Here is a 279,049-nt window from a genome sequence, read left to right on the forward strand (position 1 = left end):
CTCTCTTCCCCCAGTCTCTCTCTCTCTCTTCCCCCCAGTCTCTCTCTCTTCCCCCCAGTCTCTCTCTCTCTCTCTTCCCCCCAGTCTCTCTCTCTCTTCCCCCCAGTCTCTCTCTCTTCCCCCGTGTCTCTCTCTCTTCCCCCGTCTCTCTCTCTCTTCCCCCGTCTCTCTCTCTCTTCCCCCGTCTCTCTCTCTCTTCCCCCCAGTCTCTCTCTCTCTCTTCCCCCAGTCTCTCTCTCTCTCTTCCCCCCAGTCTCTCTCTCTCTCTCTTCCCCCCAGTCTCTCTCTCTCTCTCTTCCCCCCAGTCTCTCTCTCTCTCTTCCCCCCAGTCTCTCTCTCTCTCTCTTCCCCCCAGTCTCTCTCTCTCTCTCTTCCCCCCAGTCTCTCTCTCTCTCTCTTCCCCCCCAGTCTCTCTCTCTCTCTCTCTTCCCCCCAGTCTCTCTCTCTCTCTTCCCCCCAGTCTCTCTCTCTCTCTTCCCCCCAGTCTCTCTCTCTCTTCCCGTGTCTCTCTCTCTTCCCCCGTGTCTCTCTCTCTTCCCCGTGTCTCTCTCTCTTCCCCCGTCTCTCTCTCTTCCCCCGTCTCTCTCTCTCTTCCCCCCCAGTCTCTCTCTCTCTTCCCCCAGTCTCTCTCTCTCTTCCCCCCAGTCTCTCTCTCTCTCTCTTCCCCCCAGTCTCTCTCTCTCTCTCTCTCTTCCCCCCAGTCTCTCTCTCGCTCTCTTCCCCCCAGTCTCTCTCTCTTCCCCCCAGTCTCTCTCTTCCCCCCAGTCTCTCTCTCTTCCCCCAGTCTCCCCCGTCTTTCTTCCCCCGTCTCTCTCCCCCCGTCTCTCTCTTCCCCCCAGTCTCTCTCTCTTCCCCCAGTCTCTCTCTCTCTTCCCCCCAGTCTCTCTCTCTCTCTCTCTCTTCCCCCCAGTCTCTCTCTCTCTCTCTCTCTTCCCTCCAGTCTCTCTCTCTCTCTTCCCCCCAGTCTCTCTCTCGCTCTCTTCCCCCCAGTCTCGCTCTCTTCCCCCCAGTCTCTCTCTCTTCCCCCCAGTCTCTCTCTCTCTCTTCCCCCCAGTCTCTCTCTCTCTCTTCCCCCCAGTCTCTCTCTCTCTTTCCCCCAGTCTCTCTCTCTCTCTTCCCCCCAGTCTCTCTCTCTCTCTCCCCCCAGTCTCTCTCTCTCTCTTCCCCCCAGTCTCTCTCTCTCTCTCTTCCCCCCAGTCTCTCTCTCTCTCTCTCTCTCTCTTCCCCCCCCAGTCTCTCTCTCTCTCTCTCTTCCCCCAGTCTCTCTCTCTCTCTCTCTCTCTTCCCCCCAGTCTCTCTCTCGCTCTCTTCCCCCAGTCTCTCTCTCTTCCCCCCAGTCTCTCTCTCTTCCCCCCAGTCTCCCCCGTCTCTTTCTTCCCCCGTCTCTCTCCCCCCGTCTCTCTCTTCCCCCCAGTCTCTCTCTCTCTCTCTCTCTCTCTCTCTTCCCCCCAGTCTCTCTCTCTCTCTCTTCCCTCCAGTCTCTCTCTCTCTCTCTTCCCCCCAGTCTCTCTCGCTCTCTTCCCCCCAGTCTCGCTCTCTTCCCCCCAGTCTCTCTCTCTTCCCCCAGTCTCTCTCTCTTCCCCCCAGTCTCTCTCTCTCTCTTCCCCCCAGTCTCTCTCTCTCTCTCTTCCCCCCAGTCTCTCTCTCTCTCTTTCCCCCCAGTCTCTCTCTCTCTCTTTCCCCCCAGTCTCTCTCTCTCTCTTTCCCCCCAGTCTCTCTCTCTCTCTTCCCCCCAGTCTCTCTCTCTCTCTTCCCCCCAGTCTCTCTCTCTCTCTCTCTTCCCCCCAGTCTCTCTCTCTCTCTCTCTTCCCCCCAGTCTCTCTCTCTCTCTCTCTTCCCCCCAGTCTCTCTCTCTCTCTCTTCCCCCCCAGTCTCTCTCTCTCTTCCCCCCAGTCTCTCTCTCTCTCTTCCCCCCAGTCTCTCTCTCTCTCTTCCCCCCAGTCTCTCTCTCTCTCTTCCCCCCAGTCTCTCTCTCTCTCTTCCCCCCAGTCTCTCTCTCTCTTCCCCCCAGTCTCTCTCTCTCTTCCCCCCAGTCTCTCTCTCTCTTCCCCCCAGTCTCTCTCTCTCTTCCCCCCAGTCTCTCTCTCTTCCCCCAGTCTCTCTCTCTTCCCCCCAGTCTCTCTCTCTTCCCCCCAGTCTCTCTCTCTCTCTTCCCCCCAGTCTCTCTCTCTTCCCCCCCAGTCTCTCTCTCTCTCTTCCCCCCAGTCTCTCTCTCTCTTCCCCCCAGTCTCTCTCTCTCTTCCCCCCAGTCTCTCTCTCTCTCTTCCCCCCAGTCTCTCTCTCTCTCTTCCCCCCAGTCTCTCTCTCTCTTCCCCCCAGTCTCTCTCTCTCTCTTCCCCCCAGTCTCTCTCTCTCTCTTCCCCCCAGTCTCTCTCTCTCTTCCCCCCAGTCTCTCTCTCTTCCCCCCAGTCTCTCTCTCTTCCCCCCAGTCTCTCTCTCTCTCTTCCCCCCAGTCTCTCTCTCTCTTCCCCCAGTCTCTCTCTCTCTTCCCCCCAGTCTCTCTCTCTCTTCCCCCCAGTCTCTCTCTCTCTTCCCCCCAGTCTCTCTCTCTCTTCCCCCCAGTCTCTCTCTCTCTTCCCCCCAGTCTCTCTCTCTCTTCCCCCCAGTCTCTCTCTCTCTCTTCCCCCCAGTCTCTCTCTCTCTCTTCCCCCCAGTCTCTCTCTCTCTCTTCCCCCCAGTCTCTCTCTCTCTCTCTCTCTTCCCCCCAGTCTCTCTCTCTCTCTCTTCCCCCCAGTCTCTCTCTCTCTCTCTCTTCCCCCCAGTCTCTCTCTCTCTTCCCCCCAGTCTCTCTCTCTCTCTCTCTTCCCCCCAGTCTCTCTCTCTCTCTCTTCCCCCCAGTCTCTCTCTCTCTCTCTTCCCCCCAGTCTCTCTCTCTCTCTCTTCCCCCCAGTCTCTCTCTCTCTCTCTTCCCCCCAGTCTCTCTCTCTCTCTCTCTTCCCCCCAGTCTCTCTCTCTCTCTTCCCCCCAGTCTCTCTCTCTCTCTCTTCCCCCCAGTCTCTCTCTCTCTCTCTTCCCCCCAGTCTCTCTCTCTCTCTCTTCCCCCCAGTCTCTCTCTCTCTCTCTTCCCCCCCAGTCTCTCTCTCCCTCTTCCCCCCCAGTCTCTCTCTCTCTCTCTCTCTTCCCCCCAGTCTCTCTCTCTTCCCCCGTCTCTCTCTCTCTTCCCCCCAGTCTCTCTCTCTCTTCCCCCCCAGTCTCTCTCTCTCTCTTCCCCCCAGTCTCTCTCTCTCTCTTCCCCCCAGTCTCTCTCTCTCTCTTCCCCCCAGTCTCTCTCTCTCTCTTCCCCCCAGTCTCTCTCTCTCTCTTCCCCCCAGTCTCTCTCTCTCTTCCCCCCAGTCTCTCTCTCTCTCTTCCCCCCAGTCTCTCTCTCTCTCTCTCTTCCCCCCACTCTCTCTCTCTCTCTTCCCCCCCCAGTCTCTCTCTCTTCCCCCCAGTCTCTCTCTCTCTCTTCCCCCCCAGTCTCTCTCTCTCTTCCCCCCCAGTCTCTCTCTCTCTCTTCCCCCCAGTCTCTCTCTCTCTTCCCCCCAGTCTCTCTCTCTTCCCCCCAGTCTCCCCCGTCTCTTTCTTCCCCCGTCTCTCTCTCCCCCCGTCTCTCTCTCTCTTCCCCCCAGTCTCTCTCTCTTCCCCCAGTCTCTCTCTCTCTTCCCCCCAGTCTCTCTCTCTCTCTCTTCCCCCCAGTCTCTCTCTCTCTCTCTTCCCCCCAGTCTCTCTCTCGCTCTCTTCCCCCCAGTCTCGCTCTCTTCCCCCCAGTCTCTCTCTTCCCCCCAGTCTCTCTCTTCCCCCCAGTCTCTCTCTCTTCCCCCCAGTCTCTCTCTCTTCCCCCCAGTCTCTCTCTCTTCCCCCCAGTCTCCCTCTCCCCCCCGTCTCCCTCTCCCCCCCCCCCCAGTCTCCCCCTCTCTCTCTCTCCCCCCCCGTCTCCCTCTCCCTCCCCCCCCCCAGTCTCCCTCTCCCTCTCCCCCCCCCAGTCTCCCTCTCTCTCCCCCCCCAGTCTCCCTCTCCCTCTCTCTCCCCCCCCAGTCTCCCTCTCCCTCTCTCCCCCCCCAGTCTCCCTCTCTCTCTCCCCCCCCAGTCTCCCTCTCCCTCTCTCTCTCTCTCTCCCCCCCCAGTCTCCCTCTCTCCCCTCCCTCTCTCTCTCCCCCCCCCGCTCTCTCTCTCTCTTCCCCCCAGTCTCTCTCTCTTCCCCCGTCTCTCTCTCTCTTCCCCCCAGTCTCTCTCTCTCTCTCTTCCCCCCAGTCTCTCTCTCTCTCTTCCCCCCAGTCTCTCTCTCTCTCTTCCCCCCAGTCTCTCTCTCTCTCTCTTCCCCCCAGTCTCTCTCTCTCTCTCTTCCCCCCAGTCTCTCTCTCTCTCTCTCTTCCCCCCAGTCTCTCTCTCTCTCTCTCTTCCCCCCAGTCTCTCTCTCTCTCTCTCTCTCTCTTCCCCCCCAGTCTCTCTCTCTCTTCCCCCCCCCCGTCTCCCTCTCCCTCCCCCCCCCCAGTCTCCCTCTCCCTCTCCCCCCCCAGTCTCCCTCTCTCTCCCCCCCCAGTCTCCCTCTCCCTCTCTCTCTCTCTCTCCCCCCCCAGTCTCCCTCTCCCTCTCCCCCCCAGTCTCCCTCTCTCTCCCCCCCCAGTCTCCCTCTCCCTCTCTCTCTCCCCCCCCAGTCTCCCTCTCCCTCTCTCCCCCCCCAGTCTCCCTCTCTCTCTCCCCCCCCAGTCTCCCTCTCCCTCTCTCTCTCTCTCTCCCCCCCCCAGTCTCCCTCTCTCTCTCCCCCCCCAGTCTCCCTCTCTCTCTCCCCCCCCCGCTCTCTCTCTCTCTTCCCCCCAGTCTCTCTCTCTTCCCCCGTCTCTCTCTCTCTTCCCCCCAGTCTCTCTCTCTCTCTCTTCCCCCCAGTCTCTCTCTCTCTCTTCCCCCCAGTCTCTCTCTCTCTCTCTTCCCCCCAGTCTCTCTCTCTCTCTCTTCCCCCCAGTCTCTCTCTCTCTCTCTTCCCCCCAGTCTCTCTCTCTCTCTCTTCCCCCCAGTCTCTCTCTCTCTCTCTCTTCCCCCAGTCTCTCTCTCTCTCTCTCTCTTCCCCCCAGTCTCTCTCTCTCTCTCTCTCTCTCTTCCCCCCCCAGTCTCTCTCTCTCTTCCCCCCCCCGTCTCCCTCTCCCTCCCCCCCCCCAGTCTCCCTCTCCCTCTCCCCCCCCAGTCTCCCTCTCTCTCCCCCCCCCAGTCTCCCTCTCCCTCTCTCTCTCTCTCTCCCCCCCCAGTCTCCCTCTCCCTCTCTCTCTCTCTCTCCCCCCCCAGTCTCCCTCTCCCTCTCTCCCCCCCCAGTCTCCCTCTCTCTCTCCCCCCCCAGTCTCCCTCTCCCTCTCTCTCTCTCTCTCCCCCCCCAGTCTCCCTCTCTCTCTCCCCCCCCAGTCTCCCTCTCTCTCTCCCCCCCCCCCGCTCTCTCTCTCTCTTCCCCCCAGTCTCTCTCTCTTCCCCGTCTCTCTCTCTCTTCCCCCCAGTCTCTCTCTCTCTCTCTTCCCCCCAGTCTCTCTCTCTCTCTTCCCCCCAGTCTCTCTCTCTCTCTCTTCCCCCCAGTCTCTCTCTCTCTCTCTTCCCCCCAGTCTCTCTCTCTCTCTCTTCCCCCCAGTCTCTCTCTCTCTCTCTTCCCCCCAGTCTCTCTCTCTCTCTCTCTTCCCCCCAGTCTCTCTCTCTCTCTCTCTTCCCTCTCTCTCTCTCTCTCTCTTCCCCCCAGTCTCTCTCTCTCTCTCTCTTCCCCCCAGCTCTTCCCCCCCCCAGTCTCTCTCTCTCTCTTCCCCCCCCCAGTCTCTCTCTCTTCTCTTCCCCCCCCAGTCTCTCTCTCTCTTCCCCCCCCCAGTCTCTCTCTCTCTTCCCCCCCCCAGTCTCTCTCTCTCTTCCCCCCCCAGTCTCTCTCTCTCTTCCCCCCCCAGTCTCTCTCTCTCTTCCCCCCCAGTCTCTCTCTCTCTTCCCCCCCCCAGTCTCTCTCTCTCTTTCCCCCCCCCCAGTCTCTCTCTCTCTCTCTCTCTCCCCCCCCCCCCCCAGTCTCTCTCTCTCTCTCTCCCCCCCCCCCAGTCTCTCTCTCTCTCTCCCCCCCAGGTCTCTCCCCCCCCCCAGTCTCTCTCTCTCTCCCCCCCCCCAGTCTCTCTCTCCCACCCCACCCCCCCCGTCTCTCTCTCTCCCCCCCCCCCCTGTCTCTCTCTACTCCCCCCAGTCTCTCTCTCTTCCAACAACAACATGCCCTCAAAAAACCCTCGGCACCGCCGGGCACTCCAGCTGGTTTGTAATAAATAGAAAGCAGGAATTTTGACATTGTTATAAGGAAACTTGATGTTCAAGGGATTTGCGAGGGTGACAGGACTTGCAACCAAATGCGCCAATAAACCTGTAACATTAATATGCACATACAGGTAGCCCCTCTATATAGACTGCACCCAAACTTGAGCCATCTCAACTTTTTTTTAAACTTGAATAGTGGCCGCACTCACCAACTTAAACTGATTTTTTCCTTTAGGAGATACAACATATATGCAAGATTTGGCTTTTATAAATGGTTAGGTATCATCAGGGTATATCTATATATATATAAAAGGATACTTCTGTCTGTCATTCCGTCTGTCTGTCTGTCTTGAATTAACTCGAAAATTATAGAGCGTACCTACACGTGCGTTACGTCGAAAGAAAGCGGACGATTCCAGAACCGTCCTAAGCGTATTTACGTTTCGGCCGGACAAAAATTGTTCGCGCGTTATGCAAAAAACCTTCAAAATTAAACTCATTATCTGCTAAGTAGCATTGATTGACTGACGTCAAGGTCGACCAATCCTGTGCCGGCACGATTGACCAATCCTACAGTTCAGTCGCCTGATGGTTGGCCAATCGCTGTGTCTGTGGGCGGGACTAATCTTTTTCATCTCAGGGATCTGGCAGCCATTGCCTCAAGCTAAAAACCCCATTTACTTCCAGCTCAAAATCTGCTAATCCAGCTTCGAAAAAGTTAGTATCTCTTTTAAAAATAACATAAGATTTACCAAAAACGTTTTATAAGTACTTTCACTTTCATCTTTCAAGGTATTAAAAGGTAGAAATGTTGCCCGGCAGCAGATTGAGTGAGGGACACAGAGACAGGGCCCAAAAGCCTGGGACTCGATTTAAAATGTTGCCCGGCAGCAGATTGAGTGAGGGACACAGAGACAGGGCCCAAAAGCCTGGGACTCGATTTAAACCGCCCGGCCCAAAACAGCCCTGGCAAAGCCGGGCTCCCCCAGCTAGTACTTAAAAGTAGATGTATGGGAACTGAGTGGTGCAATGGCTAGTCCCTGTCCTTTCACCTCTGGAACCTCAGTTTAAATCTAGCTCTAAATGATGGGATAAAAATCTCCTCTGTGCTGAATATAAGGTTTTAAATGAAAAATAGTCTCAACCCAGTTCCTGGTGTGCCAGAGCGCACAGTATAAAATAACCCAGAATTTGTCCTCCAATTCCAAATTTCTCTCAGACAGACCATTAGGATGGTTGATGTGGGAAAGGGACATGTCACAGTGAGGTTTGTTAAAAGATACTGTTGGGGCACAGTAAAGGTGACTTTAATCTTGATCTGAATCCACGAGTGCTTGAAATTGACACTAGATGCAAAAAAACAAAAAAAAGGTGATTTCTAGCCCTGTTGCCATAAAGCTGTATGTACTATACATATACTGTACAGCATATATCATTATCTCCCCATATACTCTCTTTCTTCACAGGAAAATTGACTGGGCAGAATGTCTGATCTGGAGAATGAGTTGATTGCAATCATAAAAATCTTCCACAAGTATACAGCATACAACAGAGATAAACTCAAGAAAGCGCAACTAAAAGCTCTCGTCAACAATGAGTTAAGTCAGTTCATTGAGGTAGAAAAATTTATAAACAGTTAACAATAAGTATGTAATAACATTCCTGTTATTTTGTGAGACTCTCGTGGGAATATTGCTCATGTAATGCACATCTGACAAGCTGCTCCAAATATACACTTTCCAGTTTTTACAGCTAACACTGGGTTGCAGATTTTCACAGTAATTGAATTTTGTACATTAATTAGACCCAGAGCTGGACATACTAGTAAAATGGTCCAAATAGTATTTTTGTTGGCACTAGGTAACAAAGACTTTAGTTTTGTATAAAACAAAAAAAACTAACCAAATTGAAAATAAACCCATTCTTCCACTCAAACATACAAAATGTTTTAAACATAGAAGATAGGAGCAGGAGTAGGCCATTCGGCCCCTCGAGCCTGCTCCGCCATTCAGTGAGATCATGGCTGATCATCCAAATTCAGTACCCTGTCCCTGCCTTCTCTCCATATCCCTTTAGCCTTAAGAAATATATCTAACTCCTTCTTGAATATATTTAATGAATTGGCCTCTACTGCCTTCTGTGGTAGAGAATTCCACAGGTTCACCACTCTCTGGGTGAAGAAATTCCTCCTCATCTCTGTCCTAAATGGCTTACCCCTTATCCTTAGACTGTGACCCCTGGTTCTGGACTCCCCAACCATCGGGAACATCCTTCCTGCATCTAGTCTGTCTAGTCCTGTTAGAATTTTATAAGTTTCAATGAGATCCCCTCTCATTCTTCTAAACTCCAGCGCGTATAAGCCCAGTCGACCCAATCTCTCCTCATACGTCATTCCTGCCATCCCAGGTATCAGCCTGGTGAATCTTCGCTGCACTCCCTCCATGGCAAGAACATCCTTCCTCAGATAAGGCGACCAAAATTGCACACAATACTCAAGATGTGGTCTCACCAAGGCCCTGTACAACTGCAGCAAGACATCCTTGTTCCTGTACTCGAACCCTCTCGCTACAAAGGCCAACATACCATTTGCCTTCTTAACTGCCTGCTGCACCTGCATGCTTACCTTCAGCGACTGGTGCACAAGGACACCCAGGTCTCGTTGCACTTCCGCTTCTCCCAATCTACAGGAAACTTTCGATTAACCGGCCCCTAAATAACCGGAACGCTCTATCCACCGGCAAAATTCAGGAGTCGGTTCAGATAACTTTTATTACTCCATTTGTTGCTGTGCAAGGGTATAGCTGAAGCTGTTGCTAAGCTACAGAGACGCTTGCAACTTGTGCCGATTGTTTTGAAGCTGAGCAACAGGGTTTGTTGCTTTATACGGAGCTCTGAGCTCCATATCTTTTACTATAGCGTTCGGTTATCCGGAATTGTTGATGAACCGGCAACACATCGGTCCCGTCCGTGCCGGATACCAGAAAGTTTCCTGTATTGCCATTCAGATAATAATCTGCCTTCCTGTTTTTGACACCAAAGTGGATAACCTCGCATTTATCCACATTATATTATATTCCGTCACACTCCTTACTTGTGCCTTGTAGATGGTAGAAAGGCTTTGGGGAGTCAGCAGGTGAGACACTCGCCGCAGCATACCTAGCTTCTGACCTGCTCTTGTTGCCACAGTATGTGTGTGGCTGGTCCAGTTAAGTTTCTGGTCAATGGTGACCCCCAGGATGTTGATGGTGGGGGATTCGGTGATGGTAATGCCATTGAATGTTAAGGGGTGGTGTTTAGACTCTCGCTTGTTGGAGATAGTCATTGTCTGGCACTTCTGTGGCGCGAATGTTACCTGCCACTTATCAGCCCAAGCCTGAACATCGTCCAGGTCTTGTTGCATGCAGGCATAGACTGCTTCATTATCTGAGGAGTTGTGAATGGCACTGAACACTGTGCAGTCATCAGCAAACATCCCCATTTCTGACCTTATATTGGAGGGAAGGTCATTGATGAAGCAGCTGAAGATGGTTGGGCCTAGGACACTGCCCTGTACCGATTCATTAATTAGGGATGGGCAATAATTGGTGGCCTTGCCAGTGACGCCCACATCGTGTGAATGAATAAATAAAAAAGTAACAACTTGCATTTATATAGCGCCTTTAACATAGTAAAACGTCCCAAGGCGCTTCACAGGAGCGTTATCAAACAAAATTTGACACCAAGCCATATAAGGAGATATTAGGGCAGACGAGGTAGGTTTTAAGAAGCGTCTTAAAGGAGGAGAGAGGAAAGAGGAAAAAATAATTAGAGGTCAGTAGTACACTTTGTAAATAGCAGGTCATTATGGGTATGCACGGATAGTCATAAAATCTCAACAAAAAATGGATGAGTAGCTTTTTCTTCTGTAACTAATAAATCATGGGAATGCATGGCTTTGAAAAGTGTGATTTCTGAGAATCCAATACTGTTTGCGGGTTGTCAATTATGGAGAAAAGCCGTGTTTCATTAAAAGAGGAATTTCACTCTCCTTAAATATTAGTAGAAGTATTGAAGGCTTGATATGGAGATATGATTGCTAAATTTGTTCACAGTTCTCAGACTATAAGAAAGCAGATATAGCAATTTTCTACATTTTTAATTTTTCTTTGTTTGAGTTTTGACCGAAACTAGATTAATATTTGGAAATAGTGGCCAGCTCTGTCCAAAAATTGACCAAGATCTAAGTATCACTTGTCACTATAAATTATGCATTCCAAATGAGCTTAAACCAGACCTTGCTAAGGGGGTAGGTCTCATGCTGGTGTGACTCAGTTGGTGCTAATATAAATTTCTCACTCATTTCTAACCAAATTTCCTGAACAGGTATAAGTTCCGTCCTTCTATCAGCCAACACATCTCTATACAGCACCCACTACTGTTTTCTCATTAACAGATTTCAGATTTCCTGCTTCCACACTTCCTCCCAAAGGCTGGAAAACCCAGGCTGTGCACTCCTCCACACCCGCCGATACTGACAGGGGACATAATAGATCCACCTGATTTTCCTTCTCTCTATTTAGAGTAGAAATTGGCAGGCGTTGCACTCGTTTTTCGGGCATAAAATGGGCGCAAAGCATACCAAGTTAGCAGTGGGACGGTCTGTGCCCAATCTGATCCTGCTAAAAAAAAAAAATTTGGCATTCTGGGCAGATGCCTAAAACAGGCACTATGCCCCTTAAATAAGTAAATTAGGGGGCTAATACCTGTTTAAAGGACATCTAATCAAAATTCATTGAGGATGAGCAGGGAAGGCATCATAAAGTAAGTAATGAAAATTTTTTGTATAAAAAAACCTATCACATGGAACCAGGAGGAGCAGGAGTACTCTGACACAACAGGAGTTACAATCACCCTGCCCTCATAGCCTGCTCCAATCCTCCCTCCCGGGACTTACCCAAGGGCCACTGCCGGCGAAGCAGGTGCCCCGATGTTGATGTCTTCGTTCGGGTGAGCTTCCTGTGGAGGTGCGACCAGTACCGGCAGCTTGTGTCGAGTATGCTGCTGATGCCCGAGGATCAATTTCCATCAATCCTTGGGCCTCTTGGTTGGGGCACATGTTGGTTGCGTAGCACTGAGTCTGTGTCCGAAAACAGGCCTAGCGTCTCTCTATTTAGCAGCCCAACCAAGAACAAGTGAAATACTCCTATTATGTTTGACTGAGTGTAAACATGAGTTCAGGATTAGATTTGAATCTGAGACCATGCATTGCGCTCTACCACTCCAGTTGCTGGTTAATGTTTATTTCTGTTCGAATAAAGTGTCTAATGGTTTTCTGTCTTTCTGTCAATCCTACAAAGAATATAAGGGACGAAGAGACTCTGGATACACTCATGCTGGACTTGGATGAAAATGGTGATATGGAAATTGATTTTCAAGAATTTGCCACATTCGTTGCTATGATTACCTCAGCATGTCACGACTTCTTTGCTCCCCAGGAGTGAACTTTTGAGCCAAGAGCATAAAGTGTACATTAGGTGTGCATAGAGAAATGAGTTGAAGCACCTCAACTAGATAACGAGAATAACTATTCAAGCACATAGAAACATAAACATCAGATTAGAACAAAATGCACAGAAGATGCCAAGGAGGGCCAAGAGTATTCCATTCTTTAGAACTAGCATTCCTCTCTCTGACAACCCTGACAAATCCAGTATTATATACATATATGCTTTAAAAATAAGAGTATTCTAAATTGGGCTTCAGTTGTAAATCCAGCACTTCAAGAAATGTACACATTATAGTTGCCTCTGAATGCTGTTGTTGTCTGTTTTAAAATAACTAATTGTGCCAGAATTATGATTTATTGGAAAATTTGAACTCACTAAAAGGATGTTACCTAAATGGAAAGTTTTATTGATTGAATAATGAATAAAGACAGCCGTGAAATAAAGGGCAGAACCTTTACTGTGGTACTTCAGAGCTCCCCAGGCAGCAGGTGGTGTTCTGATAGACTAACTTGTAATGTTCTTTGGAGCAATGATAACAGAGTGCTTCATTCTCAAAATATCCGTGGACAACCCGTTGCTCGGCACTAGGTACCCAACCTTCTTGCCTCCATGGCAGGGCAGGCTTCAGTCACATGGCCCATCTTTATGCTCACAGTATAGTCCTTTCTTACAACATTACAAAGTTTGAATGGAGTGCAGACATGAACGGTAAACCAAAGACAGTTTATCGAAACACAAGGGAAGCAGCTACACCTGACTTGGTATAGAGTCCTATATAGATTTGTATTGCCAATTATTCCAAGATATTATACTGGACAATTTTAACAATACATTTTTCCTGGAACGTTTCCACAGATTTTGGGTTGTGAGCACAGTTTGACGTCCACAACAAATTTAAACCAAATAAGTCGTTAAAAAACTTAAGAGCTAGTGATATTTTATTTTAAAATATTCATCCATTGAACTATTAAAAAGATGTACTGGTTCAGCAACAACTGCACCAATTCCATACAACGTACAACATGTAACTTCCAGCATCATTACAATTTAGCAAAGTATTTGCCTTCTTTGTACATCAGAGTGTCTCTGAAGTTTTGCAGGGTTTCATCACAGTTATAGGGATTCTGGGTTTTCATGCATGTATAGTATATTATATTTAACAGAAATGCTGGCCAAACCAAACCTATACTGATACATAATTCACTTGGCAGCAAAATTCACTGACCTTGCTCAAATTTAGTGATGAATAAAAATTAGAGCTTTACAAACCTAGTATCCAAACGTTACACCATTTTCTATTAGATTCCTTAGTGTCTACAACATCACTGTTACTTACCAAAATGTACATAATGGGCCAAAGCTCTTATGACAGGTAGACACCTAATTTTCTGTCTCTAACAGGAACCCCAATTACAACCTTTAAAAGGTGGGGGTGCAGGTAGAAAAGCCCATGAAAAAGCAAATGGGATTCTCTTTTATACATCGGGGCATCAAATACAAAAGCAAGAAAGTGATTTTGAATTTGTACATGACATCAGTCAGGCCACAGTTGGCATACTGTGTACATCCCATTATAGGAAGGAGATTAGATTCACAAAAAGGGTATAGCGAAGATTCAGTAGAATACCACCAGAAAAGAGGGGTTATAGTTTTGATGTAAGGCTGGAAAAATAGGTTTTTTTTCATTGAAACAGTAACAGTTAGGGGTATCTAATAGAGGTTTTCAAAATTATGAGGGGTTTTGAGAGTAGATCGTGAAAGAGTTTTTCCACAGGCTAGTGGGTTGGTAAGGGGGCATAGATTCATGTCATTGGAATATGGAATGTTTTATCATAAATGGCAAAGATTATAACATAATTTAAAAGGGAATTTGATAAGTATTTGAGAAGGAAAAATGTAAAAGGATATGAGGAACGACCAAGGAAATGGGATTAGAGTCATACAGCACCGAAGGAGGCCATTCGGCCCGTCGTGCCTGTGCCAATGATAGCTCCAGTTGACGGGAAAGCACCAGCACAGACACATTGGGCCGAATGGCCTTTTCCTTTGTTGTGATTTCTTGGGTTCTAATCACAACCTGCATTCAAATATATGTGAGATGCACTGCAAAAATCCGGCTACTCCCAACCTCAGGGCTGCTGTTGTAGTGAAAAACCTTTTGTGTTACCACTGTCTGGCCATTTTTAGAAGACATCAATATCTTCATGCAAGTGCAATTCATGCATCAGATTTTACAATAAATACAATCCTAAAATATATATATTAAACTTAGGTTAAAAAGACAATGGTGCAACTAATAGTATCTTCCCTTAGGTTATCTTACAGAATTATATAAAGCAGCTAACAGTGCCACAGAAATATTTGCGTTCCAATCTAGGTTTGGTTTAAGTGTACACCATTTCAGGAATTCTACTCCTTCCCAACATTCTGTTTTCGTATTACTTTCTGTTGCTTGCCTGTGCTAATCTTCGGAGGCTTCTTGTCTAACAAGGGCACAATTTGCATCACTGAACAAAAGCACAAATATATATTACAAAGATTACAAACAGAGCAACAGCTACCCTCCACACACATGCATCTTCACACATTACATTATTTACATTAGAAATATAGATTGTATAGTTTTAAATAGTACTGTTACAACAATGGGCACCACGTAACTCAGTTGGTTAAGAGGCGGACTTGGGGCCGGAGGTCCTGGGTTTGAATCAGAGTAGGATTCACTCAGCCTTTCTGGAGCATTTTTATATTGCGCTAGTGCCACTGGCCCCTGACACACAGATATCTCACAGCCAGCACCAACACCAGAGTAAACCTGCCAGATTTGCTAAGGCCAGTAGGCAAAACATCCCGGCCTCCAACCTTAACAAATCTGGCACATTTACTTTGGTGTTACTGCCGGCTATGGGAGACCTGCACATTGGGAGTCGCGGGCACTAGCAAAATATAAAAGCTGTTAAAATTGGATAAAATGAATACCATATCTTAGAATGTGGGAAGAAAGCAGGAGATTTTGCACGCTGTCACAACATCTGTTCTTAGATACTTCTTAGATATTTGGTACTGGAAACGGAGCTCAGCACTGCACCACTGCCTAATGGAGTCAGACTACAGGCTTGCATATTATGCAAAGTAGATTGTAGGTAAGGTAAGGAGTGGCACAATAACTGATCGGCTGCACTGAAGTCAATGTCAATGACTGGACATAACAAGTGTACTGTGCCTAAATCACTGCTTTTAAAAGAATACTAGTCAATCTCCCATGGTGTTGCACACGGAGTTATGGTCAAGGGCACTTTTCAGATTAGGCAGGGTTAAAGGGTGGGAAGATAATTGAAGTGGCAGGAGAGGGGCGAGGAGAGGAGGTAGCTGGAAAGTGTGGAAGGAGAGAGAGAGGGGGAAGAGGGGCAGGGCAAAGAGAGAGAGGAGGGGCGAGGGACTGCGGATGGAATGAGGTAGAGGAGTGGGTTAGAGGGGAGGGGAAGAGAGAAGAAGGCAAGAGCGAGCGAAGCCGGGAGGAGAGCGCGGGCGAAGCAGGGAGGAGAGCGCGGGCGAAGCAGGGAGGAGAGCGCGGGCGAAGCAGGGAGGAGAGAGCGGGCGAAGCAGGGAGGAGAGAGCGGGCGAAGCAGGGAGGAGAGAGCGGGCGAAGCAGGGAGGAGAGAGCGGGCGAAGCAGGGAGGAGAGAGCGAGCGAAGCAGGGAGGAGAGAGCGAGCGAAGCAGGGAGGAGAGAGCGAGCGAAGCAGGGAGGAGAGCGCGAGCGAAGCAGGGAGGAGAGAGCGAGCGAAGCAGGGAGGAGAGAGCGAGCGAAGCAGGGAGGAGAGAGCGAGCGAAGCAGGGAGGAGAGAGAGAGAGAGAGAGAAAAAGAGCGAAGCAGGGAGGCGAGAGCGAGCGAAGCAGGGAGGAGAGAGAGAGAGAGAGAGAGAGAAGCAGGGAGGAGAGAGCGAGCGAAGCAGGGAGGAGAGAGAGAAGCGGGGAGGAGAAGAAATGGGGAGGAGAGGAGAAAGAGAGGAGGAGGGAGGAAGAGAAGAGGGTAGAAAGAGAGTAAAGAGAAGAGAAGAGATGCGGAGAGGAAGAGGGGCTGAGGAAGGTGCGAGGCAAAGTGATGGGAGAGGGGGAGGATAGAGGAGGAGAGCAGGTGAGAGGGAAGAGGAGGGAAGGGGAGAGAAGAGAGCGAGAAGGGGGGGGGGGGGGAAGGAGCAAGGGGGCTGGTAACTCGTCATGATTTGATACAACCATGGGCTTTTGGTTGCCTGGAAAATCAGCCGTTAGACCATCCAAAGTTGTTCTCACCTCCAAAATGGGAGGAACCAAGAGCAAGAAGAAACAGGTAAGAAAAATACATATTTTTAAATGTTTTCATGGTATGTGGGCAATGCTGGCAAGGCTGCATTTATTGCGCATTCCTAGTTGCTCTGAGAATGGTGTCAGGTAGGAAATTAATTCGCAACCCAGCGACAATAAAGGAAAGGCGATATACTTGTCCAAGTCAGGATGGAGTCCGACTTGGAGGTGATGGTGTTCCCACTATATTGCTGCTCTTATACTTCGAGATTCCAGTTAGATCATAAAGAACCCCCGCCACTACCAAAAAAGAGAAAAGGCTTGCCCAGGTAGAGCGTCATTTCCCTAGATTTGACATCAATATAAGGGTTAAAAAATATTAGTGAACTGTATTCCAGAATGTTTCAACTTGAAGGTTTCTTCGAGGAAAAGTAGTACACAATGTAGTGAAATCCTGGCCTTTTCATTTCTTGTCTGGAAAACTAAAAATGGCAATAAAGTAACAGATATGTTGAATTGTTTCTCTTACCCGGAGGGGATGGCTTCTGAACGCAAATTTGATCACTGGCACAAACCATGTCTTGCAACTTAAGATCAATTGGGGTTGAAGGTACTGTAAAATCTGAAATTTAACAAAATTTAGCTTTAAGTAAATGCTAATCAATATGTCAGTGTACCTTACTTAAGTGAAGCTTTTGGATTTAATACAAGTATCCAATACTATTTGTATTTAAAGACCTGGAATTTCCCAAGTGTTCTTCCAATCTCCTGCAGAAACTTCAGTGGAAGATCGGTGGAAACTCCAGAGAAACAGCGTAAATGGCCATTTCAATCATTTCTGCAGGGTTTCCGCCGATCTTCCACCAAGGTTACGATGGGAGATCGGGGAACTCGTCGGAAATTCTACCCCATAGAGTCTTACATTAAAACATTTCACAATTCATTACTTTTGAAGTGCAGTGACTGCGATTATGCAGGCAAATTAACAAACACAGCATTATTAACTTTTGATACAGTATGATGATGCTCCACCAGGTTTTTGGTAAAACCTCTCTGAGTGGAGGACAGGCACTACCCTATAGGAAAAGTAAATTGCATGACAAGTCATCTTATGTAGCAAGGTCTAAACTAACATTGCAAGCAGTTGTCTGCCAGCTCTTTAGGCTAGGGAGTGTTATGTAGCCCAGGAGAGCATGTTAGTAACAAAAACATAAATTTGGGGGGGAAATGAAAATTTACCTGTATCCTGGGAATTCAGCATTTTCTCAGCAGTATCACTGAAAGGCGAGGATGGCACGTCTTGGTCACGGTTACCAACTGAAGAATGAAAGAAAAATCAGTCTTATATAAGGTCATCAGCTTTCTTATGAGTAATGTTTAGTAGCTTGATTTGAAATTACCTGCTTCCATCATTTCAAAAACTCGGATGTCAAACCATTCAAGGCCAGATCTTTCAATATCAGGCACCAGATGTAAGGGCGACTCTGGTAATAGAAGTGCAAGCCGACGAGTGTATGGAGAGTAATAACTAGAAGCTGTTTGATGACGTGCTCTATGCTCCATTTCAAATACTAGAATATTTAAAAGACAAAACTATTAATCTATGTCTTAAGAATGTGGAATTTCTAACCTGTATTAATAGTTTTTAAGCAGTTTTCTCTTTGGGGAGGTGACAGATATGGTAGATGAGAGAAATACAGTGGATGTGGTGTACATTGTCTTTCAGAAAGCCTTTGACAGGTACCACACAGGAGACTACTGGGAGACGATTAGGGGGGGTATGGAATTTGGAGAAGGGTAGCAAATTGAGTTAATTGGTTAGAAGAGAGGACGAATTAAGGGCAGTTTCTTAAGAGTGGTTGGAAGTGTCCCACAGGGTACTGTTCTGGGGCCACTTCTGTTCACTGTATTCAATGATTTGAATATAGGGCTAGATGGTGTGGTGTCCAAATGTTTATCATAGATTACAGAATGATACAGCACAGGAGGCCATTCGGCCCATTGTGTCTGTGCCAGCTCTTTAAAAGGGCTATCCAAATAGTCCCATTCCCCTGCTCTTTCCCCATAGCCCTGCAATTTTTTCCCCTTCAAGTATTAACCCAATTCCCTTTTGAAAGTTATTATTGAATCTGCTTCCACCACCCTTTCAGGCAGTGCATGCCAGATCATAACAACTTGCTGCGTAAAAAAAATTCTCCTCATTTCGCCTCTGGTTCGTTTGCCAATTACCTTAAATCTGTGTCCTCTGGTTACCGACCCTTCTGCCACTAGAAACAGTTTCTCCCTCTCTACTCTATCAAAACCCTTCATGACTTTGAACACCTCTATCAAATCTCCTCTTAACCTTTTCTGTTCCAAAGAGAAAAAAACCCAGCTTCTCCACATAACTGGCCCTGGTAGCATTCTAGTAAATCTCCTCTGCACCCTCTCGAAGACCTTTACATCCTTCCCAAAGTGTGGTGCCCAGAATTGGCCATAATACTCCAGCTGAGGCCTAACCAGTGATTTATAAAGGTTTAGCATAACTTCCTTGCTTTTGTACTCTATGCCTATAAATAAAGCCAAGGATCCTATTTGGTTTTTTTATTTTTATTTTAACAGCTTTATCAACTTGTCCTGTCACCTTCAAAGATTTGTGTGTGAACCCCCAGGTCTCTCTGTTCCTGCACCCCCTTTAAAATTGTACCATTTAGTTTATATTACCTCTCCTCATTCTTCCTACCGAAATGCATCACTTCACACTTCACGGCATTAACTTTCATCTACCATTTGTCTGCCTAATTTACCAGTCTGTCTACGTCCTCCTGCTACTATCCTCCTCACCGTTTACTACATTGTCGAGTTTTGCGTCATCTGCAAACTTTAAAATTATGCCCCCTACATCGAAGTCTATGTCATTAATATATATCAAATAGAACAGCGGTCCTAATATCAACCTCTAAGGGACACCACTGTTTCCGTCCCATCAGTCTGAAATACAACTGCTCACCACTACCCTCTGCTTTCTGTCTCTTAACCAATTTGCATCCATGTTGCCACTGCCCCTTTAATCCCACAGGATTCAACTTTTGAATAAGTCTATTATGTGGCACTTTATCAAATGTCTTTTGAAAGTACATATACACATCAACTGCATTACATTCATCAATCCTCTCCGTTACTTCATCAAAGAACTAATCAGGTTTGTCAGACACGAATTGCCTTTAAAAAAGTGTTGGCCTATGCTTTCCAAGTGAAAATTAATTTTGTCTTGGATTATGGCCTCTAGCAGTTTCCCCACCACCAATGTTCGGCTGACTGGCTTGTAGTTACCAGGTTTATCCCTCTCCCCTTTTTTGAAAACGAGTGTAACATTTTCAACCTTCCAGTCCTCTGATACCATTCCCATATCCAAGGAAGATTGAAAGATTATCCACTATTTTCAACCCTATTTCCCTCAGCAACTTAGGATGAATACCATTGGGTGACTATTCTACTTTGAGCGCTGCCAACCTTTTAAGTACCTCCTCTTTATCTATTTTTATTATCCTACCAATTTTTCTACCCTCTTCTCCTTTACTGTGACATTGGCAGCATCCTCTTCTTTTGTGAAGACAGATGTGGAGAGTGTTGATATTAGCAAAACATGCATATCATCTAAATGCTTTCACATTAATTAACATTTTAATTTTCTCCAATTTCTGCTCGGGGCAGGTTTCAATGGTCCTATTGTGCAGTTTACTGAATATGCATTGCAGAAAATTATGTTTTTTTTTAAAAAAAAGCTGTGTTGGTGAATTATTGATGTAGCCAGTAAAATTATAAATAAGGAAGCAAAATTGGCACGAATTCACTGCTTTTTATTTAAACCAAGGCAAGTCGCTAAGCTGAAAAAATAACGATGAAGAGATTGAGTGTGAAAAGCTAAAAAAAAATTGCAAATGAGTAAAGGCTGTAGTATTTAAACCTGCCCTACTAACAGACCTAAATCTGTAGCAAGGTTTTCTCTATAGCTTCTGCTTACAGATGTGCCAAGTATAGTTCACAAGGAGTAACGAGCATCACATTGGCTTAAAAATGTAGCTTGCTGTGATATCTGTCACTCCTATAGACCAGTTGTACTATAGTCTACATCAATGTGTAGTACAATTTGGGTGGGAAGTCACCTAAACCACATTTAGATTAAGTGGTTTGAGACTACCTCAAGGAGTTATGCATTGCAACAGTGACGACACTTCAAAAAGTACTTAATCGACTGTAAAGCACTTTTGGACGTCCCGGGGTCGTGAAAGGCGCTATACAAATGCAAGTCTTTCTTTCATTACACCACCTTGGCTTCACACGGATTGCAGCTAACTTAGTCTCGAATACAATTCCTTAAATGCCAAATGAGTTAGAAATCCATAAAACACTCGAAAATCATCAGGCCTAATTAGGGTTGCCAACTCTGGTTGGACGCATTCCTATAAGTTTCATCGCTGACCTCCCATCTTCAACCGCCCCGCCTATGCACTCCCGCCCAACACGTCCATCCTAGCACATAAGCAAAATACTGTGGATGCTGGCAATCTGAAATAAAAACAGAAAATGCTGAAAATACTCAGCAGCTCAGGCAGCATCTGTGGAGAGAGAAACAAAAATTTAACGTTTCAAGTCGATGACCTTTGGTCAGGACTGGTCATCGACCTGAAACGTTAACTCTGTTTCTCTCTCCACAGATGCTGCCTGACCTGCTGAGTATCTCCAGCATTTTCGTTCCGTCAAATAGCCTCCCCCCATAATAAACAATTTTAAAAATGATTTTAATGCCCTTATGAATGTTCTCCTGGGTTGCTTTTAGCCGTGTCCAAATCCTAGAGGATTGTCAACTCTAGTCCGAATATGTACCTGACGCTCGACAGCTCTGCAGTTCTTTCCGATCAGGATCGTAGGGCTCGAACAAAATTAAAATTAAAAAAAAACTATAACCAGTTTTCCTTCCCTACTTATTCGCGGGATCGTTGTATAATTTAAAGGGTGAAGTACCTGTGGCGGCAGCGCTAAAAAATGACGACGCCGCGTCAGCCACGCGGCTCCTGCTCGCGCGACCGCTTTAAATTCAAGCAACGGAAAGCGGACAGCCTTTGAAACATTGCGCGAGCGCACCACGCGCCCCGAAAGGAGCCCGCCGCCCGCGGTCGGCACCGCGCAATGCGAAGAGAGAGGAGCCGAAGTGGGGAAGCAGAAGATGGCGGCCAGCCGCGGAGCAAACGAGCCATTTTGTTTTATGGCTTCGTCTAGGTGAAACCGTCGCATTCACCTGCAGGCGGGAAAACTCCGAAAGCAGCTGGCAGTATTCAGTGCATCACTATACAATAGGAAACACAATGAATAAAGTGAGCATGAACAAGATAAATTGTGGGAAAACACAATGTAATGAATGAAAATAGAATGTTTGGAACCTGGTAGAAGTGAGATTTATCTACATATATTAAAATATCTGGTGTATGCATATGCCCTTCCTGGTGTCACACTTTTGGCTACATTTTTACATAAAATTTAACCTAGATCAACAAATAGTGTTAACCTTGTAGTTACTCAAATAATTTCCAGTTTAAGACTGTTAAGATTTGGGAAGAAGTGCTTTGCCAACAAGAACGAATGACCAAAAGAACTTGCACGTATACAACACCTCATCACATCCATAGTGTAGTGTATGTAACCGTCCACCTTTAAGAGAACTATTTTAGGTGTTGCACTACTTTATCTTGGCTGCTGTATACTGTAATACCGGGAGTGACCACACCGGTATATAAGTGCTGTGTAAGGATTTATTGGGCAGATTCGCCCTGACCTTCGAATAGTAAAGTCCTGTTAAAGTTACTCTTGTAGTCTGTGTATTAATTCACCATATAACCCACAGACTTTACACATAGGACATTCCAAAGGGCGTCTCACCCAAGAAGTTACTTTTAAGTATAGTTTGCTGTCACTAGTTAATGCCAAAAGGTAGAAGCAAATTGTCACTCCATGCAGCTCCAATTGAATAACTGCCTAAATTGGTGGCATTTAATAAACACCAAGTGGCCATTTTTTGTATTCAGGTGAAAAGTTCTAATTTGGTTTGCACTGCCAAACAGGAAACACTGGTTCTTGATGGCCCTGGCATGCCTTGTTTTATGCAGCACCATGTAAAGCATAGCAGGCTGTAATTGAAGTGCTTCTGAAGAACCTTCCAGTATTCACATTTCATTATGATGCTGTAATGATATCAGCAAATAGAGATGGTATTTGCCTGTTTGATTATGATGCCTTACCAGCATGTTTGCATGTATTGATTGCTTGTGCCTGACCAGCAGAGGGCATGTGACAGAGACAAGCAAGGCAGTTGAGTTTAGTTTCAGTTTTCGTTCTAGATGCATCACTAGCATGATGTCTCCTGTAAATGCTGTATAAAGAGTTGAACAAGCTTTAAATTAAAAGACATTCTCTTTCATAAATGTCTCGTCATTGAACCCACAAAGAAATCAATACATGGTGTCAGAAGTGATTGAAAGAGATGGAGAAAAAATCTGAAGTTAAATCAGCTCTCCACAAATTAGCAAGCTAAAAAGAGAACATCGTTGCTTACCATTGGAGAATAAAGCTAACGAAGTGAAAAAATGGAAGGATTACACCCACCGGCGACGCTTCAGTTGACAGGTAATGTGGCTGAAAATTGGAGGAGATTCAAACAACGTTTGGAGTTGTATTTATCAGCAATCGGAGCGGACGAGAAAAGTGATAAAATGAAAGCGTCACTGTTCTTACATGTCGTGGGTGATGAAGCGCTGGAGGTGTATAATAACTTCACATTCGCTGCTGATGGAGACAAAATGAAGTTAGATAAAATAATGGAACAGTTTGAGGCCTACTGCATACCTAAACGTAACGTGACGTTTGAGAGGCACAGATTTTTCACGTGTACAGAAAACAGGTGAGACTATTGATCAGTATGTGACTGAACTGAGAAACAGAAGCAAATCGTGTGAATTTGGGGGACTGACAGACTCGCTGATAAAAGAGACTGGTGTGTGGTATTCCAGATAATGGTCTAAGGGACAGACTGCTAAGAGAGCAAGATCTAGACCTGGGAAAAGCCATAGCACTGTGTAGGGCTACAGAGACTGTGAAGTTGCAGGCAAAGGAGCTGTTCAGTGACAATAGCTGCAACGTGGATGCAGTGAGAATGAACGGATACAAACCGTTTAACAAAAAGAGCGCCAATGTGAAAAAAGAGGCGTGGCCAGCGAACAAAAATGAAAGGGGCAATCGAAAGCCATGTAGTCGATGCGGTACACAGCATCCACCAAGAAAGTGTCCAGCATATGGTAAAACATGCAATAGTTGCAAGAACAACCATTATGCCCGTTGCTGTAAGAACCAAGCGCAACAAAGCAAGGTCCATACAGTAGATGAAAGCGAGATAGAGGAGTTCTATGTAGATGTTATGTCTGAAAACAAAAAAGAGACTGGATGTTGACACTAAGTGAATGACATACACATTCCATTTAAATTGGATACTGGAGCACAAGTTGTGATATCAGAGACTGATTTTAAGAAAATTAGACCCAGACCAAAGATACATGGAATAAAAGTGAAAGTGACAGGATACTCAGGTACTGATATACCAGTGAAAGGAAGATGCATTGTCAAAGTAACACACAAGGACAGAGAGCACACGCTAACATTAATCGTGGTGCCAAAGGATGTGCAAGCCATACTAGGTTTAAAAGCCTGAGAGACTGAACCTGGTAAAGAGAGTCCTCGTTGTGGAAAGCGAAGGAGAGACAGTCTATGATGAACTCATGAAAGAGTACAAAGACCTATTTAAGGGTCTAGGCTGCATTCCAGGAGAACACACGATCAGAGTAGATAAAAGTAGGACACCGGTCATACATCCATGCAGAAAAGTTCCGTTTGCTCTTCAAAAGCAACTGAAGGCAGAGTTGGACAGGATGGAAAGCCTGAACGTGATTTGGAAGATAGATGAGCCAACTGAGTGGGTGAGTTCCCTCGTCGTAGTGGACAAAAAGAATGGAAAGCTCAGAATTTGCCTGGATCCAAGAGATCTAAACAGAGCAATAAAGAGAGAGCACTTCAAGCTTCCTACACGTGAGGAAATCATGGCACAGTTTGCAAATGCAAAGTATTTCAGCAAGTTAGATGCATCATCAGGATTTTGGCAGATGAAATTGGACGAAGCAAGTTCAAGACTGTGCACGTTCAACAGTCCATTTGGCAGATACAGATTCCTAAGGTTACCATTTGGCATTGCCTCAGCTCCTGAAGTGTATCACAAAACCATCCATATGATCTATGAGCACCTGGAGGGAGTTGATACATCAATGGATGACATCATAGTATGGGGAACCACGAGAACTGAGCATGACGAGAGACTGAAAAAAGTGCTGGAAGCAACAAGGAAAACAAACCTGAAGCTGAATAGAGAGAAATGCCAGCTCGGGGTGACAGAACTGACATTCGTGGGAGATATCCTTAGCAGTGAGGGCATCAGACCAGATCACAGAAAGGTGTCCGCCATTGAGAATATGCCAAAGCCACAATGCAAAAAGGACGTGCAGAGGTTTAATGGAATGATCAACTACATGGGTAAATTCATATCCAACCTCAGAAAAGATGGCGCCACGGAGACGACTAACTGAAAAGAACATAGAATGGGAATGGAATCATGAGCATGAGAAGTCATGGAGCGATCTAAAGAAACTGCTCACAGAGGAACCAGTTCTGAGGTTTTATGACCCAGCGAGACCCATCAAGATATCATCAGATGCATCGCAGTGGGGGCTCGGTGCCGTTCTTCTGCAAAAATATGACTACTGGCAACCTATTGCATATGCATCGCGCTCAATGACAGACGCGGAGACGCAATATGCTCAAATAGAAAAGGAGCTGCTCAGCATCACATACGCCTGTGAAAGATTTCACCAGTTTGTGGCAGGACAAGCAATCAGTGTAGAGACTGACCATAAGCCCTTGATTGCATTGTTCCAAAAGCCACTAAATAGCTGTCCGCTTAGAATACAAAGAATGATGATCAGGCTGCAACGCTATACACTGAATGTTGCGTACACACCGGGTAAGCTGATGTATACAGCAGACACGTTGACCCAAGTGAGCCCGCAAACACCACAATGGATGAAAAAGTGAACGCCTACGTGGACATGATCACAAGTGCACTGCCCATAGCAGATGCAAAAATGGAGCTCATAAAGACTGAGACAAACAAAGATGAAACAATGAGACGACTGAGGAAAAGCATCTTGGATGGATGGCCCAACATGAAGCAAGACTGCTCACCTGACATGGCAGAGTACTGGAACTGCAGGGCGGAACTATCAGTGGTCGAAGACATCATCTACAAAGGAAGTAAAATAGTTATCCCAAAGAGTCGGAGAAAAGAAATGTTAAAAAAGATCCATGGAGGACATCTGGGAATCGAAAAGTGTAAGAAAAGAGCACGAGAGGTGATGTACTGGCCACGAATCAACCAAGATGTGACAAATGAGGTGTCAAACTGTACAATATGCCTGAAATATCGAGGAAGCAATCCGGTAGAACCACGAAAGCCACACCCAGCACCAGACAGACCTTACCAGAAGGTAGGCGCTGACCTATTCGTATGTCAAGGGAAGGACTATCTTGTAGTCACAGACTATTACTCCCTGTATCCAGAGGTTTGTAGACTGTACACCACCACTGCAGATGCTGTGATAACATGTATGAAAGCCATATTCTCCAGACATGGCGTGGCAAGCGAGGTCTTCACAGACAACGGACCCCAGTTTTACAATGCAAGTTTCCGACACTTTGCCAAAGAGTGGGACTTTGTCCACACAACGTCAAGTCCTCACTTGCCACAGTCCAATGGACTAGTGGAAAAATCGGTCCGGACAGTGAAAAGACTGATGTACAAGGCAAAAGACGGTGGAACTGACTTCTACCAGAGCATGCTTGTATACCGCACAACGCCGCTCTAGTGTGGTATGTCACCAGCCCAACTCCTGATGGGACGTCGGCTAAGGTCAAACCTACCCATCCCGGAGAACCTCCTGAAAACAAGAGGGGGAGAAAGTGAGGAAGTTCAAACAGAAAGAAAAGCAAAAGTACTACTATGACAGAGGAACACAAAACCTACCTGAACTCCACACTGGTGACCAAGTAAGGTTCAAAGACAAAACAAACACATGGACTCAGAAAGGAACTGTCCTGAGTGAAGTTCAACCAAGATCATACACCATTCAGACAGATGAGGGTGCTGTTCTGAGAAGAAATCGTCGGGATCTTCTCATGGGACCAGCCACAGCAGGTCAAAAGACTGATACTGTTGAACAACCTGATCACACAGCTGAGAACCAATCATCTGAGGCAACAACTCAGATTCAAGGACAATCAATCAGAAAATCCTCAAGACACATGAAGCCTCCTGAGAGACTCATTGAGCAAATTTAAGGACTATTGTTATAAAAGGAAGTAATGTTATCTTATTCTTTCTTCAAGTTCTAGTGTAGTTACATATTTCATGTGAACACACAAAGCAAGGTTAAAAAACCGTGATCATGATAATGATAATGTAAGTTCATTAAGTGTTAGTTAAAATGCAGATTAATACAAAGAAAACACGTTGTTAGTTAAAAGTAAAATACTTTTGTTTTAAGAAAAGGAGATGTAATGATATCAGCAAAGAGAGATGGTATTTTCCTGTTTGATTATGATGCCTTACCAGCATGTTTGCATGTATTGATTGTTTGTGCCTGACCAGCAGAGGGCATGTGACAGAGACAAGCAAGGCAGTGGAGTTTAGTTTCAGTTTTCGTTCTAGATGCATCACTAGCATGATGTCTCCTGTAAATGCTGTATAAAGAGTTGAACAAGCTTTAGATTAAAAGGCATTCTCTTTCATAAATGTCTCGTCATTGAACCCACAAAGAAATCAATACAGATGCCAGTGGAGATCTGCTGGCACAGCCATCTTTGGGAAGAGGAGCCTCCACCAACATCTGCCAAAGCAAGGGATGTCATCTCTGCAGACGTGGGGGTATAGATACAGGCATGAGGGCATGCAGCACATCTCAGCCCAGCATCCCTCTAGCGGTTCCCCTCTGTCTGATAGCAGCTTGGAGGGTTCCTAGTGGCAAACCTGGAGCCAATAATGGCACTTCAGGGCAAAAACGAAAATCACCAATATTTACACACACAAATTTTGGATGGGAGATTCAGAAGCCCATCCCAGAACTGATTGGAAAATATAGTGGGGGCCCCAAAGCCAGCAGGAATGTGGTGGAACTGATTTCTGCCCGATTCTCCAACCTCAACTGCCCCATTGGCACCCAAAGATGAAAATCACCTCCCAAATGTTTAAACACTCATTTAATATTTGACCATTAGGACTTTAAAATAAAAAAGTTATTTTTATTGCCATGTTAAATTAAATTTCCCCTTGAAAGTGCCATACATTTTTGTTCTTTCAATTTCTCTTAAGCACCAGATAGGACCTGCTCCAAAAGCTCTTCAAGTGCTGCTCCAAAGCCAAGTAGCAGTGTGGCTTGGGTGATTCACCACCTCATTTTTTCCTGGTTTCTTGTGGATACTTAGCTTTAGATGATACAAGTGGGATTGGAAACTCAGAATATTGGGAATCACAAGCACAAATGCATGTCCTACTACTCTCAAGATTGCATATTAAAGAACCATTGTGCTATATACACATCATCTGCAGTATTTCAATTGAATCTTTTGTCTAAGCAATAATAATCATCAAGTCATTTTATTTTAATCACTTTTATTTCCTTATAGAAATAAATTACAATTGTCCCATTCACATTTTCATAATTTAAGTAGACAGAATTCCTGCTATTGGTCTAAAGAGGCTGCATTTTATGATCTATGCACATGTTAATAAGACTTCATATTAACATTTTGAACAGAAATAAAAATGTTTCCATCACAATTATTAATATTTACTACAGACTAACTAAGAGGAAAGAAAATCCAAAGTCTTGCAAAATGCAGGCCTATTTAAATAAGAGGAATGTTGTCTCTTTAAAAACATACAGTTCTTCATCTGTTACAGTTTAGGAGTACACTTATTTTATCTGCATCTCTATTTTCACTACAACGAGTGTGCAACAAAACAAAACACAAGATTAAACAACAGCATTACCTGACTGTACAGCACTTGCACAACAATTCCTCCAGTTTAACATCATAAATAACTTTTACACCCACCTTGAACTGAAACTGCAATCACATTACTGCACTTAAACAAACAATACTGTAAACAAACAATTATATACCTGGGTCTTCACATCTAAATGTCCAGGACTAAAACAAAAAACAAAAATAGCTTCACTAAAATAGAAGCCATATTGGCTTTTACTATACGTTTCTATTTTAGTTCAAGGGGTCTGTGGTCATCTTGTGTAAATCAGCTATTAGCCCAACCTTCAGATTTAGGCCAACAAGCTTCCATTTGGTGGACCAGGTGGATGTGATTTCTGCTTGTACTTTTATTTACATAAGTGTCATAAGACTATAGGTTTTCTGCAACAAAATAATCTATTAATATATTTCTTTAAGTTTCTCTAAAATAAAGTAATGCGTCTCTATTTCTACATGTAGTTCACTAGAAAGAAGAAGCTATATTAAAAATTTGTGCCTGCACTTTTTTTAAATTCAGTAAGGATATATTTTCATATTTTTATTTTCTTTTGGTATGTATTACATTCAAAATCATAAAATCATGGCAATTGCTTGTTTGGATAGCTGTGTTTCTCCAGGAAATCAGACAAAAACAATGTCCTACAAGTGTGATGGAACAGTAGTGGATTCTAAAGTTGTGAACTGAAGTATCTGAACGAATGAGTTTTATCAGCAGAATGGAGAGATTTGTTTTTATTGCCAGGTGCCCTCAACAGCCTGCAACCAGCACAGTTTCTGCACAGTCTTAATGGATAACCATTTGAGGACTGTAGTGGCACTTCAGCCCATAACTTAGGCCTGTCTATCTCAATGATGCTTTGAGGAGTAGAGGGAAGTCTACCATGTTCTCCACTCAAGACACCGTATTTCCCCCCCCTCTCAGCCGACACCTTCTTGACTTTTAGGGTTCAGGGGCATATGGTGATCTGCAAGTATATTTGACAATCTTGGCTGGCTGTCTATGTTCCCACTCAGCAGCAGTCCTAGACTTGCTCACCACTTGCCCTCAACAGCTTATTCATTTGGATTTTGTTTGGACCAGGATTACTGTCAGGGTATTTATATTAGTATCATATCCAAAAATGGTACAAGAGTAGAATTTGCATTTTTAATTCTCTCCCATCTAATGATTTTCTAGTATTGCTTCCCTGACAGAGACTAAACAGTAAGCTTTGTGTATTGCTATATTATTGCACTAGAATCTTCCCATCCTCTCAAAATGACTAATTTAATAAACAGTTAATAAACTGTTCATGATTATCTAGAAGTGAAATTGTCTGTGACAATATATATACACACACAAGTAATTTAAAATGTGACTACAGAATGTCCTTTGAAGAATTTGGCAGTGCATGCTTTTGATGGGAGCAGCTTAAATCAACGTGCAAGATGAGATATGTTCCATGTATTTTGTACTTCATTTAGCGGGGTATATTTTTAAACAGGTAATTTTTTTTATTGTACTTTTCTAATTAGTTCTGAGTCTTCATTATAGTTACAGCATTTTAGGTTTTAAAATAATTCTTCCCTACTGCAAAGTATATTTCACTTCAGCATAAAAACAATTAACCACATTTTGTTTTTCATATTACTGCCATACAATTGCTCACCATGAGCTTCTGTGTCCCCTCCTCAAGGCTCACAATAGGGATATTACTGCCAGCAGGCTGGTGAGGGTTCCAGGTGACAGAAGCCTCTCAAATTCTATTGGTAAGGAATTTTTTGAGATTATTCTCATTATTTTTTATTGGCCATGTAGTATGTTAGTAGTGATTTTAATTTGTACAGTATATTGCACTGCAAGTTGCTTTATTACTTAGTAAGGTAACATTTAGTGATCAAGGTACATGTAAACATCTTTGATAGACTAGAATTTTTTTTCATGCAGAGACATGAAAACATACATTGAAGTGTAGAAATCATATGAAACAGCACTGATAATCACACAATAATTGTGATACAGTACATATAACAAATCTAATTATTCTTACCATCTACATATCAAACATCTCAAATTATATGCTGGTTAGAGATGAAGGTCTTTCAAAGGTCTACTTTTGTCAGTCAGGTTTTGTATTATAAAACTGAAATTATAAAAAATACACAAAACTACATTGATTTTCCTCCTAGAGTTCAAACTTCTATTAACTTCTGGTAAACACTTACACAAAAAAAATCAAAATTAAAATTGAACTTAAAAGTTCAGACTTCTCTTTGAAAGGCCTTAATGGGGTTCGGAGTACTTAAAGGACCATGTGCTGCCTTCAAGTTGTTTTATTTTCCAAGGATATTCCATGATGCAGTGTGGCTGTTTGATTGCAAACCTCTCTGTTTTGGCTCTTCCCTGAGTCAACTATAACTTCATCCTTCTCGGTCAAGGTTGGGGTTTAAACCTAAGAAATAAACAAGAGACTGTGCATTTATAATCATGCTACTTTTATAAAAGAATGTCTCAGAGCAGTTTATGAGGGGGAAGAGGTGAGGAGGAAGTAGGGGAGAGAGCGAGAGAGAGAGAGAGAGAGAGAGAGAGAAGACTGAAGGCACAGAGTTTTTTTTTTTTTTTTTAATAAAAAGGAGGCTCCTGAAGGCAGGTAGAGGTAGCAAAGCAAAGTGGCTTTGGAAGAGAGATGCAGAGGACAGGGGCATAATGCCTAAAAGATAAGCCTGAGCTCGTGGAATGGAGGGGGCGAGGGGCATGCTGCAATCCAGAATTAGTTGAATGGAGGGGACAGGCTGTCATATATAGCTGGAGAGGATTTTCCAAATAGGGTGGGGTGAGGCCATGTAGGGATTTGAAAACTAGGAACTTGAAGTTCATCTTTTGGGGCACAGGGAGCCAGTGGAGAGGAGTGAGGACTCAGGTCACAGATTTCCAGATCAGCTGAAGTTTTGAGGAGGCTGGTGAGGACAGCATATTTAAGAAATTGATTCTCCAGGTGACGGCTGTTTGGATAAGGGTTTCTGCATCAGACGTGAAGTAGTGAAATAATCAGAGTGTGTTCTGGAGGTGAAATAGGGTAGTCTTAATCATATATGCAGGTGACATTTCAGCTCAAACAGAAGACTTAAGCATATAGCTGATGATGATGATGATTCTGGGTATCGAGAATTTCTGAAGAAAGGTGAAGTAAATTGGGCTGGCAAAGCTTGGTTCATTATGGTGAAGTGTTCAAATACCACAGGACAAAATTAAAATTCGGAAGTTGGGAGCAAGAAGGGATGTCAGGTAGAACCTTTCCATTGGTAATAAACTTGTGAAATAAGTCACCACGGAATATCAGAAGTGAACAGTATAAATGGGTACAAGAGACAATGAGCTGTGCTTCTGAAGAGAGAAACGATTGAGCAATGTGGGGAGGATGTAGAGTTGGATCAGAGAGAGGCTTGGTGGGACTAATCGCCTTTTTATGTTTGTGAAAATTCTTACAGAAAGCAGAAACAAAGAACTAGCACCTTTCACGACCTCGGGACATTGTTGTTATAATGTAGGAAACACAGCAGCCAATTTGCGCACAGCAAGGTTCCACAAACAGCAATGCAATAATAACCAGATAATGTTTTTTTAGTAGATGTTGGTTGAGGGATAAATATTGGCCAGGTCACCTGGGAGAACTCCCCTGCTCTTTTTCAAAATAGTGTCACGAGATCTTTTACATCCATCGGAGGATGGACAGGGCCTCAGTTTAACATATCTGAAAGAGGGCACCTTCAACACCTGAAGTTTGTTGATATGATGTGCTCAAGCCTTGAGTGACACTTGAACCCACAACCTCCTGATTTAGAGGCAAGGGTGCTACTCAGAGCCAAGGCTGACACCTGAAAATGAATAAGCATAGGTCGATGTTGTATGTTCAGATAATCCCATCTCAACTCTGATTAATGACGGAATGTTTTGCTTCAGATTTAAACTTGTGATCTGGTTTTGAAGTTCAGAATGCAAAGAATTAATTTATCAAAAATTAGATTTGTTGGCTTAGGTTACAAAGACCAAAGCAACAATTAAAAGGGGTTTAAAAAAGGAGTCAAACCTAACTGATCAAAAGCATGATGGTATCAACAACAATTTGCATTTATATAGCACCTTTAATGTAGAAAAACATCCCACAGCACTTCATAGGGTGTAATGAAAAAAAAAAAATGGGTACGCAGCCAAAGGGGGCAATATTAAGAGGGGTGGTCGAAGAGGTAGGTTTTCAGGAGGGTCTTAAAGGAGGAGAGGGAGGTGCAGAGACAAACCGGTTTAGGGAGAGAATTCCAGAGCATGGGGCCTAGGCAGCTGAAAGCACAGCGGTCAATGGTGGGGAAATGAAGGGGGTATGCACCAGAGGCCAGAGTCAGAGGAACGGATTGTAGAGCTAGAGAAAGTTAAAGATATAGGGAGGGGCAAGGCCCTGCAGGGATTTAAACACAAGGATGAGAATTTTAAATGGGCGGCATTGCAGGACTGGGAGCCAATGTAAGTCAATGAGGACAAGGGTGAGCAGGACTTGGTGTGGGATAGAATATTGAATAGGTCAGCACCAGGCCAGTTTTTTTGCCGGTAATTGAAAAATCACTCCCATTGGATTAATGACACTGTCCTTTTACCAGGGATCAGAGTTCAAATCCAGACCAGACCGACGGGATGGAAGTCTCTTCTCTTTACCAACTATAAAGGGCCGAATGTGAAATGAGTTTGCAGATTGAACCCAATTCATGTGCGCATAGGTCCACAGCACAACAGTGCCCATACTTCTGCCAGAAATGGTACCAACTCAGAGGCTGGTGTGTGAAATGGAAATATCAAACTGGTGCAGCGGAGGCTGCTCTTCGGAGATTAGGGTTAAAGCTCGTTGTTAAAGCAGAGTAGAGGGAACTTTAGCTGCATCTGGCCCATGGTGTACCAAACTGACATTCTTCATCTTAATGAGCACAAAACTACTTTGTTTTAATAATGAACATGATGTATGACTCACCTGATCCCATGAACATCGATTTACATTGGTTTTTGAATGGAACTGCTGTAAAAAGAAATAAGTATTACTAAGTATGAAGGAGGAAGGTAACAAAGGCATTTCTTTGATATTTTGGGGCTGATTTTCATAGAGTGTGCATATCGGGCGGAGCAATCACACTGCCCACCCGATGGCACGAGCAAGAGGCTGGAACCATTTTCATGCTTAGGCCTCATTTGACTGGGATTGGCAAGCTGCCAGTGCTAAACAAGCACTGGTAGATAACTTGCTAATCGGGGTGGGAAAGGGGGAAAGAGCCAAGCCGGAAGTAAGTGTTAGGAGGACCACGGAGTCGCTGTCAGCAGGGGGGAAGATTTTGTGGGGTCAGAAGGAGCATTCATGCTCTTCCAATCCGCACAAAAATCAGTGCCAGAGATTTCTTGGGGGGGCGTTTTGGAGCTGCCTCCAGCAGTCCCTTTAAGGACCACTGGTTAGATCGCACTAAATCCAGTATTAATCGGCGGAGCATGCGCGGCACACACTTAGCCCAATCGGTATCTGAAAATTGCGTTGTATTTTAATAAATCTGCCACCTGATTCGGGCAGGAGCACTGGTTGCCCATTTGGAAGTCTGCTCAAAAATTAAGTTGAACAGGCCTCAGGTGGCCAGCAGGTTTTAAAAAAATGTTTTGTCTGCCTACCACCCATTTTTCAATGGGAATAGGGTGGTAGACAGAATAAAATTGCCTCAGGCTCCATAATTAAATATTATCTGATAAAACATACTAATTGTAAAATAAATCAAAAAATTCACTCAAGTGGAGCATGCTAACTGGCATTGTTATATATTGAGGTTAAGAATAAAACTGCCGGTTGTTTTTGTATCTTAAATGTTGCAATAACAGAATGCAAATAGGAGGTAACTGCAACAAGAATCCCACGCCTGACAAAATTAACACCTATTGTCAAGTTAAGTTTCTTCTCCTGTCCTGAAGATGCTGAATTTTGCTGGGGTACAGTTGCATAGATGCCATCTGCCCTCAATTACCATGGGCAACTTATCATTCACGTGTGAGCGCAGACAGTGAGTGCTGACAAGCTATTTGACTATGGGAAGTACCAGAGTGGAGCCTGAGCCTGTCCTCACCAGATGCCCACACATACACTTTCCAGCAAAGGTCACTAGATAGCAATCAGCAGCAAGAACCTTGGCTGATGTCCCTTCCCTAATCAGGGACAAAAGTCAATTGAAGGCCCACACTCCCACTCTTCTGCTACCCTGAAATCAACTAACTCAGCATAGACCAGAGGTTGACCAGACCTTCTAGCCTGTATGGCTCAGTTATAATAACAGCCATCAGGGAAGTGAAGCTTGAATCCCTGTCTCAGTAAACACTTGTACTGGGGACGAGTTTGTTCATATAACTGGGTTGTCTGAGGAAAGAAAGGCAAACTGACTGGAAGGGGGCCCCTTTCCTTGTTCAAGGATGTTTCCTGGTGAATCAATCAGGAAGTGCCATTTACAGAGAGGTCCACTCAGTGTTCTGGATCCAGTAGGATAGGATGGCTATGGGGGCCAGAATTACAGAAAGGTTAAAATTGCATTAATGAACACCAGTTTTACCTTTTTGAAGTTGTGTTATCCTTGGTTTTGTTGCTCTCTGTATTCATACTGAGTGCCTTCCAAACTGTAGATTTGGACATTTCATCCGATATATTAATTTCAGATGGATCACACCTATAAACAAAGTGCAGGTGCCTTAATCATGAAAGTGATTATCAAGATTTTAAGCAAAAATCTAATAGATTAATACAGGATTGCCTAATTGTGTGTTTTTTCCATTCTGGTCATGTACAAAATAAAGGTAATCTACAGAAAATCTCCTTCAGCTCAGAGAATCGGCAAGTGAGCTGCAGATTTGCTTAATGCCACTGCTGCACCTCCTGAGCGGTGGTGTTCACGGTGAGCTGTGGCACCGTTTTATGTTCACTATTGGAGGAAAATCTCCCCTCCCGACTTCAGTTTACAAGACACTTAATGGGTTGTGGAGCATGCATCCAAACTTGGACACTACCGGACTACTGCTTATACTAAATTGCTGGGTTTTGTAAAACAAAAATAAATGTGTTTTTAATTACACTTTATAAGTTGTTTTGACACAGGAATGAGCATGTCTGAGTGACTGAAGTATACCCTTTCACATGTTAAAGCCATGACTATCATTTCAGTAAGACGCCATCACTTTATATTTCAGCAGGGTGAAGATTCTCAAACATTTTGTGTTAGTCATTCACATCTGGAATTCCCTCTTTTATTGCTTTGGAAAAATGAGTGTTAATGTGGAGAAACTTGTACTGTGTGCAGTAGCTCAGCATTTGCCAGTTTTTTTTGCGCTTCCCTCAAAATTGCTTGTGGTAAGGGAGGTTCTGTGACCAGGTGCAGTCCGTATGATCAGTGTTCCTGCCAATAAGACTTGATATCCACCCCTTTTATCACCAGCACACTGTGGCTGCAGTATTTATTTCTACAGGATGTACTGCAGCAACTAACCAAGCTTACTGCAATAACATCTTTCAGCCCAGTGACCTATAGCACCAAGGAGGATAAGAGCAGCAATGTCTTGGAAACATCATCACCTCCAAGTTCCCATCCAAGTCACACATCATCCCAACTTGACATTTATGGCTGTTCCTTCATAGTCACCGGGAGGAATTCCTGGAATTCCATACTTTCACCACAAGAACAGCAGCGGTTCGAGGAGAAGGTCCACCAGCACGCTCTGAATAAATAAGTTGTTGCCAGTGTGGTCCACGTCACAAAAGCAAAATCAAACTGAGGCACGGAACAATGACTGGCCATGCAGAATACAATGTCAGGTTATAAACTCTGAAATTTATTTCATTCTCTGTCATGTCCTGCATTGTACTGGTTCTGCTTGACTACACAAGATTTTGGAAAAGAAAAATAAAACTGACTATTCCATTGCAATGCAAGGTAATACTTCAATTTTTTTTTTTTATTTTTTTTTATAAAAAGTGTTAAACATTTTTTAAATATCATGAATATGCACCCAAACATTTACGATGTTGCTAATCTCAGAGGCGCAACTGAATTACATTTGCTCTGTATGACAGTGTAAAATCTTCCACTTCCAACACACAATTCTTCGAGGCACGTAATCTGATTCGCTGCTCACCGTTTCAAAAAAATTACTAACCTGTTCCAGGAGTTGGTGAATATGTATTTTGGATCTGGTAATAAGAGTTATCAAATAGGCAACAAGAAGCACTGTTGCAAACTGTTTTAAACTCAGGCTGCAATGTTTTATTCACAAAAACCAGAAGCAGCTGAGCAAATGCAGGGCCTTTTAGGATTTCCCACACTTTCAGCGGTCAGCCAGAACAAGGAAAAATAGATGCAGTGCACTGCACAGCAGCATTGGCAAAGTTTTGCAGATTTCAGCTCATTAAGTACATGGTTAACAGCTTAACAAGTGGCTCAGCAGCATTATTGCAGGTACAATATGATTGACTCTTCAATTGCGCGTCCATTGCATTGCATTCTACTTTGCAGAAATTCCATTCAAGAAAATAGCGCAAATCTGAAAGCGAGTTAGAAGTCACTGAAATTAAAAGTAATCCAGATTTTATACATTTTTAGCACACACGCGTCACAATTATGTTCCAGACAGGAGGACAAATAATTTAGAGACAATACTAGTCTGGATGTTACTCTTCTTGCGCGGTATTAGGATAGTGCTGATGGTAATTCTCTGTGCATTGCTGTGTGCTATTTGCAATACTGCTGGTATCCAGCAGTTTAAAATATTGACAGTGCATCAAGTACACCCTTGCATTGTTTTACCATAAACATGGAATCTGTCACCAGCAGAGAGAGAGTATGAAATTGCAAGGTATGAAATATGTTTTTTGAATATATTGGTTGGAGTCATGCCCCAAAGTAACAGTGCAACGTTGTGAAGTGTAGTCTCGCTGCTCAGAGAATCTTTTGGACGACAGGTCATTAATTCTGCTGGTCCACCTCCAATTAACCAACCCTACCTTTTTGATGGTATAGCATTACCAACAGCATTTATAGCAATGGTAAAAATCATTTTACCTGGTATGCAAGTGAAGTCCAAGTAAGAAACACTCAAAAACTGGGCTGTACATTTAGAGAGAATATCTAACCTGATCCATTTACAAATGTTGATTTTTTAGGATTTAAAAAACATAATTTCTTAGTTAATATATTATGTACTCCAGTTTGGTATCTGATATTATTTGGGTAAGAAATGGCTGGAAATGTTCAATACAAATAACATGAAAATCATCTACAGTATATGGCAACCACTGAAACTGTATGAGCTTAATTGTGAAGAGTATTAGAAGCACTATTGACTGGATTACCTATAAATATTACTCTTTACTGGACTTTGAAGCAGTTTTCTACTTTCCATTGGCAGCTGCACACCTCCATCCCCTGGTTCCAGCATTTTCTCAGATTCCTGTTAGATTAGAGAGATACAAACACTGTACTAGATCAAAAAAACACCCTATCCACAGTGATTTACTGATCTGCTAAAAATGTGTGTCACAAATGATGACCTGTAGAAATCCAGGATATAATTATACAGATACTCAATTAGGGAGTTGTGTTTTTTGTAGTATGAGGGAAGTGGTTCTGAGAAATAAAAGCCTCGTCATGGCAGAATTTCACACTTTGTTTACTTGCACACAATCTATTGTTATACATAGCCCCAAACACTATAAAACACCAAATTGCTCTTACTTAAAAAAAAAAACTCAAATGTCCTAGGTTATAAAACTTTCCTTTGCCAGTTTTATTCAGAATTTTCTAAATTACACAAAAATTAATGCGTGTATTTAATTCTTGTAGCCAGGATGATCTATGAATTCCTTCATCACATTTCAGGAATTCTGATCATTTATTTCATGGAAAGGATTTGGGAATGAGCTATGCTTCAAAACAAAGTGAATTTGCTCAGATTTAAATAGCCATAGGCTGCAGCCACTGAGACAAGGAGGGGATTAATAGGCCTGGAAGTTAATATGCAGGAGGTCGGTTTTTGCAGTTAGGTGTTCTACAAAGAAAGGAAATGCCTAAAACAAGTAAATCAGCCCACAAGAGACAGCGTGCAGAGTTTCTTATTTTTCAAGGAGACGTGAAATTGTGTAGAGAAAGTGAGGTTTGTCTATAACTGCGGTTTGTGAAATAAAGCTGCTTAATGATTTGAGTCAGGCTTCGTCTCACTGAAGTGTTTTTCAGTCAGACTACCGAAAAATTGGAGAAGTGCATGCAAGGGCATATGCAAAAGACTGAGATCATTTCGATACTATGTAACTTGAGAAATGTGATCTAAAGTGTGTGAAAGGTACAATATCTAGTTCAGATCACAAGGGGGTCCGATTGTTACACCCTGGGTTGCATCATTATATAATTAGATATTGGGCAGCACGGGCACACTAGTGGACGCAAGACACTCTTAAGGGAGTGACCAGCGCTGTCGTACCCGAGAGAGTATCGAAGGCATATCTGCAACTGGTAACAGGTACCAATACAAAACTGCAGTACTGACAAGACTTCTTTCTGAAACTTGTATCAAGTAAGCCCTGTAGGAAATGTAACATTTTAACAGCACTTGTGGAACAAAAAGGTTTATAGGATATTAAATTTGTTTCATTAATGCAGACAATTGAAGTAACTTGTAGTAGTTAAGACTTGATACCCATGCTAATCATTCCGTACCTTCCTGTATAACCAACAATCTCTCGTTGAAGGTAAAAGCAGGATAAGAGAGATCTTTAACCAAAATCTGTACACAACTTCATCCTCAAGACAAGCCTCGTTATCTAAGCTAAGATTTAAATGACTGAGTCAGTTTATTCCATGTAGCACTTTGTAGGTGGTGTGATAGCACAGCAACTTTTTGTATCAACATAGTGCCATATTGTGGTAGGAAATGCAGTTTCAACAGCAATTCCTCACACTGCATTCAGCTGGATTCTCTGGGGAGGCAGGGAGGAGGGGAAAAGGGAAAATGTAGAACAAGTCAATATTTTGACTGCTCTCATGGCGGATTTCAAATCGTCATTTGTAAAGCTTGGGAACAATTTGACAATCTTCCCCATTAGGTGGGGAATGGTCATGGGTTGGGGAGGGCAAGGGAGTTCAATTTAAAACAATGGGAGAAAAATAGCAGTGACTATTTGCATGAGGTTATACGCAACAAATTTGTTAAATTGCTAGTTTGGCACAGAATTGTGTAAATGTATAATTCTATGACTGTGCAATGGGAGTAACTGAACAGTGTTTAAACTAGGTTTTCAAAAAAAACAGAACTTCACATTTAATCGAATATAGACAGCTAACTAATTAAAGGGGAAAGTTAGTCTAGGGGGAGTACTGTCTGTTTAAGTTACTGATGACCCTCCATATATAGAAGAAAGTATACATAGGAAATAAGAGCAGGAGTAGGCCATACGGCCCCTTGAGCCTTAAGATCGTGGCTGATCATCGACCTCAACTCCACTTTCCCGCCCGATCTCCATATCCCTTGATTCCCCACGAGTCCAAAAATCTATCGATCTCAGCCTTGAATATACTCAAAGACTGAGCATTCATAGTCCTCTGGGGCAGAGAATTCCAAAGATTCACAACCCTCAGTGAAGAAATTCCTCAATCTTAAATGGCCTACTCCTTATCCTGAGACTATGCCCCCTAGTTCTAGACACTCCAGCCAGGGGAAACCACCTCTCGGCATCTACCCTGTCAATCCCCTTCAGAATCCTGTATGTTTCAATGAGATCACCTCTCATTCTTCTAAACTCCAGAGTATAGGCCCATTCTACACAATTTCTCATCATAGGACAGCCCTCTCATCCCAGGAATCAATCTAGTGAACCTTCGTTACACCGCCTCCAAGGCAAATATATCCTTCCTTAGATAAGGAGACCAAAACTGTGCATAGGACTCCAGGTGTGGTCTCACCAAGACCCTGTACAATTGTAGCAAGACTTCCTTACTCTTATACTCCAACTCCCTTGCAATAAAGGCCAACATGCCATTTGCTTTCCTTATTGCTTGCTGTACCTGCATGCCAGCTTTGTGTGTTTCTTGCACGAGGACACCCAAATCTCTGAACACCAACATTTGAAAGTTTCTCACCATTTAAAAAATATTCTGTTTTTCTATTCTTCCTACCAAAGTGAATAACCTCACATTTCCCTACATTATACTCCCTCTGCCACCTTACTGCCCACTCACTCAGTCTATCTACATCCCTTTGCAGACTGTTCTCCTCACAGCTTATTGTCCCACCTAGCTTTGTATCAGCAAACTTGGATATATTACACTCGGTCCCTTCATCTAGGTCATTAATGTAGATTGTAAATAATTGAGGCCCCAAAACCGATCCTTGCGGCACCCCACTAGTTACAGCCTGCCAACCTGAAAAAGATCCGTTGATCCCTTTTCTGTCTGTTAACCAATCCTCTATCCATGCTACTATATTACCCCCAACCTAGCGAGCCCTAATCTTCTGTAATAACCTTTTATGTGGCAATTATAGAATGCCTTTTGAAAATCTAAATATACTACATCCACTGGTTCCCCTTTATCTACCCTGCAAGTTACATCCTCAAAAAACTCGAATAAATCTGTCAATACATACCAGAAATGTTCTTGCTGGCATGAAGACCTTTGGCCCCAACCAGATCTCTAGTAAACAACTTTTACTAAAATGTCAAAAGAAATTTCTGATGTATAGTTTTTTCTTCTGAAAAAGGGGGAGTGCATTGAAGAAAAAAGTACTCTTAGACTTGTAAAAATTTAACTAATTAAAATTTGCCAAAAAAACCCCCTGCATTTTTGTGCACTTCAGTTCTGCACATTCATTCCATCTATTGCAATAGATCCAGTCTATTGTAATAATCATCAAATCTTACCCCATCCACTTTGACTTTTTTGGCATCGTCCAGTTTTTTCTTCTTACTTTCAGGCATTAGATCATCAAGCCAGCTTAGCTCACGCTTCAGGAAGCAAAAGTCCATCAATTTTCTAACAAAAACTAGAGCTAATACCTGTAATATATCATCAGAGATCAGATTAAGAAATATTAAGGAGGTACACACAACTTACTTGAAAATAGGTTCATTGTTAACAATTAAATGTATACCTATATTAAAACATACAAAAGTACTAGGAGATTTACACAGCAGGCCTTCCTTACACGACAGACCGTTGTAGCCATTTATCCCCAGTTGTTTAAGGGGGAATGCACTTTATTGCATTGCCACATAATGCTAAATATGTAAATAGGCATCTCACTCTCTCCTTGTTACATTATCTGTCGCTCAGCCAGATTGGGAATTCGAACACACAGAATCTAGTCACCAAAGAGGACCAATGTAAACATTAATATGAATCCCTGAATATTAGCCATATGCATTTTGCATCAATAAAATTCATAAATGCCAGTAACTAAATAGTATTCAGATTCAACAGTAGTATATAACTAGGAATATCAAAAGTTGAAAGTTGACCCAATGACATAAGGGCCTGGAAATGCTTCTTTACAAACTCAAAATGCATTAAATGTGTGTAATATTTTGCATTTTTAAAACAAATATGCAGAAATACACAATTTTGAAACTTATTTATGGGATATTAGATTTATTGCAATGAATAATGATCAGCCACCCTGCTGCCAAGGCACAAATTAATGAGCAAGAGGCATGGAAGAAATGCATTTTTCACAAATCCATCCGTGAAGCAAGGAACTTGTTCAGAATGTATGATAGAAGGCTAAAATGCCAAGCCTGCTTCACAGTTGATGCCCTCCAGGCTCTTAAATTGCGTGAAGGAGTGCCAAATTAGCCTCTTCAGAGTAGGAAAGCAGTGCGCCAATAAAAAGTACACCAGGTGCGGGAAGAGATCATGGTGAATGCGGTGTTGTGCGCTCACCACATTTGGATTGAAGTGAAGCTGTATAACCTTAAGTGAAGTGAAAGTTAAACAATTAATATGAATATGAAATCCTAAACAAAGTTGCAGGTAATGAGATATATACCCAAGTAGGAACATTAGAAAACACTTAAAAGTCAATGAACTAGTAAACTAACAGCAAAGGAAAGCAATGAATATTAACAAGAAGATAATGAAAAGTCCGTATGCGCACAATAGGAAATTGCACATGACAAAGTAGGCACAAAACCCAACAATAATAATTAAGTTAACGTTGAACTAGCGGTGCTAGCAAAAGATAGAGTACTGTATTGCCCTTGTGCATTGCCATCAAGAAAGTGTATTGCAACATGTATGAATACAGAGTCTGCAGTAGACTAACATGGTTGTTGTGCAGTGCACTCAGTTAATGCAGACTGCCATTATCCTGGCAGGAAAAACAGGCATTCAACAGGAGAGAGACAACAAGGACTGGTGTTGCCCTACAAATAAGAGCCCTTACAGGGAGCCAGTTGCGGTGGATTGGACCAAGATGCTGGCTGGTTGGTAGCATGATTACAGTGTTGCATTGCCAAGAATTGCTACAATTATCTGGTGACAGACAATGATTGAGCAGCACCACACAAGACTGTGCTGTAGCAATATTAACAGAAATTACACAATGTTCCAACATTTCATCGGATAGCAGTGCAACAACCCAAGGAATAAGAAGCCTGCCCCCACATCAAGAAGGTTGTGCTTCAGATCAGAAAGGCACACAAAGGTGACCCAAAGAGAGACACCGTAGAGAATGTTATCAGTGATTTTGAGGAGGGGTCATAAGGTGAGTCGTGGAGCACAGGGTAGTGTTGATGGCTAGAGAAGGGCAGCCTAATGTTATGTAAAGGTCCAAGATGTCGACTGAACCTGCTGCTTTCATTCATGATTCAGAACTGATGAGACCAGCTTTCAAATGGAGGATGGTGTGTTAGCATGAATGTGTACACTAGTCACTGTAATCCTTGCACCACATGCTGTTTAAGTGGTCTGGCTATAGTTAGAAAATGCCAGCCAGATTTCTACAGCTATCAATATGGGTGGTGCCATGACTGAAGTAGTTGTCTATAGTACACTCTGCCAGTGACTACTTGGCGACTGCATAGACTTCAGTGGTGCAAACAAATCACAGTAGAAGTATCTCCTTAATGCTGCCACTCAAGGTGTTGCGTTCAATGCACTTGGAAACCAAATTGAGACAAGCATGAGTGAAGGAACAGACAATTCATTGCAGTCCAGTGGTCTGTGCTTGACCAGATCAGTGGCCTAAGAGGACTTAGCCTTCAGTCGAGACAGGCATGCAATTGCACAGAAACAGACATCTGCTAGTCCCAGGTTATCCTGAATGCACCACAGTAACAGGTGATATATTTAAAAGGATGCAAAACATGAGTACAGAACAGGACATTCCTGGCACAGATACAGAGCCCTCTGGGTCAATGGTGCATGGAGGTAGAGGCCATTGGAATCTTAAGAAGCTTGCAAGTGCTGTCAACTACCATCTAATCCTTCAATTAGAGATTTGCATAGGAACAGTATGAGCTAGTTCAAGATAAACGAGTTCACGAGGCACGAGGGGAAAGCATAGCACATCATTCATATTTACTGCAAGCACTATTACACAAATGAAAAAACTTCACAAACCTTGAAATCAGACTTTTAATATATGCATTAGAAATCCAAACAGCACTAGGAATGCTGAGACAACACAAAGATGACAGGGCTAAAGAGGAAAGGTGCAACAAGCAGGAGCTGCTAGTTAACAAATCTGTTCTGCTATGCTAAATGCTGTAAAAATTACATGCAGCTTCATTCTCAAATGAATCATCATGGTTTGTGACACAGCAGCCTCTCTTCCTGCATGGGCTGCTTTCATGCTGATGATTCCTGCGTCTTGCGTCCTCCTATGACTTGCTGCTGCTCAGGTAATGTTACAGTGAAGCCTCTGTCCCTGGTGAGATGTGTGCTACATGTCACACAATGATAAAATCTGGAAAACTTCTCTGGTGCATATTGTAAAGACCCCCACAGATGGTCCAAATGTCTGATATATTGCTTGAGCTACCACCCCCAAATTGTACCTCATTGTAGTTCTAGTCTGCAGAGGGAGGGGTACAGGTGTGATGAGCCATGGTTGCAGCATGATTGTTTGACAATGTAGGAGTCATGAGTGCTCTCTGGAAGAGGTCACCAGAATGATTTTCAGGCAGTGATTCCAAGTTCATAGAGTAATAACCCATCATGTTGATTAAAGCGCACAATTGCATACAAGTGCACAGTTTATGATGCGCTGTCTCCTCAATAAGTCAAAATTGCACTTGCCTTGTCTGTTGCTGCTCTGCGCCAAAGTCTGTGTATTTGCATGGTGAAATCGAGCTTCCATCACATGTTTTATGTAGTGGTGCACATCAAACTGGCTGATGGCACAGGTATTTGCTGTGAATAAATGACAGGTTCCTGTGGCATACAAGTGGAGGGCGATACGGACTTCCACTGTGTCTGGTAGTGTAGTGCAAATGTTGGACTGTGTCTACATGTCTGCTCCTATAAGATGGCAGATCTTAGTGACAACCTCTCTGCTAAGCCATGGTCTGCTCAGGCTCTCATCCGCAAAGGCCCAGGTAGCCATTGATCTCAGTCCATCCACTATCTGGAGTACTGGCAGTGGTATGCCTCCTATGCAACTCCTATTTGTTTACCAATATGGTAATCTATTCTTCACCTATGCAGTTAAACATATTGGAGAAAAACCTCCTTCTCTAGTGATTACTCTCTTCCCTTTACAAACTCGGACTCCTCCCTCTGTAGCTCAAGAAAGAACTTGCATTTATATAGCGCCTTTCACGACCACCGGATGTTCCGAAACACTTTGCAGCCAATGAAGTACTTTTGAAGTGCAGTCACTGTTGTAATGCAGGAAACACAGCAGCCAATTTGCGCACAGCAAGCTCCCACAAACAGCAATGTAATAATGACCAGATAAGTTATTTATTTATTTATATTGATTTATTTTTATGTTGATTGAGGGATAAATATTGGCTGGAACACCAGGGATAACTCTTCTGCACTTTGAAACAGTGCCATGGGATCTTTTACGTCCACCCAAGAACACAGATGGGGCCTCGGTTTAACATCTCATCCGAAAGACGGCACCTCAGACAGTGCCGCACTGGAGTGTCAGCCTAGATTTGTGTGCTCAGGAGTTTTATATTGTACAAGATGAGTGGGAATTCAAAAGTGAGGGGTTTAACTTGAGGGACCCTTAGCTGGCTTTTCACAAGTCTTTAGAAAGCTAAAGACGACATTATACTGGCAATGTTCATAAATATTTATAACAATAGCTTTCACGAGGAAGGAATTGCTGAAAAGTCATTAAAAAATTACTCTGCATTAATGCTCGTTTTATTTGGATAATCAGCCTTCCAAATAGAAAAATGTCAAACTAAATGCACTACATTAGGGAGTGGCAAGAGGCACGTTTGTGTTCACAGTTCCCAATCTCATTGAACCATTTGGGAAAGACATAGGGAGGAAGGGGAAAAATCACTGAGCATCTAGCAAGGCCAGTTTTGTGTATTTCCTGACCAGAAGTTACAGGACAGCTTTGGCAGGGGCCCAAGTCTGCTGCCCACCCTTGGGCAGAGGATGGTATGAATTAGAGAGAGACCTAAAAGGAAGGTGGAAAGAGAAAAACAACATGAAAAATCAGGTAAATACATTTTTTAAAATGCCATAAATTTTACCATCATAGGAAAGACAATAGCAGCAGGTGAGGCTTTGATGACCCACAGCAGGACCAGACAGGTGAGCTGTATGAGTGTAAAAAGGTGAACTTTGCGCAGAGGCACATGACGCAGGTAGATAAAATCTGGTTGGTGCTTGGCTGGCATCGCAAATAGTTGCAGACGATCAAAGAACTGGAAAAAGCAAGTTTTAATACAATTAAAAAAAGGTTGTTAATTTACAAAAAGATCAGACTCATCTACAACACTCATTACAAATATATGTTGCATGTTAAATTTGAAAAATCTTTATGAACAATATGAAACATAGGAACAGGAGTAGGCCATTCAGCCCCTCGAACCTGTTCTGCCATTCAATGAGATCATGGCTGATTTGCGACCCGCCTTTGGCCCATATCCCATAGCTTTTTGTTAATCAAAAGGTATTATCAATCTCAGATTTAAAATTAACAATTGATCTAGCATCAATTGCTGTTTGCAGAAGGGTTCCCTTTATGTGTGGAAGTGTTTCCTAATTTCACTCCTGAAAGGTCTGGCTCCAATTTTTAGACTGTGCCCCCTAGTCCTAGAATTCCCAACCAGCGGAAATAGTTTCTCTCTATCTACCCGATCCGTTCCCCTTAATATCTTGAAAACTTTGATGAAATCACCCCTTAACCTTCTAAATTCCAGGGAATACAACCCTAGTTTGTGTGATCTCTCCTCGTAACTTAACCCTTGAAGTCTGGGTATATCAGCTAGAAACAAGATTTTAAAATACGGTATTTTTCCATGTAAAAGTTATTTACAAAAACTACCGTAATTCTTCAGGTAGAATACAACTTTTCACCTTCCCCAAATTCCTGAGAGGGGAGAGGAATGGGTTAATAAATGGATACTAAAATATTTCCTAAAATTTACTGCGCAAGTTGGAGGATGCATATTATACACAGGGACGTATTATACTTCATGATACTTGAAAAAGCATTCCAGCTTTCGTGTGTCTTTTTCCTCTATTTTAAATCAACCAGTAATCATTCTTTCACAAGGCAGAAGTAAAGTTAATTCACAACAGCATTAAAAACAATGCTGAATATAGTATACGATGAAAGTGAGATTTTGTTCCATTTGCTGTTGTTTGGAGTAATGTCTGCAAACTAGTTGAATTATAGTTAATAAAATGTTAACAATTGAAAATCTACAATTATGCATTTCAGCATTAAATAAGTTCAGAATAATACATCCAGATAAAGTGATTTACTTGTTTGACAAAGCAGTTGAAATATTTTGGGGTCCAGATAAACAAATCAATTTATATTTTCTTCATAATATTAAATACTATTACAAATTTCACTTATGTTGGGTATACATTTTGTAGTGAATAAAGTCAGTTTTATGAATGTAATTCTCACCTGAATTCCTTTCAGTGATGAGGCCCCCATGTAAAGAAAGACTCCATAAAGCACTGGCATCGGAATGAACTGCAAATATAAAAGTGATTGGAAATGTCACAAAGGAAACCTACACATTGTTCTACTGTTCCACTTAAGTAATTTTGTTTTTTCCTTCCCCCACCTCCTCCCCGCCCACCAACACATAAAATGATCTGACAAAGAGGAAGGGCTAATAGTAAGCCTATGCAAAGGCTACTCTGTAACCACAGTAGTTTACAGCATAGAAGGAGCCTATTCAGCTCATTGCATCTTTGACAGTTCTTGCCAAGAAGTGGGTAAGAGCAGTCTGGATAAATCCAGACTCTGATTTTTCCTTCCTCTCTTCCAACAAAACAACTTCATCTCCACTCAGCAGCTTCCCAGATAGTACACTTCAGATTGGGAACCATTTGGGAAGTCATCCATGCAAATCATGTCCAATTACTTTGTGGCATCGTGTCCTGGTACAACAATGTCTTTAATATGTTTCAATTTCAAAAATAAGGAATATCCACCAGCAGATTATTATTAGCCTCATCTCTAAGAGCATAAACGTTGATGGTGTCAGCTTGGGCATACATTGTGTCGCTGAAACCTAGATGATGAACCTCTGCTATAGATTCATCTGTTTAAAAAAGCAAAGATGTATATTTTTAAAAAGTTGCCACATTCTGGGTATCTTTAAAGAAACTCATTGGCCCAGAAATTCGGGTCCCAACGCGTGAGTACAGACGGAGTACTCGCGCGTGGACCCGATGGAAGTGCCGGAATCTTGCATAGGTCGAACGCGTGCGCGCGGGAGTCTGCGCGTGCAACTTCCTTTTTTTATTAACAGGCTTTAACGTGCGGGTAAGTCTGTACATTTTAGAAATGTAAAAAGCAGCCGTAAGGACTTCATTTTCAAAGGTAAGTGGTCAATTATTTAAAATTAAAACATTTTTTCCACAGGTTTTTTACTTTTAAATACTTTAACGCAAGGTAAGTTTATTTTTAGCTCCGTTTTTAAAAAAAATTATTTTTTTCAAAAATTTACATTTTTGTTTAAAATAATTATTTAATGTCATTTATAGTTTATTTACAAAGTGTGATTTAAAAAATTTTTTATTTGAAGGTACAGTTTTACAGCCTCAGCATTTATACGTTTTGACAGGTCTATCTGTCAAGACTTATGAATGGAGCATTCCCTGCTCCGATTGGCTGCCTGTTGTTCACGTGATCCCAGGGGACGCATCGCACTAACTACGCCCCCGGGACACGCCAGCATAGCGCGCCGGCCTCTGGGACAGGCCTCGGAGAGGAATTCCACGCAGGCCAAGAGGTCAACTGCCGGCACGCTAGCTAAGTGTAGGTCGGGGGCTTGCACCCGCGGGAAGCCCCCGACCCCAATTTCTGGGCCAATAGCTCTTTGTTTATGGGAAAGACTAGTGTTGAATTGGATGCCACATAATGTAATGATTTTAGCAGATTAACTAATTCTGCAGATCACAGCAGTGGAGGACTAATATTCATTAATGACTAGCAAATTTTATAGAAGTTGGCACCATGCTGAATTAAATAGATTGTATCACAAAAACCTATAAAAATAGTGATTTTCATGCTGTCAACTAATGAGCCCTTGTATTCATAAAAATCAATCTAACAATTAATAATAAGTTATCTACGTTTGCATATAAACCCAATGTGAACGTTTTTTGTGTGATGGTCCAATAGGTCAGAGATTAGGTGGATTTATTGCAACAGAAAATAACTTGACCTTGCATCCAATGTGCTGACAGAAATGTGTTGTATAACGTGATTCGGTTGAGTTCCACACTGGCATTAAACTATTTATTCTGAGATTCATGTTCGTTGCATTATATTTAGGGTTGGTTTAATGGGCTGAACCAGACTTCAAAGAAATTGAAATAGATAAAAATAAGAACTTGCCATAGTACTTCAATTCATTGAGTTCTAGGATTTGGTTAGACCAAAGACCCTCACGTACTAACGTGAGGCTTCTGTTACACAGATCACACATCACTCCCAATCAAGACATCGATACTAAAGGCAGTACAAAAAGATGAAACACATTTAATTCACTATTCAAGTAACAAGGAACTTATAATTCAAACAGAAAAAACGATTCCACTTCAGGAGCAGTTATTGAAAAGGAAAATTAATCCATTATCTATTATAATTTCTACTCAGTAGCACCTACTGATATTTTTTCATATTTCCATTTAATTGTAAATACATTAGTTACTTTAGCTTGTAAAAGCTCTAATTCATGTGTAATATTCACCTATTCAAAGAGTGTATAGTGCACTATAGTACTAAATTTAATCCAGTATATTGATACTGCAAATTGGACAAATATTAATCCTATCAGACAACACTGTAAAAGCATATTATTGAAAAAGGTAAGGTTCCAAACTAAGGGGATCTGCCTACAGAAACTGCTGTGAAATCATTGAGGGCAAGTGGTCCTATAAAGCTCCCAAAATTATAAAATCATTTTATTTCAGGTGTCAGCCATGGCTGAGTGGTGGCACGCTCGCCTCCGAATCAGAAGGTTGTGGGTTCATAGGATATACAGCACAGAAACAGGCCATTCGGCCCAACCAGTCCATGCCAGCGTTTGTGCTCCACACGAGCCTCCTCCATTCTTTCCTCATCTAAATCCATCAGCATAACCTCGATTCCCTTTTCCCCTCATATGCTTGTCTAGCCTCCCTTTAAATGCATCTATACTATTCACTTCAACCAAGGTTCGATACAGGTTTAGCATAACTTTCCTATTTTCCAATTCTACAACTAGAAATAAACCCTAGTGCTTGATTTGCTTTTCTTATGAAATAACAACAGAAAACGTTGGAAAAACTCAGCAGGCCAGGGCAGCATCCGTGGAGAGAAAAAAAAAAGTGTGTTTCAGGTCGATGACCTTTTGTCTTATGGCCTTGCTAACCTGTCTCGCAACTTTTAGTGATTTGTGTATTTGTACTCGGAGATCCCTTTGTTCCTCTACCCCACCTGGACTCGCTCCCTCCAAGGTGATAAGTGACCACCCTATTCGCATTTATCTGTGTTGAACTTCATTTGCCAATTATATGCCCATTCTGCAAGTTTATTAATGTCCTCCTGTAATTTGTTGCAGTCCTCCTCAGTATTGACTATCCCTCCCAATTTGGCACCATCTGCAAATCCTTCAAAGTACTTCATTGGCTGTAAAGCACTTTGAGATGTCCGGTGGTCGTGAAAGGTGCTGTATAAATGCAAGTCTTTCTTTCTTTTAGTCTGAGAGTTTGGGTGTGATAGCAGAGTACATCCCTGTAAAGTGAGTCAGAGGGGAATTTTAACCCGCAAAAACAGGTAGGATTAATTCTCAAACCCGACCCCAACCCGCCCACTTCCAGTTTTAACGGAGGCGAGATGGGGGTTAGCAACCAACCCACTCCCAGGAGGCGGGTCAGTCATTTAAATATTATAATGAGCAGCATGCCTCAGATTTAATCTCCATTTTAACCTGGCAGCTAAAGGGAGGCGATGACTGCTGGATCCAGCTGGTAAGTGTCTTTCCACTCTTTTCCCCCCGTTCCCCCACCCCCAGTCTTCACTATTCCTCCTATACACTCCCTGGCTGCGACTTCTGATCTCTCCCTGATCTCTTTCCCTCCCCTCCACCCCCCCCCCCCCCGCCCACAAACGATCTCCCCTCCGGCCTCCGCCCCCACCCCAATCTCCTCTCCGGCCTCCGCTCGCCCCCCCCCTCACCCCCGATCTCCCCTCCGGCCCCCGATCTCAGCGGGACCCGAGGGAAAGCCAGTCTTCTGGTTTTCCCGAACACAAAACGGCTCCCCCGCCATCTCCGAGCTAATATCAGGGCCATCTTCTATTTGAACGGTTTTTAATTTTGAAGATGATTACTGACAGAAATTACTATGATTAACTGTCCTCACCACGTTGCAGAGTTCCCAATCTCAGTGCACTGCTATCAGAAGGCACTGAACAAAGACCAGACATGTCCCAATGGGGGTATGAGAGAAAATCTGGAGCACCATCCTGAGCTACTGTGTGGTTTCTGCTTGTGGCAATTCTGAGCGAGATGGACAGAAGCTTGAGATTACATCAGCTAAGCACCTGCTCTTTCTCCTGGGAGGACATACAGAGCCCAGCATTTATAAATGTTATTCAACTGTTCCACCGGGAGTATGCAGACAACAGATCATGGATTAATAGTTCACTGAATTAATCAATGGAAAACTAATTAAGGTAAGAGACAACACCCTGGAAGAATCACACATTGAACAGTTTATCACTTGGTGATTGAGTAATGCAAGATTAGGTTCCCATTTTAGATTTAAAGGGTGTGTCAGCATTTTATTCCCATTACAAAGTAAGTGTTGTATTCACCACTTTTTTTTTTTTTTTGCTGTGAACTAATCTTCAAAACAAGTACCTCAAAACTATATTTGCGGTGTGGTTAAACATTTTTGTGAAAAATTGAGATATTTAAAGACTGCTCTGGTCTGGAAATGTGCAGGATAGTTGCTTATGGGGGAGGTAACTGTACATATTTGTTCCACCAATAGGTACTTACCTGTAGCATTGCTCCATGATCTGCAATGTTTTATTCTAGTTTTACTTCTACTCTTCGGCGGTTTTATTTTGACTCACGGGGCTGTCCTCGTCATACAAACAATTCCCTTCAACATATATGTGCTCCAAAGAACAGATTTTCTCCTTTTCCTTTGCATCAGCTAGTACTCAGATTAAAACATCCGTGTGACAAAAGTCTGTGCTCAAGGGTCAAAGTGAAGTACCTGGAAGTGCCTGTATTTCAAGGCTATGAGGGCTAGGCCTTATGTTCTATAATAAACCAATATTTCCCTGTTCTTCTATAAATAATCTGTAGAACGTTGAAAAGCATATTCTGTCTCGCTACCAATTTCCAGTAAAAGGTACAGGAAACTCTTTGGTATCCGGCACCGACGGGACCAGCGTGTTGCCGGTTGATTAAAAATTCCGGATGACGGAGAGGGTTATCTACCGAGGCTATTTTTAACAAACAAAAATAAAAAAAATCAAGAAAGGTGCAGTATACAGTAATTGAGTACTCACCTACAGAATGTTGTGAATGGATGGTGGAAGATGCTTGATTAAGTACAGTACTGCCAGTTGAGGGTAATCCATAACTCTAATAACTTCCGACAGTGCCAAGAAGCCGAGTAGTGGCAGTTTGGAGAACTACCCCCACCGACTAACTCTGCCACCGCGGGAGACTCGGACTCGGCAACAGTGCCGGTTATTGAGGTGGTGTTGTTTTCGGAGTATGAATTTTGCTGGTTAATAGAGAATTCCGGATATTTAGGTGCCGTTTAAACAAGAGTTTCCTGTACTTTTGTTTGCCTTAGTAAGGGTGATCACAATAAAATGCTATTGTGTGCATTCAGCTGGACCAGTGTACCCTTCTTAACCCATAGTAAACACAAATGCACAACACAAAAGTGAGGTCTTTGTCTATGATTTTTTAATTGCTGAAAGTTGAGGATAATATGGATGTCAGCAGGTTAGAAGACTTCAAACTCTGGCCACAAGGCAAGAAGAGGAACATAAATTAGCAAGCTTCAGCAAAATTAGCGATTGGAAAAAAAAATGTCCCCATGTTTGTAGTTGGTACATGCAGTATACTCTCACCAGAAGTAGTCAGCACTACAGTGGGATGCCGTTTATCCACGGAGTTTGGAAACACCTTTGTCTGGATAACCAATTATGTATCAATTCCATTTACAGGAAACTTTCGATTAACCGGCAGCTAAATAACTGGAAATGTCGGTTAACCAGCAAAATTCAGGAGTAGGTTCAGGTAACTTTTATTACTTGCCTTCCTCCATGTGTTGCTGTGCAAGGGTGTGGCTGCAGCTGTTGCTAAGCTACAGAGACGCTTGCAACTTGTGGCCATTGTTCTGAAGCTGCTGCTAAGCAACAGGGCTTGTTGCTTTATACGGAGCTCTCAGCTCCGTATCTTTTACTACAGCGGTCGGTTATCCGGAATTTTTGATGAACCGGCACCACGTCGGTCCCGTCCGTGCCGGATAAAAAAAAGTTTCCTGTAGTGTTAATTCAGCACAATATGAAGAAATTATTATCACAGGGTATGCTGGGAGGTCTGGCCACTTTGGATAACCAATCAACACAAATAATTGGTGTTGGGCTAAACGGCTTTCCACCACATATTGATCACTCTTTTTGCAAGCTCGTTAATTCCTTTATTTTCAAATCTTGCACTGCCTGCAGCTAGAGCAAGGGTTTCTGGCCTGCTCCAATGCCACTACTGTTTAGAGGTGTCTCCTAGGAGGGGGCTCAAAATTGACCAAGAGGTGAATCAACCTCAGATTTTCCTCACTCTTCCCTCCTCCTCAGTGCCTTGCTCATTACCTACCCATGGCCATGACTGGGAATTTAATCAAAGCAGGAGATGCAAACTGCACCCCACTGGATCACTGGGATGTTCGGGCACAACACTGCCTCCACACTGATTATTTGTACAATAAGAATATGATGATGAATATCCCATGAGAAAATTGCCCTGTTTAAAAAGGTATGAAAAGTGGTTGTGGACATCTTACTTCAGAAACAAACTGCAATGCAACCAAAATCCTAAATTTGAGTGTTACAGGAAACTTTCTGGTATCCGGCACTGACGGGACCGAGCTGGTGCCGTACCATCAAAACTGCCGTAGAAACCAGCGCTAATGTTAAAACATACGGAGCTTTTGAGCTCCGTGTGAATCAACAAACCCTGTTGCTTAGCAACAGCTTCAAAACAGTCGGCCGCAGCTTAAAAGCGTCTCTGTAGCTAAGCAACAGCTTCAGCTAGACCTTGCAGAGCCTGACTGGAAAAAAAAAAGCAACGAGAAGTAAATTTTTTTTATAGGAAACGGCTCCTGAATTTTGCCGGTAGATCGAGCTTTCCGGACATTTAACCTCCGGTTAAACGAAAGTTTCCTGTATATCACTTCAGGAATTTTTTTAATTGATTAAAGTTTTGTAAACATTAAGATAAACAGAACCTGGGTTATAGTCCAATTGAAAGCCTGGTTTGTATTCCACAATCTAATGCAGATAAATCCTCCAAAAAATCACAATTCACCACAATTTACAGCTACCAAAAGTTGCCTTCCACTGTTGACTTACCTGTAAGAAACCAGTCATAAAGACAGAGCAGCCCATAAGAACAAAGATCATAAGACCGGTGACCCGCTGTTCCCGAATGCCAAGGAACTTTGGCTGTTCACCAGGAGCTGAACATTCCGACTCCAGCTTCAAACTGTTCACATGAGAGATGGAGAGAACAGTTGCAGCTACAAACCAGGGCAGTCCCATGATTGAACACACACCCAACATTATAGCCACCATCATGAGGTCAAGGTGATAGCCACATCCTTTCTGTGGAGAGAAAGAACTAATTACTTGAAATCTCTAAGTTGTGGCAGGTTAATTTAGTAGCCTCAAGTTTCAGCATAGTGTTACAATCCAAAACAGTCAACTTAAAACATACAAAGACCAAGATGCGGTTTTTATAACGATAGCAAAATACTGCAGATGCTGGAAATCCAAAACAACAACAGAATATGCTGGAAAAACTCAGCAGGCCAGGCAATATCCGTGGAGAGAAAATAGAGTCAACGTTTCGGGTCAAACCCTTTGTCAAGTCTTGACGAAGGGTTTGACCCGAAACGTTGACACTATTTTCTCTCCATGGATGTTGCCTGGCCTGCTGAGTTTTTCCAGCATTTTCTGTTATTGCAGTTTTTGTATGTGTGCTACACTGATTTTGCAGTGGATCCATTTTACGTCTGTATATATGATGCAAAGTACTAACCTATTATACGTTGAAGTAATTAAAGATGTAACTGTGCAACATAATGTTATCTGCAATATCCATTTTCAACAAAAACTCCTTGGGAAGATTATTAATAATCAGGAGGAATTCACACCTTCAGTTTGTGCTCCTTCCGGTTTATAATGACAGCAGTGATCTGTTGGTCCATGAAGATAAGAATGGTACAGAGCAGAGCTGGGATAATGGCAGCAATGACTGTCCACCAGGGATTTGGGCCTATGGGGTTAATTAGCCACCCACGATCATCTCTTGTTGGCTGAAAAAAAAGCGCACAGTACAAGGATTTTTTTTTTGTTTTTAAATTTCAATAACAATTCCACAACTGACTGATATCAGTGCAATCCTCTACCCGCTCATTAGCAATGTATTCCAAGGACATTATACATTAATGTGGTTACTTTTGCACATCTCATTAAACTGCTACAGTCAATCCTCAAAATAGACACCCAAAATCAGAGCGAATTACAATTTTTAAGTGGAACTCAATTGTAATTATTGTTCTGCTGGAGTTAAAGTGGCTCTCATTGTAATCTTCGATTTATTCTTTGTTTGTACCCGACTGTTCAAAATATTGGCCTCAGCCATGTTGCTTTCAGTGGTGGTATCTACTTTCCTTAATTGAATGAAGCAGTGAAACAGGACGAATAGTTTGGGGGCAGTCATTCTTTTGCTTTTTAAAAAATATATTTTCAAATAAAATGACATCCCATTTTTGTAATATGGTTATCTTGTTCAACTAAATGTTAAAATAGTTTAAATATTAAGACCAAATATTTCTTTCTGCGAGCTGTAAGGATCCTGAAGGACATCAGACCAAATGACAGGCAACCCTAGGACATAGCAGGGAATCAAAATGTTCATGACAGTCAATTGGGCAGGATATAGAGAGGCGTATATGCAGGACTGAGATATACCATTCTAGTTCACCTGGCCGGTTCCAAAGTTTAATACCATACATTACTCTTGCACATACCCCTTAATTGCTTTCTCTGCCAAATATCTATATGTGGTGCTGATTAGGAACCAAAATGGAGACCTATGCATGGAGGCAGAGGGCATGGCTGAGGTACTAAATGAGTACTTTGCATCCGTCTTTACCAAGGAAGAAGATGCTGCCAAACTCAGTGAAAGAGGAGGTAGTTGAGATACTGGATGGGATAAAAATTGATAAAGGAGATACTAGAAAGGCTGGCTGAACGTAAAGTAGATATGTCACAAGGACCGGATGGGATGCATCCTAGGATGCCGAGGGAAGTAAAGGTGGAAATTGCAGAGGTACTGGCCATAATCTTCCAATCCTCCTTGGATACGTGCCAGAGGACTGGAGAATTGCAAATGTTACACCCTTGTTCAAAAAAGGGTGTAAAGATAAACCCAGCAACTACAGGCCAGTCAGTTTAACCTCGGTAGTGGGGAAGCTTTTCGAAACAATAATCTTGGACAAAATTAAGAGTCACTTGGACAGGTATGGATTAATTAAGGAAAGCCAGCACGGATTTGTTAAGTTGATTGAATTTTTTTGATGAGGTAACAGATGAAGGCAATGCAGTTGAAGTGGTGTACATGGACTTCCAAAAGGCATTTGATAAAGTGCCACATAATAGGCTCGCCAGCAAAGTTGAAGCCCATGGAATGAAAGGGACAGTGGCAGCATGGATACAAAATTGGCTAAGTGACAGGAAACAGTAGTGGTGAATGGTTGTTTTTCGGACTGGAGGAAGGTATACAGTGGTGTTCCCCAGGGGTCGGTACTAGGACCACTGCTTTTCTGGATGTATATTAATGACTTAGATTTGGGTGTACAGGGCACAATTTCAAAATTTGCAGATGGCACTGTGTGAACAGTGAGGAGGATAGTGATAGACTTCAAGAAACATAGAAGATAGGAGCAGGAGAAGGCCATTCAGCCCCTCGAGCCTGTACCGCCATTTAAAGAGATCATGGCTGATCATCCAAATTCAGTACCCTATCCCTGCATTCGCCCCATATCCCTTGATCCCTTTAGCCTTAAGAAATATATCTAACTCCTTCTTGAATATATTTAATAAGTTGGCCTCAACTGCCTTCTGTGGTAGAGAATTCCACAGGTTCACCACTCTCGGTGAAGAAATTCCTCATCCGTCCTAAATGGCTTACCCCTTATCCTTAGACTGTGACCCCTGGTTCTGGACTCCCCCGCCATCAGGAACATCCTTCCTGCATCTAGTCCTGTTAGAATTTTATACGTTTCAATGAGATCCCCTCATTCTTCTAAACTCTAGCGAATATAAGCCTAATCGACCCAATCTCTCCTCATACGTCATTGACGGGCTGGTAGAATGGGCTGACATGTGGCAGATGAAATTTAACGCAGAAAAGTGCGAAGTGATACATTTTGGTAGGAAGAACGAGGAGAGGCAATATAAACTAAAGGGTACAATTCTAAAGGGGGTGCATGAACAGAGACCTGGGGGTATATGTGCACAAATCATTGAAGGTGGCAGGGCAGGTTGAAAAAGTGGTTAAAAAAGCATACGGGATCCTGGGCTTCATAAATAGAGGCATAGAGTACAAAAGCAAGGAAGTTATGAACCTTTATAAAACACTGGTTCAGCCTCAACTGGAGTAGTGTGTCCAATTCTGGACACCACACTTTAGGAAGGATGTGAAGGCCTTCGAGAGGGTGCAGAAAAGATTTACGAGAATGGTTCCAGGGATGAGAGACTTCAGTTACGTGGATAGACTGGAGAAGCTGGGGTTGTTCTCCTTAAAGCAGAGAAGGTTGAGAGGAGATTGGATAGAGGTGTTCAAAATCATGAGGGGTCGAGACAGAGAGAGAGAGAGAAACTGTTTCCATTGGCGGAAGGGTCGAAAACCAGAGGACACAGATTTAAGGTGATTGGCAGAAGAACCAAAGACAACGCGAGGAAAAACTTTACGCAGCGAGTGGTTAGGATCTGGAATGCACTGCCTGAAAGGGTGGTGGAGGCAGATTCAATCGTGGCTTTCAAAAGGGAATTGGATAAGTACCTGAAGGAAAAAAATTTGCAAGGCTACGGGGAAAGGGCGGGGGAGTGGGACTAGCTGAAGTGCTCTTGCAGAGAGCCGGCACGGGCTCAACGGGCCGAATGGCCTCCCTCTGTACTGTAACCATTCTATGATTCTATGTATCCAGTTCCCTCTTGAATCCATCTCCATGGACAATGTTTCAGATGATCACCACTGTCTGCGAAGAAGTTAAATCTAAAATGTCAGTTCTCCTCTCGAGCTTCAGTGCATGCCTCATTGTTGTAGGGTGTGACTACTTCAAATAGAACTTGTGTTCAGTTTATCCATATCCCTTAGAATCTTCAACATCTCATTAAGATTGCTAATATAACAATTATTTTAAAAATATACATAATATATACATATTCATATGTAATAAAATAAAAATCTCAAATACAAATCTCTTGAAGTAGCAAAGTATTTACTTTGAGTATCTCGAAGGATCCTCCAAATTATTTTGTTACCTTAAAGACACTAGGAACTTGAAGCTTTGGTGATGGAATTCCCAGGACATAGTCAATAAGAACCATGGACAAGATCGTCAGGAAAACAGCAAAGTCACTTATCATTGATCGCACCTGCCAGTAAATATTGTAAATTAATAGAACAGGGTTAACGCCTCCCTTAGCATAATAAACAGAAGAATGTTATACAAATGCATGATGTATTCATAAGCTTTGTGTAATAACAGTGGACGAAACCAGAGGAAAAAAATCTGCCTTGCCAAAAAGAAATTACATTTGAAGGAACAAATCATTTATAACAGGTGTAGCCCTTTTCCATTAAAACTCTCTGCCCAGTGATCACCTATATAGTTATAATAAGATGACATATTACCAGGAGCAGGTTGCTACATGCCCTCCTACTCAGTAGCTGCACCTTATACTTGGCAAACTAGACCAAGAGATTTTTTTTTAAAGCTGTGTTGCCCTACAAAAACACAACCTGCAAAACTCTAGAAAATTATTATTTTTACAAAGCTGGAGAAACAGATTGCATGTACCTTAGTTGGAAAATAGTGACTTGTTTTAAACTGTTTGAAGAACCCTGACAGGGCAAATGTAGAAAAGAATAGTATAACAGACCAGAAGAGGACATCTGGGGTGTATGGTCCATGGTGTCCACATGAAGGACCAACAAATTCACCATGAAATGCCCTACAGTCCTGGATGATGAAAGGCAGAAAACAGATCATATTAAAAATGTTGCATTGTACTAGTTTTATGGAGAGCCATGGTAATAGGCTTCTTCGGTGGATAGGATCCTCCACACACCACTGGAGCAATCTGCACCAGGTTACCACTTGATGGGAAAAAAGGATCATATTGGGACAACCATCCTAGAAGACATTTCGTCACACAAGGACATCACTGTCAGAGGCATGCCGACACAATCCTTACCCATCCCACACATCATAAAAGCTCTGACCTGACCCCGACTGGCAATTTGCTTTTCCTAACACCAGGATTTAAATCATTCACAGCCTTGCACGCTGCCACGTTTAGATATCCTTTTCCTCTCCAACTCAATCTGTATATAGTGAGTTCAGTTTATTGTTTTTGTGTATAGTGAGAGTTCAACTCTTATTTAATATACAAATATTGGTGTTTTATAAATGTATTTGGATTACTTCATAAGGCTATCAATTGGCATCTCATTAAGAGATGCACTGGAAGCAGCCATGGAATGGCAGGAATGATCTTTAACCTGCCCCAGGCTTCTGTTCAGAAAGGTGTTAGCAGTGTAGGATACCCTCTACCATCCATTTGTCAGTTTACTGCTAACAGACTAGTTTGTCTTGGATCCTTGCACCATAGGAGACGAATAACTGTTCAGACTGCCTAATTTGTTCTGCTCAAGAGACATGATAACTCAGAGCTCGGTGAGCATCTACGCAGTACAGACGGGATAAAATGATGCAGCGAAATTTCTTAAACCGAATGAAACTGGGAAGCAACCTCAACATGGGCACAATTTTTGAATAACTTGCATAAAATGAGACAGCAGCAGGCGGAACCCCCAAGTGAAGAGAATAGTGAGTTAGTAGAGCACAAGCAGAAATTGGTGGGGATACTTAACAAGTACTTTGCTTTAATGTTCACAAAAGAGGATATTTGGGAGGAGGTAAATCCTGAATTGGTTAAAAGTGAGACGAGGGATGCAATATTTAAAAGGAAAGTAAGAAATTAAGCTGAAGAACAAAGTGCCAGGACCTGATGGGATCCTGAGGAAAATGAGGAAGAAACAGAAGAGGCCCGAGAAAGTACAATTGAGGGTTCCATTGAAAGCTGGCCAATCTAACACCCATTTTCCAAAAGGAAGTCAGAGCTAACCCAGGTAATTACCATACAATCTAAAGAGCAAAGCTTTTCTTTTTTTCTTTCTTTTGTACGTTTGCCCTGAAAAGGACAGCGTGGTATATTTTCTGAAGGGTTCTTGTCCAGTGCCAATCTGTATCAACACCTTAGTCTCCTGGGAAACCTGATAAGAAAGCACAACAACCTGGTCAAGCTGGATAAATTAATAGAACATTTGCTACCCTGTCTGTCTAATCTAGCTTCCTCCGAAAGGCTGGAGACTTTGTCGACAAGAGGTCCTAGGCACAGGGCAAAGAACCTTTAGCCGAGGAAAAACAAACTGGTGCAATGGCAGAGATCCTGGGGCTTGCTCAGCACGTAGTTTCCCCAAAACTATTGCTGCAGTGTGTGGAGGATGCTGAATAAAGAACTGACGTTACATTTTCTGGGTGATTCGATTTACAAGATAAACTCCACAAAATCTTTTGCACAATTATTCATAGTGGTATCCTTTACTGTTTTTTAGTTTGTTATTTACTTCATACAAATATTTATAGTACAGGTAGACTATCCTTTATCCGAAAGCCTCGGGACCAGCCGTGTTTCGGTTTTCGGAAAATTTCGGATTTCAGAAGGTATTTTATAAGACTGGGAAATTTGTCGGGGGTGGGTGGGGGTCGGCGGGGGGGGGGGGGGGGGGGGTCGGGGGGCGGCTCGGCGTCGTGCGCACGACTTACGCTGAACGAAAAAACTTCCGGTTTTTAGAGGTTTTCGGAAGTTCGGATAAAGGATAGTCTACCTGTATCAGAAATAGCTATTGCTGGAATATGAAAATTTGTTTAAAAGAAATCATATGTACAGTCTATTCCTTCCAGTTAATATTTTTGCACAGACATCAGAATATGTAGCATTTAAACATACTCCTCTGTAATCATTAATGCCAATATAATTGACTGTCCTTTTAAGGGCTTGGAGGGCCTGAAAATTATATTATGAAAAACCAAGGGAATACCCGTTTTTCTCTAATTAGCAGCTCACTAACAAAATTACAGTAACGCACAACCGTGAAAATTAATGGGACTCCGGACCCGTGATTTCTTTCTTTGGTGCTGTCTATTGCTCTCTTCACAGCAGCAGTAGGCTTAATTGAGAGACTGTTCACAACCCTCCTTTATCCATACCCATTATCTTGAGCCAGGTTCATTTCCCAAACAAGTAGCCAATTGAAAATCCTTTTTTTTTTTTTAAAAACTTACACTGACGGTTAGGTTTGCCCAAGGAACGGACGATCTTGTAATGTTTTGCTTCTCCCAGTGCTCTAGAGTGCTGTTGTTAGGATTACGAGGCTCTGTACATATACAGCTAAAGTGAACAGAAACAGAAAATTAAGCTTAAAATATGTTATTGTAACTGGATGAGTGTGTGCATTTTCAGTTTGAACCAATCCTTACCAAAGTATTAGCCGAAAACAAATTTGAAATAAACTACTTTCACCAGGTGAAGTGTGTTAGTTTAAAGAAAGATATCTGCTCCACTTATTTACAAATCATTGTTCTTATTTGCCTTATTTACATCACTTTCCACCATGGCTTCTGCCCTCATTTGCACAAACTGTTCAGGCAGGATGGTAGAAAGCAAGAATATCCCATATTACCTCAGGGTCCAGTTCATCTGCTACAAAACACAGGCTATCCCTGCCAAAAACTGATGCAATTCAGCAAATGTGTAGCTGTCAGGTTCAAGTGATAAATATTCTATGAAATTTGAACTTGTGTGAAGTGAGCATTTTAACCATTATACAACCAGGTTGTCCTTAATTCTGACACTTCTGGTTTGGTCTTTTTACACACCATTTCCCCCATCAACAATTGTACCAAGTTCGTGATTCATGAGCATGTGTCTCAGGTGGCGTAACCCAGGGCAAACAATGACCCTAGCAGTAACAATTTTAGGGCTTCCATGATAGGTCAGCCGGTAAAGACATTGTATAATTGAGCCATACAGACTCAGACTCAAAGATCCTGAATTTAATTCCTAGTCTGTATGGAGTTAGCTGATCTCAGGTAGGTGGCAGTTGGGGGTGTCAGAATTGGCCTCCTTGCCCCTGGGCAAGGGAGGGAAAAGAAGATGGATTCCTGCTCTTGATCGATAGCCAAGGACCCCCTGCTGGGAAATTAAACATGCGTCAACAGGATCAAGCTTGGCTGTGGTGACCCCCATGGTGAAACAACCTCCCAGTACTCATCATCTAGGCTCACACTTCAAAAGGAATCATTTGACTAAGGTATTGGACGGCAACAGGTTCCCATGGAATGCTAATGCTGCAGGAGGGGAGAAAGTTGGCAAGAAAGAAAAAATGCAATGCTTACAAGTACTGAGTAAGCTGGTCCAGATTTGAATGCATGTTGAAAGAATAGATTTCCCCCAAATGAATCAGCTTTTCCAGGGCTTCATAGATGAAAATTATGCAGATAAGAGAGGCAAATGCCTCCTCAGTGAAACGAGTTATGTAACAAACAAGAGAGCTTGCATCAGTGGCAACAAGCAAGATACACAGGAACGATGTCCAGAGTCCAATATTCGCTCTCAAGGAAAGGTAGGACAAGTCGTAGTCCCTATAAAAAGGAGAGAAAATCCAATTAAAGAAATGTGAAATTAGGTCTAGTAAGAGGAACATATCTGAATTCTAATGTTAATCTAGAGATCAACATCAAGCAACTAACTCAGGCAGTGCGAAGTGGGGAGTGGAACACTTTTCATTCATTCCCTCCTCTTTCGTCACCCAGGTGACAGCATCAAGCACTTCCAGATAAGGTATGGCATTAGCAATAAAGGTGTCATAGCCCCAATCTCAGAAGAGAGCCTCTTACTGCACCAGTGTTAATGTTTCCATTTCCCACACCAGCCATCCTTAGGGTTCTCTGACTGATTTTGCTCAGTGCGTGTGAAATTGTTGTGTGGAACTCCTTCCAGCCAACAGAGAGATTTCCATCTCCTCAGTCCAAGGTGAATTTGAATCTAGGTGGCAGAGATGTTAAGTCAATGTCTAACCTACTGCATCACCCAGTGCCCCCAGAACTGAAAACTGATGACTAGAACATTAACTTAGCACTTTATCCAGGTACTTCATGAGGACTAGGAACTACTAAAAGGGGGAAGGAGGTTATTAAAGCTTCTACATAGTAAAGGCTACTCAATATTTCCTGAAATCACCAGCCTGCAATATTCCCGAAATGAAAGCCTGTAAAAACAGATTTTTATGTTTCTGCATTAGGAAGTTGAGTTACCCACTTTATAACAGAACTTGACTGATAACCATACTGTACTTAGCAAATTTTGCTATGAAAAAAAGTGCTGCAATTTATACCTTTCTGTAATAATCAACAATACTTTTAACTTTGTTTTATTAGGTAATGGCCTCCTATAGATCTGTAGAACAGTTTTGAAATAGTGTAACTTTTATTAGTTAATAGTTTCATTGAGGGAGTCTTCATTTTTAAAAATTAAAAGCTCAAAAGATTAAAACTTTAACATCCTTCTATTTTTTCTAAATATTTTTCAAATACGGTGTGTTGATGAGGACATTGAGGGGAACTAATGGGAGAGGCACCGAGTCCGATAATGCAAGGAAGCCAAATGGATACAGATGATGAAATGACAGAGCTGAAGGGTTAATGGCTCTATAGCCACTGATAATGCTGTTCCATCACTCAGTTGGCCTAGTAATTTCCCCTTCCAGCAACACTCACTAATACAATAAAACCTTCAAAAAAAAACCTGAACTGGACAAAAAAAGGTGAAGTGTTCAAGTTATTAGTTAAAGACTTGCTTCTTTCAGCCAAAGCTTTCAAACTAGAGTCTCCAGACCCTAGAATTTCAAAGGGTTTGCAAGACCATCAGATTTCTGTTCAATTCCACACTTGTTGACTTACTGGCATGTTATTTTGGTTACTGTATATAATCATCAAAAATAGTTTCTGCAATGAGCGCACTGTTTTGCTTTGGGTAGCTGGCATGGTCTTTCAGAAGTTGGGGCATGTGAATGTATCAATATTTGCAGGGGCCCCAAGGAGCCTGCCAATATTTACAGGGGGTCCACGGAAGTGTGTCAATATTTGCAGGGGGTCCGCCACTCAGAAAAGCACTGTTTGAAGTAACAGACACCCTACAGTGCTTTGAAGCTTTATTAATGCCACTTACTTGCAGAATTTGAATAAAATCTTTTCAAACACCAGCACAGGGCCTGTACTGCCCAGAATAGTGAGAGGTTGTCCAGCAAAGAGGGAATACGCTACTCCTGTCATGGAAGCCCCAAACAGGGACTCAATCGCACTCTGAAAGGGATCCAAAAATAATTGTAAGTAATAGTGACAAACAACCTGCAACAAATCAGTTATTCCATTGAAGGTAGCAGGACAAGTTGATAAAGCGGTTAAAAAAGCATATGGGATCCTTTGCTTTATAAATAGAAGCATAGAGTACAACAGCCAATCAACCTAACCCGCACATCTTTGGACTGTGGGAGGAAACCGGAGCACCCGGAGAAAACACACGCAAACACGGGGAGAATGTGCAAACTCCACACAGACAGTCACCAGAGGCCGGATTTGAACCCGGGTCCCTGGCGCTGTAAGGCAACAGTGCTAACCACTATGCCACCGTGAAGGATCGTGGGCTGGGAGCAGAGGCCTCGGGGCGGGGGGGGGGGGGGGGGGAATAATCGCAGGCCTCATGGTGGTGGTGGAGAGGGGGAGAATGGGTTAGGTAATGTCCTTTGGTAAGGTAAAGAATGTTTCAGCTTGGGTTGGATTGTGCATATTTTCTGGGATCCATTGAATGCACCTTTATCAGAGCCACTGGTTCACTGCAACTGAATAAGTGACCTTCTACTGTTACAAGGGGAATCCAGATTTTACCAGGATTTTAGGGATTGTATTCTATCATTCCATCTATTTTTCTATGAAAACCATAAGCCAGTGGCCTTGACCTATGTCTTTAACCTGTAGAGGCCTTGCTCACTTCCCGTAATGATGTGCACAGAGACCATCAGAATTTGACATTTGTTTTTTGAATTTTTCTGCATCTCAATAATATGGTCACTGGTGAAACAATGAACAGCAGTGTTACTAAGCTATGACATTAGTTGGAACTAATAAAAGTCTCACAATCAGGGTTAATACACACTGGACATCAACATGCATCTATAAGTGCTGCATAGAACTGAAGACAGGAACAAGAACAGAAACCCAATTCAGCTACATTTCTCCAAGTATAGTGCACACATACTTGTGGCAGGTTTTTGTCTTTGCTGGATGGATGGATCGCATGCCCGTAACAGACCCCGCCCAATATTTCTACCAATTTAAATGAATTGAATGAAAATCAGGCAGGCTCCATTACCAGTGAGCAATCCTCCCTGCCCGATTTTCCTCTGTGCTCTGTCCAGACAATGCATTATGCCCAGGCAATAAAGATCAAAATCTACCCCACTACGCATAGCACATTTAATGATTTAACGGCAATACTGAACTCCAAGACATGCATATAAATCAGGATTTTTTCTTTTAAAACCACACTCGAGAGTTGTACTTGGCCTTGCCTTTTGCTAAGTAAGCACAGTTTTGTGGCAAGTCCTCCACTTATTTATACAGCTGAAATTTCCAAAAGTTGAAATTTCCATCCCACAATGCTGCATATTGATTTTTTATAAAAATTAAATCCTCCTGTTAGCGTTACTTGAAGCATTATTATACCTATGCCAAATATAAGTCATTAGCAATTTAAATGCACCAACATCCTCAACTTTCTTACTATGCGTCCTTCTGTTGCTTCTCCCAAGAGGCCACCAAATGTGATTACAGGAGACATGCAGGCGCAGTACAGGAACAGGAAGGACGCCACACACTGTAAGCTGAAGGCATCCCTGAAGTCACTCCAGAAACACGGGATCTTCCGCTTGATGTCAAGGATCAAACCCCCAAATGGCCTGGTGGAATGGAAATGAATCACTTAAAAAAAATTTCCAACAAGTCGACTACTCTAGGACAATGAATGCAAACATGGTTCTTAAAATGCCACCGATCGTCTATTCAGCACTACAGGTAGATTAGAACAACCTAAGCAGCTATGATAACAAGACTTCACGGTTTTTAAAAAAAAAGTTTATTCCAGATACAGTTGAACATGTTCTGCGAACACATTTCTCGCACACAGCTTTATAATATTCAACGTTAGAAATTTAATAAAACACAGTTTCGCTGGCTCTCAAGCTTACAAACTACAAAGGAAACTCAGACCTCAAAAGGATTGGACATTTGTAGAAACTTGAAATTGGATTAGAGATGTGAAAGTGAACATTAAAGTGAAAAATATTGCTGGAAATGTATTAATCACAGAAAATGCTGGAAATCCACAGCAAGTCAGTCAGCAAAGTTATAATGAACAGTCCCAACCAAAATATTAAACCATTTTCCTGTAATTTTCCAAAGGTTGTTTTTATAGGAGTGGTTCGTGTGTTCAGACGTCTCAAGGAAAAAAACCAACAACCATTTATATAGCACCTTGAACACAGAAAAAAAATCTCGATGGGGTTGTGGGGCTGGAGGAGGTTACAGAGATAGGGAGAAGCGAGGCCATGGAGGGATTTGAAAACAAGGATGAGAATTTTGAAATCGAGGTGTTGCTTAACTGGGAGCCAATGTTGGTCAGCGAGCACAGGGGTGATGGGTGAACGGGACTTGGTGCGAATTAGGACACGGGCAGCCGAGTTTTGGATGAACTCAAGTTTACGTAGGGTAGAACGTGGGAGGCCAGCCAGGAGTGCGTTGGAATAGGCCAGTCTAGAGGTAATAAAGACATGGATGAGGGTTTCAGCAGCAGATGAGCTGAGGCAAGGGCTGAGGCGGGCGATGTTATGGAAGTGGAAATAGGCGGTCTTAGTTATGCCACGGATATATGGTCGGAAGCTCATTTCAGGGTCAAATATGACACCAAGGTTGCAAACAGTGTGATTCAGCCTCAGATAGATGTGAGGGAGAGGGATGGAGTCAGTGGATAGGAAACAGAGTTTGTGGCGGGGACCAAAAACAATGGCTTCGGTCTTCCCAATTGGAGAAAATTTCTGCTTATCCAGAACTGGATGTCGGACAAGCAGTCAGACAATTTAGAGACCGTGCAAGGGTCGAGAGAAGTGACATAAATCAGACAAAAATGGATGCCGAGCCAAAAAAGGAGCTATTCGGAGGGGCAACCAAAAGTTTGGTCAAAGAGGTGGGTTTTAAGGAGGGTCTTAAAAGGAGGACAGGGAGGTGGTGAGGCAAAGGGGTTTGAGGGAGGGAATTCCAGAATGTGGGACCTATACCTATATTGCTGAAGGCATGGCCACCAAGGGTGGGGAGAAGGCCAGAATCAGAGAAATGGAGGATTTGAAGGAGAAGGCAGGGGGAGGGGGGGGGGGGGGGGGGGGAGAAAAAAGGATAGTTGCAGGGCTGGAGGTTATTGAGACGGGGAAGAGCGAGGCCATAGAGGAATTTAAACACATGGATGAGAATCTTAAATTGGGTGCATTGGAGAACCAGGAGCTAATGCAGGTATGCAAGGACAGGGATGATGAGCGAGTGGAATTTGGTGCAGGATAAGATACAGAAAGCAGGTGGCATGTGGTACTGGTGATGAAAGGAATACAACCCTTCTATTCAACATTGAAGTGTTCGGAGTTTGCAGATAGCTTTCAAGAGATTGTGAGATTACAGTGTGGAAGTGGATCAGTATTTATAGAGTGTGTTCTAAATCTATGATAAACACTCCAAGCCAGCAGAAGACAACGGACTTTCAATGACCATGTCAAATCAACTAGAACATTTCCACAAACATTTATTTTCTGATTTAAACAAATGACACAAATAAGTGTATTGCAATGGCCCTGGAAATAGCTAGAAATAATTGAGCACGTTCTTCAATATTGTAACCTACCCTGAAATGTAGAATTAAGAGATCAATGTAATGTAGTAACTGAAGCTGCGGGTCTTGTAAAGCTGGATGGAGGTCGCTGGCCACAGCTGGTGAGGCCACAAAGTGCTGGTGTTGCATTTAATACAATGGAAGATTTTGCATTTTATTATTGTTGCCCAGCTAAAATATTTCTAATGGGACTGCTCATTGCTAGATATTGGAACTGTTCCAGGAATATAGGTCCTGTACCCTTATGAATGACCTCATTTGATACAATAAGTTTAGACAGGCGATGAATCTCATTAAATACAGCTGCCATGACACCAAGATATGATTGGCGAGATGGCCAATTACAAAGCAGAAAACAACCAACCAATCAGAAAGAAAGAAATTACAGACACAATACGAAGTTAAAAGTTCGAAATACAGTTACTGAATTTGAGGCAACCTCACGAGTCAATAACACAAAAGCAAAATACTGCGGATGCTGGAAATCTGAAATAAGAACAGAAAATGCTGGAAATACTCAGCAGGTCAGGCAGCATCTGTAGAGAGAGAAAGAGTGTTAACATTTCAGGTTGATGACAGTCAATAAGGTGGACATCCCTCCCTTAAGTTTGAGTCAGAGGGTTTGAACAGGGACAGGGGGGGGGGCGGGGGCGGGGTTTGATTTAGGTCAAAGACATAACAGAAATGCTTTTAAGAAATTCAATTCCTGTCAACACAGCTTGCTTTTGGGGAAAAAAAAGGTTTTTGAATTTTTAGACACCCTGGTGGGGGAGCGTTAGTGTCCCACCTGAGGCATTGGGTGATCTGGATCCAAAACTCAGCACGTGAATCAAATGTGAGCCTGCTTCTCTGTCACAACACTGAAAACCTACACAGGTTCTAGCTAAAGTCATACCTACAGCACTCACTATAGCTGCGGTCATTTAGCTGAAATCTAGGGTTTACAAACAAGAAAGGAGAGAGAGAGAGAGAGAGAGAGAGAGAGAGTGCGTGCGAGTGTTGGGTGTGATTAAGAGTGACAGGTTACATTAAAAATAAAACATATAACCATCTAAGAGTGTTCAATAAGCTACAACAAACCTTCCTGTGCGCTGCAGTTCAGGACCACTGTGGCCTACTTGTGGTTCAGGCTCAACATGGCAAGCATTACCGTTTGGAATCCCAGGCTGCTTCCGTTTCTCCTATTGTACAAGAGAGGTATGAATGAGATAGATGGCACAATGAAACATTGGCCTAGAAATTCAGTTGCGTTTGCGCCCACTTATTGGCTATAAAGTGGTTTGCGCCTAAAGTTTTTTACCGCCCGAAATTCAGATGGACCCTAACATCGGTGTTAGCCGGTAGCGCTGCGCCGGCACCGATGACGTCATCGGTGTGCGCAGCGCCCCGGTTGCAATGCTATTCCGGCCCGATGGCCAAATTCAGTTGCGGCCGCCTCGCCCGTGGCAACCGCAAACAGCGTTTGTGAAACGGGGTCTTGCAGCTCCGAAAGGCCGGCGCATAAAGGTGGAGCGGCGGCCGCCTGCCCGCACCTCCCTCCCCGGACTCCTGCATCACCCCCCCCGCGGCACTGATGTCTGTGTCCCGCGAGCCCGGCACTTCTCCGTGGTGCCGGGCTCATTTGCCGGGGGAATCCACCGGTGATCTGACGGCTGCAGGCAGCTCCTCCTTAAGAGGAGGCGGCGGCCTGCAGTACCCCAGCCTGCCGCACCGCAGCGGGAGCTGAACGCCTGAAAGTGACATTTAACGCCCCGAGCGAGGCGGCCAAACCCTGCAATAGCGCCCGCCGCCGTCTTGGCCCGTCGCAACTGAATTTTAGGCGGGCGCTACGGGAATCCTGGCGAGCGCTAAATTTCGGGCGCAAGAGACCTGGCAGGGCCATACCGAATTTCTAGGCCATGATTTCTACTTGGTGTCTGATGACTCTGCATATGTCTGCAGATAGTCTGGTAGGAGCTTCGCACAGCTTCAAAGTGATTAAACAGTTAGCCCTGACCCGACTAGTGCTTTTCTATTTTTAAAATAAGTTTAAGGGTAAATGTCTTCTAATCCCCCTTTGATGGATCAACACTGCTCACTATATCCCACCTATTGTTATAGCGTTGAGATTATCAGTACAATTTACCAGTGCCATATGTTGCCAACAGAACCAAATCTAGGACATGAGTATCCTCTTCAAAAATGTCATTGATGGCGAGGGAAAGGGCATACCTGAGATGGAACGTTTTTTGGTGGCTCGATTCGGATGGAGGGGTCCCATTCACCGGGGGGCAGAACAGTCACCTGATCAAGAAATTCATCAATCCCAGCAAGCAGATCACTGCGATCCTTGGCTTTGTAGGCAACATCATGGAAAATCTGAAATGGAGGCAGAGCAATGATTTTTCTAATTAGTTTGATAAAGTTTGACAAATACCATCTTTGAATGCTACTTGTTGAGAAGATGTCCATTACTAAGGACTAGTAAGACTGTGGGTTTCATGGTCTATGGCTTCTGATGGGATGTTAATGTTGAACATATTGTAGTCAAACAAAACTATGTTCTCAGTTTTGTCCTTTGGTCATGTTTCACTATGCTTCTTCACAACCTACTGTTTGGCAGGATTTCCCCATTCCAGCTGAACTGAGCTTTAAAATGGAGAGTATTCAACTTTCATACCCAATCCTTAGTGTTATCTCTACATTTACTCATACTGTTCTCTGTACAGAGGTTTTAGGATTGGAGCAAACATTTTGTGGAGAATCTCTTCAATCATATTGTGGCAAAACCACAAAGAGACTCTTAGTGACTTACATAATTGTCTGTAACCAATGTTATTACCTCTAGCATTAATTGTCTGTAACCAATGTTATTACCTTTCAAGTTGGCTCTGGTTAAACAGAGCTAGATCGACAACATCGCGATTTGACGCGATGACGTCATCACGTGGGTCACGTGACGTCCCCTTCGGCGGGAAACGTGATGACGTCATGACGTCAGAGGTAGAGGGCGGGGCCAGTCAGTCCTCGTGTGGATTGAAAGAGAAAAGACCTGTTTTGAGCTTCTCCTGTAGTTTCTTGTTTTGTAAAGTTCTTAAGACAATAAATTCAGTTTGTTAGCTTCCAGTAAGTTATAGATTCTTTGTTAGGAGTGCAGAGACTCCTACAATATCATAATTAGGACAAGGGGCCACATTAAATCTCCAGCCCTTGTTTTGGTATTTTCCCCCGATAAAGAACTCAACAAGTGGCAAGGTGCAGGTATAAATTTGTGTCCTGCCATTTTGTGGTGCAGCATGTTGTTATGCCACTCTTAATATACCGGTGTAAACACAGATTGTGCCATCAGGCCCCCTTATGCAGTCTCCTTCACTAGCTTCATTCTCCCTTCATTATCTCCCTGTCCAGTATTTGATAGTCTGTCCTTGTTCTCACATCCCATTTCTCTCCTTTCACTTCCCTGTGCCAGCATGGATCAAATATTGACCATAATAACCTAACTTAGCTTTCCTTCACTCAACACCAATCCAGCATCCACATCCAGTCATTGCTGCTGACATTTACCACACCAAACAAATAAAAGAAACTGCTCCAACCTGGTGCTAGGCCACAGTAAATGGCTACAACTCTGCATGTGCTTGTTCAATAGTGACATTAGAACAAAAAAAATGTAAATTGTGCTGATGTTATTTACACCTTATATGGACTATAAACAAGAGCATAGGGAGGGTGGCGGGAATAATAAGAATTACTCCTAGTCATTGAACGACAGCTACCGTTTTTAGTTTTCTATGGGGTGAAAGCCACCATTTTCTGGATTACTAGTAGTGATTTTTTTTAAAATATTTAATGAAGAGCTTTCCATTTGATCCCTACACAGCCTTATACCTTAAATGTTGAGGGATCTAATCATCAACAAACCTAATTAAAATTCTATGTAAAGTGTGTACCTTTGATTCATTTTAGTATCTCATTTACAAAGAACATCAATACTTCATTCAATTAGACCTTTGAGAAAGACACCTATATAAAAAGAGTAGAAATTGCAGCCACCATTGTTATACGAACGTTTAATGCACTCATACCAAATTCGTTCTCTGCTAGTTTAACGGAGGCATTAACCCATTGAAAATAACTAGGCGATAGTAATTTTTACCCTTCGCGTACACTTGGTGTTGTACGTAAGAGAATGCCAGCAGTGAAACTGCAATCAACAGTACAGACACTAGGGGGAGGCGTTCCTTGCACCTCCTTGGCAGACACCAACAGAATTTCAGCCAGCCTTTTAAAGAAAGCGAATACAGAATTGTATTGAAAGCAATCCCTAGAATTTTGTTTTCCACACGTCAATGAGGCTGGCACCATCTCAAATATTGTTGTGGTGGTACCTGCCCTTCAAAATAGAGTACAACACAAATAGTGAAAAGGCATCGAAGTGCAAACTGTCTCAATAGACACAGCATTCCTAGATATCACTGGAATTCCTGTGCGCAAGGAACAAGCAGGCCAAAGCTTTCCCCTGTACAGGGATAACAATGTTCTAGATCATTGTAGATTAGCAAAATCAATTGGTTCAATCCATTGTTAAGCCAATTTTAGATTATTTTTCAGCTCATCAGTTTTCTTGCCACCCTAATCCTCCCGAGCAACCATGGCCAATTTTCGGCTGCCTAATCCAGAGACACTGAGGGCAGCTACAATACTCTCTACCCCTCCCCCTCTCCATTTGTTATATCATTAGTTCAGGAATTCTCTCTCAAAATCTGTAATGCAAATAGAACAAGTCATAGCCAGCAGTGGCAGATTACATTTACTGCTGATCATGAAGTGGACAGTAATCTACACTGCTGGCCTGGGCATCTCTTTAAAAGAACTTGGCTATAGAAATTAAAAATAGTTCCATCTTAAGTGAGGTATTGTTCAGTTTTCCAACTGTAAGAAAACAGCCTTGCACTGTCCAGTTCAACAGATTTTTCTTTTACTGCGCTTCAAACTAAATGTAGTGCTAGCTCAGACTGCGCTGAACTCAAATCGTACTGAGGGTGAATTTCCAAATGGCGACATGTGTCGCTGTTACGCCAATGGAAAAAGATTCGCACCCGTGGTGGTCTAGAGCGGTATTTACAGGAACACTGCAGTAGCAGACTGGGGGACAAGCAGGTAAAGAAGGAGCAGTGTTTGCTTCACTCACAGCTAACTTCACTATATGTCTCATCAGTTTGATACTTTACAAGACTGTCTACAAGAGCAGCTGGCACACGCAGCCAAACAAGGCAGCAGACAGGCACAGAAGATGCGGCCTAAATGTCAGAGTCTGACCTGCAAGTCCTCCACGAATAAATTGAGATCAGGAGCTACAGACTGCTGGGTGTCTGTGACCGCAAACCTGCCAGAAATGCCACCGTGCTTCCCAGAGGGAGGTGGCACTGGCAGAGAGTGCCAACTCTCGCCCTCAGAACTGCAGGCCAGTGGCGTAAAAATTCAGTGACCTCACCAGGGCAGGCAAGGTGACATATCGGTCACTCTCCCTTTTCTTCCTTGGCCACCCCGAGCACCAACTCACTCTTCACCCTCTTAAAAATAAGAGTTGCACAACAAACCCAAACAATGCACTCTGGTTAAGGGGGGCACTAGCCCAGGATCTTGCACTATGGCTACCCAGCTCCCCCAATAGCAATTACTTATACGCACAACTCAAAAACCCCTTCATCTACTTTAACAGCTTCATATCCCCACATCTCTTATTTCAGCTCTCGCATGCTATTTGGCATACACCCAAACCACTAGTCTTCACTTAAATTACTCAATCTTCTTGCAGGAGAAATTGGCGCATAACACCCGCAAGAAGCAGCCCACTAAAGGAGGCATCCCTACCTTTAAACACCTTGCACCCTATAGGGAGATGCTCATGAGCCTTATGGGGAGATGCTCTGCACTTACTGTGGGAGATTGCAAGTTCGGGAGCTTATTTCCAGCGCCAGTGGAGTGATTGAACATCTACATGGCCATCCTAGCATCCCTGTGAAGCACCGCACAGACACAAGCTACCCATCCTCCTCTTGGTCACCTTAATCCCAAGGGAGGTAATATTCACCCATTCTTAGCTTCTGCCCTCTTTTCCTGTAGATCCAATTACAGCAGTATATGAGGAGGAAGATGATGGAGGAGGAAGACAAGAAGGATGATAATAGAGGGAGATGAAGTCAATGAACGTGGCCTCAAGCCAGACAGACTGAGTTCCAACAGAGACCTCCTGCCCAGTGTTCCTCTGCTCCAATACTCTCCAACTCATCCCCTGTGTTACTTGCTTCCTCACTCCCACACACAAGCCAAGCTACTTCCACCCAGGGGAATTGATAGTGGTGTGAGGATGTGACACTATGATTGCAAGAACATGAGGGAACCGGAGGTGAGAAGTGGCACCTTCCCAGTGAAGGCTGAGAAGTGGGCCACCCATGGCTCCTGTTCAGTTCAGACTTTATTGTAATAAAATAGAATGTGCACTGACATTATGCTTTGTTATTCATGGAGTTTAGACTCGTATAGGCAAGGCTGACGTATTCACAGGTGATGGTTATTGGCACGGTCGGGGTGGAGCCGATTTTAGAATGGAAAACCAGCAGAGACAGCTTCTGCTCGAAATATACCAAAAATCGGTGAGGAAATTCACCCCGAAGCATCTCGTCATTCAACAAGAATAGACTACTTTTTGCTTTCTTTTTAGAAAGGATTTTCCCCCTCTTTCTCTTCTCCTGGTGTCTCTACCTCATGCTCGAGCTGAGCGGGAAGTGGCTCACTCCCACACCTCTGCCAATACCAGACAGAGACTGAATGCACAACAATAACTTGCATTCATGTAGCACCTTTAATGTAGTAAAAACATCCCAAGGCACTTCACAGGAGCGTAAATCAAACAAAATTTGACACTGAGCCACCTAGAGATTGGGACAGGTGACCAAAAGCTTGCTCAAAAGGAGGTAGGTTTTAAGGAGCGTCTTAAAAGGAGAGAGGTAGAGAGACTGAGGGAGGGAATTCCAGAGCAGTCCAGTGCACAAGTGTGGTCCAGAGAGAATCTTGGTCTGATTTTCCTTCGTGTGAAAAGGCCTGCAATCCGTTCATAGCACCCAACAGAGAGAGAAAAAAACCCAACCTGCAACCGATCACTGCCACTGCATGAGGTTATGACCAACATACAACTTTAGAAGCCTATAAGAACTATCTACTGATCTCAGCTATGTTACTGTGGGGAGGCACTTAGAGACCAAGCATTGCCACAGGGAAAGAAAGAAGTACCAGGCAGGCTCTTAATATGGCAGAGTGGAGCAGCAATCAACCAAACAAATAAAATAGCAAAATTCTGCAGATGCTGGAAATCTGAAACAGAAAACGCTGGAAAAACTCAGCAGGCCAGGCAGCATCCGTGGAGAGAGAAACAGAGTTAACGTTTCAGGTCGATGACCTTTCATCAGTTCTGACGAAAGGTCTTCGACCTGAAACGTTAACTCTGTTTCTCCCTCCGTGGATGCTGCCCAAACAAATAAAATGTTGAGTTATATTGGTAAATTAGTAGAGAGTACAATTGCAGGGTATTGTTTTAAGTGTACAGTGCTTTGGTCAAACTATAAGATATTCAAGTCTTGGGGGTCGTGCAACCACAAGACGGATAGTGTCAGAGAGACTGAGTAATGAGAAAGACTTGGAAAAACCTGGACTTTTCAGTCTTGAAAAGGAAGTGACTGAGGAGGCCTCAGAAATATACAAGATATGTTACAAAGGAGTAATCTTATTTGGGTATTAGCCTCACAGAAAAAAGCACCAAACCCAAACCAATTGGCATATGCACCATCGTTCTGACTTACCTCATCAGTCATTATAGTGGCCATAGACCTGCCAATCTCATGGTATTGCTGTGCCTTTCCAACCGGTCCCAGCAAAATGAAAAGGAATCTGCAAAAGGACAGATTTCAGTATTACAGCGGTTATTTAGCATTTTCTGGTAACCTGCTGTCCATGAAAAATAAACAAACAGTCATCACAAACTGCTATCACTATTACATCAATCACAGGATCAGGTACCATGTTACCACTGGTTCACTATGTCATGAACCGTATGGCCTACTCCTGCTCTCAATTCTTATGAATCCCCATTATGCTTGCCACACAACAGCAAGAGAACTTAAAAACAGAACAAAATGACAGACGACATGGTTAACAGTGGTGTGCGTGTGAGCAAAGCAATAAAGGATTCTCTTGACATGACACTGTCCATGCGTCTCCATTCCTAGCTGTGAAAAGCATCTTCTAATGCATTAGCATGATATTTATTTCCTCTACACTTTGGGATAAAAACATTTTTAACCATGCAGATTTTTGCGGTAAGCAGAATGGCGAGGCTGTCAGCACTGTTAGTTATTAAGGAGTAAATCGGACAGCATCTTCCGGCGTCCGCACATGCACAGTTAAACGTGGAAATCAAAAATTTGCTGTCAGAGTTGCCGTGATCCTCCACAAGCTTTGTTCCAACAGACTCAGCATTCACACACCTAGAAGGGCGTGAAGTTGGGGTACTTACGTGATAGATACCCACTAAAGATACCCGAAAAAAAATTGGGGCTTGTCCATTCAAGTGCAAGTGAATTTTTAACAGCGTGATAAGTCTTAATTACTGCCAAACAGTCTCTCCGGCACTGAAAATTAACTTTTACAAGCATGGAGTCTCATTCCTTCAGATTTTAATTATTGTTGGCGATTTTAAAAAAACAAAAAATAAAAATTCTTTGTCTCATCTCTCAAGCCCATCCATCTTTCCCTCTCTTTATTTTGCTTTACATACATGATTTTACACAGAATTAAATATTCTAACTTCCTGGTTTAGACTCTGCATGTTTCAGTAAGGATTCTTCAATCGGATTGGCTAAGGAGACATGTTGTTGCTTGCCCTGCTCACAAAGGTCCCAGATCCCCTGTAGAGGGTGCCACGCTGAAATGGATTTCTAATTACCGCAAATTGCCACACAAAAGCCCACAGAAAATCTGTGGGCAGCTGGAAGTGTAATGAGCACAGTTCGTTCGCCACTGACTGCAAAATCCGAGCCATTGAGTTATAGACCAGTTCTTAGAAACAAGATGAATCACCAATTAATCTGGTTTGCGGTAGCGTTGATTGAGGGAAGAACGTTGGCCAGGACACCGGGAGAACTGCCAGTTTTGCTTAAATAGGGCCGTAGGATCTTGAACATCCACCTGAACAGGCCTGTTTAACGCCTCATCTGAAAGACAGCATCTCCAACAATACAGAACTCCCTCAGTACTGCAGTGAATGGATGCAGTCAAGTTCTGCAATGGGGAAATGGCCCAAGATTTACTTGTATTGGGAAGGAGTGGTTGTCCCAGGACAACAGAAATCCAATGGCGATGTCACTGAAATATTAAAAAAATCTGATTTGTATGGCACTTATGTTGGTTCACAGATTGTGGAACAGTGACCACACTAGTACAGAATATTAAATGGAGACCTGTGCCTTTCTATCCTCTTATGATTGACGTGGCTAATTGCTGTTGAATGCAAAAGCATCTTTCTTCTGTGGACTTCTGATCTTTTAACAGCTGCCAGAGACAGGTTTTCACCCTTTGTCTTAGCTCAGTAATAATAATTGGCAAGAAAGAAAGTAAACTTTGTGTGTGCGCTATTCTGCCTGGTCAGGTGGCTGGGATCTCCATGGATACAAACAATGACATGGTGTCAATTCCTAGTTTTCTGTGCACATTTTCACTTTGCACTGCCGTTTGGGTTAATCTTACAGACATCTGTCAAAAATATTCTGTTTCTTACAAACATTCACCACTATCTCAGCTGGATCCACAAGAGGAAGAGGAGAAAGTTGGTTGGGTGATTTGGGGGGGGGGGGGGGGGGGGCAGTAGAGAGAGAGAGAAGGGAGGAAGGAAACACTTAATTGACTGTTGTTTTTGGCATGGAAAGATTACTGAATTGTGTGTCTGTCTGTGTCTGTGTGTGTTGGTTGGAGGGGGATCAACATGGCCGTTCAAAGGACTTGAAAGTTTTTTTTTCAGGGATGAGATTGGTCCCTTCTTTTCTGAATAGGAATTTGAGATAAAGAGATTTGCATTTCTCCAGCGTCTTTCACGACCACTGGACGTCTCAAAGCGCTTTACAGCCAATGAAGTACTTTTTGAAGTGTAGTCACTGTTGTAATGTAGGAAACGCAGCAGCCAATTTGCAAGGTCCCACAAACAGAAATGTGATAATGACCAGATAACCTGTTTTTGTTATGTTGGTTGAGAGCGAAGTATTGGCCACGACACCGGGGATAACTTCTCTGCTCTCCTTCGAAAGAGTGCCGTGGGATCTTTTACGTCCACCAGAGAGCAGACAGGGCCTCGGTTTAACGTCTCATCCGAAAGACGGCACCTCCGATAGCGCAGCACTCCCTCAGTACTGCACTGGAGTGCCAGCCTAGTTTTTTTAATTTTTTTTTTATAAATGTGCTCAAGTCCCTGGAGTGGGACTTGAACCCACAATCTTCTGACTCGGGCGAGTGTGCTACCAACTGAGCCACAGCTGACACTAAGGGGGAAAAATTCGGTTGATTAGCGCCTCCCGTTAGCGCCCTAAGAGGTGCAAAGTAACTCGCGCCCGGGCGCGGCGATGCTTGCGCCGCTCGCAAAATTGGCCTGACATTTTGCGGCGGCGCTAAACACCATCACCACGATCTCCTGTGCTCGCAGATTGATGTCATTTGAGCGTGCAACGCCCCGGACCGGATATTGAGTGGCGCCCTCTTGCCTTTCCGCCTGCCACTAGCAATGATAGGTAGAGGGGAGGGACTGGGGGAGCGCTATTTAAAGGCGGCCGCTTCCTGCCTTTTTTTGTCGGCGACATTTTTGCACCATGCATTTTGAGAGAGAGAGAGAGAGAGACTGACTTCTGGAGAGATTCAACGCTGTGTGAAGGAGTTTTGGGTACCGAGCAGCACTTTGCAGGTTCATTTTGATTTGCCCTTCCTTGTATCGATTTAGAAGAGACTATGGGGGCTGCACTCTGAGCTCATTCCCTGGGCATCTCCATTGTTCTTTCCAGCAGATTTGATGTACAGGTCTCTCCAAGACGAGATTCAAAGCTGCAATAAGCAGGGTGTGGCTAGAGAGCAGGATCAACCCTCCGCTTTAAGAACTGGTGTGTCTGTGTTCCATTGCTAACTGACATCACGAGCTTCGCCAGCGCTCTGAGGTAGCGCCTCGCTCCTCGGCATTAGCGCCTTAAGAGGTGTGTAGCGCCTGATTTAGCGCTCCAATCACCTCCAGGGGCGATAGAAGCCAAGTTTGCAGTCAGGGGCGATAATTAGCGCCAGGCGCTAAACTTTGCGCCCGGCTGATAATTGCACCCCAAACGGGCGATACCGAACTTCTCCCCTTAAGGGTTTTATGGGGGTTAGTGGCATAAATGGTTTTCCCCAGCTACTTTTTTAGTGAATATGAAATGTTAGCCAATCAGTACATTATGTGCCCATTGAACATTTTACCAAACACAAACTTTTCATTATTTAAAAGGGATGCCAAAAGTCACTTGGCTTGCAGGGCGCACATTAGAGGAAGGAAACCGAACGTTCCACATATGTGATTTTGGGGAGTGGGTAGGAGGGCTTCATTGTTTTTTAAAAATCTATTGACAAGCTATAAATGTCATCCAGTTCCTTTGTAAAAAAAAAAAAGGTAAGTCGATACATATCTGATCTAGTCAAACAAAAGGATCCTCACATACACGTGCGGACAGACACCCACAGTCCCACACACTGACTTGAGCATATAACTTAGGCTGATACTCCAGTGCTGTATTGTCAGAGGTGCCATCCTTCAGATGAAATATTAACCACTGGATTCCAGGTGGATGTTAAAGATCCTATTTGAGGAGAAGCTTTTGGCCAACATTCCTACCTTATCCAATACCACCTAAAATCAGGATAACTGGCGATTCAGCACACGGCTGTTCCGTGGGACGTTACTGACCCAGATGGTTGTCGCATTTACCTACATAACATGCACTGGATTTCATAAAGTAATCGAGATGCGAAAGGTGCATTATAAATGTATATACTACTTTTAATAGAAGTAATCCACTACTCCAGGCCATGCAAAGCAATAGAAGACAGAAGTATTAACTGACCTAGTAGGAATTGGAACCTCAGTAAGTCCGGTGAGAAGAATAGCTGGAGAGAGACGCACAAATGCCACAATCGGCCTCTCGAGAAAGTCTAGCTCGCCAACCAAGACATTAGAGGCTTCAGCACCAATAGGGATCTTCTTCATGAAGTGGAGGTCGACCTGCCAAAAAAGAGACATGTGGTTATTCAGAAATCTTTCTCATCAACAAATGAAAACAAAACCATCCTAGACTTGAAGCTGGATTCCAGAAGTAAAAGGAGTGCAGCGAAGATTCACCAGGCTGATACCTGGGATGGCAGGAATGACGTAGGAGGAGAGATTGTGTCGATTGGACTTGTACTCGCTGGAGTTTAGAAGATTGAGAGGGGATCTCATCGAAACTTATAAAATTCTGTCAGGTCTGGACAGACTAGATGCAGGAAGGATGTTTCTGATGGTCGGGGAGTCCAGAACCAGGGGTCATAGTCATAGTCTAAGGATAAGGGGTAAGCCATTTAGGACTGAAATGAGGAGGAATTTCTTCACCCAGAGAGTGGTGAACCTGTGGCATTCTCTACCACAGAGGGCGGTGGAGGCCAGTTCATTAAATATATTCAAGAAAGAGTTGGATATATTTCTTAAGGCTAAAGGGATCAAGGGATATGGAGAGAAGGCAGGGACAGGGTACTGAATTTGGATGATCAGCCATGATCGCATTGAATGGCGGAGCAGGCTCGAGGGGCCGAATGGCCTACTCCTGCTCCTATCTTCTATGTTGATGTTTAAACCTCTCTGGGGAGGGGTGGGGCGGGGGTGGAGAAGGGGGAGCTCCAATGGCTCAGTCCCTAAATGCACTGACCTGTTTAGTGCGTAGCTGAGTCATACAGAACAGAGTCTCAGGCTCAATCTCCGGTCTGTATGCACTGAATCAGGTGATCTCGGCCAAAGCTGCAGCAGGAGGAACACTACAATTGGCCTCAGTGCCCTTCGGCTTCGATGGGGGGAGAAAATAAACACAGTCAGTCAGTCATCAAGGCTCCTGCTGCTATCCAATGACCAGGTGATTGAAGCCGCACATCAGAATCAGGCTGTTCATTAAACACCCAAATCCAGGATCACACGCTGCAGCAATTTAAGATAGGCTTTTTCATTCTGGTCAGGTTTAGGCTTTTTCATTCTTGTCAGGTTTAGGATTTAAAATAAGGGACTTATCATTTTAAGAGTCAGATTTATTATAATCTTCAATTTCTTAACACGTCATCTTTTCAATACATTTCAAAACTCGAGGATAGAAGCAAAAATAAGCAATCACTGGCTCACTCAGCTCTAGAGCACTCCTTCTCCAGGAATATGACCAGTGCTGCTGTAAATATTTTTCATAATGGAAGACAAAGATGGAAGATTTATTAAAAATGCCAAGACCTAAAAATACCTTCTGCATATATTTCACTGCAGTGTTTTCTGGAAAAAATCCTAAACACAGTATCAAACACTTTTCAGATTAGTTTCGAGACCTGTCTGTCACACTTCAGACTCTGTATAAAGCACCAACAAATCACAGCTAAACAATCTTTGAAAAGTATACAAAAATCAAAGAGCAAGAAAGCAGTCATTTCCTGCTGGTTTTTTCTGACCGATAATCTGGACACTCCAAGGAGAAGCCAAGCAACTGTTAACAGAGAGAAACCTCCAACAGCAACGGCAATTAGCCTCTAATTGATCTCAATGTGCCTCGTTAGATTACTTCCCCAGAGGAAGGTACCCCAGCTGAAACTTTGCTACAAGACATCAGTTAGTATACAATTCAATATCAGCCTGGATTTTCCCTTGTTTAATAAAACGATAAAAGAGATTGGACTCCCAACCTGCTTTGCAAAGAAAAAAAGTGATTAAATGCGTCATAGACAATATAATGCAGATTTATAATTCTCCACAAAAGGCATCCCTAATCCCAGCCAGAACATCGGAGAAGAGTATCAATTAGCATTGGGGTACTTCCTTTCACAGTGCAAAGGAAAACTGCATCGTTGGCGTCAAATGCAGAGGTGCACACTGACCTGAGAACAGATCATCTGTCTGCTCATCTTTGACACGGCCTGACACACAGAATGGTATGGAGAAGTTTTTGTTGTTCAAAAGGTTGTCATTAGTTAGCACGCTGTCCTTTCACCAGCAGAAAGGGTCTTGTGAATTGACTTGGTTGATAGTTCTTGGTGCTTGTGGGTTTACAGCATGAAATGCCCAGAACTCGCCACTAATTGGTATAAATTAGAAGCGTTACTCAGAGATCCCGTAAAGTACTGCGGAGGAGAAATTGAAATGCCACAAGTGTAATGGGGGCATTTTTCTGGTGTCAGAGACATAGTAGGGTGGAGGGAGCTTTACTCTGCATCTAGCCTGTGAGATACCTGACTCGGAATGTCATATGCCATTCCGAGGACGTGTCGTGTCAGATTTCCAAACTTGCAGTACGTTAATGCAGGTAGTCCATATTTAAGTTTCAATATCCAAGTCCTAAGAAAACCGATATAAAAAAATGACTGTAACCAGACCCCAGCATGCGTGCGCGAGTGGGTTTTCATTCTGGTAGCGCACTAGTTAACACATTCCTGTGAAATGGTTCTGTCACACTATTTTGATGCAGTCAGCACCCGAAGGAAGTTTAGGTGAACTGGTAGCCAACAGTCCAGCCAATGTCCAAAAGTTGCTGTGTGGACCCCATACTCTACCACTCTGCGCATTAATGGACCATCTTAAGAAATGTTCTTAGCCTTCCAGTTAGAACTTTGTGCGACTTGAACCTAACGTACAAAAAGTAAACAGGATATATCCCAACCACAGGCATCACAGCCCGACAAACCAAAGTGACCATCTTACCTTGCCCGACTCAACATTTACGTTGTCATGGTTGCCTCCATTTTTAGCTTCAAGATGAGTCGGAAGAGACTGCGGGGACAACATTTGACCTGAGGGGGGGAAAAACAAAAATAAGCAACTTGGAGAAAAAGAAGAATATTTGGAATGGGGAGATTGATGGAATTAGAAGGGCTTTTTTACTTTTTAAAAACTGAATTAAACTTATTTGCTTTTTAAAAGTTGGCTCATTACATGTACCAGAGCCAACAGGGTGCTCTGCTCCCAGGCTCTGCCAGAGCTGCTCCGTAATCTCCCCAAGCAGGCTTGCCAAACCAGTCATGGTCACTTGTCCTCACAAGTAAGGATTCTTCAGACCCGTTTGGCAACTTCTCATGCAGCATGCTGGGAGCACAAGTTCCTACTCAAGGAATCATGGGAGCAAAGTGGCACACTGGCGCTCCTTTGGCATACTGCAGTGTTATATTAACGTGTTGTGCCACTGGGCTTGCCATAGCGAAAAGGGTTCATTTCATTTCATCAACATTTCCTCTGCATTCCCAGGACTCGGTACTGCAGTTTCAGTAGGTAAGGCCGCATCAGTGCTGGAAGCTGCTGAATAAGCCCTGCTATCCAAGGTTAGAGCTACACTGATCAAAAAACACTTCTACTCCGTATTAAAATGCGGTGGTTACTTTTTAATCGGGTATTTCACTTGGTCTTTATTTAATCCATAGGGATTTGGAAGAGAGTCAATCTACGCAGTGACCACATCAGATATCAGGACACCTAATCAGCTCCTCCCAACGTTCAGTATTTAGCACGAGCGGTGACAGAAATGATTGCAACCAGTTACTCAGTCTATCTTGATAACACAATTTCATTTGCTTTCATCTAGACTAACATTAGCTTTGATTTGGAATCCAATGAGCACAGTAAGTAACCTTGTTTTGATGACTGGGACCAAGTCACAGCTTCACATTGCAGATAAAATACAACAATATTAAAATTACAAAACCAGTGACACTGCCCCAGATTAAAAGTAGGAGTGTGATTTGCACTTTTCACTCCTGTATTTGTGCTTCTTACCCAGAGTATCAACTTTAAAAATATATTCCCCTCCAGTATAGGTGAACCCTCTCTCAAGTTACCCTGTTGTAAGAGAGTCCCCAGAGAGGAGAGAAACCCAGCCTACATAGAGAAGTAATCATCAGCAAACTTAACGACCCTCTTCCCCAACCCACCTCCATGCGCACAAACCCAATAGTCAGCAGAATTTAACTCACCATACACATATTTTAAAGGCCAAGGGCTTTCAATAGGAACCGAGTTAAATGTTTCCCAGCAACCTCTGCAAACACATTTTAAAAAGCTGGTCCCTTATAAAACACCAGACAGATTAATGCTCAAAAGCAATACAGCACTTCACTTTCAACTGAGCTGCCCCAGTCAGAAAAATCAATCAACTCAGGTGAGGCACCTTCATTGTTGCCAGCAAGTTTAGGTACCTTTGGGATCGATTAAGTCAACTTATCGGTTTACAACAGGAAGGACTAATTGCCTGTTAGACATTTCCTGTAATCGGAATAAAAACACATTTCAGTGCTTCGAAATATTCTTGTTTAGCCAGGATTTTACAGGATGACAAATATGAAAAACAGTGGAAGAAACAGTTACAAAAGAACTTCTTGTATCAAAGGAAGTGATGCAATAGGATGTGTTTGTAGATGGATATATCGTGTTTGATAAGGAAAAGCAGAGAAGAGGGACATCAGGATCCATCGATTAGGACAAAAGCAAAATAGTGCAGATGCTGGAAATCTGAAATAAAAACAGAAAATGCTGGAGATACTCAGCAGGTCAGGCAGCATCTGTGGAAAGAGAAACAGAGTTAACGTTTCAGCTCGATGACCTTTCATCAGAACTGGAAAAAGCTGGAGATGGAACAGATTTTAAGCAAGTGTAGGGGCAGGGAAAGGGGGGGGGGGGGGGAAAGGGAGGAAAGAACAATCTGTGATAGGATGGAAGGCAGGAGAGATTGAGAGATTAAGAGATGGTACAAGGCAAAAGGAGATGGTAATGGGACAAGTTAAGAAACAAAAGATGGCTCTAGAGAATAAGCTGACTAAATCATGTACCAAGCAACAAACTATCCAACAGGTTGCTATAACAGAAAATATGGCCTACCTTAAAAGATGTGGTCTCAGAAGAAAGTCACATTCCGCCATTGCCTTGTCCCATATTTTTTTCCTCTTTGCACATAGCCACACCCCTTCACATTTAACCATCCAGTCGTTCCACACAAATACTAAGATACTGAAGAGCTCAAAAAAAAAATTCATTTTTGATTTAAATTCCAGCCTGTGCGCTTACCAGTCTTGTCCATGGAATGAGGTTCGGATTGCTTTTTCCCAACCTCAGCAAAAGACCTGACAATCGGAATGAGATTATTCCTTTTCCTCTCAATCTGATGGTGATGTCTTTTCAGGAGAGCTTCACGCACTTTCACACGAATGTTTTCATCCAGTTCCATGGATGACTCCTGATGATCAAGAATCATATCTAAAACAGAGCAATGAGAGAAAATCACAAGAACCATCATCACAGGAGCGAGTAAAGGCTCTGCCAGTCATTGCTGATAAAAACCACTCTTCCGTCTCATCTGTTCCTTTAAACGCTCCAGGAAGGATTTTGTACTTTTCATTGTTGGGATTCAATTGACAAGTGTGAAACAGCTTTGCGTTTGTTTATACACACGCTCTCCTTTGTATATCTGGAAAATTAATTTTGATGAATTGCTAACGTGGGTGAACATTCACACCATGAAATCGCCTAAATTCTATTTTATAAAATGTATTGGAATTAGCACAACTCCCACAGCAGGCCCAAGGCACGCTGCGTGTGTTCGCATTGCCTCTTTTTCTTTCTTGCACGCATGTGCGTGCGCACACAGCGCTGCCTGGCATTCTCCATTAATTCCAATGACATGACCACACAGGAACACAGTGTTTAATCTGGCTGTCATGTTTGAATGGGCACCAGTGGGGAAAAAAAGACTGCAGTTGCAGAGCAAGAGTTAAGCACGCTGAACCGCTGCAATTTCACCTCTTGGAAGTTTCATGGACCTTCCTTTCTTCCATCATGTAAAACACGTTTTTTTCTTTAGGATGCGACTGGTGCTTTTGTGTTGGATTTAGATCATATCGCGACAGTGTTATTTTGAACAGCTCTTTCTAGCATTTTGGGAGGGGAAGGTCAGGGATCCAGTGCTGTGATGGGTGACCAGGACAGCCCACCAACGCCACCCCCCCCCCCCCCCAACCAAAAAGCAAAGCCACCACTACCAGCAGTGCTGGAGACACATTCCCTTTCCCCAGTTGGACTCCGACATGCCTGCACTATTATTGAGAAACTGAAGATTAATCTCAATTTTCCCAACAAAAATAAGAGAAATCTGGCTACATTTCAGGTTTGGAAGAAGTGTTAACAGAAATTCCCATTAGACCTGGCAGATGCATTATCAACCCAATTCACTAAATGAACAGCTCATTGGCTTCAATCAAAAATACTGATCAACTCCCCCCCCCCCCCTTTGTAATTTAACAATGAACTTCTAGGAGGCCAGCTTTACTGAGGTGACAGAGCAGAGGTACAACATTAAACTAGTGGAGATTTACATTCAACTGTGGGTTAAATTGAGATTTCCTGTGACTACTCTGCATTAGTGGCATCATAAACATTGCAGGAGGATCTCACATGGCCACTAGCTTATAGGGACATGGTCAACACATTTCAGAACATAGGAAATCCTTCGAGCCATGTTTACACATAGGACCAAAGGAATTCAATCTTTCCCCACGACTGGGTTCAGCATCTCATCCGAGTTTACACTCTCCCATCAAATTGCATTAGATATTCCATCTTATATGCCCTTTCCTTCATCAGTTTCATCTAAGTCCATTCCCAGAAGAGGCAAGATTGCAGAAAATTTACATATGTAGTTTAGCATTGCATGAAGGTTTCAAAATACATTTGTCAAATGTTATAAAATTCATTTGGTTGTGATGAAATGCTAGATCTAATGATTGGCAAGGCTATAATAAGCTATTGGAACTGGAAGACTGCACAGGCAGGGAGACCAACACTATGCCAATCTTTCCCCAAGACATTGCGCATAGACACCAACTAATCAAGAATTATTTATCTTGGATCAAAATGCTGCATAATTCATTACCTCTATTAAAATTCATCATGATTTTCAAAGGAAGGCATACAGAATTTCAACTGACAATCACCAAGAGATTCCCCTACATAAAACACTGTCTAAAAGCTGCATGCATTCCCTTATTCTGCCATCCTGATGGAAGATTTTGTGCAATTATTGAACAGGTTTCAACATCAACACCCACACATCAGGAACTGTATTTTACAAAAATAAAATGTTTGTGCTGATTCTTGCGAAGCCCCCTTCCTGTTTTAAAATAACCAAAGAATTTGAACAGAAGGAGGCACATTCTCCCAGAGAGGTGTTCCAATATATCTTAGTTGAGAAACCCAGGCAAAAGGACCAAGGTTCATTATGCAGGACACCACCAAGGCTGCAAAGAGAAGACAAATAAATTAGAGGATTGGTTAGCAGATACAAGAGGGAGAATTTTAAGTCTCCCCGATCGGCAGGGAAGGAGCGGGAGAGCAGTTAAAATGGAGTGGCTCCATTTCCCACTGTAAATGTAAATCGAGGGGTGCTCACACAGCTGGGCCGCCATGTAAAGTTGTTGGGAAACCAGCAAGGTCACTGCATGCAAGTTTTTAAAAAAAACTTTCCTTAGTGGGGCCATCTCGCACCCGCACCACCCCCCCCCCCCCCCCCACCCCGAAAGCAGGAGACCCTCGGAACAAGTTAAAATTGGCCCTATGTTATTTATTCCAACTAGATCTGTGCTCAATATATTGGTAAAAACGAAGGAGGGAAAGAAGTGTTGCTAGAGCAATTGGTTGATGGGATGGATAATGTACGTTATAAATTTGATTTTTGAGGGATGTATAGTGGGATGGCTGAAGAACTGTTGGGGTGGCTGCATCTCGACAGATTTCTTTTTGCTGGAATGTGATAATTTAGAATATAGTTAGAGAGAAATCAAAATTGGGGAGAAATATTTTGTGGAATATGATTTGGCAACAACAAACCGTAGAAAATAGCCAATTAGAAAGCAGGAAGAGAGATACTTAAATACTTAACCAGTTAGAAAGAAGAAATTTGTCTGGCTAACAGGTCATATAGGCATAAACCTGAGATTTGTCTACTTGTTCCTGGGATCTGGGCGTCACCATGAACAAATAAGTAAACGTCAAGTTTGAGCCAATCAATTTTCTTCTTCTTAACTGGTTGTGTTCTAGTCCAGTTTTCTCTTTTCTAATTGATTATTTTCTACTTTATGTTATTCACAAATTATATTACACAGAACTCTCTTCTTATCCACAATGAATACAAGAAATTTTATTTGAAAGATAGATATTTAGAAAAACTAAATATTCTTCATTTCTCTCTTCAAGACAAGACTCAGTTTGTTACTTTAGCTTACTCCGGTCTCTGATCTCTGGAACTCCTCAGTGTTTCTTTCTTCCTATAATTTACAGGCTTTTAAAACTCCAAGCTTGGTGTCATCTAATCACGACTTGCTGATCTAGCTCATCTCTCCTGCTGTTTTCAGTCTTGGTAACGTCCTTCACTGTGGGCCTCGGTCCTTCACCTTAGGCTTTGAAGAAAAGAAAGCTGCTTTTCCCTCAGGTAGTTCGAATATGAAACTTGGTCAGAAGTGAGTTTTATTACATTTTCCTTTTATTATTCTTTCAAAATTAAGTAATCACAGCTTAGGTTTCAGAGTCATCTTTGCCTTTGTAAAGCAATTACAGAAGCTTCTGACTCATGTTGCAGAGTGAAAGTTATTGTAAAGGTTTCCATAGCAACAAGAGAAGGAAAAGTTACACAATGAGATAAGAGTTCAACCTGCTCATAAACGGACTTTTCGCTGGCTTACCAGATTTACCTTCTCTAGATTATTACTGATATTTGACACCAATTTCATCTGTTCAGTGACACTCCTTTACTGTCCCCCGATTGACTGGGTCATTGAATGCGTGGTAGGCAAGTCAGAGATGGAAAAAACCAAATCCCTACTCCCTGAAGTATCCAGTAACATGCAAGAAATGAGTTACATAATCCATATAAATCCCATCGTTACTCAAAGCAGGAAATAGAATGCAAGAGACCATGAGAAACTTCAGACAAGGTAAATAGCCACATGAATTGTTCAGGTTTCAAAACTGTGAATTCGATCAATTAAAGGGGTAGCGTCTCATGAATAAGCAGCAACTTGGTTTTTGTTTGGGAAGACGGGCAAGTCACAGTGACATCACACGAGTGACATAATGTGCTTTGATGATTTACATTACACCGTGTACTTCTAAATAACAAAATGGATTCGATAAAGGCAGTGTTCCTGCATTTGACGTACCTGCGATCTCCTGAATGCTGTTTGCTCGCATGTCCAATAAGACTGTACCGTTAATGATGCAGCTCCGCAGCTCGAACAGGCTGTGTAACGACAGTGTGGCGACATACGGTTTACTCCAACGGTCTCCACCATCCTCGACGTCTTCTTCAAACTTCAACCACCTGCCAAACAGCACAGCAAAAAGAAGTTTCATCTCAACTTTTCACAAACATTCCCAGAGCCACATGGCTAATCGGTTAGCTACCAGGAAGTTACTGCTAAAGACTGGGCTGTTGTTGAGACCATAGACTGTGAGGGTGAAGGAAGATTGAATAGATTAGAAAAGTCAACTGAGCCTAAAGCTGAGATTAGTGCCTTGTAATCACTTCCATGTTCTTTCAATATAAGTAGTGGATTTTGTGCGGGGTGGCTTTTCTTCTGTACTTGATCTTCTAATTGACAGCAGCAGGTTATGCCACCAGCCACAGCCAGAACACCCCATGTGGTCGATGCATGATCATATCTAAACTGAAGGATTAATAACTGAAGTGATCACAAGTTTATTGAGTGACAAGAATTCACAGTTTATTTTGAGAAAATAGGCAAGGGACTAAAAAACACATTGCAGTCATTTGTGAAAGCTTTTCTTGACAGCTGATATGCAAGAGGTAAGTGGAGTTTCTTTTTGGTAGGCCTGTTGCGGACTTTCTGGAATTGAACACCCCAAAACCTCGTCGTCATCTCCAGCATTCCCGCCATCTACAAACGCAACAGACATTTCACACACCTGGCAGTCTCCTTCCACTCCGCATCGTCACCTCCCCGCACGCAGATTTCATCAAGCTCGGTGAACAGTTCATGTGGAACGTGCTCTTCATCATCTTCAGTTCCCAGAATGAACTGCACTCGCTGGGAAGGGGTGTCTAAAAAGCAGACGCACAGCAGGAGGTAATTAGAATTTAATAGATTGATGGGATCAGACACTGCTTTTGTGATTTGAAGGATATGTAGAGACAGAGACAGCGGTATATAAACACAATCACCAGGAAGATCCTATGGTGGTTTTATTAGGATGAAAACCTTCATCTATTCTACGTAAATCAGCTGCTGTGAAATGCACAGGTTAGTCTAACAGAGCCTTAACATTTCCTTTTGGCACCAAATTTATTCAAAATTCAAGTTTGTTAAATTTTATTTGTCTCATCTCCTGTTATTCCTCTATTTCTCCCCACTGAGATTACTCAGCAGTACATCCTCCGTTAGCAGAGATACCACAAAGGTCCAGGCTGTGGATTCATCTTGAACTGACAGCAGTGCCTTCCTTGGTTCCCACCAAGAGGTTTTATTGTAGGCGAGTGTACTGGAAGGAAACTGCTGCCCATGAGGTGCTTCACCTGGTGTTCCATTGAAAATAGATGGAGCTCATAGGTGAACTAGGGTATAGGGCAAGTCTAAAACATGAATCCATAATCACCTGGCTGGCACGAGTTTGTACTACCTATGGTATCAGGCTGTTATTACTCTTCCAACAGTTTCAAACCCACGGGTTAACTTTAACCTGACCCGCCAGGTGGGAAACTGACGCGATCAGATCGGCTGCCTGTTTTACACCCTCCTCGATTTTACTTTCTATTGACGTCAACGGAGAGCAACATCGCGCTGTGTGTAAAACAGGCGACCGGTCAGATTGTGTCAGATTCTCACCGGGAAATGGGATCAGAGATCTCGGACTAGAAATTTGTTGGCGTAAAACAGGTGCACAAGTATCCAATATGGCACACGCTCATTCGGCGCCATAAGTGCCTCGCCCACCATATTGGATCAGGCTCCTTCATAGGCGTCCAGGGCGCGCATTGGAAGTATTTAAAACACTGATTAAAATATTGAAATAAGGGCCCTATGCTTGTAGGACCCCTTTGTGAAATTGGTCTGCCCAGCGCCTGATTAGCCACGTGATAAGCTCGCACAGCAGCTCATCCACGACTGGTTAGTTGCTGCTTTATGCTTAGAGGTGTTTTTTGGCCTATTTTCACACTTCTAACACGGATTTGATTTCTGCTGCTGGACAGCTTTTGGATGCCCTCAGAACAGTTTCACTGCAGTCATGGGTGGTCTGGTAGGTCTGCCTTTGGGGCTGGAAGACGAGGGGAAGCAGCCATGAAGACGGGAGAGAGCATGAGCAGCTGGGAGGAGGAGGAAGAAGAGGGCACTGCGCAGGAGGCCACACCCACAGCGGGTCTTCAGGGACTGCTTCTCCTGCAGGAACCTCTTGGGAGGAGCAATGTGTCAAGTGATTTCGCTTCACAAAAAGGAGGCTGCTGCCACTGAGCTATGTCACCAGCTGCAGCTACAACTCCAGCCTCAAACCATGGCATGGGCAGCACGGCCTGTGGCTGTCAAGGTCATTGTCGCCCTTAACTTTTAAGCAACAGGTTCCTTCCAGGCTGCAGCAGGTGACATCAGTGACATTTCATAGTTTTCTGTTCACCGTTGTATCAGGGAGATCACCGAGGCTCTCTACACCAGGAGGAGCACCTACATCTCTTTCCCAATGGACAGAGCAAAGCAGGTCTCGGCTTTGCTCACTTGGCAGGCTTCCCCAGGGTGCAAGGTGCCATAGACTGCACCATATTGCCTTGCATGCTTCCCATCACCATCCTGGCATCTTGAATACAAAAGCACTCCCCCCTCCCTCGATGCCCAGCTGGGTTGCGACCACAGGCAGCCCATCATACAGGTCCATGTCCAGTTTCCTGGCAGCAGTCATGATTTGTTTATCCCACGCCAGTCCTCTGTGCTGACTTTATTCCAGTCAGGCTGTCAGGTCACAGGATGGCTACTGAGCAACAAGGACTATCCCCTTAAGACTTGGTTCAGAACTCCTGTCAGGAACCCGGGTACAGCTGGCCTACAATGAGAGCCAGGCTGCCACCAGAAACATTAGAGCAGACAGTCTGTGTTCAAGCAACACTTGTTGCCTGGACCATTCGGGAGCAGCTTTTATGTATAACAGGCAACAGAAATAATTAATAATCACCTTTATGCAACCCCTTATTGCCCATCTTCTGCGCTCGTTTACCTACCCTAGTGCTCCTGCAAAGTGTATCCTCAGTGGCTACAGCTTGGGAGGTGAAAGGCTGCTGAACTTCCATGGAGGACACTTCAAATGGCCGTGGTGGGCGACCTCGAGCAGCTCTGGGCCTTGAGGGCCCGGCTGCAGAAGCTGTGCCTGGACCAGAGCAGTCTGGCCCAGCTGGCTGTGGCGCACTAACAAGGGCACTGGTGGAGTGGCTGGCAGGGGAACAGGCATGCTATCGTCCTAAGAGAGGACAGCAGGCACCTCGCCTATGGCTCCAAGCCACTCTCCTGGGACTGCGTCTCAGCACTCCTGCAGCTCTGCTCGAGAACTGAGTGCAGGAGTGATGTGACACTCTGGAAGCCCCGGTCAACACTCGCACCCAGAGCCAAGATGGCAGCCGTCTCATGGGAGCAATGCGAGATGCTTTGGAGGTTGTCAGAAGAGACTCTATCATGGCGAGCTCCAATGTTGTCTTCATGGAGCTGACCACTCGCTTATGTTGGGCAGAATGGTCTTCATGCTCTTCGAAGCTAACAGGTCCCCATGCTCAACATGCAAGCTCACAAGTACACTGCCCAGTGTACCTAACATTTCCTGGTGTATGCCCATCAGCCTTGGCCCTTGAAGTCAGCATCGGAGTCCTCTGCAGCAGAGCTAGTGTGTGATCTCGCCCTCCGGCAAGCTGGCACCTGTGACATCCGAATCCCCTGCCCTAGCTCTTGCACACTTGTGCCCGGTGATTCACCGTGTGAAGACTTCTCCTAGTCTATCCTCTAAAGCAGGGGTTCTCAACCTTTTTGCTTCAGAGGCCCCTCTCCAGTGTTATAAAAATTCCGTGGACCCCTGCAACACAAGTATTTTTTTTATATGAATGTTAGTTATTCGTAGCTCTATTACACCTTACGTAAAGAGGAATTTATTAGTAGCTCTATTACACCTTACGTAAAGAGGAATTTATTAAGTCCTAAATTTACATCAGCAAAATACTGCAGATGCTGGAAATCCTCAGCAGATCCTGGAAATCCTCAGCAGATCAGACAGCATCTGTGGAGAGAAACAGTTAACATTTCCAGTTCTGACGAAAAGTCATCGAGCTGAAACTTTAACTCTGTTTCTCTCTCCACAGATGCTGCCTGACGTGCTGAATATTTCCAGCATTGTCTGTTTTTAATCCTAAATTTACATTATGTGCCCATTTGCTGCCCAAGGTCTGCTCTGCCCCATCAACCATTTGCTTAACTGGAAACGGACCAGGAGCAACAAGAGCAGTGCTCAGTACAGGCTCGATTTGTGCACGCTCGGTCGGACGGGATTAAATGCCAGGTCCACGTCCTCCATTTCGGTACCAAACCCCAACACGGCGGTGAAATGGCGGAGTTGGGTGGCACATGAAAGAGGAGGAAAAAATAAACAGGGCTCTGAGCGGCGTTACCCACCTCATCGCCATAAATCCTCCCCAACACTCACAAATATCTGGCGGTATCTCAAAAGGACACACACGCCCAGACTAGGCCTATCCGTTCGTCAGAGAAGCACCTGGCCGTGAATGGAAAGTTCTGAGTCCGAGGTACGAGGAAAATCGTGATAACGCCTTCAGCTATTTGATCAACTCAAACTGTAGATATTGATTATTACAGCCTTGCCACAGGCCCAGGGACTGGAAAGTCTCTTTCTTCTTTCCATCCCCCCCCCCCCTCCATGGCCACGTGGCATGCACACACTCTTCATTGACGGTGCCCCCCTCTCTGTCTCAAACACCAGTTTAATCAGGAAAGAAGTGTCTCTTTTCAAACACGCAAGCGGCTTCCAACCGACAGAGCGGCTCCACATGAGGGGAAAGAAAAGGGTTGAAAGGAAAGCTCACGCTACCTGGGCCCACGCATCGCCGGACTAAGTCACGGATTTCCCCGCCCCCCAGCTCAGGTTTTAATCCCCCGGAAGAGAAGTTATAACTCCCACTATTTTATTTAATAGTTAAAAGCAGCAAGTGGTTTATGTATGTGGAAGCAAATAGGGCTTGTTCAAAAAAAACTTACCAAGATAAATACTGCTGTAAGTCAGTGACAACGCAAAAGGGACTTGTCTAACTCGATTTTAAATCCCATGGCGGGTTGGAGTCGGGTTCAGGAGCCGCTTCCGGCGGGAACAGCTGCAGAGTTGCGATTTTTATTAAAGTACCTTGTTAATTTCACGGAGGTGCGCTGGCCCGTCCAATGAGTGGGATCGGGTCGGCTGGCCGCCTGCCTCTGATGATGTCATAATATCAGCTGCTTTTAAAGCTGCCCTCCAGCCTGAGCCTTTTCCATTGTGGTTTCCTGCACTTGATTTAAACGCTATGACTTCTTCCAGAGGCAAGGCAGCTCCTCCTTTTCATGATGAGTCCCTCCAAGTTCTTGTGGATGCTGTCAGAGCGCGCAGGGAGATTCTCTTCCCTCCTGATGGCCGGAGGAAGCCTCCTCAGCAGACTAAGGCAGCCTGGCTGCGCATTGCTCAGGAGGTGAGCTCAAGGTCAATTTATGCACGGTCATGGATCCAGTGCCGCAAAAGGGTTAATGATCTTGTGAGAACGTCAAAAGTGAGTATCCCATCTCACTTGCCTTCACACCGCTTCCCTTCTCTTCTCATCACCAGCACTCTGCGTTGTAAGCCTCCTCCTTCATATCCCACCTTACTCTTACTTCCCTTGCACCCTTTCCTATCCATCTCTGTCTCTGCACTGAATCACTTCAGCATCCTGTCTATGCACCCCTTAGTTGTCACTGCATGACAGCGAGAGTCTAACAACAACACAGGGAGCTAGCTTCCTCTTGGCACCTTACCCCATCTTCGTCTCCCTCAAAGCTTCTATGGTAGAGATTATTGACCCTCACTCCATCACTGTGGCTGAAACACCGCTTGTGTCCCTCCTTGCAGGAAAAGATAGCCCACAATAAGAGGGAGAGAGCACTGACTGGAGGAGGAACACCTACCCTAGCAATACTGACCAGTGCCGAGAAGGCAGCAAACGAGATTGTTGGAGGTGGCGAGGACCTGGAAGTGGGCGATGGAGAGACGGGCACACTAGAGGAAGCTGGTGACATAATAGAGTTTCATCCCCCTCAGAAAGCAATGGAATATGATGTTCATAGAGAATCACTTTGTATCATCTGCTCAAAAGGATGTGTCTGCTACATCAATATCATATCTAATTCAAGCCTTTACTCTCCCACAGGACCATCGAGCGCCCCCCTCCCCACGATCCAGGACGAAGACCCGGACAACTCCTCAGAGGAACCTGAAGCCTCTGAGGGAGCAGCGTCACCAGGACTCAGCGCACCCAGCGCAGCAACACACACCTCGGTAGGGCCATCACGAGTTAGAGTAGTGTTGCCACCTGGTCTATCACAGCCCACAAGTGAGCAGCAGCAGATGGTGGAAACAGCGACAGCAGTGGAGAGTCCTCCTCCGAGGTCGCAGGACTCTCCTAGCTCTGCTGAGCTGCATGCAGACGCCGTTACTCTGGGGCCTTCCAGAAAAAGAGCAGTTCGTGAAATACAGGAACAAGTGCAGGTGTCTCTGGAAGGGTTTGCCTCCAGGGTTAGTGAGAGTGTGGAGAGAATGGAGGAGTCCATCGCTAACATCAGCACTGCCGTGAAGGCAATGGCGCATGAACGCACCACCATGGATAGGATGGCAACCTCCGTGGAAAGGATGGCTACGGCCATGGAGGAATTAAGTCGCCAGAGTCAGGAAAACATGGTGACTGTTCAGAATAGAATGACATCTCTGGAGGAGCGATGAGCAGCTATTGAGCAGAGAGACCAGAGCTTCATGGACGTCCTTTTGAGGAGGACTGCCAGTGCCGATACGGGTCCTCATGGTCCCCCTGAAGTGCAGCAAGGTGCTCTCCTGCCACTTGGCAGCACTGAGGTGTGACTGACCCACGAGGGGGATGTTGTTGGCAGGACAGAAGGAAGTGCGGGCTCTTCTCTAAGCGCTCGCACGACCATGCCACTACGGAGCCCTCGGTCAGAGACCCACTTTGCAGCGACAACAGAGATGGCCATTTCAGCCCCTGCACAGCCGCAGGAAGAGCAGAATGTTGAAGAGCCCTCCCAAGCTCCCAAACCCAGAGGACGCACGCCAAAGGCGTCTAAGCAGGTGCAGCATCCTGGTCAGCAAGATGCCTCTACATCTGCTAAAGCCACGGGGGAAGCACCACGTAGAAGCACACGCAAGAGAAAGAGTAAGCACCTATAGTCATCCGAGTGATGTTTCTTTTTTTTCCTGACTCTTGCTGGTGCATTATCCTTTTGTCATGTGTTAAAGATAAATTATGTCAAACAGTTGATTGCGTGGCCTATGTGGCTCAGGGCAACTTGCATTTGTAATGCTGATGGTAAAAGTGATAGGAAATAACAGTATAGCAGAGGTGAAGTATGACGTTGGACAAGTGTCGCCTGTAATTACAGAGCCATATGGTGGCCACCTATGATTGAAGAGTAAGCTTATGGTAGTGTGGCATACCCTGGTTGACAGGCAGCAGTGAACTGGAGGGATGCTGCATTGGTCACAACAGGGCATGCAAGGCTCCCCCTCGTCCTCCTCCTTTTCCTCTTCCTCTTCCCAGGAAGATCTGCGCTGAGCCACACGGCTGCTATTCCCCTGATTATGAGGACCAGGGTGAGGGGGCATAAATGTTTCCCATCCCCTTGCTAGAGATTTCATTTGAGGTAACAATCTTGCAAGCGCAGAGTCAAAGTGGCCTGAAATTATTCCATTCATGACACACTGCTGATGGGTGTCAGCTTGAACAGTCAGGTGGTCAGTAGATGTGCAAAACGTTATCCCATACCTACAACAGCAAAGTTGTTGAATTTAATGTCAGCCATGTTTCAGGGGTGCTTTTAAAGCACTCCACGAATGCATATAAATCATGTCCTCCAGCAACTCGTCTCCTTGAACCTGGCCCGTTTGACTAGTCGGGAAACAGGAACTAGAAGCAGGAAAATGGGAAACCACCATGAAAATAGGATTAGCAAGGCAGCTAACAGGCTGTTAACTGCCTTAACCACCTGTCCCACCGGTTGGAGACGGGTCAGTTTGGGAGCGGCTGAACAGATACTCACGAAAAATCGGGTGGGGGCGGGTTGGGTATCTGAAGCCATTTTTCCCCGTTTTCCCAACAGACCTGCCTCCAAACCCGCCTCCTCAGGGCTATTAAAAATCGAGGCCAAGGTGTCCAACAGTAAGAACCTGAATTGACTGTGCATGCAGAGTCTTTGTATTGCTGAGACTATTCCACGCGTCTTAATATACAGGGGAGACTACTGATGGTTATGTCTCCCCAGTATATTGATGAGATAAACCAACTGGCAGATCCTTGAAATCATCTTGCAGATCCCTAGGAGGCCGTGGACCCCTTGTTGAGAACCTCTTCTCTAAAGTACACGTGGTGCCAGTCTTTGAACTGGTGCTTGAGAGGGTCAGATCGAGTGACATTGCATCTTCAGGAAAGCTGGACTCCTGTTCCTGAAGTCGCACAGGGTGACCACACCTTCACACTCTTTCATTTCAGCTGCTGAAGGGAGAGCAGAGAGAAGTGGCTGCTGGTAGCAGCTGCCAGTTTGTCATGCAGAGTGTACGGGTGAGATAGAAGAAGTGAGAAGGGAAAGAGAGAAGGGTGTGAAGAAACCCTGCATGATGTCTCCTCCGGTGTTGCCACTCGCCATGGCCTTGACTCTCCCCCTGCCCATGATGGCCAGCACATTTTCTTTCATGAGGGAGAGGGTGCGCTGGCAGGCTCGATCTTCTCCGGTCACAGCCTCCTGTTACAAGTTGTGTGCAACCTTCTCCTGCAAGAAAGGAGGAAGGGAGTGTGTTGGTGGCATCCTTGAGGTGTTTAGCGAATGTGCCTGCCATGGTTGAATAGTTCATATGTAGTGTGTAAGATGTGAGGTGTGGGGAATTGAGGGTTGCGATAGTGGCGAGAGTCGGAAGTACAGAGTGTAGGTAGGAGGAGAAGGAGATGGCGTGAAGTGTGGTGCAGTGATTGTTGGAGAGTGAAGTGAAGTGGGGGAGGGGAGTGTTGAGAGTACAGGGGCTGCGAGTGTTGCAGGTGTGAGGAGAGTGTAATTCAGGTGAGAAGTAAGATTCTTACCATGACAACTCTGCTGAGGTCATTGAATTTATTTCAGCATTGCAGCCATGTTCTGGGAATTAGGCTCCTGACATTAATCGCCACAGCGACCTCTTCCCACTGGCGACAGAGGTGTTGCCTGGAAGGCTTTCAGGGTATGGCAAGAAGATTTGGAGGAAATGTATTGCATTTGCTTTTTTTTTTTTTTTTTTGGGGGGAGGGGCAGGGAAGTTTTAACTGATTTAAATCACCTTTCGCAGGAATTTTTCAGATTGGGTTAGGCAGAGGCTGCGACAGTGTAGTTATGCACGGTCTTTGAGGAAGTGGGCTCGATGGGTCAAATGGCCTTTCCTTGTTCCCTAGCTTCTTATGCAAGGTCATTTTACTTCCCAACATTGAAACAGCGCCTATGCTGTTGCCCAAACTGACTCTGTCCTGCTAATAACTCATAGCAGGAATGTACTGTTTTTTGGACAGCTTCCATTCTGACTCACCAGCTCAAACATCTACAGGCAAGACACATTTTAGTTCATACAGAATAAGCAGTGCTATTTACAGTGCGAAATGTACTTTCATTTATAAAATACGCTCTGATGCTTGGTCAACATGGTGCACGAATGTCTCGCTTAAAATGATGTTAGTTTTCTTTCTAAGCACTCATGGTAATTTAGTAGGAAGCAGACAGTCCCAGAAGATTATAATTGCATTGCTTTCATTATCCTCTAAATATGCAATCTAGATTTTAAATTGCATTTTCCTCGAGTCTACCATTTCTATCAAGTATCAAGTAGCGTGCAACACTTAAAGGAAATCCTCAAAGGGCCCTCTGCTGCCTCTGCCCATTTGCAACATGTCAAGCCTACTTACATCAATGTCTCATCAACCAGGTTGATTAATTTTGATATTTCAGATCCAAAGGCCAAAACTTGGTGGTGAGACAGTGTAGGCAGGTTTGCCAACATGTTACCAATACCATAATATTCACCAACTAAGGCCTGTTGAGGGGAACAAGGTGACAGGTATTCGAGGTCACATCAACCAGAGTCTAGGGAGGAGGGAATTTAAAAAACAAACAGCTTTACTACTATCCAGTGACCCCTGCAGATGTCAGGTGAGAAGATGATTAGGCTCAGCTGTGATGCCCTCCATAGATGAAAAACCTGCCAATGACCATCATCTGGCCTCATACAAGAAAATGCCACTTAGTGAGATACCGAACAACCTACCCTAGTGACATGAATCAGTCATTCATGAAAGAAAGACTTATGAAATAATACTGAGCAGCCTACGGGTGGCGCTGTCCAGGGAGAGTATAAATACTCGGGCGCGGGCCCAGCTTGCGCAAGACATTAACAGGAACTGGTGAAGGACACAACTAGACCTCCATGTTGTAAAACAGTTGATTAAAAGCTTTGTTTAACGCTTAGACCGAGTGCCTAGTGGTTTTCTTGCGTCACCTAGTATTAGTCAAAGCTTTCAGGAGCGATGAGGAGAAAATTGGTGGTAGATTAGGAACAGGTACATCCTATGTAATTATTAGAGAGCATGCCTATATGGGGACCACGTCCTTGGGAAATGTGCCACCAGGTCGGTGGCTTTTGACAAACAGGCCACAGAGTATAATTGGAAATGCAACTTGCGCATCTTGCTGTTTTTTGCCTCTCTGGCCTCTCCCTTTCACTGAACTCCGTCTTGTACTCTATCTCTGACTGCATAGGTAGTAAAAGTGGAATGGTTTGCAAGTGTAATTTACAGTACTGGAGTCTTTTGGAAATGGTGCGGCATAGGAAATACGGAACCAGTCCAACTTCCATTTGTTTTTATTTTGTTAAGGCTTGCTCAACACTTAGGAGGCATCATCTTTGCCAGTGGGGGCATCGGACTTACCTTGCTGTAATGTGGCAGTAATTGCAAACTGCATATTTCAGTTAATGCAATTGAGTAAGATCTGCTCTGCTGCCCTAGGCAGAGTAGAGCTGTTGCACTGTCGTGTTACCTAGTGCTTTGCTCTAATGAATTGATCATCTTTCAACCAGTGTCCACGAGTTGGGGGTCCTGTCCATTCCAAGCGGGGTAGGACTAGGAGGTCAGCAACCACGTGTCAAACAAGAATCAAAAATACGATTTTCCTGTGCATACGCTATAGGCAACAACAGACATCAGACAGTCTGCAGGCTTTAGCCATAGCTTTCACGTTTCTACTTCATGTCAAGACATGTCCAAATTACACAACTCAATGATTTAACTTTACTGAACTAGAAACAGATGAAAAAAAGTTAGATTCTGCTGTAACTTCTATAAATACAATAAATCTTCAAATAAAATACTCCCTCCCCATGTACAATACACAGCCCTCTCCCCACTTTGTGGTCCAAATTTTAGGGAAAATAATAGCACTTTAGATATATTTTAGTATGTGTGTGCAATATGCATTCACTACTTTGGAATTTGAGGTGGGAAAGTGGGTATTCCACTCAAAGATTTACAGTAAAAGATGGAATGTGTCTCACCGTAAGTGAGATTATCCTTTTCTTCTTCCTGGATGGCACCTTTCACTCTCTCTCGCTTCTTGTGCTTTGATCCATGGGTCCTGTGGTGTCGGTGGCTCTGTCTACCCAGAGGCATACGCACACCAACATACAAGGTCCTATGTCCTATAAACACAAGGGAAAAAATATACACATTATACAAAGCACTCAATTCTAAATACAGTTGGAGATTTTCAGTAATCGCAATGCAAATTAGGCTGTAGTTAAACTGCATCAACTAGCGGTGGTGTGTGGCCGGTAGATCCCAAGTGTAGTGCAAACTGCAATTGTCGTCCCAAATCCCTTCATCGCACTATATCTCTCCCGCTCCACTTCCTTAAAACCTTCCTTTGACAATGCCTTTGGCTATCTCTCCTAACATCACTCCTGCTCAGGTCTGACCCCATTTCCATCCATGAATACGTACCAACAAGTGGCCATCGACTAACGAGGGCCACTACTAGCCACACTCCAGTTTCCACTATCCATAGGATTATGATTTCAGATAACCGCCATTATGAAAAACCAACATGAAAACCTCCTGCAGTCCTTCCTGAACCATCATCATGGCCCAGTTGGGCTCAGCAACAAAATGGAACGTGTAGGGTCCCATCGACAATCAGCACTGGCCATCAAATAAATGAAAGGCAAAAAATAGATGTTGCATGCTCCATGAATGGTGCTGAAATAACTAAGGATGAAGCTGAAAGCATTTTAGGAGTCTTAATAATCTCGATGCTCAACATGTCCAGCCAATGCAGAGCAGCAATCAACAAAGCCAATAGATGTTGAACTACATAGCCAAAACAGTAAAATACAGGTCAAAGGAGGTAATGATCAAACTTTAGTGCGCTCTGGTTAGACCACACCTCGAGTAGTGCATCCAGTTCTGGTCGCCAAGAAAGAGAGAGAGACATTCAAACATTGGAGACAGTCCTGAGAAAATCCACAAAGCTTATCCACAGTGTTAGGCGTCTGAGGTATGAGGAAACACTGGGAGAAACTTGGGCTTTACAGACGAGAAAGGAGGTGACCGAGGGGTTACCTTAGAGGTATTCAAGATTGTTAAGGGTATAGAAAATGTTAACCTGGAATGATTACTTTAAATTAAACTGTGGGAGTAGAACAAGGGTCCAAACTGGTAAGAGATAATTTTAGGACCGATAGCAGTAATTTCTTCTTCACACACAGAGTGATCAAGATGTGGAATAAACTTCCAGATAGTGTTGAAAGACAAAAAACCTTGTAATCATTTAAAAAACAATTGGATGCTCCAATGGGGGAAAGGAGGTTAGGATCTCTATGGATGGGTGAATTAAAATGGGTTGAACGATCTTCCTCATCTATACCTTGTGAACAGGTTTATCCAGTAAAGGGAGGGAGTCTGCCAAATTCCTTGCTACATTTGATAAATTAACACTTAACTGTACTCTGCCATTGGATGGAGATACTAATTAAATTGAAGGAAACTATGCAGCATTAAGTTAAGTCGAGACACACTTTCATGTATGTGTGGCACTGAGCAACACTTGCTCTTTAAACACAAGCAAGGGTAAATATTTTCTCTAGATTTTATGCATCATGACTGATAGACGGAGCAGCAGCAATCTTCCCTTACTTGGGAACAAACACAAAGATACTTAATTAATATATATTCCCATTCAGCTTAATTTGCCTACTCAACATACAAACCCTGTGATTTGTTCCACAGTCAAACGATTCGCTGCTATTTTTATGAGGTTGATGGGCTCTGAAGACTCTTAAAACATTACACAAGGCAGGACTTTCCATCAAACCTGTCAGTGCTGAACACAGACTGCAAAACATATAATTAAGACTAGGCTATAACGAGTCCACACCAAGCGGCTTTTGATTTCACACTGTTAAAGTAGTCTCCACAATGGAGTACAATCAGTATAATTGTGAGAAATGACAGAACTATTGGAGATAAACTTACTCCATCATGGAAGAGCTTTATATAGAAAAACAGAATCTGTGCTGGGGAAATGACAGAGCTGGTTGGTGTGCTGATGTACTAGGCCCTGGAATGTTAAGATGCGGATTTACACATCCCCCATTCTAGTACACAATAATAAACCAGTCATATGACTGGCTTTGTATCAATGTGCATCTGAAACTATAAAATAAGTTTACAGTAAAAAAAACTTGCTAAAGCAATCCAGACTAATTCCACTGCCCTGCTCTCCCCATAGCCCTGTATCTTACTCTGCTTCAAATATCTATCCAATTTTCCCTTAAGTGCAATGGTCTCCACCTTAACCCCTCTTGTAGCAAAGCATTCTATTCTCCAGCCACCCTGTGTGTGAAGAAAATTCTCTTAACCTCTCTCCTCACCTGACAATTTCAAATTGATGACCCTTTGTCCCCGACTCCACAACCAGAAGAAATAGTTCTTCCTTATTCAAAACCCTTCATTTTAAAAACCACTATTAAATCTCCTATTCACCTTCTCAATTCCAACAGAAATAGTCCTAGTATCTCAAGTCTCCTCATACCTATACATTTCCCATTCCTGGGGTCATCCTGGTGAATCTACGCTGAACACACTCCCATGGCTTTAATGTCCTTTCTATAATGGGGTGCCCAAAACTGCACACAGTACTCTAACTGCGGCCTAAATTATGTTTGTGTAAATTTATTACTTCACTTATACTCTAAACCCAAAATGCTGTTGACCTTATGGCTTTATCTACCTGCACACTCACTTTCAGGAGATTAGGTATTTGAATCCCTAGATCTCTCTGTTCATCCACACTCCAGTGTCTTTCTATTGCTTTTCCTGCCAAAGTATATTAAATCTGTAATAACAGAAAATGTTGGAAACACTCAGGTGGTCAGGCAGCAGAGGAGAGAGAAACAGTTAATGTTTCGGGTGGAGGACCCTTCGTCAGAACTGGCCAGTTGGTATATCTGTTATTTCAGATTTCCAGCATCCGCAGTATTTTGCTATTGTATATTAAAATCGGTCACCTGCCTGGCCATTCCACTCACCTGTTTATGTTTCCCTAAAGTCTTTTACAGTCCTCCCCCACTGTTTGCCAAACCATCTACTTTTGCATTGGCAGGAAATTGCAAGATTCCCTATATACACACACACAAAGTCCAAATCATCTATCGACACAGAACAGAAGTGGATCCAACACAGATCCCTGGGGCGCACCACTTCCAACCCTTCTCCAAGCCGAGCAACACCCATTTACTGTAACTCTTGCTTCTTATATCCATCAGCCAACTTTCTATCCATACTGCTACATTTCCTCTTCTATCATAGGCCTGAATTTCTCCAACAAATTTCCTGTGCGACACCTTAGAAAACACCACAGCTACTGTATTCCCATTATGTATCCAATCGGTCAGTTGCATTAACGCGGAGCTGACAGTATAGCTCAGTCAGCAGTCAGACACCGACCACGCTGAAGTCCGAGACCATCTTCTGCAGGTAGTTTCACACCGCTTGAACTTCAGAGAAGCTGCGGTATAACTGCAATCCAATGTAAAGACAAGTTTGAAAAATTTCCAGGCAGAGCAAAGTTAAATGTTAACCTTGAAGATGTGGAGACTGTGCTGTCCTAAGATTGAAGCAATGTTGTGAAGCTCAGTTACCTCTTGGTTCAAGTGACATGGGAGTTGGCAGTGTAACTCTGGTCTGGCAACCCAACACACAGCAGACCCCACATCTATATAGGGCTGAGATCTGTGCCTATAAACTGTGGGGTGGTTTAAAACAAAGTCATCCTAGGCTGTTCTCATACAGCTCACTTAATGACGAAATGTGTGGCAAGAGACGACGAAAAAAAGAAGAGACAGGTGGAGAAAAATATAAAAGGGAGTGTCACAAATAACTGCACTGGACTACTAGATATAGGCCTGGAAATTAGTCTTGGGCGGTGGTGTTAAACCAGTGGTATCGGATCGGCCGTCCATTATACACCGCGCCCGATATTCAATTGCATGGTGTATAACGGCCGGCCCGATACCATACCGCCCGAGACAAATTTCTAGCCCAAAGAATTTAAAGTAGAAACATTAAAGATATTTATACAGATTCAAGAAAAGTACACTGCCCATTCTGATTATTTAAATGAGTCAGTGATGGGGAGGGTTATACACAAGAATCTGTATAAATCTCCAAGATGACATTATAGACTACTCAACATGAAACAGAAATGCAATGTAAAAAGGAGTTACTAATACAAATGAAAGGACTGACTATGATCAGGGCTTAATAAATCTTTACATCTGTGCCACTTCAACCAGCTTTCTCAACCACCTACCTTATTCTTTGTGTGTGTGTGTGTAGTGCTCAATCTGATTGCCTTTGACAATGTATTAATCTGGTGATGTAGCACTTGGTTGGTAGTGGTGTTTTGGACATCTTGCCCATGAATAATTCAGAGATAGTTTTAATCTTCTGAAACAGATGTGCTGCATCTAATCGGATAAGCAACTTAACACACAATTCCAAAAGAAGAGCAATCGGTCTTTTAGCTGTAATTGATACTGGAGCCCAGCTTGTTCACACCTGCACACTGGTGCTTTCCGGCCATTATCAGTGCTGCACAGTTAGGTCGTCTGGTGGAACAGTTGTGTAGTCTTCAGAAAAAAAGTAAATCAGAAAAATAGCAGTTGCCCTAAACTCACCAACATGCCCACAGCACATACACTGAAGTGTCAGTTGGTTCTGAAAATCCAAACAGCTTAGGAGGCAGATTGAAGCAGCTATTAAGCAATACAGAAGTAGTTACTGTGTGGGTCCTATAGTGCCTTATGTATATAGACCCAGCATCCGCCTCTTCCACTCCATCCGATTGTTGGCGAGCTGCTGAGCCACTTTCATGGTGGCAGCAGCTTCTAGGAGGTCTGGCTCAAGTGATTTGGCAGGTTGGTGTTCTGCACTTCATTTTCCCCATTCAGCTGCTATTTCAGTGCTCGGTATTCTGGAGTCCCGAATTCTGACATGGCCTAGCCAACTGAGGCACTGTGGTAAAACCACCAATGAACTCCTGTACAAATGAAGAACTGTCTTTAAAGCAATGTTACAGCACCTATGTCCGTTTGCCGAGTGTAAACAAGCTTTCTGTAAAAACCCTGAAACAACGCGATGGCGTCATCACATTGGTCACGTGGTGCCCCGAGTGGCAGGAAACGTGATGACGTCAGAGGTGGGAGGTTCTGAGTTCAGACCTCGTGGAACAAGCTACTGTATAGACCTGTTTGCTGTTGCTCCTGCATGTTTTTGTTTTGTTCACCAGTTTAATTAAATTCAGTTAATTTACTGAACTGACTCGACCTCCGTGATTTAGATAGGAATCCGTTGATTCCTACATTGGTGACCCCGAAGCTTCGCGGATGATTTTCATGGAGGCAAGCTCGAGAACAAGATGGATGTAAATGCAGCGACTTTGAAGCTCCCTCAATTTTGGGAACAGGCAGCCTCCTGGTTCGTTCAAGCGGAGGCTCAGTTCCAACTGCGAAACATAGTGCTGGATCGGACCCGTCACCTTTATGTGGTCTCCGCACTGGACAGCTCGACGGCTTCCCGCATTATCAGCCTGCTGGAGACCCCGCCCGTGGAGAACAAGTACGAAATGCTCAAGGCGCGCCTCATGCAAGTATTCGGTCTCACAAAGGCGGAGCGCGCGCATGACGCTTGCTCGCACTCCCCGGGTTGGGCGATGCCAAGCCTTCCGAGTTGATGAGCCACATGCTCACCCTCCTCGGGTCTGAGCCGCAGTGTTTTATATTTCGTGAACTGTTCCCGAGCCAGCTCCCTGAGCAGGTACAAGCAGCCCTGGCCAGGTCGATGGCTACGGACGGTGTGGCGCTCGCGGCCGAAGCAGACACCATTTACGCGGTGATGCAACAGTATTGCGCCACCTCGCCGCGCCCCGCCTCAAAGAACCCCGCCTCGGCACCTCCACAGACCGGCCTTTGCTACTACCACGCCCGTTTCGGTCAGAAAGCCAGATGCTGCCGACCCCCATGTAAATTCGTGCCGCCGGCACTGAGAAAGCAGCAACACCGATTGCGCGACCGGAAGGGAAACCCCCGAGGTCGGTTTCGCCTCCACAATGACAGTTGGTGATTCCGGGAAATTGTTGTACATCACCGATTCCATTTCGGGCTGGCGTTTCTTATGCGACACGGGCGCTCAGTGCAGCATCCTCCCCGCTTCGGTTCTCAACGTCCGATCTGGGCGACACGGTCCTCCACTACAGGCCGCCAATGGCAGCGCCATCCGTACGTATGGGAAGCGGCGCATCCGATTGTGTCTTGGCGGCCAACTCTGCCACTGGGAGTTTATCACCGCCACGATACCACTGGCAATCCGCGGTGCCGATTTTTTCTGCACGCATGACCTACTGGTCGACGTACGTAATCGCCGCCTGATCCATGCCGCCTCACGAGCCCCCATCCCGTTGTTTTCGGGGCTCCGGCGCGACCCACGCGGTTGCCCGCACCGAGTCGCCGCGTGACGAGTTCGCCCGCCTGCTCAAGGAATTTCCGGAGCTCACTCAACCCACTTTCTCTGCGATGACCGCCAAACAGTGTGTTGAACACCACATCGCGACGACCAGCCCCCCGGTTTACGCCCAGGCTCGGCGATTAGAGGCCAGTAAACTCGTGGCCGCGAAGGCGGAATTTGCCACGATGGAGCGGTTGGGCATCGTTCGCCAATCTGATCGTCCCTGGTCGTCTCCGCTACACATCGTGCCAAAGCCCGGCGGTGGGTGGCGGCCCGGTGGTGATTATCGGCGCCTCAACGAGGTCACAACTCCAGACCGGTACCAGATATTCAAGATTTTTCCGCCCATTTGGCCGGCACGCCGTGGTTCTCCAATATCGACCTCGTCCGCGGATACCACCAGGTGCCCGTCCACCCTCAGGACGTCCAGAAAACGGCGGTCATTACCCCATTTGGCCTTTGAATTTTTACGGATGCCTTTCGGGCTTAAAAATGCGGCGCAGGCGTTCCAACGCCTCATGGATTCGGTGCTCCGGGATCTCAAATTCCTTTTCGTATACCTCGATGACATCCTCGTCGCCAGCGCGTCAAAGGAAGAACACCTATGTCACCTGCGTGTCCTTTTCCGCCGTTTCCAGGAGCATGGCCTTATAGTTAACCCAAACAAGTGCCAATCTGGACTGAGGCAGATCGATTTTCTGGGCCACCGCATCACCGCAGAAGGGGCACTACCACTCAGGGCAAAAGTGGCAGCCGTCGCTGCGTTCCCACGGCCGCAATCCATCAAGGCGTTCCAAGAATTCCTCGGCATGGTAAACTTTTACCATCGCTTTGTCCCCCGGGCCGCCCAGCTCATACAGCCGCTCTACGAGGCAGAGGAAAACCGGGGAAAGAACCGGTGATCTGGTCGTCGGTCATGGACCGCGCATTTGGGGACACGAAGGAGGCCCTCGCCAATGCGAGGATGTTAGCGCACCCGCTGCCACCATCGCGCTCACGACAGATGCGTCGGACTACGCCGTTGGCGCCGTGCAAGAGCAATGGGTCGATGGGGCATGGCAACCGCTGGCGTTTTTTAGCCGCCAGTTACGTAGTAACGAACGTAGCTATAGCACATTTGAGCAAGAGCTGTTGGCGTTGTTCCTGGCCATCCGCCACTTCGTTTTTTATTGGAAGGACGCCAATTCATCGCTTTCGTGGATCACAAGCCCCTAACGTTTGCCATGGCCAAGACGACGGAGACGTGGTCGGCCCGACAGCAACGGCAACTCACTTTCATCTCCGAGTTTACCACCGACATCCGTCATGCGGCCGGCAAGGACAACGTGGTTGCCGACTGCCTTTCGCGTGCGGCCGTCCAACTGGGTCTCGACTATTCACTAATGGCGGTCGACCAAGCGGCTGACCCGGAGACGCACGCTTTCCGTTCCGATTCGTCCAGCCTGCGGCCAGTGGACGTACTTTTCCACTCAGACGGCACATCCTTGCTCTGCGATGTCTCCCTGGGAGACCCACGCCCGATCGTTCCGTCATCCTGGCGCAGGAAAGTCTTCGATATCATGCACAACCTCGCCCACCCGGGTGTGCGGGCTTCACAGAAGTTGTTAGCATCCAAGTTTGTCTGGAGGGGAATGCGAAAAGATGTGAGTGACTGGGCCAACACCTGTCGTGTGCCAGAGAGCGAAGGTGCAGTGCCACATTAAAGCTCCTGTCGCCGTTTGAGGTACCGGAGCGGCGATTCGATCATGTTCATAGCGACCTCGTGGGCCCACTACCACCGTCACAAGGGTTCACGCATCTGCTGACGATCGTCGACCATACCACCAGATGGCCAGAGGCCATTCCATTGACGTCCACCACCTCCGCGGACGTTGCCCGGGCTTTTCTTTTGTCCTGGGTTGCCCGTTTCGGCGCGCCGTCGGACATTTCATTGGACCGCGGGCCGCAGTTCTCCTCTGCTTTGTGGAACGCCGTGGCTTCAGAATTGGGCGCCAAGCTCCATCGCACCACGGCTTACCACCCGCAGGCCAATGGGTTATGCGAACGCTTCCATCGTTCTCTGAAGGCATCGCTGCGGGCTACCCTCCAAGGGACCGCGTGGATGGATAAGTTGCCATGGGTAATGCTCGGGTTGCGCACGGCCCCAAGAGGACCTGCAGGCATCGGCCGCCGAACTGGTCTACGGCCAGCCGCTCAGGGTTCCCGGCGAGTTTCTCCAGTCGCCGACGCGTCAGTGGTCCGCCACTGAACTGGAGGCTCACCAAGCCGCGGCGCACGCTTTCCGGCCCATTCCGACTTCATAGCATGGACTGCCTGCGTCACATGTTCCGCCAACGCTCATGAGGGCTAAATTCATTTTTGTACGGCACGATGCCCACTGTAGTCCCCTCATGCCTCCATACACGGGCCCCTTCCGGGTACTGAAGGCAGGCGCCAAGAGTTTTCTGGTAGACGTCGGCGGGACGCCCGACTACATTTCCGTGGACCGCCTCAAGGCTGCACACCTGGACCTCGGCCAGCCAGTCGAAACAGCGCAGCCGCCGCATCGTTGGCGACCACCCGCAGCCGCTACGCCTGGCCCATCGGCCCAGCTCCTCTCCTGCACCATCCATTCCTCTCCAGGAATATCGGAGTTGCTCCGACAGGATTGTCCGACCTCCTCTGCGATTGACTGATGATTAAAAACACTTCTGGGGGGTGGGGTGGCGCATGTGGTAAAACCACCAATGAACTCCTGTACAAATGAATAACTGTCTTTAAAGCAATGTTACAGCACCTATGTCCGTTTGCTGAGTGTAAACAAGCTTTCTGTAAAAACCCTGAAACAACACGATGACGTCATCACGTTGGTCACGTGGTGCCCCGAGTGGCGGGAAACGTGATGACGTCATAGGTGGGAGGTTCTGAGTTCAGACCTCGTGGAACAAGCTACTGCACAGACCTGTGTGCTGTTGCTCCTGCATGTTTTTGTTTTGTTCACCAGTTTAATTAAATTCGGTTAATTTACTGAACTGACTCGACCTCAGGTGATTTAGATAGGAATCCGTTGATTCCTACAGCACTTCTGTTTTGTAAATTGACTTACTGACAGCTGCTCGGTTCTTTCTCCGACAAACTTGTTCCAGTTGATCCAGACTAACTTGAAGATATCTGATGTTGAAAGCGATAACTTCCTTCGACTTGGTCACTGACCAGGTTACAGTGCCATACAGTAGGATGAATAAGAAATTGCTATTGTATAGTCTTATCTTTGTTTTCAATACTACTTTCTCCAGATGTTAACTACTAGTGAAAGCACAAACTGCTTTGCCAACTCTAGCTGATAACTCAAAGTACCTTTCCTGGGACTTAGTCAAGTTACCCTACTCCAGTTTCTTCCTTTTTACATTAGCTCTGTGATGAGACCTTTCAACAATGATTTTTTCACAGCAAAGATCATCCATCTGAGGCTTATTACAATTAAAATTCACAAAACATGCATCTTATTCCAGTCTCCTAACAAAACACAGTAGTCATACATGTTGCTACATCCTAGCAATGCCTACAGCAAGTAAACATACAATACCTCAGGCTGCTTGCTGATGTACCAGGGATGTGAAAGTGTCGGTCAAATCCCCCCACTAATTTCCTTACCCCGATTCTCTGCCTTCTAAAGGTGCAGCAAGTGCAGACTGCATCCACAGTGGGTACCAGAATTAATCCACCTGAAAATGCCAACCTGATGGTCTTGCAAAGGATGTTGAATAAAATGCATTGTTTGGATGCTGCACAGTTGCATTTGTTACAAATTTGATGGTGCACAAATGCAAGCAAAACATTACATTTAACACTGCTGAGTATTTCCAGCATTTTCTCTTTTTATTACAATTAAGATAGCTACACCTGGAAGGTCAGCAGAGGTCCTCACGATTTTCTTCTGTAATTTCAGCAGAAGATCTGTGGGACCCCCAGAGAAATTGTGCAATCGTTCTAAAACGGCTGTTTACGCTGTTGCTCCAAGGTTATGGCAGGAGATCGGGAAAACCCCATGGAAATTCTCCTCCCTTATCTTCATCCCTGAACCAGATTTCATGATTAATAAGTTACAGTTTTATAAGGTAGAACATCCAGCCAGCCCTACCGAGATCTGTGCTGTCTTATGTCTATTTAAGGAGAGTGACAAGTACAATAGTTAATCAACAATGCCTGTTTCCTTTGTAACATGCTGCATGGGTGAGAACATGCAGTCAGAGTTCTCTTAGCCTGTACCAAGGGAGTAACAGGACCACTCCTTTGTTTGTTTAAAAAAAAAATCTAAAATCATTTTAAAAAATCAAATTAATTTGCTAATTTTTAGCTCAGCATCACAATGTCAGCAATCCAACCATGATTAAACCATGCACCTTCAACTTAAACCTTTCAAAACATATTACAAGACAGTAATCAAGATAATAAATGGTATAGAAAAGGAAGTCCACAACACTACTTCAAACTAATCTGGCAATTAGGACAAAGGGCATGGGTTCAAACTGGGGAAAGAAAGAATTAATTTGCATTTATGTAGCACCCTTCACATCCTCAGAACATCCCAAAGTTCTAACTGACTTCGTCCATGTTTCTTTGAGACCATTCAAAGCTTAGGTTTCATCTCCCCAACTTTGCTACAATGCACAAGCATAATCAGGAAATAGATTGCATTCAATTACTGGGAATATCCAAATATAGTATACCAATTACTACGTCACATGATATTACAGGTAGACTATCCTTTATCCGCACTGCCGAAAACCGAAAACCTCTAAAAACCGAAAGTTTTTTCGTGGAGCGCAAGTCGTGCGCACGACATGACCAGAGTGGCGCCAAACATGACAGGAGTGGTCCGGGAGCTCTGCCTTTCCCTGTGAGCAGGGCAGAGGGTCACAGAGTTCCTTCCTGGGTAGGAGATTGCAGGCCGAGCCAGGCAGTGTGAAGGAGGTACCGGGAGAGTGAACCCAACAATACAGCGGCCCGACCGATAGCTGCAGCGGCCCATCCGATAGTCTTTTCTTCCGCCCCCCCAACCTGATTTGCGGGCCAGCTTAGTGTAGGAGTCAGCCGATATCCGGCTTTCCCACAACTGGTGGCGACAGTCGCGCCCCAGACCCCCGCTAAGTCAAGGGATTCAGATACGGAGCAGGGGGAGCCGGAAACCTCGATCTAACGGCAGAAATCAGCAGCCATTTTGTTTGTTTTTATTTATTTTATTTTTTTAAATGCTAGGGGAAGAAAAAAAACCTGTCAGGCTGTGGAAAGAGTCTCTGTAGCTTAGCAACAGCTTCAGAGACGCTTCCAAGGCAGGGCCCCGAGTGTTTACAAGCTGTTGCTAAGCAACAGTGTTTGCTGTCAAAACCTTCTGAAATCTGAAAAATTCCGAAAACCGAAAACATAGCTGGTCCCAAGGTTTTCGGATAAAGGATAGTCTACCTGCATTACGTTCTTGCCCCAGTGCAACAGTTAATAATTTTGATGCATTACATGATATGCAGACAAGACAATGGAGTTGGTACATCTCAATCCCACCAAAACAGTTAGATCCAAATGACTACCTCTTCATAAATCAGTATCGATAGGTTTACAGCATCTTTCTACTGAGTGATCATTGAATACTTAGCATAGACTCTTCACTCTTCAGGGTGGAACGTGATCATGTAAATTAATCCAACAGTCTGCAGGGACCCTTTCCTTATCCCAGTTACTAAGTGCACTGACTTTTACCCAATGTTAATCTCTTCCACTATTAATAAACGCACATTCCATTATGTTAAATCTTACCCGATTCAGTGTAGTAGAAATGTGTCAAACTGCCAACTACTTATTCCTGCTCACCTGTCCCTGTTAAGCATGAATTGTTCCTCAGCAGAGGAAGAGCTGCTTCCCTCGGTGGCTCAGTGAGTAACTGAGCCGTACAGACCAATTCCTGGTCATGTCCCTAGTTAGCGGATCTTAACTGGGTTGGGGTGCAACAGTTGGCCTCAGTGACGATAGGATCAGGTTCAGCAATGATGCTTGCTGTGGTCAAATGGCCTGAAGAGACACTCAGCAAAAGCTCATGTATGAACAAGAGCCACGAGCAAGGAAAATACAGAGAAAGGGGTGGAGGAGGAAAAACTTCCTGCCAAAAAACAGAACCACTGCCTGGAAAATGTGTGCTATTGTAGGTCACTTGGAGAAGTCAAAACTGGCAGCCTGCTAACTCCTCTTGAAATTGATTTCTCATTTGATCACAGAGAACTGACAGCAATCACAGAGAAATTTCCACACTAGCCCATCTAGACCCATCAGTGGAAAAAGCTAAACTATGCCAAGAGGGCAAAAGCTAGACAAAAAGTCAGTTTATAGTCAGATATAATGTAGATTATCCATTACGATTTGATACTGTTCCAGCAGGTGTTCAGTAAATGCTAGAATTGTCATTTTATGTTCCAACAGAAATAATGTTATAATGGTACCATCTTCAAATCTGTTGTGACTGTTCCATTGATCCTTTTGTGGAGAACCGACTGTTCCTAAAAGGGAACATTCTGATTTGTTGAATATTTTTAGATTGGCAAAAATTAAAAGTTGACTGGAGCCTCAAGATGTCCCAAAGCGTTTTACATAATCTCCGATTAAAAAAGGGAAAAAGTGCTAAACATTTATAGAACTCAAGAGGAATGGTCATATTGAATGAATGGTCATGTTAGGTGTTGCAGCCCTTCTAAATTGTTGAAAGGGTCATGCATTGTAGAAAGCTCGTTTAAAGAGGCACTGGCCTTATGAAAAGGTGGTTAGCAAACTAGATTGTGTGCGCGCTTGGGGAAAGATGCAGGTGCATCATTCTCTCCTCTCCCAATAACGTCACCTTACAAGTTGCACAATAACGTCTTTTAATGGGATGCAGGTCATCTGGTCAAGTGTTTGCAGACAAATGAGAAAAGCTTCGACTAGTACATATTTTAAAATGAAGACTGTGCCCCTTTAAAGCATTCATTCTGTGCTTTCAGAAATGGAAGGTCGTTTGAAATGTTCTGGACAATAGCAACACCTTAATATCTTGCAATGATCCTTTAGCACTGTCACAAGTACATTCCATCACATTTGTTTTTGTATATAGAGTTCAAAAGGAAATATAATCAGCAGCCATTATCAAAGGGACTAGTCTGAAGCTGGCCTACAGGCACAAGGTCCCCAGAGACAGGTTTGATTCCCATTCACAATGACAGCCCCAGGATTGGAGTACAATGCCTTCACTGCATCCAAGTACACTAGTTCTATGAAAAAATGCAAGACAGAGAGCTAACCAAAAGCACAACGGGATTCCCAGTTTCTACTATATTAAATTTGCTATGTATGGCGTGCAATCCTTATTAGGCATCACTAGTCGGTCGCACCTCTAAATGGTGTCACAATAGGATTTTCCCCATTATAAAGCTACCTGTCCGCCCTGCAGCTGCACACATCTACCACGAGATGCAGATTCGTAAGCCCCAGAAGCTATAGATCCCCAAACCTATACCTACAGCATCACTAATGCACAGAGAGAAATTTGCCTTGTCCTGACTTTGTGGGCAACACCACAGGAGATCCATTAGTATCAGATACAAAAAGGTGAGCACTGCAGGGATGTAAAATAATCATGGGAGTTAGACATTGTCAAATTGTGGAAGTAAAGTTTATAGCCGGAGGTTGCAATACATTTCTTTGCAATTTTTAGAATATATGACGCACACACACACTTGCTTTCAATTTTGGTGGAGAATGTCCTGAAGAAGTTGACTGGTGATTGAAAACTGACAGTAGCGGGGGTGAGATAACAGCAGACTGAGCTCCATAGCGTGGGAGTAGATTGGCTGTCACTATACTGCAAGGTCTTCACTAAAGTGCTATAATACCACACAGATGAAAGCAAGACAAACCATCCCACATTGCTCATTATGCACATCTAGTCTATGGTGGGACGCTGTTTATTCAATCCTTTTGTTACATTATGGTACTTCAACTAGCCCACAATCTCTTGGCTCCAGAATATTAAGATTCTATGGGGGAGATTCGACAGCTCGTAAAGAGCCTCCGAGGTGCCCAAGATGGGTTGAGCTGAAACACCGGCTTAGCCCACATTTAGCGCAAGCCGCCATCTTGGTAAAGGAGTGGAAGCTTGCGCTAGGAACGGCCGCCCGGAGGATCGTTAAGCAGCTGATTGCCACTTAAATTGCCTGCTCGCGCTCATTAACGAGGCTGCACAGTATTTGTGGCTAGTGCTTGACCCAACACAGTGACCAGCTAACATTGCTGAGGATTTCAAGCGCTACCTAAAAAGGTACATCACATTTTACTGTTCACTTGTTTCGGAGGTTTGAAGAGGACTTTTGAAAACAATGGAGACTTTCTGGGACACTTTGTCAAGACTGCACCAACAATATCGAATTTATTTGGGAAATTCTCAGAACTTCACCTAAAAAGGAGCTACTCTGCATTATAGGAGTCACCAGGAGAAAGGGAGTGTTTGGTCATGGGCATCTTGCTAGGGGTCCCCTTTGGTCTGCAGGAGGAATCAGAGGAGGACAACATGAGAACATAAGAAGTAGGAGCAGGAGTAGGCCATACGGCCAGTCGGGCCTGCTCCACCATTCAATAGGATCATGGCTGATCTGAATCTAGACTCACGTTCACTTCCCTGCCCGCTCCCCGTAACCCCTAATTCCCTTATCTGCTAGGAAACTGTATCTCCGTTTTAAATTTATTTAATGTTGCAGCTTCCACAGCTCTGAGTGAAGAAGTTTCTCATCTCAGTTTTGAAAGGGCAGCCCCTTATTCTAAGATTATGCCCCCTAGTTCTAGTCTCACCCATCAGTGGAAACATCCTCACCGCATCCACCCGATCAAGCCCCCTCACAATCTTATATGTTTCGATAAGATCGCCTCTCATTCTTCTGAACTCCAATGAGTAGAGTCCCAACCTATTCAACCTTTCCTCATAAGTCAACCCCCTCATCTCCGGAATCAACCGAGTGAACCTTCTCTGAACCGCCTCAAGAGCAAGTATATCTTTTCTTAAATATGGAAACCAAAACTGCACGCAGTATTCCAGGTGTGGCCTCACCAATACCCTGTATAACTGCAGCAAGACTTGCCTGTTTTTATACTCCATCCCCCTTGCAATAAAAGCCAAGATTCCATTGGCCTTCCTGATCACCTGCATACTAACTTTTTGTGTTTCATGCACCAGGACCCCCAGATCCCTTTGCACTGCAGCACTTTGCAGTTTCTCTCCATTTAGATAATAACTTGCTTTGATTTTTTCTGCCAAAGTGCATAACCTCACACTTTCCAACATTATATTGCATCTGCCAAATCTCTGCCCACTCACTTAGCCTGTCTATGTCCTTTTGCAGGTTTTTTATGTCCTCTTCACTCACTGCTTTCCCTCCCATCTTTGTATCGTCGGCAAACTTGGATATGTTGCACTCGGTCCCTTCCTCCAAATCGTTAATATAGATTGTAAAGAGTTGGGGTCCCAGCACTGATCCCTGCGGGACACCACTAGTTACTGATTGCCAGCCCGAGAACGAACCATTTATCCCAACTCTTTTTTCTGTTAGATAGCCAATCTTCCACCCATGCCAGTATATTTCCCCCAATCCTGTGATTTTTTTAGCTTGATCAGTAATCTTGTGTGGAACCTTGTCACATGCCTTTTGGAAGTCCAAATACACTACATCCACTGGTTCCCCTTTATCCACCCTGTATGTTACGTCCTCAAAGAATTCGAGCAAATTTGTCAAACGTGACTTCCCCTTCGTAAAACCATGCTGACTCTGTCCTATTAAATTATGTTTATCCAAATGCTCTGTTACTGTTTCCTTAATAACGGACTCCAACATTTTGCCAACCACAGATGTTAGGCTAACTGGTCTATAGTTTCCAGCTTTTTGTCTACTTCCCTTCTTAAATAAGGGTGTTACATTAGCAGTTTTCCAATCTGCCGGGACCTTTCCTGAGTCCAGGGAGTTTTGGAAAATAATCACCAATGCATCCACAATCCCTACTGCCACTTCTCTCAAGACCCTAGGATGTAGGCCATCAGGTCCGGGGGATTTATCCGCCTTAAGTCCCATTATTTTACTGAGTACCATCTCTTTAGTGATTTTAATCGTGTTTAGCTCCTCCCCCCCAATTGCCCCCTGTTTGTCCAGTGTTGGGATATTTTTAGTGTCCTCTACTGAAAAGACTGATACAAAATATTTGTTCAGCATCTTTGCCATCTCCATGTTCCCCACCACTAGATTCCCGGTCTCATCCTCTAAGGGACCAACGTTCTCTTTAGCCACCCTTTTTCTTTTTATATAGCTGTAGAAACTCTTGCTATCTGTTTTTATATTTTTTGCTAGTTTACTTTCATAATCTATCTTCCCTTTCTTAATTAATCTTTTAGTTATTGTTTGTTGGCTTTTAAATGCTTCCCAATCTTCTATCCTCCCACTAGATTTGGCTAATTTATATGCCCTTGTTTTCATGAGGCCAGGCAGAGCAGCACCAGCTGCTGCAGGAGGGCGAGGTGGACTCCCTTCCCCTTCTCCCTCCTCCTCCACCACCCCCCCCCCCCCCACCGCAAACAATCCCCACCCCGCGCAAGCACAGGACATTCCCTCCTCTGGGCCTCCTCCACCAGGACCTCCAGTGCGAAGTCAGAGAGCCTGTGTGTCCTCTCACTCAGTCCCAGAGACATCCTGAAACGCCCTGCTGTGTGTCAGCCAGCCCATTCCACACCTTCAGTGAAAGTGGGTGCATGGAGCCCACATATACTGCTCCATGAAAACTGCAGCTAATCAGTGCTCGAGTGCTAAACCTGCAGGTGTCTGTTTTAGCACCTCCAGAAAAGTTCAAATTATGGTAATCACTAATTAGGACCAAAATTGCATGCTAAAAACCAGACTTTCAAAATAGGCGTGTCTTATTAGCACAGCATCGATTTAGCGCCCGTTTTCATCCTTTCACCAAAATAACCCCCAAAACTCAGTGCTCAAGTTGCAATTGCACATTAGAACATGTAGGCTAGCATTTCATCACAAACTGGAAGCCAAGAGGACTCCCAATCATAATGCTGGATGTAAGGAAATCATGACCTTTACATTCTGTGGGGGGAAATTGAATCGCGTCCCCTTTGGGGCGCTAACTTCGCCAGGGTGCTACTTTTAGCGCCCTGAAAAAATTAGCACCCCTGCGGTCGAAATTGAGTGGTGGCAGCCCAAGAGGGAAGCGGGGCGCTACTGGAAGCGGAGGCAGGCGGCCAGCAATAAAAATGGCCGCCCGGCCCCTCGCCTTTAAATAGCGCCGCCCTGGCCGCAGGTAGGCCCCCCTGACCCTGTCGGACATGGCGTCCGGCGGCGCTACCAAAGATCGTGGCCAGGGCGCTGCGCACGGCGATGGTCATCGCCGGCGGTGCAGCGCAGCGGGGTGCGAACGGTTACCGCCGCCGCTAACCTCCCGCTGAATTTCATGGGAGGCGGCCACGCCGCGCCCGGGTGCTAGTTGCTTTGCGCCCCATTAGTGCCCTCTTAGAGCGCTAACAGGAGGCACAAAGCAACCAAATTTTTCCCTCATGAGAACATAAGAAATAGGAGGAGTGGGTCATTCGGCCCCTCGAGCCTGCTCCGCCATTCAATAAGATCATGGCTGATCATCGACCTCAACGCCACTTTCCTGCCAGCCTCCACCCACTTTTTTTGTTTTCAGTAAGGCAAACCCTTTGATCAGTTCTGCTTCAATAGGGGTGCACTGTGCAGAAAAAAATTGCAGGATTTTGTTGTAAGTATTTGCTCATAGATTTGAGATTCTAGTTCTTAAAAAAAAAAAAAAAAATTTTAAAAATCGTGCAGTTTAAGATCAAAAATCCAGTTCTCTATAAACTGGCAGAGCAAGACAAAACAGAACCCTGAAGGACTCCTGAACTAATGGAAAAACTGTCAGAGGATGAACCACTAACGACAATACAGGCAGACACTTGAATCAAATGCTCACCATGAGTCAAACAAAATGACTCCTTTCCATCCGTCTTCAGTGATCTTAATATCGTTGGTCTCTCAGTCTACTAATGAGTCACTGAAAGGCAGCTCTGGCCTCTGCTGGGAGAAGAGATGCGTTGATGTTTCGTGTATAGATCCTTTGTCAGAGCACTGTTCCAGTAGGGTGGGGGCCTGTACCTGGATATTGGCTCGTCTTTTCTCATTTCAGGTGTTGGCAGAGCTGTGGTGTGTCCGCCATTTTGTTTTTAGTCCATTTTTCATGTATTTGCAACTCTACTTTTTCTTCCCCATGCTTTTCTCCACCTTATTTATCTATTTTCCTGCCCCTTTGTTCCTTTAATGGGTATTCAGTCTCAGATTTTTATTATTTTTTTAATCCACCACTTTTCAAAAAGCTAGTTTTCTGCCATTTCACTCATTCAGCAATCCAAATACTTTTACCTGGTTCTCGGTTCTCCTCCCCCACCACCACCCACCCCACCCACCCTTCATTTGTTCAGTCCTGCTTAGAAGACTCTTATTTTCCAGTATCCCTTTCTGACAGAGGGTCTACATCCAATAAGTTTGCCCGTCACTTCCCCCTTCAGATGCGGCTGTGCATTTCCAGCATTTGCTAGTTTATCCTTTTTATTTTACTGTTTGATCTCCGACCACTTCTCTGCCAGGAATGCCCGAAAGAAGTTCTGTCCCTCTTGAAGTTGTGACTTCTGTGCATTTCGGTCATCCTGTTCACGGTCATGGTGAACCCTTTCTTTTTAAAAAAAAAAAAAAACTGTATATTTGCCAAAACAGTTTTTCACAGCCAGGTCTCTCCCCTCGGCACCGGTTCTCAGCGATTTCACACAATCCACTTTCTACCATTGCACACATCTTCATGACCTCGCCCTTCAGGAGAGTCAGCTCAATCTGAAGGACAGCTCTTCACTTCCACATCATCCTTCGTCTCATCTGTTGCTTTAATAAAAAGATTGCAAGGGCCAGAATCACAAGCAGCTCTTGGATGCCAGCCAATCCCCTGACCCCTCAGACTCTTGTTAACCTTGATATTCAAATACCTGAATTTAGGCCTTACACACATGGGACAGCAGGACCTAAGACATGGGAATAAAGTCAAGTAAAACAAATATCTTGCACGCGGCTTTGAAAACTCTGATGGATAATCAGGATGGCAGATGATTGGAATGAGTAACGCCATTTTAATCATCCTTTTAAATGGATCAGTGCCTCGTCAGAGAAGTGTCCCATCGAAGGAGGGTCAAGATTTCATGTTCAACTACCAAGGCTTCCAATCAGCAGCCAGCTTAGGAACTGTTCCACGTCAATCAATCCCACTGATTTTTTTTTTACTCTATGAAAAGTTCTGTGCCCCAGCCACTGCCCCCCCCCTCACCCCACCCCAGTTACTGACATTTGAGGAGCAGCCTGCACAGCAAGCTCTCCCCAGTATGACGTTTGAAATCAACCGTGAAATCAGCTGTTCGTTTACTGTCTGCTGGGTAACCAGATTTATTTATTTTTATTCATTGATGGGATGTGGGCGTCATTGGCTAGGCCTGCATTTAGTGCCCATCCCTAATTGCCCTCGAGAAGATGGTGGTGAGCCGCCGCCTTGAACCGCTGCAGTCCATATGGTGTAGGTACACCCACAATGCTGTTTGGAAGGGAGTTCCAGGATTTTGGCCCAGCGACAGTGAAGGAACGGCAATACAGGTCCAAGTCAGGATGGTGTGTGGCTTGGAGGGGAACTTGTAGGTGGTGATGTTCCCGTGCGTCTGCTGCCCTTGTCCTTCTAAGTGGTAGAGGTCGCGGGTTTGGAAGGTGCTGTTGAAGGAGCTTTGGCGAGTTGCTGCAGTGCATCTTGTAGATGGTACACACTGCAGCCACAGTGCGCCAGTGGTGGAGGGAGTGAATGTTGAAGGTGGTGGATGGAGTGCCAATCAAGCGGGCTGCTTTATCCTGAATGGTGTCGAGCTTCTTGAGCGTTGTTGGAGCTGCACTCATCCAGGCAAGTGGAGAGTATTCCATCACACTCCTGACTTGTGCCTTATTTGGAATAAGGGGTGGAAATAGGCCGGCCCAGGAGGTTTGAGAGAAGGGATGGGGGCTCCTTTCCACTCTGAGGAATATGTTACTTGTTATGGGCAGACAGTTCCCAATATATTTTGAGGAACAGTGAACTTGTGTACATGATGGATCATTATAGCTGCCAGGAAGAGCTTCTCCATACATTTTAAAAGGGCAATTTTAGCAGTGGGAGTCACAAATCCACTTTATTGAGTTGATCTACATGCAGTTTGGGCTGTAACGCATGAAAGCATTACTTAATTGAAGAGTGACAATTTTAAATGTGGGCATCAACTGCTCTTATAAAACACGTACATCTCATGTTTTGTCTGCTAATAACTATAATTATGTAGAACAAAGCGAACACACAGTTCACTTTGTAATCTTCACACACTTCAGTAAATCCCACTCTTCCAGTAACCTCCCCCTCTTCCTCTCATGTGTTGCAAAGTCACATGGCAAACACACACCAGCCATACTGCTAGGGGTGACGGGACACTGACTCACTAAGATTGGAGCAGGAATACCCCCAACATGATAAACAATATCCGGCAACAAATTGGCTGCCACGTTTCCCACATTACAACAGTGACTACACTTCAAAAGTACTTCATTGGCTGTAAAGCGCTTTGGGACATCCGGTGGTCGTGAAAGGCGCTATAGAAATGCAAGTCTGTCTTACTAAAAGCAAAAGACTGCCAGCAATCTTGTGTAATTTGAAGAAAACCTATGCAGAGTGTTGAGAACCAGATCCTTACGGTTCAGACATCATCATAACCTATGGTCAGGAGCAGACACATGGTCTGGACTCCAACAGGTTACTATTACCTTATCATTTCCCTTCCTAGCCTCCATGCACGCTGACATTGGCAATGATTTCCTCTCCCCATCAATACCACTGTTGTCACCTCATCAAAAACCCACTCGTGTGCTTGCCAACTACCACCACTGTCTGCAACCTCCCTTTCCTCTCCAGGGTCCTTGAACATATCATCTCCCATCTCTATGCCCATTTTTCTTGCAACTCTGTTTAAATCCCTCTAGTCTGGTTTTCACCTCAGCACCAAAACAACAGCCTTAACCAAAGTCTCAAATTACATCCTTTGGGACTGTGACCATGGTGTATTCTCTCCTCGCCTTCTCTGCAGCCTGGTCCACCACACCATCCTCCTTGAGCGCTTCTTCTTCATGGTCCAGCTCCGAGACACCCTCGTGTGGTTCCACTCCTACCTACCCAAACGTAGCTAGACTAGCTCCAGCAATGGCTTCTCTTCCCACCTCCGGAGTACTCTGCAGATCTACCTATGGCTCCCTCCCATTTCTCGTCCAAATACTGCCCCTTGCCAATATCTGAGGTATTTAAAAGCAAGACAGATACTTTGGAACTGAGTATTATGGAGTATGAAGAAAGGGCATTGGGATTAAAGAGTTGTTGGCATGGCTAACAAAATGGTGGACCCAGCTCAACAGGCCAAATGACCTACTCCTGTTCTTGCATTCCTGATCAGTTATGTTGAGCTGGTGGACATGAAGACTCATCTGCATCTGTGGCTTACTGGGAGGTGCATTCCAAATTCTTGCAATCCTTTTGTGCGACATTTTTCTCTCTGGAATCTCCTACTCGAGTGAAGAGTTGTTCCCTCGCTACCCAGTCAATTTCCTTCATTATTTTAAACACCTCGATTAGCTCACCCCTTAATCTCATCTGCCTAAAGGTGGGGCAGAACAGAATATTCCAAATGAGGTCTAACCAACATTGCATAATTTCAGTAGTATTTGCTTTCTTTTATATTCTAAAGCATCTCCCTAATCAATCAGCTTATATTTTTCCAACTAACCACTTACTCGGTCCTTGAGGAATTCTCGCAGTTTTCCCAGTACTAACATTAAGCTCATTATTTTAACAGCAGGAAGGGACAAACCAATGATGCAATGTTTACTGCCTTCCAATGCTCCAGCATTATCCCAAAATCCACAGACTTCGACAATGAAGTACGGTCACGTAAATCCCCGAGACTTCAAATGTAAACTGTGAAACTATGGTGCATTGCCAGGAACACATCACATTGCAACTCAGTGTGGCTTTCAAGTGGCAGCTAAGTTCAAACTCTTCAGAAAGGGATCACACTTCCTGGCATGTGCATATAACCATCATTTTAAAGTTAATTCCAGGAAACAGCACTATTTTTTTTTTTTTTTTTTTTTTAAATGTATACAGACTAATAGAAATTACTATTTGAGATTGCAAAATTCTACTTTTCTTTCTTCATGAAGTTGCTGATGCAAGTTAGTTAAAACATTATTCTGCAGTGAGCTCGATAGTCGTCACCATGTATAATTTAGATACAGACCGACAGCTGCCAACTAAAACCTGGAACTTGGTACTGATCACAATCTGTTCTTTGGTGTGATCTTATAACCAGGCATCTTTAACGAAGATCGACACCCCTACAAGATGCCCATCTGTGAAACCATAACTTCTTACTGAAAAACTACTGTAGCTTCAGCCAAAGGAAGAGGGCATGATACAGCACTGGCTCAGAAAAAGAACAAGAATTACTAAGATAAGGTTACAAAATGTGATTATTTTTTCTAGTCTCCCTTTCCTCACTAATTTTCTCCCCTCCTCTCCTTGCTGGTGTCCAGTCCCATGGGTATCCGTTTCCTTCAAGTACTTTTCCACAGTAGCCATGCTTCATGTGTGATCTGAGCCATTGGCTACAGGCTATTCAACCATAGCGGAGCCCGAACCCGTCCTCGCCTCCCGTCCAACTGTAGCCCCCCTACCACCGCCCCAGCTCAGATCAGCTAATGCAGCAGGAAGAGAGCGAGAGAAAGAATTGCGTTTGTATATCGCCTTTCATGACCTCAGGATGTCTCCAAGCACTTTACAGCCAATTAATTACTTTTAAAGCATAGCCACCGTTGTACTGTAGGAAACGCAGCAGCCAACTTGCGCACACAGCAAGCTAATAAATGACCAGATCATCTATTTTAGTGATGTTGATTGAAGGATAAATATTGGCCAGGCCACCGGGGAGAACGCCCCTACTCTTATTTGAATAGTGTCGTGGGAACATTTACGTCCACCTGAGGGGGCAGACGGGGACTCGGTTTAATGTCTCACCCGAAAGACAGCACCTCCGACAGTGCAGCTCTCCCTCAGCAGTGCACTGAAGAGTCAGCCTAGATTATGTGCTTAAGTCTCCGGAATGAGCTTGAACCTGCAATCTTCTGACTCGGAGGTAAGAGTGCCCCCCAGTAGCCGAGGCGGACACTTGGGAATGAACTAGAGCCCTATCTGGTCTGCATAACTCAGCTATGCACATTCCTAACCAGCTGAATTTCTGGAGGTGCCACACAACGTGCGACTTTAAAGGTCTCATTATAATGCAGTGATGTCAGAACACAACTAAACAGGCTTAAATCCTACTTCTGATCTTTGCTGCGTCACTGAGGAGGCGTGCTCCCTAGAGGAGAAAAACTGGAACTGGAGGACGATGACAATCCACAGGCCACTCTTCTGCTTCTTCTAGTGGCTTGCAAGTTCACAGACATGGGAGCAGGCTGCCTCTTCTGTACAGATAATTCAGGGGGGGAATAACTACAACATAAATACCTTTCCCCTACTCTTGCACCAATGCCTTCTTTTAAATGCAGAGGTTGTAAATGGCCATGGTAGAAAGAGTTTTACATTCATTACACTTAGTTTTTCTCTTCTAATGCAATAGTTCTCAAAGCAGCTGCTCAGATGCTCAGTAAGAAAGGCATTTGGTGCCCACCATCAACAGAATACGTGACGGCGTCCACAGTTGGAGCACAATTCCAGTAATAAAACAGGAGCAGCGCCTCTCAAACTGGCGTCTGCTCATACTGCGACCACACTCAAGTACTCTAATCACTTGCCCTGGGTTATTTATTTCAAATCTAGATGGTATTGTGTGAACCACAAGATCGTGCTAACCAGAGCCCAGTTTTGTCTGACTCAGACAGGTATAGGAAGCTGTAGTGGAGGCTAGAAATAGCCCAGATGCAGAGCATTAGTCATACACTTGGCACAAAAGGATCAATTAGGCCTGATGGGCTGTAATGTCTTGTTTTCACTGAACAGATAGAACTTCCTGATTTCATGAATGCCCTGCCCCCCCACCCCCGTCCACAACATAAACTGTCTTCTGGCCGCCAGACCTACAGTAGCCCTCGGTCTTTGCACATTAACCCTTTCAGACCTGCATTAGCTTTTTAAGCACATTAAAAAAATGTACTAGTTAAAAAGTGAATATTTATTTTAGCATCAATTTCACGTCCCAGGATTTGTTTCAGTCAGAATTACAAGTCCTCACAGACTCATCAGCAAGATTGTTTTACATTGCTGGAGCCTCATCAAAACTGGGTGCTGATGGAAACACAAACTCCCAGGCAGAACACATCCCATGTCATCTTGATGGGCCAATAAGAGTAGAACTTATCCCATTTCCAAGGCAACCTGGAAACAAGTGCTCAACTTCAATGTCCACCAGCTGGCAACGGTATTTTAAAACTTTGAGCAAATCATCAAAATACAGAAAACTGAATTGAAAACTTCCAGACTGTGGTGATGAAGGGGTGGAGCCTCAATGAAGCACTCAACAGGGAGGAAAGTACCTTTGTGTAACAAACTTAACTGCCTGGAGAGAGAGGCTCCCACCCTCCTCCCCACCCCACCCATGATGATTCCCAATAAGAAGTTTTAACTGCAATATAGGAATTTAGGGATTTATCCAATTGCACAAAAGGAACACAGTTTTTACACTGTCTCTAACCTGACTGGACATTGCTTGATGCAGACAGTGGAAGTAAAAAAAAAAAAAAAAAAATGTAGAAAACGTCCACTCCCCAACACTGATGCACCTCACCTTGATCAGCACAAAACATCCGAAATCTTACATCCCTAGCACTTCCCGTCAACTTTTTCCATTATAAATTACTATGTCCACATTTATGATGGAAACTGCCATTGTAAACTAGTCATGCTGTAATTACACTCATAAGACAACGGTCCTCTACCAACCTGCCCCCGCCACACAGTACTGCTCCCCGATTATCAAAATCCATGATGAGGCCTTGGACGTGGACCACTTTCCATACCTCGGGAGCCGACTGTCAACAAGGGCAGACGTTGATGATGAAGTCCAACACCGCCTTCAGTCGCCTGAGAAAGAGTGTGTTTGAAGACCAGGACCTCAAACCCAACACTAAGCTCATGGTCTACAGAGCAGTAGTGATACCCACCCTCCTGTAAGCTCGAGAGACATGAACCATGTACAGCAGGCACCTCAAAACACTGGAGAGGTACCACCAATGCTGCCTCCGCAAGATCCTGCAAATCCATCAACAGGATAGGCGCGCCAACACCAGTGTTCTCGCTCAGGCCAACATCCCCAGCATCGAAGCTTTGACCACACTCGATCAGCTCCGATGGACGGGCCACACTGTCCGCATGCCCGATACGAGACTCCCAAAACAAGCGCTCTACTCGGAGCTCCGACACGGCAAGAGATCACCAGGTGGGCAGAGGAAACGCTTCAAGGACACCCTCAAAGCCTCCTTGAAAAAGTGCAACATCCCCACCGACACCTGGGAATCCCTGGCCCAAGACCGCACAAAGTGGAGGAGAAGCATCCGGGAAGGCGCCGAACATCTCGGGTCTCTTCGCCAGGAGCAAGCAGAAGCCAAGCGCAGGCAGCGCACGTCAACCCAAGGACCCCACCCACCCACCCATTCAACCACCGTCTGCCCCACCTGTGACAGAGACTGTAGGTCCCGCATTGGGGTCATCAGTCACCTGAAAACTCTCAATGTGGAAGCAGGTCATCCTCGGCTCTGCCTAAAAGAGGAGACACTCCCACCAGAGGAGGCACTCCAGCACCACCACTGACATTAGCCTTGGTTGACTTACATAAAGCAGGTCTTCGATTCCAGATTTATGGAATTTTTCAAAGCTGGACCTTTGCATACTGGAAGTCAGGATTTAAGGTGGCCATTTTTATTTCTGTAGCACATTTTATCTTGACTTCAGCAATAATATATTTTAATCTTAGCATCAAGAAACCACTGCACAGTGGCTATATTAAGGAGCATTACCATTAGCACAGCCATAATAAAAATTTCAGGAATTGCTGCTACTCTATTCTAGTGGCATTTACCTTTATATTGTGAATGCATTCAAGACACGAAGCAATAGTCTAACAGTTCTGGTAGGCAAAGAACTTAACATTTATAGAGCACCTTTCACAACCCAAGGATGATCCAAACTGCTTTGTAACCAATAAAGCACAGAAGTGATTGACAAAATGTACTATCAAAACATTTATACGATAGCAGCTCGTATTGAGGTGTTGTGGGAATGCAATGCCCTCTGATCGACAGCATGTTATCCAGGTACTTCTTTGCTCATTGACGGGTGTCATGTGTGGTTAGGAAACATTTTCAAGTGGTTAGGAGTGTCAGTGATGTGTCAAATATCATGCATGCACACATACCTTCTAGCTCCTCTTTTTCATAGTGAATGTTGAGAATTGAACTTGTTCCACCTTGGTCTACCACAGCCTCTTCATCGTGCCTCTGCTGGAGATACAGAAAACAATGTATTAAATCTCAACATTGCTGGTACATACAAGCAGATGTGTGCTACTTAATGCAACAGCCATCCCAGACATGCTTTCCAGCATGGACCCCCGTCTGAATCACTCGAGGCACACCCTAGCTCTCTTTTTCCAACCAAGTTCAGATGGAGTGGCGGACATAGTCGAGTAAAAGAAGCTTATTAAGACCAGAAAATAGGTTAGAGGTTAGTAAAGCAAGCTGCACACCATCCCTGAATCACATCAATAGATCTGGCTTAGTACGTAATGTATAAAATTGACAAAAATCATAATGCATTTCCTATACTTAATGGGGCAATAATTATTCTAGAAGTCTGGTTAGAAATACCTCTCAGCCATTTTGGAACACTATTCCATACAATTCTAGCAGTTATTTTTCATTGCATTTTACAACTTTTGTTATGCTCAACAATTCCCCGTCTGTGTATGCTTTTGCATACGCATCAACGATCACATCATTTTTTTCTTCAGATGGCTTCTATTTACTCACAGTATGGATTGGGTGCTGCAGTGGATTAGCAACTACTGTTTCATCTCAGAACTGGATTCCAGTCCAGGTCCTCAAGCTGAAAGACTGATGGGATAAAAACCTTCTCTCGTTATTGGCTGCAAGGGTCCCAAGTGAAATGAATACGGACAGTTCTTACTGGGTTCAAGTAAAAGTTTGCAACACAAACAACTACCCTTAAAATCAGTCACTAAATTGAAAGTCTCAAGACCATCAAGATGGCATTGGGGGGGGGGGGGGGCGGGCGGAAAGAAAGAAAGTGAGTGTGGAAAAATTCCCACTTGCGCAGTAGGTGGTGCTGCGAAGCTGGAGTGATGGAACGTTGTCGGGGCAAGATAGAGGGAGCTTTATTCTGCATATGGCTCACCTGACTTGGGAGAACCCAACATCATGAAGAGGGGCAGTCTTCCATTCTCCAGCACATATAATCCTCATTTTGATGAACACAAAGAACTGTTTTTGTTTAAAAAGCTATTTCATCCTCTGCTGCTAATGAGTTAGGACAGTCACATCCACAAAGGTGGATGAGAGACACACACACACTAACTTTTTAGTATATTGGATTTTGCAAGGACAATGCTTTTCAACCAAGTGTGTTTTTTTCCCTTAGGGAACGTTTCACGAATTTGCGTGTCGTCCTTATGCAGGTGCCATGCTGATTGGATTGAATTGACCCAAGGTAATTGGATTTAAGACAATGTTCCATTTCGATGTTCTTTCACAAAATACATGTTCAACACATCTTGTGCTAGGTAAGGACGTACTTAACATTGAATTAGAAGACAAATTAGTTGGGAATTCACTTGGGGGGGGGGGGGGGGGGGCGCGCGGCAGAGGAGATATTGAACAGAACTCTAAACCCCCAAGTTTACTTCAACAGAAATTGCCCGCAAGAATCTGAACAAAGGACAAAAATGTCGTGGGCTGTTATATTGCACTTGTGGAATGAGCACCTAAATATGAAGTGACAGGACATAAAACAGCTTCGACTGTTGTCTGCTACTTCATTGCGAAGACGCAGCACCAGCAGGGATATTGTTGTTTTTGTATCTTCACACTCTTCCCTTGGAGAATGGTGTGAATTAGTGGAAGGGTTTGCAGGCTGATTAACAGTGAGGCCGCACCTTGAATATTCCTTTGTTGGCTGTGTTTTACAATGCTAAGCCATTGCAAACAGGAAGCGGTCGTGTTTCATCTTCGCTTTGTGCTGATTTAGCTGATGTCAGCCAGGGCAGTGATAGATGATCTCAGGATAGGGAGTTGATAGATTAGTATTTCAACTTTCAAATTGATCCTTAAAAAGTGACTGTCTGAACAGGTTGAGCATTGACACAGTGGGGTCGATTTTCAGTGTGCCGTGAGGCGGGCTTTTAGGCGTGCGGGGGGGGGGGGGGCTAAAATCCCAAATTCGTGGGTCCCGACACCATCCCGCCCAAAACCCGCCTCCATGTAAGTTTCAAAGGAGGCGTGTACCCGCCCTGCACTGGGACCCGCGGCGGGAAGGGATTAGTGCCAATTAACTGCCTGTTAACAGGCAGTTTTTAGCCTAATCCCTATTTTGAAGGTTGTCGTGTGGGATTCCCGACGGCTCCAAACCACGCCAAGTTAGAGTCGTCGAGGAGTCGGGCCGTCGGGTTGAAGGACTTGGAGGGGTCGAGTTGTCGGTGTTCAGGTGAGCGATGGGTGCATGAGTGCAAAGGTAAATGTGTTTGGTGTGTCTAAAGAAGTTTAAATTACCTGTACTTACCTTTACAGCCTTCCTTCCTCTAGGCTTCGGGAGCCCATCAGCCAGCACTGAAAGCAGAATGGCTGCAATCTGTCAAAAGTGACAGCCTGCAGCTTTCAGTGCCAGCAAGATTTCTAACTGAGTCTGCGTAGAAGGACTCAGGTTAGAAGTCAGACCGTCAGTGTTTGACAGCTTCAAACAGCTGTGAAACGCTGATATTTCATCTGTCAAAACCTCTTGACAGATGAAATTTCAGTCTGTGACGTCACCTGTTGCCGGGTGGCCCTTAATTGGCCTGCTGAGCCCGCTGGGCGGGCTCAACAAGGTCAATCAAGTGAAAATCGCGTGGATTGGCCGCATCTCGATGGAGGCGGGACTACAACCCGAACGTTGTAGTCCCGCCTCCTTCATGAAAATCCAGCCCAGTGTGTTTTGAGGTGTCCGGGCAAATTCTCAATTTACCATCCTTCTCGTCAATAATCATTAGTGAGTTAACGACAGAAAATGCTGGATAAACTCAGCAGGCCAGGCAACATCCGTGGAGAGAGAAATAGAGTCAACGTTTCAGGTCGAAACCCTTCGTCAGGACTGAAAAAAACACAGGAAATAAACAGATTAAAAGGCCAGTTTGGGGGTTGGGAAATGGGGATGAAAGAACAAGAGAAGTGAAGAGACATTAAGAGGTATTCAAAATGAGACGAGATGGTGATGGGACTAGTAAAGAGACAAAAGACGGCTCTAGATTAGGTGTGAAATGCGCTGGCAGAATGGGAGACAGCTGCCATGTGGGAGAGAAAAAAAAAAGGGTCTGTAAGGGTGACCCCGAGCTTCCGGTCACCCCATTCCCACTCAGACCTCACCGTCCTTGGCCTCTTGCATTGTTCCACGGAAGCTCAACGTAAACTCGAGGAACAGCACCTCATCCGATGAGGCACTTTACAGCCTTCCGGACTCGATGTCGAGTTCAACAATTTCAGATCATAACCTCGGCCCCAATTACATTTTTACATATATTTTTTTATCCACCCCTTTGTTTTGTGCCCTTCCCCCTTTTTTTCTCTCCCACATGGCAGCCGTCTCATTCTGCCAGCGCATTTCACACTTTAGCTGTCTTTTGTCTCTTTACTAGTCCTATCACCATCTCGTCTGGTTTTGAATTCCTCTTAATGTCTCTTCACTTCTCTTGTTCTCTCATCCCCATTTCCCAGCCCCCAAACTGGCCTTTTAATGTGTTTCATTTCCTGTGCTTTCAGTCTTGATGAAGGGTTTCGACGTGAAAAGTTAACTCTGTTTCTCTCTCCACAGATGTTGCCCTGGCCATGCTGAGTTTTTCCAGCATTTTCTGTTATTTCGGATTTCCAGCATCCGCAGTATTTTGCTATCGTATCATTAGTGCGTGCACCCATTCTATTGGTTTTTCCCTCATTTACTTTGATCTCTTGTCCTGCGTTTCGTTCCTTCCCCCACTCCAGCCCCACAAGAGTGTCTTATTGGGGTTACTTGTTCGGAGATACAAACATAGAAGATAGGAGCAGAAGTAGGCCATTCGGCCCCTCGAGCCTGCTCCGCCATTTAATGAGATCATGGCTGATCATCCAAATTCAGTACCCTGTCCCTGCTTTCTCCCCATATCCCTTGATCCCTTTAGCCTTAAGAAATATATCTAACTCCTTCTTGAATGTATTTAATGAATTGGCCTCAACTGCCTTGTGTGGTAGAGAATTCCACAGGTTCACCACTCTCTGGGTGAAGAAATTCCTCCTCATCTCAGTCCTAAATGGCTTACCCCTTATCCTTAGACTGTGACCCCTGGTTCTGGACTCCCCCGCCATCGGGAACATCCTTCCTGCATCTAGTCTGTCCAGTCCTGTTAGAATTTTATAAGTTTCAATGAGATCCAATTCATTGTTCTCTTAACAAATAAGCCCCCTTGAAATAGGTTCTTCATTCCTGGATAGGTGTTCCATACCCAGTGGCATTTTGTCCTATCATGAGTCATCTTTTCATAAGATTTGAGTTTCACACAAGCACTCAGAACCGATATTGGAAATATGTATTTTGGTACTTCTACAAACAACTAGTATTTTGTGACTGCAACGGTGACCCTTAGCAACAAAGCTTCCTTTCACTGATGTGTGTGGTCCCAAGTATTCAGTCACTTTCAGCTTAGTCTGCTGCAATGTAGGTCGATGCTGTAATCTTCCTCAGGGATTACATTCACTTGTGCTCCTGTATCTCATGACTATTTCATTCACTGCTAATGGTAGCATCCATTTTCTTGATTTGCAGCTATTAGATCCACATAAAATTTCAAAAATGACTCATCTTCCAGACCTGGCTGTTGCTTGTTCTGTGATTTACAACATCTTGCATAGCAAGTAATTTTGCCACATTTTGTGCATTGCTTCCCAACAGTTGAACGGTCTTCGGATCCATACTGCATTCCACGGTCTATACAAATTTGAAGTTTGAGGAAGGAGAATCCAGTACTGGATCTAATCATAAGTGCGAGCGATACGAAACCCCTAAAAGGGAATGGAAGACAGAATATCTCCTTCCTCAAAGTTGAAATTCTTATGAATATTTTGTTTTTCCCCCCACCCCCCCAGTAAGATATAGGAAAATGGCTGCTTTTATCTTTCCACTTTTTTCCTTCATTTGCTCCTAGAGCTGTTGCAAACAATTCAAACTGTTTAAACTTTTCACAATCCACCGAGCCATCAGAGAAGCCTTTAACTTGGCTTCAAATTTGTTTAAAAATCCTGTGCAGTTTCCCCCCACTCTCTCCTACTTCCACAAGCACACACAAGAAATCTTGCAAATATTTATCAGTAGAATTAGCTGGATTATGACCGGAATAAAACAAACGAGCAATGAAAGTATTGGCGGAAGACAGACAGACATTCATTCATTTCGGGTGATATCAGTTCTGAAGGTGAAAACAATCACCTACAAATCAAGCATTGCTGGACAAGCCTTTGAAAGGAAGATAGCTTAATTCCAGCCCTAGAAACAGTGCCATGTTCATCTGCAGATTGTGCCATTGATCTTACTTTGCTTTACAATTATGCAGGCATTAGCTAAGAATTTAATTAGATTCAGTTGGTAGGCACAGTACACTTTCAAGCAACATTGAATAAATGATCTCCTCACTACAAAGTCACAGATGTGCTGATCTCATGTCCCCAGTTTCCTTTGCTGCACGTCGGTTTGTTCAAGGAGAGGAAGGCTGATCCTAGTCAGTCCAGAGTATCATTGTCCATGTACGCTGCTTTCCTTAAATCAACACCAGAGGGCAAGGACATTCGCTGTGCTAGAGAGAATCGGCACCGCCTGCAAGAACTTCAGCCTCATTGATCCCTCAAGTTTCACAGTCAATATCTCTCATTTACTGCCCTCCCAACCCCCAAGCCAAATTCCTCACCCAAGATATCGTCCCTTACAACAACAGAAATTGCTGGAGAAACTCAGCAGGTCAGGCAACATCCGTGGAGAGAAATTTGAGTTCACGTTTCAGGTCGAAACCCTTCTTCAAAACTGGAAAGAAAATAGATCGAAGGCAGGGCTGCGATCGAACAAAAGTAGTAAAAGAAATAAAAGGTATTCAAAACCAGACGAGATGGTAATAGGCCAGTGGAGACAAAAGACAGTTGAGATTAGGTGTGAAGTGTACTGGCAGGATAGGAGACAGCTGCCAGGTGGGAGAGAGAAACAAAAGGAAAGGGGGCAGGGGGTGGGGGAGAAAAAGGAAGACCCAAAACAAAGGGGTGGAAAAAATAAGTCAAAAAGTAATAGGGGCCGAGGTCATGATCTGAAATTGTTGAACTCTATATTTAGTCCGGAAGGCTGCAAAGTCCCTAATCGGAAGATGAGGTGCAGTTCCTCGAGTTTACGTTGAGCTTCCGTGGAACAATACAAGAGGCCAAGGACGGTGAGGTCAGAGTGGGAATGGAGCGGTGAATTAAAATGACAGGCGACCGGAAGCTTGGGGTCACCCTTACGGACTGAACGGAGGTGTTCCGCAAAGCGGTCACCCAATCTGCGTTTGCCACCCAATCTGCGTTTGGTCTCCCCAATGTAGAGGAGACCGCATCATGAGCAGCGAATACAGTATACTAGATTGCCAGAAGTACAAGTAAATCGCTGTTTCACCTGGAAGGGGTGTTTGGGGCCCTGGACAGTGGGAAGAGGGGGAGGTATAGGGGCAGGTGTTACATCTCCTGCGCTTGAAGGGGAAGGGCTGTTTGGGGTGATAGAGGAGTGGACGAGGGTGTCTCGGAGGGAGCGGTCCCTACAGAATGCTGAAAGGGGAGGAGGGGAAGATGCGTTTGGTGGTGGACTCACTTTGTAGGTAGCGGAAATGGCGGAGGATGATCCGTTGAATGTGGAGGCTGGTGGGGTGAAAAGGTGAGGACAAGGGGAACCCTATCGTGGTTCTGGGAGGGAGGGGCAGGGGTGAGGGCAGAAGTGCGGGAGATAGAACGGACACGGTCGAGGGCCGTGTCAACCACAGTAGAGGGGAATCCTCGGTTGCATAAGAAGAAATAGGAGCAGGAGTAAGCCAATCGGCCCCTCGAGCCTGCTCCGCCATTCAATAAGATCATGGCTGATCTGATCCTAACCACCAATCCACTATCACAGAACCATCTCCTGAATCTAACAGAATTAGACACACGAAATAGGAGCAGGATCAGGCTACGCGGCCCCTGGGCCCGCTCCACTACCCACAGGGCCATGTCCAATCCGAACCTAGACTCATGTCCAAATTCCTGCCCGCTCCCCGTAACCCTTAATTCCTTTTACTTCTCGGAAACTGTCTATTTCTGTTTTAAATTTATGTAATGATGTAGCTTCTACAGCTTTTTGGGGCAGCATATTCCATGGACCTACCACCCTGAGTGAAGTAGTTCCTCCTCATCTCAGTTTTGAAAGAGCAGCCCCTTATTCTAAGACTATGCCCCCTAGTTCTAGTTTCACCCATCATCGGGAACATCCTCCCCGCATTCACCCGATCCAACCCCTTCACAATCTTACATGTTTCAATAAGATCACCTCTCATTCTTCTGAACTCCAATGAGTAGAGTCCCAATCTACTCAACCTCTCCTCATATGTCCATCCCCTCATCCCCGGGATTAACCGAGTGAACCTTCTTTGTACTGACTCGAGAGCAAGTATGTCCTTTCTTAAGTATGGACACCAAAACTGTACGCAGTATTCCAGGTGCGGTCTCACCAATACCTTGTACAACTGAAGCAATACCTCCCTATTTTTATATTCTACCCCCCTAGCAATGAAAGCCAACATTCCATTGGCCTTCTTAATCACTTGCTGCACCTGCATACTAACCTTTTGAGTTTCGTGCACCAGGACCCCCAGATCCCTTTGTACTTCAGTACTTTCCAGTTTCTTGCCATTAAGATAATAACTTGCTCTACGATTTTTCCTGCCAAAGTGCATAACCTCACACTTTCCAGTATTGTATTCCATCTGCCAAATCTCTGCCCACTTACTTAGCCTGTCTATGTCCCCTTGCCGGTTTTTTATGTCCTCCTCACTCACTACTTTCCCTCCCATCTTAGTATCATCTGCAAACTTTGATATGTTACACTCGGTCCCCTCCTCCAAATCGTTATAGATTGTAAAGAGTTGGGGACCCAGCACTGACCCCTGCAGAACACCACTAGTTACTGATTGCCAGTCTGAGAATGAACCATTTATCCCAACTCTCTGCCTTCTGTTAAATAGCCAATCCTCTATCCATGCCAGAATATTACCCCCAATCCCGTGATTTTTTATCTTAAGCAATAATCTTGTGTGGCACCTTGTCAAATGCCTTTTGGAAGTCTAAATACACTACGTCCACTGGTTCCCCTTTATCCACCCTATATGTTACTTCCTCAAAGAACTCCAGCAAATTTGTCAAACATGACTTCCCCTTCATAAAAAGGAAGACATGTCGGAAGCACTGGTGTGGAAGGTGGTCCTCACCTTTCACCCCACCAGCCTCCACATTCAACGGATCATCCTCCGCCATTTCCGCCACCTCCAGCGTGATCCCACCACCAAACGCATCTTCCCCTCACCTCCCCTTTCAGCATTCCATAGGGACCGCTCCCTCCGAGACACCCTAGTCCACACTCCTCTATCACCCCAAACAGCCCTTCCCCTGGCACCTTCCCGTGCAAGCGCAGGAGATGTAACACCTCCCCCCTTCCCACTGTCCAGGGCCCCAAACACCCCTTCCAGGTGAAACAGCGATTTACTTGTACTTCTTGCAATCTAGTATACTGTATTCGCTGCTCACGATGCAGTCCCCTCTACATTGGGGAGACCAAACGCAGATTGGGTGACCGCTTTGCGGAACACCTCCGTTCAGTCCGTAAGGGTGACCCAGAGCTTCCGGTCGCCTGTCATTTTAATTCACCGCTCCATTCCCACTCAGACCTCACCGTCCTTGGCCTCTTGCATTGTTCCACGGAAGCTCAACGTAAACGCGAGGAACAGCACCTCATCTTCCGATTAGGCACTTTGCAGCCTTCCGGACTAAATATCGAGTTCAACAATTTTAGATCATAACCTCGGCCCCTATTACTTTTTTATTACTTGTAATTTTCTCCACCCCTGTGTTTTGGGTCTTCCTTTTTCTTCGCCCCCCCCCCGCCCCCTTTCCTTTTGTTTCTCTCTCCCACCTGGCAGCTGTCTCCTATCCTGCCAGTACACTTCACACCTAATCTCAGCTGTCTTTTGTCTCCACTGGCCTATTACCATCTCGTCTGGTTTCGAATACCTTTTATTTCTTTTACTACTTTTGTTCGATCGCAGCCCTGCCTTTGATCTATTTTCTTTTCTTTCCAGTTTTGAAGAAGGGTTTCGACCCGAAACGTCAACTCAAATTTCTCTCCACGGATGTTGCCTGACCTGCTGAGTTTTTCCAGCAATTTCTGTTATTTCGGATTTCCAGCATCTGCAGTATTTTGCTATCATATCGTCCCTTAGCCTCTGCACCGAGCGACTCCTCATCCTCAGTGATTTTAACCTACAGCTAAACTTTTAGTTCCCAGTCTTGCAATGTCGCTGCCTTACTGTTACCTTTCATCCCACCCTTCAAAAAAAAAAAAAAACACCCATCCCTTAGCCACTCCTTTGACCAAATATTTCTCAGGGGGCATTCTATAGTCAAGGTCTTAATCACCGACAAGGCAATCTCTGCTCCTCCGTCATCTCCCTTACCCACCCACAACTCCCTCCCATCTGCAACCCATGGATAAACCTCCCCCCAGCTCCTTCATATTAACACTCTCAAATTCCCAACTCCCTTTCCCCTGGCCCTCTGCCGGTCATGACACCACTGCTGCTGTTGACCTATTAAACCGTTCTCTCGCGGTTGTCTTCGATGAATGTGTCCCCTGCAAATCAATCACCATCTCCCACCCCTGCTGCTTCCTTGGCAGAGCCACCGTCTTAACCCCTTCAAGTCAGAGGGACAACATTTTCTTTAAAAATTCAAATCCGTACCGTCTGAATGCCGCCATGCGCCTCGATAATGACTATATCGATGTAATTTTTTTTCTAAAAAAGGGACACTGCATACAGTGATCACAATATAAATCGCTCATGGTACATATTGCAGAATTAAATTTTAGCAACTATTTCATACTTTTGAAATATTTGTGCTTTGGTGATACTATGATGGTGATGTGACTTTGAACATTAATTTGAGCAGTCAACATTTTGCAGCACACAGTCCACTGAAATACTAGAAATGTATTTTACTGTTAAAAAATAGCTCGACAGTGATCATGGAAACTTGTACTACACTCCTATTGGAGCCGTCACTGAGGCCCATAAGTGGCATGTGAACTGTGTAAATAATTGTGGGCTGGCATTTAATCTTTTGCTAGTTTCCTTGAATAAAAAAGTGATTTTTTTTTTTTTTTTTTTTTTTTTTTTTTTAAACTGACCGTCTCAAGGGCGGGAGGGGGGGCGGGAAATCTAATTTTGCCCTGATTTTCAATGCTAAAAAGAACTGAAAAATACTCCTTAAAAAACCATCAGCAAAAAAAGGGTCTTTAAAAGCCCTTAATTATATTCAATTAAAAGATTTTAATTTCTAGGTTTGTTGAATCTCTGTGCTGGGGGATGGAAAACCGTCATACTTTTTGTCACCGTGTCAGCAGAGCACTCCCAGCAACATCCCAAAGCTCAGCCTCACAAACGGCCCCAGAGCACACGAGTGTGCATTTTCCCATTTCCCGCACCAGCCATTCCTCACCGCGGGACGGCCCTCCATGCCAAAGAATCCGGCCTCGGGCGACTGTCTGTGTGGAGTTTGCACATTCTCCCTGTGTTTGCGTGGGTTTCCTCCGGGTGCTCCGGTTTCCTCCCATAGTCCAAAGATGTGCGGGTTAGGTTGATTGGCTATGATAAATTGACCCTTAGTGTTAGGGGGATTAAATACGTGGGGTTACGGGGATAGGGTGGGATATGTGTTGGTGTAGGGGTTACGGGGATCGGGTGGGATATGTGTCGGTGCAGGCTCGATGGGCCGAAATGGCCTCTATCTGCACTGTGGGGTTTCTGTGATTCTGTGAAAGGCAGTGTGTGTGTGGGGGCTCAGGATAACTAGATTTAGGTAAAGGCATTGATCTCATAGCTACTGGACAACAGGAACTTTCATCCCATCAGTCAAGGCAAGTCTCAGGAGGGGAAGAACAGGTGATCTAACCCACTGCACTACCCATTCTAGCAGCAAATAGGTCATTCATCTGTCAAGAGTCCAATTGCTGCAGGCTTAACGATTGACAGGCGCCGCAGAACGAGCTTCACCTCTGAACAGCTAATCCCTCTCTAGGGGAATAAATACAATTTCACATTTTAAGGTAATATTTCAATATGAATTTCCGAGAGCTTATTTTCCAATGTGCAAATCTTTGCATACCTCTGAATAGAAAACCGTTTGAAATAGATGATCCTGTCACTTTGAGCTTGTGGTTACAGATCTCAGATTGTGCAGTTCGAGTTGTAAACCTGGTAATGTGTGACTTGCTCATGAATGTTCATAGTTTCACAATTCACGTATATTTTGTGTGGCGATTAAGATTTTCCTATTTTCTTCCCTTTCACCTGGTCCTGAAAGGAGCCGGGTGACAATTCCACAGGGGCTGCCACCTTAGCCAAGGGGCCATTCTTGGTGCACGTGCCCAGAGTGAGCAACAGCAAACTATTTGACCATTGGGGTGCCCAGATTCGGTCCTTGCTCATCAACACAGGCACTTTGCAGCAGGGGTTATTGGAGAGTCGTCGTCATGAAATGTCTGACATCTCCCCTTCCTTAGCCCAGGGATACAGAGGTCAACTGGAATTCCCTTACCACCCCTCAGGTTGGGAGCAGCTAACTCACTCAGACCAGGGATAGAAACTGGCACCTTCCTGGTCTGTAGCACATGGTGCGTTCAGCCAACTGAGCCATCAGAGAGCGACCGAAGAAAAGTTTCCCATTCACACAAATATTAGCACGTACAAGCAGCATTTTCCATGGTAACCCAGAAGAACCCAGCTCCAAATAGGAACAACCATTGGGCACTGAATGACCTGCTGGGTCTTCCCATTTTTTTTTTTTTTCCCCCCTCCAGATTTCCAGCATTCCTCGTTTAATTTTTTTTTTTTTTTTCCCCCCCCTGTACAGCTGACCCACTCCACTGGGACGCTTCATTCAGCCGTTCTTCCCTCACCTCCTCGTGGTTTCCTTGCTCTTCATTGGCAAATGGAATAACATGGCTGTTGGAATTAGCTGAAACATCTCGTTTACAGCGCTGATTTTCAAACTTTGCTGTGTGGGAGAACTCCTGGAAATATTGACACTGTTCCTGGGATCTCATGTCCCAACTTCCAAAATACAGAGTCAACCACCCAAAGCAAAACTGCATGTTGAAAAAACCACATTTTTTACAAGTATACCGCAACAGAAATAATGCCCGATACACAGGAAGAGCGCAGTTTTGCATTCGGGAAATCTGGAAAAACCAGTTTCCCTCGGACCTGCTGAATTTAAAGAAAGGACCCGGTTACCATTTTGAAATCCATTTCCCAGCCGCAGCCAGCCAGATTGAGGCGCTGGCTGGCTGTCGGGCAGGTCGGTCTACAGTTCCAGGCTGCAGCGGGGAAGCATGGAGGAGGGCCGGAGGGGAGAAGATTGTGGAAGTGGCCATGGAGGGGGGGGGGGGGGGGGGAAAAGGAGAGGGGGGCTGTGGAGGACATCGTATCCCAGGGGAAGGGGACCAATCGCGGGGGAGTTTAACAAATTTGCTTGGTGGGCAAGCACTCCTGCTCTGCCTGGCCCACAAGCAGTGCTGTAAAGGGAAGGAGTGGCCCTGGGAGTCCTCAACATTGACTCTGGACCCCATGAAGTCTCATGGCTTCAGGTCAAGCATGGGCAAGGAAACCTCCTGCTGATTACCACCTACCACCCTCCCTCATCTGATGAATCAGTACTCCATTTTGAACACCACTTGGAAGCAGCACAGAATGCACTCTGGGTGGGGGACTTCAACGTCCATCACCAAGAGTGGCTCGGTAGCACCACTACTGACCGAGCCCTGATGACGTGGCCGCCAGTCTGGGCCTGCGACAGGTGGGGAGAGAACCAACACGAGGGAAAAACCTACTTGACCTCGTCCTCACCAATCTAGCTGTCAGAGGCATCTGTCCATGACACATTGGCAGCAGTGACCACTGCACATTGTGGAGATAAAGTCCCATCTTCACACTGAGGACACCCTCCATCGTGTTGTGTGGCATGACCAACGTGCTAAAATGGGAGAGATTCAGAATAGCAGCTCAAAAATGGGCTTCCATGAGGCACTGTGGGCCAGCAGCAGCAGAATTGTATTCCACCTCAATCTGTAACCTCATGGCCCGGCATATCCCTCACGCTACCATTACCATCAAGCCAGGGGACCAACCCTGGTTCAATAAGGTGTGTAGAAGAGCATGTCAGGAGCAGCATCAGGTGTGCCTAAAAATGCAGTGTCAACCTGGGGAAGCTGCAACACAGGACTACATGCATGCTAAAAAGCAGAATGCTATAGACAGGGCTAAGTAATCCCACAATCAATGGATCAGATCAAACCTCTACAGTCCTGCAACATCCAGTCATGAATGGTGGTGGACCATTAAGCAACGGGAGGAGGCTCCATGAATATCCCCATCCTCAATGATGGTGGAGCCCAGCACGTGAGTGCAAAAGACAAGGCTGAAGCGTTTCCAACCATCTTCAGCCAGAAGTGCAGAGTTGATGATCCATATCGGCCTCCTCCCGAGGTTCCCACCATTACAGAAGCCAGTCTGTCGCCAATTCGATTCACCACGCGATATCAAGAAACGGCTGAGCACACTGGATATGGCAAAGGTTATGGGCCCTGACAACATCCCAGCTGTCATGCTGAAGACTTGTGCTCCAGAACTAGCCACGCCTCTAGCCAAGCTGTTCCAGTACAGCTACAACACTGGCATCTATCCGACAATGTGGAAAACTGCCTAGGTATGTCCTGTCCACAAAAAGCATGACTAATCCAATCCGGCCAATTACCACCCCATCAGTCTACTCTCAAATCATCGGCAAAGTGATGGAAGGGGTCGTCGACAGTGCTATCAAGCGGCACTTACTCACCAATAACCTACTCACTGATGCCTAATTTGGTTCCGCCAGCACCACTCTGCTCCAAACCTTATTACAGCCTTGGTCCATACATGGACAAAGGAGTTGAATTCCAGAGGGGTGGCAAGCATTTGACCGAGTGTGGCATCAAGGAGCCCTAGTAAATCTGAAGTCACTGGGAATCAGGGGTAAAACTCTCCACTGGCTGGATGGTTGGAGGTCAATCATCACAGCCCCAGGACATCACTGCAGGAGTTCCTCAGGGCAGTGCCCTAGGCCCAACCATCTTCAGCTGCTTCATCAATGACCTTCCCTCCAACACAGGGTCAGAAATGGGGATGTTCGCTGATGACTGCACAGTGTTCAGCGCCATTCACAACTCCTCAGATAATGAAGCAGTCCATGCCCGCTGCAACAAGACCTGGACGATGTTCAGGCTTGGGCTGATAAGTGGCAGGTAACATTCGCACCACAGAAGTGCCAGGCAATGACTATCTCCAACAAGCGAGAGTCTAACCACCTCCCCTTGACATACAATGGCATTACCATCGCCAAATTCCCCCATCAACATCCTGGGGTCACCATTAACCAGAAACTTAACTGGACCAGCCACATAAATACTGTGGCAACAAGAGCAGGTCAGAGGCTGGGTATTCTGTGGTGATTGTCTCACCTCCTGACTCCCCAAAGCCTTTCCACCACCTACAAGGCACAAGTCAGGAGTGTGATGGAATACTCTCCACTTGCCTGGATGAGTGCAGCTCCAACAACACAAGAAGCTCAACACCATCCAAGACAAAGCAGCCAGCTTGATTGGCACCCCATCTACCACTTTAAACATTCACTCCCTCCACCACCGGCGTACCGTGGCTGCAGTGTGTACCATCTACAAGATGCACTGCAGCAACTCGCCAAGGCTTCTTCGGCAGCACCTCCCAAACCCGCGACCTCTTCCACCTAGAAGGACAAGGGCAGCAGGCGCATGGGAACACCACCGCCTCCAAGTTAACCCTCCAAGTCACATATCATCCTGACTTAGAAGTATATCGCTGATCCTTCATCATCGCTGGGTCAAAATCCCGGAACTCCCTCCCTAACAGCACTGTGGGAGTACCTTCACCACACGGACTGCAACGGTTCAAGAAGGTGGCTCACCACCACCACCTTCTCAAGGGCAACTAGGGATGGGCAATAAATGCTGGCATTGCCAGCGACGCCCACATCCCATAAACTAATTTAAAAAATATTCCTGGAGGTTATCACATGATCTGCTGCCTGCAAGTATCCCCGCCCCACACTTGACATTGCTCGCCCGATATGTCCATCCTCATGGAGCGTCCTACGCCAATCGGAAAGCGAACAGACTCTTCATTACTCGATTGGATGATCCTTCACTGTTAGTCAAACATCAATTTTACTCATGTCTGATGTTTTTGTAACTCAAACAAGTGTTCAAAGAAAAAAATTTTAAAACAATTTTTCAATGCACCTACGATTTTTCTCCTAGGTTGCGTGCAGCAGTGCCCTGGAGATTAATCTTTAATTCCTGGAGGGCTGGCAGCCCTACTGCTGCCCCATACCTCACAACCTCTAGTAAAGACCAAATGGGGAACAAAGTTTGACTGCAACTGTGCAACACCCATAATCGCTGAAGTTTATTTGTGTTGAACTAACTGCCAAGCGACGACAAAATTTTAATTTTTTTTTTTTTTTTTTAAATAAATATAGAAAAGCAGAATGCTTCCTGCGTAATTGATGTCTTGCATCCTGTTCAATACACAGTGCACGGTTAGGTCCATATAAATATTTGACAAATTGGAGGCACACTAAATAAAGTGCATACAAGCACAATACATTAGTATGTGAACCATTTACGGAATACTGATCATGAAAAGTCCTTGTCCTCTAATGTGCAAGACAAAAGTGTGAGATCCTGTTGCTTCGGTGTTCAGTGTAATAATGTCTATAAAAAGGATCATTTCATCAGTCCATTAGTGAGAGGCACCATTCAGAACACAAACATAAGCTGATTGCTTAATGCACCAGTTATATCAGCAGCAGAGACACGTCTGCTCAGTGTAGAATCCATGTGCTCTCACCGATACAAGGCCCAAGTTATCTGCTGGAAACAGAGAGATCATGGCCAGAAAGACCAGATATGCCAAGTCAGATTACTGAAGACGACGTCGAAGTCAAGAGATCAGTCACAGTAAATTTCATAACTACGAAAGAGAACTTTGACACAGTGAACAAGCTTGTTAACCATTTCTCAGGATGGCACCAGTTGAGGAAAGCAGTTGCATGGTTTCTAAGGTTGAAAGAGTTGCTGCTACACCTGAGCGGTAAGAGAAGAGTACCGAGCCACTATCAGTCAGTCTGAAAGTAACCCTGATAATCTGACCTTGCTGAGCAAATTACAGTATGCTGGGCCCACATGAACGCAGCATCTATATTCAAGTGTTCACTTCAGATTGGGAATAACACCAGAAAAAAAGTTAAAATAATCTGCAGCCCATTCAAAAATACTCCCATGAATTAAAAAAAATTGTATTTATTAAAAAGACACTTTTTAAAATATGTATAATTTTTGCCATTTCTCCAATTTCCCCCTTTCTAACCCCCAGCATGGCCATAACACAGGCAGGTGACCTGCTTCCCTCCTCTCCAGCGCAAAGTGTTGGCAAACCGCCCAAGGTAACTGACTTGTCTCTTGTTCACTGCATGATGGCACTGAAGGAGGGAAGGGGGATTTTCCAGCAATCAGAAGGAACTTGGGACCAAGAAGTTTTAAATAAAAATAACAACGTTTGGTCTACTGCATTTAGCCAGTCAGGAAGTGTGAGCCAGGCTGCAGATGGTTAGGACATTAAACCATTAACTGCCCTCAGGCCACATTCAAAATGGCAGCAGAAAAGCTCCTCCTCTCCATATTGTGGCAGATTGGTGGAGCGAGACTCACAATTGAGATGTACACCTTCCAATGCAACTACAACAACTTCCACACTTAATTGCATCATCCAATTACAAAATAGTTAACGCATTCATTCTTTTCATTTCCTATTTAACTGTAACCCATTTAACCATTGACCTGCTCCATATGGATTTCTATTGTGTTCAAATGGATTTTCAGCAGACCAGAAGGTTAACTGAATATGTCACGGTGTACGAGCAGCTAATTTCTGGAACATTTTTTTGCCCTCAGTGATGACCACCTGTTTATTTACGTATTTAAAAATCACTATGCTCTTCTGAATCACCTGGAGCCTCACTGATCGGAGGCAGGCAGCGGAATCAATCAAAATGAGCACACCCTGTACTGGCGGACATCTTTTATGTACTCCAATGGAAAATGATGTTATACTCATGGAAACTGAGGGGCCAGACGTTTTTGGAATCTGCTGGGAGCAGCTGGAAGGGCAGTGACCAATATGCACTTTGGGGAAAGAGCGGGGGAGTGGGACTGACTGGATTGCTCTCCGAAAGAGCCAGCGCAGACTCAATGGGCCAAATGGCCTGCTTCTGTGCTGGAGTATTCTATGATTCTATAATTACTGGGACCTCCGATTAACTGCAATCTCTGCAGCTCATAAATGCACCACGTACTGTGCAAAATACTGCTACTTCTTTCAGCAGCTCCTTCATATTTCAGACTCTAGAACAATGGTTTATTTAAGACTTAAATGTACAAGACATAATCTGGGGTCTGAGACATTAATTGTGATGTTTAAGTGCTAACCAGACATGTCCCTTTAACACAACTACTCTAAATAGGCAAATTCAGATAATGGTGGCTAGTTATAAACTGCTGAGATCATAGAGGGAAACTGCAACTGGTTGTAACTTTCAGGCTCCAGGCACTTGACTGGCATTTTTTTAAAAAAAGGATTCTTTTGCATCTATAACAATGTGACATTTGGAGCTTGACTGACAGGTGCACGATACAAGACATATCATAGATCAGTGGCGACCAATACATTCGCCACTAGCGGCAAATTGGGAATCCCGACGTGGCCAATTGCATTTGATTAGTAAATAACAGAATACGGGATGTTATCCGACATTCAGAAAGATGCTGCATAAACACAGGTTGTTGTTCTGCTATTGTATTAAATAGCAAAGAAACCCAGTGGCTCCACCTGGGCAAGATTGGGGTGCCTCATTAACCTTCACGTTCTGCTTCTGCAATGGGTTCCATATGTTGAAGTTGCTCCTTTGTTCCATATGTTCAAGTCCCACTCCAGAGGCTGGAGTATAAAAATCGTGGCTGACACTCCAATGCAGTACTGAGCGAGTGCGGCACTGTCGAAGGTGCCGTCTTTCAGATGAGACATTAAACCAAGGCACTATTTTGAAGAGCAGGGGTGTCCTGGCCAATATTTATCCCTCAATCAACACAAAGAACAGATTCTCTGGTCATTATCACATTGCTGTTTGTGGGAGCTTGCTGTGCGTTTCCCACATTACAACAGTGACGACACTTCAAAAAGTACTTCATTGGCTGTGAAGTGCTTTGAGACACCATGAAATGCAAGTCTTTCTTTGCCAAGGCCTGGTTGTGTGCTCTGAAGAATGCACATACCCTGCCTCTCATTTCACTTGCCCTATAATGTCCCAGTTTTATAAAATTAACTAGAAGTTGCTAATTGAACTCCATACTGCTCCTCATTTGCTCCCTCATTCCTCTGTTATTTGTCAGCTTCTCTTATTTTCCAGTTTCCATAACTGGAAGGGTAACTCTGCCTCAATAAACTATACCACAGGGATGGCTCTTACAAACCTGCACCTTACCAACCTTAACCTTTCTTATGCAGTTAGTCATTACTTCTCGCCTCCAAATTGATTTTTGAATTGGGTGATGGCAATGCTCTTAATTTGAAGTGATTTAGTTACAAGCACTTTCCAGCTTCTAGGACGAGGCAGAGAATAATAGCTGGAGGCTTCCTGGCCAAGTCCAGACTCACCACTTTAATAAAATTAGAAAAAACATTTCCGCTCCATCCTACATAACCACCTGCGTCCATTGAAAGATAACCTATTGCATGCTGGCAGATATCCGAAGTGTAGATTATTTGGGATACATTTTACACTGACTGGAAAAAAAAAAACTGTATTCAACGACCATGATTCAAATTGTAGCATTCCTGCCACGGAGTCAGAAGGTGCAGGTTCAAACCCCACTCAAAAATCGGAGCACAATCGAAAAATGCTGCTTCAGTGCAGTGCTGAAGAAACGCTGCATTGCCTGGAGACCGGTTGTGTTTTTGGGGTCTTCACTCTGGATTGTTTTCTTGGGTTCGGCATCCTCAATCACTCTCATAGGCAATCCCTCACTGTATTGAATTGAATGACTTGACCCTCCCTTGGATACCTGCCACAGACAACGTCAGTTCTGCAGATATTGTTAATCATTTTCTGTGAGTGAACATGGATTTTAACCCACATGTATGATCACCAAAAGAAAGAAGCCGATACCACGACACAGACAAATATTGTTCACCTTTGTTAACATTTGGATGAGATATTAAACTAAGGCCCCCTCTGCCTGTTCAGGTGGATGTTAAAGTTCCCATGACACCAATCAGGGAAGAGCAGAGAGATCTGCTGGTGTCCTAGCCAACATGCTTTTCTCAACCAACATTGCCAAAAAAAAAATGATTAACCGGGTCATTCATCTCATTTGCAATCTGTGGGATCTTGCTGTGCGCAAATTGACTGCTGTGTATGGCTAGAACATTAACTACATTTCAACAGTAATTCATTGGATGTGACGTGCTTTGGAATGTCCCAAAGATGTGACAAAGTGCTATATAAATTCATTCTTTCCTTTTGAAGTTTAACATTGCAACACTTATTAATATAGCATATTTCACATGAAAACATCGGTTTTATATAGTACAGTAATTCCAGAAGTGTCCCACAAGCAGCAAGGAGAGGAATGTTGGCCCAAAGACATGGAGCACTCCCTGCTCTTTTAATAGTACCAGGGATCTTCAGCATCCACGTGAATCACCAGAACAGAGCCTTGATTTAATGGCCCATCAGAAAGGAAGCACTTCAGACAATGCAGCTCCCTCGGTACAGCACTGGAGTGGAGTGTCGGCCTAAATTGTGTGCTCAAGTCCTGGTGTCAAACAGCTGAGAAGGTAACTTGTAACCTTTCCATCTATTAAAATGGCATCACCATCTGCCCATTATCTGCTTGCTCGCTTTTCCTCCCTGCCTTGGGTCATGCTGTGTAATCATCAGGATGTGTTTCATGGATAACTTGATGTTAATTCAGAAGATTGGAAATCTTATTACAGTGAGAGCTCCCCATAGCTGTGAGCTAAGGCAATGAAGAAAACATGTCATTTAGTTTAAAGGTTTTTTTTAAAATTTCAGTATCGCTGCTGCTTAATAGAGAATAATGGGATGAATACCAGAGGGGGGACAGGTAGCGATGTTCCCTGTAAGCTGCACTTTGTCGTGTGCGGCCCGTTTCACTTAATACACGGTCCCTTTAAATTTATGCGCATGCACGGTATTTAAAATGGAAAAGCCGGTGAGTGGCTTGCCACAGGACCTTTCCCATTACTGAGCGGCCACACAGCTTAGAGGGAACATTAACGGGTACCCGAGGGTGAAATTAAGGAGGAAGGATAATTGCCAGCCAATGATGCTCCTTTAAAATACATGTGCATTCATTTAAACACAATTTTGTTGGATTTTTTTTTAAAGTTTATTTTGGTATCCTGTGGCCTGTGTGAATTGGTGAAGTGCTTCAATGTTGTCAGGGACTATTTGGCCAAGGTGAGTAACTTGAGTGATCAGGAAGGGGGTTGAGGGAGGAAGAGGTGGGTCTCATGGAGGAGATGAGACTTATTAGGGCTGCAGGAGAAGAGCGAGTGTGTTATGGGCGGGAGCAGGGGCGAGGGAAGAGGTTCAGCTTCTCACTGCTAGGACAACATCTCCAATAATGTAGCACTCCCTCAGTACTGCACCGCAGAGTCAACCTCGATTGCGTGCTCAAGTCCTGGTGTAGGGTTTGAACCCACAACCTTCTTACTTAGACGAGAGTGTGTGATACCCTTGAGCCAAGCTGACAAGACTGGAAACGGAGGCAGTCTGCAATGTTCCACTGAAAGAAAGAATAGCTATTGTTTATCCAGAGCGCGCGAGATTTGGGGGGGGGGGGGGGGGGGGGGAGACAGAGACAGAGACAGAGAGAAGTTGGGTACAAACAGCGATCCAGTTGCAATTGCGCCAGTTTGAGAAGTGTTACTTGCCCCCTCGAGTTTCTGCTCAAACTCATTTGCATATCGCCAAACGTAAAATCTGCCATGAAGCAAAGCGATTGGGCGTTTTAGAATGTAATTTTTTTTTTTTTTAAATTTGCTTTAAAAAATATACCTGGATATATTTGAGTGGTAACTTGGTGCGGTTTGATTAATACAGCTGAAAATGGGTTCATCACAAAAAATAAGCATTTTAATCAGTCTAGTCCACCACCAGATTTTAAATAACTGAAAATGACACAAAAAACTATACAAAACTATTTGCTGTTATACTGGTGTGCAGCAGTTAGATTTTAGTAAATGAAAAAAAATTATATTCAAAAGCTAAAAACCTCCATTTTTAGAGCCTCCTCAAAAGCCTGCAAACTCGGATTAATTTGTGGCCGGTTTTGTAGACGGAGCCGGCTTCTAGTGAGATTTTTATTTTTTATTTTTAAACTAGCGCAAGAGATCGCAGAAACTCAATTTGCGCTGAAAATTCCACTATCTTCTGCGCTGGTTTTGCTGATTTCAGGCGAATTGCGACGAATAAACTAGCACAACTGAGCGGAAACTCCAGGCCATGATATTTCACACTGCTACTCATTCAGATCAATTGTTTCTTGAAAACCTCAAATCACAGAAATATTTATGTCTGATACAAATCTACAGATGTAATCTGGTCACAGCTGCTTATAAGATGGCCACAGATCACCAAACCACAGCGGTGCTCCTCACGATAGAAACTAAAAGGTGTCCAAATGTTTGCCTGAAACATAAGCTCTATAGTCCTAAAGAAAAGCTACAATTTTTCAGAAACTGTGTTTTGTGTTGTGTTTAAATGCACCAATCCACTGAGCAGTGAAAGGTTCTCAATTTGGACAACAAAACAAGAAACGTCAATGAAATGATGGGTTCTGAAACACTAGGCTGAAACCTATAGGGTAAATGGATTAAGACGTCAACATCTATGTTATGCAGGTTCGAGTTGCTGCAGGGGTGTTGAAATCTGCCGTCTTAAAAAAGGGACAGCATCTTCGTGGAAATGCACAAAGCAATGTTCATTTTCCAATCTCTAAAATGTGATAATGTATGAAAGTGTGCCCAAGATCATCTGAATGAAAATAATGCACAGATGTTCTTCGCCTAGGAAAGACAGGACTCAAAGATAAAAAGCTAATTTGTCATTTGGACCTGCTGCGTCAGAGTATACAAGAGAAGCCATTCAAAGCCAAAGTGCAGCCTGCCTCCTGCTCCAGAATCACAAATTGAGAGCCACAATAAAAAGGGATTAAGTATTGTGGAAACACAATTACCCTCTCTTTCCACCTGCCCGCCCCCGCCCCCCCGACACACACACCATGTACAAGTAGTAAACATGGGCCACACATCATTCACACATGCTCAGCGGCATTAGCCTTTTGGTCTCAGATTGTGGGCAGAGAGCAGTTGCTTTGTGCAACCTCCTTCACCCCACAGATTGTCTGCTGATTCTTCAACTAACCAAATCGAATTGATAATCAAGGTCATTCTCACCTGCTGAAGAGGCGTCAATTATGGTATCAGCCCCATTAAACGCTGCGCTGTCTCCACAGCTGCGCCAATCATTTTCCTCACCGATGTAGAGCTAGGAGCCCACTTACTAACAATGTCACACATCACAGAGATACTTGAGTTTTCACAAAGGATGTCCATCTCAGGAAAGCACATCTTGTGTATTTACTGCAGCAATCTGTCTTTTTCCCCAGGCGAAGAACATCTGTGCATTATTTTCATTCAGATGATCTTGGGCACGCTTTCTAACACACATTGTAGCTCATTTTAGAGATTGGAAAATGAACGTTGCTTCATGCATTTCCATGAAGATGCTGTCCCTTTAAGACTGCTGCAGATTTCCAAAAGGCGTTCGGCAAAGTGCCACATAATAGGCTTGCCAGCAAAGTTGAAGCCCATGGAATAAAAGGGACAGTGGCAGCATGGATACAAAATTGGCCAAGTGACAGGAAACAGAGAGCAGTGGTGAACGGTTGTTTTTCGGACTGGAGGAGGGTATACAGTGGTGTTCCCCAGGGGTCGGTACTAGGACCACTGCTTTTCTTGATATATATTAATGACTTGGATGTGGGTGTACAGGGCACAATTTCAACATTTGCAGATGACACAAAACATGGAAATATAGTGAACAGTGAGGAGAAAATATAGTGAACAGTGAGGAGGAGAGTGATAGACTTCAAGATGACAGACAGGCTGGTGGAATGGGCGGACACATGGCAGATGAAATTTAACACAGAAAAGTGTGAAGCGATACATTTTGGTAGAAAGAACGAGGCGAGGCAATATAAACTAAAGGGTACAATCCTAAAGTGGGTGCATGAACAGAGACCTGGGGGTATATGTGCACAACTCGTTGAAGGTGGCAGGACAGGTTGAGAAAGCGGCTAAAAGAACTTACGGGATCCTTGGCTTCATGAATATAGGTAGAGTATAAAAGCGTGGAACGGAGGATGAACCTTTATAAAACACTGGTTTGGCCTCAACTGGAGTACTGTGTCCAATTCTGGGCACCACACTTTAGGAAGGATGTAAAGGCCTTAGAGATGGTGCAGAAAAGATATGGGAGAATGATTCCAGGGATGAGGGACTTCAGTTACGTGGATAGACTGGAGAAGTTGGGGTTGTTCTCCTTAGAGCAGAGAAGATTTGATAGAGGTATTCAAAATCATGGAGGAGTCTAGACAGAGTAGATAGAGGGAAACTGTTCCCATTGGCAGAAGGGTCAAGAACCAGAGGACACGGATTTAAAGTGATTGGCAAAAGAACCAAAGGCGACATACAAAGAAACTTTTTTATGCAGCGAGTGGTTAGGATCTGGAATGCACTGCCTGAAAGGGTGGTGGAGGCAGATTCAATCACAGCTTTCAAAAGGGAGTTGGATAAGTACCTGAAAGAAAAATATTTGCAGGGCTACGGGGAAAGGGCAGGGGAACTAACTGAAGTGCTCTTGCAGAGAGCCGGCACGGGCTCGACGGGCCGAACGGCCTTCTTCCATGCTGTAACCATTCTATGACTAATCTTCATGCCTCTTTAGGTTCCAGCTCCGTGAGGTCAGGCAGGTGACTGCCCAAACTGCATTTTTGAAATCGACTGCCACTGTGATAACCTGACTTATCTGAAACATGGTGCTGGGATGATTGCATCAGGTAGACTGCTTTAGCTATATGGCCCACACATTGCAAAATGCATATTCAAACAGAACTAGGACACTGCAGTCCACTATACAATGACAGCGGTTACAGTTACTGAAGAATCTTTGATACTGAGGCAACATGGTAACGAGACATGAAGGAATGACCCAAAAAAGCACAGCAACAAAGATTCAAAAACAGTAGATGGGATAGGAATAGATTACACAGCGAGGACCAGGAAATGGGATTTGAACTGTACATTTAGCATCTAATAGTTTCTTAAATTATTCCAGGGTTTTCACCTCCACCCCTCTGCCAGGAGTCTGCTCCAAGTGATAATCACACTGTATGAAGAAGAATTTGAGATCAGTCCTAAAGTTACCTTTTACTATTTCGAACCAGTGACCACTTTGTTTTATTCGCAGTTTTCCAGGCCTTTTCCATTCTCTTAACTATCTTAGTTATCTGACAGGTATCAGCTGTGGCTGGCAGCATGCTCACCTGAGTCAGAAGGTTGTGGGTGGAAGTCCCATTCCAGAGAGATCTGAGCACATAATCTAGGCCGACACTCCAGTGCAGTACTGAGAGAGCTGCACGGTTGGAGGGGCCGTCTTTCGGATGAGACGTTAAACCAGGGCCCTGTCTGCCCTCAGGTGGACATAAAAAATCCCTCACACGATTCAATGAGCAGGGCCGTTCTTCCAGTGTCCTGGGCCAATGTTTATCCCTCAACCAACACCTAAAACAGATGATCTGGTCATTTAATTCATTGCTGTTTGTGGGATCTTGCTATGTGCAAATTGGCTGCTGCATTTCCTACATTACAACAGTGACTACACTGCAAAAGTACTTAATTGGCTGTAAAGTGCTTTGGGACGTCCTGAGGTTGTGAAAGGCACTATATAAATGCAAGTCTTTCTTTCTTTTACATGCCTCGAATAAGATCACCCCTTAAATGCCTCCTTTCCAAGCTGAAAAACCACATGCCTCACCAGTCTTTTCTCATAACTTAGACCCCTTGACACAAGGGATCAGCCACGTGGTTCTTCTCTCCAAGAGGTTAACTGTCTCCCTTGTTTCTCAGTGACTAGAACTGGACCCAGTGCTCAAGGTGCAGCCTGACCAGAGCACATTACAGTTTGATCATGAATTCCTCTGGCTTGTATTCTACTGTTTTGGTGATGTCACTCAACATTCTATTGGCTTTGTTGATTGCTGCTCTGCATTGGCTGGACAGGTTGGGTCTACCAAGAATCCTAGGGGGGAAAAAAAGTCGGTTGCTTTGCGCCTCCAGTTAGCGCCCTAAGAGGGCGATAACGGGGCGCAAAGCAACTAACGCCCCGGGTGCGGCGCCGCCGTCCCCCGCGAATATCAGCGGGAGGTTAGCGGCGGCAGTAACAGTTAGCGCCCTGCGGCGCTGATGTCATCGCCGTGCGCAGCACCCTGGCCGCGATTTTCGGTAGCGCCCCGACTTACCGGCGGACGCCATGTCTGACGGGGTTAGGGGGGCCTACCTGCAGCCGGGGTGGCATTAATTGAAGGAGAGGTGTTGGGCAGCCATTTTTGTTGCTGGCCACCTGCCAGCACCTGCCCCCATTGCTATCCCCGGCCTCCTGTGCAGCCCCCCTCCCCACCCCCGCCGGCGGAGTGCCGGCTGTGTTCCACGAGCCCGGCACTTTGATTGCTGGGCCTTTTTTGCCGGCACTCCGATCCCTGGTGACCCCTCACCTTTAAGGAGGGGAGGAAGGCCTGCAGTACCGTGGCGCGACGTGCCACAGCACGTGGCGCCACGATATTCCCTCGCAGCGCCCAAGAGGGAGGTGGGGCGCTTCCAGTAGTGCCCTGCTTCCCTCTTGGGACGCTACCGATGAATTTCGGCCGCAGGGCCGCAAATTTTTTCACAGTACTGGCGAAGTTAGCGCCACAAAGGGGGCGCAACTCAATTTTTCCACCCAGGTCTTAATCACAACTTAATCCCTTAGCTAGTTCGATGTATAGCTATTTGTTACAGCATTACCTGTTGGTTTCAAAGTACTAGGGATGTTGCAGCATTACCAACTCGAGGAGTGAATATATTCTAGATAGGACTTGTATTTTTAAAACGCCTCATCACATCATCCAAATGTCTCAAATCACTTCGCAGAAAAAGTAATTCATTGGAATGCAGTGATTTATTTAGGCAAATGTGGCAGCCACTCTACCAGCAACATCCCACAAGCAACAAAGAGAATTTTTTTTTTTTTTTTTTTTTTTAAATATATAAAAGTAGTGTTGGTGGAGGGAAAAATGTTGGTCAGGATATTAGAAAACTCCCCGCTCTTCTTCAAATTAGCTCTTTAGTTTCCGCCTGAGCAGTTTAACATCTCACTCAAATCACGGTGCCGCAATGAGGCAGCATTCCCTCAGTACTGGGAGGTGAGAATCTTAGCGCCACTGAGTTAAGTTTTAAAAAAAGTGACAGATCAAAAGAAAGACCTGCATTTATATAACTCCTTACACAACCTCCAGAAATCCCAAAGTGCTTTACAGCCAATGAAGTACTTTTGAAGTGTAGTCACTGTTGTAATGCAAGAGGTCACATTTTCAGATCAGAATGAGATCTCAGCATCCTTGAAGATGCTCACTTGGCATGCTTGAAAGTGCCGAGCAGGGGATCAGAGAAGGAGGTCGGCGGGCGGGCGGGGGGGGGGAAAAAGGGGAACAGGGAGGTCACCCCCAGTTGTACTCACACCTCATGGCAGTCCAACACATCCTTGGCCACAGGTAGTGTACGATACAACTAGACAAAGGGAAAGGTTAAGAAAAACAGAGGGAGTCTCATTCTTTAAAAAACAATTGCTACCAATAACCCAGTTTATGATTCAGATACCATGGGTTTAAATCGACCTATAGATTCAGTCTCACGGGTTAAAAAAAAAAATCAGCACATTACTTCATTGCAGCAACCATGTGCATAGCTAGCAAACAGACAAAGTGCCACTTAAGGGACGACACCTTCATGAACGGTTTTCCTTCATTCATTTACAACCACAATGCAACGATATAAATTGCTTCAAATGTGCTGTCCCATCACTTGAACACAACATCTTGTGACGCTTTATGCCCAACCCCTTCTCCCTCCCCGAACAAACAGAAGCATTTGATGAACTCTCTATGACGTCAGTGCCCTTTAATGTCAAGCCAGGTCTGTGCCACCAGGTTTCCTTTTGAAGTACAGGCAAACTGGATTAAATCAGCCCAACATCGCTGTACCAAGATCAAACTCTGATTTCATCAGGTTTGTCCTCCTGTGCCCTGCAATAGATGAAGGGGCTGGGGTTACCATGGCAACACTCTTCTGGTGCAATGAAGTAACTAGCAAGTCAATGATCAGGCCTCAGTTTTAAAAGCAAAAATACATTGTAAATGTTCACTGGCACACGAGAGGCCCAGCCAGCGGAAACCAGGCAGTTAAAATCACCGTGGGACTTCGCCACCGAGGTCCCATCGTCTTCCCACAGGTTACGATCTTAACTTGCTCTTCTGAGCAGGCAAGAGGGACACTCGCCAGAAGCAGCAGGGTCTTCTTTAAATATGCAGATTGGGCTCCAATGACATCACTGCAGCCTGGCTGCTATTTTAACCAGACGTCTGCGCGGGGATACCAGACCAACCCAGCAGGAGGAGGAGCCGGGGCCAAAAGAGTCCCAGAAAGGGAAATGTTCCTCCTTTTATTCAACTTCTCCTGTAGGGCACAGAAGAGCACCTTCGGGTCCCACAAGGAGGGTTTAGGTCTCCCCACTCCAGGCTTCCCATCCCTCCTCTGACTGAAAGGCTCCCCCAAACACTTATGAGTGTTGGGGACCATTCCTTCGGTTCCCGGCAGCAGCCTCTTGCCACTCGACATTCTGCACCCGCCCACTGGACAGCAGTCACTTCCCGCCAATTTTGGGCGGGAGACAGTTGAAATCTCCTGGGCCTCATGCTGCCAAAGTCAGGATGGTTTTCCGTCTGCCTCAGCCCCCACCCGCATAGCTGTCACCCAGAGTTAAAATTGGGGCTAGTGATCACTGCAGCGATGATTTAGTACCAAGACCAACATGGAGACATCAAAATGGAGCTTCCAGAACAGTTAATTCCAGGAACATAGCCAGCTATCTAAAAAAAAAACCTCACCAGTGTGACAGCACCGTTTTAATCTGGCAACAAAGCGAGGAATGTTGGCACTGGGGAATGAACACTTCAGGCACCCAGCGTCAGTAACAAGCACTCCCAGGTCAAGCACAACAAAGCAATGGGGCCAACAAGCTCAAAATGCACGAGGGATTGGAAGTGTTTTTACTACACGGTGTGTTGCAGCATCATGATTAAACTGACAGTTAAATGTAACCAGCACCACACCAATATGCACAGAATGAGTCCATTTAAATAAATATTTTTGGTTACAGAAATGGAGAGACATGTACAGACAGAGAGCGAGAGCCAGACAGTGTTGCTGCATTATTCTGTAAATTTCTACAGCTTTTCTCATGCTAATTAGTAACCAGGAGTGTTTGTGTGTGTGGCGGGAGGTAATTTAGTGTCTACATGTAATGACACAGTGAATGTATTCAAAGAACAGGTTTATTATTGCACTGCAGTGACGGAAGCAGCTCTTCCCCGCCCCTCCTCCCACCAGACGTCAAAGATGCCCTTCAAGTTGCCCAAATGTGCTGGATTATTAATTCTAGTTAATATTTGTCGTTTTTTAAAAAAAATTGTCCAGACACTACGGTTTCAGCCCATTCCTCAATGATCGTTGAAATTTAATTTTCCCTTTGCATGTGGGCAAAGCTAGTGAGACCCCGTGCCCACCTAGAAGGGGAAAACAAAAAGTCAGCAAAATCTTGAAGCTCGAGTAGTTGGCACAGGATTTGGATGCCAGCACATAAACTCACTCTCAACCAAAACTTGGAATTAAACATCAAAGGGACAGCAGCCCACAAATCCCTGGGCAAAACTGCAACAAACACACAGCCATCATCACGGCACAGATTTGTTAAGGGAAGGTCGTGTCTGACAAACGTGGTTGAAATTTGTAGTAACAAGGAGGGTAGTGCGTTTGATGTAGTGTATATGGACTTTAGCAAGGCTTTTGACAAGGTTCCACATGGCAGACTGGTCACGAAGTTAAAATAGGATCCAGGGCAAAGTGTCAAGTTGGATTCAAAACTGGCTCAGAGGCAGGAAGCAGAGGGTAATGGTTGATGGGCATTTGAGAGTGGACTGCTGTTTCCAGTGGGGTTCCACAGGGCTCGGTACTGGGTCCCTTGCTTTTTGTGGTATATATCAATGATCTAGACTTGAATATAGGGGGGTATGATTAAGAAGTTTGCAGGTGATACTAAAATCAGCTGTGTGGTCAAACCTGAAGAAGGAAGCTGTAGACTGCAGGAAGATATCAATAAATTGGTCAGGTGGGCAGAACAGTGGCAAATGGAATTCAATCCGGAGAAGTATGAGGTAATGCATTTGGGGAGGGCTAACAAGGAAAGGGAATACCCATTAAATGGTAGGACACTGTGGTAAACCACCGTTGTTCACTTCACTGTTGTTCACTTCACTGTTGTACCTGTCTGTGCATGCCTCAGCTGGCTCCGCCCCTGGCTCCACCCATATGCCCTGGTATAAAGGCGGCTGCTCTGCAGTCCCCCAGGCATTCAGGACCGGTCGACCACTAGAGGCATGCCTTCGTTCTTTAGCTAATAAAAGCCTGTTTGTTACTCACTTAACTTCCAGTCTTTCGCAGTAATTGATAGCGCATCAATTTTATTAGCTAAATTTTTTTCCGATGGAGCAAATCCTCAAACCAGCACGCCTGGAACTAGACCCTCAAGAGGCGGATGCATCTACCAAGTTCGCACACCGGCTGCGATGCTTTAAACTTTTCCTAGAAGCCTCCGTTGATTCTGTTCAAAACGATGGCGACAAACTAAAAATTCTGACCTCCAAGGTGAACCACCAAGCTTATTCGCTCATCCAAGATGCGACTACCTATGAGGGTGCCCTCGACCTTCTTAAAGAACAGTACGCACGCCCGGTAAATAAAGTTTACGCCAGACACCTCCTGGGGTCCCGCAAACAGCAACCCGGGGAATCGATGGAGGTATCCCTACGGGCGCTGAAGGTGCTCGGCCGGGCCTGCAAATGTAAAGAGGTGTCGGCCGCGGTGTACACGGAGGAACTTGTCCGGGACGCCTTCGTCGCGGGCCTCAGGTCCAACTGCACCCAGCAGAGACTGTTAGAGCAGGGCGAACTCGACCTGAAGGAGGCCACGGCCCTCGCACTTTCGCTAGATGTGGCCCAACGGAATATGGACGCCTACTCACCTGACTGCACGGCCGCATCGTGGATGGCGCGAGCGCCGCCATCCTGGGACACGGTAGGACCGCCACCCGGCACCGCGCCACCCCTGCCACATCCCGCCAACAGCCCAACTTCTGCAGCGGTGTCCCGGGGCCCGAAGTGTTACTTCTGTGGCCAAGCCAAACACCCCAGAGCGCGCTGCCCGGCGAAAAACACTACCTGCTCTGGTTGTGGGAAGAAAGGGCACTACGCCAGCGTCTGCAAGGCTAAACCTACCCCAAACTCCAGCAGTGCCGCGTGTGGGCCGCCATCTTGGACGCCTCCAGCCACGTGTGGATCATGGGCGCCGCCATCTTGGACGCCCTCGACCATGTGTGATCTGCTCCGGCCGCCATTTTTGCAACGGGCCCCCGACTCACCCACCGCCTCACCTGATGACAACAGCGACGCGCCTGACCCTACGCTGGCCTCCGTTACACTGGACCAGTCTAGACCTCACCAACTAGCCAGGTCCATGATGGACATAAAGGTAAACGGCCGTACCACGACCTGTCTTTTCGACTGCGGGAGCAGAGAGAGCTTTATCCACCCCGACACGGTGCGGTGCTACTCTCTCCCGGTCCTGCCAGCGCGCCACCGGGTCTCGATGGCCTCCAAGTCCCATTCAGCGGACATCGGCGGCTACTGCATGGTGACCCTTTCGGTGAGGGGCACAGAGTACAGAAACTTTAAACTGTTTGTCCTACCCGATCTCTGCGCTGCCGTTCTACTGGGGTTGGATTTTCAGTGCCACCTTGAGTGTCACGATGGCGTACGGTGGACCCCTTCCCCCACTCAGTCTGCAACCAGCAGTTTTCAAATTGCCCGCCGCGCACCTTTTGCAGCCTCTCCACGCTTAGTCACCACCCCCCCCCCCCGTTGTTCGCCAACCTCGCCCCAGACTGTAAGCCAATCGCCACCAAAAGCAGGCGATACAGCGTTGGTGACAGAGTTTTTATTAAATCCGAGGTGGAGCGGCTCCTGAAGAAGGGGATTATCGAAGCTAGCACCAGCCCCTGGCGAGCCCAGGTTGTAGTCGTCAAGACCGGCGAGAAGCAGCGCCTGGTCATTGACTACAGCCAAACAATAAATCGATATACCCAACTGGACGCATACCCCCTCCCCCGCATATCTGATATGGTCAATCAGATCGCGCAATACCGCGTATTCTCCACTATTGACCTTAAGTCAACATATCACCAACTCCCTATCCGCTATGAGGACCGTCAGTATACTGCCTTCGAGGCAAACGGCCGCCTCTACCACTTCCTTCGGGTCCCCTTCGGCGTCACCAACGGGGTCTCCGTTTTCCAAAGGGAGATGGACTGGATGGTCGACCAAAATGCGTTGCAGGCCACTTTTCCCTACCTGGACAATGTGACCATCTGCGGCCATGACCTGCAGGACCATGACGCCAACCTCGACAAATTCCTCCGCACTGCCCAACTCCTAAACCTTACGTATAACAAGTGCATATTCCGCACGAACCGCCTCGCTATCCTTGGCTGTGTTGTGGAACACGGAGTCATCGGCCCCGGCCCCGACCGCATGCGTCCTCTTATGGACCTTCCCCTGCCCCACTGCCTCAAGGCCCTGAAGAGACGCCTGGGGTTTTTCTCCTACTACGCCCAGTGGGTCCCTAATTATGCGGACAAAGCCCGTCCACTTATCAAGTCCACCTCTTTTCCCCTGGCGGCAGAGGCCGGCTTAGCCTTCCACCGTATCAAAGAGGACATCGCTAAAGCCACCATGCACGCAGTGGACGAGTCCATCCCCTTCCAGGTGGAGAGCGATGCGTCCGACTTTGCCCTGGCCGCTACCCTTAACCAGGCGGGAAGGCCCGTGGCCTTCTTTTCACAAACCCTCCAAGGCTCCGAAATCAGACACTCCTCTGTCGAAAAGGAGGCCCAGGCCATTGTGGAAGCTGTGAGACATTGGAGGCATTACCTGGCCGGAAAACGATTCACCCTACTCATTGACCAGCGTTCAGTTGCTTTTATGTTTAATAACAAGCAGAGGGGCAAAATCAAAAATGACAAGATTTTGAGGTGGAGAATTGAACTTTCCACCTACAATTACGATATCTTGTACCGGCCCGGGAAACTCAATGAGCCCCCAGATGTTCTATCGCGTGGCACCTGCGCCAACACGCAGGTTGATAGACTGCGGGCCCTCCACAATGACCTCTGCCACCCGGGGGTCACCAGGTTCTTCCATTTTATCAAGGCCCGCAACCTGCCTTACTCCATTGAGGTCAGGACCATGACCAGGAACTGCCAAGTCTGCGCTGAGTGCAAACCGCACTTTTATAGACCAGACAGGGCTCACCTGATAAAAGCCACTCGCCCCTTCGAGCGCCTGAGCGTTGATTTTAAAGGGCCTCGCCCCTCCTCCGACCGCAATGTGTACTTCCTCAACATTATTGACGAGTACTCGCGCTTCCCGTTCGCCATCCCCTGCCCGGACATGACCAGTGCCACGGTCATTAAATGTCTGAACGACCTCTTCACCCTGTTCGGTTTCCCCAGCTATATCCATAGCGACCGGGGCTCATCGTTTATGAGCAACGAACTCCGCCAGTACCTGCTCGCTAGGGGTATTGCCACAAGCAGGACCACCAGTTACAACCCCCGGGGGAACGGACAGGTGGAAAGCGAGAATGCGACAGTTTGGAAGGCCGCCCTGCTAGCCTTAAAGTCTAGGGGCCTTCCGACCTCCCGCTGGCAGGATGTGCTCCCCGATGCGCTTCACTCTATTCGGTCACTGCTCTACACTGCCACGAACTCCACCCCTCACGAGAAAATGTTTGTCTTCCCAAGGCAGTCCACATCGGGGACATCGCTACCGCCATGGCTGACGTCCCCAGGGCCGGTCCTACTGAGAAGACACGCGAGGACCCATAAAACGGACCCCCTGGTCGAGAGGGTCGACCTCCTCCACGCCAACCCCCAGTATGCTTACATTGCGTACCCGGACGGGCGGGAGGACACAGTCTCCATACGAGACCTCGCACCCTCGGGGGCCCCTGAAACCAACATCACCGCTACCCACAATGTACCGACGGCAACGGACCCATACCTAACCCCTGTAGACGGCACGCCGTGGCCCCGTGACCCGCCATTGATCACCAACCAACCCAACACCCAGGAGAACGACACGCCAGTGCGCCGGCCCACGCGGGACTCTGCATCGGAAGCTGCACCACCTCTGCCATCGCCACGACGACATACAAGACCCCCAGAAAGACTCAATTATACGAACTTTTAATACACTTCACCCCGTCGGACTCATTTTAAGCAAGGGGTGAATGTGGAAAACCACTGTTGTTCACTTCACTGTTGCCCATTGTTGTACCTGTTTGTGCATGCCTCAGCTGGCTCCGCCCCTGGCTCCACCCATATGCCCTGGTATAAAAAAAGCAGCTGCTCTGCAGTCCCCCAGGTATTCAGGACCGGTCGACCACTAGAGGCATGCCTTCGTTCTTTAGCTAATAAAAGCCTGTTTGTTACTCACTTAACTTCCAGTCTTTCGCAGTAATTGATAGCGCATCAGACACCAAGTAGCGTACAGGGACAAAGGGACCTTGGAGTGCATGTCCACAGATCCCTGAAGGTAGCAGGCCAGGTAGTCAGAGTCATAGTTATACAGCACAGAAAGAGAGGCCCTTCGGCCCATTGCGTCCGTGCCGGCCATCAAGCCCTGCCTAATCTAATCCCATTTTCCAGCATTTGGTCCGTAGCCTTGTATGCTATGGCATTTCAAGTGCTCATCCAAATGCTTCTTGAATGTTGAGGGTTCCTGCCTCTACCACCCTTTCAGGCAGTGAGTTCCAGATACCAACCACCCTCTGGGTGAAAAAGTTTTTCCTCAAATCCCCTCTAAACCTCCTGCCCCTTACCTTGAATCTATGCCCCCTTGTTATTGACCCCTCTACTAAGGGGAAAAGTTCCTTTCTATCCACCCTATCTATGCCCCTCATAATTTTGTACACCTCAATCAGGTCCCCCCTCAGCCTTCTCTGCTCAAAGGAAAACAACCCCAGCCTGTCCAGTCTTTCTTCATAGCTGAAGCGCTCCAGCCCAGGTAACTTCCTGGTAAATCTCCTCTGCACCCTCTCCAAAGCAATCACATCCTTCCTATAGTGTGGCGACCAGAACTGCGCACAGTACTCCAGCTGTGGCCTTACCAGCGTTTTGTACAGCTCCATCATAACCTCCCTGCTCTTATATTCTGCGCCTCGGCTAATGAAGGCAAGTATCCCATATGCCTTTTTAACCACCTTATCTACCTGTTCTGCTGCCTGCAGGGATCTATGTACATGCACACCAAGGTCCCTCTGATCCTCTGTCTTTCCTAGGGTCTTAGCATTCATTGTATATTCCCTTGCCTGGTTAGTCCATCCAAAATGCATCACCTCACACTTTTCAGGGTTAAATTCCATTTGCCACTGTTCTGCTCATCTGACCAACCCATCTATATCGTCCTGTAGCCTGAGGCTTCCCTCCTCGCTATTTACCACCCCACCAATTTTTGTGTCATCTGCGAACTTACTTATCATGCCTTTTACATTCACATCCAAATCATTAATGTAGACCACAAACAGCAAGGGACCCAGCACTGATCCCTGCGGTACCCCACTGGACACAGGCTTCCAGTCACAAAAACAACCTTCGACCATCACCCTCTGCCACTAAGCCAGTTTTGGATCCAATGTGCCAAGGCACCCTGGATCCCATGGGCTCTTACCTTCCTGACCAGTCTCCTATGCAGGACTTTATCAAAAGCCTTACTGAAATCCATGTAAACCACATCCACTGCACTACCCTCATCCACACACCTAGTTCCCCCCCTCGAAAAATTCAATCAAATTGGTCAGACATGATCTTCCCTTGACAAAGCCATGCTGGCTATCCCTAATTAATCCTTGCCTCTCCAAGTGGAGACTAATTCTGTCCCTCAGAATTTTTTCCAGTAAGTTCCCTACCACTGATGTTAGGCTCACTGGCCTGTAATTCCCTGGTTTATCCCTGCTACCCTTCTTGAATAATGGTACTACGTTAGCTGTCCTCCAGTCCTCTGGCACATCCCCTGTGGCCAGAGAGGTTCTGAAAATTTGTGTCAGAGCCCCTGCAATCTCCTCCTTTGCCTCACATAGTAGCCTGGGATACATCTCGTCCGGGCCTGGGGATTTATCCACTTTTAAGCCTGCTAAAACCGCTAGTACCTCCTCCCTCTCGATGCTAATATGTTCAAGTATATCACAGTCCCCCTGCCCGATTTCTATGTCCACATCGTCCTTCTCCATAGTGAACACAGATGCAAAAAATTCATTTAAAACCCCACCTACATCTTCTGGCTCCACACACAGATTGCCACTTTGGTCCCTAATGGGCCCTACTCTTTCCCCAGTTAACCTCTTGCCCTTAATATACTTATAAAACACCTTAGGATTTTCCTTTATTTTGCTCGCCAGTGTTATTTCATGGCCCCTCCTCGCTCTCCTAATTTCTTTAAGTGTCCCCCTGCACTTTTTATACTCCTCTAGGGCTTCCTCTGTCTTTAGTCCTTTGTATCTGCCAAAAGACCCCCTTTTTTCCTAATCCATTCTCGTATATCCCTTAACATCCAAGGTTTCCTGGGCTCGTCGGTCCCACCCTTGACCTTTACGGGAACATGTTGCCATTGTACTCTCAATTTCCTTTCTGAAAGACTCCTATTGCTCCGATGTGGATTTTCCTTCAAGTAGCTGATCCCAGTCTATAGATAAGGTGGTTAAGAAGACATACGGAATGCTTGCCTTTATTAGCCGTGGCATAGAATACAAGAGCAGGGGGTTATGCTTCAACTGTATAAAACACTAGTTAGGCCTCAGCTAGAGTACTGCGTGCAGTTCTGGTCACATTACAGGAAAGATGTGATTGCACTAGAGGGGGTACAGAGGAGATTTACAAGGATGTTGCCGGGAGTAGAGAATCTTAGCTATGAGGAAAGACTGGATAGGCTGGGTCTGTTTTCCTTGGAACAGAGGCGGCCAAGGGGAGACCTTAGGAGATGTATAAAATTATGAGGGGCATAGATAAAGTGGATAGAAAGGACCTATTTCCCTTAGCAGAGGGGTCAAAAGCCAGGGGGCACAGATTTAAAGTAATTGGTGGAAGGTTTAGTGGGGATTTGAGGGGAAATTTCTTCACCCAGAGGGTTGTGGGGGTCTGGAACTCACTGCCTGAAAGGGTGGTAGAGGCAGAAACCCTAACCACCTTTAGAAAGTACTTGGATGGGCACTTGGTCTGTAGCCCTGCAGGTTACAGCATCCCAAGGGCTGGGAAGTGGGATTAGGCTGGGTCGCTCCTTGTTGGCCAGCGCGGACTCAATGGGCCGAAATGGCTTCCTTCTGTGTTGTAACTTTCTATGATCATGACCCGCACTCGTTTACAGAAGGAATGATTATACAGATGCCAGGAAAGGCAGTTTTATAAAAGAAAAAAGACATCTAGAAACAAGCTCACTACAACAGAATATAAAGGTTTCAGCATCAATCTAACCCAAGGACGGAAGCAACAGCTCATCTAGAACCCAATGTCCTTGCAAACCTTCATTAACTCCCATCCCTCAAAGCAGCAACTTCAAAATCCCTGTTGATGAGGACAAGACCCTCAATGGCCTCAGCCCTCCTGTCCTCTGCAACCTCTTTCAGGCATATAATTCAGGGGCTGGATTGGGTGCCTGTTGATAGATTTCAGTTTGACAGATTAGGGAGGACCAGGGTCATGCATTTAAACTACGCAACAGTAGGAATAGACTAGATGTTGGGTGGTGGTTCATTTCCCAGACAGTAGCAAGCCACTGGAAGGTGTTGCTGGCTTGTGCGGTGTGCAGCGACTCTCAGGATGTCTTCAGACGTGAGCCGGACACCACGCCCCCCCCCCCCCCCACCCACGTTGCGGGGGTAGGCAGTGTCTAGTCATGATGCTCTAAGCATCATGTGCGGTGCAGGCTTGATGGCCCTTGCTGGTCTTTTCCTGCCTGCCATTTTTATATGTTCGTATGTTGTAGTCAGTGGGATTATTTCCCTGGAGGTTATTGTATACCGCATTCCCCTCACCACAGAATATACAGCACTTCTTGGAAAAACTGGGAGGCCCCAGGCAAAAAATTACTTATTTAAAATTTCAGTTTCAATAATGTAGAAGTTCTATTCACCGCAGACCATCCCTCACTTTAATGAGCACAAAAATCATTTAAATAAAAACTTCCAACTAACTTCATATTTATCACACGATATTAAAGTATTACCTGAAGTCCATTTAATCAGAAGCTACTTTTAGGATTATACTCATTTTCTCTCAGAATGGTCATTAACAATCCAACGCGGTCTCTGCACCTACTTAATATCTGTTCCATCTCCAGCTTTTTCCAGTTCTGAGGAAGGGTCCCAGACCTGAAACGCTAACTCGGTTTCTCTCTCCACGGATGCTGCCTGGCCTGCTGAGTTTTTCCAGCATTTTCTGCAGCAATTGAATTTATCTTTGTGTGTATATACAGAGACTGTGTTCAACGTGAATAAAGCCTCTACCCAGCAACTGCCGCTGAATGCAGGGCCAATTAAAATGAGACGTTCACTCAAGCATGGAAGTCACTTGAGATAGCAAGCACTTTCGAATCTCGAATGACAAACATGAACAAAGTATCAATTAAAAATCCAGCAGCTTATCAACAGACGAGTCAATGAGATGCAAAAACAAGAGTGCCTGACCTCATAATCCTGGAGCATCCACCAGAAATGCTAATCATACTGCAAGTCCTCTGGGTTGGAGGTGAAGCAGATGGGACTTGGCCTCCTCTTTAGACTTACAACTTGAATCCCTTGATTCACTTAGTGGCCTTGAAAAATCAACCAATTCAGGAGAACTTTAGCCCTGTTCCTGGGACTAGGGACAGGGTCACTGGCAAGGCTTGGAAGCTAAGCAGAGCCAGGCCTGGTTAGTACCTGGAGGGGTGACCATCAGGGAAGACCAGGTGCAGGTGGTCACGGAAGGAGCCCCGAGGAGGGGGCGGTTGGCGAGAAGGTCACGGAAGGAGCCCCGGGAGGGGCAGCTGGTGAGCAGGCCCGGGCGTTGGGCTGAAGATTGTCGGACAGGAGGAATGGTGGAAATGGAATGGCGGCGCGCACAGACGCAGCGGCTTGGCTTCTCCCAGGACAGTGCTATCTACGTTTAATGTTAATGTTATTTGTACTGGACTCATGGGAGCTTGCAAGATCACATTTCGTTGTACTTGTGCATTGTACAATGACAATAAAGTTGAATTATTATTATTAGGAGCTTTACTGACAATATCCAAGTGTAGTCCAATTTGAAGTCAATAGATTTCTTTGAGATGATGCTAATTGGCAGAATACAAGTGAATATTAGTCTTAAAGTATATAATCATATACATAATTAATACATAATGTGAGGTCTGTTTTAATATCAATGGCATGTGATATTCAATATCACTAGGCCTTGGTAAAAACAATTTTACAACATGAATAAATGAGACAGCCAGTAATAAATCAGAGATTACTGAGGATAGGGGAAAGTATGGCCCATTTGTTTTAAAAAGTTTGTCGGAATGTTAATGTTACTTAAAATGTGGCAATTACTATCATAAGAATCAGGAGTCGGCCACTCGGCCCCACAAGCCTGTTCTGCCATTCAATAAGATCATGGCTGATCTTTGACCGCAACTCCACTTCCCACCCGAGCCCCATATCCCTCGAGTCCCCTAGGGTCCAAAAATCGATCGATCTCTGTCTTGAATATACAGAACAACTGAGCCTCCACAGCCCTCTGGGGTAGAGAATTCCAAAGATTCACCACCCTCTGAAGAAATTTCTCCTCATCAGTCCTAAATGTCCTACCCCGTATCCTGAGACTGTGACCCCTCAGTCTAGAGCCCCCAGCCAGGGGAAATATCCTCCCTGCATGTAGTCTGTCTAGCCCGGTCAGAATTTTACACGTTTCAATGAGATCCCCTCTCATTCTTCTAAACTCGAGTGAATACAGGCCTAGTTGACCCAATCTCTCCTCATATGACAGTCCTGCCTTCCCAGGAATCAATCAGTCTGGTGAACCTTCGTTGCACTCCCTCTATGGCAAGTATATCCTTTCTTAGGTAAGGAGACCAAAACTGCACACAGTACTCCAGGTGTGGTCTCACCAAGGCCCTGTATAACTGTAGTAAGACATCCTTGCTCCTGTATTCAAATCCTCTTGCAATGAAGGCCAACATACTATTTGCCTTCCTAATTGTTTGCTGCACCTGCATGTTTACTTAGTGACTGGTGTGCAAGGACACCCAGGTCCCTTTGTACATCAGCATTTCCCAAACCATCACCATTTAAATACTCTACTTTTGTTTTTCCCACCAAAGTGGATTAATTATATATATGGATCCCTGTGGTACTCAACTAGTCACTGCCTGCCACCCCGAAAAAGACCCATTTATTCCTACTCTGTTTCCTGTCTGTTAACCAATTTTCAATCCATGCCAGTATATTACCTCAAATCCGATGTGCTTTAATTTTGCACACTAACCTCTTATGTGGGACTTCATCAAAGGCCTTCTGAAAATCCAAATACACCACATCCACTGGTTCTCCCTTATCTAGTCGACCAGTTACATCCTCAAAAAACTCCAGTAGGTTTGTCAAACACGATTTCCCTTTCATAAATCCATGTTGACTTTGTCTAATCCCGTTGATATTTCCTCAGTGTCCAGTTATCACATCCTTTATAATAGACTCTAGCATTTTCCCTACTACTGATGTTAGGCTAACCGGTTTGTCGTTCCCGGTTTTCTCTCTCCCTCCTTTTAAAAAAATAAATAGTGGGGTTACATTTGCCATACTCCAATCTGCAGGAACTGTTCCATAATCTATAGAATTTTGGAAGATGACAACCAATGCATCCACTATTTCCATGGCTACCTCTTTTAGTACTCTGGGATGCAGATTATCAGGTCCTGGGGATTTATCGGCTTTCAGTCCCATTAATTTCTCCAGCACTATTTTTTCACTAATGCTAATTTCCTTTAATTCCTCCTTCTCACTAGACCCTTGGTTCACTCGCATTTCTGGGAAGTTATTTGTGTCCTCTTCCGAGAAGACAGAACCAAAGTATTTGTTTAATTGCTCTGCCATTTCCTTGTTCCCCATTATAAATTCTCCCGTTTGACTGTAAGGGACCTACATTTGTCTTCACTAATTTTTTTTACATACTTGTAGAAGCTTTTACAGTCCACTTATGTTCCTTTCAAGTTTACTCTCACTATTTTACAAGTCTCTCACCTTTAAAAAATATTCTGCTTTTCCAATCTTCCAAGCAAAATGGATAATTTCACTTTTCTCCACATTATACTCCATCTGCCATGTTCTTTCCCACTCACTTAACTGGTTTATATCCCTTTGCATCCTCCTCACAGCTTATTTTCCCATCTAGCTTTGTATCGTTGGCCAACTTGGATACATCACACTCGGTCCCTTCATACAAGTCATTGATATAGATTGTAAATAGCTGAGGCCCAAGCACGGATCCTTGCACCCCACTGGTTACAACCTGCCAACCCAAAAATGACCCGTTTATTCCTACTCTATTTTCTGCCCGTTAACCAATCCTCAATCCAAGCCAATATATTACCCCCCGCCCCCCCCCGAATCACATGAGCCCTAATCTTGTGCAACCACCTCGTGTGGCACCTCATCAGATGGCTTCTGAAAATCTAAATATACTACATCCACTGGTTCCCCCTCATCTACCCTGCAATAGATTTGTCAAACACTATTTCCCGTTCATAAAACTGTGCGGACTCTGCCTGATCATATTCGGATTTTCTAAGTGCTCCATTACCATGTTCCTAATAATAGATTTTAGCATTTTCCCTACTACTGATGTCAGGCTAACCGCCCTGTAGTTCCCCATTTTCTCTCTCCCTCCTTTCTTGAATAGCAGGGTTACATTTACTACCTTGCAATCCACAGGGATGGTTCTGGAATCTAGGGAATTATGAAAAAAAAGACTTGCATTTCTACAGCACCTTTCATAACCTCATGACGTCCCAAAGTGCTTTACAGCCAATTAACTAAGTGTAGTCACTGTTGTAATGCAGGAAACACGGCAGCCAATTTGTGCACAGCAAGCTCCCACAAACAGCAATGTGATAATGACCAGATAATCTGTTTTTAGTGATGTTGGTTGAGGGATAAATATTGGCCAGGACACCGGGGATAATTCCCCTGCTCTTCTTCAAATAGTGCTATGGAATCTTTTACGTCCACATGAGAAAGCAGACGGGGCCGTGGTTTAACGGCTCATCCAAAAGACGGCACCTCAGACAGTGCAGCACTCGCTCAGTACTGCATTGGAGCGTCATCTAGATTTTTGTGCTCAAATCTCTGGAGTGGGACTTGAGCCCACAACCTTCTGACTCGGGTGTGTGCGCTACCCACAGCCATGCAAAAAGATCAAAACCAATGTATTCACCATCTCTGCAGCCACATCTTTTAAAACCCTAGGATGTAGACCATCAGGTCCAGGGAATTTATTGGCATTTAGTCCCATGACAGGGATGGTGGGATATTTTTGTGCGACAGAGTGCAGCATTACAAATTTCTCCCTCACATTTGCTCATATGAAATGTTCAAACTTGGGAATTTTATCATAGTCAATGACCTCCCCAATTACTGCTTCTATGCTACTAATTTTAAATCAGTATGAAGAGGAATCGATTGCTGCAACTCCTTTCCTGCAGGTGAAAGTTCACAAGGAGATAGCAACATGGGGACTGTGGCACAGGAGGTCAGCTGTAGACCCCCTCACCTCTACAACCTTCAAATCAAACAGGCCGAGAGTTTGAAAGTCCCGCCTTTCCCACTCTGGCAACTGTTCAGGTTCAGGCAGTCTAGTTGGTCTAAACCCACAGTACAAAGCCATCACAATTTAGCATGAACTTTCCAGTCTCTCACAGAAAAGCCACGAGGATGGCTGACGTATCAATGGGAAGTGAACACTGGCACAAGATTTTTTTGGGGGGGGGGAATTCCCTCACAGGAGAGGCCCAAGACACATTGTTGCTGTAATGTACAGCTTTATTAGGGGACTTAAAGTGCTCAGTATGGACAGTTCTGGCCTCCAGTGTTAAGTAGTTAGATGAACTCTCACTACTTACATCCATCATTTGAGCACAAAAATAGCAGGAAAAGGCCATTTACATTTATCCAGCTCCCCATCATTTCTGTGCATGTTCTGGATATTTAAGGATCATTCCATCTCCCACCTGCCTTGGTACTGAGCCTACATCCCTCTGACCCCAGTTGAATTTAGATTTCGCCCATTTATTTATTTTTTGGCTGTTTCAACCAATTCAATATTTACTGCACCTGCTGGCACATTAAGTGCACAAAACGAAGGATAAAGACATTAATTGGGAAGCAGCTGTGTGTTCTCATCTTATAATCACAGCCCTGCTTCTGCATAAAAACATTTTTATTACTACACCAATCAGACTCCTATCTGTGCACACACACATCATTGTGTCACTATCATTGTGTCAATAATAGACTGCTCACACATCATTCTGTCAATAATAGACTATCAGCTGACCTTCCAAACTTCTGGTGAATTATTAGCTCATGACAAATAGAATGTTTACTTTAGAAATTCAACACACTTCCGGTTTCTAAAGAAGCCATAATTAATATCCTTACAGGGGAACCGTACCACACTTAAGTGATAAGCTGAAAAGGCCTACTCAACCAGGAGGACCCGGCCCAATGTTCCGTCGTGTGGAGAAATCCAGCTTTTATCACTGTATATCCAAGTGCCTTGGGTCATTTTTCTACATTGAAGACATTATATAAATGCACGTTGTTCTTGTTGGTAATGTGGCATTTCAGAACTGACAAAGTGTATCATCGGGGGTTATTCACCACCTTCAGGAGATTGAGCAAGCAATGAGTTGTCCCAGCTAGGGCAAATTATAAAGTCGGAGAAAGGAAAGGGCCTGTTAAGTGACAGGTTTTTCTGGGTCTCTATTTATGTTTTTAATTAAGCAGCCCTCAGTTGAAACTTAATGGTCTGTGCTTAAAAAGTGTTACAATTACCCATAAACTGCTCATTTTTCAAACTATAATTGCCAAAGATGGTGAAGTATCAAGACAGAGTTCCTTACTGAAGTAATAAGAGCCTATGTCTGCATTAACTGAAAAATGGTGACTGCGTGGAACATGATGGTTCCTCATCTGCTGGGACCATTGAGATGCCATACCAAGGAAGGCAAGTAGTCAGCAATGTATAATGTAGGATGTAAAGTTAGTTAGATCTGGAGTTTTGCTTTTGAAGGGCAGAGAGAAACTGCATAACCTTTGAGATGAAAGTCGCTGGGTAGACCCCACAATTAAGAGTACACGTTCCACGGTCTGTGGAAGCAACGGATTCAATGGGATGAATGGCCTTTTCAATTCCCTGGTTCCACTCTTTCCAATAACCGCAACCTTTTATTAAAAAAGATTTTCTTCAGTGTTCACGGGAAATATGCAAGGAAACCCGCAGCAAATATGCAAGGAAACCCGCAGGCTTCATTATGACTTGCTCAGCAGTGCTGCTCTGCATGTAGCTGACACTTGCCACATTTCCTGCTAGATGAGGCTCCCAGTCGGTTTTTAATCTTTCAGATGCTTTCCACTGTACGTAGCACCGGACTACGCTGTAGGCATTACTCACCAAATAACAAGTATGATTTTTGAAGGGCCCAGTTTGCTTCTCAGAGCTGCAAGAAAAGGCAGTGCCTCAATATTAGAGCGTTGTAGGCCAGACTCGGTACCTAAACCTACTCCAAACTCAGCTGTACAGCCTCTGTAGCTCATCCACATCCAGTGGATTAAAATCATTGCAGCACAAACTTGCTTAGCATGGGTTTTATATTAATCTTAGTCAAAATCTGTAGCCCAAGATCAGCAGTGATAATATTTTTGTACTGAACAGATCGCCCCTCTACGTATAAAAGGCAAGAGATCTGACACTTGGCTATGTCTTTAACTGAAGGAAAAGAATCCTAAAAAGGGATAAACACAGCTCTGGGTGAGAGAGAGAATAGCTGCGCAGAAAACCAGAGGAGGCTGCAGTGAAGAATTATACCAACGTTACCTGCAAGCTGACAAGTTTTGTTTTTGCTGCATGCCGAAGCTGGGTAGTAAGTCAGCCCATGTGAGTTGAGAAGTAGAATATATGACCCCTGATCACGTGGCATTGCACTGGAATGGCTCAGAGGAAGATGATTTATTGAAACGGAAAGTGTGGTCGGCAGATTGAAAGAGTCCCAATATTCTAACCCATACATCGAGAACTTCAGGGTTAACAGTTTAGCCTCCACATCGTCAGAGTGACTGGATTCTTTGCTCTAGAACTGCACTCCTGTTGCACATATCCATTTCAACGAAACAGCTCAAAATACAGAAGATCTCATTGATAGCATTGTATCATATATCAAACTATATGCTCAAATAACACTGGCTTTCAAGATCATTGGATGCTGCTATTTTTAGGTCACGCTGATCTCTTACTCATGCGAATGGCCAAATGTCAGTGGAAAAAAATTGTATAAAATTACTAATATATGGAAATAAAAAGAGCGAAGGATTGCCTAAGAGTCTCTTCCTCAGGAGTAGGTTTGTAATCTTAGGCCTGCTTTCAGCAATTCCCCCCTGACATGAATCAGTCATTCATGAAAGAAAGACTTATGAAATAATACCGAGCAGCCTGCAGGTGGCACTGTCCAGGGAGAGTATAAATACTCGGGCACGGGCCCAGCTTGCGCAGGACATTCTTAACAGGAACTAGGGAAGGACACAACTAGACCTCCATGTTGTACAACAGTTGATTAAAGCCTTGTTTAACGCTTAGACCGAGTGCCTAGTAGTTTTCGTACGTCACCCCCCAACCCCTTGTTTTTTCCCCGAGCACCCTGCACTTCCTCCAGTCAGTTGGGTTGAAAAGGCTACATTCTGCTGGCACGAGTCAATGTTATTCTGAACAGGAAGTATATTTCTGCAGAGTGGGTGCAGTCTGGAGCGTCTTCCCCACGCAGGCACATAACCCAATTTGCAGCCTTGACATCAATGGATTAAACTCACCCAATTTGGAGCAGGAGATGTTTGGAGCGGATTCAAGATCACAAGCTCGATTTTGTTTTCTCAAAGCCAGAAAGAGCACTCAAGATAAATTATACTTTGGGATTTTTCTACATTACATCGCAACATAATTATGAAAATCAAAACCACATCAAGAGAACACGTACAGAGAGACAAAAGCCAAACTAAACCAGTGCTGTGCATCTTTGGCTTGCAGTACATTTGCCTGCTAGTGTGTAGACAGAAGGGTATTCGTGATAAATCAAGGTTCATATTGGTTTGTTGGCGTGCAACACAAGTCAAGGACCAGAAAAGCTCGCTGAGGCCAATTTCTTCAGTGAACATCTCTTTCAGCCCAATGCCCAGCTGTATTGTGACCACCCCTAAACTCTGTTACCCCTCCTGGCAGATTATTCCAGACATCACATTTGTGCTCATGATCTTTTGCTCTATTAAAAAAATAAGTATTTCATATACTTTATTGAAGTTCCTCCTTAACCGTCTTCTTCAGGGCTGTAGAGAGAGAGAGCTCTTTAACCTCTCTTCAGTCATTCTTTACAAAATGACATCCCATGACTTTTGTAACCTACTGTGACAAGGGCAATGTTCCTTTGACATTTTTAAAGATGGTGATTTAAAAAAAAAAAAAAATTCTACTACTATAACCAGGTTTTGATGGTTAAGACAGTAGAAACAAACTTGAGCCCTGGGAGGCGCTGGAGCCCTTTATATGAAGCTTACAGCAGCACTAGCGGACTGTAACTCATTTCTACCATCTTGAAAATGTACAATGTAACCACCAAAATTCATTGACTGCATATTTTTTCCCCCCCCCAAAGCTTAGCGACAGGATGCTAGTTTTCTGCCAGTATATTTCATCAGTGATCAGTCGTTTTTAAATTCAGCAGTAGTTTTTAAGTTTGACTGCAGCTATCCAGGATTGTTGGATGAATTTCCTGTGATAAGTCACTAGATTTACTCAGAACCCACCCCCTTCGAGTTGGAGCTAGTATAGAGTAAACTGTTTGTAATGGTGCAGGGAGTTTAAAAAGAAATCCTAACATGATATATGTAGGTTTGGTCACTAGTAATGCAGCAAGTTTATTAACAGTTACACCAATAGGTTTGTATTTTGAGCCAGTTTGTTCAAACACCCTTGAAACCCATCTGCCATTTGCCTAACAGTGACAACATTCCTCCTGTGTGGCAATGATTCTATTAGACAATTTAATAAAGATGATTATGAAGCTACTGAAAACCAAAATAAAATCAGCTAATAACCATACTCACCCTGAAGTTTAATTTTGCATTAGGCTGAATTAATAGTCAACGTCCCAGTAAACCCAGCCGTCCAATGGGATTAAATTTCCATGATAAATTGCTGATTGCCAAAGTATTTCAATCTGCTGTATGACAGTTTACAGGAGCCACGTGAGAATTTTTAAAAGATTTCAATGTAGAAAAATGGCTGAACTTTGTCAGATAGGGTAATGTACACAGCAAGTTCCTGAAATGCCCCAGAATTCAGTACATTTTGCCTCAGCAGAATATAAGGCTGCTCCTTGCAAGAATAAAGTGCTGCCAACAGAATCGTCAATAGGACTCAAACAGAGAAGTCGTAATGACAAAGACTTGTATTTCTATAGCGCCTTTCATGACCTCAGGATGTCCAAAAGCGCTTTGCAGCCAATGAAGTACTTTTGAAGTGTAGTCACTGTTGTAATGTTGGAAACGCAGCAGCCAATTTGCACACAGCGAGCTCCCACAAACAGCAATGTGACAATGACCAGGTACAAGAAACTCTTAACCGGCACCTAAGTATCCGGAAATCTCTCTTGACCGGCAAAATTCAGGAGTAGGTTCAGTTAAGTTTTACTATATATTAGTGGCAGTGTAACCAGGGTTCCTGGATCTGTGGCCATGTAACCGGGACTCCTGCACAAGTGCCATGTAACCGGGGCTCCTGCACCGGTGGCCGTCTACGGGGCTCTCGTACCTTGGTAAGTATACCTCTCTGTAATCCGGACTTTTTGATCAACCGGCACCACGCCGGTCCCGGATAAAAGAGTTTTCTGTCATCTGTTTTAGTGATGTCAGTTCAGTGATAAATGTTGGTTGAGTGATAATGTTGGCCAGGACACCGAGAGAGCTCCCCTGCTCTTAGAGGTAAAAGATCCCTTGGCACAATTACTGATCAAGTCCTGCGCAGCCACCAGCTCAACAAAAGATCTCTAATGGAGGCGGCTGCCAAGGGAGCAGGACACACTGACTTCACAAACCTCAGAACATACCAAGGGAGCATAACACTCAATGTGTGACAGAAACCCATTTACTCTGGTGAGTAAAATTCACCAGCACCCAAAATTGACCAATTCCCCTCTAGGCCCATGAGTGCCCTGTAAGATGCAGAAACCCCATACAGTCATCTTCTGCATTTTTCTGCACACTAAGGTTTATTTAACCTTGCAACTGACTTATTTGAACAGAGTTTAAAAAAAGGTTTGTGGCCTCCTCTGCCACCAACGTAGAGGAGTTCACGTAATTTGGACTCTCTCTCTCGAAAGTGCACCAAGACCCAGTAGAACATAAGAACACAAGAACTAGGAGAAGGAGGAGGCCATTTGGCCCCTCGAGCCTGCTCCGCCATTAAGATCCTGGCTGATCTTCGCTCTCAACTCCACTTTCCTGCACTATCCCCATATCCCTTAAATCCCCTAATATCAACAACAACAACAAAAAATCGATCTCTGCCTTGAATATACTCAACAACGGAGCCTCCACAGCCCTCTGGGGTAGAGAATTCCAAAGATTCACCACGCCGAGTGAAGAAATTCCTCCTCGCCTCAGTCCTAAATGGCCGACCCCTTATCCTGAGACTGTGACCCCTGGTTCTAGACTCCCCAGCCAGGGGAAACATCCTCCCTGCATCTACCCTGTAAAAACGTTGTATGTTTCAATGAGATCTCCTCTCATTCTTCTAAACTCGAGAATATAGGCCTAGTCTACTCAATCTCACCTCAAAGGACAATCCCCCCCATCCCAGGAATCAGTCTGGTGAACCTTCGTTGCACTCCCTCTAAGGCAAGTATATCCTTCCTTAGGTAAGGAGACCAAAACTGTACACAGTACTCCAGGTGTGGTCTCACCAGGGCCCTATATAATTGCAGTAAGATGTATTTACTCTTATACTCAAATCCTCTTGTAATAAAGGCCAACATACTATTTGCTTTCCTAATTGCTTGCTGTACCTGCAGGTTAACTTTCAGCGATTCATGTACAAGGACACCCAGGTCCCTCAACGCCAACATTTCCTAATTTCTCACCATTTAAAAAATACTCTGCTTTTCTATTTTTCCTACCAAAATGGATAACTTCACAATTCTCCACATTATATTCCATTTGCCATGTTCTTGCCCACTCACTTAGCCTGTCTATATCCCCTTGAAGCCTCCTTGCATCCTCCTCACAACTTACATTCCCACCCAGCTTTGTATCATCAGCAAACTTGGATATATTACATTTGGTCCCCTCATCCAAATCCTTGATATAGATTGTGAATAGCTGAGGCCCAAGCACTGATCCTTGCGGTACCTAGGGTTGCAAAGGGGTGGAAGGTTTCCGGTAATTTTCCACGGGAAGTTTAGCTTGGGAATTTTGCCCAAAAAAGCACATGCTAGCATAATATTGTTTTTTTTTGTATTTCTTTCTTTCCCCCCCCCCCCCCAACAGGTCCTCTCTTAAAATTACTAACAGAGATGGAATCTTAATTACTAAGGAATTTCTTAATCAATATATGTTTATCTTCTTACTTGGCTTGTTTTAATAATTACAAGTTTTGTGTGTGACTGTGAACAAATGTGTCCTGATTGGTTGGATGAGTGGATGAGCAATTAGCTCCCTCTATTTGTAATATTTGCATATCGAATTGTGATTGGCCTGCAGGCATCCAAGACTGCTATAGTTTTTTTTTAAGATCCAGGTTAGGGGTCCTGAGAGAAGTCATTTTGTTTTCTGCTGATGTTGTGATGATGCAGTAAGTAAATCAGACTTTATACCAAATAAACCAGTTACTTGTTGAACTTTGTTGTCCTTCAATTTAAAATATACAAAATAATACACTATTGGTGATGTAGCGTCGTGTGTGTACAGGTCATGCTTCCATCACACGGAGCATCAGCAAAAATGTACTCACCCTGTTGCAATCGTGCTGATCGACCGCAGTTCGACACAGATGAATGCCCTTTATTTCTCTGCATAGAACAATGCCACGTTTACCGTCGGATGTGTGGAAGCATTTTACCCCAGGCATTAAAGATGGAAAGACTGTGTACATGTGCAAACACTGTAGAAAGCCATATGTAAAGAATGCCACAAAGATGCAGCAGCATTTATCCAAATGCAACAACTTCACTCAAAGCTCACAGCAGTCAGCCCAGAGTTCCTCTGCTTCCATTCAAGAAGATGATGGTTCTCATTCAGCATCAGGCTCCTTATCATCAGCAACTCCTGGCCCACTTGGAAGGTTCTTTGATACAATGGATAACCATAGCCAGAAGAATGCAGATGAGTGCCTTGCTCGAGCTGTATATGCAACAGGCTCACCCCTCATGCTCACAGCCAATGTGTACTGGAAGAGATTTTTCAATGTTATTCGCCCTGCATACTGTCCTCCCACCAGACATGCTTTGTCTACTGATTTGCTGGAGGCTGAGTATAACAGAGTCCAAGGAAAGCTCAAAGAAACAATAGCGATGGCAGACTGTGTTGCAGTTATCTCAGATGGGTGGTCAAATGTACGAGGGGAGGGCATCATAAACTACATCGTCTCCACTCCTCTCCCAGTGTTCTTCAAGAGCACAGACACGAAGGACAACAGACACACAGGCACATACATTGCTGATGAGCTGAAAGCAGTCATCAACGATCTTGGATCACAAAAGGTCTTTGCAGTAGTCACTGACAATGCTGCGAATATGAAGGCTGCTTGGGCTCAAGTGGAGGAGGCCTACCCTCATATTACGTCTATTGGGTGCGCAGCTCATGGGCTTAACCTGCTCCTCAAGGACATCATGGGTTTGAGAACCATGGAAGCACTGTACAAGAGAGCCAAGCAAGTTGTTAAGTATGTCAGGGGAAAACAGGTAGTTGCAGCAACCTGCAACTCCAAGCAAATGGCAAAGAACAAGAACACCACACTGAAGCTGCCCAACAACACTAGATGGGGTGGTGTTGTCATAATGTACAACAGCCTTCTGGAGGGTAAGGAGTCGCTGCAAGAAATGGCAATATCCCAGTCTGGGGATATGGAAACCACCATCAAGAAAATACTGCTGGATGATGTGTGTTGGGAGAGAGTGGTTAGCAGCCTTAAACTACTCTCACCAGTAGCATCTGCAATTGCTCAGATTGAAGGAGATGACGCTGTCTTGTCAGATGTTCTCAGGCTTTTTACTGATTTCAAAGAACAAATCAGCATTGCCCTACCCACATCCCTGCTGCTCAAAGCAGAGGAGAAGGCAATTGTTCAATTCATAGACGCGTCAAGAATTTTGTGTCAAGCCGATTCATGCTGCAGCATACATGCTGGACCCAAAGCATGTTGGGAGACCAATACTTTCTGGAGAACAGATCAACAGCGCTTACAGTGTGATTTCTACCCTCTCACACCATCTCAATCTGGATGTGGGCAAAGTTCTGGGAAGTCTGGCAAAGTTCTCTACCAAGCAAAGTCTTTGGAATGGGGATGGGATATGGGAATCATGCAAGCATATCAGTGCACATACCTGGTGGAAGGGACTTTGTGCATCTGAGGCCCTGTCACCTATTGCATCGGTGATACTCCAAATCCCACCTTCATCAGCGGCCTCTGAACGAAACTGGTCACTTTTTGGGAATACGCATACAAAGGTGCGCAACAGGCTGACTAACAAGAGAGTGGAGAAACTGGTGGCTATCCGGGCGAACCTGCAACTTATTGAGCCAGATACAGAAGTGTCCACCACACAGCTAGACACTGACACAGAGGAGGAAATGGACACGTCAGAGCCAGAGTCAGAGAATCAGGAGGAGCAATGAGGAGTAGAAGACTCAGAAGACTCATGAGTAGAAGACTCAAAGGGACAAAATACAGGCTAAATAAGCTGACGCTCTTTTTATTTTATTTTAGATGGGTCTTTTTTGTGGGGGTTCAAGAAAGTTCAAAATTATAACCTAAATAAAGTTTTGAAAGCCTGTTTTTATTTGTATGGAACAGTATGTCTATTTTGACGACAAAGATAATATAAGGGTCAGAGACAAAAACCATCAGTGTGCAAAAAAACTCTAAATTCCCCAAAATTCCCATGGAAAGTTTCCTCTTAAAAATTCCCAGAATTTTGCAACCCTAGTTACAGCCTGCCAACCCAAAAATGACCTATTTATTCCTACTCTGTTTTCTGTCCGTTAACCAATCCTCAACCCATGCTAGTATGTTACCCCCAATCCTATGAGCCCTAATTTTGTTTAATAACCTCTCGTGTGGCACCTTATCGAATACCTTCTGAAAATCCAAATACAGTACATCCACTGGTTCCCCCTCATGTATCCTGCTAGCTACAACCTCAAAAAACTAAGATTTGTCAAACACGATTTCCCTTTCATAAATCCATGTTGACTCTACCCAAGTGCCCTGTTACCACGTCCTTAATAATAGATTCTAGCATTTTCCCTACTCTCCTCCTTCTTAGGCAGTCCCTGGGAACCGAGGATGACTTGCTTCCACATTAAAAATGAGTTCTCAGGTGACTGATGAGTCCAATGCGGGACCGACAGTCTCTGTCACAGGTGGGGCAGACGGTGGTTGAAGGGGCGGGTGGGTGGGGTGCTTGGGTTGACGTGCGCTCCTTGCACTGCCTGCGCTTGCTCCCGGCGAAGAGACTTGGTGTTTGGCACCTTACCGGATGCTTCTCCTCCACTTTGTGCGGTCTTGGGCCAGGGATTCCCAGGTGTCGGTGGGGATGTTACACTTTTTCCAAGGAGGCTTCGAGGGTGTCCTTGAAGCATTTCCTCTACCCACCTGGGGCTCTCTTGCCGTGCCGGAGCTCCGAGTAGAGCGCTTGTTTTGGGAGTCTCGTATCGGGCATGCGGACAATGTGACCGTCCATCAGAGCTGATTGAGCGCGGTCAGAACTTCGATGCTGGGAATGTTGGCCTGAGCAAGAACAGAGACGTTGGTGCGCCTATCCTGCCAATGGATTTGCAGGATCGTGCGGCAGCAGCGTTGGTGGTACCTCTCCAGTGCTTGGAGGTGCCTGCTGTACATGGTCCATGTCTCTGAGGCATACAGCAGGGCAGGTATCACTGCTGCCCTGTAGACCATGAGCTTAGTGCCGGGTTTGGAGGTCCTGGTCTTCAAACACTCTTCCTCAGGCGACCGAAGGCTGCACTGGCACACAAGGCGGTGTAGGACTTCGTCGTCGACGTCTGCCCTTGTTGACAGTAGGCTCCCGAGGTATGGAAAGTGGTCCACGTTGTCCAAGGCCTTGTTGTGGATTTTGATAATCGGGGGGGGGGGGGGGGGGGGGGGGGGGGGGGGACGCAAGCACTGTGTGGCAGGGGCAGGTTGGTAGAGGACCTTTGTCTTACAGATGTTTAGTATAAGGCCTATGCTCTCATATGCTTCGGTGAAGGTATTTACGATGGTTTGGAGTTCGACCTCAGAGTGAGCGCAGACGCAAGCATCGTCTGCATACTGTAATTAAACGACAGAGGATGGGACGACCTTGGATCTGGACTGGAGGTGACGGAGGTTGAACGGTTTCCCGTTTGTTCTGTAAATTAGCTCCACTCCAGTGGGAAGCTTACCGAGGGCGAGATGGAGCATTGCAGCAAGGAAGATCGAGAAGAGCGTTGGTGCGATGACACAGCCTTGCTTGACCCCGGTTCGTACGTGAATTGGGTCTGTGGTGGAACCGTTGGTCAGGATCATGGCTTGCATGTCGTCGTGAAGCAGACGGAGGATAGTGACAAACTTGAGGGCAGCCGAATTTGAGGAGGACACTCCATAATCCCTCACGGTTGTCAGAGACATCACATACTACCGATATCAGGCTAACTGGTCTATTGTTCCCCGTTTTCTCTCTCCCTCCTTTCTTATGTAAGAAGTCACACAACACCAGGTTATAGTCCAACAGCTTTATTTGAAATCACAAGCTTTCGGAGCGCTGCTCCTTCGTCTTAGATAGTGGAGTTACATTTGCTACCTTCTAATCCGTGGGAACCGTTCCAGAATCTATGGAATTTTGGAAAATGACAACCAATGCATCCACTATCTCTCGAGCCACCTCTTAAAACCCTAGGATGTAGGCCACTAGGTCCAGGGAATTTATCAGCTTTCAGTCCCATTAATTTCTCCAGTACTATTTCTGTACCAATACTAAATTTCTCAGTTCCTCATTCTCACTAGACCTTTGGTTCTCCACTATTTCCGGAATGTTTTTTGCACCACCTTCCTTGAAGACAGACACAAAGGCCACGATTTTTTCTATTGATGCGACTTGGGGGTGGGACAGCTGCCTTCCGGGTTCCAGTCTCGCCCCAACATCATCAGACGCGATTTTGCGTCAATTGGCCGTGTTAAGCCCGCCCTGCGGGCTTGCCGGCCAATTAAGAGGAAGCCAGTGTCGGATGACGCGTCATCTGCTGGTTTTCTTAAAGGGGCCACACACAATTTTTTTTGACAGCTGATTTTTCAGTGTTTGACAGCATTGAGGTGCTGCAAACACTGACAATCACTGTACAAAGGTGAGCCCTTGCACCCAGGCTCTCCAGTAACTCCCTCCTTAGGCTAGAACAGATGGCAGCTGCAGGTGAGGTTACAGAAGCAATTTGGCACTGGAGAGGTTCTCCCAATGAGGTGGGACTACACAAACAATTCAAAACTTGTCACCTACAGAAAAGTCTAAATGCATTAAAAATTATTTTCCCAACATTTTCTTACCTCTGAAACTCGCCAGTGTACCATTGGATCCTTCACACCACTTCTACAGCCGTCATCAATGCAGAAACATTACAGAAGACCCACAGCACGCCACTCTTACCTGGTGTGGTGTCCGGACATCAGGAAACCTGCAGTAGACCTGTCAAAATTGCAAAAAGCCTCTTAACTGCCCGTTAACAAGCAGTTAAGTGCCTATAATCCTCTTCCCTGCCGCTAGGTGTCAGGTCCATGCACAAATCAGGGACCCGACACCTGGGAAGGATTGTTTGGAGGCGGCTTGGTGAGTTTCCGACCCGCCGTCAATCTTTGCGATTTTGCCAGATGTCCCGCCTCCAAACCCACCCCGAGCACCGGCAAAATTCCGGCCAAATTATGTGTTTAATTTCTCTGCCATTTCCTTATTCCCCATTATAATTTCTCCTGTCACAGCCTGTAAGGGACCCACATTTACTTTGCTAATCTTTTCCTTTTTACATACCTATCGAAGCTTTTACAATCTGTTTTTATGTCTCGCTAGTTTACTCTCATTCTATTTTCCATGATCAATTTCTTGGTCCTCCTTTGCTCAATTCTAAAATCCTCAGGCTTACTACTTTTTTGGCAACCTTCTCGACCTCTTCCTTTAATCTAATACTATCTTTAATTTCTCGTTAGCCATGGGTGGACCATTTTTCTGCCTGTTAGCTACCCGTTAGGCTTTAATCCCTTCCTGCCTCCAAGGAGACGGGACCCAGTGCGGGACGGCTACCCGCCTCCTGGGAAGATGGCATGGAGGCAGGTTTGCCACCCGCCCCCAGATTCTGCCATTTTCCCGGTAGTCTCGCCTCCATACCCGCCTCCCCAGGGCAGAGAAAATCGCCCCCCACCACGTCTCTAATGGCTATTAGATCAAACCTATTAATTCATCTATTTTGTTGCGAACGCTTTGTGCATTCGGATATAATACCTTTAGCTTTAGTCACTGGTACCCTATTACCTTTATTAATCTCTGTCCCTTCCTGACCCATTCTCTTTACCCAGATCACTATTCTGCTCTACAGCCTTGTCATTTCTCTCACTGCTTTTAAATTTACTCTTTCATGAATCTTCCCACACCCCCTTCATTAGCTTAAAGCCCCATCAACCGCCCTAGTTATTCGAATCGCCGGGGCACTGGTCCCAGCCCAGTTTAAGTGGAGCCCGTCCCAACGGAACAGCTCCCTCTTTCCCCAGTACTGATGCCAGTGTCCCATGAATCAAAACCCCTTCCTCCCACACTACACATTTAAACCTCTGATCTGAGAGATGAGAATGGGGAAAACATACTCAACAATGGAAAACAGGTTTCAAACTAGTGATTTCATCTTGAAGCAAAATCCCCCAATGCCCACATGATCAAGGTTGGAAACAAAGTGCTTACGAATCCTATACACATCTCAGGTGTTGGATACAATGCTGGCTACAAGTAGGAAGAACAAGTCTGCATCTGACGAGAGTGCTCGACTTTGACACAGGCTGCAATAAAGTGAAAATATCTCACCCTCCAGTACAGATTCCAGTCACCTTGATAAGTTACCCAACCACAAAAATTTACAACCAGCATCCAACTATTCATGTGCTAATGCCTGCTACACTAAACAGTTATAGCGAACATCTAAATTTTATAGACACCTAAATTTTATAGAGACACCACAAGTCAAGTTTGGCCATCTTCCAGTTATAATCTAAGTTATGCTTTTGTATTGATTGTGTTAATTAATTAATCCAGAGATGCAATCTTAATAGTACAAAGAAACCCATCTGGCTATTCTCACCTGTTTGGAACAGGATATTAAAGCTTCGCAAAGTAGTTCTGCATTTAATCACGATTCAGTTGGATTGCTCATCACAAGGTGATAACAATTCTGCACTGGTTGTATAAATGTTACACTGACTGATTTACATTACAGCTGTAGTGGTGAGCCACATAATTCACTCATGACCTTGTTATTTGAGTTATGGTGTCATCCTCAATTACAAAACTCAAATCAAGGAAAATGGAGTTTATCAAATATAATAGTGATCAACTCTTATTACTGGGCCAGAGGTGGGAATACATTTACCCAGAGCAGGACAGCATAGCATGTGTTGTAAAATTAGAATGTAGTGTCAGAGTTACAATAACCTTTTCATTATTAATGTTACGACTTCCTTTATGGGTCTGGGGTCCATTGCACTCCAGTGAGTGAAAACATCACCTTCAGCCCCTTGCTAGTTCACCCGCCACCGCCCCCCCACGCACCTCTTGTATCCAAGGATCATGGACATTTTGGCATCAGACAGCCAGCCATTCAGCCCATTGTGCCTGTACCAGTGTTGAAGATAACTCCAGCGTGGAGTTATCTTCCTTAATCCTACTTCCCCATAACATATTAAAGAAAGAATTAGGTAAAGAAGAGAGCACCTTTCATATCCCCAGGATGTCCAAAAGTGCTTCAAAGTCAATAACTGACTTTTGAAGTACAACCAATTTGCAAACAGCAAGGTCCCACAAATGAATAACTGGATGAAGCATTTTTAGTGGTGTTAGTTCAGGGCTAAATGTTGGCCAGGAGACTGGGAGAACTCCCCTGCTCTTCTTCAAATAGTGCCTTGGGATCTTTTACATCCATTTGAACAGGACTTCAACCCACAACCACTGGCTCAGAGACAAGCATGCTACACTTCAAAAGCCACTTGTGGTATTGCATTCCATATTTTAACAGTCTTGCATTAAAAAAAGGGGTCTTCTGATGTTCCCCCTATATATTCCCATGACTAATTCAGGGTTGTTAGCTATGGAGTTTATCAAATATAATAGATTGTGATCAACTCTTTATTATGTGTGCAACTATACCAAGCATTAGTTAGCACCTTCAGGATGTAACTTGGAGGAAAGAGGGGGAAAGAGGGGGAAGAGGGAAACAAGGCAGCCCGAAAAAGAAGCTATTGAACAGAAATGAACAAAAGTAGCACTCAACAATTAAAACCAACAATGGTTGAAATGTGCAGTCTATCAAAATACACACAGGTTAGCTTCCTAAAATGTACTGTGGGTTACAAAGAAATCTGTGGTTACACGTTTACTTCCACTTCAATTACTGGCACTTCTTAGCAGAATTATTAGGATTTGGAAGAAAATCAATGTTCCCAACATACTGCAGCATAACCAGAGAAATCCTGGCATCTATTGAAAGTACAAACAACACTCAGCATTCGGAAGAGTCAACGGACACTAAAAAGTCTGGTTTTAAAATGTCACCATCACCAAATGCACGTGTACAAAACATCCCCCACGGCACGCATTTGAATGACAGAAAGCACACGTACAATGTCTACAGAGTTGTAAAGACTGAAGGTTACACAAGACAGCTCAAGTGCCAGGGGAGCAGTTAATGACGTGCGACTTCCAGTTACTGACAGGCTTTTCAATAGGACTGCAAGATGCAAGTAATTTCTTTTTTCACCTATGCTTCTTAAAGCTGAAAGATAATGCGTGACTTGGCATGCAGAACACGTCGTCTCGATCGAGGGAAATAGTCTAAGTCCAGTCATATTCCTTGGTTACACGGTCATTTTATACATTTTGTATGACTTTTACCTACATGGCCTGGAAGGGATTTTGTTTTAATTCATTCTATGATATGGTTAGAAGAATAGAATCTGCTTACAACAGGTTAACTCAGATACAAGTCACTTGTCATTATTCCTAATTAACATTCTAAGTCATTGAGCACATCCTACAGCAGTTCTCACCATGATGCTAGAATGGTTTTTATTCATTGTGTCCCTGCAGGAATTTAACTGGATAAACAATACAGATGTCCTTAGCTTCCACACTAGAGGGGCAGTTTTTCCATTCAAGGTGGTAACTTTGATCAGCAACACTCCTGAACACCCAGAGTTGAGGGAGGGGGTCAGAGGACAGTCTTTCTTTCTCCAAGAGTCTGGGACAATGAGACACACAGAAGGACAGCACTCTCTAGTCATTCAGGGAGGCAGAGCGTTTCCAGACCTAGCTATGAATGCATACAGCCTGTAACAAAGGAAGCCAGATGCCAGTTAGCTCAGAGACAGCTAATTAGTAAGTTAGTTCAGCCCAAGATTCACGTGGTTTGTTATTTTATGGTGCAGGAAGCATTAGAGATTTGATTGAATCTCAATGAAAACTGTGTTCCGTTCATTCAGCGTTGGAAGAAATTTAATGACCTCACAAGGTCAGCAAAGGTAAGCGAGAGTCGTCAACAGAACAGCAGGGAAGCTTACTGAAACAGAGGCAAATGGGTATCCCATGCCCCAATATTCAAGTAATAGCCTTTGGGTTATCACATGGCACCTTGTTCCCTGCCCCAGAAACACTAACCCCTGCATCACTCATGTCAATTGTCTCACATGCTGTTAACACACCCTGCAGCACAATGAAGTCTCACATCCAAGGCCCTTGTTCCCTTCCACCGACCATCCATTCAACAAATTCCAACTGATTGCAGAGTCTGGAGGAGACTACAATCACAACCAATTAACGCGATGCATGCCTTCTGTAGAAGTCAGCATATGCTGCCAGGGAACGACAAGCCACTTTGGGTGGAAGCAGCCACCCACACATTAAATCAGTGAAGAGGAGGCACTGTCGATCACTGGAATCAACTCTGGCCTGGCACTTCAAAAGCCTCGAGATAAGAGAGAGTCATTGCTCCTTCAGTTGGTTCATGATCACATGTATCTTTTCTTAAATGTTTCTATGTATTCTTTAATCTCTCCACCAGCTTCCTCATAAGAGATCCATCCACAAAGTAGCCTTTTAGTGTGTTTTTACCTCCAGAGGTTGTAACAGAAAGAAACAGAAGAGAAGGATGTTGATGACCAAAAGTCTGCAGTCACCTCAATCTCCAGCAGGACTGTTGCCCACTCTCCCACCCAGTCAGTCACTCTCCCTTGCAGTCAGCAGCCCAGAAATAGGGACTTGGGGTCACAGATAGTGTAGATGAGAAATTAACATGTGATAGGACACAAAGCACAAGGAAGGCAGGGAATCCAGGTGTAGAAGTGGTGCCTGATGTAGCGGATCAGAGGCTTAAGAAATGTCAGCTACAGGGGACGCGGATGGATGATCTCAGGGGCCCCACCATGAAACGAAGGACACTACAGGCTGGACCCCGGTAATCCGGCACCATTGAAAATTCCGAACCACTGAACGTGTCGAAAGTCACCACAAACACCGCCACCACGTGCTCCTCCTCTTCTTGCTGCTGCCCTCCCCGTGCCGCTGCCCACGGGCTGCTTGGGCTTGATCGCTCTGCCGAGCCATTGGTGATGCTGCGCGGTCCAGGCGCTGATCCTGACCCGGCGGCGGTCCCGGGACCCGAGCCGGACCCATCCCAGGGAGGGAATGTGACAGCAGGACCTTCCTCGTGCCGGACCACTGAAGGTGCCGGACCGTCGGGTGCCAGATTACCGGGGTTCAACCTGTCGCAGAGAATCAAACCCATAGAGGTTCTGTGAAGCCTCTCCAGAGATGTGCATCAGTTGGCTGGGTCAGCAGTGGAGTCAGAGGGGGATTTAAGTCATTGCAGTGTATCCTGAAGAAAGGGACAGCTCTAGAAAACAACTGCATACCACCCCCATGCCATGAAAGATCCAGCAATTCACTCAATTCAATGCAGAGTCATTGAAGAGCTGTTGGCCTTGGGGACAGTATGGGGACATCTATGTTGTCAGATTGTGAAGTATACAGGGCAGCATCTTGGAGAGTCTGCAGGATATTTGGTGGACTCTCACTCAGGGATTTAAGGATTTCAGATACCATAAGGCCAGTTCTCCTACTGATTGCTAGTAACCAGAATCCTGTTCCCAGTACCTCTAGAATTCTTGGTGGGGATGCCAACAAGGCCACTTCCTCTCATGGCAGCAGCAGAAAAGCACACCATCAGTTGCCCAAATAAGCCTTTAAACTTTGCAGGACCAGGCCCATGACAAACATTCAGTCTGTCCAGTGTCCATACCAGGACTCGGGGGCCTGGCTAGGGCCACTACCTCCTTCCCAAAAGGCTTATAAAAGTTTGGAGCAGCCATCTAGATCTCAGATTCCAGGCCCTGGAGTGGCATGTAGAAGTGTTAGAATAGGAGAGAGAAATGGTCGCACAGTCACAAGGGATGTGGATGAAGAAAGCAAGTAACGTTTTTGTAAATAGTTATAATAAATCACTAGAATTATAGATGGAATGACTTAGTGTTGAGGAATTTGGGATGTGTGTTTTAACTATTTAGGATATCAGTCACACAGTCATTTCTAACCTTAGCAGACTCAATTATCCACCAGGGTATGGCCTTCCATTATATGAACATACGAATTAGGAGCAGGAGTCAGCCCCTCGAGCCTGCTCCACCATTCAATGAGATCAATACTGATCTGATTACTCCACATTTCCGCCTACCCCCCGATAACATTTCACCCCCTCGCTTATCAAGAATCTATCTACCTCTGCCTTAAAAATATTCAAAGACTCTGCTTCCACCGCCCTCTGAGGAAGAGTTCCAAAGACTCAACACTTTTATAAAAAAAAAAATTCTCCTCATCGGTCTTAAATGGGCGACCCCTTATTCTAGATTCTCCCACAAGAGGAAACAGCCTCTCCACATTCACCCCGTCAAGACCCCTCAGGATCTTGATTGGGGCAGATAGTGGAGGTTCCACTGCATTAGCTTTGCAGAATGAATTGACAGTATAGCCCAGAACTTAAAAAATAAAAAAAAGTGTTAGTGGAAGGTTCCACTGTATGAAAAGAACAGATTACACACTCCGATTTAGGACATTAACATATGAAATCGATGCTGCTGTGTCTGTTTGCTTCTGCTATTATGAGTGAATTTCCAACGGGATGATCGAGTGCCTCATGTTTGAAATGGTTGTCCAAAGTGACAACATGATTGAGAATGAGTTAACAAATCCATAAAAATGGTACCATTTGTATCAAAGAATCAGATAAAATACAATCAGCTACTCCCTGGGCAACTTGAGTTCCATCAACTCCTTTCGGATTAATTATCTGAAGCATCACACATCAGTGATTACTGGTACAGCAGTATTTTTGTTAAAGGGGCTGCAACACTTTGAAAATTAGGCTTTGGAGACAACAACTTATATTTATATAGCACCTTTCAAAGTATCCCAAGGTGCTAGAGGGGGCAACGGGCACCAAGCAAGGAGTGGGGGGGAAGTGACCAAAGGAAGGCAGATCATAGTGCTCTTCAATTTTAGCATGTCCAGCAGCGCATCCTCAAACTATTTTTTTTTTTTCATAAATAAAGAAACTATCTGATCAGTTTGAATGACTACTGCAATAATGACAATCATATGTTAGTACTGCATGTTCCACATCACCAAAATGATCCAGTGACATTCATGTCGGGTAACATACTTTTTGATGTAGCTCCTTTAAGTAAACATACCTGAAATAGATGTAAAGGAACACAAGTCTACATCAGAGGAAGCCTTGTAGCAGGTGTCCATGCCACAGCCCATGTACACTCCACCCCATCAGGGGCTCTAGGGTGCAAATGGCAAGAATTACATTTGCCTGGTGTCATTATGTTTGTCTATTTATGGCCAGCTGTATTGCATGCCTATCCCTACTATTAGCTGGAAATTCTGATGGGCGGGAAAAGGGACAGGAACTTGGTATAAGCAGATCCCATCCCAATTTGCACTCTCATCCACCAAGGCTACAGCATTTGTACACAACAGCAGAGGAAATTTGGAGCCAATACCTCCCCTTTAGTTACTTTTGCTGTGAATCTGTTCATCCTGAACAGCATGTCTGAACTGTACTTAGCATGTACAAGTGGATAGCTTTTATTTCATGTCCAGAGGTGCTGAAAGAGGGACGATTTATAAATCTGCTAGCTCTCAAAGTATTGTTAATAGAGATGGAAAGGTAGTTAAAAGGGACTTTGATTTATTGTGGATATTTGCTGATTTATTGGGGACATTTGCTGAGGCACCAAACTCTGAGAAAGGCAGTACTGGTGGCCTTTGCTTAATAGGAACAATTTGATAAATGGGGCAACTGTCTCTTAAGTGGAGTTAAAGTAACTGTCTTTTAATAAGTAAATAAAATCTTGGGAAAAACATCTACTCTCATGACAGACTCTGGCTATATTATTGAATGTTTGACCCTTTTTTACACGATGTTCGAGAACACATGGATTTTGGATTGAATTAGATTTCTTTTTCCCCCCCAATGTAGCTATCCACACATAAAACAAAATGGATCTTAGCTATGCCTGCCTTTTCGTAGGATACGTGGAACATTGTTTGTTCCAGTCCTACTCATGTCCCCTCCCTCACTTCTTTGCCCCCCGTACGTTGATGACCATCGGTGCCACTTCCTGCTCTCGCCCTGAAGTGGAACATTTCATCAGTTTTGTTTCAAATTTCCACCCCTCCCTCGCCTTCACATGGTCCATCTCCGACTCTTCCCTTCCTTGACTTCACTATCTCCATTTCTGGGGATAGGCTGTCAACCAAGGTCTACTATAAGCCCACTGACTCCCACAGCTACCTTGATTACAATTCCTCCCACCACACTTCCTGCAAGAACTCTGTTCCATTCTCCCAGTTTTTCCGTCGCATCTATTTGAACGATGCCACCTTCTACACCTGTCCTTCAGATACTTCTTCCCCTTTCCTCAACTGTGGTTGACATGGCCCTCGACAGGGTCCATTTCATTTCACGCACTTCTGCCCTCACCCCTTCCCCTCCCAGAACCATGCTAGTGTTCCCCTTTCACCCCACCAGCCTCCACATTCAACAGATCATCCTCTGCCATGTCCACCACCTTCAGCAGGATGCCACCACCAAATACATCTTCCCCTCCCCTCCCAGCATTCCGAAGGGACAGTTCCCTCCGAGACGCCCTGGTCCACTCTTCCAGCACCCGCTCCCCTTCCCATACAAGCACAGGAGATGCAACACCAGCCCCTTTCAGCTTTCCACCACCCAGGGATTCAAACACTCCTTCCAGGTGAAACAGCAATTTACTTGTACTTCTTTTAAATTTAATGTACTGTGTTCGCTGCTCACAATGCGGTCTCCTTTACATTGGAGAGGCCAAAGCAGATTGGATGATCGCTTTGCTGAACACTTCCGTTCAGTCCGCAAACATGACCCGGAGCTTCTGGTCGCCTGTCATTTTAATTCTCTGTGCCACTCCCACTTTGTCCGCAGCCTTCTCCACTGTTCCAATGAAGCTCAATGGCAGCTCAAGGAACAGCACCTCATCTTTCAATAAGGCACTTTACAGCCTCCCAGACTCAGTTCAACAATTTCAGATCATAACCTCTGCTCCCATTTTTTCAAGTAGCAGATGTTGGTAACGACTCTGCTGTTGCCATTTAGAGCTCCTCTAGACCCATCTTTTGTTTCTTTAGAACAAAAGAAATAGGAGCAGGAGTAGGCCAATCGGCCCCTCGAGCCCGCTCCACCATTCAATAAGATAATGGCTGATCTGATCCTAACCTCAAATCTTCTATCACTCTGCATCCCACCCGAACCCATGTGATCTCCCGGGAGAGGCGAAAAACCAGATAAAAAAACCCAATGGCCAATTTGGGAGAAAAAAAAAATCTGGGAAATTCCTCTCCGACCCATCTAGGCGATCGAAATTCTTCCAGGAGATCACTCTGTCCCTATATTTTCTACAGTACTTACCTTCTGTAAAGGCGATCTCCACCCCAGCCAGGAACAGGAATAAAACCATCTCCTGAAACCTAACAGAATTAGAACACAGTAGGAGCAGAACAAGGCTACACGGCCCCTGGGCCCACTCCACTACCCACAGGGCCATGACCATTCCGAACCTAGACTCATGTCCAATTTCCTGCCCGCTCCCCGTAACCCTTAATTCCCTTTACTTCTAGGAAACTATCTATTTCTGTTTTAAATTTATTTAATGATGTAGCTTCCACAGCTTTCTGGGGCAGCATATTCCACAAACCTACCACCCTCTGAGTGAAGAAGTTTCTCCTCATCTCAGTTTTGAAAGAGCAGCCCCTTATTCTAAGATTATGCCCCCTAGTTCTAGTTTCACCCATCATTGGGAACATCCTCACCGCATCCACCCGATCAAGCCCCTTCACAATCTTATATGTTTCAATAAGATCGCCTCTCATTCTTCTGAACTCCAATGAGTAGAGTCCCAATCTACTCAACCTCTCCTCATATGACCACCCCCTCATCCCCGGGATTAACCGAGTGAACCTTTTGTACTGACTCGAGAGCAAGTATGTCCTTTCTTAAGTATGGACACCAAAACTGTATGCAGTATTCCAGGTGCGGTCTCACCAATACCTTGTACAACTGCAGCAATACCTCCCTGTTTTTATATTCCATCCCCCTAGCAATAAAAGCCAACATTCCATTGGCCTTCTTGATCACTTGCTGCACCTGCATACTAACTTTTGGAGTTTCGTGCACCAGGACCCCAGATCCCTTTGTACTACAGTACTTTCCAGTTTCTTGCCATTAAGATAATAACTTGCTCTATGATTTTTCCTGCCAAAGTGCATAACCTCACACTTTCCAGTATTGTATTCCATCTGCCAAATCTCTGCCCACTTACTTAGCCTGTCTATATCCCTTTGCAGGTTTTTTATGTCCTCCTCACTCACTACTTTCCGTCCCATCTTTGTATCATCTGCAAACTTTGATATGTTACACTCGGTCCCCTCCTCCAAATCGTTAATATAGATTGTAAAGAGGAAGTCATAATACATGGAAGAGGAAGTCACTATAATAGAGAAATGATATTGGGTCAAAGGAGCAGGATAGTGAAACAGTTTGGGTGGAGATAAGGAATAAGGGGAAAAAAACACTAGCGGGCGTAGTCTATAGGCCTCCGAACAGTTGCAACTCTGTTGGACGGAGTATTAATCAGGAAATAGTTGAGGCTTGTAATAAGGGAACAGCTATAATTATGGGGGATTTTAATTATCATATTAACTGGACAAATCAAATTGGGCAGAGCAGCCTTGAGGAGGAGTTCATTGAGTGTATTAGGGATGGGTTTCTTGAGCAGTATGTAACTGAACCGACCAGGGAGCAAGCAACCTTCTCTAACCTGGTCCTGTGTAATGACAGGATTAATTAAAAATGTCCTAGTAAGGGATCCCCTTGGAATGAGTGACCATAACATGGTTGAATTCCATATTCAATTAGAGGGCGAGAAGGTATTTCCTTATTAATACTCCGTCCAACAGGACTTGTCCCATTACCATCCCCTTTCGCCTCGTCCCATCATCTCTTTTGTCTTTTAATCTCTCCTGCCTTCCACCCGATCACAGACCTTCCCCTTTGTTCTTTCCTCCCCTCTTCCCTGCCTCTGTACTTGCTTAAAATCAGTTACATCTCTAACTTTTTCCAGTTCTGACCAAAGGTCATCTACTTGAAACATTAACTGTTTCGCCCCACAGATGCTGCCTGACCTGTTGAACATTTCCTGTTCTATTTCAGGTGTCCAGCATCCACAGTATTTTGGCTTTTGTATTGGAAATCTGTGACCGTCAGTCAAATCTTTCAATGTGCTAGAAGCGAATGCAAGAAACAAGAGGAAAAATTGAAACACCTAGGTCCAGAATGCTCAGAATACAGCAAGCCAAGACCGATAGATTCAGGATAGCTGCATCGTGACATCCCTTATATCTCAGTTAACAAATCAACTCCTTACAGTATTGCACTGGAATCAATACATAACACACCATTAAGGAAGTTTTCACTGGAACTCTTCCTTGCCAACATTCTGTTATCAGAAGTGTCTGCTTGGCTCAGTTGGTAACACTCCTGAGTCATAAGGTCATAGATTTATGCTCCACTTCAGGATATGAGCACATAATCTCAGCTGACAATTCAGTCAGAGATGCCATCTGCTGCATTGTTAGAGGTGCCGGCTGTCATGAAACTGCAGTTCCACCGGCCTGTTCAGGTCGACGTAAAAGATTCTTTGCCATTTTTTTTTTTTTTTTTTTTTTTTTTTTTGAAGAGCAGGGCGCTTTCCCAAGTAATTACTGCCAATGATACTTCATTCTCTACAGACAAGTATAGCCCTGCAGAAGATCCTAATACAGGACACCAGTGGGAATGGAATTGGAAGTGATTAAAGCCCATTACAATCACAGCTTGTGAAGAATAGTGCATGATTAAACTGTAGCACCACGCAAGCTTTGTATTGCAGTCACATCACTTGGGGGGTGGGGGGGGGGGGGGGGGGGGGAAAAGAGAACAAAAACAAGAGGAAACAAAAGCTATAGCTCGGCCAGATGTTTACCAGTTCCTAGCTGGGGGAGCGGGGCGGGTAGATAAATGCTGCTATGTTGAATGATTTTCATCGGTCTGCAGCCATCTTGGCAGTACTATTCCAGTATATGGCTTGAATTTGGCATAAATGAAGTAATTTTGCCTTTAAATTAAATTAGCTAACATGGTTCGCCCCTGGTCAGAAAGGCATCTCACTAAAAACGCACAAATTCATCTTTCCAAGTTGAAAAACATTAAAAATGTGTGGGTTTGAAACAACCAAGAGGAAAGACAAAGAAAGATTTGCATTTCTATAGCGCCTTTCACAACCTCAGGATGTCCCAAAGCGCTTCAGTCAATGAAGTACTTTTTTTTGGATGTGTAGTCACTGCTGTAGAGACAAATTCGGACAACCAATTTCCACACAGCAAGGTCCCACAAACATCAATGACATGATGACCATCATCCCTCGTCATTTAGTCACTCCTGCCCTTCACCCCATCACAAGCCTTTCCCTTTGTTTTTTCCTCCTCCTCGCCCGCCACCCTATTCCCTTGGCTCTGTACTTGCTTATAAACTGTTTAAATCGCCAACATCTTCCAGTTCTGATGAAAGGTCATCAACCGGAAACGTTAACTCGATTTCTTTTTCCACAGATGCTGTCTGCCCTACTGAGCTTTTTCCCCCAAGCATTTTCGGTTTTTTATTTCAGATTTTCAGCTTGTTTCAAAATTGTCAACATGTGGGATTTAGATGTCATCATGGCGATCTGGATTCAAATCTAGCCAAAACTAATAAATTAAAAAGGTTGCTTTTCTCTTCCAATTAGGAGTGTGCCAAGTGAAATGTTTGAGACAAGCTTAAATGAAGTTACCACTGGGCATATGAATATACACGGCTGGAGGAGACCATTTCCATCCGATCGGACGGTCCCAGAGTTCAATAACAGACGACACAAGTCACTCCCTATATCCTGCAATTGATTTTCTTGCCCAGGACCTGTACAACTCTCTCCTTAAAATTACTGCTGTTCTCAGCTTCAACTCAATCCCAAGCATTCACCAACCTTTTATGTGGACTAGTTCCCTGATCTGTCCAGTCACCTTCCCTCTCGAGTCCCCATCCCATGCCCCTTCACCATAGCCAGTTTCTCAGTGTTCAACTCGTCAATACCTTTTAAAGGATCCGGAATCCCTCAATAAGATTCCGGAGTTTTCTCTTTTCTAGTACAGACTCCCTCCCGTTGTCTCCTTGTAGCTCGGGTGGCTGATGCCAGCTATCGGGTGGGGAGCGCTGTGCTGCCACTTTCCCAGTGCCATGCGTCCTTCCTGCAGTATGATGCCTAGAACTGCACACATCACTCCCGATGGCTATGACCCTGTGCTCTGTATAGGCTCAGTATCACACCCTGTGATTTGTCTTCCACTTATATGCTGTATAACCCAAGACCCGGTTTGTTTTACTTACTGCTGCCACACATTGTGGAGGTCATTTCAACAATCTGTCCACCAATCTCCACCACCGCCCCCCCCGCCAAACCCTTCTCGTGCTGTACCCTGTAGACTAACGCCATTTAGAGTCTAGCTCCAGTGTTTATTCTTCTTCCCTCGTATCATCACTTGTTGACATTGAATTTCTGTCATCTCAGCCCAGCTCCCAATCTATCTGCACCTGATCAGCCTACTCTTCAGTCTTTCCAACCGTCCCCACCTCAGTATCAGCAATTTTTGACAGTTTTGTCTTTAACCACACTTCCAAAACATTCATCGGTCACCCAACTAATCACTTCCTGCCATTCCAACATAGCTGCATTTATAAACGCCCAGTCTCCAACTGCAAAACTAGAGAAATCAGAGTTCATTTGTTGTGCGTGGGGATGGGAGAAAGAGTTAGAGGTTGTATGGCATTAACATGGGAACATACTGGTGTACTGAAGCAAAAACTGACATGATAGCAAAATACTGCAGATGCTGGAAATCCAAAACAACAGAGAATGCTGGAAAAACAGAAAACTGACAACCTGAGGCAGATGTTGGTAATGCAATAGGAATGGAGACTTGGCAAAATCCACAATCCCCATGTAATTTGTTGGAAAGATATGGCAGACCAGTCTTCCCAAATGCTTTGTACCTGCATAGCTAAAGTTCACCTCACCATGTTGTGACTTGTTTCAACTCATTTGTAGCGCATAAACAAAGTTTGAATACAACAAATACTAACAGTAGAGAATGGGAGGATACATCAATGCTTCAGGGATCTTGCTTAAGCACAGAGATAAAGCATGGGATTGTAGAGAATGCACAATCCTTCAGTTTGCAGAGTAAGGCTGTATGAAGGACCCAGTCATTTAAGTAAAGTGCAAGATAAAACCTAAGATCAGGGTTGCCTAGTTACACAGTCAAGGTTAGAACGCAATTAGGCCAAAACCATTGCTTTTGCACCTTGTTGGAAATCTGTATTACCATCTGAAGAGCTAGAGACAAAAGGAATAGTAATGAAATACTTGCAAAAATTAATTTCTGTCTGTCCTGCTGTTTGTCTCAAAATCACTAAATTAATTGACTCAAGCAGCAAAACATATTCCAGAATATTTCTCAACAGAAACTCGTTTCTTAAATTAAGTCTGTCCCCTCCTGAACCAGGCAGGTCTGCAATACTCCAGTGCACTGATTGACCAGCCATATTCTCATTAAAAAAAAGGGACCTGGAGGGGTAGACCGGTCACTCGGGGCTGGGATTCTTCCTGCTTGGGTCCAGGCAAGTAGCAGGAAGGTAACCAATGCTCTATTGGTAAACTATGAGGTATTAGCTAATTGAACTCCAGCAGCATCACTCTGCATACTTGGGGAGGAAGGGACATAGCTATGGTCTTGGCTCTAACCAACCTGTTTCTAAATGCACTGGGCAGAGGTACATTGTGTGCCCTAATAGGAGAGAGAGTATGCACTTCATGTCTGGCAAACAGAAATCTGCTAATATGGCACTCTAATTTGGTTTGGATACCCTTCAGCAGTGTGATGGGCTTCCCCACGGTGTCAGATGCCCAGCAGACTTTAAAAAAAAAAAATTTTTTTTAATAAACATTACACAAGCACAAATGAGGAAACCTTAGAACCACAGGCCAAGTCAACTCTGCTTCTTTAACATTATCCAAAGAAATAAACAGCATTGCAGTCATTTGGAGCTTCTTCAAAAAGTACTACAGGTACTACACTCCAAAAATGCAAAAATTCTCAGCCATTTTCACAGGTACAATTTGAATCCACGCTCCTGCTGTAATTATATCCGTGTCACTGTGCATAATGCTTAAAGTAGAGCTCACTAGGATTTGGGAGTTCAGCTTACTGGAAGCCTCATCCATTTGAATATGTGCATTGCGTTTTTAAGCAGGGTTTGAGACCAGAAAAGTACCAACAGGCTCACTTAGGTCAGATTGAAGAAGCACTTCTTTTCCAATCATTTTCCATTAAACTTCAGCAGTAAAACTGGAACACAGCAGAGGCCAAACTCAAATTTAAGCCTAGAATTCTACAATGTAGTGTGTGGTGTGTATCAGCACCGTCACTCAATAACTCAGTGCCCAACTAGCTGAGAGCAGCTGTTAGCAACTTAAAATTTTCCAGAGAGTCAGTGGTTTGTGGACACACCTAACTGGTGTAAAATTATCCTTATATTGCCCATCAATGAGCTGGATGTGTACTTAATGATGCAGGCTTTTAAAACATGCTCAATCACGATGAACAAGTCAACACAGCAGATGTCATTGCCACCTGGGATGGTGCAGCGGCTGCATGTTACAATAATTTCACTTATATAGCACCTTCATCGCATCGAGACAGCTAAAACACTTCACATATAATGCATTAATAATCTTGCACTGCAGTGACTGTTACGTAGGCAAACACCATTCTGCATCAATGTTTCACAAACAGCAATGACCAGTTCATCTGCTTTTGGGGGTGTCGGTTGGCCAGGTCACTGGGAGAACTCCCTGCTGTTTCTCTCCCCCCCCCCCCCAAAATAGTGCAATGAGATCTCAAACATCTATCCGAACAAGCAGAGGAGCCCCAGCGTCACATTTTATCCAAAGGATGGCAGCTCTGAATGCAGCACTCACTTGAGACTGCACCGGTGAGTAAGCCTCGATGATTTGCTAAAGTCCTGGAGTGAGGTTTGAACACAAGCAGCTGATCCAGAGACAGGAGCATCTCCTACAGAGCCAGACTGACAACTTGGGCAAAAGATTCATATCAATGTGCACCAACTCAGACGTTTCTCAGTGCTTGGAGTGGATCAATCCCTGACACATGCTACAAATGTAGCATGTTGTGTGCATACTCTGCCCAGCAGAACAAAGCAGCAGGTCTGACTCAAATACAGCACAAACCATTTTGGTGAGGAGAGTCAAATAGGTCAAGAATAGGACAGGCGATTTAGAGAGCAGGATTGTTTGTGTAGCTGTGTACTGCAGCCATACATATGATGCACATATCTGGACTGACATCTGCTGCAGACTCAGGTCATGGGTGTGTGCATCATTGTTAACCTTGTTGCTACTGGGATGACCACGCATTCTGAAGCACTAAATTATCCCATTTCACATTTCCTTTAGAAGAGTTTAAGTCAAATTGAACCAGTTTCAATCCAGATGCTCATTGGAAACTTATTACATAGGATATATGGCACAGAAACAGGCCATTCGGCCCAACCAGTCTATGCCGGCGTTTATGCTCCACTCGAGCCTCCTCCCGTCTTTCCTCATCTAAATCTATCAGCATAACCCTCTATTCCCTTCTCCCTCATATGCTTGTCCAGCCCCCCCCCCCTTAAATGCATCTATACTATTCGCCTCAACCACTCCCTGTGGGAGCGAGTTCCACATTCTCACCACTCTCTGGGTAAAGAAGTTTCTCCTGAATTCCCTATTGGATTTCTTGGTGACTATCTTATATTGATGGCCTCTAGTTACGCTCTTCCCCACAAGTGGAAACTCCCTGTATCCACTCTTATCAAAACCTTTTCATAATTTTAAAAAGACTTCCATTAAGTCACCCCTCAGCCTTCTTTTCCCCCCCCCCCCCCAAACCCCCGGCCAAAGAAAAAAGACCCAGCCTGTTCATCCTTTCCTGATATGTATACCCTCGAATTTCTGGTATCATCCTTGTAAATCTTCTCTGCACCCTCTCCAGTGCCTCTATATCCTTTTTTATATTACGGCGGCCAGAACTGTACACAGTACTCCAAGTGTGGTCTAACCAAGAGTCGATACAGGTTTCGCATAAATTCCCTACTTTTCAATTCTATCCCTCTAGAAATAAACCCTAGTGCTTGGGTTTTTTTTTTTTTTTATGGCCTTGCTAACCTGCGTCACTACTTTGTGATTTGTACTCTGATCCCTTTGTTCCTCTACCCCACCCAGACTCGCACCCTCCAAGTAATAGTGATCTCCCTATTCTTCCTACCAAAATGTAATACCTCACATTTATCTGTGTTGAACTTCATTTGCCAATTATATGCCCATTCTACAAGTTTATTAATGTCCTCCTGTAATTTGTTGCAGTCCTCCTCAGTATTTACTAACCCCCCCCATTTGGTATCATCCGCAAATTTAGAAATTGTGTTTTTGATTCCAAAGTCTAAATCGTTAATGTAAATTGTGAACAGCAGTGGCCCCAGCACTGATCCTTGGGGAACACCACTTCCCACCTTCTGCCACCGTGAATAGCTACCCTTTATTCCTACTCTCTGCTTTCTGTCTTGAAGCCAGCTAGTTCCATTCTGCTACTTGTCCCGACTCCGCATTCTCTGACCTTATTCATTGGTCTATTACGCGGTACCTTATCGACAGCCTTTTGAAAGTCTAGATAAATTACATCTACTGCATTACCCTTGTCTACTCTGTTACCTCTTCAAAAAATTCAATGAGGTTGGTCAAGCAAGACTTTCCCTTTTGAAATCCATGCGGACTAATCTATGCTGACTATTCATTATTATATTTTTGGTTTCTAGATGTTGGTAATATTTCTGGAAAAGGAATTTAAAATTTGAATTATGTGTTCTCAAATGTGCTGAGTGCTTGTGTCCATCTTCCCAAAGATCGTAACCTTTAAAGTAAAAGTTATCAAACTGGTGGATTGTGTTCATTTTCTTCAGCAGACCTTGCCGGGCAGAGTGGGGGGGGCGGGGAGGAAGACACATCAAACCCCAAGCGGTAAATATATGTCGATGGTTCTGATGGTTTAGTTGCAGGAGGGTCTAAGCCACTGGCCTTCCAGGTACTTGACAATCAGCTAAAACTCAAGTTAGATTTATAAGTTCCATAAATTCAGCTGGTTTGAATGCAGAATCCTATTGGGCTGAACATTCTTCCCTACTGTAGAATGACAGAAGGATTTGCCAGAAGTGTCACCAGAAAGAGATTCAGTTGCTTTGGCAGAACTCAAAGGGTTCTTGAACATTATACAGAGTTAGCAACTGTTCATCACTGCGGTGAATTAATTATTCTGATTCTACAACTTAAATCAGAACTTGAGGGGGCAGGCTACACAAGAAACATCCTGACCAAAAAACATTTAGATAAAGGTATTTAACAAAAAAAAAAAATCAGCCTTTTCTGCTTATTGGAAGCCTCTGCACTAAAAAAATCAGGCAAGTTCCCGGACACAAATAACATTTATCCAAAGGCGATTGCAAGCAACTATCCTTGCAAACTCCCCCTGGTTCTAAACTAGTCTGGTATCTCACCATGCTAATGAAAATCAAAGTACAGATGAGGAAGGCCCATCTTGCTCTCCCTCTGTAGAAAACCAGGATTCCCCCCATACATCTGACTGTCGATTGAATGTGCAGAGTTTTTGTCCTCCACTAACCTACCCAGATTATGATGGTCTCAGTGAACTCAATTCCAAAAAAAATTCTAAATAGTACAAAATACATTTTTGCATCTCGCGTCATAAAACATCAGTTTTTAGCCAACACTGTTTGTGCCCTTGGTGACCACTCAAGTGACACATTGTAATGCAATTAGCGCCACTTAAATAAATACCCGAATACTGAGCATCACTGGCTGGAAAACAGAAATAAAAATTCCTAAACCAGGGGTGCACGGACTGTTGGTGATCCAATGCCTCGATAGCACTACAGAATGGTCTCAGTCATGCTGCTGTGGAGGCGTCAAGGACTTCTTCACAAAATGTGACCAGTTGGCATCTCCTAATATCCAAAAGAGCAAGCAATACAAGTAAGGCCTGCAAGAAGGCTTCTTAGGAACCCTCTTGGCTGGCGATGGCACCTGCCCCTAGTAGAACTGAAAAGGAAAGAATGAATCTCTTGGCAGATGTATACATTACATTATTTAGTTAAAATATACATCTATACCGATAGTATTCATTCAAAAATTTCACACTGTTGACAGGGTTGTGTTTCCAATAAAAAGTATCTTGCAAGACATTTTATTCTATTCACATTTTAGAGAACAGCCAACATAAGCAGTGACATTTGTCAAAACAGTAGTTACAAAGAAATATGAAGAGCCACATTGGAGCATTCAGCAGCTGTAGCAGTACAAACTAGCGGATGTCGAGCTTTTATAGCAGGCTGCGTCAAACACCAAGTACAACTGAAAATTCCCCCTGGGCATCATCCCGCTGGTAAAATGGCTGACAGGTCATTTAATCTGGTGTTGCTATCTGGCCAGTTGTGTTTTTTTTTAAATTAAAAACTACCGCCCATTGCCAATTTTAACCAGCCTTTTTAAAAAAAAAAAAAAAAAAATATACACATCGCAGTAAAGGCCTCAACACAGAATATTGAAAACACTGAACATCAACCAGCAGCAACACAAAAAACCTCAGCAGGAGCAGTGGAAAATCAGCCAGGCAGCGACCCCAGTTTATTTTTAAACCAGGTTTCTGTATAGAAGTGAAGTGTGCAATAAGATTGGTGACGTCATGATCAGATGGCATCACCGTGCTCATCTCCCACGACAAATACTTGTTATACAACGGCAAGCACACATGATCCTCATCACAGTAACTCACCTTCGAGCTAATGTAGTCTCTGCTCAGCACTGGGTTTTCCAGGAGGTTAATATGGATGGTTTGAGAGCTCCCCAAACTGCAACAGATGCCTCCTTTTAAAAAGGGATGATTTTTGCCTACATTGTACCAGCAATACAGCACAAATCACACACTCGCCTGTCATACACATCCTACTGTAAATCTACCCAGCTGCAGGAAGCCAGGAGCAGTATAGTGCTTTATACAAGTCAATTAATATGAAGAAGCTGGGCAGCAGAAAATGATCGCGCCCATTTCCTGACAAGGGTAAATAAACAAGTTAGTGTACAGATTCGGAGATTTTGGAAACATGTACAGTAGAGAGCGATTCTACGGTTCAAAGCATTTATTTAAAATAGGAGTTGATTCAAAGAGCACTCGTGGAAGGATAACCACAAACCTTGTGTGGGGGGAAAAAAAAATAGCACGAGAGAACCTCATTAGAGGGCAGATGAAAGGATTCCAAACATTGCACTTTAGTGTTTAAACACAGATCTGTGCTACTTGCAGGCCTGCAGACACGCCCAGATAACAGGAAAAAAAATCAGTGTAGTCTTTGAAGGTTTCCAATCTTTATCAAAAACAATGCGAAATGTTACGTTTGATTAGAACATTTTTTTTTTTAAACCAACACTCTTCTGTGACCAACAAATACACAAGGACAGGGACACGTTAAAAAAAACAGCTGTTGACCAGTTGATAAAGGTACAGGTGGATTTCTGATCATGTCAAAAATAGCTACAAAATGACAGTGCACCTTGCTGCAAAACAAGGAAATACAATCAACATCAGAGAGCGCTCACAGGACACAGAACCATCTATCTTCACTGTCTGGTCCATTGTGCTTTATTTCGCTCATCATGATAGATGTAGTTTCGTAGACATCAGTCAGCTCCAGTACCTTGCCTAACAGGCAATTCCTCATGTGAGCTTAACAGTGAATGCAGATAGGCTATTCATCATGAAAGGCATCACAGCTGATCCTCACCGAATGTGTACGCGCACACAGAGTCTGTACTGAGAACTTTTGGCCTGTCCAAGGGCACAGAAGCCAATTTTATCACCCTCGTTGCCATCCCAGCTAAGATAGGCTAACTGAGCACAGACCAGGGATGGAGTCTGGCACCTTGCATGGCTCACGTTAATGCATTAACTTAGCGGTCAGGGAAGATTGAAAACCACAAAGTTCTGTTTAGCTGCTAATTTTCCTCAAGCATAAAGACAGCACCTCTGCCAGAATTGAACATTTCACCTAGAAACTATAGAAGTCACCTAATCCATTTTCTTTTTTTTTTTTTTTTTACATTTTGTCAACTTCTATCCAAGCTTTGAGAGCCAAGAAGTCAAATCTTACTGCAATTTCATGGCAAGTGACAAATCATTTCATAGAGGCGCATAAGGTACAAGCTCTCATACTGACTTGAAGGGACCCATCAGCATGGCCATGGTCTTGGGGGGGGGGGGGGGGGGGGGAAAAAGAGACAAAACACATTTGTTAAAGATCAACAGGTAGTCATGGGGTAGAGTGCAAGACTATGAATAAATCATACGTGGATTGCAGAAGAAGCAGGCTTGATGGAACGAGTTTTTTTTTTCCCCTCACTAGACTTTAAGAGTTGCCCTCAATACTATTCCACTTTAATCCCATCGTCCGACTGGGATTCAAATTCAGGTTCCAGATTGTTAGTGTGCTCCAGCTCACTTCACTGTCCAGTACCCTACTGTCTACTGCTTAAAAGCCAGAGTACCTTAGTAAGTAGTGCTGCATTAATGGTGTCACATGAAGAATTTTCCCCTCAATTTGGTGGGAGTGATCTCTGGCATTAAACAAACAGAAATGTACAATCAGAGGCTACTCAAGGTGGTTACAGGTATGTCACTGGCAGCTGTTATTAGGCTCTGAAAACAAGACATTATCTAAATTAGAGCATTTTCAGCCAACAACGACAAGATTTTGTGAATACGTTCAGTTTGTCCACCTTCTATTCAAAGCTGACCAAATTCAGATTTGGTTTTGTTCTGTTCCTCTGCACCATGGAACCAATGAAAATTGTTCACCCCCTCCTCCAAACTGGTAATCCAATTTTGTATTTTATCAGTTTGGCTCATGTCTCAGGGTTTCTGGTAGACTGCTACACAAGGAAAGCTAAGTGCTCAATATAACCTATTCTCTACATTGAAAAAAGGGAGGACCGATACATTTGTAAGAACCAAAGCCGTTTGTGATACAGAAGCACTGGACTACTAGAAGGCAATTCATTCTTCACACAAGATTTACAACTTTCATGCAGCTCCCTGTTCCATTTCCAAGGTCCACAGTGGTGTTGCAAATTGGTTTATAGATGAGCTGGTTGCACTCTGGTAGATTGGCAGAGCAAGCAACTATGAAACATCTTTAGAATAAGTGGATTTCTCTTCCTCTTCCCGATAGCTTTGCCAGTCTCCAGGAGGTTTGGGACGCTACAATGATGGCAGCAGAATAATTAGCTGAACAGATGGCTTGGATTTGACACAGTATAAATCAACAAGAGGCAACAGGCTGACTCAGTCCAGCTGCACACTTCCACACCAGATGGAGCTCTGCAAAAGATGCAAAGCCAAACTAGAAGCAGATGAAAGATTCGTTCCTTCTAGACTGTGGAGATCTTCACAACTCAGCCAAGTCAAACCTCCTCCTTCTAAACATCAAGGAACTGGGAGAAGGGTTCAGCCTCTTCAGTGATTAGGGATTTTCTCCAAGGAACTGTACTGCACAATTATCCAGATTAAAGAGATGTGTTCTACATTGCTTCAAAAAAAACCAATAGAGTTTGGTTTGCTTTTTAAAAAAAAGTTGTGTTTACTGAACCATAAAGCAAAGAGCATTCATTTCCAATTGTTCTATTTCTTTATATAACTTTAGCTGAGCATGCAAACTGGTTTAGAAAAGGTAAGATTTTGGGGAAAAGTGGCTTCTCACACAATGGGTTTTTACAAAATGCTCAGATTTCAAAGACCTTGCAAGATGTGTTTCACTCGCATACAAATTACAGGATACATCAAACCCCTGACTGTGCTTGCTGACAGCCAACATACAAAGTGCTGCAAACCATACCTAAAGACAGAAGGAGAAACAGAGCCTGACATTTGAGAGTGTTACATTGTGTGAAAAGCTCCTATATCGTGAAATACTGTACTGCAACCCTCGATAGCGACTTATTTGAACCAGGAACACCCCTCCAACCCACATGAAGGCAAGGCAGCTTTTTCTCCCTTTTCCTTTGCTCACGTCTGCTCAGCATAACACGCCATCTTCAGCACAGTGAACAAATCGATATAGCCAAGTGATTTGTTGCACCGATTATGATAGCTCTCTCTGACCGAGCTTCAGCGAGGCTCACTGTATCTGTGTCCCGGCCCCACTCATGCCACACACTCATCATGGCAGCCTCTCTCTCCAGGCACCACATTCTGATGCTGCAGCCTTTCTCTCAGCTTGTGGCCTCGTGCTCCAGAGGTGTACACAGCCACTTAGGAACAGAAGTAGGCCATTCTCCCCTTGAGCCTGCTCTGCCATTCAATTAGATCACTCCATTTAGCAGCCTTTGATCCATATGCCTGGATACCCTTGCCTAATAAAAATCTTACCATTTTGAGATCTCAATTGACCCAACATCCACAGCCTTTTGGAGACACAGTTCCTGATTTCCATTACCGTGTGAAAAGTGCTTCCCGATTTCACTCCTGAACAGCTTAGCTCTAATTTTAAGGTCATGCCCCATTGTTCTGGATTCCCCCACCGGAGGAAATCGTTTCTCTGTATCTATCCTATTGAATCCTTTTATCATTTTAAACACCGCAATCAGATCACCCCTCAACCTTCTAAACGCAAGGGAATACAAGCCATGTTTATGCAACCTGTCAGAATTTAACTCGAAGCCCTGGAATCATTCGGGTGAATCGATCATCTTCCCACTCAGATCTGCCATCACAAGGTTTTGATTCTTGTTCAGCATTTTCACTGCCTCCGGGGCTTGAAAAAAACTGTACAACACTCAAAAATTCAGGAGCTTTATTGTGCCATAACAAAAGCACTTACCCCTAAAGCAGTAGTTAAGACATGCAGGAGCCTCAGGTCATTCTCCAATAAAAAAGGAACAGTAATGGCAAAAAAGTATAAAATGGTAAAGATATCTTCTGAAATTTGCCCAGAAAAACTAGACATCTCATTCTTTCATTCCCCCTTAAAAAGAGGCAAAATGGATTCCGCCTGTGCTGAATTTTTTTTTTTATAAACTTGTACATTTGTATAGCTAGCAACTGCATGTACAGGGTTAACTCCCATGGCCACACACAGTATTATTTTCAACAGAAAGCCATTAGCTTGCTATGCTAGATTTTTCTCAAGGAGTAAGTTTGCTTTGCCCACAGAATGATGGTCTGAAGTATCAAATGGCTAATCAATCCTGGATCAGTTATTTGCAATCCCAAACATCTTTGTCAAAGATGGCCGACGTTGTTCTTCAGAAGTGTTTTCAGGCATCTTGCACAGGCATGGCACAAAGCCAGCGAGGCTACAGGAAACCCCTGGTCACAAACGATAAACCTCTGCCTGGGGGTAATGACTTTAATTCCTAGTATTTGAGGCCACTGGGATGAAGGCTGGACCTTTGATTGGCTGCAGGCCTTTGTGATTGACAGCTCAGTCAGCACCTCCCAAACCCACGACCTCTACCACCTAGAAGGACAAGGGCAGCAGGCGCAGGGGACCACCACCACTGCCAAGTTCCCCTCCAAGTCACATACTATCCTGACTTGGAAATATAATCGCCATTCTTTCATCGTCGCTGGGTCAAAATCCTGGAACTCCCTACCTAACAGCACTGTGGGAGCACCTTCACCACACGGACTGCAGCGGCTCACCACCACCTTCTCAAGGGCAATTAGGGATGGGCAATAAATGCTGGCCTTGCCAGCGATGCTCACATCCTATGAATGAGTAAAAAAGTGGGCAGAGACTTCAACTTACAGAATTATATTTGCAGCCCACAGGCAGTCTATAGTGAGAGTGCAGTCAATGTTTTGAAATTCACAACTGCCAGCTGTAAGGCAGGGTGAATTCAGCTAGCGCCAGCTTAGCCATGAGAGTTAAACTAGAGAGTTTATAGTAAATGTACTTTTCTTCAAAAGGTCCATGTTTAGAGAGAAAGCGCACATCATCTTTGTTGTTTTATATATTGACTAGTGTAGAGAAATGTATATCTTACTGTTAAACTGTGTGCTGTTCATTCATCTATCTTGCATAAATAAAACCACCTACTGTATTTGATTCAAAGCCTATATCTTGATTTGGCAAGAATTTATTTTCAGTCCACTATTCAGAAAGAGGACCATCACAGTAGCACATGATACATTCCAATAATCAGTGTACACAGCAAGAGTTCTTTGTTCCAATCTGTGGATATTGCAATGGTTTACCTAAATACTGGGCATAAAGGGAGCACTCCAGACCATAGTGGCGTTGTGATCAGCTTATGGGAATGCCAGATGACACTCCAACTGAAAATATCTAGTACAAATCCAAAAAAAGTAGACACCAAAAAAGCAGACAAGAGTATTTAATCAATGTTCACACCCCCCACCCCACCCCACCACATCCCCTCAATTTCTACCATCTAAAAGTTCTGCATGAGCAAGTAAGGAAGGGAAATAGAAGTGTCCGAGACATTGTTATTAATGGTTAGAGAGAGTCACCACTTCCAAGCACACATCAACAACCAGTTACTTCACAGAGGCAGCTATTAATTTGAGACAGTTGTAATACAATATATAGATATTAGGAGCAGTCAGTTAACTGAAAATGAAAGGTGTTGGTCATCCAGAGCCCGTGGCATTGGGGCAGGACAGCCACCATCTGCTAGGGAAACATGGCTCAGAAAGGAACACAAGCGAGAGGTCAATGGGACAATGAACTGATGTGCAAGATGATACTGGAGGCTGGACTTCCAAGGACCTTTAAGTTATAGTCTGGTCCTCTCTGTCCCTTTCAACATCTAGCTCTGGTCTTTCATCGTACCGCAAAGTTATCAATAATGATTTGTTTCATTAAAAATGCCAACAGAATTGCAACTGCACAGCTATGGGAAGCACCTTATTCCAACAATAAGCAGCCTACTTAGGGCACATCTCTGACCTGTTACAAGTTCATTATTCAAGCCATGTTGAAATAGGCACCCTTTTTCCACAAAGGAAAATGAATGGCATTTAAGAGTTCAGTTTGTTCAGATTGAGCTGCGAAAGGGTTAAGTACACACAAGTAGAGGCACACAAGTTTATTAAGCCTCTAATCAGAACAGCAGAGATGCAAAACTAGCTGTGCCCAGAATAGCCAGCAAATTATAAACCCACGTGTAGATGATGTCTGTCATGCCATTTTTAATCAGGCTCAATAATTTTCCTGTCTATCCTTCGGAGTTCATTATTTGCTTTGCTCCATGTTTATCCAGTACACAGGGACAAGACATTCCTCGACGTGCCAAAAGTGAACAATACCAGCCACGTACTCCAATTACTGGAATCCGTGCTGGGCAAATTATAGGCAAGGCATGAGCAACAAAACTTCATTAAATTATGACTCATTACAGTCGCATTCAGACAACATATTTCTTATTTTGCAACAGGAGAGTTTAGATACTAAATTCTGAGCAAACACCTCATATTTTGCCCTTAATCGTCATCCAACTAGCGCAAGTCACTCATACTTCAGGAGGATCAGATCGCTGGTCACCTATCCTTGGAGCCAAAAAAAATTGAGGCTGGCTGAAATAAATCAAGTGGTAAAAAAGTACCAAGGAGGAGCAAGTAAGCAGCAGAAAAGCAAGCAACAAAATTCCTCAATTGTTTTCAAAGCCATCATTCACATGCCAGCAAATACCACAAAACCAACCAAACGGCTCAAATGTTTCCACAGCTTTCATCTTCACTCAGCTAGAAATAACTGACAAAAAAAAAAATCACTTTGAAAATGTACCCTATAAATTGGTTATTTAATGTTAGAAATGCCCGAGAGAAGTGAGATTTTCTACATCCAGCTAAGCAGACAAATGGGACCTTGGCTTAAAGTCTCATCCAAAATACAACACCTCCGCCAATACAACACTGCACCAAAGTGTCAACCTAGATAATGTGCTCAAGTCTTGGAGTGGGGCTTGAACTATGCAACCTTCTGACTCAGATGAGAATACTACCAACCGAGTCAAGCAGACACTAATTTTGAACAACGTTGGGAGTGAGAGTTGAGGATTGTTGAAGGAAAAAAAAAGTGGGGATGTGGAGGGAAGAGAAAGGAAGTCAACAGGGCTGAGCTAGGAGATGCTCAATTAGAACCTAAACACTTTCACTCATCAAAAAATGGATCACAAGATCCTGTTATTTACTTGATCCAGTGGCAACAAGAAACTATTGTATGCTTTTAAGTGACCAGTTTCCATTCAATATTACTGTTGGAGCACTGGCGCTATCTAAAGAGTGCTGCTGCAACCTCAAAATAATGGGCACTTGACAACATTAAAAGCCCCTGTAACGACCAACAGCACAGAGCAGGCCAAGTGAGTTTTGAAGAAAAACTACGCAACAAAGTCAGACCATCCTCAACTCTACAGTAATGACGGTCCACTTTCCTCCTCACAATGTGAACTACATCCCCTATACCCACAGAACTACAAAAGTTTTATTTTAACACCAAGTCATTATCAAGAATATTTAACATTTACTTAGGCAAACCGTCTCAGAAGTTTCCCTTCAGTCTCCAGTGGGAACCCCATTCCACATATTCCCTCGCAAAACCCACAACTCTCTGCAGCTCTGCTCCTCGCGACATCCACACCGGATGGCAATCTGCCTGTGCTCTTGGATTCAATATTCCCACATTAAAATCGCACCTTTCCCTTCTGATACCATGAGAGCAACATCTGATGAGACATCACAAATCCAATAGCAATCTTTACCAAGGCTACCGGCAGGTTGTACATGCAAATCTGAAGGCTTCAACTCCAGCAAGGAACAAATGTGGGATTTTAAAGAGTTTGAATAATTGAGAACATAGCCCCTTGAATATAGGATGGGCAATAAATGCCAGCGACACCCAGATCCCATGAACACATTTTTAAAAACAGTCCTCTGTTTAAATCAGATCACTCAAGATAATGTCTACCATACAATAAATGTCCTTGCTTTGCAGTGAAAAACTGCCTTTATCAAATCTGCCTCTATGGTTTCAGTCTCATCAATAGCTACACAGATGTGGGGGAGATAATAGCAGCAATAGGGCAGCACGGTGGCATAGTGGTTAGCACTGTTGCCTCAGCGCCAGGGACCCGGGTTCGAATCTGGCCTCGGGCGACTGTGTGTGGAGTTTGCACATTCTCCCCGTGTTTGCGTGGGTTTCCTCCGGGTGCTCCGGTTTCCTCCCACAGTCCAAAGATGTGCGGGTTAGGTTGATTGGCTATGATAAATTGACCCTTAGTGTTAGGGGGATTAAATATGTGGGGATAGAGTGGGATATGTGTTGGTGTAGGGGTTACGGGGATCGGGTGGGATATGTGTCGGTGCAGGCTCGATGGGCCGAAATGGCCTCTATCTGCACTGTGGGGTTTCTGTGATTCTGTGAATAGCCTTGCAATAGGCAGTGGTCATAGAAATTCTCAAGCACCCCATGTCATGTTATTCCTTGATCAGCCTGCATTAATACCAACATAAATCATGGAGCATGTGTACAGTGCTTTTATTGGCAGTCTGTGCCTACACAGCCAGCCATTGTCAGCATTAAAAACTACTTGTATTTCTATAGCGCCTTTCACAACCTCAAGATGTCCCGAAGCACTTTACAGCCAACTAAGTACTTTTTGAAGTGTAGTCACTGTTGTAATGCAGGAAACACGGCAGCTAATTTGCACACAGCAAGCTCCCACAAACAGCAATGTGATAATGAGCAGAGTGTGATGGAATACTCTCCACTTGCCTGGATGAGTGCAGCTCCAACAACACTCAAGGAGCTCGACACCATTCAGGATAAAGCAGCCCGCTTGATTGGCACCCCATCCACCACCTTCAACATTCACTCCCTCCACCACCGGCACACTGTGGCTGCAGTGTGTACCATGTACAAGATGCACTGCAGCAACTCGCCAAAGCTCCTTCAACAGCACCTTCCAAACCCGCGACCTCTACCACTTAGAAGGACAAGGGCAGCAGACGCATGGGAACATCACCACCTACAAGTTCCCCTCCAAGCCACACACCATCCTGACTTGGACCTGTATCGCCGTTCCTTCACTGTCGCTGGGCCAAAATCTGGAACTCCCTTCCTAACAGCATTGTGGGTGTACCTACACCATATGGACTGCAGCGGTTCAAGGAAGCAGCTCACCACCATCTGCTCAAGGGCAATTAGGGATGGGCACTAAATGCAGGCCTAGCCAGCGACGCCCACATCCCATCAATGAATAATTAAAAAATCTGTTTCAGTGATGTTGGTGGCGGAATAAATATTGACCCCAGTACACTGGGGAGAATTCACCTGCTCCTCTTCGAAATAGTGCCATGGGATCTTCGACGCCCACCTATGATGAGTGTGCTGCCTGGTACCATAGAGTCATGACAAGAAAATCAGTGGGTTACAATTGTCCTCAGCATCCAGGGATTGGTGCGGGGGGGGGGAGAGAGAAAAGGGGGAACCCCCCCCCCCCCAAAAGCAGGATTCCTGCTCCAGATTGCTATTCAATGACACCTTGCAGGATAGTGCACACAGATGTTACCAGAGGACAGCGTCAGGTTCAGCTGTGATGCTCTCCCATTTTTGACTTGAGCCACCACTCACCGTGAGCTATCGCGGCTTGGTGCAGACATGAGGTATGGCAATTTGGACGTGGTGCCAGAGGGTTGCTGGTGTCCAGAAAACCATACCCCAGCGAGAGTGAGTCATTGGGGTAGAAATTCCTCTTGGCAGAACAGCAGATAGCAAATCAGCAGCCCATTTTACACCCCACCCAAATTTCTTCTCCATTGACTTCAATATGTACAACAGATTTCCAATTTGCTATCGCCTAACTTGTTTTACTGCCCAAAAGGAATTTCTACCCCACTGCCTCAAGTTGTGGAACAGAGAAAAAAAAATTGGGGGGGGGGGGGGCGGTAAGGCAGGCAGGAGGGACAGAGGGGAAAAAAAGAGAAAACAAATTGGAAGGAGCACAAGCAGTGTTGAGAGGGACACAAAACCCAAATTGTGCAAAAACTCCCAATAACAGGAAAAAAAATGGATGCCTTGGAGTGACTTCAATTCAGTAATCTAGCAGAGATTCACAAGAGCCCAAATGTTACTTTACAAGGTTACCAAACACCCCTGCCACAATCAATCCTACACATCCAACACTCTCAAGGCTCAGCAATCTATGTAAACCACTGAGGCTTTGCTCATAGTTCAGAATCCGAATCCCTTAATTGCATGTCACTATTTTCCAACATGCTGAGATCTTAGTGGACACTACATGTCGTCAATACTTTAATGGAGTCCGATCAATGATTTTTTTGCTCCATTTAGGACATTTAGAAAATAATAAAACTATGTTGACTCTGCTTGATTGTATGAAAGAGAAATAGTGTTTGACAAATTTACTAGAGTTCTTTGAGGATGTAACGAGCAGGGTGGATAAAGGGGAACCAGTGGATGTGGTGTATTTGGATTTCCAGAAGGCATTCAATAAGATACCACATAAAAGGTTACTGCACAAGATAAGAGCTCACGGGGTTGGGGGTAGTATATTAGCATGGATAGAGGATTGGCTAATTAACAGAAAACAGAGAGAGAGTCGGGATAAATGGGTCATTTTCCAGTTGGCAAACTAACTAGTGGGGTGCCACAGGGATCAGTGCTGGGGCCTCAACTATTTACAATCTATATTAATGACTTGGATGACGGGACCGAGTGTAATGTAGCCAAATTTGCTGATGATACAAAGATAGGTGGGAAAGCAAATTGTGAGGAGGACACAAAGTCTGCAAAGGGATATAGACAGGTTAAGTGAGTGGGCAAACATTTGGCAGATGGAGTATAATGTGGGAAAATGTGAAGTTAACCATTTGAGTCAGAAAAATAAAAAAGCAAATTATTTTTTAAATGGAGAGAGACTACATAATGTTGCAGTACAGTGTGATCTGGGGGGTCCTCGTACATGAAACGCAAAGTTAGCATGCAGGTACAGCAAGTAATTAGGAAGGCAAATAGAATGTTGGCCTTTATTGCAAGGGGAATGGAGTATAAAAGCAGGGAAGTCTTGCTACAACTGTACAGGGCGCTGGTGAGACCAAACCTGGAGTACTGCGTACAGTTTTGGTCTCCTTATCTAAAAGGAGGAATATACTTGCATTGGAGGCAGTTCAGAGAAGGTTCACGAGGTTGATTCCGGAGATGAAGGGGTTGACTTATGAGGAAAGGTTGAGCAGGTTGGGCCTATACTCATTGGAGTTTAGAAGAATGAGAGGTGATCTTATTGAAACATAAGCTTCTGAGGGGGCTTGACAGGGTAGATGCTGAGAGGATGTTTCCCCTCGTAGGGGAATCTAGAACTAGGGGGCAGAGTTTCAGGATAAGAGGTCACCCATTTAAAACAGATGATGAGGAGGAATTCTTCTCTGAGGGTCGTGAATCTGTGGAATTCTCTACCCCAGAAAGCTGTGGAGGCGGAGTCATTGAATATATTCAAGGCGGAGATGGACATATATTTGAGCTACAGGAGAGTCAAGGGTTATGGGGAGAGGGTGGGAAAGTGGCCAAGACCAGATCAGCCATGATCTTATTGAATGGCGGGGCAGGTTTGAGGGGCCAAATGGCCGACTCCTGCTCCTATTTCTTATGTTCTATTTTGTCCCCCATACAAGACTGTATTTGGTTTCTTTTTATAAATCGTACTAGATTCTCACTTTGACTGTTAAGTCTTCGGCTTAGCTAAGAGGACAGACTCCGAACCTGCACTCTTGCCAAAGCCTCAGAGGGGCAACAGTGCTTTCCACAACCGCCCCAGGAGCAGTCACCTTTCAATTTGGCCTCTCTATAGAGGAGCGCCTTTTTGCCACTCCACAAATGATGTTGAGATCACCAACTGAGGAGGGGAACGCCAGCATAGCCCAAATCCTCCTACTGCTGCTGCCACGTTTGGTATCCCAACACGGAAACCAAACACCTGGGAAGCAAAATTTCACTCAGGAGATATTGATCTCCTGGGTCGCATAGTTACTCCTCATGCCCATGATGTGTTAAAGGGAGATAGGCAGCACCATGGCATTGACTCCCACTGCCTACAGAAAGAGGGAACGAGCTTCAGTTTGCAATACTCGTCCAGTCATTTCTGCAGGCCTTTATGTAAATGACATTTCAATTTGAAGCAAAGCAAATAGATTAATTTTAAATAGCAGGACAATGATTCAGTGGGCATGTCAGTTTATTAACACGTTATTATTTTTCCACTGTCTCAAGGAATTGTGATGGGAGATAGAAGAGATCAGGTACATAGACATTTATTTTTATTGCAAAACATGTTTTTTCCTTCTCCCCAGACAGTGGAGTGCAGGTTCATAGACACCAGCAGCCCTCCAGTACTCCACCCAAATGGCCATTCTTCATGCATCAGCTTAGACAGCGAGTGTCAGCAGGGTATTCAGTCATGGAAGCATCACAGCCAAGCCTGGTTATACAGAGCCATGGTAAGACCCCATCCAGAGTAACTGCGTCCCGTTCTGGGTAGGTAGAGAGAATCTATCCCCTCTGGTGGGAGAGTCCAGAACAAGAGGGTACAATCCTAAAATTAGAGCTAGGCCTTTCAGGAGTGAAATCAGGAAGCATGCCTTCACAGAGCTCAGTTAACATCTCCATGCAGAATGAAGCTCTCGGGGCGGTGACCCAGTTCGGCCACCCGATTCCCCCATTGTCCTTGAACCTCAAATCAATCTTAGACAGGACTAGCACCGCGGAAGCTCATCTGGTCAAAATGACCCAACAGAATGAGGAGACGGAACAAGAAATCCAAAAGCTAGGGGAATGGAAGTGGTATGAATCAGTCTACAATGTTAGCCAAACTACCTGGTTAAGAATGCTGACCTTATTCTTGGCTGGGGTGGAGATCGCCTTTACAGAAGGTAAGTACTGTAGAAAATATAGGGACAGAGTGATCTCCTGGAAGAATTTCGATCGCCTAGATGGGTCGGAGAGGAATTTCCCAGATTTTTTTCTCCCAAATTGGCCATTGGGTCTTTATCTGGTTTTTCGCCTCTCCCGGGAGATCACATGGGTTCGGGTGGATGCAGAGTGATAGAAGATTTGAGGTTAGGATCAGATCAGCCATGATCTTATTGAATGGTGGAGCAGGCTCGAGGGGCCGATTGGCCTACTCCTGCTCCTATTTCTTATGTTCTTATGTAATAGGCCAAGGATCCGTACTGATAGCCTTGGTAGGCTACCTATGGCACCTGATCAAAAGGATAGGGAGACAAGCCAATAACTTAGAATAGTCAAAAATAAGTTGCAAGAAGTCAATAAGGATATTTCCTTCTCAAAGAAGGGAATTATAAGAAATAGCTGTTACAATTAAAACCCCATCTTTGAATTTAAGAACAGAAACTGACGACAAACTGAAATGCAGCCGGGAACAGGTGGCCGGAATGTCAGAAAGGTCAAATAACAAGCACCAAAAGACAAATGGAAGTGATAAGGGGATTGCAAAATGCAAAACACAGGATGGTAGGATATAGTTAGATAATATGGAGCCAGAAAGCCATAAAATGTCCTTAAAGAAACACAACAAGACATTCCTCAGGAGGCTAAGAATAAGTCCGAGTCAGCCATGATTGACACCAGGTAATCGCCAGCCCACCGAAATAACTATAAATCTAGAGGACTGAGAGGGGGAATCAGACAGTTAGGGGCGAAGGCTTCTTCGAGGTGGAAATCAATGCTGGCTTAAGCCTAACACCTCCAAACAGCTCGTGGGATGAACTAACAGAAGTGACTGTTGCTGTAGGCTGCAGAGATCCGCCGACCAGAGACCTCCACGCGGTCTCATCAAGCGTCCGTCCGGTCGTGGCATTCCGCTTCGGGAGTCGTAGTTCGCTCTCTGTCGCGGGTTGTATGTCTATTATACTTATCTTAACCACATGTAATATTTGATTATGCTTTAAACTGTAGCTCTTTAATAAAAAGCCTTGCAACTCCGAAGACCCTTTAGGTAATGTGTGCGTGACCTGTGATCAAAATCTTACAAGACTCAACATAGAGCTCAAGTTAGAGTTCAAGTTCAACACTTTCAGATCATAACCACTGCCCCTATTTCCCCCCAGACGGCAGCTGATGATTCGGCTATTCCCATTTACACCTCTTCTAGACCCATCTTTTGTTTCTTTACTTGGCCCATTACCATCTCCTTTTGCCTCGCACCATCATCCCTTTTGTCTTTTAATCTCTCCAGCCTTCCATCCCATCACAAACCTTCCCTTTTGTTCTTTCCTCTCCTCCCCTCCCCTCCCCCTTTCCCTGCCTCTGCAATTGTTTAAAACCTTTTAGATCTCTAACTTTTTCCTTGTTCTAACCAAAGATCATCAACCTGAAACGTTAACGGTTTCTCGCTCCACAGATGCTGCCTGACCTGAGTATTTCCAGCATTTTCTGTGGTTTATTCCAGCCTACATCTTCCCTTCTTTGTAAATACATCGCTAACCATTGCCTTGATCTTCATGGGGGGGTTCCCATTAAGAGGCTGCCACTGTGCTACTCAATTCAACTGCCATCCATTACGTGTGGCAGCAAACCTGCAACAGCTGAATGTCATCTCACCTCACCACAGAAAGCTTGCTTTGCTGACTCAAACCACCAGTCTTGAAACTTTTGAATCAAGAACTGAAATGATATCAAAACACTATGCACTTTAAAAGGTGTGTATGTGTAAATAACCGGGGCAAAACACCCACTGACAGCTTGAAAAGTAAATATAGGACATTTATTGGTATCTTCTAGTACCCAGGAGAAAACCCTTATGGGGTCAATTTTTGTCTTTCCCACCCGCACATTAAGCATCATCTCTGCAGAGCACAGAGAGGAAGATCGAACAGAACCCGACAGTTTCCTACTGTTCACTTCAGGGCAGTAAAGGATTGCCACCAACGATGCAGCCATGTATAATTTCCAAAATTAAGCAGAGAGAGTGATCACCTGGATACAAGTTGTCACAGCAACAGGCTGGAGTCCAGGATGAGCAAACTAGGATCTAATTTGACCTGAATCACACCTGAACAGTGACATGAACACTCACAGGTGGCCAGTCGCTTGAGGTTGGCTTGCTCAACTTCGTAAAGACACTGAATATCTGACCCTCACCACAGAACGACATGTTATCCATGAAGCATCATTTAAAAAAATCAGAGTACTTTGTCCATCTCCTCATACCATGAATCATTTCACCAGGGGGATGTAACCTGCTGGTAGGCCTTGGTCAGTGTCTATCTGTGCACAGTCACTAGCAAGTGTGCCAGTGTTAGCTCTCCCTGAATTCTCCCTGTCCCTGTGGAAAAAGTACCAGGCTTCCAGACATTCTAGATGCAAATGAGCATGCTCCACTTAGAGCAGAGTGTAAACTAGTCAAAAACACAAGTTTTCCCAAACTGAATGCACATTTGGGTGATTTTAGTGGTCAGGAATATTGCTTGTCTGGACATTTTAAATTAACTAAAATTTCAAGAGGGATTGTGTCAGATGCCATTCTTTGAAAGCCGGTTTAGAAGACGATAAAGATCCCATGAATGACGAACAGAGTCATTCATCTCATTGCTATTTGAGAGATTGGGTGTAAACAAAATGGTTGCCACATTTGCCTGCACAATGACAGTGACTGTACTTGCATAGGATATACGGCACAGAAACAGGCCAGTCGGCCCAACCAGTCCATGCCGGCGTTTATGCTCCACACGAGCCTCCAGTCTTTCCTCATCTAACTATCAGTATAACCCTCTATTCCCTTCTCCCTCATGTTTGTCCAGCCTCCCCTTAAATGCATCTATACTATTCGCTTCAACCATTCCCTGTGGTAGCGAGTTCCACATTCTCACCACTATCTGGGTAAAGAAGTTTCTTCTGAATTCCCTATTGGATTTCTTGGTGACTATCTTATATTGATGGTCTCTAGTTATGTTCTTCCCCACAAGTGGAAACATTCTCTCTGTATCCACTCTTATCAAAACCTTTCACTCTCAAATCTATTAGATCACCCCTCAGCCTTCTTTTTTCAAGAGAAAATAAAGAGACTCAGGCTGTTCATCCTTTCCTGATATGTATACTTGGACGTGCACTTCATTGGATGTGAAATGGTTTGGGACCTCCCAAGTGATGCAATAAGGCACTGTATAAGCACAATATATAGAATAAGGATTTAACTGCATCTCGAATTAGGTCTCTATGATGCATGTTCTACCTTCTGAAGTCTAAAAATTTAAATCAGAGGCAATAATTGTTATTCTGGCATGGAGAGGGCAGAGGCTTGGGAACAGGTTGCTTAGCCATTTTCTTATAATGGTTTAGGTCGGCATGTTACAAGAGGCTTGTACTGTACAATCAGCCACAAGAGTGGTGTCATCAACTCTAAACCAACCTCAAAAGGTGAAGGGGGTGAGGGGTGGGGTGGAAAGAGAAGGGCTAGGAATCTGGAACACTCAACCCCCCCCCCCAAAAGGCTGTGGATGCTAGGGCAATTAGAGCTTTCAACACTGAGCACAATGGATTTTTGTTAGGTAAGGATATCACAGGATATGGAGCAAAGGCAGGTAAATCAGGTTGAGGTGCCAATCAACCATCATCTAATTGAAGGCTCGAGGGGGCTGAATGGCCTCCTCCTCTTCCTAATGTTCCTATGGGCATTATAGCTAAAGAGGAATGAAGGTGAACCTGCTGGATGATGAAAGAGCAGCAACACTGATCGGAACAGACATTGAGGAGAGGATAACTTGTTCATTTTGCCAACAAAAAATAAATAAATTGATTGCAAGTTTTGTTTTATTTTTTAAAATTGGGAAACCTAGGTAAAGAGAGCCAAGGGAAAGGCGTGAGGTTAAAAAGAATACGATCGAAGGTGAGGCACGTCAAATAGCAGTGATTAGATGATGCCAAATGTGAGGAGATTTAAAAGCTTGTAGGTCCTGGGAAAGAATGAATTAAGAGTAGGAAACTGTGATGAATCAATACAGGGAGGAGGAACAATGTGACGATGGTGCATTTGAGCTGAGGAGCGACAAGGGAGGAAAGTCTAAAGAAACAATGACCACAGTAGTGTTGATAAAATAGAAACAATGAGAGACAGACGGAGACAGAGACAAGAAAGCCAAGTGAGAAAGAGCAAGAGATTAAGAAATTGCATTTAGGTAGTGCCTTCCATGTTCTTAGGACCTCGCAAAGCACTTGAATGACTTATCTGAAGTGCAGTCACTGTTGTCTTTTTTGCCTACAAAACAGACAAGGACTCAACCATGGTTGCTGCCCCTGATTATTATTCAGCGTCTCCTGCTAGAAAGTGCGTACACAGACATTAAGCAAGAGCAGGATTGTGTGCAACTTGCGTGCGCACGGTCAAAGGGAGACGTTGAGAGCCATGATGCTGATCCCTAGTTATCAGGGGTTTGAGAAACGATTGGAGAGACTTGGACGTTTCAGTCTGGACAGGAAACATCAGCGAGGTGATCTTAGTGAAAGGAAAATTTCAGACTGATACCATGGAGCTCCTCTTCACACAGTGAGCAATACATGGAATGGATAGAGATGGGGAGGCGAAAATCCTGGAATCATTGAAGAACCAACTGGATGCTGCAATGGGAAACTTTAGGATATTTTTGGATGGAAGAATCAAGATGGACTGAATAACCTTCCTCATCTATAATTATCTTGTGAAATAGCCTGCCAGCACTCACCGTCTGAGCTCACACAAAGAATAGTCATTTGGGTAAGCTACTGGTGGACTGTGGAATTGTACCCAAACTACAAGTTTATGCTTTTAGGGGAGGGGGGCATATATAAAAATGACCTCAGATACAATGGGTGGCGGGGGGGGGGGGGGGGGACTGAAGAATAATAATTAAAGGCTGCGATGAAAACTTAAGGGGATAGTTATAACTGCACAAAATTGATGATTTTATCTGAACCTTTCCACTTCAGTTCAGCCTTATAGCTCATTCTCAGCCATCTGATATTCTTAATGCACTTGAATAAACACTTTCTAAGCTCAGACTTGACCAACCTCTGTTCCTTGGCTCGTATGTAATGGCAGTGCAATAAAAAAGTAAAGGGAACTTTTATTGAAATTCTAGCTAAGAAACAAGACCAATTCCCTCATACAAGTGTATTAGAGGCCAAGCAAGAGGGAGAAAGTCAGTCATCACCATGGTTATAGTTAAAAGATGCTAACTTAATCTGGTTTGGGTTACCTATAGGAAACAGACAGTGGCATTTGTAAATCAGATGAAGAGTCAAATTAACCAACGGGACTTGGAAGCTGCAAGTCGCCAAAGATTTCTCCCAGCTTTTGGACAAATACAGACAATCCATAAATTAGAATCATTAACAGACTAGGAGACGAACAAACTCCTTTTTTTTTGCCATTGCTGAATACAGCCATGATTGAGGGAAAACCAAAGAATCAAAATGGATGGCAGAACTGAACATAACTGGAAAGCCGAAAACTAAGTCATTGTGTATTGTGGGCCGCACAATCCCATGTTTGCCTGCAGAAGACAAAGGCATTTTACTTCATACATGAGGTAGCTTGAAATGAGAAGCTTCACATGGCTCATGGAGGCAGTCAGCATTAACCACCTTTGCTTATCAGTAGAGGCCAATTCATTAAATATATTCAAGAAGGAGTTAGATATATTTCTTAAGGCTAAAGTGATCAAGGGGTATGGGGAGAAGGCAGGGACAGGGTACTGAATTTGGATGATCAGCCATGATCGCATTGACTGGCGGAGCAGGCTCGAGGGGCCGAATGGCCTACTCCTGCTCCTATCTTCTATGGGACCAACTATTGGCGAAAGATGGGTTCAATAATAAAATGAACTGGGGAAGGTAAACTATGGTGGCCTTTTGTAGAACTGGTACATTTTGGTGTTCTTGTATCTTTGACTATTTTCACCACTTGTATTTACTGAAGTCCCACAAACCTTATGGAAAATTGAGTTTTCACCAAAAACAAAAACCCACGTTGAATCTGTGAATCTATACAACACAACTGTTGAAGGGGATGGGAGAGTTCCCGTTCTCATGCCTGATTTGGGTAAACTTACCGGTGCAAGCAACAGGCTGATCTGGAAGTGCACGGCAGGGAGCCTGAAGAAACAGGTGCGAAATAGTCTTTATAATCTTGCAAAATCTAGCCACCAGTTGGAAAAAAAGGCAACCTTGGAAATCGCATGAGAAAATGAAGAGCCAGCATGATGAGTACCAAAGAAGACAATTAGAAAAGCATCCTGGACTATTCTGGAACGGAGTAAATTGCATGTCGCTGTCTGCATTTGGTCTAGCTACCAGTAGCACAGTAATAACTGCAGCCTTGAGGGGCACCATCTTATACATCAGAGAGCAATATTTTCATTGCAATGTTCCAATGTGAATTGAGTCATGTGTCAGATCAGGGAAAGAGGTTTGCAAACCACTTTCCGTTTGAAACAGCACCACCTCTCTTTTCCAACTGTCGAGAGTTTGCATCTACAGCATTCAGTGCGGTTAAACCCCAAAAACTCCTGATGAAGCAACACCTTTAAGAGCATGCACAGTGGCATACTCAGCCCAGAGCTCACTGTACAATGCATTGCTCACTTTACAGTGACCTACACCGCTTAAAACATTAGGATGCATAGACAGATAGATAGATATCACACACCAGAACAATTGAAAGGAAGATGTGGAATACTCCCACTGCTACATGGATAGGAAGAGCTTTCCCTCCCAAATAAAATTCATTTCGAGATAGGAAAAAGAGTGAAACAGAAGCATCTGAAAACAGGGTTATAATGCTGAATGGCACGGTTTGATAAAACTTTATTCAAATATTCATGTTGCAGCAAAACAAATCAATCATCAAACTCACAGGCGGAAAATCAATCAGGCTGACATCTTTGACATATTCTTGGCCCAGGATTCATTCTCAGCGCCCTCAAGGTTAATCTGAAATGTGCAGGCTCCAGTGATCGGACTCCCCCCTCATCTCCCCTTCCCTCGATTGCCTTTTATCCGAAGCACATTGAGCAGCAGCCGGCACTCATGATGGCAGAACATGCACGCAGCACACATGACAAAAATACTAAAAGCCACTGCCGCATTGACTGGGACAGTCTTACCTTCAGTGAGGAGTGGGGGGGGAAAAAAACACAACGCGCACAAGAACCAAGACAATGGATCAAATATTAAAAACAGTCTTAACCAAACCCTTGCATGAAATGAATCAGCAACCTCCCATCCTATCCCCAAATCGACCATTTGTATATATAAAAAAATGAACAAAACACTAACCGTTAGATTCCGGGTTTCAGACACACACACACAACACAAAACACGACGTACTCCAGAGGTCAGACACAGTACCTGGTAACTTAGGGCACATTCAGATTCCTGACTGCCGGCCGGCATGGTTGAAGCTGCCAGAAATGTGGGTTGTCTTCGCTGCTGACTGAAGCCGAAAGCTGTCCGGCGGACAACTCAGCGCCCGCGGGAGGGAGGGAGGGTGTGCGTGCTGAGGCGAATCGAGTCCGGTTTGGCCCGAACCGAGCCAGCGACAACTCCGTCCGCACTCCACCAGCTGCACCAACCGCGCAAACGGCATCAGCACCAGCACCATCCTTATATCGTCTCTGAGTGGCTAAACGGCCGGCGGAGACGGCCAATCAGGACCTTTGGCCCTCTAATGTATGTGGAGGGGAGGGATGCTGGCGAAGAAGAAGCATTTGAGTGATTGACACAGGTTGGATGGGAGAGAATTTTATTTTAAAAAATGCAGCAATTGTAATTTTTTTTTAAAAATCCAAATAAAAGCTGTTCACTTATTATCCAGTTCATTATTTGATTTGAGTTATTTCAACCTGATAAAGTGTATGCTTTTTTCACATCTCCTCCCAAATAAGCTTTTGCAATATCTCGATAAACAAATCCAACTATGTGTAGGTGGCGTAGGTATCTTGCAGATGGAGAAAGAATAGCAGAGGTACTGGCCATAATCTTCCAATCCTCCTTAGAAACGGGAGTGGTGCCAGAGGACTGAAGAATTGCAAATGTTACACCCTTGTTCAAAAAAGGGTGTACTCTTTTGGATGCAACCTACACCAAATAAACTGTAACTAATATAACTTTAAATAAAAATTAACAAATTAAAATTCAAGGGCCGGGCGTGGAGGTGGTCCTCTCGGCTTACGCCGATGACGTGCTCCTCACGGTCACGGATCCCGCTGACTTGCGGAGGATGCGGGAATGCCAGCAGATTTACTCGGACGCATCCTCCGCCAAGATCAACTGGGAGAAATGTTCCGGACTCCTGGTGGGTCAGTGGCGGGTGGACTCCCTGCCGGAGGAGTTCAGGCCCTTTGCCTGGAGCACCACGCACCTCCTCTACTTGGGAGTCTACCTTAGCCCTGCCGAGGACGCCTGGCCGGCGAACTGGCAAGAGATGGAGGCCAAAGTCACCACTCGCTTAGGACGCTGGACAGGACTGCTCCGAGTGTTGTCCTACAGGGGTCGAGTGATGGTCATAAACCAACTGGTGGCCGCCATGGTGTGGTACCGGTTTGTCACTTTGATCCCTCCCCCTGCGTTTGTCGCCAAGATACAGAAGAAGCTCGTCGACTTCTTCTGGGACAAAAGGAAGCACTGGGTCTCTGCCACGGTTCTGAGTCTCCCGCTTAGGGAGGGCGGTCAGGCGCTGGTGTGCCTTCGCACCCAGGCTGCGACTTTCCGTCTTCAGACGCTGCAGAGATACCTGTACGTCGAGAATCCTCCAAGATGGTGTGCGCTGGCGACGTATTTTTTCCGCCAGCTGCACGGCCTCAATTATGACATGCAGCTCCTGTTTGTGAAAGTGGGCGGCACGCGTGCCGGCCTGCGGGAGCTGCCTGTCTTCTACCAGGAACTGCTATGGGTTTGGAACTACGTCGCTTCCAGGCGGAGCTCTCCCCCGTCAGGAATGGCGGCTGTCCTTCGGGAGCCGCTGTTCAGGAATCCGCACCTCCACGTCCGCGGGTTCGGGTGGCTGGCGGAACGCAGGGCTGTGCCTGGCAAGGTGACTAGAGTCGGGGACTTGCTCGATGGCGGAGGAGTGGGCTGGATGGCGCCGGAGGAGTTGGCGCGGCGCATGTCTTGGGCCAACATCCGGCTCGCGGTCAAAGCCATCGAGTCGATAAAAGCGAAACTGCACCCCGGCGCCACAAGGTGCATCGAGGCGGCTCAAGCGCGTGGGGCGATCCTGTCCGAGCTTTCCCCCGTTCGGACGGAATTCCTTATCGGCACCCAGCCCCGAAACTCCCCTCGGGAACCGGCGCCTCATAACTTGAGCTGTCTCGAGGAAATACCCTCCGTGCCTTTTCATTCCGCACGGAGGTGTTTCCTGTACGGGCTGCTCCTGCACACTTTCCACTTTGTCATCTTCGCCTGCCGTCTTGCCTTCCGGCGGAGGCGGAGGTCCCCGATGGAGGGCTCTCTATGCGGGAGTCCTCCCCTGTTCTATTGGGGACTTGGCCTGGAGGGTGTTGCACGGAGCAGTCCCGTGCAATATATTGTTAAGTAGGTTCACGGACTCCCAGACCGCCTGTTTTTTCTGCGGTCTGGAGGAGTCCGTTTTTCACGTATATGTTGAATGTGAGAGGTTGCAGCCCCTCTTCCATTATTTGAAGGGGCTGCTCCTTGATTTTTGGTTGCACTTCAGTCCCACGCTCTTGATCTACGGTCACCCGGTGCGGAGGGGAGCGGGCAGGTTGGAGGACCTCCTCGTGGGTCTGCTCCTGGGCCTGGCTAAAAAAGCCATCAATTGGTCCAGCCAGATTGCCTCCCTCTCTTCCGCGGCCATGTTCACGCCCAGGTGGCCCTGGAGATGGAGCACGCGGTGTCCGCCGGCGCGCTCAAGCACTTCCATGACCGGTGGGCGCCGCGGGGACTGGAGTGCATAATTGGATTGGACAACCAAATTTTAATTTGATTTGCTAAGGTTTATTTAAAGTTTTAGAGGTTTATTTACAGTTTATTTGTTTAATTTATTTGGTCCATTAATAGAGGAACAAATTAAAATTGTGTTGGCCGGGGTGATGATGCACTCCAGTCCCTGCAGCGCCCACTGGTCGCGGAAGGTCTTGAGCGTGCCAGCGGACACCACGTACTCCATCTCCAGGGCCACCAAAAAAAAGGGTGTAAAGATAAACCCAGCAACTATAGGCCAGTCAGTTTAACCTCTGTAGTGGGGAAGCTTTTAGAAACAATAATCAGGGACAAAATGAACAGGCAGTTGGCCAAGTGTGGATTAATTAAGGAAAGCCAGCACGGATTTGTTAAAGGCAAATCATGTTTAACCAACTTGATTGAGTTCTTTGATGAGGCAATGCAGTTGATGTGGTGTACATGGATTTCCAAAAGGCGTTCAACAAAGTGCCACATAATAGGCTTGCCAGCAAAGTTGAAGCCCATGGAATAAAGGGGACAGTGGCAGCATGGATATGAAATTGGCTAAGTGACAGGAAACAGAGAGTAGTGGTGAATGGTAGTTTTTCAGACTAGAGGAAGGTATACAGTGGTGTTCCCCAGTGTCGGTACTAGGACCACTGCTTTTCTTCATATATATTAATGACTTGGATGTGGGTGTACATGACACAAAACTTGGAAGTATAGTGAACAGTGAGGAGGACAGTGATAGACTTCAAGAGGACATAGACAGGCTGGTGGAATGGGCGGACACGTGGAAGATGAAATTTAATGCAGAAAAATGCGAAGTGATACATTTTGGTAGAAAGAATGAGAAAAGGAAATATAAACTAAAGGGTACAATCCTAAAGGGGGTGCATGAACAGGGAGACCTGGGGGTATATGTGCACAAATCATTGAAGGTGGCAGGGCAGGTTGAGAAAGCAGTTAAAAAAGCTTATGGGATCCTGGCCTTCACGAATAGAGGTATAGAGTACAAAAGTGTGGAAATGATGATGAACCTGTATGAAACACTGGTTCGGCCTCAACTGGAGTATTGTGTCCAATTCTGGACACCGCACTTTAGGAAGGATATGAAGGCCTTGGAGAGGGTGCAGAAAAGATTTACGAGAATGATTCCAGGAATGAGGGATGTTCCTGGGACTAGGGACAGGGTCACTGGCTAAAGCTTGGAAGTCTAAGCAGAGCCAGGCCTGGTTAGTACCTGGAGGAGTGACCATCAGGGATAGACCAGGTGCAGAAGGTCACGGAAAGAGCCCCGAGGAGGGGCGGTCGGTGAGAAGGTCACAGAAGGAGCCCCGGGAGGGGTGGCTGGTGAGCAGGCCCGGGTGTTGGGCTGAAGATTGTCGGACAGGAGGAATGGTGGAAATGGAATGGCGGCGCGCACATACGCAGCGGCTTTGCTTCTCCCAGGACAGTGCTATCTACGTTTAATGTTAATGTTATTTGTACTGGACTCATGGGAGCTTGCAAAATCACATTTCGTTGTTCATGTACAATGACAATAAAGTTGAATTATTATTCAGTTACGTGGATAGACTGGAGAAGCTGGAGTTGTTCTCCTTAGAGCAGAGAACCTTGCGAGGAGATTTGATAGAGATGTTCAAAATCATGATGGGTCTAGAGAGAGAGAGACTGCTCCCATTGGCGGAAGGGTCGAGAACCAGAGGACACAGATTTAAGGTGATTGACAAAAGAACCAAAGGCGACATGAGGAAAAACTTTTTTACGCAGCGAGTGGTTAGGATCTGGAATGCACTGCCTGAAAGGGTGGTGGAGGCAGATTCAATCGTGGCTTTCAAAAGGGAATTGGATCAGTACCTGAAAGAAAAAAATTTGCAGAGCTGCGGGGAAAGGGCGAGGGTGTGGGACTAGCTGAAGTGCTCTTGCAGAGAGCCGGCACGGGCTCGACGGGCCGAATGGCCTTCTTCCGTGCTGTAACCATTCTATGATTTTATGAAAGTGCAATATGTGGCAAAAGAAAGACTTGCATTTCTATCGCGCTTTCCACAACCACCAGACGTCCCAAAGCGCTTTACAGCCAATGAAGTACATTTTGAAGTGTAGTCACTGTTGTAATGTGGGAAATGCAGCAGCCAATTTGCGCACAGCAAGCTCCCACAAACAGCAATGTGATAATGACCAGATAATCTGTTTTTGTGATGTTGATTGAGGGATAAATATTGGCCCCAGGACACTGGGGAGAACTCCCCTGCTCTTCTTCGAAATAGTGCCATGGGATCTTTTACGTCCACCTGAGAGAGCAGACGGGAGTCTCGGTTTAATGTCTCATCCGAAAGACGGCACCTCGGACAGTGCAGCACTCCCTCAGCACTGCACTGAAGTGTCAGCCTAGATTTTTGTGCTCAAGAGTGAGACTTAAACCCACAACCTTCTGACTCAGAGGCAAGAGTGCTACCCACCGAGCCACAGCCGAGACTGTAGAAGAAACACATTAGACAGTGAGTTATACACAGGGCAATGTACAGAATATGTGAATGCGGTCATTCCTAATTAAAGGGGGAAATCGCCCCCATGAAGTGTGTCTGGCAACCCATTCCTTTTGTTTACAAATGCGTAAAACTATAAATGGTATAAACCACATCCCCATGTCAGTTGTGTGCAATGCTGTTAAGACAATGTCCTACTGACAATTCTCCTCTCAAAAATAGAAATAGTTTGTCAAACACTTGTTAAGAAATGGAACATAGTTGCCCACCAATCCTTTAAAATTACCCTTGATGATTCCAAAATCTGACCAAAATTTTCAAATCTAAACAAGGCAAACATGGCACTGCTTCGGGGTTTTTATTCGTTGCATCCTGCGTCTCTGTCTTCTCACCCTTAAATGTATCAATTCAAGATCAGAAGCTTCGGCAGCCTATTACCTCCCACTGTATTCCCCAAGTGGATGTAAAAGTGAGTGTGTCACTCTTCCTTCACAATGAGAAGGAAGATGCAACAGTGGAAGTTGTGAAGGGAGCCAGTAACAATTGGAACTAAATAAAAATCTATATTCGATAACAGAGCATTAGATTTTCCATGTTTCAAATTGAGAAAGGGCCAAGATCCATGGTGCAGGACATCATCAAGTTTGAAGAGTAGGAGGAGAAGACGGGGTAAATCAGCAGTTCAGTGATACCAAGCTTGGATTTTACAAGCCTGCACATTGTAAAAGAAAAGACTTGCAATTCTATAGCACCTATCATGACCTCAGGACATCCCAAAGCGCTTTACATCCCAAAGCATTCCCTCAGTACCGCCCCTCCGACAGTGCGGCGCTCCCTCAGTACTGCCCCTCCGACAGTGCAGCGCTCCCTCAGTACTGCCCCTCCGACAGTGCGGCACTCCCTCAGTACTGCCCCAGCGACAGTGCGGTGCTCCCTCAGTACCGCCCCTCCGACAGTGCGGCGCTCCCTCAGTACTGCCCCTCCGACACTGCGGCGCTCCCTCAGTACCGCCCCTCCGACAGTGCAGCACTCTCTCAGTACTGCCCCTCAGACAATGCAGCACTCCCTCACTACTGCCCCTCTGACAGTGCAGCATTCCCTCAGTACTGCCCCTCCGACAGTGCAGCGCTCGCTCAGTACCGCCCCTGACAGTGCGACGCTCCCTCACTACTGCCCCTTCAACAGTGCGGCGCTCCCTCAGCACTGCACTGGAGTGTCAGCCTAGATTTTTGTGCTCAAGTAGAAGGATGGGAAGGCTGAAAGAGGTAAGGAGTTCCCCCGATCTGGATTTGTAACAGTTTTTTTTTTAATGTGAAGTTCAACTGTAACTTATTCTCTGAAGTGGTCAGCAATGTTCCCGCTAAGGTGCCGATGTGCACATCCGCTCAGTAATCTGCAAGGTCCCGCGCAAGCTGCTCACCAGCTTTTACATTGTAAATACCGCACATGCACTGAAATTTAAAGGGACCGCGCATTGAAAGAAACAGACCGCGCAGAACAAAGCACAGCTTACAGGGAACATTGGTGGTCAGTGAAGCTCCTCCCATTACAATCAGACTTGGATCAAATAACTTAATTTTGTCCATCTCAATTCAGAAACAGAATTTCACTGGCTTTCAATGTGACCCCTCAAACAGTTAAAACACCCACCTAGCTCTCATTCAAAAGGAAGGTAGGCCCTGAAATGCCAGCGTGGCCTATTAGAATATAAACATTTAACATCATTTGAAGAAGATTCCTTCCTTCCCTATTTAAACAGAGGTTTTGGCCGGTTTAAAAACTAAATGGGTTAAGGGCTCCTTTAAAACAAGTAAATTAACTTCTTCATAAAAATAACATGGATTAGAATTTCAGACAGACACATTAAGCACTCATACCCTAATATCCGACAGCATAATGTCATGCCCCGCATTCCTTAATTGGCATTGTTGACAATGGAATCACTAATATTGGGATCCTGCCAGTTAAAAATGCGTGGGCTATTAAACATAGAACTGCACGTAGACTCTTAGTTCCCAACTGCTGAACACATAGTCCTTAACCCTTCAAGTGTGGATATTGTTATGCAAACACCATATGGAGCACCCTCACCATCAGCCATGCCCACAGGCTGGAAAAGAAAATCCAATTCTAGAGTAAAACCATCCCCACAAACTCCTCACTGTACAGGGTTATGATAATGTGAGTAGTATGCCTCAGAGACATGGACCATGTACAGCAGGCACCTCAAAGCACTGGAGAGGTACCACCAACGCTGCCTCCGCAAGATTCTGCAAATTCATTGGCAGGATAGACGCACCAACGTCGGCGTTCTTGCTCAGGCCAACGTCCCCAGCATCGAAGCTTTGACCACGCTCGATCAGCTCCGATGGACGGGTCACATTGTCCGCATGCCCGATATGAGACTCCCAAAACAAGCGCTCTACTCGAAGCTCCGGCACAGCAAGAGAGCCCCAGGTAGGCAGAGGAAACGCTTCAAGGACACCCTCAAAGCCTCCTTGAAAAAGTGTAACATCCCCACCGACACCTGGGAATCCCTGGCCCAAGACTGCACAAAGTGGAGGAGAAGCATCCGGGAAGGCGCCGAACACCTCCAGTCTCTTCGCCGGGAGCAAGCGGAAGCCAAGCGCAGGCAGCGCAAGGAGCGCACGTCAACCCAAGCACCCCACCCACCCGTCCCTTCAACCACCGTCTGCCCCACCTGTGACAGAGACTGTAGGTCCCGCATTGGACTAATCAGTCACCTGAGAACTCATTTTTAATGTGGAAGCAAGTCATCCTCAGTTCCGAGGCACTGCCTAAGAAGAAGAAGAAGCAGAAGAAGAGTGGTCGATTGTTTCCACTGGTCAGTGAGATGGTAAAGAGAGCACAAATTGAAGGCCATCACAGAAAGAGTTAAAGGGGAGGTTAGAAAAAAACCATCTATACACAGATTAGGATGTGGAATTCTCTGCCACAAACCGTTGTTGAAGTTGAGTCCATAAATTCTTTTAAAAGGAATTAAATAGTTGCTCGGAAAATTAGGATTATTAAAGGTTATGGGAAGGGAGCAGGAAAGCGGGATTAAACTAGGTGGCAAATGTGAAGAAAAACATGGACACAAACTTGATGGGCTGAATGGCCTGTATCTCCTGGTGTCCTGGTCAACGTTCCAGCGGCTGTGTTTGCCAACGTAACAGTCACTCCAAAAGGAAAAAGTCATCCATTGGGCAAAGCGCTTTGAGACATTTCAGAGTGATGAGGCGTTATATAAACGCAGATATTATTAGTTTCGCTGCTGCTACCCTCCCCACGGCCAGCTTCAACACGTCCAGAGCACAGCCATGCATCGCTGCTTCCCATTCATTGACTTGCAACAGACGACGGGGCTACATTCTACTCTGTTTGCTCATTGTAGCGCAATGTCCCTGACTTTTAAACCCACCTCTACTTTTTGAGGGGGGTTAAAATTAAGAAATGGGGAAAATACTTTCCCAGATACTTTAGAAAAGTTAAAAATGTAAGAACTTTAAGAAACCACAATACTACGTGCAGTAAATCTTAAATTAGTAAGAATTTAAAATGGCAGAGAGGGGTTTTAACACGTGCGGATTACCTCTGGAACAGGTAATGTGCTCGAGTGTTAATGCACCTCTCCTGCAGACCGTAACCCAACTCCTGAAGTTTGGAATGGGACCGTTGGGAGAAATTTAACACAAGCGTTGTAAGATAGAGTTGAGCATTATTTTATCTGCAGGACAAGGGGAAGTGGGTACAAACTGGTAAAAGGCAAGCTCCAGACTGCTGTTAGGAAGATCTTCTTCAAAGAGTAATCAATACCTGGAATAGTATTCTGGTTGGGTAGTGGGGTAAAAACGACACCCAAGGAACAATTAGATACTGTGCTGGTGGGGATGGAGGTGGGGGTTTTATGAAAAGATGAACTGCTTGGAAAAATGGCCTCTCCTATCCGTACTGATCTTTGCAACTGGCCACCGAGTATCACTGCAGACACAACCCAATCATCTCAGCTCCAATGAAAAAAGCCCATAGCTCTCAAGTTTCGTTTTGTAACTGTAACCCCCTCGTCCCTGGTAACATGCGAGTGAATCTACACTGTATCTTTTTGATTGCTTCTATATCATTCCTGTAATGTATTGGGGAAGGGGGTGGGGGGAGGGGGGGGTGGTGGGACAGAAAAGGGTTGGTCAAGTATTACAAAAAGAAAATACTGCAGATGCTGGAAATCTGAAATAAAAACAGAAAATGCTGGAGATACTCAGCAGGTCAGGCAGCATCCGTGAAGAGAGGAAACAGAGTTAACCTTTTGTCAGAACTTGGTCAAGTATTAGGTGTGTTAAATCAAGTCAAGTCAAAACAAAACAATACCTTCTGAAAAGATTTGGGTACGTTATAATCTCTCTGCTTCTTTCATCCCTAAACCGTCATTTTTACCTTTCCCTCTATCCTAAGCCTTTTTCACCTGCCAACATGTCAACTCCAGCTGGGAGAGAGCAGAATGACGACAACTGCAAACACCTCCCCGGCCTACACTGTTCAAAGGATCAGCCAGCAGGGGGCGGACAATACCCATAATTACACGTGGGTCGACCTCGCCTGTCAGATCTATTCAAGAGATTAGGACAATGCCTCACAGCTTTTCCACTGATCAACCTTCTCAAACGTGAGCTAAATTTACAGAGATATGCGTTGTAATTATTGTTGAAGAGAGCTGTTTGGACAGAATCTCAAAGGCATGTTTACAATGAGTCCTTGTCCAAAACTACCTTATAGATGCAGTAAAAGTACAGGAAATAGTAGATCTAATACAAATTAATACATCATTTGGCAGAGTGTTTTTAGTTTATGCACAGTTTACATCTTGCAGTGAACACTTGTGTTGCCAGAAGATAGGTGCAGCAATGCTTAGTACCATGGAGTAGTTAATCCACGCCCCCCGCAATGGTTCTGTACCTCTCAGCTGGGCTTACAGGGGAGGTACGGTGCTTCTCCAAGTGAAAAATGGGAAAGTCAGAACACAAATGAATTTGAGGCCCACTCTCCCAGGCTTCCCACCAGCCTGAATGACAACTGGGGTTGCCAACCCTCCAGGGCTGACCTGGAGTCTCCAGGAATTAAAGATTCATCTTCTGGACACTGCTGTGAGCAAGCAGGGAGAAAAATCCTAGGGAGCATTAAAAAATGTGTTTTATTTTCATTGTCTTTGCACACTTTTGTTTATTAGTTCTAAAAATCTTGGAGATGGGGAAGCAGGCAGTTTCAGCGGGCGGGGCGGTTGGAAGCAGGAGGTCATGTGAGCAAACCTCCAGGAATCGGCCCAACCAGAGTTGGCAACCCTCTCGACAACAGCATTCTCAGAGACTTGGGGAAATAGTAGTTCAGTTTTATTCACCTCCCCATCTTTCTGCACACTATTCCCAGGACTGGGAGACATGATGCTCCCAGGATTCTGCCAATCCCATTCAGGAGTTGGTTGTTGGTTGCACGAGACCCAGGATGCCTCAACGGCTCATTTTCTGTCCCTGTGGGAGCCTCCATTCTGTGAACACACTTTGCTAGAGGTTAGGAACTCGACAGGGAGATTTGTGAGTTGAAATATTCTACTGCCCAGTGGCACAAGGCATTGGGGAACAAGGTGTCAACTGTTTCACTATTGAACCAGAAACAGCAGCTGGACATGCAAATCTGGTAAATTAACAGACAGAGCCGATACATTTCAAAGCAAATCCAGAGGTAAGCTCATTACTTTGAATGTCTAGCCAGGTTAAATTAAATTAACATCTGTTTCTTAGTACCTAATGCAGGTTTACAGATTTCACTTGATAACACGAATGATGTCAAGATTTAATCAATACAATAACCACTTTTGTTTTTGGATGGATTCTAAAGAGACCCGATTTTCATTAAAAAGTGTTTGTAGATCAAACGATGGCATAGGTCAGATCAAATCACATCACGTTCCATAACTTGTGTGGAACGTCATTGCTACAGAAATGATGCATGACTTCTTCGGGCTCTTTTCTTTTCTCTCTCCCCCCACTTCCCTTGCCAAAAATTAAAAGTTTGCCAAACAATTTTCATGACGCTAATGACCTTCCAGTAAAAATAAATGCGATTTTAAGATATTAAAATCTCCGTGGCCTTGAAATCACACTGTGCAAATATGACTGTATGGGTTAACACCGCCATCAAAAGGGAGGTCAAAATTGACACAGCTCAACTTCAAGGCATCATAGTGCAAGTAAATTTAAATCACCCATGGTCTCACTTCTGGAATATAGTATCACGATTTTAATCTCAACCTAAAATATAGGTTTACTAAAATGGCATGATATTAATATTTAGCACACTTATCTATGATAATAAAATTCTTGTACTTGATGGACTATTGTACTTCCCTTTCATTCCTCCAACCACTAGACGGCACTGTTACCATTCCTAACTTGTGTCTCCCCGCTCTCTTCGCCACGCGCCCAATAGAAGCTATATTATTTTTAAAGTTTACGCATTTAAAAAAACACAAGCCATTTCTACTAAAAAGTTTACTTTTACAATCTCTCCCTGCTGGATTCAAACTGCTTCCGACTCAGAGACCCCTCACTGCCTGACCGCACATGCTGCCCACTCCAATGGTTCCGCTGATCTACCCAATAAGATGCACTGCAACCTGCTTTGAAGTCTCCGGCCATTGGACCTGTGGCCTCCCACCCTCTCAAGCTAATCTTCGTAACTTTAGATCACCATCACCTTCCTCATTCCTGCTTCTCCTCTTCATACCTTATCTTCACCAAGTGTACAAAACAGGCCCTTTTTAAACAGAAGATTGCACTTCAGTGCACAGTGCTGGTTCTACAGCACAGCAAAGATAAGGCACCAAAAGGAAAAGCAAGAGCAAGGTGAGTGGGAGCCTGGCCATTGCAAACACAGACAGGGCAGCACTGATAGATAATCGGATGGCACTATAACGCTATACTCTAACTGAGGTCTTTATTAAGGGCCCTGGTACTTTGCCTTCCTTTAGCCTAACTAACTTAACTGACCAGAGCACTGTACAGTTTGATCATTGCTTCCGCGGACTTATATTCTACTGTTTTGGCCGTGTAGTTCAACATTCCATTTGCCTTCTTGATTGCTGGTCGCATTGGCTGGACTTGTTTTGCATCGAGTCTACTAAATCCCCCAGATTCAACTGTCCCCTACTCAGTCTGGCGTCACCTGCAAATCTGACCATTTTACATTCCGGTCGCCTGTCATTTTAATTCACCGCCCCATTCCCACTCAGACCTCGCTGTACTCGGGCTCTTGCATTGTTCCACGGAAGCTCAACGTAAACTCGAGGAACAGCACCTCATCTTCCGATTAGGCACTTTACAGCCTTCCGGACTCAATATCGAGTTCAACAATTTCAGATCATAACCTCGGCCCCTATTATATTTTTACTTATTTTTTATCCACATCTTTGTTTTGGCCCTTTTCCCTCCCCCCTTTTTTTCTCTCTCCCACATGGCAGCTGTCTCCCATTCTGCCAGCGCATTTCACACCTAATCTAGAGCCGTCTTTTGTCTCCACTAGTCCTATCACCATCTCGTCTCGTTTTGAATACCTCTTAATGTCTCTTCACTTCTCTTTTGTTCTCTCCCAGCCTGGCCTTTCAATCTATTTCATTTCCTGTGCTTTTCCAGTCTTGACAAAGGGTTTCGACCTGAAACGTTGACTCTATTTTCGCTCCACGGATGTTGCCTGGCCTGCTGAGTTTTTCCAGCATTTTCTGTTGTTATTTCAGTTTACATTGAGCTTCAGAATCCAAACTCTTAATATAAATTAGAAACAGTCAATATTAATATCGTGTAAATGAAATATCGATGAATGTAATGAATTTTTATTATATACTCATCGGATGTAAAGCGCTTTGAGACTTTTGAGAGACGCGATAAGACGCTATGTAAATGCAAGACTTTCTTTTAAAAAGTGATTGAAAGCTGCATTTGATGAGGTCATGACAGGAAGACAGTCACCTTTTAGAAATTTCCGACATCAGTAAAGGGATAGCCAGCAGTTTTGTTCCTTCCCGTAGAGCGCTTGCTACCAGTGACAGAGCTCGCAGCACGAGAACAAGGACAAGTGAAGGGCATCACTGAAATTATCTCTTCATTCCCCTCCAGCAGATGGGGCACAGCTCCATTTATTCACAGTACTGAGAACACTGCTCTGTATCCCTCAAGTCTTTGAGCAGAACACAGCAACACGGATTAATTCAGCGGCCCCAAGACCAGCAGAGCACACACTACTTAAATATTAAACCTGCTCTGTTACACGACTTGTTTCTCTCTAAACATTTGGAAGCTGGAAGCTTAAAACATTAGCCTTTACAATCAAGGCTCTATGATAGATGTCAGGAGCTCATTACTAGAGTAAATCACTTTGAGCACTTCATAGACACAAGGCATTTAAAAAAAAATTTAAGCACACGTCAAGTTTAAGGCTTTTACAGTGTTTCAGTCCCACCTACCCCTTATCCGATGATTTCCCAATTAACATGATATGTAAAGACTGGCTCACTATCATATCTGTCACTCCGCCTGACTCAAAGACAGTATAGCGTGAAACAGGGAGCACTTGGATTGAAGGTGCACTCAGTAAATACTGTACTTATAGCGAAATAAAATGAGAAGTGGATGTTTTTGTTTCAAAGCAGACCACTCGTTAACCTGCCGGCATTAGCTATTTGGGTCATTTATGGGGCCCTTACCTTATGGTTTTTGCATTGGTATGAAACAGTTTCACATGCACAGTGGGCACAAGAGCAGGAGCACGACTTGGGAGTCAGGTCAGTGATCTGCACAGAAGCCAAGAGGTGTGAAGGCAGATTCACAAAGCAAAAGGATAATGCCATTAACTTCCTTTGAACTGTATAAAAACACGATTTGGAATGGAATTTAAAATGGCATTTGGAAGCCATAGAGATACTTCTTATAGCGGGAAGACAGTACAGTGGGTCTGCTGGCCTGAGCAGGCTGTGACTACAGTATAAATGGCCCCTTAGATTTATGGAGTCAATCAAATACATAGAAACATAGAAGATAGGAGCAGGAGTAGGCCATTCGGCCCCTCGAGCCTGCTCCACCATTCAATGAGATCATGGCTGATCATCCAAATTCAGTACCCTGTCCCTGCCTTCTCCCCATATCCCTTGATCCCTTTAGCCTTAAGAAATATATCTAACTCCTTCTTGAATGTATTTAATGAATTGGCCTCAACTGCCTTGTGTGGTAGAGAATTCCACAGGTTCACCACTCTCTGGGTGAAGAAATTCCTCCTCATCTCAGTCCTAAATGGCTTACCCCTTATCCTTAGACTGTGACCCCTGGTTCTGGACTCCCCCGCCATCGGGAACATCCTTCCTGCATCTAGTCCTGTTAGAATTTTATAAGTTAGAATAGTTAGAAAGCAGAATTCAGTTATTGAAATAATTTGAAACTTAAGCAAGGGTCTCACCTTCCAGGCTAACGGGGCCACCATGTTAACAATGGGCAAAGCGCAAGGACATAAAACAGACTAAAATCCTGCAATTCACACAAATCATTGCAACAAAAATGATGCATGGCTCCTCACCCTCTCCACCAGCCACCCAACCCCCGCCCCCCCCCCCGACCCCAAAAAGGCACCCCCACAAGCTGTGACAGAGCAGAATTGTTCGAGTCTAACAGTACATGGACTTAAGCTCTCAGGCTGGCTCCACGACTAAACGCACCACCTGGTATGGTACATAGCCATAGAGACCTGGAATGGCTCACGTTTCATCCCCAGGCCGTGCTGAGTTAGCTGACCTCAGCTGGGGCATCTGTTAGGTTGCCTACAATTAGCTTCAACCTCCCCGAGCTAGAGCTTGGGAGTGGGGGGGGGGGGAATAAAGCAGGAAAGAAATGGAAGATAAAAAATCAACCCGAGATCCTGGCCACTATCCAGTGGCTCCTGCGTGTGTGTGGACAGAGGGCGAGGGCGGCATCAGGTTCGGGTGTGATGCCCCCCAGAGTTGAATATTCTGATAGTACTCACCATCTAGGCTCATGCATGAAAAGTGACCACCAGGGAGTTGCCAGTTTCCATGGAACTGTACCCAAGTATGAGTCACCACCTTCTGAAAGGAGTGGAGAGGCTTGGAAGAATTTAAAACATTTTTAAAAGGCGGATGGATTAGCTGTTCGCAGTAACGACTGGACAAAGCGGGATTAGAGCACTGGTCCATCACAGAGAACATCCTCTAAACTGCTGCAGTCAACAAGTCTTAATTGAAAGGGCGCATGGCAGTATCTGGGAGAAACCCACTAAATCCAGGTCCACTGGATAACAAAGACTAAATAATTCACACTCTGCCATGCAATTCCAGGATTTGTATCACTGTTTTGGGGAAAATCACATTCCCGGATTCCATCCTCTCTCTTGCGAAAACCACAAATCAATGACCTCAACTGAAACCTTGGCTAAACCGTCCTGCAATGGACTATGTACAAGGAGGTACAGAACAATGTACTTCTGATGGTAGCAGACCTGACTCTTAATTCATTTGATTGAAGAAAACTATTACTTTATGATAAAGAATTAAAAAATCACTGGCTGCTATAAAATCACACCATTATACAAATAACAACAGAGAATGCTGGAAAAACTCAGCAGGTCATTATACAAATCCTAATCTTGCTCAGACTCGGTGTGGATTCACAACCTTTAATAGAGTTCTACTGCCCTCTGCTGTAATTAATAAGTAACTGCACCACAGTCCTTACACCCAGGACCTTTCAGTTTGAATTAGCTACCATTTTGATCTCTGGGTTAATAAGAAGAAAGACTTGCATTTCTATCGCGCCTTTCACGACCTCGGAACGTCCCAAAGGGGTTTACAGCCAATGAAGTACTTTTTGAAGTGTAGTCACTGTTGTAATGTAGGAAACGCGGCAGCCAATTTGCGCACAGCAAGCTCCCACAAACAGCAATGTGATAATGACCAGATCATCTGTTTTTAGTGGTTGTAATATAAAGTTAAATCAGACGGAGACTGAAGAAGGGACTCCTTTTAAAGTGACTGGGGGAGTTGTAATAAAGTCACAACTGAAACATTAAATTGGGATGTATGCGTCTCCCACAGAACGCACATACTGAACTATGCAGTGAGAACACTTCCTGTACAAGGGACAGATGGCAAGATTTTCTGCAACTGTCCTAACCCTTGATGTTGGCAAGGATGGGAAGGCCAGAGTAAATGTTGCCTCTCGCAGAAGCTGCTGAGTGGACACGAGTTTCACAAAAGAGCAATTCTGCCAGGATTTCTAAATATAAAATTGCTCGTCTGAGAGATCACGTTGTCAGTCATCCAAATTATTTCTTTACACTTGCTAAAATAATTTAACTAGAGGAAGTGAATCAGGGAATAAGATGCAGTGTAGGTATAGCAGAGGTGGTCAGTGGGGTAGGGAAGATCTGCTAGCGAGGATCAGTGCAACAGAAAGCAAGGCAACACTGAGGGATCAGGAAGTGAGTTAGCACCATTTCTTACAAGCCTGTCAACTTCTGTTTTTCAGCTTCACCAATGCTACAAAATAGCTCAGTCTGGCAAGATGGTGTGAGGAATTTAATATTTGTTCAGCTGAATTGAATTTCTTATTGCCGAAGCTTCCTTTATGCTACAAGTTCAACATGGCCAGCATAGTGATTATTTACCAATCTCAGCCAGAGTTCCCCCATCAGCTCTTCTGTACAGACCACCGATACAGGACTGGGAAAAAATCACGCTGCAGCTCAACAATACTGAGCCTTGGAACAAGCCCATCCACTTTCTTTCTGAGAACCAGCCAGCAGATTCATTTCCAGATAACTCGCTCAGTGGAAAATCAGATCTGCGTTGTCTAATACAGCTTACATTCTGAGGGTGTAGGTTGAGGTAACCTAAATTTGAGGTGGGCCACAAAGAAGGTGGAAGGAGGAAGCTCGCAATGCAGCACCAGGTCTAGAGCAGAGGCAGGGCCTACAACTGGGTTTTGAAACAGCAGAAACTCGTGTTACCTAGATATTGAACTCAAATATATATGCACAGGGAAGGATACAAAACTGGTGCTAGTAGGATCCTGAAAGCTCCAAGAGATGATCTGAATCGGAATGTCCAAGTCAAAGCTAACCAGAGTGCACTTGACCAAGGCTGAAGCCAATGACCCCCACTGTTCCTTTTTACATTTGCTTTGGGAACCCGATTTTTAAAGGCTCACTCCTCGTTTGTTGCGCAAAGCCACCTTGTCTTTAAGGATAATCTTCAAACACCAGTCTTTTTCACCATTGCCTGTCTGGGGAGGCCAAGAGAAGTTCCACAGGCTAAGTTTGTGCCTGGTAGGAAAACACCAAAGGCATGCTGGTGACCATCAGCAGTTGGGGAAGGGCTTGCAACAGGATGTGCAGAATCTGAAGCCAGATTTTGCTGTCATGGACTGAAGAGGAACTTCAGTTTGTAGGGTTATTCATATTCGCCTAGTACATCACACGTATTCAAAGGGCGCAGAGAGGGCCACCTTCTCAACACAGGTACGTGCTGAGGAGTGAAATGTCTGTGTTAATGAAAACTTTGCTCGTTGGCCCCTATATCTGATTTTGAAAGAACCCAGAACACCACACAATTCGAGCAGAAGATTGCTTTGACAAGAAAATAAGCGCAAGTTCAGGTTCTGGACTTCCACTGATGAGGCGACTTCGAGGTGGATTGACTGGAGTACGGCACCAATAAAAGAGGTTGTGGCGACTGGCATCCTGTTCACCAATGGCAAATAAAGGACTACAGCGCCTTTGAGCATTTCAGAATTGGTGGAAAGGGCATGGAACACTTGACTGGAGCTGCTGGAGAAATGCAATGCGAGTGGATAGTTTCAGTGGCCGAGTGCAGTTTGAGCATCTAACAGGTTTGGCCTGTACATTGTATCTGTCATTTCAAGTCAAGTCAAATGATAAGATTATACTTGAGGCCTATAGGACTGGAAGGTTTTTGACTTTGCAATGACAAAAAGTAAGGCTCCTTTTAAAAGCCAGAGGTAAAGGCTTAGCTGAAGTTGCAGGTATAAGGCTTCTTCAGAAGCACTACACTTCTGAATTGAGGTCCAACAATGGTTGACACTTCAATCTACCTGTAGCAGATTCAAATGATTATCTGGCCCACTGAGACTAATTTGTACAGCTTCTCAAAGGAGAGGCAGGAGCTGTTGATTATATTTGCGCTGTTGGTTTCTCTCAGATTTGAAGGCCGTTCGAACAATAGCACAAGGTTTTTGAAGTTAAAGGCTGCGAATTCTAAAAGTGGATTATGACATAAGTGGAAACGAAAAGCAAATTGAGTCATGTACTTGTGAGGATTGCTCGTCCATTAAAGGAGTTTTGTAGCGCAAGCCAGAAGATTGCAAGTGTTCATTCAGTCCTACTCTGATTGACTTACAATACAGTAAAAAATATTACAATGTTAGGTTGATTTTTTTTTAAATCCTGTCAGTTTTGCTCAATTACATTTAAAGGTTCAGGAAAAAATGTTGATGATCTTTCTTTTGGGGGGTTATACTAGTAGTCATTCCGTCCCTCGGAAAATTGACTTACAAAAAGGCAATCAGAATTATACCTGGCCTAACATGAGGAGGCTCAGTGAGCAGATTGGCCATTTTATTCCGTTTTATTTGAAGAATACATTTTGACATAATTAATAGAGTAAGAGTGAAGAGCTTTGTATCCAAAAGGCAAAACACACAAGGTAGCAAAAAGACTGTGTCCCAGATCCAAACTCACTCTGTGCTGAGCAGGTAATTTAGTAGGTGATTATGCAGCTGAACAGCCAAGGACTTTAGAATGCAGCTGGCATCACATAGCCAATCGCCAAGAGTCAATCTGAAGAATTGGACATGGCTGGTATGAGCAATATTAATCCTCTAGAAGACTCACTTGCTTATAAACCTGACCCCAGTTAGCTTTCCTGTCCTAAAAGCTGATCTTCTGCTGCACAAGGTACTAGCAGTGTTCTGTTGGAACTGTTGAACCTAACTGATTAGAAGCAACCCTGTCTGCTGACTGTTCAGAGCCATTTGATGGAAAGTTGAAGCTTTTGATACTTCATTGTTATACAGGAATTTCAAGTTACATTTACTTACCACATGTATGGAATGTATTTAGACTTATGTACTGCAATTATCTTGGCTTTGCTACCATGTAGTTGCTGCAATCTGATACATCAAACCACATTTTAAGATAAGAAATATTTTCTAACAGCTCTCTAATTAAAGAGCTCCACATGCCAATCTGTAAGTCAAATAATTAGACTAGCCAATACATAACAACCTGTTGGACTGACTATATCACCGCAGTGGAAGTCACATGGCACAATATCACTGCAGTGGAAGTCACATGGCACAATATCACTGCAGTGGAGGTCACATGACACAATATCACCGCAGTGGAAGTCACATGACACAATATCACTGCAGTGAAGTCACATGACACAATATCACTGCAGTGGAGGTCACATGACACAATATCACCGCAGTGGAAGTCACATGACACACTGTCGCCGCAGTGGAGGTCACATGACACACTGTCACCACAGTGGAGGTCACATGACACACTGTCGCCACAGTGGAGGTCACATGACACACTGTCACCACAGTGGAGGTCACATGACACAATGTCGCCGCAGTGGAGGTCACATGACACAATGTCGCCGCAGTGGAGGTCACATGACAATGTCGCCGCAGTGGAGGTCACATGACACAATAGCGCCAAAGTGGAGGTCACATGGCACAATATGGTCACATGGAACAGAGCGACCTGGGGGTTCACATACACAAATCTTTGAAGGTGACAGGACAAGTTGATAAAGCTGTTAAAAAGGCACACAGGATACTGGGCTTTATTTATAGGCATAGAGTACAAAAGCAAGGAAGTTATGCTAAACCTTTATAAATCACTGGTTAGGCCTCAGCTGGAGTATTCTGGCCAATTCTGGGCACTGCACTTTGGGAAGGATGTAAAGGTCTTGGAGAAGGTGCGGAGGAGATTTACTAGAATGCTACCAGGAATGAGGGACTTCAGTTACGCAGAGAGTGTCGAAAAAACGGGGGTTGTTCTCCTTGGAACAGAGAAGGTTAAGAGGAGATTTGATAGAGGTGTTCAAAGTCATGAAGGGTTTTGAGAGAGTAGAGAGGGAGAAACTGTTTCTAGTGGCAGAAGGGTCGGTAACCAGAGGACACAGATTTAAGGTAATTGGCAAAAGAATGAAGCGAGATGAGAATTTTTTTTACGCAGCAAGTTATGATCTGGCATGCACTGCCTGAAAGGGCAGTGGGAGCAGATTCAATAATAACTTTCAAAAGGGAATTGGGAAAATACTTGAAGGGGAAAAAAATTGCAGGGCTATGGGGAAAGGGCAGGGGAATGGGACTATTTGGATAGCCCTTTTAAAGAGCTGGCATAGACACAATGGGCCGAATGGCCTCCTTCTGTGCTGTATCATTCTATACTATCACAGCAGTGGAAGTCACAAGAAACGTAGTATATTGTCACTGTAGTTCATTTTGCATCTATCTGAAACAGCAACATTGCCCTCACTGTTGATGGCGTGATCTGAACCCTGGTGAGCTGCTACCTGGTAACGCACTCCTGCTGTATGTTATTCTATGGATCAAACACCTTCAGCCATCTGTTCTCTGCATTACGTAGAGTATAAAGTGGTCTTGTGTGTAGTAAATTCTGTTCTTCTCACATTAGTTTAATTACCTCCCCCCACCCCCCAACTCCTGCCCCGTGTGCCCGTGTCATGCTTCATGTCCGCTCTGTTCAGTTTGAGCGTCCCTCACCCCGACTACTGCACTCTTTTACGAGAAAATGCCTTCACCTACACATGGCCACTCAGCATCCATTGAATCCAGTACAGTGCTGCTCATTGGCCTCTTGCAGTGGGTAGTTAGCATTAATCAGATGCCCAAACATGCAGCCACAGGAGTTAATCGCATTCAATGTGTCCGGTGAGGTGCACCAAGTAATCGCCTCGAGTTGCTGCACCAGCTGGGAACACAGCCTGGCAGAATTCACAGACTTGGGAGTTGAGGCTTGATTCAGAGTTCAGTGCGGTTTCGTGTCCTGCGCGGCAATCCTCAGGCAAAAAATGAGGGCTCCACGAACTCTGCAGCCAATCAGAAACACCGTTAACATCTATCACATCAAAGGGAACTAGCTTGTGTTGTTGGAAGGTTTTTTTCCCCCCCCTAGCAGATCTTCAGTGCCATTACTCACAGTGAGTCTGAGGCTACACTGTTTTATAACAATATAATGCTGTTATTCTATGTAATGCATAATGTATTATCCTGGCCACTGACTTACAGTGACTGAATAAATCAAATTCTGTCTTTCTTGCATGGTATTCTAGGATTCTCAGTGTTTTGGAAATTGAATTCTAAAATTGTTCAATTTTCTGTAAATTAGTGACCTTGATTGTTCTCTATTCATCAATGAGTGGTCTCTACTTTATATATATTCTTTTACCCATCTACTTGATTTTAATCCCTTAACTTTTTAAAACTGGAGACATAGCAAGATGTACTAGGGTGGAGGTAGGTACCTGCTGTTCAGCAGTACAGGGGTAGTACTGGGGTAGAGGATGCTGGAGTTTGGCAGCAGTGGGGTGGACATCAGAGAATGATACAGCACAGGAGGCTGCCATTCGGCCCATCGTACCTGTGCCGGCTTTTTGAAAGATGCTGGGATTTGCCGCAGTGAGCTGGAGATGCTGGGATTTGCCACAATATGGTGGAGATGCTGGGATTTGCCGCAGTGAGGTGGAGATGCTAGGATTTGCCGCAGTGAGGTGGAGATGCTGGGATTTGCCACAATATGGTGGAGATGCTGGGATTTGCCGCAGTGAGGTGGAGATGCTGGGATCGGGCCGCAGTGAGGTGGAGATGCTGGGATCGGGCCGCAGTGAGGTGGAGATGCTGGGATCGGGCCGCAGTGAGGTGGAGATGCTGGGATCGGGCCGCAGTGAGGTGGAGATGCTGGGATCGGGCCGCAGTGAGGTGGAGATGCTGGGATCGGGCCGCAGTGAGGTGGAGATGCTGGGATCGGGCCGCAGTGAGGTGGAGATGCTGGGATCGGGCCGCAGTGAGGTGGAGATGCTGGGATCGGGCCGCAGTGAGGTGGAGATGCTGGGATCGGGCCGCAGTGAGGTGGAGATGCTGGGATTGGGCCGCAGTGAGGTGGAGATGCTGGGATTGGGCCGCAGTGAGGTGGAGATGCTGGGATTGGGCCCCAGTGAGGTGGAGATGCTGGGATTGGGCCCCAGTGAGGTGGAGATGCTGGGATTTGCCGCAATGTGGTGGAGATGCTGGGATTTGCCACAGTGAGGTGGAGATGCTGGGATTTGCCGCAGTGAGGAGGAGATGCTGGGATTTGCCGCAGTGAGGAGGAGATGCTGGGATTTGCCGCAGTGAGGTGGAGATGCTGGGATTTGCTGCAGTGAGGAGGAGATGCTGGGATTGGGCCCCAGTGAGGTGGAGATGCTGGGATTTGCCGCAGTGAGGAGGAGATGCTGGGATTTGCCGCAGTGAGGTGGAGATGCTGGGATTGGGCCCCAGTGAGGTGGAGATGCTGGGATTTGCCGCAGTGAGGTGGAGATGCTGGGATTTGCCACAATATGGTGGAGATGCTGGGATTTGCCGCAGTGAGGTGGAGATGCTGGGATTTGCCACAATATGGTGGAGATGCTGGGATTTGCCGCAGTGAGGTGGAGATGCTGGGATTGGGCCGCAGTGAGGTGGAGATGCTGGGATTGGGCCGCAGTGAGGTGGAGATGCTGGGATTGGGCCGCAGTGAGGAGGAGATGCTGGGATTTGCCACAGTGAGGTGGAGATGCTGGGATTGGGCCGCAGTGAGGAGGAGATGCTGGGATTTGCCACAGTGAGCTGGAGATGCTGGGATTGGGCCCCAGTGAGGTGGAGATGCTGGGATTGGGCCCCAGTGAGGTGGAGATGCTGGGATTTGCCACAGTGAGGTGGAGATGCCGGGATTTGCCACAGTGAGGTGGAGATGCTGGGATTTGCTACAGTGAGGTGGAGATGCTGGGATTTGCCACAATATGGTGGAGATGCTGGGATTTGCCGCAGTGAGGTGGAGATGCTGGGATTGGGCCCCAGTGTGGAGGAGATGCTGGGATTTGCCGCAGTGAGGTGGAGATGCTGGGATTGGGCCGCAGTGAGGTGGAGATGCTGGGATTGGGCCGCAGTGAGGTGGAGATGCTGGGATTGGGCCCCAGTGAGGTGGAGATGCTGGGATTTGCCGCAATGTGGTGGAGATGCTGGGATTTGCCACAGTGAGGTGGAGATGCTGGGATTTGCCGCAGTGAGGAGGAGATGCTGGGATTTGCCGCAGTGAGGTGGAGATGCTGGGATAGGGCCCCAGTGAGGTGGAGATGCTGGGATTTGCCGCAGTGAGGAGGAGATGCTGGGATTTGCCGCAGTGAGGAGGAGATGCTGGGATTTGCCGCAGTGAGGAGGAGATGCTGGGATTTGCCCCAGTGAGGTGGAGATGCTGGGATTTGCCACAATATGGTGGAGATGCTGGGATTGGGCCCCAGTGAGGTGGGGATGCTGGGATTTGGCCGCAGTGAGGTGCAGATGCTGGGATTTGCCGCAGTGAGGTGGAGATGCTGGGATTTGCCACAGTGAGGTGGAGATGCTGGGATTGGGCCGCAGTGAGGAGGAAATACTGGGATTTGCCGCAGTGAGGTGGAGATCCTGGGATTTGCCGCAGTGAGGTGGAGATGCTGGGATTTGCCGCAGTGAGGTGGAGATGCTGGGATTTGCCGCAGTGAGGTGGAGATGCTGGGATTTGCCGCAGTGAGGTGGAAATACTGGGATTTGCCGCAGTGAGGTGGAGATGCTGGGATTTGCCGCAGTGAGGTGGAGATGCTGGGATTTGCTGCAGTGAGGAGGAGATGCTGGGATTTGCCGCAGTGAGGAGATGCTGGGATTTGCCGCAGTGAGGTGGAGATGCTGGGATTTGCCGCAGTGAGGAGGAGATGCTGGGATTTGCCGCAGTGAGGAGGAGATGCTGGGATAGGGCCCCAGTGAGGTGGAGATGCTGGCATTTGCCGCAGTGAGGAGGAGATGCTGGGATTTGCCGCAGTGAGGTGGAGATGCTGGGATTTGCCGCAGTGAGGTGGAAATACTGGGATTTGCCGCAGTGAGGTGGAGATGCTGGGATTTGCCGCAGTGAGGTGGAGATGCTGGGATTTGCTGCAGTGAGGAGGAGATGCTGGGATTTGCCGCAGTGAGGAGATGCTGGGATTTGCCACAGTGAGGTGGAGATGCTGGGATTTGCTGCAGTGAGGAGGAGATGCTGGGATTTGCCGCAGTGAGGAGGAAATGCTGGGATTTGCCGCAGTGAGGTGGAGATGCTGGGATTTGCCACAATATGGTGGAGATGCTGGGATTTGCCGCAGTGAGCTGGAGATGCTGGGATTGGGCCGCAGTGAAGAGGAGATGCTGGGATTTGCCACAGTGAGGTGGAGATGCTGGGATTGGGCCCCAGTGAGGTGGAGATGCTGGGATTGGGCCCCAGTGAGGTGGAGATGCTGGGATTTGCCACAATATGGTGGAGATGCTGGGATTTGCCCCAGTGAAGTGGAGATGCTGGGATTTGCTGCAGTGAGGTGGAGATGCTGGGATTTGCCGCACTGAGGTGGAGATGCTGGGATTTGCCCCAGTGAGGTGGAGATGCTGGGATTTGCCCCAGTGTGGAGGAGATGCTGGGATTTGCCCCAGTGAGGTGGAGATGCTGGGATTTGCCGCAGTGAGGTGGAGATGCTGGGATAGGGCCCCAGTGAGGTGGAGATGCTGGGATTTGCCACAATATGGTGGAGATGCTGGGATTGGGCCCCAGTGAGGTGGAGATGCTGGGATTTGCCGCAGTGAGGTGGAGATGCTGGGATTTGCCACAATATGGTGGAGATGCTGGGATTGGGCCCCAGTGAGGTGGAGATGCTGGGATTTGGCCGCAGTGAGGTGGAGATGCTGGGATTGGGCCCCAGTGAGGTGGAGATGCTGGGATTTGCCACAGTGAGGTGGAGATGCTGGGATTTGCCACAATATGGTGGAGATGCTGGGATTTGCCGCAGTGAGGTGGAGATGCTGGGATTTGCCGCAGTGAGGTGGAGATGCTGGGATTTGCCGCAGTGAGGTGGAGATGCTGGGATTTGGCCGCAGTGAGGTGGAGATGCTGGGATTGGGCCCCAGTGAGGTGGAGATGCTGGGATTTGCCGCAGTGAGGTGGAGATGCTGGGATTTGCCACAATATGGTGGAGATGCTGGGATTTGCCGCAGTGAGGTGGAGATGCTGGGATTTGCCACAATATGGTGGAGATGCTGGGATTTGCCGCAGTGAGGTGGAGATGCTGGGATTGGGCCGCAGTGAGGTGGAGATGCTGGGATTGGGCCGCAGTGAGGTGGAGATGCTGGGATTGGGCCGCAGTGAGGAGGAGATGCTGGGATTTGCCACAGTGAGGTGGAGATGCTGGGATTGGGCCGCAGTGAGGAGGAGATGCTGGGATTTGCCACAGTGAGCTGGAGATGCTGGGATTGGGCCCCAGTGAGGTGGAGATGCTGGGATTGGGCCCCAGTGAGGTGGAGATGCTGGGATTTGCCACAGTGAGGTGGAGATGCCGGGATTTGCCACAGTGAGGTGGAGATGCTGGGATTTGCCACAGTGAGGTGGAGATGCTGGGATTTGCCACAATATGGTGGAAATGCTGGGATTTGCCGCAGTGAGGTGGAGATGCTGGGATTGGGCCCCAGTGTGGAGGAGATGCTGGGATTTGCCGCAGTGAGGTGGAGATGCTGGGATTGGGCCGCAGTGAGGTGGAGATGCTGGGATTGGGCCGCAGTGAGGTGGAGATGCTGGGATTGGGCCCCAGTGAGGTGGAGATGCTGGGATTTGCCGCAATGTGGTGGAGATGCTGGGATTTGCCACAGTGAGGTGGAGATGCTGGGATTTGCCGCAGTGAGGAGGAGATGCTGGGATTTGCCGCAGTGAGGTGGAGATGCTGGGATAGGGCCCCAGTGAGGTGGAGATGCTGGGATTTGCCGCAGTGAGGAGGAGATGCTGGGATTTGCCGCAGTGAGGAGGAGATGCTGGGATTTGCCGCAGTGAGGAGGAGATGCTGGGATTTGCCCCAGTGAGGTGGAGATGCTGGGATTTGCCACAATATGGTGGAGATGCTGGGATTGGGCCCCAGTGAGGTGGGGATGCTGGGATTTGGCCGCAGTGAGGTGCAGATGCTGGGATTTGCCGCAGTGAGGTGGAGATGCTGGGATTTGCCACAGTGAGGTGGAGATGCTGGGATTGGGCCGCAGTGAGGAGGAAATACTGGGATTTGCCGCAGTGAGGTGGAGATGCTGGGATTTGCCGCAGTGAGGTGGAGATGCTGGGATTTGCCGCAGTGAGGTGGAAATACTGGGATTTGCCGCAGTGAGGTGGAGATGCTGGGATTTGCCGCAGTGAGGTGGAGATGCTGGGATTTGCTGCAGTGAGGAGGAGATGCTGGGATTTGCCGCAGTGAGGAGATGCTGGGATTTGCCGCAGTGAGGTGGAGATGCTGGGATTTGCCGCAGTGAGGAGGAGATGCTGGGATTTGCCGCAGTGAGGAGGAGATGCTGGGATAGGGCCCCAGTGAGGTGGAGATGCTGGGATTTGCCGCAGTGAGGAGGAGATGCTGGGATTTGCCGCAGTGAGGTGGAGATGCTGGGATTTGCCGCAGTGAGGTGGAGATGCTGGGATTTGCCACAGTGAGGTGGAAATACTGGGATTTGCCGCAGTGAGGTGGAGATGCTGGGATTTGCCGCAGTGAGGTGGAGATGCTGCGATTTGCTGCAGTGAGGAGGAGATGCTGGGATTTGCCGCAGTGAGGAGATGCTGGGATTTGCCGCAGTGAGGTGGAGATGCTGGGATTTGCTGCAGTGAGGAGGAGATGCTGGGATTTGCCGCAGTGAGGAGGAAATGCTGGGATTTGCCGCAGTGAGGTGGAGATGCTGGGATTTGCCACAATATGGTGGAGATGCTGGGATTTGCCGCAGTGAGCTGGAGATGCTGGGATTGGGCCGCAGTGAGGTGGAGATGCTGGGATTGGGCCCCAGTGAGGTGGAGATGCTGGGACTTGCCACAATATGGTGGAGATGCTGGGATTTGCCCCAGTGAAGTGGAGATGCTGGGATTTGCTGCAGTGAGGTGGAGATGCTGGGATTTGCCCCAGTGAGGTGGAGATGCTGGGATTTGCCGCAGTGAGGTGGAGATGCTGGGATAGGGCCCCAGTGAGGTGGAGATGCTGGGATTGGGCCCCAGTGAGGTGGAGATGCTGGGATTTGCCGCAGTGAGGTGGAGATGCTGGGATTTGCCACAATATGGTGGAGATGCTGGGATTGGGCCCCAGTGAGGTGGAGATGCTGGGATTTGGCCGCAGTGAGGTGGAGATGCTGGGATTGGGCCCCAGTGAGGTGGAGATGCTGGGATTTGCCACAGTGAGGTGGAGATGCTGGGATTTGCCACAATATGGTGGAGATGCTGGGATTTGCCGCAGTGAGGTGGAGATGCTGGGATTTGCCGCAGTGAGGTGGAGATGCTGGGATTTGCCGCAGTGAGGTGGAGATGCTGGGATTTGCCAGAGTGAGGTGGAGATGCTGCGATTTGCCAGAGTGAGGTGGAGATGCTGGGATTTGGCCACAGTGAGGTGGAGATGCTGGGATTTGCCGCAGTGAGGTGGAGATGCTGGGATTGGGCCCCAGTGAGGTGGAGATGCTGGGATTGGGCCCCAGTGAGGTGGAGATGCTGGGATTGGGCCCCAGTGAGGTGGAGATGCTGGGATTTGCCACAGTGAGGTGGAGATGCCGGGATTTGCCACAGTGAGGTGGAGATGATGGGATTTGCCACAGTGAGGTGGAGATGCTGGGATTTGCCACAGTGAGGTGGAGATGCTGGGATTTGCCACAATATGGTGGAGATGCTGGGATTTGCCGCAGTGAGGTGGAGATGCTGGGATTGGGCCCCAGTGTGGAGGAGATGCTGGGATTTGCCGCAGTGAGGTGGAGATGCTGGGATTGGGCCGCAGTGAGGTGGAGATGCTGGGATTGGGCCCCAGTGAGGTGGAGATGCTGGGATTTGCCGCAGTGAGGTGGAGATGCTGGGATTTGCTGCAGTGAGGAGGAGATGCTGGGATTGGGCCCCAGTGAGGTGGAGATGCTGGGATTTGCCACAGTGAGGTGGAGATGCCGGGATTTGCCACAGTGAGGTGGAGATGATGGGATTTGCCACAGTGAGGTGGAGATGCTGGGATTTGCCACAGTGAGGTGGAGATGCTGGGATTTGCCACAATATGGTGGAGATGCTGGGATTTGCCGCAGTGAGGTGGAGATGCTGGGATTGGGCCCCAGTGTGGAGGAGATGCTGGGATTTGCCGCAGTGAGGTGGAGATGCTGGGATTGGGCCGCAGTGAGGTGGAGATGCTGGGATTGGGCCCCAGTGAGGTGGAGATGCTGGGATTTGCCGCAGTGAGGTGGAGATGCTGGGATTTGCTGCAGTGAGGAGGAGATGCTGGGATTGGGCCCCAGTGAGGTGGAGATGCTGGGATTTGCCGCAGTGAGGAGGAGATGCTGGGATTTGCCGCAGTGAGGTGGAGATGCTGGGATTGGGCCCCAGTGAGGTGGAGATGCTGGGATTTGCCGCAGTGAGGTGGAGATGCTGGGATTTGCCACAATATGGTGGAGATGCTGGGATTTGCCGCAGTGAGGTGGAGATGCTGGGATTTGCCACAATATGGTGGAGATGCTGGGATTTGCCGCAGTGAGGTGGAGATGCTGGGATTGGGCCGCAGTGAGGTGGAGATGCTGGGATTGGGCCGCAGTGAGGTGGAGATGCTGGGATTGGGCCGCAGTGAGGAGGAGATGCTGGGATTTGCCGGAGTGAGGTGGAGATGCTGGGATTGGGCCACAGTGAGGTGGAGATGCTGGGATTGGGCCGCAGTGAGGAGGAGATGCTGGGATTTGCCACAGTGAGGTGGAGATGCTGGGATTTGGCCACAGTGAGCTGGAGATGCTGGGATTGGGCTGCAGTGAGGAGGAGATGCTGGGATTTGCCACAGTGAGGTGGAGATGCTGGGATTGGGCCCCAGTGAGGTGGAGATGCTGGGATTGGGCCCCAGTGAGGTGGAGATGCTGGGATTTGCCGCAGAGAGGTGGAGCTGCTGGGATTGGGCCCCAGTGAGGTGGAGATGCTGGGATTTGCCGCAGAGAGGTGGAGATGCTGGGATTTGCCGCAGTGAGGTGGAGATGCTGGGATTTGCCACAATATGGTGGAGATGCTGGGATTTGCCACAATATGGTGGAGATGCTGGGATTTGCCCCAGTGAAGTGGAGATGCTGGGATTTGCCGCAGTGAGGTGGAGATGCTGGGATTTGGCCGCAGTGAGGTGGAGATGCTAGGATTTGCCGCACTGAGGTGGAGATGCTGGGATTTGCCCCAGTGAGGTGGAGATGCTGGGATTTGCCGCAGTGAGGAGGAGATGCTGGGATTTGCCGCAGTGAGGAGGAGATGCTGGGATAGGGCCCCAGTGAGGTGGAGATGCTGGGATTTGCCGCAGTGAGGAGGAGATGCTGGGATTTGCCGCAGTGAGGAGGAGATGCTGGGATTTGCCGCAGTGAGGAGGAGATGCTGGGATTTGCCGCAGTGAGGAGGAGATGCTGGGATTTGCCCCAGTGAGGTGGAGATGCTGGGATTTGCCACAATATGGTGGAGATGCTGGGATTGGGCCCCAGTGAGGTGGAGATGCTGGGATTTGGCCGCAGTGAGGTGCAGATGCTGGGATTTGCCGCAGTGAGGTGGAGATGCTGGGATTTGCCGCAGTGAGGTGGAGATGCTGGGATTTGCCGCAGTGAGGTGGAAATACTGGGATTTGCCGCAGTGAGGTGGAGATGCTGGGATTTGCCGCAGTGAGGTGGAGATGCTGGGATTTGCCGCAGTGAGGAGGAGATGCTGGGATTTGCCGCAGTGAGGAGGAGATGCTGGGATTTGCCAGAGTGAGGTGGAGATGCTGGGATTTGGCCACAGTGAGGTGGAGATGCTGGGATTTGCCGCAGTGAGGTGGAGATGCTGGGGTTGGGCCCCAGTGAGGTGGAGATGCTGGGATTGGGCCCCAGTGAGGTGGAGATGCTGGGATTGGGCCCCAGTGAGGTGGAGATGCTGGGATTTGCCACAGTGAGGTGGAGATGCCGGGATTTGCCACAGTGAGGTGGAGATGCTGGGATTTGCCACAGTGAGGTGGAGATGCTGGGATTTGCCACAATATGGTGGAGATGCTGGGATTTGCCGCAGTGAGGTGGAGATGCTGGGATTGGGCCCCAGTGTGGAGGAGATGCTGGGATTTGCCGCAGTGAGGTGGAGATGCTGGGATTGGGCCGCAGTGAGGTGGAGATGCTGGGATTGGGCCGCAGTGAGGTGGAGATGCTGGGATTGGGCCCCAGTGAGGTGGAGATGCTGGGATTTGCCGCAATGTGGTGGAGATGCTGGGATTTGCCACAGTGAGGTGGAGATGCTGGGATTTGCCGCAGTGAGGAGGAGATGCTGGGATTTGCCGCAGTGAGGTGAAGATGCTGGGATTTGCTGCAGTGAGGAGGAGATGCTGGGATTGGGCCCCAGTGAGGTGGAGATGCTGGGATTTGCCGCAGTGAGGTGGAGATGCTGGGATTTGCCACAATATGGTGGAGATGCTGGGATTTGCCGCAGTGAGGTGGAGATGCTGGGATTGGGCCGCAGTGAGGTGGAGATGCTGGGATTGGGCTGCAGTGAGGTGGAGATGCTGGGATTGGGCCGCAGTGAGGTGGAGATGCTGGGATTTGGCCACAGTGAGCTGGAGATGCTGGGATTGGGCCCCAGTGAGGTGGAGATGCTGGGATTTGCCGCAGAGAGGTGGAGATGCTGGGATTGGGCCCCAGTGAGGTGGAGATGCTGGGATTTGCCGCAGTGAGGTGGAGATGCTGGGATTTGCCACAATATGGTGGAGATGCTGGGATTTGCCACAATATGGTGGAGATGCTGGGATTTGCCCCAGTGAAGTGGAGATGCTGGGATTTGCCGCAGTGAGGTGGAGATGCTGGGATTTGGCCGCAGTGAGGTGTAGATGCTGGGATTTGCCGCACTGAGGTGGAGATGCTGGGATTTGCCCCAGTGTGGTGGAGATGCTGGGATTTGCCCCAGTGAGTTGGAGATGCTGGGATTTGCCCCAGTGAGGTGGAGATGCTGGGATTGGGCCGCAGTGAGGTGGAGATGCTGGGATTGGGCCGCAGTGAGGAGGAGATGCTGGGATTTGCCGCAGTGAGGTGGAGATGCTGGGATTGGGCCACAGTGAGGTGGAGATGCTGGGGTTGGGCCGCAGTGAGGAGATGCTGGGATTTGCCACAGTGAGGTGGAGATGCTGGGATTTGGCCACAGTGAGCTGGAGATGCTGGGATTGGGCTGCAGTGAGGAGGAGATGCTGGGATTGGGCCGCAGTGAGGTGGAGATGCTGGGATTGGGCCGCAGTGAGGAGGAGATGCTGGGATTTGCCGCAGTGAGGTGGAGATGCTGGGATTGGGCCACAGTGAGGTGGAGATGCTGGGGTTGGGCCGCAGTGAGGAGGAGATGCTGGGATTTGCCACAGTGAGGTGGAGATGCTGGGATTTGGCCACAGTGAGCTGGAGATGCTGGGATTGGGCTGCAGTGAGGAGGAGATGCTGGGATTTGCCACAGTGAGGTGGAGATGCTGGGATTGGGCCCCAGTGAGGTGGAGATGCTGGGATTGGGCCCCAGTGAGGTGGAGATGCTGGGATTTGCCGCAGTGAGGTGCAGATGCTGGGATTTGCCACAATATGGTGGAGATGCTGGGATTTGCCGCAGTGAGGAGGAGATGCTGGGATTTGCCACAGTGAGGTGGAGATGCTGGGATTGGGCCCCAGTGAGGTGGAGATGCTGGGATTGGGCCCCAGTGAGGTGGAGATGCTGGGATTTGCCGCAGAGAGGTGGAGCTGCTGGGATTGGGCCCCAGTGAGGTGGAGATGCTGGGATTTGCCGCAGAGAGGTGGAGATGCTGGGATTTGCCGCAGTGAGGTGGAGATGCTGGGATTTGCCACAATATGGTGGAGATGCTGGAATTTGCCACAATATGGTGGAGATGCTGGGATTTGCCCCAGTGAAGTGGAGATGCTGGGATTTGCCGCAGTGAGGTGGAGATGCTGGGATTTGGCCGCAGTGAGGTGGAGATGCTGGGATTTGCCGCACTGAGGTGGAGATGCTGGGATTTGCCCCAGTGAGGTGGAGATGCTGGGATTTGCCGCAGTGAGGAGGAGATGCTGGGATTTGCCGCAGTGAGGAGGAGATGCTGGGATAGGGCCCCAGTGAGGTGGAGATGCTGGGATTTGCCGCAGTGAGGAGGAGATGCTGGGATTTGCCGCAGTGAGGAGGAGATGCTGGGATTTGCCGCAGTGAGGAGGAGATGCTGGGATTTGCCCCAGTGAGGTGGAGATGCTGGGATTTGCCACAATATGGTGGAGATGCTGGGATTGGGCCCCAGTGAGGTGGAGATGCTGGGATTTGGCCGCAGTGAGGTGCAGATGCTGGGATTTGCCGCAGTGAGGTGGAGATGCTGGGATTTGCCGCAGTGAGGTGGAGATGCTGGGATTTGCCGCAGTGAGGTGGAAATACTGGGATTTGCCGCAGTGAGGTGGAGATGCTGGGATTGGGCCGCAGTGAGGTGGAGATGCTGGGATTGGGCCGCAGTGAGGTGGAGATGCTGGGATTGGGCCGCAGTGAGGAGGAGATGCTGGGATTTGCCACAGTGAGGTGGAGATGCTGGGATTTGGCCACAGTGAGCTGGAGATGCTGGGATTGGGCCCCAGTGAGGTGGAGATGCTGGGATTTGCCGCAGAGAGGTGGAGATGCTGGGATTAGGCCCCAGTGAGGTGGAGATGCTGGGATTTGCCGCAGTGAGGTGGAGATGCTGGGATTTGCCACAATATGGTGGAGATGCTGGGATTTGCCACAATATGGTGGAGATGCTGGGATTTGCCCCAGTGAAGTGGAGATGCTGGGATTTGCCGCAGTGAGGTGGAGATGCTGGGATTTGGCCGCAGTGAGGTGTAGATGCTGGGATTTGCCGCACTGAGGTGGAGATGCTGGGATTTGCCCCAGTGAGGTGGAGATGCTGGGATTTGCCCCAGTGAGGTGGAGATGCTGGGATTGGGCCGCAGTGAGGTGGAGATGCTGGGATTTGGCCACAGTGAGCTTTAGATGCTGGGATTGGGCCCCAGTGAGGTGGAGATGCTGGGATTTGCCGCAGAGAGGTGGAGATGCTGGGATTGGGCCCCAGTGAGGTGGAGATGCTGGGATTTGCCGCAGTGAGGTGGAGATGCTGGGATTTGCCACAATATGGTGGAGATGCTGGGATTTGCCACAATATGGTGGAGATGCTGGGATTTGCCCCAGTGAAGTGGAGATGCTGGGATTTGCCGCAGTGAGGTGGAGATGCTGGGATTTGGCCGCAGTGAGGTGTAGATGCTGGGATTTGCCGCACTGAGGTGGAGATGCTGGGATTTGCCCCAGTGAGGTGGAGATGCTGGGATTTGCCCCAGTGAGTTGGAGATGCTGGGATTTGCCCCAGTGAGGTGGAGATGCTGGGATTGGGCCGCAGTGAGGTGGAGATGCTGGGATTGGGCCGCAGTGAGGAGGAGATGCTGGGATTTGCCGCAGTGAGGTGGAGATGCTGGGATTGGGCCACAGTGAGGTGGAGATGCTGGGGTTGGGCCGCAGTGAGGAGGAGATGCTGGGATTTGCCACAGTGAGGTGGAGATGCTGGGATTTGGCCACAGTGAGCTGGAGATGCTGGGATTGGGCTGCAGTGAGGAGGAGATGCTGGGATTGGGCCGCAGTGAGGTGGAGATGCTGGGATTGGGCCGCAGTGAGGAGGAGATGCTGGGATTTGCCGCAGTGAGGTGGAGATGCTGGGATTGGGCCACAGTGAGGTGGAGATGCTGGGGTTGGGCCGCAGTGAGGAGGAGATGCTGGGATTTGCCACAGTGAGGTGGAGATGCTGGGATTTGGCCACAGTGAGCTGGAGATGCTGGGATTGGGCTGCAGTGAGGAGGAGATGCTGGGATTTGCCACAGTGAGGTGGAGATGCTGGGATTGGGCCCCAGTGAGGTGGAGATGCTGGGATTGGGCCCCAGTGAGGTGGAGATGCTGGGATTTGCCGCAGTGAGGTGCAGATGCTGGGATTTGCCACAATATGGTGGAGATGCTGGGATTTGCCGCAGTGAGGAGGAGATGCTGGGATTTGCCACAGTGAGGTGGAGATGCTGGGATTGGGCCCCAGTGAGGTGGAGATGCTGGGATTGGGCCCCAGTGAGGTGGAGATGCTGGGATTTGCCGCAGAGAGGTGGAGCTGCTGGGATTGGGCCCCAGTGAGGTGGAGATGCTGGGATTTGCCGCAGAGAGGTGGAGATGCTGGGATTTGCCGCAGTGAGGTGGAGATGCTGGGATTTGCCACAATATGGTGGAGATGCTGGGATTTGCCACAATATGGTGGAGATGCTGGGATTTGCCCCAGTGAAGTGGAGATGCTGGGATTTGCCGCAGTGAGGTGGAGATGCTGGGATTTGGCCGCAGTGAGGTGGAGATGCTGGGATTTGCCGCACTGAGGTGGAGATGCTGGGATTTGCCCCAGTGAGGTGGAGATGCTGGGATTTGCCGCAGTGAGGAGGAGATGCTGGGATTTGCCGCAGTGAGGAGGAGATGCTGGGATAGGGCCCCAGTGAGGTGGAGATGCTGGGATTTGCCGCAGTGAGGAGGAGATGCTGGGATTTGCCGCAGTGAGGAGGAGATGCTGGGATTTGCCGCAGTGAGGAGGAGATGCTGGGATTTGCCCCAGTGAGGTGGAGATGCTGGGATTTGCCACAATATGGTGGAGATGCTGGGATTGGGCCCCAGTGAGGTGGAGATGCTGGGATTTGGCCGCAGTGAGGTGCAGATGCTGGGATTTGCCGCAGTGAGGTGGAGATGCTGGGATTTGCCGCAGTGAGGTGGAGATGCTGGGATTTGCCGCAGTGAGGTGGAAATACTGGGATTTGCCGCAGTGAGGTGGAGATGCTGGGATTGGGCCGCAGTGAGGTGGAGATGCTGGGATTGGGCCGCAGTGAGGTGGAGATGCTGGGATTGGGCCGCAGTGAGGAGGAGATGCTGGGATTTGCCACAGTGAGGTGGAGATGCTGGGATTTGGCCACAGTGAGCTGGAGATGCTGGGATTGGGCCCCAGTGAGGTGGAGATGCTGGGATTTGCCGCAGAGAGGTGGAGATGCTGGGATTGGGCCCCAGTGAGGTGGAGATGCTGGGATTTGCCGCAGTGAGGTGGAGATGCTGGGATTTGCCACAATATGGTGGAGATGCTGGGATTTGCCACAATATGGTGGAGATGCTGGGATTTGCCCCAGTGAAGTGGAGATGCTGGGATTTGCCGCAGTGAGGTGGAGATGCTGGGATTTGGCCGCAGTGAGGTGGAGATGCTGGGATTTGCCGCACTGAGGTGGAGATGCTGGGATTTGCCCCAGTGAGGTGGAGATGCTGGGATTTGCCCCAGTGAGGTGGAGATGCTGGGATTGGGCCGCAGTGAGGTGGAGATGCTGGGATTGGGCCGCAGTGAGGAGGAGATGCTGGGATTTGCCGCAGTGAGGTGGAGATGCTGGGATTGGGCCACAGTGAGGTGGAGATGCTGGGATTGGGCCGCAGTGAGGAGGAGATGCTGGGATTTGCCACAGTGAGGTGGAGATGCTGGGATTTGGCCACAGTGAGCTGGAGATGCTGGGATTGGGCTGCAGTGAGGAGGAGATGCTGGGATTTGCCACAGTGAGGTGGAGATGCTGGGATTGGGCCCCAGTGAGGTGGAGATGCTGGGATTGGGCCCCAGTGAGGTGGAGATGCTGGGATTTGCCGCAGAGAGGTGGAGATGCTGGGATTGGGCCCCAGTGAGTTGGAGATGCTGGGATTTGCCGCAGAGAGGTGGAGATGCTGGGATTTGCCACAATATGGTGGAGATGCTGGGATTTGCCACAATATGGTGGAGATGCTGGGATTTGCCCCAGTGAAGTGGAGATGCTGGGATTTGCCGCAGTGAGCTGGAGATGCTGGGATTTGGCCGCAGTGAGGTGGAGATGCTGGGATTTGCCGCACTGAGGTGGAGAAGCTGGGATTTGCCCCAGTGAGGTGGAGATGCTGGGATTTGCCGCAGTGAGGAGGAGATGCTGGGATTTGCCGCAGTGAGGAGGAGATGCTGGGATAGGGCCCCAGTGAGGTGGAGATGCTGGGATTTGCCGCAGTGAGGAGGAGATGCTGGGATTTGCCGCAGTGAGCAGGAGATGCTGGGATTTGCCGCAGTGAGGAGGAGATGCTGGGATTTGCCGCAGTGAGGAGGAGATGCTGGGATTTGCCCCAGTGAGGTGGAGATGCTGGGATTTGCCACAATATGGTGGAGATGCTGGGATTGGGCCCCAGTGAGGTGGAGATGCTGGGATTTGGCCGCAGTGAGGTGCAGATGCTGGGATTTGCCGCAGTGAGGTGGAGATGCTGGGATTTGCCGCAGTGAGGTGGAGATGCTGGTTTTTGCCGCAGTGAGGTGGAAATACTGGGATTTGCCGCAGTGAGGTGGAGATGCTGGGATTTGCCGCAGTGAGGTGGAGATGCTGGGATTTGCTGCAGTGAGGAGGAGATGCTGGGATTTGCCGCAGTGAGGAGGAGATGCTGGGATTTGCCAGAGTGAGGTGGAGATGCTGGGATTTGGCCACAGTGAGGTGGAGATGCTGGGATTTGCCGCAGTGAGGTGGAGATGCTGGGATTGGGCCCCAGTGAGGTGGAGATGCTGGGATTGGGCCCCAGTGAGCTGGAGATGCTGGGATTGGGCCCTAGTGAGGTGGAGATGCTGGGATTTGCCACAGTGAGGTGGAGATGCCGGGATTTGCCACAGTGAGGTGGAGATGCTGGGATTTGCCACAATATGGTGGAGATGCTGGGATTTGCCGCAGTGAGGTGGAGATGCTGGGATTGGGCCCCAGTGTGGAGGAGATGCTGGGATTTGCCGCAGTGAGGTGGAGATGCTGGGATTGGGCCGCAGTGAGGTGGAGATGCTGGGATTGGGCCGCAGTGAGGTGGAGATGCTGGGATTGGGCCCCAGTGAGGTGGAGATGCTGGGATTTGCCGCAATGTGGTGGAGATGCTGGGATTTGCCACAGTGAGGTGGAGATGCTGGGATTTGCCGCAGTGAGGAGGAGATGCTGGGATTTGCCGCAGTGAGGTGAAGATGCTGGGATTTGCTGCAGTGAGGAGGAGATGCTGGGATTTGCCGCACTGAGGAGGAGATGCTGGGATTTGCCGCAGTGAGGTGGAGATGCTGGGATTGGGCCCCAGTGAGGTGGAGATGCTGGGATTTGCCGCAGTGAGGTGGAGATGCTGGGATTTGCCACAATATGGTGGAGATGCTGGGATTTGCCGCAGTGAGGTGGAGATGCTGGGATTGGGCCGCAGTGAGGTGGAGATGATGGGATTGGGCCGCAGTGAGGAGGAGATGCTGGGATTTGCCGCAGTGAGGAGGAGATGCTGGGATTGGGCCACAGTGAGGTGGAGATGCTGGGATTGGGCCGCAATGAGGAGGAGATGCTGGGATTTGCCACAGTGAGGTGGAGATGCTGGGATTTGGCCACAGTGAGCTGGAGATGCTGGGATTGGGCTGCAGTGAGGAGGAGATGCTGGGATTTGCCACAGTGAGGTGGAGATGCTGGGATTGGGCCCCAGTGAGGTGGAGATGCTGGGATTTGCCGCAGAGAGGTGGAGATGCTGGGATTGGGCCCCAGTGAGGTGGAGATGCTGGGATTTGCCGCAGTGAGGTGGAGATGCTGGGATTTGCCACAATATGGTGGAGATGCTGGGATTTGCCACAATATGGTGGAGATGCTGGGATTTGCCCCAGTGAAGTGGAGATGCTGGGATTTGCCGCAGTGAGGTGGAGATGCTGGGATTTGGCCGCAGTGAGGTGTAGATGCTGGGATTTGCCGCACTGAGGTGGAGATGCTGGGATTTGCCCCAGTGAGGTGGAGATGCTGGGATTTGCCCCAGTGAGGTGGAGATGCTGGGATTTGCCCCAGTGAGGTGGAGATGCTGGGATTTGCCACAGTGAGGAGGAGATGCTGGGATTTGCCGCAGTGAGGAGGAGATGCTGGGATTTGCCGCAGTGAGGAGGAGATGCTGGGATTTGCCACAATATGGTGGAGATGCTGGGATTGGGCCCCAGTGAGGTCGAGATGCTGGGATTTGGCCGCAGTGAGGTGCAGATGCTGGGATTTGCCGCAGTGAGTTGGAGATGCTGGGATTTGCCGCAGTGAGGTGGAGATGCTGGGATTTGCCGCAGTGAGGTGGAAATACTGGGATTTGCCGCAGTGAGGTGGAGATGCTGGGATTTGCCGCAGTGAGGTGGAGATGCTGGGATTTGCCGCAGTGAGGAGGAGATGCTGGGATTTGCCGCAGTGAGGAGGAGATGCTGGGATTTGCCGCAGTGAGGAGGAGGTGCTGGGATTTGCCGCAGTGAGGTGGAGATGCTGGGATTGGGCCCCAGTGAGCTGGAGATGCTGGGATTTGCCGCAGTGAGGTGGAGATGCTGGGATTTGCCACAATATGGTGGAGATGCTGGGATTTGCCGCAGTGAGCTGGAGATGCTGGGATTGGGCCGCAGTGAGGAGGAGAGGCTGGGATTTGCCACAGTGAGGTGGAGATGCTGGGATTGGGCCCCAGTGAGGTGGAGATGCTGGGATTGGGCCCCAGTGAGGTGGAGATGCTGGGATTTGCCACAATATGGTGGAGATGCTGGGATTTGCCCCAGTGAAGTGGAGATGCTGGGATTTGCCGCAGTGAGGTGGAAATGCTGGGATTTGCCGCACTGAGGTGGAGATGCTGGGATTTGCCCATGTGAGGTGGAGATGCTGGGATTTGCCCCAGTGAGGTGGAGATGCTGGGATTTGCCCCAGTGTGGTGGAGATGCTGGGATTTGCCCCAGTGAGGTGGAGATGCTGGGATTTGCCCCAGTGAGGTGGAGATGCTGGGATTTGCCGCAGTGAGGTGGAGATGCTGGGATTGGGCCCCAGTGTGGAGGAGATGCTGGGATTTGCCCCAGTGAGGTGGAGATGCTGGGATTTGCCGCAGTGAGGTGGAGATGTTGGGATTGGGCCGCAGTGAGGAGGAGATGCTGGGATTTGCCGCAGTGAGGAGGAGATGCTGGGATAGGGCCCCAGTGAGGTGGAGATGCTGGGATTTGCCACAATATGGTGGAGATGCTGGGATTGGGCCCCAGTGAGGTGGAGATGCTGGGATTTGGCCGCAGTGAGGTGCAGATGCTGGGATTTGCCGCAGTGAGGTGGAGATGCTGGGATTTGCCACAATATGGTGGAGATGCTGGGATTGGGCCCCAGTGAGGTGGAGATGCTGGGATTGGGCCGCAGTGAGGAGGAGATGCTGGGATTTGCCAGAGTGAGGTGGAGATGCTGGGATTGGGCCCCAGTGAGGTGGAGATGCTGGGATTTGCCACAGTGAGGTGGAGATGCTGGGATTTGCCGCAGTGAGGTGGAGATGCTGGGATTTGCCGCAGTGAGGTGGAGATGCTGGGATTTGCCAGAGTGAGGTGGAGATGCTGGGATTGGGCCCCAGTGAGGTGGAGATGCTGGGATTGGGCCCCAGTGAGGTGGAGATGCTGGGATTTGCCACAGTGAGGTGGAGATGCCGGGATTTGCCACAGTGAGGTGGAGATGCTGGGATTTGCCACAGTGAGGTGGAGATGCTGGGATTTGCCACAATATGGTGGAGATGCTGGGATTTGCCGCAGTGAGGTGGATATGCTGGGATTGGGCCCCAGTGTGGAGGAGATGCTGGGATTTGCCGCAGTGAGGTGGAGATGCTGGGATTTGCCGCAGTGAGGTGGAGATGCTGGGATTTGCCACAATATGGTGGAGATGCTGGGATTTGCCACAATATGGTGGAGATGCTGGGATTTGCCCCAGTGAAGTGGAGATGCTGGGATTTGCCGCAGTGAGGTGGAGATGCTGGGATTTGGCCGCAGTGAGGTGGAGATGCTGTGATTTGCCGCTCTGAGGTGGAGATGCTGGGATTTGCCCCAGTGAGGTGGAGATGCTGGGATTTGGCCGCAGTGAGGTGCAGATGCTGGGATTTGCCGCAGTGAGGTGGAGATGCTGGGATTTGCCCCAGTGAGGTGGAGATGCTGGGATTTGCCCCAGTGAGGTGGAGATGCTGGGATTGGGCCGCAGTGAGGTGGAGATGCTGGGATTGGGCCGCAGTGAGGAGGAGATGCTGGGATTTGCCGCAGTGAGGTGGAGATGCTGGGATTGGGCCACAGTGAGGTGGAGATGCTGGGACTGGGCCGCAGTGAGGAGGAGATGCTGGGATTTGCCACAGTGAGGTGGAGATGCTGGGATTTGGCCACAGTGAGCTGGAGATGCTGGGATTGGGCTGCAGTGAGGAGGAGATGCTGGGATTTGCCACAGTGAGGTGGAGATGCTGGGATTGGGCCCCAGTGAGGTGGAGATGCTGGGATTGGGCCCCAGTGAGGTGGAGATGCTGGGATTTGCCGCAGAGAGATGGAGATGCTGGGATTGGGCCCCAGTGAGGTGGAGATGCTGGGATTTGCCGCAGAGAGGTGGAGATGCTGGGATTTGCCGCAGTGAGGTGGAGATGCTGGGATTTGCCACAATATGGTGGAGATGCTGGGATTTGCCACAATATGGTGGAGATGCTGGGATTTGCCGCAGTGAGGTGGAGATGCTGGGATTTGGCCGCAGTGAGGTGGAGATGCTGGGATTTGCCGCACTGAGGTGGAGATGCTGGGATTTGCCCCAGTGAGGTGGAGATGCTGGGATTTGCCGCAGTGAGGAGGAGATGCTGGGATTTGCCGCAGTGAGGAGATGCTGGGATAGGGCCCCAGTGAGGTGGAGATGCTGGGATTTGCCGCAGTGAGGAGGAGATGCTGGGATTTGCCGCAGTGAGGAGGAGATGCTGGGATTTGCCGCAGTGAGGAGGAGATGCTGGGATTTGCCGCAGTGAGCAGGAGATGCTGGGATTTGCCCCAGTGAGGTGGAGATGCTGGGATTTGCCACAATATGGTGGAGATGCTGGGATTGGGCCCCAGTGAGGTGGAGATGCTGGGATTTGGCCGCAGTGAGGTGCAGATGCTGGGATTTGCCGCAGTGAGGTGGAGATGCTGGGATTTGCCGCAGTGAGGTGGAGATGCTGGGATTTGCCGCAGTGAGGTGGAAATACTGGGATTTGCCGCAGTGAGGTGGAGATGCTGGGATTTGCCGCAGTGAGGTGGAGATGCTGGGATTTGCTGCAGTGAGGAAGAGATGCTGGGATTTGCCGCAGTGAGGAGGAGATGCTGGGATTTGCCAGAGTGAGGTGGAGATGCTGGGATTTGGCCACAGTGAGGTGGAGATGCTGGGATTTGCCGCAGTGAGGTGGAGATGCTGGGATTGGGCCCCAGTGAGGTGGAGATGCTGGGATTGGGCCCCAGTGAGGTGGAGATGCTGGGATTGGGCCCCAGTGAGCTGGAGATGCTGGGATTTGCCACAGTGAGGTGGAGATGCCGGGATTTGCCACAGTGAGGTGGAGATGCTGGGATTTGCCACAGTGAGGTGGAGATGCTGGGATTTGCCACAATATGGTGGAGATGCTGGGATTTGCCGCAGTGAGGTGGAGATGCTGGGATTGGGCCCCAGTGTGGAGGAGATGCTGGGATTTGCCGCAGTGAGGTGGAGATGCTGGGATTGGGCCGCAGTGAGGTGGAGATGCTGGGATTGGGCCGCAGTAAGGTGGAGATGCTGGGATTGGGCCGCAGTGAGGTGGAGATGCTGGGATTGGGCCCCAGTGAGGTGGAGATGCTGGGATTTGCCGCAATGTGGTGGAGATGCTGGGATTTGCCACAGTGAGGTGGAGATGCTGGGATTTGCCGCAGTGAGGAGGAGATGCTGGGATTTGCCGCAGTGAGGTGAAGATGCTGGGATTTGCTGCAGTGAGGAGGAGATGCTGGGATTTGCCACACTGAGGAGGAGATGCTGGGATTTGCCGCAGTGAGGTGGAGATGCTGGGATTGGGCCCCAGTGAAGTGGAGATGCTGGGATTTGCCGCAGTGAGGTGGAGATGCTGGGATTTGCCACAATATGGTGGAGATGCTGGGATTTGCCGCAGTGAGGTGGAGATGCTGGGATTGGGCCGCAGTGAGGTGGAGATGCTGGGATTGGGCCGCAGTGAGGTGGAGATGCTGGGATTGGGCCGCAGTGAGGAGGAGATGCTGGGATTTGCCGCAGTGAGGAGGAGATGCTGGGATTGGGCCACAGTGAGGTGGAGATGCTGGGATTGGGCCGCAGTGAGGAGGAGATGCTGGGATTTGCCACAGTGAGGTGGAGATGCTGGGATTTGGCCACAGTGAGCTGGAGATGCTGGGATTGGGCTGCAGTGAGGAGGAGATGCTGGGATTTGCCACAGTGAGGTGGAGATGCTGGGATTGGGCCCCAGTGAGGTGGAGATGCTGGGATTTGCCGCAGAGAGGTGGAGATGCTGGGATTGGGCCCCAGTGAGGTGGAGATGCTGGGATTTGCCGCAGTGAGTTGGAGATGCTGGGATTTGCCACAATATGGTGGAGATGCTGGGATTTGCCACAATATGGTGGAGATGCTGGGATTTGCCCCAGTGAAGTGGAGATGCTGGGATTTGCCCCAGTGAGGTGGAGATGCTGGGATTTGCCCCAGTGAGGTGGAGATGCTGGGATTTGCCGCAGTGAGGAGATGCTGGGATTTGCCGCAGTGAGGAGGAGATGCTGGGATAGGGCCCCAGTGAGGTGGAGATGCTGGGATTTGCCACAGTGAGGAGGAGATGCTGGGATTTGCCGCAGTGAGGAGGAGATGCTGGGATTTGCCGCAGTGAGGAGGAGATGCTGGGATTTGCCACAATATGGTGGAGATGCTGGGATTGGGCCCCAGTGAGGTGGAGATGCTGGGATTTGGCCGCAGTGAGGTGCAGATGCTGGGATTTGCCGCAGTGAGTTGGAGATGCTGGGATTTGCCGCAGTGAGGTGGAGATGCTGGGATTTGCCGCAGTGAGGTGGAAATACTGGGATTTGCCGCAGTGAGGTGGAGATGCTGGGATTTGCCGCAGTGAGGTGGAGGTGCTGGGATTTGCCGCAGTGAGGAGGAGATGCTGGGATTTGCCGCAATGAGGAGGAGATGCTGGGATTTGCCGCAGTGAGGTGGAGATGCTGGGATTTGCCCCAGTGAGGTGGAGATGCTGGGATTTGCCGCAGTGAGGTGGAGATGCTGGGATTTGCCGCAGTGAGGTGGAGATGCTTGGATTGGGCCGCAGTGTGGCGGAGATGCTGGGATTTGCCGCAGTGAGGCAGAAATGCTGGGATTTGCCACAGTGAGGTGGAGATGCTGGGATTTGCCCCAGTGAGGTGGAGATGCTGGGATTGGGCCCCAGTGAGGTGGAGATGCTGGGATTGGGCCCCAGTGAGGTGGAGATGCTGGGATTGGGCCCCAGTGAGGTGGAGATGCTGGGATTTGCCGCAGTGAGTTGGAGATGCTGGGATTTGCCGCAGTGAGGTGGAGATGCTGGGATTGGGCCGCAGTGAGGAGATCGTGGGATTGGGCCCCAGTGAGGTGGAGATGCTGGGATTTGCCACAGTGAGGTGGAGATGCTGGGATTTGCCGCAGTGGAGGTGGAGATGCTGGGATTTGCCGCAGTGAGGAGGAGATGCTGGGATTTGCCGCAGTGAGGTGGAGATGCTGGGATTGGGCCCCAGTGAGGTGGAGATGCTGGGATTTGCCGCAGTGAGGTGGAGATGCTGGGATTTGCCACAGTGAGGTGGAGATGCTGGGATTTGCCGCAGTGAGGTGGAGATGCTGGGATTTGCCGCAGTGAGGTGGAGATGCTGGGATTTGCCGCAGTGAGGTGGAGATGCTGGGATTTGCCGCAGTGAGGTGGAGATGCTGGGATTGGGCCCCAGTGAGCTGGAGATGCTGGGATTGGGCCGCAGTGAGGTGGAGATGCTGGGATTTGCCGCAGTGAGGTGGAGATGCTGGGATTTGCCGCAGTGAGGTGGAGATGCTGGGATTTGCCGCAGTGAGGTGGAGATGCTGGGATTTGCCGCAGTGAGGTGGAGATGCTGGGATTGGGCCCCAGTGAGGTGGAGATGTTGGGATTGGGCCGCATTGAGGTGGAGATGCTTGGATTTGCCGCAGTGAGGTGGAGATGCTGGGATTTGCCGCAGTGAGTTGGAGATGCTGGGATTTGCCGCAGTGAGGAGGAGATGCTGGGATTTGCCCCAATGAGGTGGAGATGCTGGGATTTGCCACAGTGAGGTGGAGATGCTGGGATTGGCCCCAGTGAGGTGGAGATGCTGGGATTGGGCCCCAGTGAGGTGGAGATGCTGGGATTGGGCCCCAGTGAGGTGGAGATGCTGGGATTTGCCGCAATGTGGTGGAGATGCTGGGATTTGCCGCAGTGAGGTGGAGATGCTGGGATTTGGCAGCATTTTAAACTTACTGTTTTGGTCCTCTTTGGCTGTCCCACCAAGGGCGCTCCCTCCGCCAAGCTGTCTTCTTAAATGGCGATTGGGGTACTGTGTACATTATACGACCCCAGGTTGAATATTAAAAGAGTACACCGCCTGAAACAAGCAGGCGCTCCGGCCACTGAGTGGTAGGCCCCTTTATAAATGGCGGTAGCTGGAGCGTTAGCATTAGTGGGGCGCTAAGTGCTGCGCAGCGAGTTTAGCGCTATCGTCGGGCGGCCCAAGTTAAAAACGATGTTTTTAAAAAAATAAAATGTATCATTTATACTTTTTGCTGAATTTTGAGCGTTCGAGCTCATTGATGAGTCAGTGCTGGGAAATGGAACATTTTTCCACTGAGTGTCAGCATCAAGGACTCCCCAGTGAGGTTGTACACAGAATCTTTTACATTGCACCAACACACTGCCTAATCCCCATGTGCCTGTTGCAGGAATGTGACAGGTTGACCGCTCACACCAGCCATATCTGTGGGGTTTCTGAGTGAAATTAGTCAATTTGTGCTGAATTATGGGTGGCTTTCTGCCGTGGGCTTGCACCCACTCGGAGCTGTGTTTTAAGACTGCCCAAAATCATTTCAAAGTGGGCATTTATATTTCGCAGAGAGTGTAGATTGTCAACCCATCAGTCTGGGCTGGATTCAAACCCAGGGACCAGAGGTGGTAGGACAGTGTGATAGACATGCCTCTGTACTTCAAACTCTGGGACCGGACTTTGAATCCAGCCCAGTCCACAGGGTACTTGTTTTTGTTGATTCACATGGTTAAATTTTTGACTTCTAGATGCTTTCAAAAGTACCAGACAGTCTGATATGTAGATTGTCCATAGATGTTTGAACAATGTGACAGCACCACACAACATAAAAGCACAGTTGCCTACCTGCTGTAGCCCCCTTATCTCTGGAGGAATGAGAAGTTCAGGTATAACAGATGCACAGTCTGTGGAATGATAAACAATGGCTGAGTCCAAGCTCCTCGGCAACAGAACATTTTCCGAACCATTGAATATATCAGAGTCCTCTTTTTCCCGAAAGGGATAGTCTGACCCTGAAAGTACCACCCCCTCACCCAGGAAGGGACCAGGAATATTCACAGTTGGCTGTTCCAATGCACTCCTGTCTACGTTAAAGCTAAAAGTGCTTCTGTAGTCGTCATACAAATTGCTAGCAGAGCCTTGAACACTTTCATCAGCTGGAGTTGGAAGTTCTGGTAGATGAACAGTTTTCAGGTGGGGTAGTTTTTCTGGTTCACTGATTAAAAAGTTGTAATCATCATTGGATGGAGGAAATTTGATGTCAAGTTTGGAACAGTACTCAAGCTCCTTGCCATGGTTTCTGTCCACCATAACGTCTTGAGAATCAGCAGGCACATTGTAGGCAGCTACCTGGAGGTCTTTCTTCTGCTGTAGCCTGAAGAAGGGTCCTTCAGATTGGTCAGTCTTCCCAGCATCTGTGCACTGTATTGGCACAGTGAAGAGCATATCTGAAAGAAAGCAAAAAAGACAATCATTTGTAAAACTGGAAGATTTTGACTAAAATGTATTTTGTATTGTTGAGTCTGTGTGTCCCAGTTATGCTTATTATAAATCACTGGACACAGACCACAAGAATAACTTTAACAGGTCTTTACTATTCGGAGGTCAGGGCTTTACTGCCCAGCAAATCACTACACAACGTTTATATACCGGTGTGGTCACCACCGGTATTACAGTATACAGCAGCCAAGAGAAAGTAGTACATCTCTTAAGGTAGTTCTCTTAAGGTGGAACAGGTTACATACACCACAATCCTCCCTTTTTAGCTTAACAGTGTACATCCCCATTTAACATAACATAATAACATATACATATATATATATATACACACATACAACTTCATGCAAAACAGTTCAAAGATTCAGTCTCTGAGGAGGCCTCCTGATCCGAGTTGGATAACGCCTTTCAGGGGTCTCTGATTCTCGTTGCTGGGGTGACTCATCTCGTTGATCTCTTATGGATTGTACATCATCATCAGGTACATTCACTTCTGAGGTAGATGCTTCAGGTTCACTAACTTCTTCCACGGTTGTCTCTGCCGTAACCATGGGTTCGACCCTTGTTCTCGATTCTACCAGTTGGTCAGCATGACGTCGTATTACATTTTCACCAATATCTACCGTGTACATCAGGGGTCCTTGTCTGGCCCGAATTGTTCCAGATTGCCATTTCTCATTCTTATAGTCCCGGGCTAACACTGGTTGTCCTATTTCGAAACTCCGAGTGGTCTTGTTATTTATATGCTGGAACTGTTTGTTTTCGACTTCCCCCCGCACATTTGGTTTTAACAAGTCCAACCTGGACCGCAACCTCCTGTTATAGAACATCATGGCAGGACTTTGGTTTGTCACTGCATGAGTGGCGTTTCGATATGCAAGTAGGAAATTGTCCACCTTGTGTTGTAGTGGAATCTGATCTTCGCTCATGGCCTTTATTGCTTTTTTGAACGTTTGTACAAATCTCTCGGCCAACCCGTTTGTAGCCGGATGATATGGGGCAGAGGTATAATGTTTCACCCCATTCTTCTTCATGAATTTCTGGAATTCTTCTGACACGAACTGCGGTCCGTTGTCTGAACATATTTGTTCTGGCAATCCATTTCTTGCAAATATCGTTCTTAGCACCGCGATCGTCTTTTCCGAGGTAGTGGTAGTCATCTTAATCACTTCTGGCCATTTAGAATGTGCGTCCACCGCAATTAAAAACATGGAGTCCATGAATGGACCAGCAAAGTCAATATGTACACGTTGCCATGGGGTTGAAGGCCATTCCCATGGATGCAGCGGTGCAATCGGAGGTGCATTTTGAACTTTTTGGCACCCTGAGCAGCTTTTCGTCAGATCCTCTATCTGTTGGTCGATACCCGGCCACCACACATAAGCCCTAGCAAGGCTTTTCATCTTGACTCCCCCCAGATGACCTTCATGCAGTTCCTTTAGAACTCTCTCCCTTAATTTAGGAGGAATAATCACCCGTGTTCCATACATCAATGTTCCTTGACAGACGGACAGCTGTTCTTGTCTGGCTGAGAATGCCGGTAACAGTGGTTCACCATGAGCTGGCCATCCTTTCACTGTCAATTCGTAGACCCGAGGCAGTGTCGGGTCGTTCCTGGTTTCTCTCTCAATACTTGCATTGGTGACTGGTAAACATTCGATGATGGTCGAGTGAAATAGCTCAACAGGGTCAACTGTCGGTGCCTCTTCCGCTGTAGGTAGTGGCAGGCGCGACAGCCCATCAGCATTACCATGTTGCTTTGTACCTTTGAATTCGATCTGATATTGATGTGCCCCTAGGAAAAGGGACCATCTCTGGAGCCTCTGCGCTGTCATCACCGAAACACCCTTCTTAGGGTTAAAAATGGAAACCAACGGCTGGTGGTCTGTCAGCAGCGTAAACTTTTGCCCTTGCAGGTAATGATTAAATTTTTTTACTCCCCACACAAGGCTGAGAGCCTCCCTATCTATCTGAGCATAGTTGCGCTCAGCGGAGGTCAATGATCTGGATGCGAATGCGACTGGTCTTTCCAAGCCATTTGGCAACTTATGTGAGAGCACTGCCCCAATACCATATGGAGAAGCATCACAAGTTAACCGAATAGGCAGCGTTGGGTTAAAGTGAGCCAACACTTCCTTAGAGGTGATCAATGCCTTGCCTTTGTGAAAGGCCCGCTTACAGTCCTCGCTCCACTTCCATGGCACTCCCTTCTGCAAAAGAGCGTTCAGCAGGTGTAGCACCGTGGATACATTTGGCAGAAACTTATGGTAATAGTTAATCAACCCTAGGAATGACCTCAACTGGGATACATTCTCCGGAGCGGGAGCCTTCACAACAGCTTCGATCTTGTCAGGTGACTTGTGAAACCCCTCCTGGTCAATGACGTGACCACAGTACGAGATTTGCTTCTGAAAGAACTCACATTTCTGGTGATTAACTCGAAGTCCATATTCTTTCAATCTGTTGAGCACCTGTTCCAAATTTGCAAGGTGTTCCTCATCATCATTTCCTGTAATCAGAATGTCGTCCAGGTAACATTGTGTGCCTGGAATTCCCTGTAATACCTGCTCCATGGCCCTTTGCCAAATCGCTGGAGCCGATGCCACTCCAAAAACCAGTCTATTATACCGATATAAGCCCTTATGCGTGTTGATCGTGAGATACTGGCGTGACGCTTCATCAACTTCCATCTGTAAATACGCCTGCGCCAGGTCTATCTTGGTAAAGTGTTTCCCGCCAGCCAACGAAGCGAAGATATCCTCAATCCGTGGAAGCGGATATTGCACCGTGTGAAGCACCGGATTAACAGTGATCTTGAAATCGCCACAGATGCAAACCTTCCCCGGTTCCCCCGGTTTGTTACTCGATGAACGCTTCATGACGGGAACAATGGGCGTGGCCCATTCACTCCAGTCCACCTTTGACAGTACTCCGGACCGTTCTAGTCCTTCCAGCTCAGCTTCCACAGCAGGTCGTATCGCATAAGGTCTGGCTTTGAAAAATTTCGGGTTTGCATGTTCTTCAACTTTGATGTTTGCCGTAATTCCTTTCAGTGTTCCCAGTCCCTGCTGGAACACCTCTTTAGCATCGTCCAATATTCTGGACAGTCGTTTAGGTTTGACATCTTCCTTTTTGCCGGAATCTACAGTTAGTGCTTTTAAGGAATGCCAGTCCATATTCATTCTCCTGATCCATTCCCGTCCCAGTAATGGTGGACCTCCCTCAGGTAACACAAGTCCATTCCTTGGCTTTCTTTATCCTTGTGGACCACCTTTACCTTTATCTTTCCAATGGGGTATACTTTTTGCCCCGTGTATGTTTTCAAAACAATCTCCGTATCCCTTAAGGGAATGTGTGGAAATAACCTTTTGTAATCTTGCTTATTCATGACCGTCAATGCCGATCCAGTGTCCAATTCCATCTTCACTTGGACTCCTGCTATCTGAAGTGTGACCCAGATAGTTTGGTGGTCTGCTGTGTTACCCACATTATGTATTCTTAGACAACCCAGTTCCTTACTGCTGGAGTCTGAATCCGTCTTCTGTTCATCCGAACTGTTCTCTGTCACCTTGTGTACCTTTTTGCACTTTTCCTGCGGTGACTTTTTGCTGCTGGTCTTCTTACCTGACCGGCATACTTTAGCTATGTGACCGAGCTTGCCACATTTTCTGCATTCCTGATTTTTGAACCAGCACTGATTCTGATCATGCGTTGTCCTTCCGCAACGATAACACTTTACTGCACCCAATGCCATTTGATTGGTGCTGAGTTCCGATGACCTTAGTTGCATTTCCGCGGTGCCTCTTGCTGCGGCCTCGTGCGATGCTGCAATGGTGACAGCTTTCTCAAGCGTAAGGTCCTTTTCTTCTAGCAGACGCTTTTGTGTTCCTTCTTTTAATAATCCACACACGAATTTCTCTCTCAGAGCATCTGCTAGTCCTGTACCAAACTGACAGTACTTTGATAGCTTACGCAGTTCAATTAAGAATTCAGCGTTGCTTTCCTCTTTCAGCTGCGTTCTGCTGTAAAATTTAAATCGTTCCGCTATCATCAGCGGCGTGGGGTTTAAATGTTCTTGCAGGATCGTAACAATTTTCGCGAAAGTCTGATCCGCCGGTTTATCTGGTGTTATCAGATGCTTCAATAACCCGTACGTCTTCGCCCCCATTGAGTTTAATAATGTTATTGCTTTCTTATCATCTGGTACTTCATTTGCTGTACAATAAACTCCAATGCGTTCTACATATGTGGCCCAATCTTCGACATCGCTATCAAAAGCATTGATGTTACCATGTTTAGGCATCCTTGCAAGTTTCTTTAAATTTTCTTTTTCCCAAAATGGTGGCTTCCCGCGCTTGTCTTCTTCCCCCGCCTACTAAAATGGCGGCTTCCGGCGCTTGGCGGTTTTTCCCGCGCTCGTCTTCTTCCCCCGCCGACTACAATGGCGGCTTCCCGCGTTTGCCTTCTTCCCCCACTGGCTGCAATGGCGATTGCCGTGCTGCTGCCGTTCTCGCCTCCCCAGCGGTTCTCAATTCCCCGACGCTGCTTTTTGCTCCCCCGCGGGTCCCGTGGGCATTCACGCTTCCCCTGCTGTTGCGCCTCTCAGCCCCGCTTGTAGGCCGGTCCTTTACACCGGCTGCGGTTGAGTTCTCCGCGGTTCTCGTGGCCTTAACGCTGCCCCAGTCGCTGCGCCTCTCGGCCCCGATTGCAGCCCGGCCCTTTTCACCGGCCGCGGTCGAGTTCTCCGCCCTTTTTCCTCCGTTTTCCCTCCCCTACTCCACAGCCAACGCGGCCGACTTTCTGCTCGTGTCGCTGATCGGCTTACCCACCACCGTGGTAGAAGGGATGATCACTGCCTGTCGCTGATGGAGGGCTTCGTGGTCAGAATTTTTCTTTTTAACCCGGGTTCTCGATGCCTCCCGTGCGATGTGGTGCTCAGCAGGATGATGAGAGCGGATGCCTCTTCTCGACGCCCGTTCTGAGGACGAAGCTGCCTTGGATGTAAAACTGCCGCAGGGTAAGATCGGACTCGTCGCCACTGTTGAGTCTGTGTGTCCCAGTTATGCTTATTATAAATCACTGGACACAGACAACAAGAATAACTTTAACAGGTCTTTACTATTCGGAGATCAGGGCTGAACTGCCCAGCAAATCACTACACAACGTTTATATACCGGTGTGGTCACCACCGGTATTACAGTATACAGCAGCCAAGAGAAAGTAGTACATCTCTTAAGGTAGTTCTCCTAAGGTGGAACAGGTTACATACACCACATGTATCTTGTGACATTTCATATAGGACATGGAAACAGAAAATGTTGGAACTACACAGGTCACTCGGCATCTGAAAGAGAGAGCGAGATGGGTTGTATTGACCATTGGGCCAATGGAGCATCAGTTCTTGTTGGGTTATGGGTCCACGGGTGCTGGGCATCTTCTGATACCTTGCTGAAGTTGCCATTATTCATGTGTGAGGTTTGACAGCGAGTTCCAGGAGGGGCATCGCTGCCCAGCCTGACCCTGTCCACATCCGACATGCACACATTCCAGTGGGGATCGTTGGATGATGGTCAAGACCAATTTTCCCCCTGAAACCCAGGGGCACTGAAGCCAATTGTGACCCAATTGTTGGGTAAGGGTATCACGGGATATGGAGGAAAGGCGGGTAAATGGAGTTGAGGTGCAGATCAGCCATGATCTGATTGAATGGTGGAACAGAATCGAGAGGCTGAAAGGCCTGCTCCTGTCCCTATGTTTCAATGTAACATCTCATCTGAACGATGGGACCTCCGACAATGCAGCATTCCCTCAGTACTTCACTGAGTTGTCAACCTAGATTATGTGCTTAAGTCCTGGAGTGGGACTGGAACCCATCATCTTCTGACTCAGAGGTGAGACTGTTACCACGGATCCAAGGCTAACACTGCAGAGCAAGTCTTCCTCCATGTGAATCCAACTGCAATGATATTGTACAATGGGACTCACAGTGGTATGAAATGCTTCAAATATCTAACACTGCTTGTACAGGCACTGGGCACCAGTATGAACAGAGTGAAGCAGCCTGGGCTAATGACTGTATCCACTGAGGTTAATGCAGCTACGATAGCAAAATACTGCAGATGCTGGAAATCCGAAACAACAACAGAAAATGCTGGAAAAACTCAGCAGGCCAGGCAACATCCGTGGAGAGAAAATAGGGTCAACGTTTCGGGTCAAACCCTTTCTTTTTTTGAGGCCATGTTATGAAAAAAGTAGAAATAATTTTTAAATATATATCTATATATATATATAAATGAGTTTGTCTGTCTGTCTGTGTGGGAAGGGAGAGAGAGAGAGAGAGAGACGGGGGGGAGAAGAGAGAGAGACGGGGGGGAGAAGAGAGAGAGACGGGGGGGGAGAGAGAGACGGGGGGAGGGAGAGAGACGGGGGGAGGGAGAGAGACGGGGGGAGGGAGAGAGACGAGGGGGGGAGGGAGAGAGACGGGGAGAGGGAGAGAGACGGGGGGAGGGAGAGAGACGGGGGGAGGGAGAGAGACGGGGGAGGGAGAGAGACGGGGGGAGGGAGAGAGAGACGGGGGGAGGGAGAGAGAGACGGGGGAGGGAGAGAGAGACGGGGGGAGGGAGAGAGAGACGGGGGGAGGGAGAGAGAGACGGGGGGAGGGATGAGAGACGGGGGGGGGAGGAGAGAGACGGGGGGAGGAGAGAGAGACGGGGGGAGGAGAGAGAGACGGAGAGAGACGGGGGGAGGGAGAGAGACGGTGGGAGGAGAGAGAGACGGGGGAGGGAAGAGAGACGGGGAGAGGGCGAGGAGAGAGAGTGAGACGGGGGAGGGAGAGAGACGGGGGGGAGGGAGAGAGACGGGGGGAGGGAGAGAGAGACGGGGGGAGGAGAGAGACGGGGGGGAGAGAGAGAGACGGGGGAGAGAGAGAGGACGGGGGGAGAGAGAGAGACGGGGGGAGAGAGAGAGACGGGGGGAGAGAGAGAGACGAGGGGGGAGAGAGAGAGAGACGGGGAGAGAGAGGAGAGAGACGGGGGGGAGAGAGAGAGAGACGGGGGGAGAGAGAGAGAGACGGGGGGGAGAGAGAGAGACGGGGGGAGAGAGAGAGAGACGGGGGGAGAGACGGAGAGAGAGAGACGGGGGGAGAGAGAGAGAGACGGGGGGAGAGAGAGAGAGACGGGGGGAGAGAGAGAGAGACGGGGGGAGAGAGAGAGAGAGACGGGGGGAGAGGAGAGAGAGAGAGACGGGGGGAGCGAGTGAGAGAGACGGGGGGAGAGGAGAGAGAGACGGGGGAGAGAGAGAGAGACGGGGGGAGAGAGAGAGAGACGGGGGAGAGAGAGAGACGGGGGGAGAGAGAGAGAGACGGGGGGAGATGAGAGAGACGGGGGGGAGAGAGAGAGACGGGGGGAGAGAGAGAGAGACGGGGGGAGAGAGAGAGACGGGGGGAGAGAGAGAGACGGGGGGAGAGAGAGAGACGGGGGAGAGAGAGAGACGGGGGGAGAGAGAGAGACGGGGGGAGAGAGAGAGACGCGGGGGAGAGAGAGAGAGCGAGGGGAGAGAGAGAGCCGGGGGAGGAGAGAGAGAGCCGGGGGGGAGAGAGAGAGAGACGGGGGGAGAGAGAGAGACGGGGGGAGAGAGAGAGACGGGGGGAGATGAGGAGAGACGGGGGGGAGAGAGAGGAGACGGGGGGGAGAAGAGAGAGACGGGGGGGGAGAAGAGAGAGAGACTGGGGGGGAGAGAGAGAGACGGGGGGAGAGAGAGAGACTGGGGGGGGAGAGAGAGAGAGAGACGGGGGACGAGAGAGAGAGCACGGGGGGAGAGGGAGAGGGAGAGAGAGAGACTGGGGGGAGAGAGAGACTGGGTGGGGGGGAGGAGAGAGAGAGAGAGAGAGAGAGAGACTGGGGGGGGGAGAGAGAGAGAGAGAGAGACTGGGGGGGAAGAGAGAGAGAGAGAGAGAGAGAGAGATAGAGATGCACTTCCTCACAGCTTGTAGAAAATATCAGG

General features: G+C 46.0%; 4 protein-coding genes across 9 annotated transcripts in view; 1 reads left to right on the plus strand and 3 right to left on the minus strand.

Annotated features, from left to right (window-relative positions):
- Positions 1-12,157, plus strand: part of LOC147097073 (protein S100-B-like) — a 15,371-nt gene extending 3,214 nt beyond the window's left edge. The window contains exons 1-3 of one of the 3 annotated variants that reach the window (XM_085972870.1): positions 6,164-6,951; positions 7,701-7,850; positions 11,571-12,157. In XM_085972870.1, the coding sequence (XP_085828996.1) occupies positions 7,719-7,850; positions 11,571-11,714 (276 nt within the window). In that variant the 5' untranslated portion in view covers positions 6,164-6,951; positions 7,701-7,718 and the 3' untranslated portion in view covers positions 11,715-12,157. Of the gene's footprint in view, positions 1-6,163; positions 7,851-11,570 lie in introns of those variants that run through there. The other 2 variants (XM_085972869.1, XM_085972868.1) reach the window with 2 other exon arrangements.
- Positions 12,158-12,640: 483 nt separating this feature from the next.
- On the minus strand, positions 12,641-21,066 carry LOC147097074 (uncharacterized). Of its 2 annotated transcripts, none has more exons than XM_085972872.1 (5): positions 21,007-21,066; positions 17,403-17,573; positions 17,242-17,319; positions 16,532-16,624; positions 12,641-14,227 (listed from the first exon to the last, which is right to left on the minus strand). In XM_085972872.1, exons 2-5 carry the CDS (start codon positions 17,563-17,565, stop codon positions 14,130-14,132), a joined length of 432 nt encoding a protein of 143 aa, XP_085828998.1. In that variant the 5' UTR covers positions 17,566-17,573; positions 21,007-21,066; the 3' UTR covers positions 12,641-14,129. The 2 variants fall into 2 exon arrangements, with proteins under 2 accessions (XP_085828998.1, XP_085828997.1); XM_085972871.1 differs by lacking the exon at positions 21,007-21,066 and adding an exon at positions 20,869-20,994.
- A 6,719-nt stretch (positions 21,067-27,785) lies between these two features.
- Positions 27,786-224,984, minus strand: LOC147097075 (electroneutral sodium bicarbonate exchanger 1-like). Of its 3 annotated transcripts, none has more exons than XM_085972875.1 (26): positions 224,738-224,980; positions 128,801-128,882; positions 101,691-101,834; positions 90,771-90,906; positions 90,005-90,165; positions 85,863-86,051; positions 83,514-83,602; positions 80,659-80,816; positions 76,336-76,423; positions 70,709-70,855; positions 69,578-69,678; positions 66,350-66,524; positions 64,739-64,872; positions 62,908-63,153; positions 61,795-61,900; positions 59,245-59,406; positions 58,706-58,819; positions 55,309-55,470; positions 54,506-54,757; positions 47,312-47,380; positions 45,921-46,094; positions 41,124-41,258; positions 37,566-37,663; positions 34,780-34,893; positions 33,177-33,221; positions 27,786-30,614 (listed from the first exon to the last, which is right to left on the minus strand). In XM_085972875.1, exons 1-25 carry the CDS (start codon positions 224,780-224,782, stop codon positions 33,197-33,199), a joined length of 3,306 nt encoding a protein of 1,101 aa, XP_085829001.1. In that variant the 5' UTR covers positions 224,783-224,980; the 3' UTR covers positions 27,786-30,614; positions 33,177-33,196. The 3 variants fall into 3 exon arrangements, with proteins under 3 accessions (XP_085829001.1, XP_085828999.1, XP_085829002.1); XM_085972873.1 differs by having other exon boundaries at positions 128,801-128,885; XM_085972876.1 differs by lacking the exons at positions 27,786-30,614; positions 33,177-33,221; positions 37,566-37,663; positions 41,124-41,258 and having other exon boundaries at positions 34,800-34,893; positions 128,801-128,885; positions 224,738-224,984.
- Positions 224,985-243,277: 18,293 nt separating this feature from the next.
- Positions 243,278-279,049, minus strand: part of LOC147097076 (TRAF family member-associated NF-kappa-B activator) — a 110,147-nt gene continuing 74,375 nt past the window's right edge. The window contains exons 2-3 of the mRNA XM_085972526.1: positions 270,398-270,999; positions 243,278-245,971 (exon numbers count right to left, since the gene is read on the minus strand). Coding sequence (XP_085828652.1) covers positions 245,792-245,971; positions 270,398-270,999 — 782 coding nt within the window. The 3' untranslated portion in view covers positions 243,278-245,791. The remainder of the gene's footprint in view (positions 245,972-270,397; positions 271,000-279,049) is intronic.

The sequence above is a fragment of the Somniosus microcephalus genome, chromosome 33 (assembly GCF_052327205.1).
Source record: "Somniosus microcephalus isolate GS21.2 chromosome 33, FLI_Smic_1.0, whole genome shotgun sequence".
NCBI lineage: Eukaryota > Metazoa > Chordata > Chondrichthyes > Squaliformes > Somniosidae > Somniosus > Somniosus microcephalus.

Coding starts and splice junctions, on each gene's coding strand:
- LOC147097074 (XM_085972872.1), bottom strand. CDS start 17,565: ATGGAGCATAGAGCACGTCATCAAACAGCTTCTAGTTATTACTCTCCA. Junction 17,320..17,402: donor TTTTGAAATGATGGAAGCAG/GTAATTTCAAAT, acceptor TTCATTCTTCAG/TTGGTAACCGTGACCAAGAC. Junction 16,625..17,241: donor GCTGAATTCCCAGGATACAG/GTAAATTTTCAT, acceptor GTTAAATTTCAG/ATTTTACAGTACCTTCAACC.
- LOC147097075 (XM_085972873.1), bottom strand. CDS start 224,782: ATGCCGGCCGGCAGTCAGGAATCTGAATGTGCCCTAAGTTACCAG. Junction 128,886..224,737: donor AATGTGCCCTAAGTTACCAG/GTACTGTGTCTG, acceptor CTGTATCTCCAG/CAGAGGCACGATGAAGAGGC. Junction 86,052..90,004: donor CAGCATTCAGGAGATCGCAG/GTACGTCAAATG, acceptor GCTCTGTTTTAG/ATATGATTCTTGATCATCAG.